This window comes from Psittacula echo, assembly GCF_963264785.1.
Source record: "Psittacula echo genome assembly, chromosome: 3".
In the NCBI taxonomy this organism is placed as follows: Eukaryota; Metazoa; Chordata; class Aves; order Psittaciformes; family Psittacidae; genus Psittacula; species Psittacula echo.
The window spans coordinates 100,077,780-100,333,648 of NC_137736.1; the positions used below are offsets into that span (position 1 = coordinate 100,077,780).

General features: G+C 42.1%; 4 protein-coding genes across 8 annotated transcripts; 3 read left to right on the forward strand and 1 right to left on the reverse strand.

The window, feature by feature from the left end:
• Window positions 1-10,625: 10,625 nt before the first annotated feature.
• Window positions 10,626-49,143, forward strand: FAM124A (family with sequence similarity 124 member A; the record flags this gene model as incomplete). The annotated part of the gene is made up of 4 exons (XM_080613838.1): window positions 10,626-10,684; window positions 19,765-19,796; window positions 37,614-38,353; window positions 48,340-49,143. 4 exons carry the CDS (start codon window positions 10,626-10,628, stop codon window positions 49,141-49,143), a joined length of 1,635 nt encoding a protein of 544 aa, XP_080469964.1.
• Window positions 49,144-75,930: 26,787 nt separating this feature from the next.
• SERPINE3 (serpin family E member 3) lies at window positions 75,931-92,957 on the forward strand (the record flags this gene model as incomplete). Its single annotated transcript, XM_080613119.1, is given in 9 exon segments — window positions 75,931-76,189; window positions 82,685-82,918; window positions 84,198-84,395; window positions 86,312-86,313; window positions 86,317-86,510; window positions 87,572-87,672; window positions 88,375-88,461; window positions 89,769-89,852; window positions 92,917-92,957. Coding segments are annotated over 9 exon segments (1,200 nt in total).
• Window positions 92,958-93,996: 1,039 nt separating this feature from the next.
• INTS6 (integrator complex subunit 6) lies at window positions 93,997-141,798 on the reverse strand. Of its 5 annotated transcripts, none has more exons than XM_080612850.1 (18): window positions 141,348-141,798; window positions 141,032-141,109; window positions 140,085-140,234; window positions 119,986-120,075; window positions 110,606-110,789; window positions 109,405-109,530; window positions 108,384-108,538; window positions 105,408-105,560; window positions 105,134-105,266; window positions 104,559-104,653; window positions 104,040-104,150; window positions 102,193-102,276; window positions 101,962-102,088; window positions 100,972-101,114; window positions 100,076-100,310; window positions 98,960-99,331; window positions 98,405-98,498; window positions 93,997-94,641 (listed from the first exon to the last, which is right to left on the reverse strand). In XM_080612850.1, exons 1-18 carry the CDS (start codon window positions 141,456-141,458, stop codon window positions 94,548-94,550), a joined length of 2,535 nt encoding a protein of 844 aa, XP_080468976.1. In that variant the 5' UTR covers window positions 141,459-141,798; the 3' UTR covers window positions 93,997-94,547. The 5 variants fall into 5 exon arrangements, with proteins under 5 accessions (XP_080468976.1, XP_080468975.1, XP_080468978.1 ...); XM_080612849.1 differs by having other exon boundaries at window positions 102,193-102,408; XM_080612852.1 differs by lacking the exon at window positions 102,193-102,276.
• A 19,848-nt stretch (window positions 141,799-161,646) lies between these two features.
• Window positions 161,647-223,712, forward strand: WDFY2 (WD repeat and FYVE domain containing 2; the record flags this gene model as incomplete). The annotated part of the gene is made up of 12 exons (XM_080612370.1): window positions 161,647-161,783; window positions 195,295-195,362; window positions 200,938-201,011; window positions 208,469-208,523; window positions 212,659-212,809; window positions 214,182-214,294; window positions 215,185-215,311; window positions 217,239-217,344; window positions 220,637-220,738; window positions 222,143-222,273; window positions 222,574-222,682; window positions 223,288-223,712. 12 exons carry the CDS (start codon window positions 161,647-161,649, stop codon window positions 223,315-223,317), a joined length of 1,203 nt encoding a protein of 400 aa, XP_080468496.1. The 3' UTR covers window positions 223,318-223,712.
• Between the last annotated feature and the right edge of the window lie 32,157 nt (window positions 223,713-255,869).

Sequence of the window (255,869 nt, forward strand, 5' to 3'; positions counted from 1 at the left end):
TTCTTTTAGCTGCTACGTGTTAGATGCCTTGAGAATAATTTTTGGAAACCTTTTTCTCTACTCATCCTTGCACTGCCCATCTGGGCTCTTTGAAAGGATCTATTTGCCAGTGAGCTGCATGGGCCTGCATGTGGGGAAAAATCCAGCAATCATCACAGAAAAAGAGTAAGTTTAGAAAGATTTTTTTCTATTTATTTCATTTCCATCTACATTTCAAAACTGATCCCAACTACTAGAGTAAATGCTTCTATTTGGATAATTATTTCTAGGTTCACCCTATAAAGATTTTAGCCGTTCTGCTATGGCAGTGATTGTATTCCCAAAAGATCCGTTATAGTAAGTATAACATCAGGTACAATAACAGTTAGGCTTTTTCCTTTCTTTTTTGAAGGTTGATGGGTTTTTAAAGTTTGAATACAGCTTGCTTGCTCTTGCATTCTCCTGGGGTATGGAACTTCCTACGGCAGGGCACCACTTTGACCCCAAGACACATAGCTCCTGTACGCCCAACAGATCAGCCATGAGGAATTTTATGGGAAGGGATAAAATTAATGGGGAGGAGAGAAATGACAGTTTAGACCTCTTCCTGCTGCCATACTGATATTTTCACTCCAGAGGGCCAGTGGAACTAGACAGGACTGTGCAGGGCCAGGCCAAATCCTATACCATGATAGAGAGAAGATACACTTCACTCTTATTGTCAGGAACAGGACCTTATTCTCCCTGAAAGGCAGAATGTTTAAATCCAGCTGCGTTTCCTTGCACTTGTGGGCATCTGGGCTTCCGTTATTGCATCAAACATCTTGGAGCTAAGAGATGCAATTAGCAAGTTTGATAGTGGGATGTTGTCTCTTAATATGTCTTCCATGGTGATTGATTTTGTTACCTTTATTCTTCCAGACAATTATTTTCCCCAGTCAAATCAATATACTCAGAGATGATATAACCACCCATCTGTGTACAGTATAATACCTTTAAATCATCAGAGGCCAGCTCCAGGCAGCAGCACTGACAGCCACCAGTGTGAAGCTCTTGGTAGATTCAACCAAGAAAACTGACCAGGGCCCATGAGAGCTGAAGACAACCATCATTAGGTGCTCTGTCACCTACACAGTGCAGCTATCCAGGGGTAATAAAATTAGAGTGTAACTGCTGCCAAGACAGCTTTCCTGGTTCGTTTACATTTTTTCACATCACTAGCCATGTGATGCTACTAGAATGCTACTAGAACATGTAGCATTCACAAAATCAGCCATGATTCAGCTCATAATCAAACTGTTATCACAGCCAGAGATGAGCTAAGCATATCTATGCTCTGATCCACTTCATACACTCTCATGATCCCTGGCCTTCTTAAAAATCAGAGTTGCATCTTGAGATAAGGGAGTATCATGAGAAGATTGCCCTGTCCTTATGCTTTTTTTTAAACACCTGCTTTTGGCTACTGACTGGGACAAATAGTGGACTAGAATCATGGATATGACTTAGTACAACCATTCTTTTAGTCTCTAATAAAAGAAGATTGCAGAGCAGCCAAGGAATCCAGGAGGCACTGCTGTTTGAAGGAAAGGCATTCACACGTTCCAGTGATGGGCAGCCATCCAAAACACTAAGGTAGAAGAGTGGCAATAAACTCTGGAGATAAGCAGATGGCTCTCAAGCTACAGAATGAGTTTACAACAACAAACACTAATGGTCTTAAGCTATTTTATGGACTTCTTACAAAATGCCAGAGCAAGATGTCTGAGCTTCTTAAACATCAAAGCTATTTTTTAAAAGTTGATTTATACAAGCTAAAATAAATTATTCAATTTTCAGTTAGAACTTGCAGACCACAAAAATAGCATCCAAATGTTTTTCCTAATAATCCTTTCTGGCTAATGGATTTTTGGGCCAGTTTTTTGGCAGATTTCTTCTGCCCTTCATATCTTTATATAGTCCAGTTACTGCTCTGCAACTCTTTCAGTGCAGTTGGAGAACAGCAGTTGAAGTCAGATTAAATCTAGGCTGCTGTGGCCCTATCCTCTGCCCTGGAGGAGCCCTGCACCGCTAGCCATGCTGTTCTGTCCCTCTCTGTTGTTTTGCTGATGGCATTTGTGAAAGCAGAAGGTAAATCTCTCCAGGAAACTTATTTGGGTGAAGACAAACCACTCCTTTCTTTCATTGGGCATGTTTTCAGTCAAATCAGCTCCTTCAAATTCTCCAGGTAGTGTGGAGACAAGGAGGAGGACATGCATGGTGAGGGACAGGGGAGACTGGCAGCCTCACTCTAACTGAGCGTTAGCTGCTGAGGAGCTCTGCTGCTAGCAAAACAATGAGACACCCTGGTTCTGAAGGTCACTGGATGATGCAGTTTACAGGTTTAGATGAGACCTTTAATTTGATCTGTAAGCTCTCAGAAAAGGCCACCCTGTAAAATGGATCAACCAGAAAACTGGGATGCTTTACATTCTTTCAGCGATTTCCCTGCTGTGAGAGGACATTAAAGAACTCTCTGGTCCATATGTTGGGGCAGAGCATTTCTCCTCCTTTTAATTCCTGGTCTTGTTCTTTCTACAATTCCTATACAAGACTCTGCTTTCATTCCTTGATAGTTTTTACGAATAGAAGCACACATTTATATCAAGTAGGATTTCTCTCTCACACCTGTCTCTCCCTATGCTGATCATCAGTAATGAAGCCTCTAAAGCAAAATACTCTTGACTCACGATTCACTGGCAATCATTGCCTCCTAATATTCTCAGAATAGTTAGAGACATCATATATATAAATCTTAAAATATCCCTTCTGACATGAAAGAAGGGATATTTTAAGACTTCTTCTGTCATGATATCAGTATGAGTAGTTATATCCTCAGTCCCCCCCAGCAGAGGAAAGGAAGGCTGTACAAAGACACTGGACACAGGAGCTCCTACACCTGCCAGAGGAAATGGGACTTTAATGTCTCCCTCTACACCATTAAATCTACTCTCAGAAGTGGAAACAGAATCAAACATCTTCTAGCAAAAATTATTTATGTTTTATTTCTGTGATCTACTTCACTGTGTTTACCATGGCTTAGATTATGCATAGAATAAGCACTCCTGCTGATTGCATGATAAATCAGTTGCTAAAGTTCACAACTACTGGATGAAGAATTTTAGTAAAAAACTAAATTAAACCTAATAGGACCATCAGATTGTCAATCTTGTGATTAAAAATTTGTATCACAGGTAATTCAAAACCGGATTTTTGAAAATGTGGTAGAACAATTAAGAATTAAAATCTCCCTTGGAGATCCGACACTGTTTCAAATGTAGCTGCTTTGCAGAGTAAAATGTTTTACTGTCACAACCAGATCCAAAGCAAAAAAAAACCCTGAAGATCATTTTCCCCTTCAGAAGGGTCTCCGAGTAAATGTTGCTACAATCTTTACTGTTGCTGCCATGGGGGTTTAATCCTTCGCCTTTGAAAACCAGTGGGTACATGATTGGTCCTTAAAAATAAATGTTTCCTCTGCCTTGTAAAGCACACTATTTCATTAAAAACTTCACTTAATAAGAGTTGTCATGGTTACCAGCACAGGGGTGCTTTTGTGAATAGGATGGTCATTCACTGAGTCTATGCGAAGGGCCCACGATGCTCACCAGAAGCCAGGACTGTCTCACTGACCTCATAAAGGTGACACCAAGTCCATTGTTTGCTCTTCTGGTAAACTTTTCCTGCATGTGGCTCCATATGACACTTGCTAGCACTTCTTTAAACAAGAAACTTGTTCAAGGTGCTCAAGGACAGGCTGGATGGGGCTTTGAGCAACTTGGTCTGGTGGAAGGTGTCCCTGCCCGTGGCAGGGTGAGTGGAACCATGCTATGATTCTGTAATTCTGTGAAACATTTAAGCATCACCTAATGCACACTCTGGCTCAAGCGCTGCCTCCCAACTCAACAAGTTCACAGAAGACAACTACATTCTCCATCCATCAGCCAGCACAGATCAGAGTAGTCTCAGGCCAAGCATGCTGAGAGTACCTGGAAATACATGCAAATCTGTAGGGCTATATTTGTCCACTGAGATCTTGAAAGCAGCTCTCCAGTGTCATTGGGGTCCCAGACGGCCTTGTTTGAATTGTGCTGGTGCACTCTCTTATGCAGGGCCCCAAAGGAGAGGTGCAGTGTAACACTAGTGTGACTAATGTGACTGAAAAAGGAGCAAGTCACATGCATGGCCTCCACATCTCTTCACATAACTGTGGCATGTAGCCCTTGTACATCAGGCTTTACATTCAGGCCTGCCCAAACTGGTATTAAGCTCTTCCAGGTTCTCTCACACCAGTGAGGGCTGGGTCAACATTTGACGTAAAAGCTCACCTCTTATACTGTATCTAGGATGTCAGCATCAATCAGTCCACAGAGCCTGGGGACTGATTCATTATTGCTTGACACAGAGCCCCTGCTTTAAAGTCCAAACTTTGGTGCTGATTCTGGCACCTACATGCAGCAAACACACTGTTTGCAACCACTCACAAGACCTGGCTGAATAGGATCATTTTCAGCATGAGAACAACATTAATTCCTTCAAGTCCACCATATGGAGTCAGCTCAATTTTACTTCCCCTGAAAAGGGTTTTCCATTGCCCAGCTTAGTCAAGCCTCCAACCAGATGCTTGCACAGTGATGGGGTGCAGCTCTGCTCATCCTTGCACTGCCATTGAGTTCTGGGCTTCCGGATGATACAGAAGGTGACTCCAAATACTCAAGATTTATAGCAGTTGTTACTGAGTGGTAGAAGTTTTCAATAAAAATTTTAATATACTAGAATTCAAGTAAAAAAGAGCAATTTACTTATAAAATACATATTTGCTGCACTGAACCATGAACTTTGGTAGGAATGTGTGTGCTATGGTTTTCAAATGAAACTTAAAAGAGTGGGACTTGGGAACCAAACTACCTTAAACTCCACTGAAAACCCTTGCCTCAGTGCTTTGAAGAAACAGCTTTTTATTGCATAGTTGTATTTTACTTCAAAACTGTAGAATTTTAGGAGGTTGGGTGTCTGGCTGGAGACCTACCACAAATGAAACTGACCTCATCATAACCCTTAAAAATCCCAACAACCCAAAAGTCTTTGTGAGAAACTGCCACAAATATTTTGGCAATATTTGCCAGTCTAAAAGTCAGCCTGTTAGGGCTGACCTAGCATGAAGACTGAACTATAGGCCAAGTCGTAACTCTCCTTCTCCTTCCAAAGCTACAATTGCCTCAATTTTTTTTAAGCCACAACCCAGTGCCTGAAGTCCAGTAGTGAGTTAATGTTAACAAAGTCTTGACCTGCAGAGTCCTAATTTCCATGGGGACTACTAATGGAGAAAAGCTTTTCTACAAATCCCAGATCCTGTAAACTGAGAAGTTCATTAATTCAACATCTAGAGTGGGATGCAAAGGACCAGGAATGGAATCCAGAACCCTTTATTAGGGGTGAGATTCCGCCTCCAAAGCCAGGTAGCAGAGGCTGGAGACAGCATGACTATAGTAAATTTTGAAAAGTTTTAGACGGGAATGAAGAATCCCATCCTTTAGCATCTTTGTAATTTCTTTGTCTATGGTACTGAATCCTCTCCTAAGAGAGGTTCTTGGTCTGTGTCCCAAAAACTAGGAGTCTTTAATTTATCCTGTAATCCCAGAAAGAACTGCAGTGGCATCTGTCCCCTTTTCTTTCGGAATTCCACAGAAAAAGGGAGAGATCCAAAATGCTGCAAGAAAAGAACAAATCAAGTGATTTTTTTTTTTTTTTTCCCCTGCAGAGTGCCCTTAGCACCAGAATTTCAGTTACATGAGAAGGAACACATTTTTCTCCTCTCTCCTTACCCTAGAGAGAAGCTTTGCCACTATATAAAAAGAAATATAGCAGAGAAGCTCAAAATATCCCATAAGTGATAACAGAATTGGTAGGACATTCACACGGGGCAATGAGACACTTCTTTTAGCTCACTTCTCTTTGGGCTGGAGAGCCAGACTCACGCTCTTCTCCTTACACTACATCCTCATGACTGGTGCTGGAAAGATGATATCCCAGCAGGCAAGACTCAGGGAGAAGAGACTGCAATTGGAATCCAGGTGTGGATTCATCAGGGAAATAGATGTTTTCACTTCCTTGTCTGTTTTAGCACATGTATGATCTCATGTGGTTCATCTTTCAGCTTTCCACTCTGCCTTTCTTCAGCTCAGGGCTGCAGCTATCACGCTCCTGCACCACGTTCTCAGTTACTAAGACCATTACATGAGAGATGAGGACAAGGTTCTGCTGTGTGCATTTGCTTCCGCAAGGACAGAAGTTATGGCAGCTAGAGGCTGCAGTTAGGTGATGCTTAACTTTGATGAATGGCTAACGTTGTACAGTCTGGACACAGTGAAAGTTTCCTTTGGAAGGTATACACCTCCTAATTAGCCACTGTGTATGATTTATCATGATAATAGATTTGAATACAGACATAAAAATTTGCTTTATATCCAGCCCTACACAGTTTCCTTTGGAAGGTAGACACCTCCTAATTAGCCACTGTGTATGATTTATCATGATAACAGATTTGAATACAGACATAAATATTTGCTTTACATCCAGCCCTACACAACTAGAAGCAAGAGAACTTTCTGCAGAACTAGCATTAATTTTGTGTGCTTGGTGTTTGTCTCTGACAACAGAGTGCTTTATTTCTTTGGCATCTTTGAAGGTGTCTCCTGATGTTTTTACATCTGAGTTTTTGTGATCTCTAGTATTGAATGCTATTTAATGAAAAGATTGAAATTTGAGGAAATTTAACTGAGGAACATTTTCACTGTTATCCTTATCTTTAAACTGATATCACAGCCTCATAAGTATAAGAAAGTAATTAAAACTTAACTTCTTTTTTTCAAGAAGCCCTACATAGGATATAATCTGAAGCACAGATAACAGAGAAAATTTAAGTAAAGGCCAGGAGTTAACACCTCATTCAATAAAATCTCTAAAATTCTTGGAATTTATTGAAGAGAAGTTTACTTTTCACCTTAATTACGTGAAAGATCAGGATAAAACAGAGTTAAATGCGGCAAATATATAAATAAGAGAGCCTAGAGTTTGTGGTATCTTTAGTTACTATCTTAATTATATATTTCCTTCGAATGTTTCTTTTTTCCCTCCCTGGGACAGATGGAATAAATTAATCTTAAATGCAGCATAAAATCTATTCCAGACCCTCTCATATGCCAGTGCTTAAACATAACTAACTAGAATAATAAAAGTCAGAGATGGAAAAGATCTATTAGCTGACCACCTAAAATTTTACACACAGAAATGTATCAATTTAACTAAATCTATTTCTAAATATTTAAGGAGGTTTGGTTACATCTTAAATCAGTTCAGCAGTGGCTAGGGTCAATTTATTTCACTTTGAAGTCAGAGTTAAAAGCAAATGGAACTGACCTGCTTTTAGGCACATTTGCACTACCTAAATAAATGCATGTGCGTAGACTAAGAATCAGTGAGATAGCAAGGTCTGTCCTTTCCTGGTAACACAGAGTGCTGATATCTCGTTCGTGAGCTCAGGGTATGCCATGGCCACTGCAGTTGACGGAGAATAAATATTTACCCAAACCAGAGGCCTAAGCTGGGAATCAAGATAGATAGATAGATAGATAGATAGATAGATAGATAGATAAAGATAGATAGACAGAACGAAGACAGAGAGACAGACTAAGTTGTTGTTTCAGTTTTGCCTCTCTCTAGCCTTGGATGAGTCTCTTAATGACACATTGTTTCTAAAAACAAGTTAATGCCTCTTACCTGAATATGATGACTCAAGTACTAGCAAGCTGAGAACCAGCTCATACCATGGTTACTTTCACAGTTAGGCACAACATTTTGGTCCAAGTCCTAGAAGAAATCACATACATTTCCTTTTGTGAATAAATTGGTTTGGATAGCAGTTTCCCAGTCATGAAGGGTAGAAGAGTTTGTTTCTCTACATTCTGAACTACTATGTAGGTGCCTGTCTAGGGCAGTTCTGTATGAGCACTTGTTATAGCATTTCATAAAATTGTAGAATCACAGACTGGTTTGGGCTGGAAGGGACATTAAAGCTCCTCCAGTTTCCAACCCCCTGCCATGGGCAGGGACACTTTCCACTAGACCAGGTTGCTCAAAGCCCCATCCAGCCTCGCCTTGAACGCTGCCAGGGATGTGGCAGTCACAGCTTCTCTGAGCAATCTGTGCCAGTGCCTCACCACCTTCACACTAAAGAATTTATTCCTAATATCTAATCTAAATCTCCTCTCTTTCAGTTAAAGCCATTCCCCTTTATCCTATGTCTACATGCCTTTGTAAAAAGACCTTTTTCAGATTTCCTGTAGCCCCTTTAGGTACTGAAAGCTGCTCTAAGGTCTGCTCTGAGCATTCTTGTCTCCAGGCTGAACAAACCCAACCCTCTCAATTTTGTCCAAACTACCTTTTACTAACTTGCAGGGGGAAGGAAAGGCAGAATAGGGATCATAATTACAGGGGCTTAATTCCATACCTAAACGTATTTAGCTATGGAATTTATATTGATGGGAATGTTTATGTGAAATTGTCCACATAAACAGAAAAATCATTTCTCTGCTTTCAAAATGACATGCATGTAAACCTAGCCAGATATTTAAAATAGAATAGATGCCAACTTTCCTATACAATGATTCTTTTCTAATTCTTGATGAGTAGTGGAGGCTGAAAGTTTCTTCTGAAGATCACAGGAGACAAACAGTGGGCTGACCTGCTGTAACGCCAAGAGGCCATGGGACTGTGCATAAGCTCAGTACCTCTCCGTGGTAGAGCACCAGTTAAAACTGATGAATATAATAAGTATTTCTGGGTTTGGTGCCTACTTAATCCTACTAACAACACCTTGACAGCTCTTCCCACAGTGTTCTTTCCTTTGATTTTGCAACAGTGCTACCCTAGTTCCATTTTAGAGAACCAGGGCCATATACTTGTAAAGACAACAGTGGCATGAGCTACTTCCATCCTGTTAAGCAATGCTAGATGTTACTATTAGTTTATGCTGCTATATACAGCTTGATGGAGCACTGGCAAGCTTGAAAAGATCTTGAAATGGAGGATATGAATGCCATGCAATGTATACATAGCTAAAAAAGTACTGATGGCAAATGAAACCAGTTTAGCACTTTTTATGCAATGTAAGATTGTCTCATGCAGTATATTTTTATTTTACTGCCTATTTTATGTCTCAAATGTTGAGGTTTTCATTATTTTTCTTCTTTCTTGTAACACAAATAATAAAAGGTAGAAGAAAATATATTTTTTTTAAACCACAACTTTTTCTTTTTTTACTTATGATTACTTTCAGCCATCTCCTGCAACTGATAGCGATTTGGTAGAGATTTTTGAAGAGAAAATTCCAATTCATCAAAGCTGATGTTTGCCAGAAAACATTAATAGGAGAGGTTCTCCAGTTCTGAGGTAGGTTTATTACTGCAACTGTCCCAGAATATCCAGATTGTGAGACCATCACCTCCCAACAGCAAGTTTTGTGCTTGGACCTAATTCAGAAGCAATGGAAAGATGGTCTCCCTGCTTGGAGACACAAGCTAAGAAATCAGTTCTGCTCCTCCTCTTGTCATCTGCTACAGCCTGAATGACCAAGTGGGTTCAGGAAAGACTGATTCTTGGTTTTGGCTGTGTGAGGTCTTGGTTCACACCTACATGGGTGAATAGGTGCATTTATGTAAGAGATGGAGAAACAGAGAGGTTTGTTCATAGAGGTGTTCACCTCCAAATACAAAGCCGGGAGGCGTGTGTGACATGCACAGAACACAGGAGGTCACCTACAACTTTTCCCTGCACTCTCATGTTATTGAGTACGACTGCCCCACTACCGGCAGGCTTTCCTACATCAGCGTTTCTTCACAGGCAGCATTCAGAATGCTTCTTTTGCATCACATCATCTTTTGTCATCATTACAGACATTCTCATGGGCTTGGAAATCCATCCCCTGCCCACTTCTGTGTGTAATTTCAAAATGATTGTATTCGATGTAATGACCAAGTGCCAGGCAGCGCTGGGGGAGAATGCAGAAAGCTCAGCACAGCAAAAGACTTCAAATAAAAAGCAGCAACAGCGGATACTCCAAAACCAGAGGGCTAGTGAGTACATCTATCCAACGGGCTCTGCTAACTTTCGCTGGATATGGGGCGCTGCCCCTTTTAGTCCTTCTTCCAACTGGAAAAACAAAAGTGATAGAATGAGGGTGCTGTAGTGGTTTCTAATATACAAGCACGTAAACGCGGTGGACTGCCGACAGCTGTGGGTGCACGGTTTTCTTTGCAGGACGGGGCTATTTTGAAGGGACCGGTGGAGGCTGGCGGTATCCCCCCCTCCCCTCCGACCGGGCTCCTTCGCGGCAGGAGGGCGACGGGAGCGGGAAGCGGGGCTCGGTACTCGCCGCAGCAGAGGAGGGAGAGGCCGAGCCGGCGGACCGGCTCCGACCCCCGGGCCGGGCCGGGGTGGGCCGGACCGGACGGCGGAGGCCGCTGCTTCTCTCACACTGCGGAGCGGCGACAGGGGCAAGTCGCGGCAGCAGCCGCTCCCCGCGGGAGGGCGGCCGTGGCGCCGCCGCCATGGAGAAGCAGCCCGGCGGCGAGGACGACTGCGTGGACTCGGGAGCCGAGACGGGCGGGTGAGTGAGCGAATGGCAGGGGACGGGCGCGGGGCTTGTACCTTCCCCCCAGCCGGGCCGGGGCGGCGAGGCGCTGGGGAGCTCCCCGCCGGGCCTCAGCGCTGCACTTGTTGCCGGCGGCCGCCGCCGAGCGCGTCCCGGCAGTGGCGGAGCCGGAGCTAGGGCTCTAGGGCAGAGCCTTCGTTAGACATCCCGACTGCACCCCGTGGAGTGCCTCTGCCACCGGGCGTGGCCGTGCCTGGGATCCCCTGGGGAGTTCACCTTCTCCTTCGGTTGTCTCCTTCCTAATAACTAATCTCAATCTCCTCTCTGTCAGCTAAAAGCCATTCCCTCTTGTCCCGTCACTACACACCTTTGTAAAAAGTCCCTCTTCCTCTTGTTATCCACCTACGGGGATATGATACATGGGAAGAAAGATACGAAGAGGTCATGGCCAAGGGCTTTAAGTTTGAGCTCCAGAGCACATACTGTCCTTGTGGCAGTGACACGTGGACAGCACCAGGCAGACGAAGGTGACTGCTTAGAAGGACCATCAAAGATCCACCTATGAAAGCAGGGTAGACTTATAGCAACCTGAAATTGGGTTAGTGTTGTCATGATACTCATCATACTGACCTATGAAGTGCTGTGAACTTTGCTGGTAGTTAAGTGTCATATTGGAGTCAAGGAGAACTACTTTTTGTCTCTGACTTTGTGACCCTGATGTGTGCTGTTTGTTAGTTGGACTTCTCCGAAGACCATGGAGCTGCAAGGATGATCCATGTGATCCCCCTTTCTGTTCCCACCACCAGCCTATCTCTGTGAGGAGAGAGGGATGTGCTTTCCATCCCATTGTACATACTGCTGTGCCATCTTGTTGGGAACAACAGTGAGACTTTTCTCCTCCTGTGGCTCCAGAAGGAGAAAAAGTTGCCCACTCCTGCTAACACTGTTCTCTTCTAGGTCTTCATTGTCCCTGCTTCTGGCTTTCCTGGTTGTTTTTCTCCCAGCTCCTTATCTGGTTTATCTCCTTTGGTCTTTAGTCCAACTGTTGCAAAACTGTAAAGCTTCCTTGCAAAGTGGTGTCAGGTGCACAGCACCAAAACTGAAGTGTCAATATTACAATTATTTTTAAAGGTGGAAATGGAATATGGTGATCTTTTTCATACATCCAGCTATTAATTTAAATTAATTTTTTTTTTTTCATCTCTTCTGTGGTCTGAGAATTTTTTTTTCCTTCACCTTGTACTAATGGTAAAAGTTTAAAAATATTTTCTGGAGCTTAAAGGAAAAAATCCAGGCCTCTTTTTCAGATACTGAGACAAAAGGTTTTTAGTCATCTTTGAGAAACATGAGTAAAAGGAAGATAAAATAACTGGTGAATTCATGGTTGCTTCAAAGCTCAAAAAATCCTTAATGGATCAAGTCACTCTTAATTTGCTCTGTTTATCTGGAGTAGAGAAATACTGGGTTTCCATGGGAAGGGCACATGGAAGGATTTGACCCAGCTGGTGACATTATCCTTTAGACCTCAGTGACCAGCATGACAGCTGCTTGTGCCTGATGGTAGTGAGATGCTAAAGCTGATGATTTTATGAAGCATCCCTGTCTCAGGCTTGGCTGGAAAGTGTAGGTTAGCGGAAGAGTCTGTGTGATGAAATTGAACAATGACATACGGCAACTAATAACTGCAGTGCTTTGCACTGAAGTTCATTTTGAAAAGCAATGGGTCTCTGCATTATTGTTTTTAGCTCTGTTTAGCAGCTATTTGAGTCTGATAAACATGTTGCATATGTCTCTTTCACAATGTTTATATTTCAGCTTTCTCACCAAACCAACTGTTAGCAACACTTGCTTTTCCCTCTTACCAGATCTGCTTTCTGCTTTCTCAGTCCCATCATAGCTATTGTGAATTGAGCTGGGTTTTTTTCGCTAATTACTCAACAGTAACAAAAAAAACCCCAACATTAAAACAAAAATTAAGAACTATTTGAAGTTCAGCCATCATCCTCTTAAAGTACGAAGAAATGCAACTATCAGAGTAATTCAATAACAGCTTTACATCAAGTGGTCCCTTTCTGTCACTGAAGGAACAATAGAGGATAGTGACTGTAGTAAATCCAGGCGCTGCAAGCTCTTGTCATCTTGATGATTGTATGTCATGATGTGTGAGCTCTTCTGCAGAGCCTGTACTGCTGAAGCTGCTTATAGCAACTAACCAATTGAATACATCAAGTACTCTACAGGGCATATGTTCCTTAAGGTTTTGCTGTGGCTTCCAGTTGCAAAAGCAGGCAAAACTCTGTGCTACAGGCAAGATCAGTTACAGTTTGTAGCCTTAATTTTCCTAATCTGTTGAAAAATATGTTCCTCTTACTGCATTTGCCTTGGTAAATAGGGCTGGCAATGAAGCTGCTGGACAAACATAGTGTATTTTGAACTCCTGAATCCAATAAAAATGGATTGAGCTGGTATTGTCAATACCTATATAAAGGGAGTAAAACGTATAAGCCAATTAGTGTATATTGGCTATTTAGTAATGATATTTGAAAGAGTTTGACCATCCTTGGTCTGAGAGACATTGCCCGTACAAATTTTTTCTTCTTGGGAAATGTACTTTTGGGCTTTTTAATATCAACACCTTATTTCATCTCCTATTGAAGCCTTTTAGCCCAGAGGTATGGGAGACAGAAAGCTTTCTCTGGTAATAATTTTAGTAGTGGATTTGTACTATAAACCATGATGGTTTAAGAAAAAGGAATGGTCTTTCTTTGGTCTTCAATTAGAAAGCAAACAGAGGGCAAAACAAGTAGAAAAAGAAATTGGACAACAAGCATATACATTAAAAGAACTGCAGATAAATTGTAAAAAAAAAAAATACCCGGAAAAATTAATACTAAGTTACTTAAGATGGGTTGTAAAAATGTTAGATTTTAAATTTTCTTGGGTTTACAAGCCATGCAAATGCTGTTACTTCACTGTCTTACTTTGAATAGAAGAATAAAGGTTTGGGGGACTGAAATACTCAAAATGACAAACTAAGACCATTTTAGACACTGTTAGGCATGTAATTTAGAATTGCAATGAGACAGACTTTTGCTACCACTGACGTCAAGGGCAAAGCATCAGCTGAATTAATTGCATTCAGGACCAATATCATGTGTGGGGTGTAGCAAATGTGGAAAACGGGTAGTTTCTTGGACCTAAAGTCTTAAATTTTTTATTCCTAAACTTCTGTTTGGTCATGTTAGCTGTGTTTAAAGATTACTTCTATAGCAATGATCTCTCCTATTTGTCAAGCATATAGGCCTTGACTGAGCATAACACCTCACTGAGCTGGCATTATGGAGGTTTCAATACATGTGAGTAGTTGACCCCAATAAACCTATTGGGGTCAGGGGTTGCTTTCATGTCACGTGTTTCTAGCTCAAAGTCATAAGTGGTTTCAGCACTTTTGACTTTGTCAGCTGTGTGGTGGTCCTTCAACATGGCATGTCAGTCTCTTCTCACATATCATCTCATCCACCTATGAGAAACTCAGGAATAAAAATCACTGCTGCTGAAACCTATTTTAAGGCCTATTTTTACCTTGGGGTTTCTTTTTTTTTTTTCTCCTGAGACTTTCACTTCCTATATATCCATCATTCCAGATGTGTAAAGGCAGACAACTTGTCTCTGACTTGACATTCAAATAGTATAAAGTCAAGCTGTTTGTCACAAATTGGTGTTGAGGCACTATTTCTAACCAGATTTACTTGGTGAAGCTGTTTGGTTGAACCTCGGGGCAGGCAGATCTGCTAGCACTGGAACTAAGCTCTGAAACTGAGGTTGAAACAGACTTTGAATCACATTCTGGTGGCCAGGTGGTCAGTGCTGACACTTACAATGGCTGGACTCCAGCAGGCAGTGAGGTTCACCTCAGCTAACTGTGGCTGTGTGAAGGTTTGGTATAAATGAGGCTTCTTCTACTGTTAGTTAAGAGCACGAGAACCTTGGGAGGGTGACTTATCCCCTAGCTTTGGATGGGTAGGTACATGCCACCTGAGTCCTGATGTATCCCTTTGGATGCGGAGCAAACAAGTAGGTTTGCTCACTTAAGCATAGTGTGGTCCTGCTTTGTCAGATGCTTTTTGAAGGACAAACAACCTTTCATCCTTATATGATGATGTCTCATCTGGGGCCTCAAACAGTACTGTTGGTAGTAAGCACCTGAGTGTAATAGTTAGAGCTGAGTGATGGGAATCCATCATCTGACTTCATTGCTCTACTAGAAATCCATAGAAAGGCATTTTGAGACAAGCTTCTCTGAGTTATTCCATTGCAGGCATCTTCATTACACAAGTAGAAGTATGATGAAGATAATGGGTTTGCGTTGGACTGATATTAATGACGCAGATTGTAATCTGAACCACAGCAATTTGGTGAGAAGAAGCCCAAGACAGAGCTACAAAGCTAAATCTTCTGACTCAGGCATTGTAGTTTACTGTAAAATCTCTCATGTGCCCCATGGAGTGCTTTTTGGAGAAGGGAAGGCAAATAAGCTGTTAAATACAGCTCTTGGTATGAAACCGTGAAATCTGAAACAACTTTAGCAGAGAAGGCATGGGAAATATGAATCCAGCAGGTGCCATTCCATCAGTCCTAAGCAAGAGAGGGATGCAGACAGCAGAAGAGCTAGAAAACTTTCCACGATTTCATCTGGGAGGATTAAGGAGTCCTGGCAATGGAGACTTGCATATTGTGGTGTAGTATTTTGCTAGAATAACTTGAGAGATCTATGTCTGTTTTATGTGGTAGACTGCTTTGTGGAGATGCTGCCTGGCTCAGAAACCTCAGTTACACCATGTCACTGTGTGAAACAGCATGAAGGCGTCCCTGAGCACATGGACAGAGTTGTCCATATTATTGAATGGTTAGAAAGGTTGATGGACTCAGTTTGCATGGGACCGTCTAGCTATCTCCCATGTGATTCTTGGGTGTGTTTTACTGTGGGCCAGGCACTTGCTTTACCACATTACCACGGCTCAGGGACCACTCCCAGCAGACCACTGGGAATGTTTTGGAAGGCAAGAGGTTTTAATGGTACAGGTGCAGACTGTTTCATGGCAGTTGGCTTCAGTCCCAGACAGTTCTCTTGAGCGTGTTTGTTTATTACCATAGATGTCACTGCCGCAGCTATGTTAACATGATGCTGTGCCATGGTTGATCAGCATGCCAAGATAACCCAAGCACAGCAGGACACTGGTGTAGCTACCTTGCTTATGTGATTAAGAGATGTGACACAGCCCTGCTTCTTTCCCAAAGAAACAGGTTTATTGTGGTTTCATATACACCATACTCAGTAACTGCAAGTTGCACTAGCAGCTGCTTACTGGTATTCAGTGGGCTGTTTCTCCTGCTTTGGTATTTTGAGGCTCTGTATTCGTAATCAACATTGAGTAGTGTGTGGTGGTCTCAGAGGACTGCTCAGGATCTTTTGTGCTCCTGATGGTCTTACCATCTCTGATAATACACAGTCCTGACTCTTCAACAGTGCTAATGGGAATCGAGGTCCCACATTTATCTCAAGCGTCTACATTCCTAATTTAATGTTTCTTGACAACTTCACAACTCCTCTTTGCTGGTGGCTGACCATTGAGCACAAATTCTTTGCAGACCGATTTGTCTTTTGATTGAATGATGAGCCCTCCTTTTCAGTACCTCCCACTGCTTCAATACCCTTTTTGATAATTTTTTTTCCTCATTATGTGCCTATAAAGGGAACAGGCCTCCATTTGTTCAGTTTCTGTCCTGAATATATATTTCCTTTTAACTCTAATGTAACATCTACCAGAGGAAATAGCTTGCTGCAAGACCACGTAATTGGCCTGGAACCCCTGAGCTCCTGTACAGCCCCAGTCTGTCACTATTAAAGCCCATGAGTACTAAACTCTTCAGTTATCCTAATGGGAAAACCCTCTTACAAGGGAACTGATAGAAGCTGATAACTCAGGATGTTTAAAACAGGGATGGAAGAATGGGAAAGAACAAAACTGCTTGATATCCAGAGTCTCTGTGACTCAGGAGATGTTTATTTTGGTACTTAATTTTTCTAATACATGATCTCTTTCAAAGGAATGTTTGCTGTGTATTCTGGTCTAAAAAGCATAAAAGGCTTACAGAAACTTCAGAATTCAGTATTCTAAATAACTGATTGTAAGGGGGAAAACCATTTTTTTGTAAGCCAATTACCAGTGCGTGTCATGAATCTGACTGGTTTGTGCTGATGTTTTGAAAATATTAACGATTTTACTAACACTGTTATTTTTGTTCTTAAGGACTAGATTCAAAACAAATTCTAAGAAAGAAAGGAGTCAAAGGGGGGAAAAAGGTGATTCAGGTTGGCCCTAAGGGCACATAGAGAGACTCATATTCCATTTGGTTTTAGGCACGTAGCCGAGTGTCCTACATTAGGAACGTGTTTTCTGTAGGCTTCAACTCTAAACAACAGCTAGGGAGAGACACACTTCAGACCTCTCTTTTTTATTGACTATAGAGGGAGCTGAGTGAGGGTACAGTCCTCATTTTTGCATCTGAGGTTTACATGAGCCTTTGAGCTCAATTATCCTTTTTTTTTTTTTTTAATTCTGTGTATGTTGGTTATGCAACAAACACAAATTAAATATTAGCTTGAACCATGTTAGAATTACATGAAAACCCCAATGCGATTCTCAAGCCTATTAAAATGTGTCTCTGCAATTAGTCTCCAAGCACACTGTTGTCTCCTCGTTTCACGCTCCCGATCTATTTATTTTTCCTCTTGTCTCATTTTTCATGTTTTGCCTGTACATAGACTGCCACTTCCTTGGTTCAGGACTCATTAATTCTCCGTGTCCTATGTGCCTGCAGCACTTTGGGATAATAAAATAACAGTGTGAAGTAATAGAAAGCTGCTTCTACTTGCAGTAAGCAAAAGGCAAAATGTTGTCTCGCTTCTATCTGAAATCCAAGCAGTGCAGATTCATATTGAATTAGCCACCAACTGCTGAGCACAGCTACACTGAAGGACAGCCCCAGGCTGTTTTCAAACAGAAGTGCAGAATAAATGAATCCTTTATTGGGATGCTTGGAGGCAGCTGGATGTATATTGCTTGCCTCTGGGCTTCTGAACAGTGACATGTTACACAGTTTTCACACCCTTCCAAATGTACATGGTGCCAAATGATACTAATGGGACTTGGTGCGCAAATACTTTGCAGCTTTATGGCCTGCGCAGCACTGCATAGCCAGTTCCTGGGATCACTTCCCCTTGGTCTCTGCTCAGAGCCAGACCAGCAGTATGTACATGGCCCAGCAGTAGCAAGAAGATCTTCTCCTCTGCTCATGTCATTACTGCTTCTGCCTTTGCCAGCTGCACAAGGGTCCTGGGGGAGATGGGTTGAGGAATAGCTTTTTGTTCATGGAGCAGGTGCTACTTAGCAGATATATATGGAGTGACTGAGAGGGGCTACTAATGACCTAATTCTGTGGTCTCTGTCATGTGTGACAAAGATGTTTCCTTGCTCCCTGGCATTATTGAAGTGGCTGGCGGTGCAGGATTTAGTAGAGAGTGGGAGAGGCCTATAAGCCCCCATCGGCAAGCCTCTCTCCAGCATTACAGGCCTTTCTCAAAAGCTATGATAGCCTCATGGTACTTGATGGTATTGAAGGATTTTCTTTCACAAGTATTGTGAAAAATTCAGGTTGTGTGATCTTTCACTGGTCCGGCAGGATTGGCAAGGGGGTAATGCCTCATGGTCTTTCTCACCTAAATCAGCAGTCTTAGCATCTGATCTGCAGAATACTGAGTGCTAAGCACAGGGCTGCACAGGGCTATGAAGTATTTGGATGACTATAATTGCTTTGTTTCTTCTGCAGAGATATGTCCATACTAAAATTGAAAGCTGCCATTATAGTTATGAAGGGTTGATGTCTGTTATTTCCTTGGATGTCTGAGACCCTAGAGTATGAAGGTATCCTGAAAATATGCTTAGATGGTATCTATTTCCAGACAAATATATTGTGAGTCAAGGCTCACGTGTTTTTTAATTTAAACAATATTACAAAGTTGATGCAAATATGCATATAAAACAAAGTTTGAATTCAAGAGCTGTGTTACAGCTCCCCAGACAGTTTGCCTGTTATGTTTAGGGCACTGCAAGGCATACATGCAGGACGTTAATTATGGCAGAGAGCTCTTGTGAGTGTGATCTGGTTTAGGGACCCAGTGAACGGGGAAGTGGAGTCTGTGTGACTGTGATCTCCAAAACCACACACTCTGAACTCATAGGTAGGGCCTCAAAGTGGAAATGAATCATTTTTTTAAATATTCAGTGATGGCGTATTTGTTTTACCTTAGTATTTCTGAATCTTTAGGGCATAAATGGGCCATGTTTTAATCAGCTCAGAAAGGGGTTTTCAGGAGGTTGGTGTTATATGCAGGAGCAAAATTTCATTGCACGAAATACTTAACTGCTCTGATTTTCTCACAGGTAATCCAGTGTGCACTGAAGTAGAACCAATGGGTGAATGGTTTTACTGAGAGATGTCTTGAAGAGGAAAAGGGTTTCCTAAAACAAAAAGCTTTGTCATCTAAATGTTTATAATTTGGTACTCGTTTTGTGTCTTCCCTGCCAGTTGTTACCAAAGAACAATAAAAATTCTGCTCTTCAAACAGAGTTCTCTTAAAAAAAGGAAAAATCTGCAAAGCAGCATTTAGAGGACATAAGGAAGAGGAGCAGGGTCAAACCCTGGTAGACTTCTGCTCCCAGCCTGTGTCTGAAGCAGCCTATTTTTAGCTTATAGAGTGCCTTCTGAGCTTTAATTTTTATGCCTAAAGTTAAGTAGCCTGAATAGCCCTCAGACAAAACCCCAGCTGCTTTACTCTATGTAGGTGTTTTCAAAATTCATGTCAGATGCTAGTTTTTCTGAGCCATGTTCAAAACCTGTTCCAGTTATTATCTTAGCACAAAAATAATGCTAAATGGGTGTTAAGCTATTTTAATATGTCATGTAACTTAGATTTGGTGCATTTTTCATGATCTTTTTTAGATTAAATATGGTCTAAAATCTTTGTCTTGCAGGTCTGAGTACAGCCGTATGTCTTCTACCAGCAGTAAGTATAACTTTGATATTTTTTAAAAATGGATTCTCATATTTTCCTTTATTCTGGTTGCTAATTTTTATTAATATCAGCCTAGTGTTATGGTGGAGTTCACTTTGACACAGTTAAGCTACAATTCCTTCTCTTTTTTGGTCTGTGTCTAGAAACAATATAGAAAATTAAACTGATTTGATATTGATGACCATAATATGAGCCATGTGTGAAGTCATAAATAATGGAGCTCACAAGAATGCAAGAAAAATGAGAACAAAATCTATAGACACTGTGTGGTCAGTGCGAATGGGTCCTCTGGCCAAATGATTTTGCAGTGATGGATGTCACTAGAGCTGGGGGATGCAGGAATAATTGCATGCGTATTGTAAGCTGGTGTGAAGGAAGGACTTGAGAGTAAAATATGTGAAGCATTCTTTGATTTCAAAGATTATAGATGCTCTAGTAAGCGTCACAGTCTTTCTAGACATTTAAGATAGCCAGCTGAATTTCAGGTTATCTGACTGATAAAAATTGAATTCTGGTGTCTGGATTATCCTTTCTTTTTCAGCAATGTAAAATCACATTTTTTTAAGGAAAAAGGAGCACTTCTTCAGTCCTTTCTCTGTCTGCTCCAACCATTATCTTAGCTGTAAGACATACTGTGTCCACAGCACTTAGAAATGTAATAATGCTTATTCAGGCACAGCTACTAGTATCTCTTTCTTGTCAAAGTGCAAGGTGATGCCTGTCTCCCTGATTCACACGTAGGCATGACCTTGACAAAACTTCACAGATGACAAATTGTGTTTTATAATCTGGATCTTTAACGACCATGAAAATCAGAGGGGAAGAAAGCTGGCAGTTTTTTCTCATTCACACATTCTGGCTGAAGTGTGGAGAGGGTTATTTTCCATCTTCCATGGTCTTCAGTGGGGGGGCTTTTATTGATTTCAACAAGAGCTAGATCAGAGAGCGTTCATAATGTCTGGCTCCTGAACTAATGTGACTAGCAGGGAGCTCTCTGTCTTTCCTTAGTCTGCTCAGTTTGTGTGTATGTGTGTCTGAGAAAGAGAGAATTTAGTGCAGCTTTTTCCTAAATTCTGTTGTTTAAATAGATTTCTGGATTCCTGCTGCCAGATGTAATTTTTTTCAATGATTGGGAGGCAATTGTGATAGTAAAAGCATATTGGATTTGACGGGTTACACCAGATGTGTGCCCTGCCACCTCCACAGCTCACGCTTTTGGGTGATGGCTCCAGTAATACGCTGCCAGCTTCCTCCTCTTTCTGGGTGGTGACTTATAGTTATTTGCCTAGTGGAAGTGCTTATTTGGCAGAGACGTACAGAAGACAAGGTGTGAGGTATTTCTCATCTAAAACTTTGGGTTTAATCCCTTACCAACTTTGCATGACTGCTGCACATTTTACAAATAAAGGTGACATTTAAAGGTGACATAAATTACAGTTGTAAGTCTTTGTTTTTGTTAAACAAGCTGTTTGTAAGGATTATTTTTGGATGTGTGGCAGCTACAGTGTGTCATGTTAACTGTGGTCACCTCAGTGTCTTGCTGGCCATGACTGTCCAGAATATGTGGGAATTACAGTTGTATTTCAACACAGTAATTTGGCAGTACAAGGAGGTATTATCATTTCAGCAAAGACACAAAAGTTCAAGAGATGGGACAGTCTCCATCTTTCTCTTTTCTGCTTCCAAGGCAAATTATATTGATACAGCTTCACAAGTAGCAGTGTTTAATTTAGCATTTTGTGGGGTTTGTGTGGTAGGTCTTGTCAGACAGTGCAGGAATAACAGAAAAGCTACATAAGAGTATTTCAGTAAAATAAAAATGCTTTCATGTTAGAGGCTAGCAGTCATGGAGTGCATGATGCATTTGAAGAAAAGAGTACTGGGGAAGGGCTATTAGGAAAAAAGGTGATTTGGCCATTTTAATTTCGTTGGGGAAAAGATTCAGTAAGTGGTATCATTCATAGCACAAAAAGCAGCCTAATCAATGATTCTGCTAGGCCCTAACATAATACAAAGTAAGCTGTTGTTAATTAAAAGGCAAAGAATTTCCATTACCTACATTACCTACAGCTGCTTCAGCGGAAGCTCCTGTTCTAATGAAGTGGAGTTTATCTGAACCAGAAGGATTACAGGCCTGTTTGGTTTTACAGGAGTCTTAGTTGGTCATACCAGTGAAGCTCCAATTTCAGTGTTTAATAAATGAATAATCTTCTAAATTGTTCACTGGACAGCAGTTTTCCACAGACATGCCAAGAAAAGGATATGAAAGATTTAGCAGGTGAATTAACTACAGCTGCCTCTATCACGTGCTGTGATGACAGCAGCTGAACAAACTGCAGGACTTAGCACCAATGCAAAAGTATACAGGAACCATAGACTCCCTCAAGTCAGAAGTAACATCTCATTGGCTGCTAGATGCCAATGGAAGGATCGTTCTGTTACATGTGTTATTTCTAGTACTTTTCCCCCCTGTGCATATGGCAGCAGTTGTCATTGGCAGTGTATCACTTCAGCAGTTCAAAGCCCTGCCTGGTGGGTTGGTTGGACCTTGGGCCTTATTCAGTGTCCTAGTTCTTTTCTTTGCCCTTGTGTCCCAGCCTTGGGTAACCCAAAAAAGCTTTTTACTGCAAGCATCCATCTAACATTTGTGGTTTTGTGCAGTGAGTACTTTGGGAAAGAGTACTCAAGTTTGCAGGGTGTGTTTATTTCGGCAAGAAAATGCAGCAGTTATCTGCTGTGCGGGCTCTGCCTGTTGTCAGGGTGACTGTGTGCCACTTTGGCTGTTCTCATTGAGCAGAGTAAATAGGCCATGCTAACCTGTCTGCTGGATGCTGAGTTTTGAGTTATTACAGCTTTGAAGGGTTCAGCAGTGTGATTTGAAGAAAGAGAAGTGCTAAATTACTTTTGACATTGTTTTCCCTGAATCGTGGCGTGTAGAGCCACTTTTCCCATTGTTCTGTAGCAGGAGGTGTCCTTTGTTTTATTAGGATACTTTGCTCACTGGTGTGCTGTTCATTAATCTAGGAAATGTATCAAGCTTCTTTTTGCTCATATTTTCAATTACCTTTTCAACTACGGTTTTCAGTTACCGTCAGAGACCCCTAATCCTAGATGAGAGGGAATTGTGCGAGGCACTTTACACACATAGAAGAGACCTTTACCCAAGGTACATAATACCAAGATATAAAGACCATAGGTGGCATATGGATACAGACACTTGGAATCACAAAGAAATAATTAATTAGTGTTGGTCAGCACAATAAGCAACAGTCTCTGCACATCAACATTTTAATTATCTTCAAATTGCTTTGAGATGTGTTTCAGGGATGATCTTCAACAAGGGAGGAGGAGTTTTGATGGGGGCTGCTTATTTCCTCCTTTGCATAATCTTTGCATTTATGAAAATGGCTCTTCAGAAAGGCCCAAACCAGAAATGGGCATTTTGAAGGAAGACTTCTGTGATATGTAACATTTGAAATATCCCTTATCTAGTCAGCTCTGGAGCCAGTTTAACCAGGCTGTCTTAGAAATAACTGTGGAAGCGAGTGATTTTATTTTTGTCCCCTGACATTTTTCAGCCAGGCAATCAGTAGGGAGCTGCCTGAATATGCATTTGTACTGTTCCAGCTGAGTCGTTAAACGAAACATAAAACTGACCCTATGGGATAAGACGCAAGTTTGTGACAGATTTTAGAGCACTTGAAATGGTAAAACCCTATAGCACACAGTGGTTCATGATGTGCTTCTCAGTGGGGTAAAGGGCTTGTCACTTACCTGCTTTGTAGTTGGAAAGCTGGTAATTTGCCTTGCTGTGCTCCCCTGCCATTCATTTACCAGCTGGGAAATTATTCAGTCCTTTGGAGGTGTTTTTAGATTGTTCATATTCTTCCATGGTAAACCCAAGATCTGGGATATTAAAATTTTATGTCTGTGTTGCACATATTTCCTAACCCATGGAGTTTCACCCACTTTCTGGTTCTAAAAATTTAGCACAAGACAGTTTCTTTTGGCAGATTTACAAATATGTGGGTTATTGAGCATGTTTCCTTTCAATATTCTTTCTTCTGTTTGGTGTTCTATTCCTGTGCTAGTATAACTTCCAATCTTTCTTTTGGGATTTTGTCAATGTTTTGTCAGTGTCATCTGCATCAGCTCCCTAGGCTGGGTTTGTACTCTATTTTCTCTACAAGTGGAAAGAGTCCTTATGCGTAACACTTGCAGTCTTTATGGAGGGCTGGTAAGGGTAAGGTTTCTCTTATTCTCGATTCCAGAGGCAGGGTGAGGTGCTAAGGCTGTAACTTACCTTCATGCACCAGCTGTGTATTGGAATAGGCTGCCCTAATGGCACTTTGGATGGTAGATTTTATTTCCTGAGTGGAGTCTGCTCTTTGTGCTGGATCTGGCCATGGGGAGTGAGAAATCACCAGCACTACAATACTTGCTATTTACGAAAAGCCCCTTGAAACCTTGTGTTTGTGTATGTACCCAAACAAGTCCAAGACATCTTTTTTCTTTCAGACTTACTCGTCGTCTTTTTTATGGCATGTAGTCAAGTGACAATGTTCAAATAAGATAAAAATGGTTGCCCAAAAGATAGCACTGTCCTGAATTTGAGGCAAATCTGTATTTTCCTGAAGCTGTGTTAGGTTCTTTTCCTGATTCAGTGCTGTATTTATCTGCCCTCATTTTAAGTAACTGTGTTTACTCTGAAGCCAGCTGTGATGCTAGGGCCTCTTTAGAGGTAGAAATTGCACATTTGTGGACATGAGGATCAATCAAGTGCCAATTTAGTCCATCAGGTAGGTTGTGAGGGGTGAGTGTTAGGCCACATGTCCCATCCGTGCTTGTAGCTTGTTAAGGCACTGTTACATGACAGTTTTCACACACTTCCACACCATGTGCATGTAACAATATGCTGCCTCTCTCCTTAGCTCTTTCTGGCTTGTCTCTTTTTCTCTTCCCTGCCAAACCCCCAGCATCTGCTTCTTGATGTTACCTGGCAAGAATCTTCCTCTTCCCTCTCTATTTGATCTGTTGGATTGTAAGTACTGTTGGAAGGAAATGTGAAGAGGAAAATGTGCCCTTGAAAAAACAGAGCGTAGAGCTAGCCTGAGCACTAGATCCTTTATAGAGGAGAGCAAAGTCAGCATCTCCACAAGTTCTCCTGTTTCTAACTCTTGAGAATTTTTGTTACCAAACACTCCAGAGACCAAGGGGTCACATCTGTCAAAATAGGCACTAATGGAGCTTTTGACAAAAAGGAGGTAGCCTTCCTGGTTGCAGGGGTAATGGGAGCTACAGGAATGTAAGAATCTACAGTATTATGCAGATGTATAGGTGCCTTGTAACAATAGCGTATGGAGAAATGGCTTCCAGTTACTTGTGTATCATTTAAAAATCTGGCGGCCTTCACTTAACTGTTAAAGGTGATGACAAAAAACCAGGAACAGGAAGGGGGTTAGGTTTGAGTTGGGCTTCTAAATATTTGTCACCAAGCTAAAATTTCATAATGTAGTTGCCTACTGTATGCTAGGTTAGTTCAAATCAGTTCTGACCCAGGCACTGCTGGACTGGGTATCTACTGTTTCTCCAAACAATGTAATAAGTGTAAGGTTACAATTATATTGTTTTACTGCAATACAAAGATATATTTTGGTATATCATGTGATATACAGGCTGAGAAAGTTAGGGCTCTTCAGCCTGGAGAAGAGAAGGCTGCGTGGAGACCTCATAGCAGCCTTCCAGTATATGAAGGTGGCCTATAAGTATGCTGGGGAGGGACGCTTCATTAGGGACTGTAGTGACAGGACAAGAGGTAACGGGTTAAAACTTAAACAGGGGAAGTTTAGATTGGATATAAGGAAGAAGTTCTTCACTGTAAGGGTGGTGAGGCACTGGAATGGGTTGCCCAAGGAAGTAGTGAATGCTCCATCCCTGGTGGTGTTCAAGGCCAGGTTGGACAGAGCCTTGGGTGACATGGTTTAGTGTGAGGTGTCCCTGCCCATGGCAGGCAGGTTGGAACTTGATGATCTTAAGGTCCTTTCCAACCCTAACTATTCTATGATTCTGTGATTCTATCTTGTTTATGTCCAGAGAGAACTGAGATGCTTTTACAATGGCTGGCAACAAGCTGTACTAAATACAATTGTAAAAACAATTTAAAGTGGGCTTGCCAGCATCATGCTGCATTTCCAGAAGGTGTTTGTTATTATAAAAGGAAGACTTATTAAAGTATGAGGAAAAATGAAAGAGGAAATTGAATCCAAATCATGTAGAGTTCTTAGCCTGAAGCATCTGTCAATATTACAAATTCAGGTGGTTTGTATAGCAGTGAAATATGAAGTGTCAGCTTCTGTGGAAAATACAGTGAGCATATTCTGCATATCTTGCTTGGCCAGTTTATGCTGCTAGAGGTAAAGAACAATGCTGTTTCCCACTGAGGCTGTGGAAGCAGGAAAATGTCATTGCTACATGCCACCTAGAAGTCATTGGATGTGCGAAACATGTTTATGTAGCTGCTTATCATCAAATTCCACCACAGTGAAGGAGCAAGCACTTGTATAAAGCATAGAAAAGCATAGCACTGAAACACAGAAAGTTGAGGTTGGAAGGCATCTCTGGAGATTGTCTAATCCAAGACCTCTGCTGAAAGCAAGGGCAGTGAGAGCACGTTGTTCAGTGCAATGTCCCATTGTGTTTTGAATATCCCCACAACCTTTCTGGGCAACCTCTTCCAGTGAGTGATCACCACAATAAAAAACTTTTTTCTTATGTTTAAACAGAATTTCCTGTATCTCAGTTTGAATCATCCAGAGCAACATCAGCAGGCCCCGTTGCTCTCCAGTCTCTAATTCCTTCCCTCAGCTGGATAATTTTTAATCAACTTCTTCCTGGTTTGCTGGTATTTGATAGCACAGTAGCATTCCCCCTCCCTGCCCCACCGACAGTCTCATCCACACATATTCACTCATGATGCATCCTGATTTTTAGGAGCTGTAAATAGACTTTTGGCTAAGTCAGGAATGGCATGGAGTTATCACTGCTGCTAAGCACCATTGCCTGGAAACCATGCTGGAGATGTTGGTGTTGAGTTAACCTTGCTATTTGCACTTTTGCCTTTCTAGAATCTGAGGTTAGGATGCTGTTCTAGTAGGTAGATAGCATGTTGAGATTGGTCTTACTGCACATGGTTATTCAGAAGCAGAAGGAGTAGAGCGGAAGCATGCCCTTAAAGACATGACTAACAATGGCCAGTGGCCTGAGAGAGAAGATAAAAAAGAAATGAGGTACAGTCATGTGTAAGAACATGCACAAATGGATGTGTAACTGTGCTTGAAATCAAATCTAGATTTGATTTTTTTAAGCCAACTGTGTGACATTAACCATAAGCGTGCGCTTCCCTTGTAAAGACTGAGGTTCCTGTTTAAATGTACCCATGCATCTCTGTTCTTTCTTAAAATCAGAGTTCTACTCTTTGGGATCACACCAAACTGTGTGTCCCAGGGTTAAATTACTTCATACTGCCCTAGTGCTGGCTTTGGATTTTTGTATTAAGGGGATAAAAGTGTACCCTAAATTGTTACTGGACCAGAGCTATGAAAGCTCTGGTTTTGTTGTTCTGTATATTATTTTCTGACTACATACAGTCAGGTTTTTATGTTGTCATATAGATACAGCAGATATAAACTAGACTAGTTATTAAAAAAGAATAGTAATTCATGGAGGAATGACGATCTGAATGTTTTTTCTAGCTCATATTTTAAGCATGCATAGTCGTAATCAAAACTGTATAAGCAAATATTTCCTTTCTCATTATCAAGCATGATCCAGAAGCATAGGAAATCTGTGATAGACACTGAGCTACCGAGTGCCACACAATTCTAGTAAAAATTTACAGGAAAGACTATAGAGAAAGTCACATTGGGTTAGGTGATGTGGTTTGAATTTCCTTCTGTGGAAGTGTTACATCTGCCATCCCAGAAAACCACAAGGAGCTGGGCAGCTATTTAGTGGGTCTTTTACCTTAAGCAAGGGGTTGTGGGAGAGATAGTGGCATTCCAAGTTCAGCTGGTACAGTGATGAGAATAATTTGGAAATTGTTGAGACATCTGTCTGAATTGTTAAAGCCCAAAGAGGGAATCTAAAGAAATAAATCTGTCCCATGGCAACTCCTGACTCAGAGGCACTAGTTGTGGCAGAAGAGGAAAAGCCTTCTGACTCACTGAGCCAAGTGACAGAACACTTGTGAAGGCTGAAGCTCTTAAGGCAGTTTCTACTAAGTGAGTGCTCTTTTGAGAATGCCAACAATTAGTTTCTTACTTTGTGGCCTGAGTACATTATCATGATGTATTTTCTTTAATTTAAATTTTTAAAAATAAAATTTATTTCTGCAAGTTCAGTGAGGAACTGGGATATTTGGTAATTGGTGTTTGCCACATTCTAGAGCAGTGGATGCTTCATTTTTGCATCTTTTGATCACACAGCTTCATTTTTGTTGGTACCACATATCTGTTGATTAATAGTCTAGGGAAAAAAATCTCTTATCTATAATGTCTAAAAGGTTCATGAAATAATTACCATGTGGCTCCTGGCTGCCAGTGTATGAAATGAGGATGAAGCACCGACAACAAAGCATGTTTTCACTTGCCTCTTTTTTCCACCAGCTGGTGTGGAGTAGGTCTTTTGAACCACATTCTGCTGATGGCTGAAAGGATTATGAGATTCAAAATACTTTTCCACTTCTGTAGAGTCCAAATAGTTTCTCTGCTGTGATGCTAATATTGTTGATTGCCTACAGAGACAAAAACATGGCAATGCTGACCATGCCTCAAGTGTTCAATCCCGTATTTTATTTAAATGCGTCATAAGTGTAAATGCTTTATTGTGGCTTCTGGCTTCTCTCTGGCTGGGTTTCCCTGTCACCTCTTTGTGATACCAGGAAGTTTTGTGCAAAAGCGCAAACTGATTAGAAGAAGAGGTCTGCCTGAAAACTGACATTTTTAGTCAGATCAGTTCTCTGACTGCTACCAGGAGGCACAATCCTGATTACTCCTTGTCTGAGGGCTTCCTTTCAGTCTACTCAGAAAGCTGCTTAAACTTGCATCTAGATCTGACACATGGGAAGAACTGGAAACACTTAGCTGGGAATAGTAATGGGAAGAGTGCCAGCAGTGAAGTCTTGAATTGTCTTAAGCCCATTGTAAAATCACACTCTCAGTTAACTAGAGTACATTGTGTGAGGTATGGAGCTCATTGCTGGACCATATTTGTAAGACGCTCAAGTGTACGCTTCCTGGGTATTTTTAAGGCAATTTTCTTTCTGCCCTTTTATAAAAAATTTGAGAATCTCATCTTTACATAGCAGTCAGATTTTAAGAAAATACAGTGCTTGCAATCAAATTACTTTGAACAGTATGGTGTTGGATGCAGTTTGGATGCTGATGTGTGTTGTACAGCTTTTGATCTATTGCTGGTTGCTGATGGGAGTTTTGCTGAATTACTAAACATTGCGACTCTGTATAGAGTCTGATACTGATACTGAAGATCAGTGTCTGGGTTCTTGCCAAGTACAACGATACATGTCTTTCTTTAGGAAAATGTTACTGGGGAAGACATGCATCTTTGTAAAGCTTAATCCACATTATAGGAACAGTATAAAATAACAATAAAACAAATTAACATAATAGTTGATAATTAATAATGCATCTTCCCTATATTTCTCCACTAGACTGAATTTAGGAACAATATAGGCTGTTAATTAACTCCCATGTCTTACACTGGTGGCCTAGGCCCGTTTGTGCCAGTAGTATCACCAAAATCACTGTGGCAAATCCTGTGAGCAGCAGGTTATGTTTGATTGTGCTTCAGTTCCCCACTGTGGGGGTTCTGATCATTGTTTCTTCTAGTGTGTTTCTGAAATACATAGAATGACAATTGCCAGCTCTTTTCTGCAGATGAGGAGTATTTTTAGGGTATAAAAAAATTTTTCCTTGCTGTTTCTCTTATGGGCATTGGGTCTCCTGTGAGAATCAATCTCTGTATGATGTTTGATACCCTAGATGGGCAAAGAGAGGTAGATTGTGACTTTCGAGTGAAGGCATTTTGAAGATGCCAAATCATGTGAATCTGTTCTGTGTCATGGGCACAGGTACAGACTGAGGCACCAAGACAGCTCTCGAATTGTGGTGAACTGTATGGGAAGGAAGAGGGGAAATGAGAATAGTTGACATTCAGGAGAATATCCTTGAAGGTGTATGAGTACACCAACACTTTGCTTTTCTACAAGTTACCAGCTAAATCTGTAATTGAGGAGAGTATTGAAGTAAGACTTCATTGTTTCCTAAAGTATAAATAGATTATTTAAAAAAAAAACCCTGAAATTCTGATCATTCCTCACACTGCTGTTGCCAATGTAACATATGGTGTCAGCAGCATATTTTGAGGGAGGAGAGCACCAGGTTGCAAGAGAGCCATGTAATAAGAGTAAAGAGCTCATGGAGAAGACTGCAGCATTGGCAGAAAAATCCTTATCTGGATAGGGTATTTGTGAGGAATTGCCAAGCCGTTTGCTTGCTTGTAACTATGGTGTGAAGGCACCTACTGTGGACTCCTACAGTTTGTGTGAAGATCCCATACACGTTATTCTCAGAGTTGGGCTCTTTCTTTGCTGGGTATTTAATATACAGTAATACACAGCCTCTTCTTTGACATGCCTACAGGCTCCATAAAGCTTTGGTAGAAGACGCAGGCACAGCAAGAAGTCTGTAGTGTCAGGGACATGGGATTACACAGCCAGAAACACAATGTGACCCTCCCATCCTTTCTTTTTTAGCCTGTTTTTGAAGGGAAACATGATGTGACTGTGTGCCATCTTTCTTCACAGAGACACCAACTTCCCACAGGTTTCATCAGAACTGGATGAAAGGCAGTGGGACAAACTTTAGTCTCCATGGAGAAAAAAGGCTGTAATGTGAGTTCAAGCTACCTCTTCTCCTAACCTGCAGCTGGACAGTCAGCCCACAGGCGACTTTATACATAGTGTGAACTGTTTCTCGTCTGCCAGGTAGCTAGGAGATAAATGAGAAAGCTGCAGTACTGTGAATGAGGAGATGAGGGAAATAGGGACTGAAGAGTGTGTCTGTGACCTAAGAAGTCATGGACTCTTCGCTTTGCTATCAGCAGCCTCACTAAAGAAGTCAAAGAATTTGGTTGGGAAGGATGTAATGGAAGGCTTGACAATCACATAGTTCAAGAGCATGTCTTCCATAACCCTCATCGCAAAAGCATGTCCCATGTGTTGCAAAAGTGATACAGCAAGATAAGATACTAGAACAAGAATGATCTTCAGGATAAGCATGTACACACAAAACTTTCCAATTTCCCTCCAGTTTTAGTTGCATGGCTGAGGGGCCCAAGATGGAAGTGGAGTTACTTGGTTCCCACTACACTTGTGGGCAGAGGATGGGCTTTATCTGAGGTTTGATTATGTCTCTTCAATGGACTACAGAAGGAGCCTAGGACAGCCAGCCTACTGCTAGAGGGACATCTGTCAGGTACCTGACTTTCAATGGGATGACTCTGGGCCACAACGGTTATGTTTCCTATGAAGAAGATGGCAGTCATATGGTTATGAAAGCAAGCTGAGGTGGCAATCTTGGCACCATAGACCATATGAGTACAAACAGGAGAGCAAGTATCAGGGTGAAGTTGCATGACCGTCTTAAGATGTGTAGCTACACGAGTACCCACACCAACATAAGGGAGTGGAGTGCATGGAGTGAGATGGTCCCTTTCAATGGCAGCTTAAGCTGACCATGTAAGGTTACCTTTAGGCAGGTCAGGGGAATGTAACTGGTGGGGGAAGGAATGAGAATTCACACTGTGCTGTAGCACGGCAGGGAGTTTAGCAATTGCTGCACCATCTAACACTGAAGGTACCACATGAGGAGATTTGCCATTGCCTTTGCTTGACCATGCAGGGCCTCTGTGGGCATTAAGGTATTAATTATTGATAAGATTTGTTCCCACAGGGTTACCTGCATGCTGTAGGGCAATGATACCATGTAAGAGGGCTCATATTAATGCACCAGCAAAAGCTTTTCATCTCCATCAGGCAGATAATGGGCTTAATTTTCCAACTTTATTTTTTGCTTAATACTACAACAACTGAATAACAGTACAGAGAGACTATATCATGTACCTATCTGAAGGAGTAATTTGCCGTGCTTGTTAGTATGCTGGTCTGCTGCGCATTGTCTGCACTACCTTAGTATGAATGAAGTTGTGAGCACCCTGGCACCACTATCTCCATTAGAGAACATTCAGCCTCAGCTCTACAGGAAAATGCTGCTTTGATGGGAGGGTGAAAGAGCCTGTCACTGTGCCATGCAGAATATCCCCTTTCTTACTGCTTCTGAACATCCTTCATAAGCTTGAGGTGGTGTGCAAAGCAGGGCATGCCGAGAAGCAAATTATCCTGCAGCCTTGCATTTGTCAGATGCTATTAAATAGCAGGGAAAGAGAATGGAGAAGCTGGTGAATCTGTCACATCCTGCTTGTTCAAAAGATTATTGATGATGCATAATTCATCAGCGCATTGGGTTCTGCTGCCAGAGCTGTCCAGTTGCTGCTTCTGTTGCAGATGGCCATACAGTGATGCTCCATGTTTATGAAAATAACCTCTGTCTTTGTGTCTGCCCATGAGCCTTTCCATTAATACACCTAAAACAGTCAGTCTTGCCTTGGACTCAGATAAAATGTGAAGGTCCTGTTCAGTGAGAAATGGTACCATCTTAACATTTCTTTGTGTTTTGGAATAGGACTGAAATAGGGAAATATTAACATTTTCTTTGCAACAGAAATCTTATGAAGTTTCAATTAGGAAAAATTATAGTGCTTTTTTTTTCTGACATTATTTATACAGCCATTTTTCATTCCCACAATTAAAATATTTTTATTTATTAACAATGAAAAAAATATGGTCTGTAATGTTCCGTTTGAATTATTTCATTGCTTCCTGATACCAATTATTTCCTAAAAATAAAGTACTACTCAATGGAAGTTACAGTTCAGGTGCTTGGTGCATTCACTCTGACCCTCTCCTACTGCCTGAGTTACATCTCCTGCAGTGCATCATGCAGTTTGGTCAAATGAAATGTGAAATCTTACTGCCTGATGCAGTGATAAAGAAATCTAGTCTGTATGATTTAAGATTGGTTCAGGCACTGGTTCTCAGGAAGCAGCCTACCACAACAGGAAAATGGATGTTGGTGTTGCAGGTCAACAAAAAAAATATTGATGTCAAGTATTTATAGGTTGAATCCTTCCTCCGAGTTTCCTGGATAGAAGATTGAAAATCTTGGTGGCTGGAAAATTGAAAATACCAGCCGAGTTTGGAAACGCACTTTCCCATCCACAAACTGGGACTGAGATCCAGTCTGCCCAAAATCTCTCTTTGCCAGAAACACCATCCTAGCTCACATACTTGGCAGGTTTGCCTAACCCTGTATATAACCCTTCTTTAAGTATTTCCTGGTGAGTCTGAGAGGTCTTTAGGTCCATATCTTGATTCATCAACTCAGGGTTAGGAGAGACATTTCCTAGGAGCTTCCTAAGCTCTGCTATGTGCTGGCTTTAGGCAGTCAGTGGATTTCCAGGCAAGTCCACTGGAGAAGCCTGGAAAATCAGATGTTTGTCAAGACTGCTGAAGGTGGTGACTTCTCCTGAAATTAAAAAAATGGTTGGAGCACTGCCTTGAGAAGGTACAAGTCTTCATGCAAGGCAGCTCCAGGGGCAGTACAACCTCTCACAGCATAAAAGAGGGACCAGACTACCAGGTCTGGGCCAGATTACCCAGTATCCATTCTGCTGGAGCCAGGTGTGCAAGAGTCCTGAGGCTAAAAAGCAAATGCAAGAGGGAGACTTCTCTAAGCTAAAGTTATTCAGGTGGCATGTGAGAAAACTCTGCTCATTTCTTCCAGGGACATTATGCCTCTTGTCTGGTTTAATGTAAAATGCATGCGTACTCCTGGGAGAATGAGTTGTAGCTCCAGTTCCCTGTACCTCCAGATGAGCCTAGCTGCTTCCCAACTCCTAGGGTTGCTGACCTGAAGTTACACCTGCTTGTGCCTGCTTTAGGCAAGGAGGTCTGTCTTCCTGGCCATCTACAGCAAGGATGGTGTTACTAGATGCTGGAATCCTTATGCACCTCTTGGGTGGTGTCTGCGCCCTCAACCCTCCACCCCAAGGGAGCAGAGCACTTGACCCACTGCTTCCCACTTCACCCTGGTGTCACCAGATCACCAGTGTTGTCATAGCCCTCTTGCTAGGCACCTCTGGCCAGGGGAGGTGTGGGCAGCTCTGGATGCCAAGACAGTTGTCTTCTGAAGACACCAGTGTTCCCTACAGAGTAAGGGGGGTGGAAAGGAATTAGGAAGGCAAGATCATCCTCTGCAGGTTTTTCAGAGACAGCAGCCTCTCTCTACAAGCCTAGCAGGTAGCATAGACAACTGGGCTAGACAGACAGGTACCTGTCCTGCTTGTCGTCACAACAAACAAACTTGAATTTCAGTGAAGTCATACGAAATGAGGCAGCTGGCGCAGACAAACTTGACAGCACCCACTGCTTTCTGTCAGATTATCTTTCTGATTAAAAGGTCCTGGTTCCCAGGCAGGGAAAACAGGGGAGGAAGAACCCCAGGGTAAGATTGGTATTCTGCTTTACAGGACTTTCTGTTTTCTCCACTCAGCAATAGCGCATCAGCAACAAAATAAAAGCAATACATAGAAAAGGGCCCAGACAAAGCCCAATCATAAAATATCAGGGCACCTTCAGCTCTCGGCTTTAGGATCATGAAGTGTGATAGCCCTGCAGCATTTGGGCTGATAGTTTGCTTCAACCTGCCATGGGTTGTTAATACTACCTAACAGAGGAGTAGATAGTTTAGAATTATAAAATACTGGTAGCAGTTACCTCTTTGCAATGTTAGTGCTTTGCCAACACAAAGAGAACTAATCCCCTTCTGTCATAGGAAAAAAAAAAAATGTAAAAGCTGGGAGAAGAGTGGAGCTTATTTTCAAATAGATGCCTCAGCATTCTGATATTTTCTGTGGGATTAACTGGTAACACAGGAAGGCTAATACATATGCAAAGCTTTCATTTGCTTCTGTGACAATTTGCCAGGGGCAAATTGAACAGTGTCATGAGAAATGGTGTCATTTCCCCCCTTCCTTGTCAGTTGTAGTAAAAAAACTTGTTAGTAACATAGAAACAATTTGCAACTTATCATCACTTCAGGGGAACTTTCTCTTAGGTTCTTGCCTCATGTTTCTGCTTTTCTTATGTTTCTCTTTTTCTTACCAAAACATGGTAATGCCATCTATAATATATAATATATAGTATATAATATATAATAACATGGGCTGCCATTTTATAAGCACAGAAGCCACATAATGAAAGGTGTAAAAGTGTTGCAGTAAAAGCATCCTTACTGACATAAAATAGACACTGAAGCTCTGTCTGTACTGATTTGCTACACTTTTCCCCCTTCAGCATAGTTGCTTCTAGCTCAAAAAAAGGGTCATTTGCTCTGCTGTACATATATCCCTAGATCCTAAGGATGGCTTTGTGACATGCTCTGGTGCTCTGCTGGGGCTGGCTCTGCAAGCATCTGGTGCTGGTGGGCACAGGCAGCGATGGCTGCAGAATACTAATGCTGAGGCTGGCTCCCACAAGGCTCCACTTTTGAAAGATGCTTTAGCCATTCAGTGTCCATGCACCATGCTGAGCAACAGGAGGGTAGAAAAGCCATGCTTAGGGATTCCTTTTTTCAATGCAGAGCAAGAACCCGACAGAAACGATGTCTCTGCTTCACAGTGTTGTGCCCAGGCTTCTTTCAGAGCTGCAGTCATTTATATGCATAAATATCAAGGCTGTCACTTGTTGCAGGCTTTGATAGCATTTGTGTAACAAAGGAAATGGAGAGAGAAAAGAGTGGAACATCTTCCATTCCAGTCTTGGAAAATGAATGACTGCATAGCTATAGCAATTGCTTTCTTTCTGGTTTTATTAGATCACTGTCCTCTGCAATTTGTTTCCCTTCCTGTTCTGCTATCCTATGTAAAGGACCATGAGAAGACCCCCCCCATACCTCTTCTGTCTTTCTTCCACGCTGTGACTATCTACAGGGAATATCTCAAAGTATTACATACCAGTAACAATTGCCACAGCAAAGCCTTTTGCCATATAATGACACAGATTATTTTTTTGCTTCAGTTTTTTTCTTCCATTAACCATCAGAAAAAGTCATTCCACATCACCCATTTCATGCAGAGCTACAAGAACTCTGATATAATTGCATTTTTATTATCTACTTGCTTTTTCTATGTTTGCCCTAGGCAAAATACATGCTTGCTATTTGCTCTGCATACTATATCTTTCTGCTGTTTCTAAACTGAGGCTGATGGTATGTTTATTAGTCATCTCTGGAAAGCTATGCAGTTGCATCTAGCTTTTCTCTGGATCTTGTAGCTATTCTGTATTGCAAGACAACTAAAATACACTACTTGTGTAATACCGCTTTTCCATTAAAACAATTGCTGAAGAATCACAGGAATGTTATTCTGGTGCCAGGAAGGAGGAGGGAGAGGTTTGTACTGATTGCCAATAGCAGGGGAAACAGCCTGTGAGACAATCCCCCTATTAAATGTGGTCTGCACAATGAAAAGCTTGGGAAGCCCTTCTAAGGCTTTACGCATTTAGGCTTTGTGCCCAGGCTTAGGGTCTCAGACATGGAGGTGGTTTCAGAACAGCACACAGGGGAAACAATTTCAGCAAAAATATCCGAATTACCTGGATGATTTATTAAGCTGTTTTGTGCATCCATTCACATGCAACTTTGTTAGCATGCCAGTCCAGCAAAACAGAAGCAACAATTTCTCCTCTGCCCTCCAACCAGCCATTGCTCGGCTTCTGAGCTATCAATGAGGTTTTAGGGACAACAACAGAGAGCCCCTGTGAACATTCCCAAGGCTAACTAGAGGGTTCTTTTTCTCCCCTGAGTAAGTGTAATTTTTTGTGCTTCCTGCTCTCACTAATCTTCCCTAATCTTATAAAAACCGTATAGTCTTGATATTCTGAAGATATAAACAGTGAAGGATTTGTAGGGGCAAGCAATATATTTTCCTGAAGAAGGACTTGTGTGCCTGAAGGCCTCTTTTTTTTTCCCAACTGTATCAGTTGGTCTAATAAAAAGATATTACCTCTCCCTACAAACTTTGCTTTACTTATTAAACAATTGCCTCCAGGACACAGAACACTCTTAACTGGGTGGAAAACTCCATTGTCAAGGTGATAGAGCAGAATTCAGTGGTGTGATTTCCATGCATAGAGCCAATTGACACATGTTAAACCAAGGTGGGATGAACACTGTCCACCCTGATCATCCCACACATCATTAGTGTCTCTTCCTCCCACACATTCTACATCAGTACTTTTGTCTTTTCTACCTGTCAGCTATATGGAGCAGCTCTTTTCGAACACAGAAGCGCACATTGGTTAATATATTTTGGATACTACCTCAGTAGAAAGAGCAACTTTTATGGTATGCTTGATGAAACCTCTGTCTTCTCATTATTTTGTGGTTGCCATGTCTCTGCACATTATTTTTAGTTTGAGCTTCATGGTGACTTTGAGAGAGCTGGAAAAAAAGCCCAGTGTGACCATGTTGACCTTTTCTCCTTTAAGGATCACGTAAATGTTGACAACTTGGCTTAAAATCTTAAAGGATATTTTTCTTTTAATCCTCTCAGGTGAACTTTCAGTGGAAGGCATACAAGACCCATTCCTTGTTAGTGTACATATTATCACAAACCCAGGTGAAGCCAAAACTCTTCAGCAAGCCATTGATAAGCTTCTAGCGTGGATCCATCCAGACCTCCAACTGTTTCGAGTCTCAGAAAGACGAGCACCCAAGAAGCACAGGAAGCCAGGTAAGGCTGGTGTTTCCCAGCCAGCCCTTGCCATCATCCTGTTTCTGCAGGAAGAATATGGAGAGGAACCGATTTTGCAGCTCCACAAAACTTTTCACCGGCCACCGTGGCATTACCACCACACAGAGCAAGTGCATGGGAAGTTCCTCCCTTACATGCCATGCAGCCAGGACTTTTACACTCTGGCTCCAGAAACTCCTCTGTGGGCCATTCGCCCAGTGCACTACGGGAAAGAAATTATTCGCTTCACTATATACTGCAGGAGTGAAAACTTTGCTGACATTTTGAAGCTGTACGAGTTAATACTAAAAAGACCAGTATGTCAGAAAAAAGCGGACTTTTGTGTTTTTCCTGTCTATTCTAACATGGAAATAGACATTCAGTTTTCTTTGAAAAAGCTTCCGAAGGGCCAGGTGCCAATGCCAACAGAGTCAGCGGTGCTGGAGTTCAGAGTAAAAGATGTGGGGCAGCTTGTGCCTCTCTTGCCCAACCCTTGCAGCCCCATCAGTGAAGGGAGGTGGCAGACGGAAGACCACGATGGAAATAGGATCCTTTTGCAGGTAAGTTCAGCACAAAGGGAAACAGAAGCACATTTACTGGTTTTGTGCAGGAAAGCTTAACCTGCAAGGTCAGCAGAAAAGGAGGCTTTTTTTGGTTTTGCTCTATCCCAGGAGAGCAAGCCAGGACAGCACCACTAAGGAAAGAACTTGAAACCTCTTTCTGTAAGTGTAAAATCAGGAAAGCAGTGATAAGACTACCCAGATATCAGTCAACCTCAGTTTATGTAGAGTGATGTCAGAGGAGGTAGCTGTTTGAAAGAATGAGGAGAGAAAGAATTATGAGCCTGAGTGGAGAAATGATGGCTGATGGGTGTAGTTTTATAAGAAATATGGGCACAGAACTGACGGGGGTTTATAAAATAGCTCTCAGTTATGAGATTTCTTTTATGGAAGACAAGCAGAATTCCTGATGGTACTCATTATTTTCTAGCATCACAGGGTGACAAACTGCATCTCTCTTTTGCACAGTGATTATCAGGATGGGGTGAGAGATGGTGAAGGAAAAGAAATGTGCCCTGAAGAGCAGCCTGAGAGAGACATTCCCACAGACTCTCCCTTTGAACTAATCTCAAGTGCTTTTAACCATGTTCTGAAATAGAGTTTATTTGTTAAGACATCTGTAGGCACCATCTCTGGGCAATGTATCAGCATGCTCTGCTTCACTACACCACATCCGGGGGAGATAAAGGGGATAACAAGCAGCAAGCTTTTAATAGCTGCCTGTCCTGCAGAGGGGCTATCCGTCGCAATCCAGAGCCAGGTTAATGTGCATTCCTACACTGCAGAGGTATTTATTGCTTCTTATTGTTCAAATCTAGGAGCACAGACCCTCACCTTTGGAAGACTGTTGTTCAGATTTCAAAGAAGAGTACTTTGTTTAGAGTGAATTGCATTCATGAAGCTTGTCAAATTGTCTGACCTGGTTTCTGTGGAAGGGGCATTGTGTGTGCCATCCCTCCGCTGCATGGACCACCCAGTGTAGAGAGAGGTGTGTCCTGCCCCTTGCAGCACAGTTCCTCTGGTTTTGTAGCTCCTGGGACTGAAAATCCAGATACAAGGAGCATCTGTGCTCTGGTGAGTCCTATGCAGGTGGTGATGAAAGCTTTCAATGCCTCTTGGCAAATGCTACCCACAGAAACACCCAATGCCAGAGCTGAACAGCACATGTGTAGGGCTTAGGAGGCAACTCAGCTTCCCCTCCCATCTGCCAAGATAGTCCCCGGTTTGTCAGAGTTACTGCTTGCACTTTGTTAGCCTGAGATTATTTGTAAACTTAAGCTTACAGAAGCCATCACAGAACTTTTACACAGCAACCACACTCACCTACATCCCCTTTTCCCTGTTCTTTTTCATGAAGTTTCTGCCATGTTATGCAACTTTGGTTTATGGGGTCTTGCACTGGTAAATTGAAGGAAAGGGTAAAAAAACCCAAACAAACAAACAATAGGGCTTCTAAATAAGGCTTTCGATTTCAAACCAGCAAATTTTCAGAAATAGCAGGTGCCAGGCAGTGCGGAGATAAATTGGTACTTGTAAAGTAGCAGGCTGAGGTGAACCCTGCAGAGACCATCAGAATAAGATTTTACCCGTATGTACCAAACGAGGAGAGCAAATCCTGCTAAGTGTGGCCTCCAAGAGCAATTAATTTTCGCTGCTGTGTTCAGTAAGGGCGATGATGCTGAACAAGAGGGCAAAATGGCAAATAGGAATGAAGTTACAGAAAGGGAAATTATCACATTTGAAGTGCAGGAAAGCAAAATAAGCTCAATATGTGCAAAATGGCAGGGGGAGGAATGGGAAGACTTTGGGTCTAAGTTATGTGCTTGTGAGGTCATGAGGACTAAGTCCTTGTATACAGGTTTTAAACAAGTCTGTTCAATCAGAAATGGAGCTCTATAACTAAACTGGAGAGGAAATGTCCTGTTTGTACTCAGATGACTACAAGCCATCAATGCAACAATGACATTAAAAGAAAAGTGCAGTTTCTGGCATGTACTAGAGTTAGTATCCCCTGAGGTGACTTCAGAGAGGTGCATGTACAGGGAAGGGATCTCACCCCATACAGAGGAAAAGTAAAGTCATCTAAAGGAATCTCTCAACTGAAGGGAGCTCTGATTGTGCTTGGAAAATATACCTGAAGGTTAAAGACAGGAATGAGAAAAGGCTGTTTCACTAAATGACTCTTCTAGTACAGGAGCAAAATACTGTCGATAAATAGATTTAAGTTGGCAGTTGTAGATGTTGATGGCCAACTACACAACAGCCACCCAGCATGTGCAAACAGGTTAGTACCCTAATTCAAGACAGGATGGTCAGTTAAGGAAAAGGGATTGTATGATGAGATCATGGGTTATAGGAAACACTGGATTTGGTGATCCATGGACTCTCTATATTATTTTATTCTTATATTCTTTTATTCTTATATTCTTTTAACTCATTCTGAGTTCAAAACAATTATAGTATCTACCTTTTAAAGTAACCTTTGAGTTCTCATTGAATGCTGCTATTAACAGTGTTATCAGTGGCACAGTGTTGGTAATAATTTCCATTTCTTCCCATTTATATGAAACCTAAACAGTTGCCTCCTAATGTTTTTCAGCCCATGTATCAGTTGGCACTTAGTAATCATCAGAATATTTTTATTTATGACTGCATTTTTTTAGAGATTAAAATTACCCATTATACCCAAAATGGTAGATAAACGTCCCTGTTAAATTACAAGCAGTGTTTAATGGTTGAAGTTTGAATATACCTCCATGATTAGACTAACAAGATGTGACCTCTGTGTTTTTCTTGGTGTGCTTACAGGGACTTGGATAGTGGCCAGCCAGATTGATACGTGTTCTTAACTCATTTTGCAAATGCAATTACGAAGGGGCTTAGATAGAGTCAGTGCAAGAGAAAATAAAGTTGTTCATGGGCAGGATAAATCTGTTCGATACTACACAACCTATTCCTTCATTTGCAGGGCATCACTTCAAAATTATTTTGTCACAGTAGCTTTTCCGCGCTGGCAAGTTAACTCCAAGGGTGCAGCTATATACCAGCTGAGCAAAGGGTAAGCTTCAGTTGGCTTTAGCAGGAGCAAGGCTTAAGAGCGTGTTTGCATCCTGTGGGAAAAAGCCCATACTGCTTCATCAGTGCTAAGCCCAGAAGCAGGAGCTCTGGGGACCTCTTGTCAGAGCAGTCAGAATAATACATAAATAATGTAGCTAAGAATATACCATATAGTGCTATACTGAATACACTGCCAGTTTTATAGTTCTTGTCCAAATTCCTGGCAGCTTTTGGGCATAATCTGCTCAGAGACAGCTGAAGTGCTAATGAACTTGCACTCCTGGCAGTGCAACATTGGAAGCAGGAAAGGTTAATTACTGATAAGACTGGCTTGGCCGTTCATGTTTAGGAAGCAGGGATAGTGAGCAGAGAGAAGAAAGTGCACAGATGGCTTCTTTAAATTATGAGAATGTCTTTGGATAGGGTAGGAAAAGTAAAATAACCTTTTAGCAAAATTTCCTAGCTTCTTTGTGTGAGGAGCGACATGCAGGCAAACTTGAGAAGAAGGTGGGCAAATAAATATCTCACCTTGGTAGTGACTCAGTGCTTAAGCATAAGACCTACTGCCAGTTTACATGCCAAAAGATACCTGAGCTATCCAGAAGTATCCTGGCAGATTAGACTCAGGACCTACAGGAGGTCTATACCCTCCTGGAATGTCAGGCAGGCACCCTCGGATATACCAGAATGGACCGAACACCTATATTTAGGCACCTGATTCACCCTGTAATGACCGATTTCTTGCTGAAATACCACCACCACCATCTTGAGAGCTTCCAGCTTGCTTGAATTAATAGAGCAGATAGGGCAGATCTGAACACTAAGAGGAAGAAAGGCAAGAAAAGCATCAGGGATAAGCAAAGGCTCCTTTGCAAAAATTAATTTTAGTTTCTTTTGAAACTAATAGGGTGAACTTTTGGACTAAAACTTGGCTCAGTCAAGAGAGGGGCCTTCAGGTGATTTAATTAATCTATAAGTCTAATACTACCCTCCTGTTTCTAAAAATTATCTACTCTATTTTTCCTTTCCTTTTAGTGCTGTACGTGTTTGGTTCTTAGTGCTAGTGATGGAATTGAAGGTTTGGGCACAGCAAATCTGTCACTAACTCAGATAAGAGGAGATTTTTTAGTTTATTTTCTCCATCCTAAAGGTACTTTGTCTTTTCTGTTAGCACAGTTGTGTTTCATGGTATAGTAAGATATCTGATGACTCTATACCATGAAAACCTCTTGAGAGTTAATATATAGAATCATAGAATAGTTAGGGTTGGAAAGGACCTTAAGATCATCTAGTTCCAACCCCCCTGCCATGGGCAGGGACACCTCACACTAAACCATGTCACCCAAGGCTTCGTCCAACCTAGCCTTGAACACTGCCAGGGATGGAGCATTCACAACTTCCCTGGGCAACCCATTCCAGTGCATATTTAGCATTACAAGGCACCTACCTGTTCTAGTTTTGTAAACACCCTACAAACTGCTTTGCAAATATGTTAAATTTAATTTTAAATCAAGTTTGTCCATTTTGCCTTTTGATATGTTGCCCTTCTGAATGCATTTTGCCTTTCAACTAAGACTTATTATGGTGATACTGAGGACTAACCTCTGCCACTTTTTGTTGTGTTGACTTTTCCCCCCTGGATCAATCCCACAGGTTTTAATACAGTTAAACACCACGCACTCCTGTTGAGCAAGGCAAGCAAAATCAGGGTTCAAGATGGTGATGTCATTGCTGTGCTGGCTGGGTTCTGACCTCAGCGGAGCCTTGCTGGCAACGCTTAATGCAGATAATGCATAATGAGATCACTATCTGCTTTCTGAAAAAGCAGGTAACGTAAATAGACTTCAGGAGCACTCATGGATTTTTTGTGTCAGGCATAGGCAGCCCAAGTGAAGTCGAAAAGTGCCTTTCTGTGAGGTTCACCGCGGGTTGTTAATGGCGTTCCCTGATATTCGTCATTAAATTCTTCTGCAGCCCATTGTGATATACAAAGACTCTAAATCCCTCCAGGCTTCACAAAGATTTGTGCAGAGATTATAAATGAGCAGCAGATTAGCCTCAGATGAAAAATCTGTTCTGTTAGAAAGCTAATCTGCTCAGTCAATGGCCAGGTTTGCTGTGCATGTTTGTGGCGGGGTCTGACAAATCTCCCTGTATTTGGAATTTCAGTCAAAATCGACAGGTCATTTTGGATAGAGTCTTTGTCCTCTCATATGGCTGATCCTCTCTCTGGCACCTCTGCCACGTTTGTGCCTGATGCAGGCAAGGCAGCATGACAGTCTCATGCTCCCTGTGGCAGCACTGCCAGGCTGCAGTGAGGTAACAGGCAGTGCAGAAAGCAAGCTGTGAGAAGGCTGAAGATAAGGACTTAAAAAAGAAAAGAATTCAGAAAATTAAAGCAGATGCAACTTCTTCCAAAGCCAAGGGCATAATTTAGGAGGCAGTAGAAGGCTGTTCTGCTGAAAAGACTAGTTGCATGTGCATCACACTGTCCTCAAGGTGCAAAAATAGGTCTTGCTGTTTTCAGCATACCATGGCACAAAAGGTAGTGAATGATTATCATCTCCTGCTTGCTTGTCAGGGTTTCCCTGATGAGCAGACTTTGTGGCACTGTAAGGTTAAAATGAAGAGGAGTGATCACATGAATGCACAGGCTGAACACAGGTCTCCATTTGCCATGCCAGGGTGGTACAAAGGAGCACAGTAAATGGTGTTAGTATGGAACTAGAAGCTAGTTTGCCTAAGTTTTAATGCTGACTAAATCATTGAATCTTCTCTGTGATCTCTGACAAGTTACAGAATGTAGATATAGAAAAGTCTTATTAGTTCACATAATCCAGTTCCCTACAATATAGGATTAGCCTGTAATCTTTATTCAGTAGTATTTCATGAGATGGAATTTCTGACACTCTATCTGTAGTGCAGTTGTGCAGTCTGATATTCTCACAGTCAGGAAAGTCACCACTTGGCATTGCTTTAAGATGAAAATATTAAAAAAAAAAAATCTCCCTTTATTATTTCCTCTTTCTGCTAATATCATGAAGAGCAGCACTGGAAAACAGGTCTTCAAAATCATAATGCATCTAAACATAAAAGCACTGAGGTTAGAAATACCTCCTATAAACAGAGCTGGTCAGAAAGAAGCTGTGTTAGTGATGTCTCTTGGCCTGCACTGCAGGTTGCCATCCTAAGGTCAGATTATACATGTCCCCTTCTCCTTGGTGATCCACCATTACCTCCTGCCAGACCAACTGGCCTTGACCAGGAGCTGTAACCCAGGAGCAGGAATAACAGCAAATACTTTGTATAAAATGAAATGCTCTTATCTGTCCAAAGAACACTAAAAGAGGTAGGAAAAAAATTTAAAATAAGAAAACCCTAAAACTAATGTCTTACCTAAAGTAAATTTTTCTTGTTAGTGTAGGCATGTTCCAAGTTAGCCCAGGTACTTAAAGCTATTTAGTTGCACTTCTTTCTGATTTAAACTGGAGGGTTTGTAAATATTAGATAGGGCTCAAAACAACTATTCTTGTGTCTGTGCTTTATTTCCAAAGACTTTACCTGTATTAATAAATTAAACATGCTCAGGCACATTTCCAGACACTGAAATCCCTGACACGGAGTGGCCTGTGCATGTGCTTGCAGGCCAAGCAGGATACAGCAGATAGTTACCTACTATTTGAAAACTGAATCAGACCCCGTATCTCTCACTAATGGTGACCTGAGAGACCCAATTAAACTACCTTTTTCTTAATACATGTCAAAAATTATGTCAACAAATAAGAATAACAAATTATTACCATCATCTGCATGCATGAGGCTTTTTGCTGGTGTGCAAAATACCTCCTCTAAACATCAAAGCAAAATGAACACATGGGAGTTATCTCTGCAGGATTTGGTTCAGCTCCAGATTGTGGACATCTAAACCTGATGTCTATCCAAGTATTTTTGTGTGAGCTGCAGTCTGCATTCTGACTGTCATTGATGGGTATGTACTCAGTACAGTCCAAGGACCTCAAAAGTAGTTCAGCTGGCCAGACACAGGAGTTTTCTTCAGAGAAAGCTGAATTTCTCTCCAGACTCCATTGACTGTACTAACTAGACAACTAAATCCTACCCATGATGTCTGAAGCCTATCTTATATACATATGCCCTCTCTTTACAGAGAGGGTGTTCAGGCACTGGAACAGGCTTCCCAGGGAAGTGATGCAATCACCATCCCCAGAAGTGTTCACAAACCATGTAGGTGAGTGACATGGTTTACTGGTGGCCTTGGCAGTCCTGGGGTAAAGAATGGACTTGATCTTAAAGGTCTTTTCCAACCTAGTTGATTCTATGATTCTATATGGATAGAACGATGGCATGGTCTGCACAAGGTAAAGGCATGACTTTCGTGCTGCCTGCAGAACTCTCCCCACTGCAAGTGTTGGATCAGTTCCCAAAAGCCTTGTGTTTTCAGGTGCAGTTTTGCTCAAACTGTTAACCAGTGCTTGTGCTCCCAAAGGCCTCCTTACCTTTACACGAACAAGAAGACTGTACTTGTGTGGGTCCTTGGTTTCTTTGGATATTTGATCTACCAGATGATCAACTAAGTCTACAAAAACACAAGAATATAGTGTGAAAATAACCAATGCTGAGTCAATCCAGGATTTTCTCTCCAAGAGATAGAAGTTTTAGGAGATGTTTCTGTTGATTTCCTGTTGGCCAAGCATAGTGGTTGAGTCCCTGTAGTGTATCTGGTATCAGAGTTACCACACAGTAAAAAAATAGTACCTTTGGTTAATATAAACAAACTAGAATGAGAAGTGGTTTCTTGTACAAACCCATCAAAAATGTGCAATGACTTAGTTGTGTATTTTCAGCATGTCATATTGTTATTGCTGGGTTACCCAAAGATGTCTTCAGTTAAGAACCAGCTGCATTTTCTTCCAGGCAAAAGCCTTTTATGTTGCAAAGTAATTTTTTAAACAAATTAACTCACATCTTACATAAATAAAATAATGTTGTGTGAGAGGTCTAAAGTAATTTCTGGTTAATGTTTTGTTGACAACTCGACTCATTTTATTTGACTCGTATTAAATTTCTTATCAGTTAATGAAACTGCTACACTACTGTCGTTAATTTCCCCATTAATTCATTTAGCTCCTTGTGGCATTGAGGAAAATAGCTTATTATGTTATACAGAAATAAGTTATGAACTAACATACCTCATTACAGATACATTGGTGTATATATATTCATCTACAACACCAAAATGAACTCCTATGGTTTGGCTGTCCTAGAAATCACCTCTAGCTAGGCAATCATGAATAAGCAAAATATTTTTTGCAGATGTGAAAATCCTTTTTTGCTTATGAAACCACTGCAATAACAACCAGAAGATGGTTATGGCAGATCTGGGTCACTAAGACAATGTGATGTACACTACCGAGATGTTAGAAGCAGCAATGTATGGAGTCCTTTTAGAGACAGGGGATGCAAAGTATCTCCATGGTTACCAGGGTCTCATCCCTTTTAGTCATGTCATATAATCTCTTTGGTAAAATGATCAAGCTCCATGTTTACCCATTACTTGCCCCAGAAGACTCTTCTACTTGTGTTGTGATTAGAAAGCTTTTATTAGTTTGTGGTTCAGGGTTTTTAATGGATAGATTCTATTTTTTTTTTCCTTGTGGCTGCATCTTTGTCAGTTTGAATTTATTCTTTTTCACATAGGTGTAATTTGAGTGATGTGCAGCATGCTGGATGAGGCCTTAGCACTGTTGTCTATAGTGCATTAATACTTTTTTAACTCTTTTGGGACTCCACAGAATAATGTTTGTCACAGTCTTCATTTTAGAAGCACATAGCGACTTAGATACCTAGTTGTTTCTCCTCTGTTGCTTCCAACTGGCAAGTCCCATAGATGAGATTACTAGGTATGATCCTGCACTTTGTCCCAATAGTTCCTGTCCCTTCTGTGACAGAAATCTAGCATTTTGTATTATGTGAGAAATTCCAGTAAGAAGAATTTAAATTAAACTTTTTAAAATTCAAATTTATAAAAACCTTACTGAGATAAGTGGGTTGATGAATAACCTTAACATTGCTCAAATACTAGAGCCTCAGTACAGTACCCACACATCAGTGTCTAATCCCATAGGAAGGCCACCTGGCCTCCAGCTGCTTTCTGAGAAGGGTGTTGGCTCCCCATTTGTAACAGCTGCTGTCCCCGTTCAAATGCTCAAGTATCTGGTGGGCAGACAACCGAATCCTGCCCTGGGGCTGAGATTCAGGTCCAGACTGAAGTCTTAACCACCAGGTTAGGTCTTCACAGTCTAGGTAGCTACAAGCAAATTAGATGTCTGTGCTTAAAATCATTACAAGGTAGTTAATAGAGCAAGTTGGTTCTAGAGCACATTGCTCAGCTATCCAGATGCGAAAGAGTTGAAAGAAATAATAATTCCCATTGAGAAGTCAGAGAATAAGGGTGCTTGCTAAAGGCTTTTTGGTGTTTCAGAGGAAAAAATAAAACATTTGCACCACAGTAAGGAAGAAATGAGAAATTATAATGATGGTAACATACATCTCTCATTTCTTCATTTCTGTTCTTCAGCTACCCACTAAGGCAGTAATGTTGGGAGACAGAATATGAATGAATCTGAACAAGTCAATAGGCAATGAGAATTCCGAGCTAGTGTAATTCAGCCCACAAAGCAGGGCTACTCTACCATTTATTCTTGTTGTCTTCAAGGCTCCTTACGTAAATATTTGGGATTTTGGCAGAGTACTTTCTCTTGTTATTGAAGTGAAACATTTGCTGCAAGCATACTGAATGAAGTCTGCCTCATAATTATTTGCAGTAACAACTCAGCAACAGAGACTTTACGGTTGTAAGACTGCCAATTCTGTATTAATGTGATCTTCTTTTCTCCCTCTCCCGGCTGCAGCAAGCGCGCAGTTGGTGTAGGAAGTCTGCAAAGCAGAGCAAGCAACCATATCCATCTGTGTCAACAGATTCCTGCTTCACCACACTTCCAGCCGTTCTTCCTCAGAGCCACCAATCTGTCCCTGAACAACCAAAAGAAATGGGTCAAAACAAGGCACATCACACAAACAGCCTTGGTCATTATCTTGGTTTCTCCCAGCAGGACTTGAGACACAGTGGTCGAAGAGACTTCACACGCAGATGCAGCAGTGCCTCCAGCATTTCATGGTCATTTCAGCGAAGCAAGTCTCTGTTCTGCTTGCCCACAGTGAACTCCTCTTCAGCCTCAGAGACTTCTCATTTCAGTGAACCATTTCAGTTTTTAAATACTGGGTCACCTGCAACTAGGTTAAAAACATGGAGATGCAGCCCCAGGCTTAACATTGATGACTTGGAGGGTGCCCAGGAGACTGATGTAGACACAGGGATGAAGCTGTCCTTCTCAGACCTGTCTGTCGTCTCTGCATACTCTGCTCTTAATGGATTTTTCAATGACTTGGAAGCCTCTCTTCCCCCACAGAAACAAACTGTCAGTAATGCTAAACAGGCAGCCACCGGTAGAAGGCCTGTATCAGCCATGTGCAATACCTTTGAGTCAGTTGGTTCTTCAATGCCTCCTCTATCTGAATGGTCTTCCAGCTCATTCACATCAGCATCTCTCTCCAAGCAGCACAAACAGTCCTCAAGAGCAGCTCCTTGCTCTCCGGATGACCATGGAAGTGTTTGCTCAGTTTCATCAGTTAATGAAGAAGAATTTTACATCTAAGGTGTCTCTATTTTACACCTTCTAGGGCAAACGTGTTCTACTTGTGAATGACAGCAGTGGGCCCGGCTTGAGCTTGAAGAAGGTTCTTTGCTGAGGAGGAGCTGATGCAGCAGATAATGCTAAATATTTGAAGAAAACACTCAGATCCCTCAGAGATGGGTGTCCCCAAACTATGTACAGTGAAGTAGTCTGAGCTTGCACCCTGTACCTTTGTACTGGAGGAGATGATCAGCACTGAGGCTTCTCCACAGCAGTGCAAGGTGGAAGGTTGCTATGACTGACCCTTGATGGTGAAGACAATGCCAGAAGAGGCACATAATAATCCATTTTTCTTTTGCAGAAAAGGAAGAGTAATTTGTGACACCAAACTGCTTTAACTTTTCTGAGAAATTCCCTTAACTCAGGAAAGACAGAAGGAAAAAGGGGTCTTCCTTCTCTCTCACAAGTTCCAAAGGCAGCTCTAAGCACAGCAGGTCCCAGTAGCATGTCTCCAGTAGAGTCAGACAAGAAGTTTTCTGTGAGGACACACAGAGTTTCTTCTAATTTCTGAGATCTGGCAGTGGTGAGGTGGGTGAGAAGTTTCATTCCTTCCCCAGGGAAGAAGAAGCTCCACTATATCCAGTGATAGTCCAGGATGAGGAAAAGTGCCGAAACGGGAAACCCCACAGAACATTTTCGACTCATATCCTTTCCAGCTGGAAGGAAGCCATCTGGACTACTGTCTGAACCCTGTGGATAGTGGTAACCCAAGTAAACCACTTATAATTCAGGCAGTACAGAGTTTACCTTTTTGGAATACAAATCAAGGAAGATAACCCATCATTTTTATACATTGCTACATCACTAGTCCCAAATATATAGCAGCTCATTTTTTAAGGGATTGTTATTTTTCCACTAAAAATAATTAATGCAGAAACTTATTCTTTGTATTTCCAGTTCAAGCATACTTCTCTCTCAAATACCTCTCTCCAAAGAGAGAACAAGTCAAATTTTACTGGATTTTCAAGTAAATTTTTAAGTATGTGTTCTTGATAACTTGTTTTGCTCCAATTAATTTGGTATTAAAAGCAAAAAGTAAGGTAAAAGCTGTTAATATGACAGCTAAGTACTTTCACCAGGATTTAAGTTGTATAAACAGATTGCATCATGAGGAGTTACATTTTTTGGCAGAGAAGAGGCACTGATTGTATCTCTGATCTAGCCAGTGAGAAAATGAACATTTTAAAATGTGTATGTATGATGCTGGATGTAAGCTATATACAGGCACAGATGCTGAAGACTTGCCATGATGGCATCGTGGTGGATAGAATGAAAATGAATTTGTGGAGAAAAAAATGTTTGCTATATTACCAGGCAGTTTTAATCAGAAGAATTGCTGCTTTGGGGGAAAAAAGTAAAATGAAAAAAGCTCATACATACTCTAAATAACAGTTACAAAAAGTGGAACAGTTTTTTCCTGTTCCCCTGGCTCATTTAAGTAAATGCACAGTTTGTACAAACAATTCTGGAAGGAAGCCTGGGAGAAACTGAGTACAGGTTTATAGGGAAGGAGGGAGAATTCCATTAAACCTGCACCCCCAAACCAGAACAGGCCAGAGAGATCATCAAGAGTCAGGATGCTACTCCTCAAGTCTTTTTCTATTTGCTGTCATTTTGTCCACACAAAGAGGCATCAGGCTGAAGTCCAAGTCTCCTCTCTGTGAGATGCTACCCTAACATGTACCAGAGGTAGATCTTGTCTTTTGTGCTAAACACAGTGTATAAATAGGAGAAATCTATTCAAGCTGTAAAAGAACAGATTGTCAGCCTTCTCCCACTCTCTCAAGCTGTTTAGGCTTATTGCAGTTTTGAGTAAACTGTTCTCTTAAGAAATACCTGGAAGCAGAAACAGCACCAATCAAGGATTTGTCGTGATGTGCATGTGTTTACTTCTCTATGCTCCTTCAGAGTCCACACAGCCTTTCCTCTGACTTTCCTGGCCTTTTGGTCAAACCCCCTCTGAACAAGTGGACCCAATCTATGCGAAGTTGTGCTCTACATTATTGTTTGCACCCTGTCAAAATACATGTAAAATACTGTGAGGTCAGACCAGCAGCTTTTCACATCAGCTGGCAGTTCACCATACAAGCAGTGATGCCTATGGCAGTCAGTCTGCACAGATTTAAACTTATGATTGCCTATTTTCCGTCATATTCATGGTAGTACAAAAATAAGTGATGAAATAACATTGCAAAATTTATGGGACAGCCATTTTATCTACACTAGTGACTTCCAGATATGACAACCAACAGGATAAATTTTGTTCAAATCTGATAAAAATTATACTATTCATTATTTGGAACAGGAAAATAAAAAGCCTTTTCACAGTGTTTTAATAACATAGGTAACGTTTGATCTGAACATGAAATCGAAAGCTGGTTTGAGCTGATGTGTGTCTGATCCTGTCATTATGCCAATATTCAGACTCCTGACAAAAGCTGATTGAGGCTTTTAATGAAGAGGAGGCTTTGAAACATCTTTCTGCCTAGGGTGTGCCTCTGCAAGAAGCGGTTCAGCACATCTGGGTGCTGTCTTCTGACACAGCAGGAAACACTGGTACTGGAGCTCTACAAACAAGCACAGGGTAGCTCAAGTGTCAATCATGAGGCTCATGTGTGGCAATAACAGGCAGCTCCACAAGCATCTCAACTCCAAATTTTACCACGTTAATTCTAACGGGAAGAAAGCCAAATGAGCTTTCATAGACTCTGAATTTATGCTGTCTTCACTGGGTTTGTTTACATTCATGGTGCTTGTACCCAAATTTTGCAATAACTGAGTGTCATACTGTCAGGAAAACCGGAGATGATCGTGTACAGAAATCTTTTTGTCCATAATAAAGGAAGCAAGATTTTGAAAAGTGTTTCACTGAAGGTAGGCTTTGTTAATTCTGTTGCCATTATTTAAGAAGGGGCTGATCTCTTCAGAGAGCATGCACAAGTTTCATGGCATTTACTTATTGTTTTGGTTAAATTATGAGCAATGTCCTTTTTGAACTACAGGTTTTCCCTGAAAATTCTCTCCTTCTCACCCCAGAAGCATTGCTTCTGTGAAATAAAATAGAAAAGTCAGTTGCTCTTAATCTTCTACATGTTCATTTATGAAGTACTGCAGACTCACCAACTGTTTAACTGGGTGCAGTGACACAAGCTCTCCAGCTCTTGGCAGTGTGTGTCAGTGGGATAATTACAAAACAAGCATAGCAAAAATGTTTTTACGTTGGACTCAGCTTTGCCTCTGCAGGCCGGATCTTCTGATTCTCACTGTGGTGATGTAAATCATTTGCTCCAGTAAAGCTGAATGATAAAACAGAAGCTGTGACACATATTGGTAATCTTGCATGCTTAAATCCCATCTTGAATTGTTTCGTGTATGTTGGTCTTCAAAGTAGTCCTTCCCTCTTATTTCTATCAGTGTGTGGTGTTATACATTTCTTTATTCCCATCTTGGGACATGTCTGCATGTCACCATAACGTTGTATATGCAAAGCTATGTGGGTTTGGCTTTGTTTAGTTTTTATGGTTTATGGTTTAACATTGTGGGTTTTATATATGTTTATGTGGCAGTTATAGAGTTGTAGAAACATCAGGAGTTGGAAGAGGCCTCTGGAGGTTGTCTAGTTCAAAGTGCCTGCTGAAAGAAGGCACAAAGCTGCTCAAACCTCAAAGCTTTGAAGTTAAATCTGTTTAGGACTTTGTCTGGTCGGGTTTGAAAATATCCAAAGGTGGCAATTTCACAGTATCACTGGGCAGCGTGTGCCAGTGCTCAGCCATTGTCATGGTGTAGAATTGCATCCTAATCTGCAGTCAGAATTTCCCATGTTTGAGCTTGGGATCTTTCCCTCTTGTTTTGCTGTCTATCTCTGAGAAACTCTGACTCCATCTTCTCTGTAGTTCCCCCTTTAGGTGCTGAAAGACTGCAGTTGTTCCTGCAGCCTCTTTTTGTGCAGCATATGCTCTAGCTCCCTGACCATCTGAATTCTCTCCAGTTTGTCAATATCTCTGTCATACTGGGGAACCCAAAACTGTATGCAGCCCTCTGAATGTGGTTTGAGGAGTGCTCAGTAGGCAGGAAGAATGATTTCCATCAACCTGATGGCAACTCCCTGGCTTATACTACCTAGTATGTTGCAGGCCTTATCACTGCAAGGGTTCACTGCTTAATTGTGTTCAACCTGCTATTCACTGGGACCCAAGGTCCTTTTCTGCAGAGCAGTTCCCAAGCCAGTAAGTGCTTAGCTTCTGCTGTACCAGGTTAGTCCACACGAGGTGCAGGACTTGCACTTGTCTTTATTGAACTTCTTGAGGTTCTCATTGGCACCTTCCGCCAGCTAGTGAAGGTCTTTGTGAATGGCAGCCCTGCCCTTCAGTGTATCAGTCACTCCTCCCAGCTGGGGGGGGTATCTGGAAACTTGCTGAGGATGTCTTTCATCACCTTACACAAATCGTAGACAAAAACATTGCATAGCACTAGACCCAGTTTTGACCTTAGAAGAATGCCACTTACAGCTGGATACCAGTTAGATTTAAACTGTTGTCCAGTACCCTCTGAGCCTGAAGATCCAGTCAATTATTCACCCACATTGTAGTACACCAGTCTAGTCCATGTTTCCTTGATTTGGCTGCAAGGGTACTGTGGGATACTATGTTGAGAGCCTTGATAAAGTCAAGGAAAATTATATTCAGTGTTATTTCTCCACCCACCAAAGAAGTCATCTCATTAAAGGTGGCAGTCAGGTTAGTTAAGCCTGACTTACCATTACGTGAGACCCCACTTGAAGTGTTGTGTGCAGTTCTGGCATCCTTAACATAAAAAGGACATGGAGCTGTTGGAACAAGTCCAGAGGAGGGCCACAAGGATGATCAGGGGACTGGAGCACCTCCCATATGAAGATAGGCTGAGAAAGTTGGGGCTGTTCAGCCTGGAGAAGAGAAGGCTGCGTGGAGACCTCATAGCAGCCTTCCAGTATCTGAAGGGGGCCTACATGTATGCTGGAGAGGGACTCCTCATTAGGGACTGTAGTGTTAGGACAAGGGGGAAGAGGTTTAAACTAAAATAGGGGAAGTTTAGATTGGATATAAGGAAGAAGTTCTCTACTGTAAGGATGGTGAGGCACTGGAACAGGCTACCCAAAGAAGTGGTAAATTCTCCGTCCCTGGTGGTGTTCAAGGCCAGGTTGGAGAGAGCCTTGGGCAGCATGGTCTAGTGCGAGGCATCCCTGCCTATGGCAGGGGGGTTGCAACCTGATGATCTTAAGGTCCTTTCCAATCCTAACCATTCTATGATTCTATCATACATACATGCTGGCTCAGCTTCTTGCCCATTTTGAGTGTAGAAATGGCTTTGAGGATTTCTTGATAATCTTAAAGGGGACTGAGGTTAAATTGATCAGCCTGTGGTTCCCCAGATCATCCTTCTTGTCTATCTTTAAGTGGGTTGTGACATTTTCTTTTTTCCAGCCATCTAGAACTTCACCGATCACCAACCTTTCAAAACTGATAGAAGTTTCACAGTGACATTGGCTAGTTCCCTTGGCGCTGTCAGATGTAGTCTGTCCAGTCTCATGGACTTGTATATGTCCAGCTTATTGCATCCCTGACTCAATCTGCTAGTGTCATTAGTAACTTTCTCCTCAAGCTTTGCTACTAGATGCAGACACACCTTGTGAGTAAACATCTTGTGAGTGAAGACGAGTTTTTCCAACTGAGAACATTTTCCAGTTACAGAAGACAGGAACTGTTCTAGTCTGTTCTGAACCAGTTTCCAGTTCCTCAAAGAAGACTTTGTCTTCTCTTCTTGATTGAGTGGGTTGTGAGAGATGTACACAGTAATATCTTGCTGTTAGCTTCTCCTGACTCATGAGCTCTTGACTGTCTTATCCTCTGTTCCCTTGCAAAGTGATGCCACTCAGTTGCCTAGAACACTAGTTGCCCACCACCATCTGCTGTCATTTCCTAAAGAACCTGTATCCAGCCATGGCTGCTCTAGTTACACAGCTGTCTCATCACATCTGTCACATCTGGTTTTACATCCTGAGAGTGTTGAGGTCTTTCAGGAGTGATTTTCAGGTTCAGCAGCATGAGCATTGGCTCTGGACAGTCCATCTGCCCAGGACAATTGAGCTACCTTGGTCTTTGGTAAGACAGCCCCATCTCACAAAGGGCTTTGGAAACAGAGTAAAACTGTGGGTGTGTTAACTATTGAAGAAATCAGGATATTGGAACACTTTGGTGTTTTCAGTGGCTGGTATCAGCAAGGAGATGAGCTCTTGTGATCCTGTACAGAAGCTTTTGAGTCCTGCAGTTTTATGCTAAGGTAGCAAGCAGTGGCCTAGCTTGGACACCTGAACTGCCTTCATGAGACCACATCTAAAAGCTATACGAATGATTGTGTGGCTCAGGAAGGCCTGAGGTGCCATAGATGGCGCTTCTGTGAATGGTTTTCCTCTCTTGAATTGTCCAATAGCTTTCTGAGCTCATTTAACATCTGCAGCAGCCTCTGGCAGGGAGTTCCACTGCTGCATGTGAAACTAGTACATGTTGTACAGGAAAGGTTATCTGCCAAACCTGTCACCTGCTAACTCCATTTGATACCCCCTATGTTTGCTTTAGGGAGAGGCAGTAACAATTTTCAGGCTATGCATGGTTTTATGGATTTCTATAAAACCTCTGATTCCTCCTTTCAAGCTGTGAAGTCCTCATCTAGTTGGTTATTCTGCGAGGGAAAACCACTCCACACTTCTATTCATTCTTGTTATTCTTCTGTATTATTTTTTTCTCCTATTCTGCTATGTGTTTTTTGACCTAGGAGGTCCATAACCATGTACAGTTTTGGAGATGCAGATGCACAATGGATTTACAGAATGGCTTGAAGGTGTTTTCTATTTTATTCTCTGCTCCTTTCCTAGTAATGTGACTTGCTGCTTTGTTCGTGTCAGAGCATTGACCTGCCCCTTTCATAGATCTTTATATAGCCCAAAGGTCCAATTCCCAAGCAGTAAAAGTCAGTTCAGAGCGTACTATCATGTATGTAAAATCAGATTTTTTTTTATGGAATTAATTTTAGAATTGGCTCTATTGATCTCCTTTTTATTGCCCAGTTGCTATGTATTGTGTGACTACTCTGAAACTTTCCCAGTTGTCCATCATCTTTACTATCTTGGATGCTTAATAACCACAACAAATTCCCTGCTCACAAAGCCCCCTTTTTCCAGGTTTAAGTCATGCTGAACAATATAAGCTTGAGTACAAATCCCTGCATGACTCCACTGCCAACCTCCTTCCACTGCAGAACTGACTATTTATTTCTACCTTCTGTTTCCTGCCTTTTAATCAGTCCTTTATTCACATAACCTTCTCTCATAAACCATCACAGCATGGTTTCTTCAAAAGGCTCTGATGAAGCACTTTGGAAAACTGTTCTTAGTTGTACACCTATTTGTTGATGCCTTCCAAAGCCTCTAATAGATTTACGAGGAGTGATTTCCCTTTATAAAACCGTTTTCTTACCCAAACAAAATTATTTCTGTTCAGGTAATGAATTGTGTCTCATCTGAACCTAAGTGTTATGTGAGTACAGAGCAATCCTCCCTATGGCATGTTGTCCCAGCTTCCAGGACTTAGCATAGTATACATTGCTAAATTTACACAGAATTCAGACTTCCTGAGCCAAAAGCTGTGTTGAGATCACTGTGTGACCAACTGCTACATTGTGCTACCAAAGGATTTATCCTCTGTCAATTTTGTCAAATTTCCTGTTGAATCTCTTTTTATTCCTCGGGTTTCCACAGCACTTCATGGCAATAACACCATTGAATTCATGCCCCTCAGGGGAAGATAGTCACATTTATTTGCAGCCTTCACCCAGATAATTTCACTGAGTGCATTCTGTTCCAGGAGAAGTCAATACAGAGTGCTGGGCAATGTAACTTCAGTACCTGGAAAGGATCCTGTCACCCTGAGCCCAGGAATAAGCAGGTTTTGAGATAACTGGGAGGAAATGCCCTGTATTTGTGCGTGTGGGGGAGGAATCCAACTGCTTGATGTGTAAAGCCCTACAAGGTGTTGTAAATCCTTTAATGGGAAATGTCTGCAGTGGTAAATGGAAGAGGGACAGGGAGAAGGTTCAGACACTGGATCGTTTGGTTGCTTGTTGGCTCTGGTTTGGACCTCTTCAAGCAGCATTCTCCAGAACACTATCTGGTGCCCTTCACACCAAGGACTGTTCCCACTATAGAAGAAGCTACATCAAGAAGGGAGCCCTCTGTCTCCAACACTGTCCCACCTGACTTTGCATCTTCCTGTCCTCCCGCATGCCCTTGGGCAACCCACACGGCATGAAACTCACCCCCCCCCCCAGGGTCATGCTGTAAGAACACCTCTCAGCTGGGCTGTAACTTAGTCCTGACTTTATTTAGGATAACAACCTCCCTTGCAAAATGGAGTAATTGTGTCCTAGAGCCGTAAGGATCCCACAGCAGTCCAGGAGGGAAGCCAGGCCAGCTGCTTGTGGTATGTTTGTGACCGATGGGACAGCTCTGAAGGGTGTGGACACAAGTCATACAGTGCTCATACAGGCTGGCCTTGGAGCTGGAGATCGATATTCAGCCTGCTCTTATTTAGCAATTTACAGATAGACAGTGTTGCTTCAGTTTGGCCACAGAAAGGGCATCTGGAGTCTTTTGAGAGCTTCACAATTAAACAGGTGCACCCTGTCTCTGCTTTGACTCAGCCTTTTGCATTGAGCATGGTTCACTTTAGAATCAGTTTTTAATCACTTTTCTCGAGATTATATAAGGCATAAAATGTGAAATAGCTTGGTAGGTGGAGGCCATGAATCCGATCTGCCCATTGTAAATAAAACCTGCTAACCATTAGTACTTGATGAAATGGCAATGGAAATGAATTTAGCCAACACTGACCAGTCAGTAAAAGAAGTACTCTGTTCACATCCCCGTGACTGCGGAGTACCTGTATTTTGTGACAGGATCACAGGAATGTGGTGCGCTCTATTTTTGTGTGTTCCTCGCTGGGAAGCTGCTAGCCTGCAAAAGTGGCTAGTGCCATCTCGTGGTTTCCATGTACTTGAGTGTCAGCGCAAGGAGCTGCCAGCCCTGGCTGGTGGCAGGGCACTCAGCGGGGACCCTGCAGGCCCTGGCACCGTGCCTTCAGCACCCAACAGCATGGGATGTGCTCCCGTCCCCAGGGTCCATAGGGCGCTTTGAAGCAAACATCCCCAAAGGGTATGGGGTGAACATGATGAAGTTTGCATCACAGTGCAGTAGAAAGCAAGCCTTGCTCCAGCAATATCCACCAACAAGACCAAACTGCCCTGCATCCTCTATGTCCTGCATGTCAGCATTAGCTGCCGACAGTGCCTGTGCTGGGTTTCCACCCTGCCACCATGCTTTCCTTTCCATCACACAGGACAGACACAGATCTCTTAGAACAGGTCCAGATGAGGCCACACAAATGGTCAGAGGCCTGGAACACCTCTGCTATAGAGAAAAGCTGAGAAACTTGGGATTGTTTAGCCTGAGGAACAGAAGGCTCCAGGTAGACCTTATTGCAGCCTTTCAGTATATAAAGAGGGCTTATGAGAAGGATGGAGAAACTTTTTATCAGGGCCTGTAGGGGCCCTTGTAAAGGGCCAGGACAAGGGGTAATGTCTTTAAACTAAAAAAGATAGATTTCGATCGGAAATAATAATTCTTTTATTTTTTTTTTAATGATGAGAACAGGGCAGGACACTGGAACAGGCTGCCCAGAGAAGCTGTGGATGCCCCGTCATTGGAAGTGTTCAAGCTCAGGTCAGAAAGGGCTTTGAACAATCCGGTCTAGCAGAAGGTGTCTCTAGCCAGGGCAGGGGTCTGGAGCTGGATGATCTTTAAAGGTCCCTTCCAACCCGGGTCATTCTATGAATCTATGAAAACTGGGAAGCTGAATAACCCAGCAGCTTCATGACCCAAACAGACCCAAACAGCTCTACCTTGGCATTTTGCTGTGTCAGAGCTGCAGGCAAGGAAGTGGCTGCAGCCCATGGGGCAACCACTCAGGCTGCGCTCGGGATGGAGCTGAGCATCTGGTGTTAGCAAGCCCATGAGCACAAAGTGGTAAGCTGTCTGGCTGTCATAAATTTCACTATTTACTTTGAGGAAATGTTGGCCCTCCTGATACAGAGATAACCTGCTCAGTATGACCCAACTCCTGCCAAGACAGTGCTTCCTGTGGGGTTAGCAATGCCACCAGAGTGCTCCTGCTCCCCAGGTGTCATGAACTCGGTGACAGGGCCTCCCCGGATGGACACAGTGGAAGGATGCAACACATAATACCAATTTTATAACTCCTCCTACTCTGGTGAATGAACAGCCATCTTTTTGCAGTTCACATGTCCTGTTGCATGGACTGATTTAGTTTTGTAACTGGACTGTGATTAGGAGCAGTGGTTTTTTCTCACAGTTTGCCATGCCATGGCTATGAGTCCCACTTCTTCCCATTCTGTTCAGGTGAGTTTGGTCACAAGAAAGCAAAGCTTTCATTAATAACTCTGTGGCTCTGCTCGTGGATTTTGCCTAGGTACCAGAATTCCCTTGTTGTGCCACATAAAGCCACAGAAATGCAGTCTCTGCCCTTAAGTTTCTTTCCCCAGCCGTTTGCTGCCTTGCTTTCTTTCAGAAGCTGATTGCACTGCAGGTTTCCCACAGGAGGGGTGAGGATGTTTCTTACCACCCTGCCACGTGTATAAAGACTGTGATAGAAATCTTGAAAAGGGCTTTTCGGAGCTGCTTAAGGCAGCGGTAGGAACAACCACTGCTGGGGCTACAGCAGTAGGTAGGAGATGGGGAGGCAAGAGCTGTTAATGAATAAGGGGGACCCTCAGGCTGCTGGGACAAGCCAGAGGACACAAGAGGAGGAAAGAGATAGGATCCAGCTGTGACCTTGCACCCTTTTCCCAGCCCCAGATGGTGCATCAGCTCCAGGCATGCAGGGCTATGCAAGACCTTGCTCTTCAAGGCATTGGTGTGTGATATGGAGGTGGTGTAGAGGAGCCACCAGCCCCAGCAGCTGAGGACACTGAAGCTGGAAGGCTGCCAGCAGGGCCTGAATGCACAGAGTGTTTTCCAGGTTTCCAGGACAACCTTCGCTCAGAACTGACAGACTGGTTTGCTGTTTGGATACCTTACTTTGCAGATGAGTGTCCACTGATTCATGCTGCTGGTCCCCATGGACACTTCTTTTCCCTGTCCTTCCCTTCCTTCCTTTCACTTTCCCTTTTCCTTTCTTTCTCTTTCCACTCAGCTCACCTGTTTCCTTCACTAAACATCAGGCCCATAAAAATCACTGTTAGTACAGCGCTAACCCCTCCTTGGCCAATGCAAGGCTGGAGGTGCTTCTGCTCTGCCCAGTCCCCCATTCCCCAACACATCCCCTGTCTCATCTCTTCAGGCAGGACCCAAGTCTGGGGCTGCACTATGTCCAGAATGAAGCAGTACAAGACCCATGCTCCTTCCCTCTTGCCCACTCCTTTCCTTAGCATCTCCTTACTAAATCAATGAGATTTGATACTTACTTTAGCACGCTGCAGAGTTCAAAACTCTGCTTTCAGCATCACTGGGAATCATTCAGTGACATGACAAGGATGCAAGTGTGGCCTGCTCTTTTCTGCACTTGGAGGCTCATTATCTGTTAGACATATCAGCTTGACAGAACTTTTTCTGATGCTGTGAGTTTTGGTAGATGGTCTAAAGAAAACCTGGCTGCTCTCTGGAGTGACAGCTAGCTTGCAGCCTAACACCAATGAAGAGCATAGCAAGATGGAACAGTTTTTTGCCCCAGGCCTTCTCTGCTGATGTGGTAAGTTTGGCAGCATCATTTGGAGAAGTGAATTAATCATATTGGAGCTGTGTACAAAAGAGACTTAGGGGGGAGGAGAAAGGATGTGTGAATCCATGTTGATTATTTTGAAGCGATAAACAAGTGTCATCAGAAAGGAATTTGACAACCATATGGACTTTCAGAAGTGTGAAATCTTCTGAAAATGATATGCAATCATATAAAGATGGGCATGAGAAAAAAAAAGACTTGAGATATGGATGGAGGACAAGTATAGACCGGGGACTGCAATCTGTGATACAGGAGTTAAGATTCTGGGTACATGAGAAGAATTATGTATAGAAAACAAGTACATAAATTGAGTTAAATAAAGTTATGTAAGAGAATTCTCCCAAAGGTGAGAGCAGTAAGTCAGTCCTCTTTCTTATTGCTGGTTTTTAGAACTAGCCTCTTTGAGGAAGTTCAGTCTCACGGATTGAGCAACAACTTTTCCATGAAAATAGTCATCATTTTTCTGGGAAGGTTCACTGAAGATGCCGCAGGAATCTGTGTTTTGCACAGGGCAAAACCTACAGTTACAGGAGTGTAGTGCTGCTGAAGGACATCAGCTGCTTCTGCTGAGTTCAGTAACTAATGTGACAGTGCTAGGTTCTTCCACTGATGTTCGCCAAGGGGACACTTCATATCGTAGAGCTTGGGAGGTGCTGACACTTCCTCTGGGAGGCAGGTAGAATGATGTCCTGAGTTCAGCTGTAGCATTTTTCTCCTTAGTAGAACAATGCTTGATAACACCAATGTTTTTAGTTGTTGCTAAGTAATGCTTACTCCAATCACAGACTTTTCAGCCTTTTGCTCTGCCAATGAGGAGGGGCATGGGAAGCTGAGAGGAAGCAGAGACAGGACACCTGACCCAAACTAGCCAAAGGAGTATTCCACACCACAGCATGTCATAGAATCATAGAATGGTTTGGGTTGGAAAGGACCTTAAGATCATCTAGATCCAAACCCCTGCCATGGGCAGGGACACCGCATGCTAAACCATGGCATCCAAAGCTCTGTCCAGCCTGGCCTTGAACACTGCCAGGGATGGAGTATTCCCAGCTTCCTTAGTCGGTTCCAGTGCCCCACCACCCTCATAGTAAAGGGCTTCTTCCTTATATCTGACCTTGTCATGGTTTAAGCCCAGGCCATAAATTAGAACCACACAGTCTACTTCCCCCCGCTCCTGGAGGGATGGGAAGGGGAATCAAAAGAATGTAACTCCCACAGGTTGAGATAAGCACAGCCCAGTAACTAAGGTATAACACAAATCACTACTGCTGCCACCAATAATAATAATGGTAAGGGAAATAACAAGGGAAGAGGATACAACACCTCACCAGCCGATACCTCGCCCCCGCCCCGCAGTCATCTAGCCCTTCGGGGAACTCCCAGTTCTACATCCCAGGCATGACGTGCTGTGGTATGGAATACCTCTTTGGCTAGTTTGGGTCAGGTGTCCTGTCCCTGCTTCCTCCCAGCTTCCCCTCCTCCCTGGCAGAGCATGAGACTCACAAAGTCCTTGGTCAGAGTAAACATTCTGACCAGCAACTGAAAACATTGGTGTTATCAGTATTATCCCCAGGCCGAAAGTCAAAACCACAGCACTGCACCAGCTACTAAGAAGAAAAAAAGTTGACTGCTACTGCTAAACGAGGACAGACCTAAATCTCCCCTGTTTAAGTCTGAACCCATTACCCCTTATCCTATCATGCCCAGTATATAAACTGGGGGCAGTTACCTGGAAGGCCCAGATCACTGCTCAGGTCAGGCTGGGTATCAGTCGGCGGGTGGTGAGCAATTGCATTGTCCATCACTTGTGGTTATTGTTTTCTTTTCCTTTTCCCCTTTTAGTTTTATATTCTCTCCCCTTGTTATTTCCCTTACCATTATTATTATTGGTGGTAGCAGCAGTGGTTTGTGTTATACCTTAGTTACTGGACTGTTCTTATCTCAGCCCATGGGAGATACATTCTCTCGATTCCCCTCCCCATCCCTCTGGGGGCAGGGGGAGGAACGGGGGGGAGTGAGCAAGCAGCTGCATGGTTCTGAGTTACTGGCTGGGCTTAAACCACAACAGATGACAAGAAAGATGTGCAGATTTTGTAACCTTGGTGCAGCACATCTCCCTTTGCGTTCTGTGTGCATGTGGCAGGGACACATTCATGAGCCAGAGGGCCTGGCAGATGAAGGAGCACGATGGGAAGTCACTCACACACCAAGAAAGGAGTTAAGTGCTGCTCTGCTGTCTTGGGGAAACAGGGGCTATTGGCAGAGCCAAGTCATCAGATCTGCACAAGTGCCACTACAGTGTGTGAGGTCTTACCTGCTAGGAGGAGGGATACTTGAGAAGTCTGGATTTTGTCTGGGGGATTAAGTTTTAATGGTGGCACCTTGAGCCTCTTTACAATGTGACTTTTAATGTCTTTCCCCTTTAAGCTACCACAGTGCACAATACTGAGGTTTTTAAATTATTGACTGATAACTATTTGGAATTCTCAAGGGTCACAAAGATCAAGGCAAATGAATCAAACACAAATAATTAATTTTGACACTGTGACAACTGCTGTTTCTTTTTTCCCCGAAACAAACTGTGAATATTTTTTGTCTTCTTGAAATGCTGAAGTAAAAGAAGAGTCTTATTTCCAAGGAACTGCAGTATTAAATGTCCCCCTATTTGACAAGAGCACTTACAGACAGATGTAGCTGTTCTATCTCTAAAAGAAAGAAACCACTGAAAAACGACAATTTTGTAATTGCTTGATTCATTCATCAGTGGGTCCTTTGACACTCTTTCTTAATTAATAGAGTTGTTAGAAGACAAAGCAGCAACAGAGATAAATTAAGCAAGGAGAAACAAATCCATTGAGAAATAAATGTTTTACATTTAATTACAACAGTTACGCAGTGAGCATATGTGTTATGCCACGTCTCAAGCAGAATCAGCACATCATTGTGTCCTTGAAGAAGTGACCTTCAGAAAGAGCAATTAGCTTTGTAACACTTTTTCTTTTCTATTACTGGTAACATTTCTGCTGAAACAAGAGAGTTTAACAGTTTAATTTTGTCTTCTTCAAGAACACAGATGTGCCCTTTTCAAACATGCAACTTCAGGGGCTGGGATTACCAGTACTAAGGGTCCTAGCTTGAGAGGTATCTCAGGACAAAAGCACACAGAGAACTACTACAGGTGAGATACCAACAGCCATCCCTTAGTGAATGGCACATGCTTTCTTCATGGCTTCACATCAGATCCTCAACCATGTCATGCCCCAGTCTTCACAGAGAAAAATTGAGAATAATATTGTGCTACCAAACCTAGGTTTAATGTAGTGCTGCTCACTACAGAGAAACCTAAACAAAACAGTAGTATTTTGCTAGGTGCTTATTCGAGCAGTTTAAAGGAGAAAGGGGCTATGCATCTTTTCTGTAAGAGCTGGGCCTGCATCAGAGCCCTTAAAGCTCAGCTTGGAGCTAGCTGCTTTCTCCTGCCAGGCTCCAGCTGTGTCAGAAAGGGCTCATGGCTGGATATGAAGCAGGCTGCACACTGGTACAAGAGAGGGCAGCTTCCCAAAATTGCTGCCACTCTGGGGATTATTTTAACTCTCTTGATCTTTAAGAACTGCTATGGCTCAGAGAGGCATGCTTCAGAGTAAGGGGGAAAAAGAAGAAGAATGAACATGGAAAGCAAACAAACTACTCTGGAAACCAGCATTTGTTCATGCAAATACATGCCTGCCTACTTCTGTGGCCTGAGCTGGCTTTTGACTCTCCTGTTTGGAGCAGTCTGAACAAAAGTAGACCCCAGGCAGTGAAACATGTTGTGCTCAGAGGACTAGAGGTGCCTCGATCACTGTGGTATCTGAAGAAAGTATTTGTAGCTCCTTGGTGAATTAGCCTAACGTTAGGATCAGCAAGTTATTTATCAGGATCCCATTTCTGGCAGATTCTTTCATACCTGGGGGAGTATAAATGCTGCTGCCATGGGTGAGATCTGGATGCCAGAGCCTGAGAGAGCTGCCTGAGTCCTTGAGTTGTGATAAGGTAGGTGGGGAGGGGGTTTGGGGAATGGCCAGCAGACAGCACCAGGCCGTCACAGTTGAGGGAAATGGGTGGCACAGGGCCAGCTACTGGCATGGGAATCACTGGATGATTTTCTGAGCTCTGCCCTGAAGAGTAAATAAATCTGCTTTGCCTCCTAGTGAGAAAAGCCCCTGGCTTATTCTTAGCAGCTAGATCTCTCTCAAGGACAGCAGAGAGAGATGGGAAAATTCCTTCCACCCTCAGTGCTCCATCAGGAGAGAAAGGACAGTCTGGACTCAGCTGCTGCATCTCCTAGTTCAGGAGCCAAATGCCAGGTCCAAGTCTGAGTTGGTAGAGACCTGCTCAGGCCTGTGAAGGATGTGTGCTAGGGCAGTTTCCTTGTTGGAAAAGTAAAAAACCAAAAAGCCTGCTATAAATGCAAATGCATACATTTCTGTAGAAGATTGCCATCAGGAAAATAATGGGGTGTGACCAGGATGGGGGGAACATATACATACAAAGTGGTCCATTTCTGAGCCAATTCATCCAGGCCACATCCCATTGGACACCAGCAGCTCATGAAACCCATCTGCCCTACTGTAAATCAACTCCTTAATGCTCTCTTCTGCACTTTGACTAACTCCAATTACCAGAGCCTGATGCCATTGTGAATATATTGATCAAACTTTGGACCTCCTGCTTTCCCCTTGCTCTTATCCTCACTGCTGTAAACTAACTTTGCATTTTCCCCAGCACTTGCCCTTCATCTCTGTGCATAACTGTCTCTCTAGGTCTCTCCAGCTGTCCTTCACAGCAGTCACAAGGATGGGATGAGCCCATAGCCTGGACTGCTAGGTAGGAATACTTGACATAGCAGTTGCGCTGCAGAAGAGAGTGAGCTAAAGGTTTTGACTTTCCTGGTGCAGGACACTGTGGGCTATGATTGACCCTGCATCAGGAAGAAAGAGAAGAGTAGGAGTCTGTTTTAGGCTTTTGGGTTGCATCTGAACACCTCGACCATGGCAGCCTGAGAGCTTTGCTGTGGCCTCTGTGTTTCCCACAGGTCTCCATTGCTCCTCTTCCTCACACACCAGGAGCAGACATATCCCTCTCCTCCCCAGCACTGTGCCTGCAGTGCTCCGACAGTGCCAGGCTCTCACAGCTGCTTCTCCTCACCACCAGCATAAGACTCTTCTCATACTTGCTTTGCTCACTTTGCTGCATGTTGATTTTGGTTTATGGGCTACCATGAGGCTGGGTAAGAGCTTCAGTGCTCTGCTTTCCATGTCGCATGAGGAGTGCAGAGCTCAGCTCCTCGTTAAGGGAAGATGCGAACCACAGTGGACAGCATACAAGAAAAGACACACACGCTCACACCTTCCTAAGGCTCCATCAGACATGGTGCTTGTGCACAGGAAAGAAAAAGAGAGAGAACTTGTATCCACAAAGTCGTGCTCCTTTGCACCTGAAAAAGAAGAAACTGATCTTCTCTTCAGATTTTCATGCTTTTCACCTTCTGCCCTGTTGCACTGCCACACTGACAAATTCTATCTATAGAAAGGAAATCTCAATAGCAAGTCACTAGAAAGAGGCCTTCTGATTAGTGATTTCCCCTTTCTTTACAAATCCAGCTTCGTACAGCGATCTCCCCACGCTGTTTCAAGCTATATCTGCCTGTAACTCACCCACAACAAGGAGCACTAGACCTCCCTCTGTGAAGCACATGCACTGGCAGATAATCCAGATCAGTTTACCTCTGTGTACCTGGCAGCATGCTACTGTGCAATGACCAAATATCAGAAGAGTTTGCGGTTAATTAGGATCAGATTAATCCCTGCTGACTGCCTGTCTCTGTGTAAAAAGGGCATCAAGGGTTAGAAAGTATTAAGTACCTTAAACATCTACTTGCATAATGTAAAAACCTATGAAGATCCAGACTTTGTGCTTGAAAGTCTTCATGTGAAATTATTTACCCCTAGAGGCATTTAAACATGCTTCTTATCCTATCAAAGCAAGAAAATCCATTAAAAAATGCCCAGGAGGAAATGTAGCAAGTATTTGGCTATGGAAAATAATAAACCAGCAGCACGATGGAGACAAGACATTTACAAAAAATGGCCTTAGAGATTCTGAGTATTATTTCCAACTTCTAAGCATTTAGTTCAGCATAAAAGGTATAAATTTTATAGCTGCAATAAAGCTTTTTTTCTGGGATACAGTTGTACCTAGTTTTCCATTTTATTAGTTCCTATTTATCATAAAAATATAACATATAATAATGAGATAGCCTCGTCTATGGCATTCCCCAGAGAGCCCAGGGGGCAACACAGGAAAGATACATTTCCTTGCTCTTCTTCTATGTTCAAATTATTTAACACATTTCTGACACTAAAATGTATTTTGCTGAGATGTTTAGATAACCGTAAGCATGTAAGGGGTTATTTGGCATGTCAAAAGATGGAGAACTTCTATGCTTTTCTCTTAATTTTAAATGTAATAGTATTTTTAAATGAAGAAGGATCCTGAGATTGATTAAAAAAGCTGAGCTTCATGTAAATGGAGATAACAGTAGAAAGATTTTTAAAGGCAAAACAGACTAATAAAGGATCTACAGACCTGTGAGAAAATGCCAAATTTACACACATCTTCACATCTGCTTCACATTTCTTTCTTATTTTTTGTTACTGGCACATTTGTGTAAGTATTAGGGGCATTTACATAATAACAGGATATTAGCTCCTTTTGAGGTCATCTGTTCTTGTGACATTCCCCATTTACAGTCATAAGCTTCTCATGGTAACATCACTTTGGTGGCCACAGCCATATCTGTGATGTCATCAGAAGGGATTATAACCTGAAGTGAGGAGTAAGCTGCAAGAGCAGATCAGCTGCTAAAGAACAGAGGTTTTGTTTTGTTCTGCCAGCAGCGGGATAAGAAAGCACTCACCCTCCCTTTCTCCTCCACCTGCCCCAGTGGAGCAGGACCATCTTTCCTTGCGATAGTGCCTAACCCTTGCTGCTGACACAAAAATCTGCCAGGGTTTTGCTGTGAGCTCTAGTGGAGATGCCTGGTGAGGGACCTGGATCGGGCCCTCCAGAGCTGGGACCCCCTCTGCCCCGCTGCTCTTTGGTGCTGCTGTGCCAGCGTTGGGATGGCACAAGTACAGGAATCTGCTTAGGAAAAAGGAAGCCAATCCTGTCAGGAGAAATGCTCAAGATACAGAGACATCTGTGGGTGACAGCTGAACTTTCCCACACCTGTTAATGTGAGGGGCACTCTGGTGAAGAAGCATTGAATGCCAGGGAGGAAACTCCTGCAGGGAGGAAGACGGGCTGGCTGGGTAGGAGGGTTTATAAACAACTTTGGTGCACCTAAGCTGGTGCATGAGAAACTATGTGCAACACACACACAGATACAAACAACCTTGCTTCTCTGCCCAGCTCAGGGGCACACCACAAGCTGGGGTGAGAGGGTAGGACAGCCTGCAGTGAGCACAGGGGGTACACATGAAAGCCACAATGGGACTCACTGGGGATGTGCCGTTCCTGCTGTGTAGGCCCAGCAGCCGAAGGTCGGTCAAATGTTGCTCACTTGGGTCCAACTGGTATTCTGTCCTGATCCCCAGGCTGAAAGGAGGGCATCTGTGGTTTAACAGGCAGGATATAAAAGCTGTGGCTCCATACTAAGTGAGTTTGGCAATGTGGCTTTCAACGTGGACCCACCTGATCAATTCAGGCCACAGGAGAGGTTAAACTGCAGTTGATGAACTTTCCTATGCAGACCTGCACTGTAAATAATATTCTTCCACATGATTCACTCTGTAAGTTTCCATTTGATCTCATCTCTCTCGCCTACACGGCTAAATCCCTCTTTCTGAAAATTAGGCTTCTTAGAGGGAGTCAGCTCTGCAATTTCATAAGCATCTTCATGCTTTCATCTTCTGCTTGGTTCCCTGTCAGTTCAGCCAGATCAGTAGGAGAAATTGCAGTTGGCAACATGCTCATGAGGACCTCTTCCAATGGCATTTACTTGGCATCATTTATTTGGCACTGTAGGAGACTGTGATAGTCAGTTACATAAGCATTCGGGGGATATCTGCATTAAAATCAGCTTTTAACATACTTTATATTCCCTTGTCAACAGTGAATGTATTTTAATTGTCAGTTCATTTAGTCATCCAGGAGGAAAATGTGCTGCCACAGTGCTGCTCCCCTCTCCTGCTTTTGGCTCAGTGGCAGCTCTTGTCTGACCGTGAATTTCCACCAAACCCCATGCAGGGTACTGATTCTCTCCCAGAAGCATTTTAAATTTGCGGACACCTAAGGGTGACTTCTGAGGGCAGAGGTGGCATTTCCCAGACCAGGAGGTCAACTCTGAACGTGCTGATTCGGCACCTCTGGGGTACTGCTGGCAGCAAAGTAGCTGATCTGTGACAGCAGCCATCACAGGTCATCTGTGCACTGAGGAAGGCTCTTATCATACATTTGGAGTCCACAGGGAAGAGGCTTCACTGCTAAGATCTTCATACAACACTGCAGGAAATATACACACGGCTGAGATTATCTCTTTGGAGCTCATGCCTCATTTTTCCTGGAGTTTCTTAAGCCATCTTCCCCTGTGAGGCATGCATAGGAGAGATACTTGGATTACAATAAGGGTGTATAAGACCTTTCTCTCTCCTCAATAAGTTTTTCTTCCTTTCTTTTTAAAGTCAAACTTTCATCAACTAGAAAAAGAAGTTATCTTGTGCTTGTGGTTTTTCAGCCCTCTTCAATTCTGTCTATTGAAAACCACATAATGAGAACATTCACCATTAATTGGAAGACTGACCTGGTTTGGGCTCTCATTCAGCCCACACTTCTGCAGGTGGAAACGTGTCACTTCACCGGTGTTACGATGTTAATCTCATTCAGTGAAAGAGGAACTCATGTTTGCTTTGCTTTGCTTTCCACCAGAGAAAGGCACCATTCTGCCCACTGCAGAAGGCACCACACAGCACATTAGAAATACCTATCCTGCGATTTGAAAAAGGAGTTGACTGATAGCTCACACCTATTGTTAACTTACTTCCTGGCCAAGTTTGGGATTGCTCCCACTTCCTGTCTCCAAAACTGCCCCTGGGTAGAAGTGAGGCCTCATTTATTTGAGGACTCACCCAAAAAGCCTCTGTTGCAGAGCCTGATCCAAACCTGTGTCCCACACAGTCCTCCAACGCCAGCCTACCAGCCCAGGCATCCCTGAGGGCATCCATGTGCCCTTAGGCATCTCACAGGCCAGGAAACACTGATTCCCAGTGTGATGCTGTAAAATCACTTTTCCATTAATTCCAGTTGCAGTATTAGAGATACAGGAAAATGAACCCACAAAAATGTTGTATTCGTGGTTTAGAGTCATGGGAGCTGAAAGGGACTGAGTCAAGTGCTGCATGGTTTGGTCACAGCCAGCCTCTGCTGCCTCTTTTGCAGCCATGGGCAGGGAGGCTGCCTCCAGCTGCCAAAAAGCCCTTATTGCTGCTAACAGCCCTTATTTCTATCTGGAGCTGGGCAGGAGGGTGTGAGGGAAGGGGTCTGGAGGCTCCTGCAGGATGGAATTCCACTGTGGGACTCTGCACTGTGTGTTCTCCCCAGCAGGTCCTGGCTGGCGAGGCTCTGGCACCAAGCTCATCTGCTCAGCAACGGCATGCCCTGTGGAGGAGTTTGTTGCCGCACCAGCATGTGGAGTTTCATCTGAGATGCCATCACAGGGTCAGCTGGCTGCTTTGTCCTTTAACAAAGCCCTGTGGAAATGAATGACTTCACTGGACTTCTTCAAAGGTGATCCTCTACAGTGGTCGCCCTTTGAAGAGCCAGGTTTTGTACCCATGGCCCAGCAGGAGGCAGCGGCAGTGCTGGTTTTTGCATGGCATGTGGATAGCAGTAAATTCACTTGAAATTGTTCTACTGGGTATTCTATGGCTCTGCAGCCAACTGCCTCCTCGAGAAATAAGCTCTGTATGAAATGATGATTCAGTTTTCTTATCCTGGAATTCAGCAGAACCACCTTCTTGACTGAGCAAGTGTGTTGGCATCTTGCAGTGTGGGCTTTCTTGTAGGGGAAGAAGTAAACAGGAAGAAAGCTGGCTTGGATTCAATTTGATTTCCCCAGCGTTACATATGTTAAAGAGAGAAAGCACACAGGAAAAAGCAGATGCAGACAGAAGGTTAAATTCTGTTCTCACGAAGGGATAAATGTACTGTAATCCTGCTGATAACAGGGTTGTGCTAGACTGAAAGGAAGATTGCTGGAGATAGACCTGACACGGGAAAGCAAACAACAGCATGCTGAGGTGGAAAACCTGCTTCTCACCTGGTCCTCTCACCTTCCTCTGTTCCAGTCTCCCTGGATCAAATTCTGCCCCAGATTGCTGCGTAAAGTCTCTGCAGCAGAAGCCCAAACTAGCCAGAGCCCAAAAGCAGAACTGCTCCCCCTTTCCTCTTCACAGCCACGCCAAACCAGGGCGCAGTTTTATTAGAACACAGATTGATGAATCAGAGGAAACTCCAGGCTCCCAGGAGAAACAGGTTTTGGGGGGGAAAGGCTTCCAAAGCAATCTCCCTCTGCCCGCAGTGACTGTGCAAGCTGTGCCTTTTCCTCGTTTCTCATCGCAGTCCTATGACTGACTAGCTGCTTCCAGGGCTGAGCAAGCTCCTCACCTTCCTTCCTGATGCCAGCACCATGGAGGCTAAACCCTGAGTCTGTTTTCTACCCTGCCCCCTGGAGGGTCCCATAGCTGCCCAGCAGCTCCCCATTTGCTCTAGGACTCAAACTGATGTGGTTGGTTTGCATTCATAGTCCTGTACCAGGAAGCAGAAGCTGGCTCATGAAGACCTCGAAGATGAAGTTCTAGAGAACAACTGTCTCTGACCATTTCTCTTTCCCGCAACTCTTGTTTCTACTCTTGTATATTTATCATACCAGACATAGCAGAGCCATGATGGTGCCTGTCAGTGCTGAGCAGTGAGGGATGTCTCAGCAGTCTGTCCCCTTCCTCATCACAATGGTCACACAGGAGGACATCAAGGGCCCATGCAGTAACAGCACTGGCACACCACAAGTGCAGGCAGGACCTAACCCATCAGTGAAAGCAGTCACCACCTACTGCTTCTCTCCAACACTTTCTAGCAGTTTTGCTCCCTCTTTTGGGATTTGCTCAGACATCAGGAAGATCTTTGCTGTTTTCCTTCTCAAAGAGTGTATTTTTTCTGTGCTCAGTGAGGGCACAGAGAGGTTGGGCTCCTTCAGAAGCTTTCAGAACTTCTCCTGTAGATGCCCAGAGGAGCTCCATGGGGGCACAGCACTCCATCCTTCAGCCTCCTACCTGCACACCCCTCTGCTGTATTTCCTCCAGACACCATTTGTTTGTGCCTTCCCTCACAGGCAGTCTGTAAGTTATCTCAATGTCAAGAAGCATTTCCCAAAATACAGCTGCTACCTTCACTCCTTTTTGTCTTTGAAGGGACCAATGTATTGCATTTTCTCTTTAAATGCATTTTCAGTGTCTTACAATGATTGCCATCAAATTTATCAGTACTTTCCTCACTACCTTGTGGTGCATAGCCAGATTAAAACCCAAAGAAGGATGTGATGCCTAAACAGGGAAAAAAAGAGAGATGGACTCCCTTTCTCCCCGGCAGCCCTATCCCAACATTTTGGTAAGTCCAGGACACCTTTATTTCTGAGAGGGAATTTCTGTAACGAACCTATTTGGTTTGCAGCTCCCTTTAACTACCCTCACTTGGACATCTCAGCTCACTTGGCAAGCTCTGTTTTCAGACTCACCCCACTCCTCGGACACCCGGTTCGTAACTTTGGATCCCAGCTTGGAGAAGAAAAACTTAAAACCTAGGCTGCTAAACTGAAGGTGTGTGAGAATTTTGGGTTTGACCCTGATTATGATAAATGTTCGCACCCATCCCCCAGTAATTTATCACTTATTTTTTAGCCACAGGTATTTTCACTGCCCCTTCTTTCTTACTCTAATACTTTACTAATGGATTATCTTTTATATTCATTATACATAAAGCACATTTTTTTATTCCCCATGCATGCTTTGAACAGCATTGATTCATTCTTAGTTTTCTTAAGAGTTCTATCCTTGTCCCCTAACACTGTTTTTGCTTCTGAGATTCCTCCACAGCTTTGCTTTCCTAAATCAGGTGCAGGCAGGAAGGGTTTGAAGTAAACACCCCAGCTTTTAAGTCTCCTCTGTGATTAGACGTGACCCAGAATGGCTTTTTCCCCTTTCCAACAGAAATTACGCTGTCCTACCATGTTTAAACTGGGTCCAATTTTCAACTACATCTTCCATAAATACTTACTCCAATCCTGAATAGCAACATTTTTGCCCAGTGGGAATTGAATGGCAATTTTTGACAGTATTACCTTAAGCCTTCAGAAGTTCCCGTGTCTTTCTTCCAAATCTTAATAAATCCACAGGAGAGTATCAAGCAGGGCACAGAGGAAATGGCTTATCAGGTCTGAGGCCTCTGGGAACATCACATCAAATACAGCTCAGTAGTGACCAGAGTTAATTTACTTATTGACAGCTCAGAGCCCTTTAAGAAATCACTTGGTAGCACCTGTTTCATTCCCTCTGAATAAATACACCTTCAGCCCAGTGGCTACTGTTAATGATAACTTCTGCAGAGGGGTCCTCACTCAGCAAAACTCTTAAGCCCAAATGTAATATTCAGTGTGAGGATACTGTCACTTAAATCCATGGCAAAAACTACATCCCTGCCTGTTGCACTAGACTGGAACTGGACAAGCTCTTGTCTTACATTTGCCCTAGCAGGAATCTGGTCTAGACCCCAGGATCCTGAGACAGATCCCGGTATCAGTGTCTATTCTGTCATCTCAAAACAGCAGAAAGACGAAAAGCACAAGTACAGACAAAGGGAGACCCATTGCTTCATTTTCATTAGGGCCCTGATTCAATTGTGTGGCTGCTCCTTCCCTGCTAAGGATGAAACAGGAGCACTTAAACACTGTTTCTTGATTGCAGTGACCTTTTCCCACGTCTTCTTTCTCAGAAGCAACAGGAACATATGCTGTAAAATAGCAAAGAGTATATATAATGTCAAACTCTGAGAAGATCAATAAGCTGCAGCTTCAGTGAACACTCATTTTTAAGCGGAAACCTTGCTTGCCTTTGGTGCCATTGTGAAGCTATGAAGCTGAACCTGTGAATATGATGGTCAGGATTTGATCTTGTTGCATTAAGAAGGCCATGAACAGCTGCAGCTGCTTTTAAAGTGGTCACAACCACAGCTCTTCTGCTTCTGGTCAATTCAAAGCGACCTCTTCCTTATTTGGTCTCCTTCAAGTGCACTGCTTTGTTGTTTCTTTCCTCCTGGAAACTAAAGAGTGAATGAAAATCTTGCTATTTGGGATGGCATTAAAAAGAAACAAAAAAAAAGCAAATAAAGACATTTTAATTGCATGGGATTTCTGAGTAAGGTTTCAAAGTGGGGGGAAAAAAATAGCTGTGTGCCTGGTACACAGAGAGCCCTTTCTCTTCCCCTTTGTGGCAGAGGAATCAATGGAATTCATACAAAAGAAGGAGGGGGGTGGGAAGAGAGATAGGAGATGTCTTGCTCAGTACCAGCAGGTCACAAGCCTCTTGAGGCTCAAGCAAAGCTTGCAAGGAAGCGGCTGACTGTATCTCCATGTGTACCTTTTTGTTCCTTGCCTTGGATTTGCTGGTCAGTGGCATGCTGCTTTGCCTGGCTCTCCATAGAGCTTGTAGCCTACAGGAATTTGGACAGAGTGGTACAGACATCGCCGACAGAGACTCTGATCACTGACTATCCCTTTAAACGCAGTCTCATGACTTAGTCTTTACTCCACTACCTATTAAAGGAGACAAGACGTACATAGATAGCTTCCATTCAGACATCCAGAAGGACACAGAAAGGCAAGACAATTTAACAGAGCTAACTGTGAGTAAATACAAGGCATTAGAGGTGCTCTCTAGAGCAAAGGGCATGGAGAAAGATTTGTAGGAAATCCTGAAGTGAAAGACGGTGCAGTGTGATTTAATATATACTTGCATACAACTTTCGAAAGGTGAAATTCTTTAAGGAAAGCTGTTCTGTCATTTTAGCATTATTCCTTTAAATAAGGATCTAAGTGTCTCTTAATAGAACATTGACCAATGCTTGATTTCCCATCAAATTCTGAAGCAGTCATTTTGTGCTGCAAGCACTGGTGCCTTTTGTAAATATAACACTTTTTACTGGGATAAATTTCATAGAAGGAATAATGGTGGAGGTAGGGTGTGGGGAGGGGGAATTTGAATCCAGCCTTTAGCAAACATGGATCTAAAATCCAGACTGGAGCCTCCAGTTAGATACCTGCACCTCACAAGGGGTGGCCTTCCTTCTGGGGGTGGTGGATGTGACCTCCTTTCTGCTGGGGATAGAAAGGAGCTGTGGGTGCTCAGCACCATGAAGACTGCACTAAAGTGTCCCACCATCTGTGCAGGTAGCTAAATTTTTAACCAAAGGATTTTGTGTCTCCATACACTGCGATGGCCAAACATCCTATACGGTATAATATTCTGGAAAACTCAGTTCTTGTTAGTCAGCAGAATCATCAGCATGTCCCTACTCATTTTTTTCTTTTTATGACAATATTTACTGGGTAGTCCTGGACAAGTCTTTTAATAATGATCACTACTATTGCAAGTGATATCTTAACACTGATGGAAAGAGAAAGTTCCTCTATCAGCTCAACCTATTGATTTTCTAAATGAATCTGTATTATTAATTGCAGGTATGATTAGCTGGTGGAGAGTGTTCCCAGCTCGCCTTCATGTTGCCCATTTTCTTCTCTGCGTTTGTCCTGTCTGCTTCTTGCTTAACCAAAGCAAACTGCATCTCCTATGGCAAGCTGAAGGAGCTGAAGACTGAATTTGCCATCAATCTCTACCGACATGTATCTGAAGCAGAGAACAGAACCAATCTGGTAGTCTCTCCAGCAAGTCTGGCTGTTTCTTTGGAGCTTCTGCAGTTTGGAGCTCAAGGAAATACCTTTATGGAGCTGCAGGATGCTCTAGGATACAACATTCTTGGTAATGTACTGCTTATAAAAAATACTTCTTGTCTAACATTTTGCCATAAATTAGAATCATAGAATAGTTAGGGTTGGAAAGGACCTTAAGATCATCTAGTTCCAACCCCCCTGCCATGGGCAGGGACACCCCACACTAAACCATGTCACCCAAGGCCTCATCCGACCTGGCCTTGAACACCGCCAGGGATGGAGCATTCACAACCTCCCTGGGCAACCCATTCCAGTGCCTCACCACCCTCTCAGTAAAGAACTTCTTCCTTAGATCCAATCTAAACTTCCCCTGTTTAAGTTTGAACCCGTTACCCCTTGTCCTGTCACTACAGTCCCTAATGAATAGTCCATCCCCAGCATCCTTGTAGGCCCCCTTCAGATACTGGAAGGCTGCTATGAGGTCTCCACGCAGCCTTCTCTTCTCCAGGCTGAACAGCCCCAACTTTCTCAGCCTGTCTCCATACGGGAGGTGCTCCAGTCCCCTGATCATCCTCGTGGCCCTCCTCTGGACTTGTTCCAACAGTTCCATGTCCTTTTTATGTTGAGGACACCAGAACTGCACACAATACTCCAAGTGAGGTCTCACGAGAGCAGAGTAGAGGGGCAGGATCACCTCCTTCGACCTGCTGGTCACACTCCTCTTGATGCAGCCCAGGATACGGTTGGCTTTCTGGGCTGCGAGCGCACACTGAAGCCGGCTCATGTTCATTTTCTCATCGACCAACACCCCCAAGTCCTTCTGCACAGGGCTGCTCTGAATCTCTTCTCTGCCCAACCTGTAGCTGTGCCTGGGATTGCTCCGACCCAGGTGTAGGACCTTGCACTTGGCATGGTTAAACTTCATCAGGTTGGCATCAGCCCACCTCACAAGTGTGTCGAGGTCCCTCTGGATGGCATTCCTTCCCTCCAGCGTATCAACTGAACCACACAGCTTGGTGTCATTGGCAAACTTGCTGAGGGTGCACTCAATCCCACTGTCCATGACACCGACAAAGATGTTGAACAAGACCGGTCCCAACACCGATCCCTGAGGGACACCACTCGTTACCGGTCTCCAGCCAGACATCGAGCCATTGACCACAACTCTTTGCATGAGGCCATCCAGCCAGTTCTTTATCCACCGAGTGGTCCACCCATCAAATTGATGCCTCTCCAATTTAGAGACAAGGATGTTGTGTGGGACAGTGTCAAACGCTTTGCACAAGCCCAGGTAGATGACGTCCACTGCTCTGCCCCTGTCCATCAGTTCTGTAGCCCCATCATAGGAGACCACCAAATTGGTCAGGCAGGATTTCCCCTTAGTGAAGCCATGCTGGCTGTCACCAACCACCTCCTTGTTTTTCATGTGCCTTAGCATGCCTGACAGGAGAATCTGCTCAAGATTTTGCCAGGCACAGAGGTGAGACTGACTGGTCTGTAATTCCCCGGCTCATCCATTTTCCCCTTCTTGAAAATGGGGGTTATATTTCCCTTTTTCCAGTCGTCGGGAACTTCACAGCTTTACTAAGCAGACAGCAATTGCACACGTCATACTAAACTTCTGTCTTCTGTCTCACTGCGAGATGTAGTTCAGGAGTGTTTTCCCCATCTTTGATAGCCAGGTACCAGCTGGAGAAGGAAAACTCAAGGGAATAGTTGATACACGTGTTATCATTCCTCTTTTCTTTTGGTCAGTGCTTACTCTTTTGCTGCACTGAAATACAACTACATCTAGAAAAGCTACTTCCACAAACAGCAGAATTAGTCCTGGTTTCCCAGAGATCCATCATGTCCATTGTGTGCTGGCATCCCTGTGTCCTCTGCGAGGAGGTGCCGGGCAGAAGACAGCTGATTTCTCTCCAATCCCACTTATGTTTTTTCTCCTGTCCCATTAACAAATTTTATGAAACCTACAGAAACTGAATTATCTTTAAGACTTTGAACCTTTTTCTAATGTTTTTACAACCGGACAAAAAAATGAAAAGTTGCTAGAAGGAGACTGGCAGAGAGAGATACATCGACAGATGGATGGTGCAGTTGCATCTTTCCCTGAAAGCAGGCTAAAATAAAACTCGCAGGGAATCTGGAAGGGATATGGAAAAGGCAGATGTCTTAAAATCCAGCATTAAGTCAGCTGAATTTAAGGATGCTGTTTTCGTTTTAGCTCTGGATTATCCTACCATCTCACATCACATGTCAAAAACTATTTTACATTATGGGCACAATGTTTATGAAAAGCATATGACTGCCTCATCTTCAAAATTTGCAGCTTACATGCAAAACTTATGTATAGGGATGACACTGCTATTTCTCGGCATAAGATTTACTGCCAGTGTATGAAGACTGAAGACAAAACCTACGGCAATTTCATTGGCCTGTGCTGTAACTGCCTTAGTCACCATTACCATTCTGTATAGCATTGATATTCAAAACCAACACAGAGGTAAGAGCTACCTCTGGCTAATATATACAGATACAGCTCCATGTACTGACACATGGACAATGCATCTATATCATGAGCAACTGATACAATGAAGTCTTGCCTATAAGACTCCTGTTTCTGTAAATTCAGTAGGGTAATTTTAAATAACATTAATTCATACAGGGATTATACCTTGTTTGACAATTCTGGTCATCAGAGGTTCAGTTAGTAAGAAAGAATCCTAAAAATAATATTGCACAGTGAAATTCAGGCACACATCTCCACACAAAATGCAATGAAGTGCAGAGGTTGTTAATGACCTGCTGCCTTACTTCCCATGTGGCACACCATACCAAGCAGATGTTTTATATCCATTTTAGTTATCTTTGGCACAAGCCACATGAGCTTTGGCTTCAGTAATATTAATGCATGAATGTGAAAATAAAATAGGATGGGATCTATTGCTATTGGTTATAATAGCACATTTCCAGTGATAGAGAAGAAAACAACTTTCTTAAATGGTTTAAATCAAATAAGTGCATCAAAAAGATCAAATTTCCTATCAGATGAGTAAAACCAAATCATATACATATGCATATCTGATAAAATTCCTTTCTTCCGTTAGATATTTGCGTTAATGTTTCTGATGGTCCGTCTTGAACAATAATGAAGGATGTGGTTAAAAACTTAGGCTGAAAACAATGATGGTTCATTCACTATTCATGGAGAATCAGCTCTTACATGCACTTGTAATCTTTTAATGTTTGGAAGTTTTGTTCACCTTTATTCTAGTACTAACGAGAACAATATTGAAAGGGATGTTTCTCTAGACAGCACAGACAAAATGACATGCTTTAAAATGCTTTCTCCTTGCTGCTTTATTTTTTATTGAAGGTAGAGTATTTTAAAGCAATTTTAACTATTCTCCAAGTAAGAGTTCAGGACTTTGGTTAGCTAAGCACTTTGATATGACTGAAGTTACAAGCTCAGGATACCACACCTCATGTTAACATCTGCTTCCAATTTACCATCTTTGATTTCTCACATCCTCCAGAGGGAGCTTGCCAAATGCTCCAGCACTAATGAAAAACACATGAGAAAAGCACTTTACACCTCAGACTGTGTGAGTTTTCTTGACATCTGTTCAAGGAGTTCAATAGTTTATCCCTTGAAGAGTAATAGATCTAAATTTCAATACCAAACTTCCCATAGGTGACTAGTCTTTCTGTACATTATTAAAGGAGCACTACAGAATCATAGAATCAACTAGGGTGGAAAAGACCTTTAGGATCAAGTCCAACCATTACCCCAAGACTGCTAAGTCCACCACTAAACCATATCACCAAGGGCTTCATCTACATGTATTTTGAACACTTCCAGGGATGGTGGTTGCACCACTTCCCTGAGCAGCCTGTTCCAATGCCTGACCACCCTCTCTGTGAAGAAATTTCTCCTGTGAGGTCAGAAAACATGCACTGAATTCTCAGCTGTGAAACTCTCCCTTTACCCCATCAAGAATTTGAACTGATGCAGCAAGTCTCCTGATGACCTGGCTGGCGGTTAGAGGCTCACAGTGATCCTACCCTCGACCTGACACTCAGCTTGGGACACATTGATCCAGGCAGGATGGACTTCCCTGGTTAGCTGCCGCAAGCTGCCCATGTCCCAAGCAGCAGTCCAGTCTGACTTCCCTCCAGCACTGCCTACACCCACAGGTGTCTGGAGAAACGGACTGATTCTTCCCTTTAATTTCGTGCAGAGCCTGAAATGTTCAGTCTGGGTGCAAGTCCCAGGCCTCGGGAGGTCACCTCTGCATGAACCATCTCATGACAAATCATTACAGCAAGCAAAATAATGACAGACAGAAATGGCTGCTAAATCACCCTTCAGAGGAGCCTACTAGAAACTGTGTGATTTTAGAAACACAAGAGCCTCTAGGTTTGCAGGACTCATGCTCCTGTTGGGCCTACACCTCAACCTTGTATCCGTCACAGAAGCAACCACCACTGAACTACCGTTAGGAACAGGAGACCAGGACATTTTTCAACTATTCTCATTAGTAGAGAAAAACTAGAGAGTACGTTACTGAGGTTTTGAATGACACTGAGCTCTGAATTGCTACAAGCATTTTGGAAGACCTGAATAGAGTTTGAAAGGATCCTTGAAAATTAGAGAAATGCATGAAGTGAATAGGACACAATTCAATAAGGACAAGTGCAAAATTCTCCATCTAAAGGGAATAATCAGTGTTCAAATCAGGGAACAATGGGCCAAAGAAGAGCTTTTTTAGGAAAGGATCTGAGGGTTCCTAGGAATTAAAAAAAAAAAAAAAAAAAAAAAATATAATTGAACTTAATAAAAAAAACAGATACTGCAGATACTGTTGGGGTTTCTATAAAAAAAAGAGTTGCTTGTAACACACATGAAGCAACCTGTCATCTCTATCTGGCACTACCAGGGCTCACCTACTATAACAGGCTAGTTCAGGATGCCATTCTTCAATAAACAAAACAACACATCAGAGCCAAGGGTAGCAAAGACAGACCTGGGACAGTCAGGGAGATGCCTTTCCTGGGATGGGTGGCATTGATAACGGTAGGAAAAGGAGATGGCAGTACTGTGGCATTGGCAACTCAGCCACTCACAGTCAGAGGTGCTAGATCTAGCTAATCATAGAATCATAGAATAGTTAGGGTTGGACCTTAAGATCATCTAGTTCCAACCCCCCGCCATGAGCAGGGACACCTCACACTAAACCATGCCACCCAAAGATCTGTCCAGCCTGGCCTTGAACACTGCCAGGGATAGAGCATTCACAACTTCCCTGGGCAACCCATTTCAGTGCCTCATCACCCTTACAGTAAAGAATTTCTTCCTTATATCCAATCTAAACTTCCCCTGTTTCAGTTTAAACCTCTTCCCCTGTTTTAGTTTAAACTTCTTCTCCCTTGTCCTATAACTACAGTCCCTAATGAGGAGTCCCTCTCCAGCATACATGTAAGTCCCCTTCAGATACTGGAAGGCTGCTATGAGGTCTCCACGCAGCCTTCTCTTCTCCAGGCTGAACAGCCCCAACTTTCTCAGCCTCTCTTCATACGGGAAGGTGCTCCAGCCTCCTGATCATCCTCGTGGCCCTCCTCTGGACTTGTTCCAACAGTTCCATGTCCTTTTTATGTTGAGGACACCAGAACTGCACACAATACTCCAAGTGAGGTCTCACGAGAGCAGAGTAGAGGGGCAGGATCACCTCCTTCGACCTGCTGGTCACGCTGCTTTTGATGCAGCCCAGGATACGGTTGGCTTTCTGGGCTGAAGCCGGCTCATGTTCATTTTCTCATCGACCAACACCCCCAAGTCCTTCTCTGCAGGGCTGCTCTGAATCTCTTCTCTGCCCAACCTGTAGCTGTGCCTGGGATTGCTCCGACCCAGGTGTAGGACCTTGCACTTGGCATGGTTAAACTTCATCAGGTTGGCATCAGCCCACCTCACAAGCGTGTCAAGGTCCCTCTCAATGGCATTCCTTCCCTCCAGCGTATCAACTGAACCACACAGCTTGGTGTCATTGGCAAACTTGCTGAGGGCGCACTCAATCCCACTGTCCATGTCACCGACAAAGATGTTGAACAAGACCGGTCCCAACACCGATCCCTGAGGGACACCACTCGTCCAGCTGAACAGTGAGCCATTGACCACAACTCTTTGCATGCGGCCATCCAGCCAGTTTTGTATCCACTGAGTGTAATGGGAGCTCAGAGAGTGCCCAAGAAAAAATGATGTACCTTATGCATTGTAAAAGCTGTGTTTGCATGGAAGTGTGAGCCTGATGTGAAATCAGCCACTTGACATAGTCTGCATTACAGTGATTTCTACAGTGCTTTCCTATGCCCAGTGCATCACCATTGTTGAAAGCAGCACTTGACAGTAATATCCCATAAAGTCAAGGGTGCTTCAGTTTTGATAGTGATTTAACTTTCAGAGGAGCATCATCAGTGCTGCATCAGCATCAACACTGGAGTTTAGAGCTGGAGAGAGCTGTGCAATTTCTGCTGTCCTTAACCTCAACACAATAATTACATTTTTTCCCTCTCTCTTGCCTGGCAGATCAAAGTGTGCAGGAGTTCTTACTTGCAACATACAAAGGAGTGACTGACTGTAGCCAAGGCATGGTGGTTCAGCTGGCATGTTCCTTCTTTGCGGACGCTAAAGTGCAGCTCTCACCCCATTTTGTTGCCCGTGCTGTGCACTGGGCAAACAGCAGCCTGCAGCAAGCCAACTTCACTGACCCCAACAGAACCACAGCCCAAATACAGGACTCAATCACTGGTAACCTTGGAGGTAACGTAACAACCCTTGAGAATGACTGCACATGAGTAGACTCTAAAATAAAAGTAAAGAGAGAAATCGCATTTAACCACGTATGAAGTATTTTTGCCACACTGTGTTGTCCAATCCAAGGCTGAGAGCCAGGAATGGCCATAATGCTGATTTCTAACGTGAAGAAAGAGCTGGAATAGTCTGTATCTGAGAGTATATATTTGCAGTATCAAGCTGGTAACCTCTTGACCTTGTTCCTCTAATTTTTAACATGGCAATCCTTCACAGTGTTTTCAGTTTTAATGAGGAGCAGCCATATTCCCCAGGGACTGAGCCTGCTCCTTTGAATGCTTTCATGCTGCTGTGGGGAACATGCAGGGCCATAAGCTCAGCAGTCAGATCCTGAGTTGAGGAAGTCAAAATGGGGACTAAAAAGAATTTACTTTCGACAAGCAAGGAAAGGAATGAAATTAAATTCTTTGTTAATGAAAAAAATAATTGAAAAGGCAAGTCCTTAGAAGCAGCAAAGCAAATCAATCCCTGATTTACCCCATCAGCTTAAGTTACGTGAATGTTAATTTGGCCATCAACATGTGAGGTGATGTTAAACACACACATTAAAGCTACTATTAAAAAAATAATTCTATCCTTCTCAGATGAACTGTAATAAGTTCATCTTATAAGATGAAAAGTATAAGAGAAGAAAAGTATTGCTCTAGAAGCAGGTACTAAAATGGGAGTTCATATTGTGGTGCTCACCTACATATCAGTGAATTAAAAGTGAATTGCACTGTCAAAAATTGCTGATACCCAAAGCAGGATCATTTGAACTGGCAAGTGAATAGGAGAGGGGGAGAATTAGGATATAAGCTTCAGTGGACTTTGTAAAGTGGCCTGTCATCATGAATCCATTTCATGAGAGTTTTCTGGTGCTAATGATAAACTAAGATATGGGCACATTTCAGCTAGAAAACCAGTTAGGGCCAGGGCATGATGCTGAGCAGTGAGCTGCTGTCATCTGTGCTGTCATCAGTGAGTAGCATAGTCCTGGCACAACTTTGGCCCTCAACACTGACCAACTCAAGCTGGGGAGAGCATGGATCAACAGGAAACCCCAATGAGATGCATGTACATTTGGGGGGGGAAGGTAGAGGGTTTAACAGTGTCTTGTGAGTTGTGCCTCTTGCCCTTAGGGATGAAGAGCAGTCCCAACTTACTGTATTTACTCACACAGACTTGGCCTTCAGGCCTTGGTGAGTAGGATGGCATGTGTCCTCCTCCCCATCTCTTTTCCATGCAGATGGGGATGTGTGCAGCATGAGCTTGGAAAGTGCTCTGTCACCACTCAGCCAGGTCGCCTTGGTGAGCACCATGTACTTCAAAAGCATGTGGCAAAAGAAGTTTTCCTTTATGGATACCCAGATGTTGTCTTTTACCACGGCAGAGGGCTCAACACTGAAAGTGCCCACAATGCATCACACAGCTGAAGTTAACTATGGTAACTGTCCTTAATCCAGATTTGCTCTATTTTATGACATAGAAGTTTTATTTATTTAATTTCCACAGGTACCACACTAAGATGTGTTACTTTTCCAGCTTGGAAAGGTAAGAAATTTCCTGCCTCCTTAGCTTTATCGCTGTTCATTGAGTGTGTGAGCCCCAGAGAGAGGATAGCATCATTGCACTGCACTGCACTGCACACCCATCCCTCTTGTCTCTGGTCACAGCCTGCCCCCAAGGTTTTAGGGTAAAATTGCAGATCTTTAGAGTCAAATTATGCAACAAAGCAGAGAGAAAATTTTATGGATCTTATGCCAAATCAGTGGATTATCTCAGCACAGGCTTAAACCAGTATAAACATAGGTCAAACTTTTATTTATATAATATGTGAATGCAGTGTTTGCTCCTTTCAAAGGCTTGGAGTATGTGGGTTGCTGACAGAAGGACTCATGTTGTAGGCTTAATTTCCTGCCACCAGGAATTCATCCATTTAGCCCTACAATCTCTTTCAAACTGTAAAAAGCTGCTTTCCCTTCTACCCTCGATTTCAGAACTGCACTTGGGTAAAAACCTTCCTAATTCCAAATCTAAATTTTTTCAAGACCAATTTATATCTCTTAGCACTGTGCCAGCTTTATCCCTTCAGTTAAATAGTTTCTCTTCAGCTTCCATATTTACTCCTAAATGCATTTACAAGTCACCAAGCTGCCTCTCAATTTCCTGTTAGCTAAGCTGAAGATGCCAAGCTCATCAGATACTCTAATTCTCTACTAGTCCTTTTCTGCACTTTTCCAATTTAATCTTTCTTGAAAACTAATTACTAGCAATGTCCATAATGCTTTCAACAAGCCCATATACATGCTCAATAAAATGCTCTTAGTATTTCTATGACTTACTAAAAATACCTTGCATAGTGCACTACAGAATCAGCTCAGGGTGGTAACTCAGGGTTGACCCCACCTGAGCCTTTTTGCTTTCTCCATTTTTTTGTCCAGCTGATGAGTCCAAGGTAAATCAAGGTGAGAGAAATCTCCATAGGCACACGCCTCATATTTCAATTTATCTCTCTTTTTATTTCTTTCTGTGAGTTGATTAACCTTGATAAAAGGGATCATTTAAAATCTGCTGATTATCAGATTTGATAGGGCCAATTCAGTTTTCGCCACTAGAAATGCTAGAAGCGTGTCTAACAAGTCAGTTTGAAATTAATACAAAAGATTGGCCCAGTACAACAATGGAGAGGCATGAGATAACTTTCTTTCATATTCCTTCATTATTAAATGAAAACAGCTGTCTCTCATCAGGATCCAGAACACAGAGCAAGAAAGATTAGCGATGACTTGTTATTGATAGCAGCATTTACAACATCGTTTATCCCTTTAACAGGGCCATGCAGAACAAATTAGCCTGGGGACAATTAACATTGCTCTAAGAAAATGTCAACATCACTGTTCAAACATGCCTATTTACACATGCAATATACTGCAGCTACTTTACATATTCTTTTTTCCCAGGCAATTTGTCAATTATATTTGAATACTGATTTAGAATATATATAATACTCATGGGATGCTCAAAATTAGTTCAAGTAAGGAACGCTAAATGTTTTGACTCAGTCATCTCAAGTCTTTGATTTTCTTTCTAATTAACAAATAAAGGATGAGGCATCCACAACTTCTCTGGGATATCTGTATCTATCTCTCTCTATATAGGTACATACAATCAGCTCTGTTCAGATGAGCCACTGTTGTGAGTGAATAGCAACCTGAGCTGGCTGCCAAAGCGCTAGAGGCAACCTCTTATACCCCATCACTGCAGTCCTGAGCCGTCTGCTTACCCAGGCCTAGGTTGTGAGTTTTGGGATTTTTTCCTACCTGAATGATGAAATAAAGATCTCTATTTGCCCACCCACAGGCTAGTTCAAGACAGCAGCTCTGGAGACTTTCAGCATGGTTGAATTACCCTACCTGGGGGAGAAACTCAGCGTGTTCCTAGTGCTTCCCAGCCACAAAAGAACATCTTTGTCTCAGATTGAGTCACACCTTTCTGCTAAAAACATAACCGTCTGGGCCAGCAGCTTAAAGAGAACAAAGATGGACATTTTTCTACCTAGGTAAGCAATGTCAGTACTCCAAGGTGGCTTCACTACTTCAGTTGTCAGAATTCTGTGTGATAGCACTGATACAAGCAGTGTACGAGGCAAAATCAAACAAGGTGCTTCTGATTTTGCTATTCATCACATGATCACAAAACCTCCAACCCTTTCTTAAGCCAGGAAGAGATGACCTACGAATGCCGAAACTTTCTGGTTTGTTCTGCACTGTTTCAGACACCAAGTATTTCAGTTGATCCTACAGATTCCACTTAAAATTTGTTTGGGTTATAACAATCCTTTAAGAATCTATAAAGAGAGAAATGTTCCTGACTCTTTCCCAAGCTCCATTTTTCACTTTGCTTAAGGAAGAATAAATAGATAACCTTTAAGAAAACACAATAGCTTATTTTTACAACTTGTTAGTGTTCTCTACAAAGAACTTGGGGCCCCCCACCAGTCATATCAGTTTTTCTGTGAACAAAGAAAAACGTGCACAAAGTTTCAGCCATCAGTTTTCTGTCTTAGTCATTTGCTGCTGCTAGCAAATGCATATATCCTGGAGGTATTTTCTATCATCTATTCAAATGAAATCGCATAGCAGGAGGCATCAGGTGCAGGAAGCCCTTTTGTGGCTGTATCTATTGTATGAATCAGCATGGCAGGACTTCATTATACATCTCACAATGCATTCCTCATGTTAATGAAGCACTGAAAAACAATTTGTACATTAATATTTTTTTTCTATAAGCCGATCTTTGTCAAATGTTTCAAAGGGCCCTTTGCTACAGCCAGGAAGATTGTTAACTAGAGGACACCTGGGGAAATGCAGAGTTCCTGTGTCAAGAACACTGAGAGGCAGTCTGATTGCAATAGATGAAGGGAAGGGATTCCTTCTGTTATTGTCTTCAGGTTAAGATGACTTGCTTTTTTGCAAAGTACACTTATCAGACAGAATGCATTGGTCTCAAACAGAAATAGGCGAAATGCAAAAGGCTTGAAATAAACTGCATCTATTCCACTTTTTAGCTCTATGAAACTGCAAATCCTGCATTTAAATAAAATCTCTCTATTAATTTCAGGTTCAGTATCCAAAGCCTTTTTGATCTAAAGACAGTTTTTTCTGCCTTGGGAATCAGAGATGCATTTGATCCCATCACTGCTAATTTTAAAGGCATTTCAGGTAAGAGGCTTGACTGAGTAAAAATGATCGCTGGCCCAACAGTTGTAGACTCTTACATTGAATGATCCAGTAGACCTGAGCCTTCTGAGTTGATTGTACTACTTCTTCTGTGAAACTCTAAAACACAATTCACACTCAGCTGTTCTACTTTTTACACTATCTGTCCAGCACCATCAGGTTACGACACAGTTGCTGCTGTTCCAGCTAAATGCCAAAGGACTGGAATCCTCTGGCTTAGCCAACTTTAGGGAAGTTCAGGTTCAGCCATTGAATTAGTTGCCTGGCTGAAATATCTAACAGTTATGTGATCCTTAGATTCTGCACTAAAAAATGGTAACAGCATTCTGAATTTTAATAAATAGAATCATAGAATCACAGACTGGTTTGGGTTGGAAAGGACCTTAAGATCACCTAGTTCCAACCCCTGTGCCATGGGCAGGGACACCTTCCACTAGGCCAGATTGATCAAAGGCCCATTCAACCTGGCCTTGAACACTGACAGGGATGGGGCAGCCACAGCTTCCTTGGGCAACCTGTGCCAGGGCCAAATTAATTTAAATTTATTTATTTAAATGAATGTTCTGAAATTCAGAAGATAACTATACATATCCATTTCTGGTTTTGTTTTGGTTTTTGGTGGTTTTTTGTTTGTTTTTTTTTGTTGTTGTTGTTTTGTTTTGTTTGGTTGGTATTTTTCTGCAGAGCAAGATAATCTTTATATTTCAGAAGCTATTCACAAAGCAGAGATTGAAATAACAGAAGATGGTACAAAGGCATCAGGAGCTACAGGTAAATCAAATATACAGACTGTACTTCTCACTTCAGGAGCTTATTACTATCGAAACAATTGCTAGTCTTTATTTATTTATTTATTAAGGCATAGTAGCATTTAAATGTATTCCTACCTAAATTTAAACTTTTATAATTAACACACTTCTATTTTGCCTTTGCAATTGCTCATAAGAACTCTATAATATTTGATCTCAGACCAACCCTAAAAGACTCAAGTGAAATCCAGCTTTATCAGCCCACAAAAAATCCAGTTTGAGAAAATAAAACACTTACTTTTCTGTCAGTTAAATCTGTTTGCTCAGATTATAAAAGCAAAAAATGAAAAAAGGTTACTAACATTTTATCTATAGCTCCTGAACTGTTACAAGCTTTGTATTTTGGAGATGACCTCTTTGGTAGCATTAAAGGCAATGATGGGAAAGTTTTGCCTCCTTGAAGGCAGGCTTTTCTCTTACTCACTTTGCAGAGTGACCTTCATGTGCAGTAGCTTCTGCTAACAGCTCATATCCATGTGAACAGCTGGGGCTGGCTGAGTACAGAAATCCAGAGTAAAATCTCAGCTATGGACTACAGAGTCAATAAATGACTCTTCACAAGCTGAATGGCATCTCAACAGAAATTCTCCAGTATAATTTATATAAAACTAAAATTACTAAGCTGTGCAATCCCCATTTTTCTTTTATTTTTGGTCACATGAGCCTTATCAAGGAAAGCTCCTTCTTTTTTGCTTCCCTTTTGGAAGCCTCAGATGCTCCGGACCTGCTGCAAGTCTGTGTGAAAGGCAATGGCAGCCCTAGACCCCTGTGTAGTTTATGCAGGCATTACTGCTGCTTGCTTGCTTCTCTTGAGAGGCTGAACATGTTTCTCACACTGTTCAAACACCAGCACAGCAGAAGGGTGATAGTTAACCACATCTCGCCTTTCTGCTCCCCTGGTCTGTGCCAACTGTAGATGTACTCCACATGCACACTGCAGACACTGGTGGTCCTTGACTGCAGATCAGGGCAAGCGCTGGGACTCTCCCATTTCTTTTCCTTTCTTTCAGGCAGAAATCCAAGAGGCAGCATTACTTGGGGCTGTGGTAACAACAAAAATTATATTACCTTTCCAAAGCCAGACAGACTCACTTCAACAGCACACACACAAATCACCTGCACGTTGCCTCACATGTTGGATAAAATTGTTTTATTCTTAAAGCAGAGGAGCAAAACTCAAAGTACTAACCATCAGAGCTTGAGGGCACTGTACAGAAGATGGAAAGAAAATAGACACATTTTACTAATGTTTTCTGTGTTGCATTACAGCAATGGTGTTACTAAAAAGATCTCGAACTCCTATTTTCAAGGCAGACCAACCTTTCACATTTTTCCTGAGAGAAGCTAATACAGGTACGCATGCTCTGTGTTTCAGTAGCAGAATCCTTCATGAGTAGCACCAAAATCAATTAACAAGTTCTTTGTAAATGGCACACCTTTGTCAGTCCAGCAAATTTCAGCAACTACGGAAACAGTAGCTTTAGGGATTTTAAAGCATGAGGAACACAGTTTATAAAGAATGCATGACAGTCACAGCAGGAGTCAGGGAAGCCAGGTTACCCTCTCTTATCTATATGCAGTACATACTAAAACAGTTTTTTACTACAAATGTAAGGCCTAGAAAGATCTTACAGATCTTGAGTTGCTGCAGTGGGTCCAGGGAAGAGCAAAGAGGCTGGTGAAGGATCTTGGAGCACAAATCCCCAGGCTGAGGGACCTGGGGGTGTTTAGTCTGGAAAAGAGAAGGCTCAGGGGGAACTTTATTGCTTTCTACAACTACCTGAAAGGAGGTTGTAGTGAGGTGGGGGTTGGTCTCTTCTCCCATGTAATGAGTGATAGAACAAGAGGTAATGGCCTCAAACTGCCAGGCAAGGTTTAGATTGGATATTAGGAACAACTTCTTCACTGAGAGAGTAGTCAGGCATTGGAACAGGTTGCCCAGGGAAGTAGTGGAATCACCATCCCTGAAAGCATTCAAAAACGTGTAAATGAAGCCCTCAGTGATTTGGTTTAGTGGTGGACTTGGCAGTCCTGGGGTAAGAGCTGGACTTGCTGATCTTAAAGGCTTTTTCCAACCTAGTTGATTTTATGATTAAATGCCATAGGATTAGAGACTGACCTCCACAGGGCAATTCAATTTACAAATGGGCTATATCAGCTGGATTAATATCTGAAGGTAAGAAAGAAATCCTTTCCTATAAATGAAACTTATTCATGCATATACAGATGGCACAGAGCAAACAGACTTCTGCCTGTAGGCACAAAGACCTGAAACACCCTGTAGTAATTCCTACCTTAGCAGTTTCTAGGGCGATAACTCAGAAATTATGAAGACCAACAATCTTTTGCCTAGCTACAGCTCACAAAATGCAGAAACAAGTTTCTCTTCCTTCATATTTTGAATATCAACAGCTTTGAGGAGATAGTTTTACACATCTGGACCCTTCACTACTTAGCATCCTCACGAGCATTTAGGTTATCAAAAGCCATGGATATTCATTGTATGCAAAAAGCTTAACTTGTATCTTCACTTTTGCAAAGAATAAAAAAGAAAGAAAGAAAGAAAGAAAGAGAGAGAGAGAGAGAAAGAAAGAAAGAAGGAAAGAAAGAAGGAAAGAAAGAAGGAAAGAAAGAAGGAAAGAAAGAAGGAAAGAAAGAAGGAAAGAAAGAAGGAAAGAAAGAAGGAAAGAAAGAAGGAAAGAAAGAAGGAAAGAAGGAAAGAAAGAAAGAATAAAACAAACTATATTTCTTTTGCATCTTAAAACTTTTTCTGGCAAATGAATTTCCCTAGCCCCAAAACAAGACCAAGAAAAACTCCAATCCAAACAGAAGTGCAGAACGCATCTGAAAAAGTGAAACATCACAGCACTCCCTTGCTTCAGTGTGAGATGTATAGTCTAATTTCAAATGTCCAATCATACAGGTTACTCAAGAATCTCTGCCAAAGGAAAACACTGTATAGCTCATTAGCAATAATAAAGGAGACTGCATTATTGCACCATTTAGCAGGTGCTTGCTCCTCCAGAGTATCAGGCCACCTCCAACAGCTCTTACCATTCTTAGCAATGCAGTAAATTTGCACCTGAACTATTTTCCTAAAAATCTTTCAAAATCACAAGTTTATCTTGTAACTGGGGTCATATCCATTCAGATTTTCAAGGAACATACAGCCATCTATAGCACTCAGTAAGACACTGGGGCCTGTCAAGAAGACCAAAGAGAATCATTTTCCTTTTCCACTTCCAAGCAACACCCACTGCCCTTTCAGTCAGTTAATACCTGTGTACGCAACACTCTGCTTTAAAAACTTGGATCTTACATTTTAAAAGAGATGTGTTTGCATTTTGTTCAAGAGAAAAGCACTGCTTTGGTGTTTCAAATATGCTTTTGGTGATCATTGTCATTCAATGAATAGAAGTACTTTTACTTGCCAAATACAGAATTTAAAAAAAGGCACTAAAAGCTGATCTATGAAACCAAAGCCACAGACTGTTCAGGATTAAGAACAAACGGATTTAGATAATTAACATTTGCTCACTTTACAGTGTATTTTTATATATGAAAAGGAAATCAGATTGTAAAATAGGACTTTTATATGATGTATAACAAAATATATAACTTTTAATCAACTCAGGATCATAAGTACATTTCTGATATTTAAGCTTTCTAATGCAAAAAGTGAAAACTGAGAACATTCAGTCATTTTGTTTGTTCAGACTTACTGACTGAAGTTGTTTGGATATGAAAAGGGGGAAAAGGTAAATAAGATCTGCTTGTAATAGATTTTATTAACTTAGAGGTACTTAAAACTTACTATCCCCATAAATTTAACAATGAATCTTCATGGAGGCCAAAAGTCCTCACTGCATTGGTCTTCTAGTAATAGCAGAAATATATTTTCTAAGACTTAAAATAGCATCGTTCTGCCTGAAATAACAGAAAAAAGGGGGGGGGGGTTTAATCTGAATTTTGGGTTTGAACACATTTCCTTCGCAGGATAGGCAAGGTAACAGCAATACATGCAACTGAACCACAGATGCAATTAGTCTGAAACAGTGATTTCATTCAAGGGGTTGTAATAACCTCTTCTGAAACTACAGTATCAACACAATGGAATGAAATTAGGTTGTTTTGCTCAGTTCAGAAGCAATTCCTTAGGCAATGGTTTGAGAAAGTTGCATGATTTTGGCAAATTTCTGATTTGGGCTACCAATATTTGGAAATGCCTCTAAGTTTTTTAATACAGAAATGTTCAAATCATTCTAAGGCAAGTATCAATTGCAGTTGATTTTTCCATACAAGGGATGTATGACCACAAATCTACTAGTTCCATGCTTAATTTATGTTTTTAAACTGTACTACACTTTGAAAATGTGGTCCCAAACTGAAATAATGTTAATATGGTTTTCATTTACAGGTTCAGTACTCTTTATAGGAAGAGTTACAAATCCTTCATAATAAACACTAGGCAAACATACTGTCTTCTGTTCCTCATATGGTGAGCTTTCCTTCAATGAAATTAAAGGCTACATTATATGTATTTATTAAAACACTGATTTAAACATTATCACTTTTGCAAGAATAAGCAAACTTTATTTCCCTGTTTTAAAATAAAAAACTTAGGAATAAAATTGAAATTAAAGCCTGGTCCCAGACTCAGCTATGATCAGCTGAGACAGTAAGGTAACCAGCAAATAGCAAAATGCTGTGAAAAGGAAATCAACTTCAGAGGCTATTTCAAGACTGACAGAACAGGTAGGAAGCAGAAATACATATTCAAATCAGTGACCAAATAAATATTATTACCAAAAAAGGTACTACATTTACTACCTTTTATTTTACTTTTTAAAGAGATACAGCATAGCATGGACATTCCTAAAGGACACTGAATGAGGCTAAAAGCATCGAAAAATGCTTTTTTTCAGCATCCTGACAAAAACTGAGATACACTGAGTGGTTTAGTACAAGATTCAGCAACTCATGGCACAAACATCAGAAACCTAGGCCCATAAAGATTTTTTGGTGAAGACTGCAAACCACTGATTCCTAGGAAAAGCATCAGAGGGGAGCTGCTCCCACTGAATCACAGCAAACCTCCCAGAAGTTAAGAGCATCTAACACAGATGAAGAATGTGGCCAATAAAGTGATATTTTGTGTCCACGGAGCAGCACTTTCTGGCTGTTCCTGCCTTTGTAAGCATGTAAAAACTTTTGATGCAGAAAAACTGTGCAGCAGCCTCAAAGGCTACTGACTATATTGTATCCTCATATAACTGTGGGGTTTATCATTGCTGCAGATGTGCACATGGGGTATCATTTTGTTATGCCGAAGTCACCAAGGAGTACACAAGGTATCATCCTACTGTAGTTGCAATTCAGGATTAGCTTCCTTTTGCTCATTCTCTGATTAAGAACAGAATATCCAGTGATACAAAACTGCTCTTCATTTTTTAACACTGATACTAGAATATACAAGCTCTGTGAAGGGAAGGCAAAATGAAACATTCCAATAAAAACTGTACACAATCCTACACAAAGATTAAAATAGAGCTTTTATTGATGGAATAACAAAAGTGCTTTTCTTAAATATTTCTCAAAATACATTTATACAACTTACAATAATATATCCAAAATAACTGTATATACAAAACATTACCTTGTTTAATGTATGTGCCTTTTTTTTTTTTTTTGCCCCCTTTTTTTTTTTTTGAAAATTACAAAGCAACTTTTTGGCAAAGTTCAACCTTAAGAGGTGACAGTTTTAAAGGTTGGATTAAGAAAAATAGAACCTGAGGGAAAGTGACACTTAAGTCCATGACAAGTAAGAAGTTCTCCATTTAGTTAAATAAGAATGTTTTTGTAATATTTTTCATATTACAAAAATAACAGAAGTGAAGAAAAAAGATGATGGATACTTTTCTCATCATTTTATAGAGCAGCTTCTCATTCTTTCAGATACAAGACCTTGAGATAAAAGCGCATGTCAAAAATGAATGCAAGTAAGGACAGCAGAGCCCTGCTGTGGCTTTCTCTCGTGTGCAGTGTTTCTTAGGTGCTGTTGATATGGTTGACCTGATTGGATCTGCGATGGATTTCTTCCAGAAAACTCTCAAGCTGTTCTATCAGCATTCGTTTTTTAAACCTGTATTTAAAAGAAAGCATAATAATAGATTCAGCACACAGTAACACATGAAACATCATCCACAAAGCTTTTAGTGAACCCTGGAAACTTCAGTTGTTATTTTAGGTCCTGCGCATGCTGAGGTGATATATATCTCATTGTAAGTATATATGTTGTCTCTTAAAGTTCTGCTAAGCTCCTAACTTGCTTTTCCATTTATTACAAAACTATGCTTACTGCAGTCTATTCTATCACGTTTCTGAACATCACTCAGCCCTCAGAAAGGCAAGAAAAAAGAGAGTCAAGTGTTTGCTCTTTCTAGAAGTTCTGAAGTACAGAAATACAACATATGTCAAAAGAACTATAAACCTAAAGCTGGCAAGAATTTTTAGGGATTATTTACATGCCTTCATGGTGCATTCACAAAAGTTAAGTGAAGATGGTACTGGTGAAGGAATGGCCATTACAGGGTACAGAGCAGATTTCCTGACAAGAAAATACAAATTAGAAGTTTGAGAAAGGAATGAAAGAAAGCACAGATGTAACCCAAACCTGGAGTCTCTGCAGTTCTATTCCATATCGATTACATACATTTGAAAAGCAGACCATTTTGTCACCTTCACTTACACCCCTGCCTTAGCACACACAGCTCCTTGCGGTTTCCAGTTAGCCCGCCCTTCCTTTGCAACATTTCTGCCTCACTTTCTCAACTCAGTACTATTTTCAACTATACACTGAGTTCCGTCCTGTAACCTTTCTAAACCCCAGCAAAACCCTCTAGTCCTAGCCAGGCTTCCCAGGCCATGTTCTTGTCTCACAGAAACATGGCATCTGCCCCTAATTGCTGGATCACAGACCTCCCCACAATCCCAGCTTGACTATTGGGAAACAAGCTCCCATTCCCAAGCACATACTATCTTGTGAATACCTGTGCTCTGAGCCCTTTCCTATCTTTCTCGTCACATTTCTCAGTAACCCCACAGAAATCCCACACTTCAATTACTGCTTCCCCTCCATTCTTCCTCATTGCTTTCGCAACTGCTCCCTGCTTAATGAAAGCATTAACATGGAAAACAGACAATTACTCATTCCCTCTAGCGAAAGTCGTAAGCTAACAGCAGTGCTATAATACATAAAAACCTAGTGAAAATTTAGCATGCTCATATTCTGTGCAAGTGACTGAGCAATGTTACTTTCCAGAATACCTTCAAGCCCCTCTAAAGCAGCTGTACAAGCCAGCAGCAGATAATTCCTACAAACTTAAAACCTGATGGAAGGTGGAGAAAAACACATTGCTAACTATTCTCACCTTACTGTTAGCACAAGAATTCAGGTTTACAGTGCACTATCTCAAGCCCTTCAGTACATCTCACTGAAAGTTCCTTTCCAAATGCTGAACACTACAGCAAACAACTTTTCTTTCAAGGCAGCAGAAACAATTTACCACATAAAATATTATAAATTAGCATATTTAAGCACTGACTGCAATTCAACTGCTCACTCTACTAGGAATATCAGTACCCTTAATAATAGAACTTCCTTGAGTAGCTATTGAGCTTAAAGCTTCATTATTATTTTGTAATTGGTTGTATGAATTCTTGCCAACACTTTTATCACAAGTGGGTATTGCTCAGCATTTTGCCTCGGTAAACACTTACGGCTTTGCTCTATGTATTGTTAGCTTAAAGCTCTTAATTTAAGGAATAACTAAAAGGGAACTGAACTTCTTATAATGAGAAGTTGGTTGATTTGGGGAATGTTAATGTGTGTTTTGTCAGATTTTGCTCTATACTGTTTAGCACAGAATAAAAAAAACCTTATTCTTAGTACTAGGACCATAAATGGATTGCTATGCCAACTGCAGAAATACTGGACTTCTCCACTACCTAGGCTAATTCTTTTTAGCCCTTTCCTAAACAGCTCTTCATTCTCCAAAGTTACAGCCATCTATTGGTGAGATATATCTCTTGTGTTCAGCAAGGACTCTTTATAAGCACTGAGCCAAATGTGTGTCACTAAGCATTAGAAAAGTGTTTGTCAGACTAGCGAAGGATTTGAAATAGAGATGTGTTATCTCCTCAGCTTTAGTATTTTCACACTTGAAGAAATGGAAGAATGTTAGAAAAAAAAAACAAAACAAAAAAAAAAAAACAGAAAAACACCCCATTATCTACCTCATCTTGATTTCTGCCTCTCAAAAGTGATAGCTTTTCTGCTACCAGAAGAGGAACTGTGAGGTAGTCGGTTTTAAAAGGAAGCTAAAAACTGTGGATTGTTGTAGAAATCTTCCTCTCTCTTCACAACTCTCTAGTGAACTAATCTCCAAAACTGAACCAGGACTGTTTTATACACACACTTTGTTGCTGAAATGCTTAAGAACTTACAGATCCTTGGTGCAGGGAAAGAAAACAGACATCCCAAATTTGAATTGCATTCTGTGACACTGCGAAGGTCAGCTATCAGTTAACAAAACAAGACTTTAACAACTCTGGAGAGCCTAGAGATGTTTTCTGCAGGGACCAGGTAACCTTGGTTAAATGGGCTTGCCTGTGTAAGGAAAGCAGCAGAGAACTGCACAGGGATTGTAAACAGTGTTATTCAGTTAGATAAAATGGCCACACTATAAAAATCTAATCTAACAGAGAAGAGGAAGAAGAGATGAAGCTGCACTCCAGCCAGTAACAGTTAAAAGTTTAACAACACTCAACAGAAACAGAATTGCCAGCCTTTTCCACCAGCAGATACAGTAAACTGTTGGATACGGTGGGGGGTAGGATTTAATTCTGATGCAACATTCAACTTTTGCCAAATTTTGTCAGGGATTCAACTGAAGATGACTGGAATAGAGAGGCTGTGCAAGAGATAAGAATTACAGATTATCTAAAGAGCCTAACTTTAGAGGCATAAATATTTCAACCCCATTAAGGGCTGCCCCAGATTCCAGAAGAAACAGTATTGGTTTTGGTGTGCTGAGACAGCGAGGAAGCATGTGTAATATAAAGACTATGACCTGCATTGCCTTCTGAAATAAGCCTCAAAGTTACAGTTATATTTATGATCCAAGCAAGATGCTGGAATTATTAGTTCACTTCAACTCAAACACTATGGGTTCCAATCATAATGACACATTTCTCCTTTCTTTCCTCTAGAAGGCCAAGCAAGTATGGTCAGTCTAAGGATGCTGTAAGGTACAGTTTCTACCTGGATTAACAACATGGGGTTTAAATCCTCAGCAAGTCTCTCTACTCCAATGACAAACTACCTCCCATTTCCAGAGCCTCAGACAGGACTTTCAAGGAAATGCATCATCTGAAGATGAGAGACATATCTTTATGGAACATACCTGGATCTCAAAATTGATTTTAGGACAAGATTTTAAGTTGATGCAGAATAATGAATTTCAACTGTTTCTGGAAGCCTAATTCACAGTAACATTCAGTTCCATCAGTTTTTCAAGTTAGCAGTATGCTCACAGCTGAACTTTGGAACCTGAAGCATTTTCTATAGTTAACTTCTCTTCCTATGCCATCGTCCATCTACATTTCTGGCAATTCAGCAGTTACGGTTGCTAACATTAAGACAAAATCTGAGGCAAAAAGGTAAGCTCATGCAAACTACATACATCAGGAAGTTTATGTGTTTCTGTTCATTTCCTAGGGAATTATTTACTTGCAGTGTAAAGCACTGTGGCAAGTTTCAAACAAAGAACTGCATCATTGTCAAGCAGTTATGTATGACAGTACATCATGCAGTTTTAGAAGATTAATACAGTTCAGTTACCTACCTTGAAGCTTCTTTAATAACATTTTGTAAAAATATCAGTCGGGTTTGTAAGCTTCCTTGCACATGCTTTAGTAAAAAGAAGATTCTTTCATATTCTTAAAGAGAAGAGCAAAATCACAGTCACTTAAATGCCTATACAGATATATCTGTTGTCATAGATCTGAGTGAAATGCAACAGATTTCATTTACCTTTTGTAAGCTTTTAGGATATACTACCTATCAACCAGACCTGTAGCAATGATATACTGTTTAATAAACACTAACATCAAAAAACACAGGATATTGCAGTTAGGATGTTACTGGAATACCTAAAGAGCTCATTTTAATATCAATAATAGAAAAAAACAATGACTTTCATAAACACTGATAGGTAGAGCAATGTTTTAATCACTTATCCAGGAAGTTTATAGCAGAGGTTTCAAAACAAATCTTTTCAGCTTTAAATTTATTTTGCTCCAGTCTCATAGTTCAATATGTTTCCAAAATAGTGATCTAATACGAATTCTTTGTCTAACTCTCACGCCAATCATCTGAAAGAAAGATTTTGTATACTTACTCCTTCCTGGTTTTCGGATTTCTCTCATAATTTGTGCTCTTAGCTCTATATTAATCTCTCTGGAACTTCTGCAGTGCACTGGCTTTTTCCCTTTGCTGGGTGAAGACACTGGCAAGTTCTCTTCGGTACTTTGTTCTTTACTACCTGATTCCTCATGATTCTCCAAAAACCCATCAACATTCAAGTTATTCCCTAAATGTTCATGGCCTACATCCTCCGTATGAGCTGCTGGTCGATCCAATGAATTGAACAAAGAAGAGGACGTTGAAAACTCTGAACCCACAGTATTTGGGAAAACATCTGATGAAAGTGGATCTGTAACATGATTCTCAACCACACCATCTATTGTAACCTCATTATTTGTTTCTGATGCTGAAAAAAACAAAGATACATTTGCCAGTTTCACATTCTTTATCATCTGATAGAAGTCAATGAATCAGCTCAGTATTAGACTCTCGCAAAATTATGCTCCAGCTTATATACTTCAGTGTACACGCCAGGCATAAGAAAACATGTTTGTGAATTGTAACACTGAGCAGATCTCTATAATCTCCTGGCAATTAATGGCTTAAAAAAATCACAAGTATATTCTTTATATGAAAATGAAAACTGCTATATGGACTACCAGCAAAAGAAAAAGCACTTGTAAAATGTGCTTTTATGACACGCTTGTTTTCCCATATTACACTGAACTGACAAAGTTCACTTTAGGGCTGAACAGGGAACAATCCTGTTACACAGCACTTCAACTCCACTCTAAGGGAAGTAAATTCACCAACCTACAGCAAAATTCGAATTAAATTCATGTTGTGATACTTTTGGAGCATCTGAATTCCCAGGCAAAGGACAAACACCCTTCTGACTGTTTACATTGTCTCCTCATTTAGTACAGGAAACACATTGTTTACAGTGGGAAGTTCATATGAAAAAGACTTCAGTCTGAAAGACTATCTCAACTCTTTCTGTAATTAACTCCAGATGATAAATACTTCATTTTCAAAAATGAGAAATAAAATAGCCATACTTGGGAAATCAGCCAAAGGTATTTTTACATAGATAAGTTTTTTTGCATAAATTAAAACGCGAACTCTCTAAAGATGATGAAGATTCACTTACTTTTGTGAACAGGAATAGGTTTAACAAGGTCAGGCTGTGCTTGTGTGATTGGTGTTGGTGGCCCTTTTCCTCCGATGTGATTATTCATAACTGGAGGAGTTTGTGGTCGACTTCTGAGCAGGGGTGACATACAACGTCGTCGTTTCGGAATCCCTTGCATATTTGGTTCTCCAGGTCTTTTATGTTTATTTTGAGGCCCTGATACAAACTCATCCGCTTCATCTATCATCATTCCCTGTAATTAAATTAATAGGGAGAATTAATAAACTTTATGCCAAAACCTCATCATATTAAAGACAATTAATGCTTTGTATACCATGCTGTATACCATGTATATGATGCTGTTTACCATGTACAACACATCATTATGCACTGAACTCTTATATGTCGATCAGATCCTTCCCTAGACCAAATCAATGTGCTCAAGGCCCTTATCCAACCAACAGTCTGCCAAGACAATTGAGTGGGCTGTCAAGCTTTTCTTTTCAGTAATTGCAAAATGACACAAGCGTTTAAGAGAGCAGCTCAAAATGATATCGGCAATGTGGTCAAGTCAAAGACAGAAACGGACAGAAGGGACAGACCATGCTCAGAATTATCGGAAGCTTTTTATGCGGGAAGTTTGGTAAAGGGAACATGATTAGATAGATATTAGCTATACCACAGTGACAAACGTATTTCATTCATAATATAATTCAGAGGCATAATACTGGATTTCCAATAAAGACTGCCCTCCTTAGGGTACTATCGATGGAAAAACATCTGAGACGCTCCCTTGTAAGCAGTACTTTTCCAAATACTTTAAAGTGTTTCTCCACTATATTGCTCTTTGAATGGTCAAATCAGAAGCGCACACCCACAAGCACGTTTTTTTAAAAGCTTTACATAAGAGTCACCTTTTTGTCCAACTTGAATGGATTGCCAAATGTATGAAGCCTTCGTGGTTGATCAGGATCAAGTTCTCGGAGCGGAGAAGGTACTTGTTTTAGATACTCCTGGTAGTTTCCCATTTGTGCTATAGGTACACTGTGAACTTGGTCTACCATAACAGAAGGGTTTATTAATACATTATACTGCTCACCTTATGACAATTTATATCAACTTCACAACTCCAGTTTTCAGTCTTTCGCATTAACAAAATAGATGTGCAACACTCACCATTATTCTTGCCTAACTGGTATTTATAACATCATGGTTTGAGTGCAGAAAACTTGCTTAAATATATCTGTTTTGCATATTTATCATTTTGACAGGGAAATAAACAATAGTTGTCATGCATGGATATTAGTTTTCCAATATGTCCCGTAACTTTTCAACAAAGTAGATGGGTGAAAAAACTGAGACTGGGAACAAATTGTAACTAAAATATTACAACAGACAAAAGATACATTAATGCAAAGTAGTAATGCCATGCTACGTACAGCTTTGACATAACTCCCCCCAGTTTTAGCCACCCAGAATTTAACTGAGACTGGCATTTTCCCAAAGCAGCAGTGATTTTTGGCCACTGAAATCAACAAACTCTTAAAATCCTTAGCACCTGATTCTAAACTTGTTATGGGTTTAAAGTTGCCAAGCCTTTGATCATGCAAAATGTACACTAACAGAAATAGCAGAAATAACATTAGGTTTTATGTGGTTTAACTCCCTCCCTAAAGAGCAACTTCTCTGCATGTCACATTACATTATCACTTGATCACAGATGGTAATCTGACCTTAGTAGTGGCAGAACTAATGTAGCATACAAGTGCCTTTCACTTGCATTGCCCTTCTCATTCTCTCCACTTATTTCATCATCTTCTGTTAGACACGGTAAAGCAGTACCAGAAGACACAGTAGAAAGGTAAAGGAATAAATTAGCAGACTACTGAACTATTTGAACTAACCTTCATCTTGTCCTTTGAGGAACTTGCGAGTACTCTTCAGTAAATTACATCTCATTCGTGTTAACTGATCCAAAAGATTTCTTCTGGGTATGTCATAAGCATTTCTAAAAGTCTGAGGTTTCAAATCCTATGGTTCCAATAAAGTTCCAATTAATACTGTGTATGAAACAATATCTAGCATTTCAATGGAAGTATATTGAAAATAACAACATTACACACAGTGGTGCTTACCTTATTCAGCAAAGCTATTTGGAACCCAGCATACTCCTTCATATTGAGGTCTAGAGGTCTATGAGGAATTTCCCCAGTAATTCCCTGTAGCAGATGTTGAAAATCGTTCCTATGTGCCATAGACAGGTTGTGTGATCTGCTTCTGACCTTAATTCCAGTCTCTTGCGCTACCTTTTTGCCTACAGAGCCAATGACTCTATCGGACTCTATTTTGGCCTTAATTTGAAATAAATAAATAAATAAAATTGACAATATGCTCTTAAAAGGATTAGTCAGACTTATTCATTTTAAATTCCTACCTAGAAGATTCAACAATGTGCTAATAAACTATGACGACCATAACCAGGATGAGTGCTTAAGGAGTGCTTAATACATAACCACTTAATGCTTACTTCAATTTTAAATATAGTGAACAGTTTGTGCCTAGGTCTTCTGCATATTTCTCCTCTGCTGCCCTTTATGGTATCTAAGCACCAATATGCATGCAATGCTTTTATTTTCATAAAATGCCATAATTTGACTAGTAATGCTCTGCAAATCTCTCTGTACTCTAATAGACTTTTCTACAGTAACAGCTACACTGTAACTCTCAAAAGACTGATTCTCCCACAACTATAGTTGCGATCAGTCACACAATGGAGTCATCTTTTTAAAACCACAATACGAATAGACATAATGTTAATGAACACACAATAATACCCAATTCTGTTTGATTACACAGATCTAACCCCTAATATTATGCCAGATTTGTACCAAAATCAAACATGTTCATAAATGCCAGATTTTTGGCAAAATACAGTTGAACAAAGAACGAAAAGTAATTTAGTAATTCACCTGCTGATGTTAGTTTTGCAGATGCACATAAATTTATAGACTAATCAAAATTTGAATTTTTACTTTAAGAATGCTGAGTACTACTGGCAGTGCCTTTCAGAAGTTAGAAAAGCTTTAAGTATCATTTGCAGTGCATGCTATTACATTATAGGAGTCTAAGATGCCTAAGTTGAGAGATCAGTTCACAGAATACTGAGCAGTATGATTATGATTTAATAGGACAGACTGTAAACATCAAGAGGTTTGCTTCCACAAATAATCATTTATGTTAATGTTTTAAGAAAAAGCTGGTCCATAAGGACTCATTAGCTAAGTTACAAGCATTTGCACTGCTGTTTCTTGAAGTTTCAAGCCTACTGCATCATTTTATTATTTTGAACAAGAAAGCTTAACATGCACAGTTCAACAAAATAAAAGCAAAGGTAGCAGGGCAGAAATGCTTTTGCTGGTGCAGGAGACTAATCAAAGATAAGGGCACTATTCTGAACACAGTCAACAATTTTAAAAGGTCACTTGCCACTTCTACATCTGTATCCTTAGCTGAGATCCTGAATTTTGTCAGTTTGTATTTACTGAACACTTTCTGTTTCATTTCACAAGCCAAAGAAAAGACATTTTCTGATTCTGATGCACAAAGTACAAATACCTATTTTCTGAAAAAATACTATAATATCTTTAAGATCAAAGACAACATGTTTTCTTTTGGACAAAAGTATGTTAACATCTGTACAAGTAAAAATGCTCCTAAAGCATATTATTAAAAAAAAAAAAACAAACCAAACCTCAATTTGTACCTCCATATCTGTATCTTCATAGTCCAGACTACAAAGTTTATTTAAATGTTAAGTTTTCCTTCAATTCTGAAAACCAAAATGCTTTTTTGCTAACTGCTTATGGGAAGTTATTAACTTGATATTTCTGCTCTTTCTTCCTTCAAAGCCATTGAACGTGAGTATTTTAAGATCATCCTGATATTAGAATAAGCTTTCACTGCTCTTTTGCTTTAACATTACCTGCTGACTCAACTTTTTGAGATAGGAAATGACACTGTAACTAAGTCCATATTCCACATTGTCAGCAATAAGGTTTGGTGCTCCCATCATTCTCACAGCTTTCTTCAAAGGCTGAAACATGGAATATATTGTACAGTCATATTTAACTTTGCAAGTGTTGTATACATCAACTAACGTATTCATTGCAAATAGAACCTAAGGTCCTCAAAGTCAGAAAAGAAAAACGAAGACCTTCAGGGAAGGATTTTTTGTTGTTGTTTTAAAGCATTGCTCCATTCATATAGAATCAATTAACAGAAATATAATTTATATATGAGTCAAAGCTGATGAAACTGTCATAACATTCAAGTCTCAAGACTTTCACAGGACTCCAGTTAAAACAGCAAGTATCATTATGCGTGAAGTCTAGCTATTCTTTATTAATACATATTCTACTTTAAATACAGAATATACCCATAGTGGAAAGATAACTATAGTTACATGACAAAATAGAAGTTTTAACACAGTAAGTCATCTTACCCCAAGATAATATGGAGGCATTGTCTTCAAATAGCTTTCAAATGACTGTCGCCATTTCAATGTAGGCTTTGCCTTGTGTACTTTAAACAAGTCATCTGATGGTTATAAAAAGAAGAGACAAAATAAAAGACATGTCTAGGTAGCATTGCATCATTTTTTCTAATAAAAGAAACTCTCAAAGAAACAAATTCTTCAATGCTGAAGTTAACGTATGTATTTTAACATGTATATGACTAAGTATATACACACACAAGTTAAAAAAAAAAGCCAAAGGATGAACTTAATAAATTATTTATCAAAATGAATTTGTAATTGAGACAGATTGACTGGGAAAAATGGCTCCTACAATAATGAAAGAAGTGAGACCAAAACATATTTTAATTAAAACATCTCGCATACTCACAAAGAGTAGTCAATTGGTGACAAGTGAAACATGTTACTGATGACATTGCTCAACATGCTACCTTTCTACAGGTGTGTGACTAATACTGGCATTAGTTGCAGTAATCTGCTTAGATGAGATCAATTTTTCCATTGCATACCACCTAAGAAAACTTTCATGAAGTTGTCTTTACCTAGCAGTGGAAGGAGGACTGGATAATTGTAAGGCATCACAAATAAATTCACACAGTTCAGCGCTGTACTAGCTTTCAAGTATCCAAAAGGATGACCAAGTTCACTGTATTTTGCACTATTGCTCACATATACCTGCAATAAAATACATTATGTTGTATGTAAATCCAAAGTATTGTGTGCTGAAATTTTACATCCTATTTTAATTATAGAATAAAGTCTATGAAAAACAACATTTTATAAATAACTTCAGTTCAGCATGCACTCTCTACTTGCCTGCCAGCAGGTCTGAGGGGATTTTCTTTCCAAGATAAACTGGGTCAGTGGTGAAGGTTCTAACTCATATTTGTCAAAAGGCAGTTTGTCAATTACCATCGGCTCACAGTCAGTACAGGAAAATTTCACCACAGGATGAGATGTGCGAGGTGGCTAAACGTAAGCATTCCACTGTTAGTAAGTCTACACAACAATTAAAATGCGATGGTGCTATGACAACTTAAGTAATACATGTTCTTTGAAAACAGACATATTTAAGGAGCCTAATTCAATATGAGTCCTAAGCAATTCATTTATGATGTTAGCACTGTCTCAAAATCTAAAGGAATCTTATTTCTATGTAAGTGCCAGTTATTTTATCTGGTAAGTCTAGAACATCAGAGTACACAAGTAAAACTTCTTGCTATACACAAAAACTTTGCAAATGGAATTAAATTGCAGAGAGGACAACAAAAAAAACCAAAACCAAAAACCAAACTCTTCAATGCTTCTCTGGGGCATGCCCATTTTTATGCCCACAGAAGCAGGCACTGTACTTTGGCATTTGCTGACTTCCTCCAGCACTTCTCCTTCTTGGCAAATTTAACAGTTATAAAATTCAAACTGAATTCTAACAATCAACAGCAGCATGAATTTAGAAAAAACAAAAACCAGGCTTTAGAAGAACTTGCATTTTAACTAAGCCCATGAAAAAGTAATTCAATTCAAGCAATTTAAGTGCTTGGATTTTCACCTCTTTATTAATCAAACGGAAAAGACCCTTGTACCTCGTTTCAAGTATAAGTTAACAACATAGTTGAAACTTCTCTAGCTGAAAGAGAAAGCTGATTTTTTGTGTGATGATGATTTGAGAGGTACATCTTCTACTGAATGTTTTTCAGGAGAGGAACATAAGCTCTTATACTTACCCTGAGCCTCCTTCAAGGCCACTAGAATCTGGAGAGGAGCTCAATTGGGAAGGCTCCTTCCATTTACTCTCTTTACAAGAAGGTAGCTAATAAATACGTAAGATCAACTAAGGAAACACAGGGTTTCTTGGACCTTCCTATCACCTCACCTTGAAAATAATTTTTCTACATCTATAAGCTCTAGCCTCTTCCTTTTAGAATGGGCCACCCAAATGTTATCTGCCCATAAAGTTGGTTCTTGCCTTGAGTGTCTCCACTCTGAGAAAGTGTACTGTCCAAGCACATACAAAACAGGAGGCCAAACCAACTGCAGGAACTGCAATTCTCTTCAAAGAAGATGCCTCTAGTAAATAGTTGTGGTGGAGTTTTTGACCAAGCCATGAAGCAGTTATACTAGGAATAAAAAAGCTGCAAAAGAAGTTCAGTGCTAAGACTTGAGAAGTCAAATAACTCTTGGCTGGACAGAACAACTGCTCCTCAGAGCAATGGGAGCAGTCATTTTACATGTCGATCTCCCAGTGATACTTGGAAGTATCATTACTTACAGTTCACAAAACAGTTGTTGGGGTAGCACTGTTTGAGACACTGTACAGTGGATCACGTAACAGGCAGGAAATGAAAAATATCTAACTACAGACTCTTAAGTAGACAAGAGTTACAACATATACTACATTTTAACACCGTATTTTCAGAACACTAAGGAAATAGAAGTATTGCAACAGTATCAGCAAACTCAGCGCCCCAGCATTGCATAAGGATGGTTCGATGTGGAATTTCAATTGATGTCAACAGGAATTTAGATGCATATGCAATAATCCAGTGCTTTATGCAGTTATGGGAGCTATACAGGCTGAAACTGAGAGAAGAATTTTTTCTCATCTTCTCACCAAGTCAACCTCCTGTTTTTAGCAGATTGAGTTCAACAACTCTTCCCTTGGCAAGATCTATTTTAGCAATCTTGATCAAAACCTGCAGCAGCAGGCAAACTGCACTGACTCTCCACAGTGAATGGAGGCAGATATCCCTCTGACAGTGATTACAAGGAGCACAGGGGACAGTTTTCATACAGAGCAACTTGTTAGTATCTAGCAAACAATGACATTTTGTTTTCTAAATTACTATAGAAGATTTCATTTTATTCATATATGCTAACTTGCAGTTCAGGAAGGCATCCACGTCTTTCAGTGAATGCAGCCACAGACACCAGCAATATCAAACCTGTAAATATGACTAAAAAGTCATACTTGTATCAATCCTCAACAACCTTATTTCAAAGAACTTCGTATATTTTTTTTAAACAAAGAAGATAAAAAAATGTATTAAAAGTCCAATGAGTTTGCTAGTCAGCACACTAATTTCAGATCAGAAAAACCTACAAAAACTCGATACAAATTGTCATAAATATAGGGAACAATTATACAACTGCATTATTTTGACTTCAATGATTAGCAGAAATACAAAAATACATATAATGATTAGTTCTCAGACTGAAGAAAAGATAGCAGCCTACATTTTTATGAAAATGTAAGTAGAATTAATTCTGTGGGCAGTATTTAAAAAACAAGATGAGTTTCTCCTCCACTTGGGATAAACTGAAAGTGTGACTACACAGCACAACAGCAGATAAAATTACATTCAACTGCTAGAATGAAGACAAAGCTACCACAGGGATTCAAAATTGGGAGGATAATACTGTCTTCTCTTAGTACCATCTGCGGGGCAATAGAATTTGATAGGCTATTATCAAAGTGCCACCTTATTTCTGGTTTGATATTTTAACAGAGTTCAAACAGGAACACTGCGTGCATGTACTAGGTTGACAAATCTGTTATGGGCAGTTTTTCAATGCTTCGAAGTTACTAAAAAGAAACCCCGTAATATTATTTTCTTACAAGTAATTTATCTGATTGAACTGCAAAACTGGTTCAAAAGTGTCATTCCTTCTTGGGTTACACTGTTTTTACGGTTGCTAAAATGAAGCACATATCTCAACATTTAAAAATCAGTGAACAGGAAATCCTGGAATATTCCCCCATGCGCAACCCTTTGCTTTAACTTCAGTACATACCAGCGTTGGAGAATTTTGATCTGGCCAAAAGGATTCGGGAACAGGCCAATGACCTATAGGAACCCCAGTTTTAGGGTTTGGTCTAACATAAATAAGTTTGTGACAGCTGTGCCAAGGTTGGGGTCCAAAGGGTCTAGATATATCCACCTGCCCATCTACAGAAGAAAAAAGCTTTATGAGTCACAATAGTGTTAAAACTCAGAAACAGTACTAAATAACTTCTCAGAAGTTTAAGAAATATTACTCCCAGGGAAGCTCTTCTTGCAGTTAATATTATTTCCAAGAATAGCAAACAGTTGTCAGTAAGCATTTCTGCAAAAACCCAGAAACTATAAGAAACCAAATAAGCATTGAATGTTTACAGGATCAGAGCTGAGAAAGCCAATTATCTGGAGCCTTTCTTAACAACCAGTTTCTTTCTCCTCCTATTGTTATGAACAGATAACCTTCAAATCTCCATGCACACAAAAAAAAAAGATACACATGACTAATACTACTAGACTTTTTATTGCAGCTAAGCAGGATTAAAAAAAATATATCACAAGCACTTCACAGTAACATCCTAAGAGGAACCCAGCTTAGAAGCCACTTAGAATGAGAAGTTAGTGAAGGCTCTACAGTCATATTTGCTATTTTAACTCTTAATGTAGCCCCTTTACTACATTAAACAGAAGAATATGTGTATAAACCCACAGTATTTCCATATCAAGCTCTTTACATTTCTAACTGGAACTACTGCTTAAAATTCATTAACCCATTAAACTATCCTTGATATGAAGAACTGCATTTAAGACTATCTGAGCAACATGACCAAATGTAGAGGTTTTACATAGTGTGCAGCACCTATAGCCAGAATTCTGATAAAGTACAACACCCTTGTAGACAGAACAGGTCCTTTTTATAGTAATGTCTTTTAAATGACAAGATTTTATCTTTTGTCAACTATTACATGAAGTTCATTAAGTTATATTGATAGTCATCCCTGCCGTTTAATACCACACTGTAAAAAAATGTCAAGTACCATCAATTGGTGAGGGATCTGGTCCAGCTTTTTCAAAATTTATTACTACTCCACTTTGCACTTTTTGGACCAATGACTCAAGACACTGATTCAGCATTCTTGGGGAGCACACACAATATGATCGACCTAGAAAAAAACAGTCAAGATCGAAGTTGTTGAGTATTTCTAACCCTAATTTTAACTTGGATCATTTAAAACTGTTCACCCACCATACACATTGATTTATCTACGGATCACTGATTAAAAGCTTCTCCCAAACACTCTGTCTTTAAGCAGAAAGGCAGCCTAGTGGAGCAGTGGCAGTGTTACATGCACCTCATTGGAAATGTTCGGGTTTTAGCCCCTCAATCACTCCAGCTCCAATTCTTGCTTGCATTCATGGAAAATGGGCTCCCCCTTGTGACAGACATAAACACTTCACTGTCCACGATTTTCAGTCAAAGCACCATCAGTATAGCCTGACATGACAATCAGAAAGCAGTGGAATGAAATCCTTTTGGACGTTTTTTAAATTCCTTTGCTCTCCATCACATCTTCTCCAACACATCAGAAAAGTCACGTTCCTAATATCTGATATGACCAAAAACTTTTACAAACAAATTATAAAATAAATGCCTGAGTTTGATCTTGAATATAATTTCTAAAATTATATTTAAGATTATAATTAAAATTATAATTAAGATATATAATAAGAATACCAGTCATGAATTATGATGGACAGAAAAGTATTGATTTTGCAGAATTATTATACATCTGCATTACAGGAATTCTGCATTGCATTCTGCATGTTCTGAAGGGGAGGGGAAAGAACAAAACAACCCAACACATTTCGTTCACTTTTGGCTTCTTTAGATCAGAGTATGACAGGAATTTAGCAAAACTGCACTGCAGAAACAACAATTTTTACAATTTTTAATTGTGATACCAAGGTGTATTAGAAAAAAATTAAGTTTTCTCTTCTAAGAAACCGCTAAAGAAAGTAGATTCCCACTCTTCAAAGGCAGGCTATATTAAATTATCTGTAGCTTTAATGCAATAAGTGTCTTCAGTTTTATTATATTGGAGTTCTGAGTTTTTACAAGTAATATGAGAACTTGCAAATACTTATTCCACAATGTGTACATGATTAATAAACTTAATAAATTGAATTAATTTTTATTTTCAAAAGTACCGACTTGTCAAAGGAAACCAGGGCACTCACCTCCTGTGACTTCACACATAGGTGTGATTGCAGAGTCATCCACTGGTACCCCTGTCATCTGCTCCGATTCTGGTGCTGTAATACCAGGCAAACGGAGAACCAAAGCAAATAACCTCTGATCCCATCGAAAGGGTTCCTTAGTCAACTCACTTCCAGGTAGAGGGGAATTGAGGGGTAAATGGAGCTGAAAATTAATTTAAATCTGTGAATATACTGCTTTAAAAAAAACAGGTTACATAGTGATGGCAATTCACTCCACACAAACATATTTATAACCTCTCCACAGATACTTATGATTTGATTCAGGTACTGTACTTTAATCAACACTTCAAACATTTCAAGGCCAAGTAATGCACGAAGTTGAGAGTTACAGACTGAGTGGGAACAATCACTTTTTAAACCTGATCTAAACTTCAGAATGAACAGAATATTTTCTTTAGAATTTCAGCACTAAGAACTGCTTCACTGCAGATTTCTTTTGTTCAGTATTCTGCAGAACAGGCCCATTCTCGGCTCAGTCTTTTCCTTGATTTGCCAAGATAAAAAGGACACCTGAATGAAAAGGTAATGTTAAACTAAGACTCCTGAGGAAGAAATATAACTTAGGTGTAGTTGCTTAAAAAAAAAATCTAGCAGCCAGGATGTCCTACTCCAAAGAACTCAGCTCCAACAAGTGAACTAATGCAGTATTTATATTAAGGAATCAAAAGGCAGAGATTTTACATAACTTGAGTATATCCCACAACTGAACTCATGCCTGTCCTTTAGACAAAAGCATAGATTAAAATCAACTTTGAAATGCAAAATGAGGTCTCACTTATAGATAATAGGTAACAGTAGAAAAGGCTACCCATACAAGGAAGAATTGCTTGCCATGTTGCCTTTGTGTTACCTTTGTCTCGAAAGAACTGCACAGAAGTTTTAGTTCAAAATACTGAAGATACCATCCAGGCACATATAATACATGGGAGCATTTCTTTTCGCTTCAATTCCCAGAAGAGACAGTAAAGAGATTCAAGTTTCAGACTTCAAGCATGCTGCACTAAAGATACAGCAACTGAAAGGATATTATTTATTAACCACTAACAGCCAACAGCCAAAGAGAACATTTAAAATTCTGAGGGTTAGTGGCTGGTTCATAACTAGTTAACAGAAATGGATTTAAAAAAAAAAAAAAATTCAATGCTTTAGCTTCTATGGGACAGCACAAGGCATTTGGAAAATTCTACCTTCTCTTTTCACATCCAGATACCTCACACAGGCTAGTGGGAGAAAGCAAGCTTATCAAAACATTCAACTACAGAAGCCCTCAACAAATAGACTAGACTTACAGCAAGTAAATATTGTTTCAGAATATTTGATAGATCCCTAGCTGATGATACCACTGTCAGTATAAGCAAAATTCTCCTTTCACCTGGAGCACTTTAGCCATGACTCATGCTAAGAGCCAGAATACAAGCGTTAAGCCCAGAAGCTGAAGCAGACTTAATGCTTCCTCAAGCATTTTCATTCTCATTCAGCATTCAAAAAATTCCAATTCTCAATCTCAACTCAATGTTAGCAAAGGAAACTACTAGTCTGCTCCAAAACTTGCCACAAGTCTGCAAAAGCAGCCAAGAAGTTGGCCTTCACTTTTACTTTGTGGTAGTTAAGGAGTTTACAACAAGCTGTTGAAAATGTTTTCATAGAATGGTTTGGGTTGGAAGGGACTTAAAGACATTTAGCTCCAGCTCCCTGCCATTAGCAGAAACACCTTCCGCTAGACTGGGTTGCTCAGAGCCCCATCCAACCTGGCCTTGAACACTGCCAGAGATGGGGCAACCACAGCTTCTCTGGGTTCTAGTGTCTCACTACTCTCACAATAAAGAGCTAATCTCAATTTACCCTCTGTGAGCTTAAAGCCATTTTCCCTTGTTCTAGCCCTATATGCCCTTGCAAAAAGTCTCTCTCCAGATTTCTTGTCAGCCTCTTTAGGTACTAGTAGGCTGCTCTAGGGTCTCCCCGGAATCTTTTCTTCTGAACAACCCCAGGTCTTTCAGCCTGTCTTCATACGAGCAGTGCTCCAGCCCTTGTTGGCTTGTTTTTGAGAGTAACTTGAAAGCATTAAACCTAATTTCCAAACTGGAAACCTCAGCTATTTCTATTTATACAACTGCAAACATCTCATATCAGGAAAAATGGGTCTTCATGTCTGAAAAAGAAACGATTGTATCAATCTCAAAGCCACAACAAACATGACAAACCCACTCTCCTAACATGTGGGCAAGAATCAGGACACTTTTGATTTATTACTGATTCACATGCATGTGTTTCCCTTTTTCACACAAAAATCCAACAATGCCTGCCTAGCAAAGGGAATTCAGTTAAAATAACAGCCACTTAGTAAACAGCCTAGAAACCTGGCTGTAAGAGGACTCAATTGCAAGCACTACACCATCCTCACACTTGGGGCTATTATTAAGGAACACTATTCACCAAACTTTCCTATTGAGATCTGACCGAACAGAGAATTTACTAGCTCTGAAGAGTATACTGCATCTGCAAAACATGCCTATGTAACAGCACTCTTTTTCTTCAGGCAGTATATATGCATAGTTTTAAATACATATATTTATATATAAAGTATGAAATTGGACCCTGCATCAACATCATGCCAAGTTCAATTCATCTCAATCTAAACCTTTCTCTGACTCAGCTTGTTATATTGAGAGAACCCAGAAACCAAACAGTACTCAAGAGCAGGCCACTGTGTTATGTACTATCAGAAACTGTACGATGACATGCAAAGCCATAAGAATACACTCAAATGTCCTCACTGTCCAAACCAGGCCTCACTACCCACAGACACTAGTAAATTGGTCTTCTCACCTCCAGTTACTTTTTAAGTGGTATTGTATTACCATGGCAACTGCATACCTAGCAGAAAATAGGATGAGCCTAGAAGTGTACATCTTGCATTTAATTCCTCTTTCCCCTAGCATATTTCAATATGAAGGCATGCACATCCTGGTCATTGAGAAAAAGACAGATTGAACAATTTAAAGGAAGGTTATTTACCAGCAATGGTCTTCAACATGTTATCTGTATATAATCACACACAAGTGTCCTCCCAGCTTAGCACTAGAAAACCAGTTGTTTTGTCTCAACACCAGGTTGTAGGAACATACACAAACCCTACTATTCCCAAATGCCATAATGCTACAGTAAGACAGCAGTGTGTGCCTTATGCCCATCTTCCCTGCCTTTAAATCCACTAAAATGAACCAAGAGGGACTGGAGGACAACTACTGAAGAGATCTTTGGGAACCTTATTATTGGTGAGCACGCCTTCTGCTTATTCTGAGTCCATGCTACTACATACATTTATGCAATCATAAACAGCAGCACAGCTTGAAATCCTCAAAAACCAGAGAACCCTACAGACCCTAGGTTGAATAAAAGCTAGGCAAGCATTAGAGAACTCTGCAGTGGCACGGTAGTTGGTGAAAGAGAACAGCTATTTTGGCAATGACTGCACATACAGGCTTACACATTACAATGGCCAGCACTAGCACTGTTTAAGGTTTAGTACCCAAGTACAGGCAGCTCTATCTTAGGAAATGTCATAAAAGGTTGTTAGACACTTAAGCACTCAAAAATATCCATACAGTCAACTTCTCTAAGTTGAATTTCTTTTTCTAAAATAGTAAAAAGAAAAAATATATATCTACAAGTAACCTTATTTGCTTTTCTGGCACCCATAAAAGGACACATCTAACATTCCAAACAAATGCAGCATTTCATCCTGAAGGACTAAGGACAGCAACAAGATTCAAGCCCAGCTGAGAAAACAAACCCTTGAGAGACTAACTCTGCTTCCAGTTAACAGTGTTTTATTTTCCTATCTTTTCTATCCAATTGTATGCAGTTGTAACACAGAAAGCCACAGTTTTTCTTCCACAGGAAATAACTTCAGATCACAGAGGCACACTAGGTCATCTGACACACCATGCTAATGATACGCTATACTTGGCCATTCTGATACTAGCGTTAACCATGAGCAAGTGCACACTGAGCTGATAGTTACACAGAATTCATGTCACGAGCTCTGGGGCCCAGTGCCAAATGCTGTGATCATAGCAACTGCTGCTTACAGGAATAACATGGATAAGGAAGGACAAGAACATATAGCTCTCTAATGAGAGCTGCTACACATCTCTTGCAGAACTTGTTTAGAAACCAAGATTTTTATCTGGAGGAACTACAATTAAAAATATGGAGTGTTTACAGTTGCTGGTTACTCTTGAAAGTAAGCAGGACCTTGCAACTTGTCAGTTATTACAGCAGGGATACAAGATGACCAACCCTGGGAAGAATCAATGTGACAATGCCAAACAGTTCTGGGAAGAGGAGTCAAGAAAATCACTGATTCCTCCTGTAAGAATCTCTCATAACTGGAAGATCAGAAGAGTGGCAACATAGAGATGGCAAACAGCATTGCCCATGCTTTTTATTTGCATGACCATTCATCAGAATGTATCAATAGCTCAATAACCCAGTTAGTCTTGCAAACAAGAGTTTCATGCCTCCTTTTAAAACAGAGGGTATGTAGAAGGAAGATAAAGAAACATAGCTCAGCAGCTGCAAAAATGAAGTATGACATTTTATTTCATAAGAAAGAGGAATAAGAGAAATCCCCTAAAGCAATTAAACACTTGTTAAAGGAAAGATCAGGAAAGGGCTAAGACTAAATATGAGGGATCAGAGCAGAAGTGAAAGCCACTCTGAGAGGAATTCCTAGCATAAGACCAATAATTAATGATGGTATTCCAACAGAATGAGCTCATCTCTTCCTCAAGTTATGACTGGGACAAGGGAATCCAGGGAAGAATCTGGTCTACATACCACACTGAATGTGGAACTGGCACTGGCACTCTTCAGTGTATTGGCACTGGTGCATTTGAAGTCAGTGCCAGATGGGACAGGACTGAAAATCCTACTAACTTGTGCTAGTGGAGATGACAATTCCATAGACTGCATTATTTCCATCTTCAGTCTTGAGGAACTACATCCATGAGAGACAAAGTAGTGCTGAATGGGTAAGGCTCTTTATCTGCAAAGCCCTATTAAATTCCATAAAGGAAAGGCTTGACTGCCTCACTCTAGGACAAATGACAGTGTTCACACAGTGATAAAGCTGATTTCACTGGTAAGAATACAAATGTTCATCTGAATGACAAAGCTTTGAGAAAACTTGCCTCCAGGTTCCACGCTGGCTTCACATGGAACAAAACCAACGTTCTGTAGGTTCTCTTGTACATAAGTTTTAAAAGAACTAAAAATATACTGCCTTAGTCCATAAGAACTTTTACATAGGAAGTAAAAACTTGTCATAGCCAGTGGGATATGATCACTTCCAACACCAACTGTGAAGAGCCTCTCCAAAGTCAAACCCAAAGAACAGAAGAGACATTTCAAAGTGACTGAAAAGCTTTGTTATTGAGCAGAGGAGCAACAACAGACTTCTGTATCTCCAGGGTGGTGTTACTGTATCAATTCTGCTTTATTTCTGCATGTCCAACTTGAGAGGTAACTGTAAAGGACACTCAAGCTACACCAAATAAAATTCTGATCAATAGGACACATGTTGACAAAAGCAGATGATCATCCCTGAAAGACAGAAGCACTTTTGGATTCCTTGTTTCCCTGCTCTTTGGTACTGTTAAGGACATTCCTACCACTACAACTATGGAAAGAGAATAAAAAAACAAATAAAGCCACATCTATAGCTAGGTATGAAATACATACTTAGTAAATACATATGGAAGAGCACTCAAAGAAACTTGCATTTTGTCTTGCAGGAAGGAAGAGCAGTGGTCACTTTCAGCTCCTCCAGAAAAAAATGCCTTTAAGTTTGCTCATTTACTAAGAAGTCATTAGTTCACTATCATTAGTAAGAGTATCTGCATCTCTAGAATGTAGTTTAACAATCATCAAACCATGCAGGTGTCAGATTTGGCACAACGTCACAATCATGATACTAAAACCCCACATGTAGCACACACTTGTCAGCCAGCACCACTCATGAGCCAAGCCTAAGTTTAGTAGGTTCAAGCAGTATCCCAAGTTCAGCTGTAGCAGTTATTTTTCTCCTTCTTAGTAGCTGGTGCAGTGCTGTGGTTTTGACTTTCAGCCTGGGAACAGTGCCGGTAACACCGATGTTTTTAGTTGCTGCTCAGTAATGCTTACTCTGACCAAGGTCTTTCTGAGTCTCATGCTCTGCCAGGCAGGAGGGGAAGCTGGGAGGAAGCACAGACAGGACACCTGATCCAAACTATCCAAAGAGGTATTCCATACCACAGCACATCATGCCCACCATATAAACTGGGGGCAGTTACCCAGAAGGGCTAGCTCGGGTCGGGCTGGGTATCGGTCAGCAGGTGGTGAGCGGTTGTATTCTCTTCCCTTGTTATTTCCCTTATCATTATTATTATTATTGGTGGTAGCAGTAGTGGTTTGTGTTATACCTTAGTTACTGGGCTGTTCTTATCTCAACCCCTGGGAGTTACATTCTTTCAATTCTCCTTCCCATCCCTCTGGGATCATGGGGAGAAGAGGCGGGGGAGTGAGCAAGCGGCTGCATGGTTTTGAGTTACCGGCTGGGCTTAAACCACAAAAAGCAGCCTCCAGAAAACCCATCTTCTCAGCATAAGTTGCAACAATTTAAAGATGTGAATGTGTGACCAGATGGTTGCCTAACCATAAGAAAATGTCTTCTTGGGAAGACAAAGGTGAGAAAGTTGTACCCACATTTGAAGGCAAAGGAACACAAAAAAACTTGCTGGCTGTAAAAAATAATGACTCTTGCTGTAAGCAAAGAGTTCATGACAGCCAACAGAGCTTTCTTACCTAAGCCATTTCAGATATATGAACAAGATAAAAGGAAATGTAATGTAGAATGACTGAACTGTATACATGAGAAGGGACACATGAAGGTTATACGGTCCACAGTCTTCTGATTGCTCAGGGTCTTGTCCAACTCAGTTTTGAGCATCTTTAATAATAGAGACATCACAATCACTGAACAACCTATACCAGTGTTCAATCACCCACACAGTTAAATTTTTTTCTTTATATCCTATGGTACAATTTGCAGCTGTCTCATCTCAGCCCTGTGTACCTCCAAGTAAAGCTGGGCTCCCTCCTATACTAAGTTCTTGCAGATAGTGGTAAGAAACTCCCTCCCCATCCCTCAGGCTTCTCTTCTAAAGGCTAAACAAACTCAAGTTCTCAGCCTCTACCCAGATGTCATTTGCTTCGCCCCTCTGAGCATCTTGGTGTCTCTCACTCCAGGATGCCAATGTCACCTGACAGCAGACAAATTGCTTCCCCTCAAGAAAGGACTTACACAGCTATGTGATTACCCAATTAGCTCTTATAAAACCAAAACAGTATTCTACTGGTAACAGCACTAAATGTTGTAGAAGGCCCTAAAAGTGTCACACTATCCCTCTGTTTAATTAACAGTAGCTCACTGACAATCACTGTAAATATGAAGCTGCTATTCTACTCAGCATTTTGGATCACACCTCATCATTCACTGTATTAAACTGAAAATAGCTTAGTGGGTAAAAACATATGACAAACTGAAGTCTTACACAGACATCCTACTTGGTATCATGGATCCAGGCATTCCCATTCAGTTACTGGCTATGGCTATTTGTTAGTAGCCCATATAGAATTATGTTGCCATTCAAGTTTCTTCCTCGAAGTCAGACAATACAAAAGCATCCAAATAACACTTTTCATACAAATAACTTCTGTAAATGCTGTAATAATGTGATATAAGAGAGTATTAGGAAAAATTCAAGTAAGTAATATATGACTGTATTGTCAAATGCATTGTACCACACGGAAAAGTCTGGATCCTCCCCTTTAGCTTTAGGACAGGCTTTTGGATATTAATCTTTTCCCTGAAAAGGGAATGATCTTAGGGATTTATTATTGTTTGGTTTTTTTGACTACTGCATGCAATGGATACTGAGCTGGCCAGACCAACCCTACTCCTAGTGACCTCTTTTTAAGGAAAGAATTCAAAACAGCCAGTAAGTTAAAATAGAATCTTGGTCGATGAAAAAATGAACATGAGCCAGCTTCAGTGTGCGCTCGCAGCCCAGAAAGCCAACCGTATCCTGGGCTGCATCAAAAGCAGCGTGACCAGCAGGTCGAAGGAGGTGATCCTGCCTCTCTACTCTGCTCTTGTGAGACCTCACTTGGAGTATTGTGTGCAGTTCTGGTGTCCTCAACATAAAAAGGACATGGAACTGTTGGAACAAGTCCAGAGGAGGGCCACGAGGATGATCAGGGGACTGGAGCACCTCCTGTATGAAGACAGGCTGAGAAAGTCGGGGCTGTTCAGCCTGGAGAAGATAAGGCTGCGTGGAGACCTCATAGCAGCCTTCCAGTATCTGAAGGGGGCCTACAAGGATGCTGGGGAGGGACTCTTCATCAGGGACTGTAGTGACAGGACAAGGGGTAACAGGTTCAAACTTAAACAGGGGAAGTTTAGATTGGATATAAGGAAGAAATTCTTTACTGAGAGGGTGGTGAGGCACTGGAATGAGTTGCCCAGGGAGGTTGTGAGTGCTCCATCCTTGGCGGTGTTCAAGGCCAGGTCGGATGAGGCCTTGGGTGGCATGGTTTAGTGTGGGGTGTCCCTGCCCATGGCAGGGGGGTTGGAACTATGATCTTAAGGTCCTTTCCAACCCTAACTATTCTATGATTCTATGATTCTATAGTTCAGTGCCTCAACATTTTCTATAGCTCCAAGTCTACCAGATGTCTGAGCAGGTACTCATTCCAGTATGTTAAGATCCAGTGTTTTAAACTGCTCTACAGACTTAATTTGAGAAATATTTCTTCAGCTATTGTCTTGGATAAGGACACTACCAATTTTATTATAATCACTTTAAGAGTCCAGTGTGAAACAACCACATATTTTATACACTCCCTAGTGACCATATCCTTTGGGAAAGCACTACATTAATTTGGGTCTGCACATAAAGAGCATATATCTAGACCAGCTAAAGACATACAAGCTTTACAGAAATCTGTTTCTTCTGTTTGTTGCGTTGAAAAGCATGTACTCTCTGGATAGAAACAGTAAAGTCTACTAAGTGGACCAACAGTTGTACTACATATTTCTGTAATATGTGATAAGCAAAAAGAGCTATTCAGATTTTTGCAGTACTTCATAAAATTACTTCAAGTGAAAACAAAAAACTATGCAAGTTTAAGCTATTAATGAGCATAATCTTGACAAGTCATTTATGCTCCTACTGTACACAGTATTCTAACAAAAGGTTTAGTACACATCACTGTAAACAGACGTCAGATCTTACCTCTTCCTGTATCCCACTAGTAGTAGTTAATTTACTTCCATCAGTAACTGTTATAATTATTGCCGGCTCCAGAAAAAAGGGGTTTCGTCCCTGAAGGGGGAAAAAAAAAAAAAAAAAGACATTTCATTTAAAATGTTGTAACAAATTCAAAAGATTCTGTTCAGTCCTTAAACAGCCACTGATACCCACCAACAAAACAACAAGGCCTGAGGTATTTATTCTTATGTACTACATAGTATAGTGCTACGGGTTTCTGAGTCTTTTTGCAGCTAGGCCTTGTAAAGCTAGACACTTCCTATCTGTGTATTCAATAAATACATACAAAAGCATGGCAAAAATAGTTAACTTCAATAACAATGTGTACTGCAGTATTCTGACAAACCAGCAGCTGTTTACAGGAACAACTGTCTCTAAACCAGAAATACTGCCAATTCCTCCTATTCCAGGGTTGATTTTATGTGCGATTTCATTACTGTGTGAACAACTAAAGCATTTGCACAATACCTTGTGATCATGATGCCCAGGTTAAGAACTAATACTCTATGTATCACAGTATCACAGTATCACAGTATGTTAGAGATTGGAAGGGACCTCAAAAGATCATCTAGTCCAATCCCCCTGCCGGAGCAGGAATACCTAGATAAGGTTACATAGGAATGTGTCCAGGCGGGTTTTGAATGTCTTCAGAGAAGGAGACTCCACAACCTCCCTGGGCAGCCTGTTCCAGTGTTCTGTCACCCTCACTGAGAAGTTTCTTCTCAAGTTTAAGTGGAACCTCTTGTGTTCCAGTTTATACCCATTACCCCTTGTCCTATCATTGTTTGCCATTGAGAAGAGCCTGGCTCCATCCTCATGACACTCCCCCTTTATATATTTATATACACTAATAAGGTCCCCCCGCAGTCTCCTCTTCTCCAAACTATAGAGACCCAGCTCCCTCAGCCTTTCCTCATAAGGGAGATGCTCCACTCCCTTAATCATCTTAGTTGCCCTGCGCTGGACTCTCTCCAGCAGGTCCCTGTCCTTCTTGAACTGAGGGGCCCAGAACTGGACACAATATTCCAGATGCGGTCTCACCAGGGCAGAGTAGAGGGGAAGGAGGACCTCTCTCAACCTACTGACCACCCCCCTTCTAATACACCCCAGGATGCCATTGGCCTTCTTGGCCACAAGGGCACAGTGTTGGCTCATGGTCATCCTGCCATCCACTAGGACCCCCAGGTCCCTCTCCCCTACACTACTCTCTAACAGGTCGTTCCCCAACCTATATTGGAACCTGGGGTTGTTCCTGCCCAGATGCAGGACTCTACACTTTCCCTTGTTATATTTCATCAAGTTTCTCCCTGCCCAACTCTCCAGCCTGTCCAGGTCTCGCTGGATGGCAGCACAGCCTTCTGGCGTGTCAGCCACTCCTCCCAGCTTAGTGTCATCAGCAAACTTGCTGACAGTACACTCAATTCCCTCATCTAAATCATTGATGAATATATTAAATAATACTGGCCCCAGCACTGACCCTTGAGGCACTCCACTAGATACAGGCCTCCAACTAGACTCCGCCCCATAGACTACAACTCTCTGGCTTCTCTCCTTCAGCCAGTTTGCAGTTCACTTCACTACCTGATCATCCAGGCCACACTTCCTCAATTTAGCTATAAGGATGCTGTGGGAGATTGTGTCAAATGCTTTGCTGAAGTCAAGGTAGACCACGTCCACCGCTCTGCCATCATCCATCCACAATGTTATTTCCTCATAAAAGGCTATGTATTAAGGAAGACTCTGACATGAATAGTACCAGTTATGTTTTGACCAAAGTGGTTCAACCATGCACACAAGACTTCAGAAATAAATATCTGAAAAATAGATAAGCTTTCTACAGACATTTCTGACATTTAAGACAGAAACATATACAAGGAAGATGTTCTCTGATGCCACCAAGACATTCAAATAGTCTAGCTGTAACCAAAAAAACCCACAAAAAACACCTTGGCTTGCTACTGGAATTTCTTTTCCTACTGTCAGTATATTAGAAACTTCTGTCCCTTCTGAAAAAAATAGATCCCAAGGTAATTTATGTACACGAATTACTCCAAGCCAGGTAGCACACTCCATTCTAGCCAGGGTTAAAGATGGACTGGATAAAAGCCACCACAAGCTTCAGTTTAGCAAGTTCTACTCTCCTATTGCCAAGCTTAAGGCCTTGATTTTCTTCTTCAGAAAACAATAAAGAAAAATACAACTAGACCCACAGCCTAGTTCTGCTTATAAAGACAAGCAATCTCATAAATGCTTACAATTTACTCTAAAAATATGGGGAGAGAACTAATAGGTTTTAAGAAAAAGACATTTTAAATAGGATTGGTTTTTTTTTAGAACCCTTTTAATATCAGGGATCATCTACTGATCGTGTGCTTAGAACAGAAATATCACCTCATGATTTCTAACAATTTGGTGAAGTGTGTCCCATTTGAAGTGGCAACACCACATTTATGGTGATCAACTCACTATATCCTACAGAAAAATTAAAACTTCATTTGTCTAGTATCTTCTCAACCCTTAGTGAAAATCCTGAAGTTTTCTTTTAAAACAGCATACCATTAATACAAACAAAAAATATGCAAAAATAAAAATCAAACAGGGAAGATCAATCTCTCCCTAGAAAGCTCAGCTAGTTCATAATCCGATTTAAACAATTACTCAAAAGAATTTAAGGACTCTCAAAATACACTCAAATTTAATTAAAATAACTTCCTAAGAATATTTCACCTTATTTAATTCTGAGGAACAGTTATGGTACATTATTCTGCCATCTAATAGTTCACCACAACTGCAAAACATCAGCTGGAAGCTAATTAAGTTGCACTGAAATAATATTGAAAGCTGAGTTTCTAACTAGAGGAAAAGGATAATTTTTCTCATGAATACTGAACATAAAAATATTTCAATCCTATTGCTAATAAATTATTGTAAAATTGACAAATGATAAAAATAGCAAGATTTTAGATTTGAAGTATCATATGCAATACTCTGGTCCAATTTGAAATTTAGCTATTAAAAATTTAGTCTCCAATAGCCCCTATTACCCAAATATCCTCATTATCTTAAATGCTTTTGTGTACCTCAACTATAACCTTTCTCAATTTTACCCATATAAAATGTAACCCTTAAATTTTAAGACTTTGGGCTCAGAATGATTATGAAATTATAATGAAGGAAACAAGAAATTCTAAGCTTCAGCTCCCTCTCACCCTCCTTCCTCAAAGAAAAAAGTCTGAAGGAGAAATTACTTCATCTTCAGTCTATCTTTTATAATTTCACAAGCATGTTACCTGTACATTAGATTATCACCAACATACTAATTCAAGCACAAACTCACATAGCAACGTATTTACAAAAGTAAGAACATCTTCCTACCAGAACAATACTCACTTGTAGCCAGAGTAACAAGTGATTTGAGAACCTCTGACCCCAAAGACAAAGTAACCCACATTTCCATATCTATCACGTACAGGATAAATGTGGAAAGACTAGCAGTGCCCTGTTGCAAAGTTTCCCCTTGAAATCTCTTCTTCAGTAACTAGATGTGAAAATACAGTAAGTCTCAAGTTCCGTGACTCATCAATACAGCTCTAAATATTCTTTCTAGAAAGAATTTATGAAATCAAGTCAAAAGTACACTATTTACCATTGAATTTGTTAAAGACAAGTGAACAGAGCTGAATTCATTTAGCTGCACTTAGCTTCACAGCCTTGTGCAATTCAGAAACATGAATGAATATATGTACGTTCCACCTAAAGGAGCAGAGACATAATTAGCATACATCAAGGAAGAATTTCACATAAAATGCCTATTATAGAGGTTTACCATTTTTGACTAAGAATCTCCATTACATTAATTTTCTAGGAACACCATTAACGCTTTTGACCCCACTCCTCATCTTAGCTGTATGAAGGCATACAAAACCAGTATTAAGTCAGGTATTCAAAAAAAACCCCAAAAAACCGACCCAACCTGCTTATTTATACAAGCTTTCAAAATTCAAATGTTTTGGTAAATTTGGCAAAACGAAATACCAGAAGACTTTTACACTTATCAACTTTTTGAACTAAGAAGCAGCAGTTTTCTCACTTACTGGTTTAGAACTTCATTTCAATCTAACTAATCTAATTCTATGATAACAAAATTATTTTCTATTGCTTTTCCTCTAGAAATATACTATTAAAACACTTTGAAATTACATGTCTTAGAAAAACTTCTTCAAAATACGTAGCAACACGGACTGTGAATGCATAGGAAATCAATTTGGCACAGCTCAATTATTTTAGTCATTATTTACATAGTAGAACAGTGCTTGAGAAAGCACAGATTACCAGATCTTTGGCAGCTTACAGGTATGCTGAAATGCACTGGAAATCAGCTCAGCATACCAAGGTGTAAATAATATGCCTGTTTACAACTTATTCTGACAACTAACTAATCATCATGAGGTTTTTTTCATTTCAAAAGCAAAAATAATCCAGCAGCTAATGTTAGTATCATTTTACATTCCCACACAGAGTAGTGTAAGATTCAAAGTGTGAAACCCTGAGTTCTTAAAGTAAGTAGGGTAAAGATCAGGCCAGCCTCAGTACCCATACCTTGGGAAATATTAAGGGCATTGCTCACAATTTAAGCTAGCATTTTATATATTCTTTCTATATGACATGTTCAAAAACATTCTATGTATATTCTATATTATATATACATTCTAACAAGCATACAAGGATAGACACTTCTGTTCTTGCAATACCTGTGTCCAGACAGATTGTAACCACTAATAGTGGATAAACATTTTAAAGTCTAAAAACTCAACCACTATATTTAAACTGTGGTAATTTGAGTTCCAATTTATTTAGGCTACAGTAAATTTAAAAGTATTTTCAAATTTTATTTTAAACCCTTATTTTTAAATAGATTTGCTTCTAAACAAGAATTTTGGAATAAATACTATTATTTCTTTTTCCAGCTGAAAATTCAGTGGCAACTAGCTCCGACAGGGACTTCAGCTAATTCCCTCATGTAGGCAAATTGGTTCACTTAGCATCCTTTTCAGTCTAAACAGCTGCTATAGTAATCTGACTGCAAATTCCTTTCAATAATTCACTTTTCAATCTGAAGGTTACTAGCAGAAGGATGAAGCACCTAAGGTTTTAATGGTTAATCATCCCGTTCAACCACCCAATTGTAAAGTCGTAGAAAAGGGTTTTTTCATTCACCTACAACCTGCATTTTCAAGGACTGATAGGCACAAAGACCACAAAAACCCACACACACCTCTTCTAGGAAGTTATTTAAAAAATTGGCATCAGTACCAGGGCAATCCTGCTTGTGCCTTTTTAGCCTAGCAAGCTTGTAAGAGACTCAAAGCCTTAAAGCTAACTTATGATACACAATATGCATTCTTTTGAACAATTTGACAGCTTCACAATTATTTGTTCCAAATCCCAAAGTAACTCAGTTACATTGGTTGCCATTTCTCCAGTTTCCAGCTGAAGCAGTTCTATGCTCAGACCATACAAAGCAAATTCAGAGCACCAATGAGCTCCACACCGCTCACCAGGGGTCACAGAAAGAGGCATAGCCAGCTTGAGTGATGCTTTCGGAGGCAATGCTTGATCTGACTGAGTCAGAAGTGTATTAGATTGTCGAGACACATTATTATCTGGTTAAAAGTCTCAAAACTAAGAATTCATTTTTGTAGGCAAGTGAGCTTAGCAACGAGTTTCAGCATGAATAACACATTCATAGATTACTTATTTCTTCTACAAAGTGTGCAGGTAAAGCAATTCAAGAGCTATTGTGACCTTTAGATGTGCAAGTATACAATATTATGCATGCAGTAAGAGAAAATTAATTTAAGACTATTGTTATCTCAATGCACATATTTCAATATTAATTTCAGAGTCAGAGGTGTTGAAAAACTTATGACATAGCTGAGGTAGAAACACGACCAAAAAAACACCAAGTCAGAGACTAAAAATGACATGTTCAACAAGCAACTACTATAAAAAGTATTTAGTAGTAAAAAAGCTTCATGCCCAAGAAAGGCTATAAGTTGAAAATAAATGTAAACTGACATAAAGTGCATATTTTTAACAGAACACATTACTAATCAATGGGAAAAAAACCCTAATTTTTCAGATCACAATCAAATGTCTAAAAGTTACGCTTCCACACTGCAGTAAATCACAAATTTTAACAGAAATTATATAATGAATGGTGGATGAGCAATACATCTCAGCAGAGCCTTTTTATTTTCAGAAGTATCAGGCCTAACTGCAGGTAAATTTAGTCAGCTGACCAGGAAAACAGAAGCGCACTATCAGTTTTTCAGATTCAATCAGAGGTTCTTTTAGAATTCAAAAGGTCAAGATTCTCATAAATGCTCATGAGAATCTGTGAGCAACCATTGTTCAAAAACAATAGTTTAAGTCTAGAAGTCAGAACGCCGGAATAATTAACAACTTTAAAGCTTAAAAAATACCCAACAAAACAAAAAACAAAACAACAAAAATTCTGTAACAGCTTAAAAATATAATACCAAAAAAATACCAAAACACTCGGCTTGAATTTCAACAAACTAAAACAGATGGTAGAAATCTAACATAGTTTTCAATTTTTGTACCTTGGGAACTTAAGTTACCCTTTAGCAAAATCATGAAATGTCTAAAACATTAGTTTAACATTTATTAGAGACTTTCCTCTTCACTGCTCAAGGCAGAAATTATCAGTCAAGTACACAGAGGTATTTAACAGCTGCTCTATCCTCTTATAGTCAGCTACATAGGAACTGTAGCATCTAGTGCAACTTCTTACTTGTCCCAACTCACATATCAGCCACTTTGACTACCTTCTATTATCCCTGCAGAACCAATCAATATAGTTGTGAAGCACCAATTGTACTTTATGCATTCATACAATTGTTTCCCAAGTCACAAACACAGGCACCACAATAATATTTTAGTGAATTCATAATTGGCAACATAACTCTTCACAAAAACTACTTCACCTTTAAGATTTTTTCAAATATATGTAGACAAGCACCATAGTCATGCAGATGTATGTAAACACTACTCAGGAATAAGCATGCTTTCTACTTCAGTAGATCAATACTTTCTACCAGTTGTTAAGCAGCAAAATGGCTTTTAAATGGAAGCTTTCCCAGATGAAGCTATGCCGCATATCACCTAATTAATATTTAGCACACATTAGGAAACTATAATCTACCAAAATGCAAGGAAGAATATGATGGAGGAAAACAGAGCAAGGGCAATCAGGTTCTACCAGAACATTTGCTTTGATAAACCTGACTTCTCATAGGATATGCCACAAGCGCTCCATGATTCTGTGGCCATACTGAAAAGCACAGCACCTCTGACCTGGATTACCTTAGTGTAACCCAACTAAGCCAACCCCTATGCTAAAACCAGCTTTGAGACCATATTTGTTTGTTACGGCTGTTTTAGAATAGAAACTGACACCATGAACAGGAACCACTTCAGTGTGAGAGACACTTTAGCAATTTTAGCATGAATAAGACCTGAAGAATATACTGGAATCCTGTACAGGATTAAGACCTCTGACAAGTCAGGCTTCATGCATAAAGTTAGTTGCTAACTCATTTCTGTTTCCCTGTCTGTAGGATTTGGATATATTCCCTTGATGACACTGATTATTCAACAGGTAATGCAGTTTTGGAGTGGTGGCAATTCTGTCTTTCTAGTAGATGATCAGATATTGGATTAGTGAATGTACTTTAAGATCACTTTCAGAAGCTTCAGAAGAAAGTTCAATGAAAGCTATACTAACCAGTTCCAGTTTTACACAGTAAAAGTGTTTTGAAGTTTAAGTCATAAAAGCAATTTTAATATAAACCAGAAATCTCTCGATGCCTGATTAATGGCAAGATAGATGCCAGATCTCAGATCAGTCAGAGATTGGAACTTATAAAACAATCTAATGCAACATTACTCCAGGAATTACACTACTAACAAGAAAAAATGCAGTGTTTTTCTGAAAGGGCTGCAGGACAGGGGGAGGATTCTTACTATAACCTCTAGTCCACAAACATCTGCATTATGGACATACATTCTCTGTCATAACACTGAAACCTTTCAGCTCTCCCTGCAGTATCAAAGATGGGAGGACTTCTGCTCTACCTACATCATGCTAGGCAGCTGGGAATACTACCTCACCCACAAAGACAGGTTTTGGGAAGAACACAGGTAATCATCTGCTAAAGACAATTTGAGAAGGCCCCTTACTACACCCAGAAGAGGAGAGCTCTATATCTTAAGTGGAAAATGACTGCTACCAGAATTGCACATGATAGTAGCAGGTTTTAGAAGCTTGAATTATAGTCCTCCATAGTCCCAAGAACCATAAAGATCTACTTCCTATGTATGTGAAACAATATACACACAAGGTGGGTAAAAAGACCAAATCTCTTCAACTGAGGAATAAAGGAAAGAAACAAGTTTGACAAATGCTGAAGTAGTCTTGAGTGAGCCCAAGACAATAACTATGCACTTATGAAAACACCAACTCTCAACACCATCACTGATTTTCACAAATTAGGACTCACAGAGTTTTTGTTGTAGTTTTACCCCCATAAAAGGGTCTTTTATAAACTGACGTTTGACCAAACAGCCAGCAGAGGGGGCACAAGTTAATAAAATCTATTCTTTGGATGAGGTGATTGAGCAAAAAGGAGATAAACACGTGAGGCATGCTTTCCTTGAACACTATCTCAAAATATCCAGGGAACAAGTAAATACTTCTCTAAAACTTGCATACATGAAAATCTCTAAATGACTGTACCAGTACAAATAAGAAGCAATCAATTACTAATGTCCTGATCTAACTAAATCTAAAAGCAATTAGTTCATGGTTTCTGACACCAGGGACAGCACATACTATATACTCTCCCTTTCTTGCTGCCAATTGCCCGTCTTTTTGGAAGACTCATCCACAAACATTCAACTGTATTACACATACACTCCTTTTTCTTTTGAAGTTTAAAAACTGTATTCTACTTCCAATTACTTCATCTTCTGGAGAAGACCTTAAAAACAGAGTTTTAGGAAAGTTTACTAGAACTTACCAAGATCTAAACTCATGCTTCCATTAAATCACCATCTTTACCCAAGGAAACAGTAAATACTGTTGAAGCAATCATTGTCAGGGTATTAATGCAATGATTTGGTACTAAGGATGGCTATCAAAAAAGACCTTTCCTCCATGATATGAGGAGATTCCAAAATTCAAATTTAGATATGTACAGCTGTCCTTCCCTATAGGCTACAGCAAGGTTGTTATACGCAAAGTAATTTTTCATGTCCCAGACAATTCTTTACTTAACTATGCTAAAAATACCTAAGAGTTACTACAATGCCCAAGACATGCACTGATCAGCTTCATATTCAGAATGTCCTGCGGAGGATAAGAAGGCAGTTACATGGTTTTTGCTTCATCCCTTACTGGCACTACAGATTATAGCAGTAGATAAAATTGGTTCTGCACATGCAGCTAGGACATTGATTTGGTGGTACAACTGAAGCCGCCTGGATTTCAGGTGACTGGAACAAATAAGTTGCAGGTTTAAACAAAAAAAAAAAATTAGCAAAAGCTTTTCAAAGCAGATGACAAGTGAAATAGCAGACTTTTCCTAAAGCCGAGCCAGAAATCAACCTCCCTGGCACACTAGTTCCAGAATATAAGAATGAAGGTAGCAACCTATGGCTGAAAAATCGCACCATGTCTATAACACAGACCATGTAAATTCCATTCATGAAAAGGAAATTTAAGGTATTCAGGAAAATAAATGGGATAAAAAAGTAATTTGTCAGTATTTTGCTCCTAAGCATTATTTTAATATTTAAAAAGAAACCAAAACATTTATAGTTTCAATTAACTACTGAAGCTCTAAATGTGTCATCTTATATTCGTCCTGCCAGTCTGAAAGCCCTACAAAGAATCCAAGATCCAGTTAGATATCACTTCTATAATTCAAAATACTACAGAGACAGAACAACTATCTGAATTGCACAACACACCAAACTTTGTCCAAAAAACAAAAATCACAGAAATATATTTAAGCACATCAGATGCGTGCTGATATAGAACACAGACTTGCAAGCCTGAGCTTGCAAGTTTGTTTTCTATAGGCAATGATTTCATTGCATATCCATCTTGATATGTGCAACAAAAAAATTGTCTGTGCTTAGTATCATTTTTATAGATGCTTATAACCACACATTCTGGGTTTCCAAGTCTGGCACTGCTTAAAGACTATTTAATTGTGCAACTTTAGTCATCTTGGAATTCTAGTCAGAAAGTTTGTGCTTAAAACCAAAACCAAACTAACAGCAAGAAAAAAAAAAAAAAAAACAAAACCAAAACAAGAAGAAAGCAACCCAAAGCAGCCTGGAAAGGAGTCTCAATGCAAGAAATCATTATTTTTGAGTGCAAAACCTCCATATCAAGAAAACATTTGTAGACTATATTCATAACAAACAATAAAGGAATGATGAATACATAGTAGGATTTACTAAGACAAACTTAAAACATCAAGATACACTGATGCCTTCATGTGCTTGAATCACAGAGTTCCCAACATTACTAAGTCACAGAGTTTCAAAAATGACAGTTTAGTATAAAGGTTTGTCCTGTTTCTTTCATCTAGGAGCAAATTTAATTGAGTTCTAAATAACATATTATATAAGTGATAACTTCTTGATTAACTTCTAAGTGCTCCAATTTAGATGAGGTCCTTGGTAAGTTTCAAAAACAATTCAGTCCTTGAATCTTTCACAACCTTGACATCCTCACAAAGAAAAAAACAACAAACAAAATACATACACAGAATGGACTTCATATATAGCGAATTCCAGCAAGTGAAGAAAACATTTGAAACATGTAGCACTGATGTGACAGATACATGATAATTCCAAAAAGGGAAGAACTTTAACTTGTCCTTACATTAATTAAAATACATAAACAGCAAAGCAACCGTGATCACAACTTTCACCTTAAGTTAATAAAAATTGTCACTTAAAAAAAGATGCACCTTATCAGTTAGTTACAAATTATTAAATGAATAACTACTGGAATCACCTGAAACTGGATAAATCAACCAACAAATCCTGGTGGGTTCCAAAGTTATTCGACTGAACACAGCAAATGCAACCTCCTAAAAATAGGTTAGATTTAAGCTTTTATAAGCTTAAAAGAAAGAAAAAGCTAAAATATGCATCCATACCAAACAGGACTTTAAAGTCAGCACCCAAGAATCTGGGTTTAAAGATGATTTTGGTTGTATTTCCTAAAAATATTTCTGAATGTTTTATTCCAAAAATAACTGACCTTGCCAAACCTTGGATCAAGTCCCTAATTACTGCAGCTTTTCTGCTTCACAGCAATGGCTTTACATAGCTGGTCCTGGCTCAGTCAGTGCAATTCACAGTGCAAAGCCAGGCCTCTGTTCTCCCTATAACTAGAAGCGTAATGAATGTCACTGTTGCCAGCAAGCTGATTTGGGAGAACACAAAAAAACCCAAATGAACAATGAGGGGGAAAGCCAAAGAGTGAGTTGTATACAAAATTCTCCCCACCTTTTTAGGGGTTATCAATCCAGAGTATTGACAAGCTGACTGAAAGTAGCTTATTGACTCATGAACATAGGGCAATTCTTCTGAATAATGTCCCAAGATTTCCCCACAACTCCCTTCCAGAGTTTATTACCATTACATCAGGAGCAACTTAGCTGTTTTAAAACAGATTTCGAACCACCACAGTTCACAGTCCAGCTTATTAAGGATCTGAATCGATCACTGATTTATTTCACTACATGAAGTCATACTACTTGAAGCAAGTTTGGCACAATGATCACAGGAGGCCCTAAGTTCAGGATCAGAGTAGGCCACTAGGCTGAACGTGTCTCACATATAGATGCATACAGTCAAGTCAGAATCCTGGGATTCAAACCGGGGGGGGGCATAATGGTGGAAGAAAACAGTGGCCACTTTTCTCTCATTCTGTATGCTGAGCACAAAAAATATGTCAGTGCTCTAAACTGATTTCAATGATAAATATTCTGGATTTGTTCAATATAGCTTTTTGGCTCAAGGAGATGTTGACAAAATGCACAATGTATTTAGGTAATTTATCTTCAAATATTATTGTTAGACAAAATCAGATTAACATCCTGCTCTCCACAAGCAGTAGCAGCTAAATGTAGATAGAAAAAAAACAAACCACTATAAATTAAGGAAATGGGAGTGGCTACACTGAGCAGTCACTAAATGCGATTATACAGGTAAAAGTTTCCTGGCAAAGTCAACAAGACAGTAAGCATTATCTTCAATGTGTATACCCCTAAATCACTGTCATTTACACAGCAGTTCCTGATAGGTCAGTCTTCTAAAAGACCTCCAGTGTTAAAACCATGGAACTACACTAAACATAATCAACACTTACTTACCCACTATTCTAGGTATCTACCACTACAGTGCTGCAAGACTCACTTACCACCCATATTTAAATAACTAGAGCAGGACAAGATTTTGTCTCATACAACCAGAAGTCTTACCTACTTCAGTGGCCCAGTCTGAGTCATTCAAGGTTCCTGACTAAGGCTGGTGTCATAACTTGCACCCATCAACTTCTTTAACTGTCAATTTTAATTCAGCTGTAGGCATTAACCTGGTTTCCCCACTGGAAAAATTTAGGCTTAAATCTATAGTGGACTGTAGATTTATCTGAGGTAGGGCAAATCAATTAACCAGGGCTGAGATGCTATCTCCAGAATGAAAAAAACAGGTGCTTAGATTAACAGATACTTGATTTCTCCTTAATGTAAGACTGAAACTGCCTATGCAATATATTTTTGAAAAATCTAGTTGATTGGGGCCAACTGTATGGTATCAAAGCAATTATTTTTTTATTTTTTTTAAATAAAATATATAGGCAATAATAAATAACCTGAAATCATCTTTGTTGTCAATATTCAGAATTGTAATAGTAAAAATATGCTGGTACACAGAAAATACTTCATGAATGTGTGATATCCTTTGTAGGCATCACAGGATCACCAGAAATCTTACAGCTCACAGGCTAGTCCACTTTAAAAAAATCAAGGATCTTTTAATACATATGAAAGATTTACCCTAAATACACATGTAACCATTAACTCCTATCTGTAGTATCAGTTTTTCTTTGAATGAGCAAGACTGGCCTACACTTTTGACAATTAAAATCAGCACCGTAACCACACAATGCAAACTGGATGTCTGATAAGAGTTCTGTATTAGCTAGATATTAGCACTCACAAATTAGATTAAATTCCAAACTGTTGCATAAACAAGAGATGAAAGCAACTTGAAAAAAGGGACAGACAATACAATGTTGAGTAACACAACAGAAGTGGAAACACTGATATGTTCTTAAAGTGGGAGATGTAGATATGGGGATATTCTATGAACTAGAAGACTTACTATGCTGTTAAACGTACAGAATGAACGACAAGAGAAGAAGCAATGGCAAGAAAGACTTCTCAAGCAACACAATCATAGTTTCAACTGAGCCTCAGCTGAATTAAAATTCAGGCACATACACAAATATGTTCTTCCCTTCAAACATCAGAGAAATAGACCGCCTACAACAGAAACCCAAGACTGGATGTAACTATTCCGTAAGAAAAGTAAAATCTAGCCTAAAGAAAATAACCGTAGCAATGGAGACACAGCTAGGAGGGGGGGAATAAAAAATACTTGTCTTCACAAGATAACCAGCTCCTGGCTCTTTATGTATTTGCTTTGCCTCCCTGACAACTGTCTGTGTTGAAGTGCAAATACAATTCAAAAAGACAAGAATACTTCAACTATGAAACACATATCTTTAAGCAACCAAATAAGAAAGTTAATATATCTAATGACTCTAACATGACCTGAAGCAACTAAACTCTTCCAGATATAAAGTCAAGCCAAGAGATAAAATTTTGGCACTCCTAACTGTCCTCAGACTTTCTCTGATGCCTTCTTAGCAAATCAAGAGTACCAGTCAGAGACAGACATCTGTATCACTTGCTTAAGCTTGGCAGCATGACTCTGCTCACCTGACCCCTAAAAATCAAAGCCACAGGGAACATGTTACAGCACTGCCCCTTCCAAATCAATTTTATTGAAGTACTGAACACTTTAAGATTCAAAGTAGTCAAAGATTATTTGATTTTCAGAACATGACAAAGTATCTTACTTCTTTCTGCTAGCAAAATCAATTGGTAATTTTCATTGGAAAAAATCAAGTACCTTTTGTAAGCTTGTTTTAACTTTTTAATTCTTCCTTCAAAAAATACTGAATTAGAAGTAGACAAGTGATTTTAAGAACACTCAAGTTTCATGTGACTGAGACTTTCAACAAAATTTGTTGTGCTGGGAAGGCTGAAAGGCATGCAGTTCCACCTCACAACATAAGAAAACACTTGCAGCAATGCCTGCCATAGCTTTCATTAAAGGATACTATAAAACAAAGCTAACTAAAATCCCAAACATTTCAAGAGCAGACAAGATGGCGTGTTTAAATGTTACAGCGTAAAAAGTATAAACTGGAAGCAATATGCTTGATTTCGTCATGTAGGAGGTGAGAAAGACTGACTTTCACCAGCACCTCACATATGGATCTTTGACATTAACAGGCATATAGGTTTACATGAAAACCATTCCTATTCCACAGAAAACAGGAGACTATAAGAAATCCTCCTATAAGTATTTCTGTCATTACCATGCTTAAACTTGCTGTTTTCTACTGTCTCAAATTCTCACGTTTGGTTTTGTTGGAGAAGGGCAGGGGGAAGATAATAGGAGAGCTACTCTAGAAGAGCAAACCCCTGCCTCTACCAGCACGAGAAGCAAACTCCCTGTGCAACTGTGCCAGCATGACAAAGCAGGAAATGCTAACCTAAACTTTGGTTCCAAATTTGGATGCACACTCAACACAGGCCATTCCAGTGCAGTGTTTATGACCTCAGAATGCCAAGACAAAAGTCATGCTCAAAGGATTTTAACTTTTGAAAGCAAGGAAATCCAGCAGCAAGTCTCAAAAAACCAATGGAAAAATAAAACTGCTCAACAATTTAAAGAAAGCAGAACACATCACTGCAAAAGCATAATGTGTGCAAAGTTAGAGAACAACATTTCATATGTATGAAATGGTTTAGTGTGGGGTGTCCATGCCCATGGCAGGCGGGTTGGAACTAGATGATCTCAAGGTCCTTTCCAACCCTAACTATTCTATGATTCTATGATTGTTGGGGTTATTTTTTAAGCTCAGCAGATCTTACACACAAATAAGCACATAAGCAAGGAGTAAGTCTGCAAGGTGTTACTTGGAAACAAAGCTGCTGCGTGCCTACAAGCCATATTAAGACTTGGTCTCCTAGGTATACTATTTACATATATTTGGAATACTACAGTATTTAAGCAATCATGGGAAAGTATGCTGATGTCTACTGACCAACACTAAGTTTTACTGTGTGAACACATCAGCAATACTGCTACTGTAGTTACAAATGGGTCTCTAACCATATACTCAGAGAGAACTATAAAGCAGCAATTACACTAAGATTGTACTGTTTGATGGTCACACCCAGTATGAATAAAACCCTTGGGGAAAAAAAAAAAACTGTGGTGATGTCATTATATGCAGGACACCTTCCAATTTCCAGGTCAGAAATAGGTCTTTCCAGGCCTTAGTATATTTTTAAGTTCCTAAAATATTCTTAATTGGTTGAATTCTATTTGGATTTTAGTTTGTCTCAAAATGCCTTAATTACGCTTTTGTATGTATATGAAACGCAGTGCAGAAAAACAAGCTTTCATCAAGACTGCACATAGCCTGGCAAGTCATCAAAACAGTGTTTCTTGTATTAGTCCAGATCCAGAGAGCACCTTATTCCTTGCTGTGAATGAAAAAAACCTATCCCAAGTCCACTTGGATTACAGAAACATTATAGTCTGTTTTTCTGTTTCAAAACAATTAATTTAGCATGTCCTTTTGTCTAAAAGTCAAACTCATCTCTAAGCCAGTTTTACCAAATCAATAATAATTATGATGCTGAAGAATATGTGCAAGATACTCTAGTGAGATAAAAAGCTCATAAAAAGCTTATGTTATTGAACAGTGCTGTTTCTAGCTGCAACACTAAAATGAAATTTCAGCCTGAAAAATTCTGGAAAAATACCTTGATATATCAACTGAACCACTTTGAAATCTGCTCAGGTAAGTACATTTTATCCTTCCAAACCTCATTCTATCTAATACTGCTGAAAAAAAAAAAAAAATAGTAAGAGACCTTCGTTGCACAAATAACAAAAGGCAAGGTGAAATACACGGGGCATCAGAGAATCAAGAGCTTTAGTAATTTCAAGCATGCATCACATTCAAGTTTTGGTAGTGCTGTGTTGGTGCTTTGAATGTATCAGAACATTATTGATACATATTTGCTGACCTCAGATTCACAGCTCAGTCACAGAAACTTCACTACAAATGGCAAATAACTCAAGTACATAGATGGCCCAATTCAGCCACTTGTTTACACTTTTACTGTATTATAAAAATAGCTGTTTCCTGTTTCCATAGAAGGACATTATTAGTATCTAACTCTTCTATCCACTGTAACACATTTGCCTCACTCCAAAATATTTTCAACTAAATTGTGACTACACATGTGCTGCTGAGCAAACCATAGCTGCAAGATTTAAGCGTGTACTGCAAGAAGACAGAAAATCTGCTAGTAAAAGGCTTGGTATTTCAGACTAATTTAAACAAAGGAGAAGCTGAACTGGGGAAAAGGCCATCAGCCGAGTGCAAACTGGGCTAATGAAGTACAATGGGGTTTTTTTTGTCATATGACAGTGAGTCCTTGCTGAATTTAACGTGTTTAAATTGTTTTTTTCCTGAAGACATCCAAATCCTGCATTTTTTCCTAAGCTTTCTTTAAAAACACAGAAGGTGAAGAGCACCACTATTTTTAGCAAATGCTAAAACCTCACACCCTATGTGAAGGTTCATTCTTCTGCTACCATAACCAGCACAAAGCACAGTACAGGTGAAAAAGCCTGTAACTATTGCTGGAATGAAGCAATATAATACAGAATTTATTCGAAAGTGCTGCAAAAATTAAAGGAACAGTCACCTTAAAATATATGCACTTTCCAAAAATCTTTTGTTGCCGAAAAATCTTTCGCAAAAACATTGACCTAACAACCTTAGGTAAGACACAGGGTTTATAAAGCCACACCATAGCATTAATATCAGAAAAAATTTGTAAGTCTTTCAGGTTCTTGACAATTTAAATGTGTTGACAGTGTCTCTTTAAGAGCTGAATGTGAGATACTGTGATCAGCTAATACAGCTGTACACTTGGTAACTCAATCTTCATGACCAACCGAGTCAGTGCTTATTTACTAAAAAAGCAGTATGATAAAGACTCATATTAAAAACCCAAACATTAATGTTGCAAGAAAAGATGAAGCAGGAGATTTTCCTCACTTTCAGAATGACAGTTCAGCCATCACTCTTATGCGGGAAGTCAGCTGATGGAGAACTCTGGTCTACTTTGGAAGAAATCAAGTATAGTGAGTCACGCTGCCATTTAAACAAACAGTTCATACTCAGCAGGGGGACAACACACAATGCTTGTGCCTTTATGTTCTGTGACATAACCACACAATCCCATCAAGCTTGGATCATGTCGTCATTGGTATGTATAATAAAATCCTGTTTTACAGTTTCTACATAGGAAACAAGTGGACCTTCGCAAATATCTTAAAAGTTTGTCAATACACCAAGAACCAAGCATGATAGTCAAAAGATGTTAAGCCAGAGAAATTTTCCAGAGAAAAGCTTAATAAAAGATAGGATTTATTACTTCATATAATACCACATCTAAGATCACCTAAATGCTGTATTTTTGTAAAATTATCTTCTCCTCCCACTCCAAGACAACCGCTCTTCAAACGTGTCTGCTGTATTTTAGATAACTACTATTTTATGGTCCTAACATTTGTACCTGCTTTAAAAAAAAAAAAAAAAAAAAAAGTGAATAACCCCTTTATGTTCTGAGTGAAAAATATTTCAAATGCAACTGAGCATTCCGGTCACTGTCATTACCCTGAATTTCTAAGTTTCTTACAGCATGTTCTTTTAAATACCCATTTATATTGATTAAATTTGAGGTAGCAGGCATGAACAACAGAAGTTGACAAGATAATGTGACATAATGCTCAAGGGCCAATGTAAACATGAGGAAAGTTAACTGCTCTGGACCTCATCCTACCAGCACTGAAGGAACATTTAAGTGCTCCAGAATTTGATCTGGTTTATGAAAAAATGCTACTTTGATTAGTACAGCCAAAATGGAGCCTGTGACTTCAGCAGCAGATGACCTGGCACTTGCAATATATTCATCTATTTTTGCAGATGCTAAAAAAGAGTTAGAAATCCTATTTAGTCACCTGACTGCACATGTGAACACCTCTCCAACAGTCAGCTCCACATGTGGAATAGAGCAAAAAACCTGCAATAAGCAAGAATGGGTTCAAACCTAGACTGAAACTTGTAATCAAATGATCACACAAAATCATTGCTCCACAGACAAAAGAGCAGCTATCTGCAGTAATGAACACTACCAGTGAGTCAAAACAGTCATGACAACTCAACTGCCCACTTGATTGAGTAGCTGAGCACAGCTGGTTCACTTGGAGGAAATTATTTGACATGGGTTTAATTAGAATATTGTAATTATCAGTAGCAATCAGAAAGAGTAAGTATTTTATGTGTGCCTACAGTGGTATGTGCTCAACAAAGCTTCGTATAGCTCATGTAACCAAACAAAAACATCAGAAAATGGGAAAGATTAGCACATAGATGTAAAAAAGGACAGCAGATGGTAACAGAAAAAAACAAACAAACAAGCAAACAAAAACCAAACAAAAAAAATGTGTGGAAATAGCACTTTTTTTTTTTTTTTCCCTAAAGTTTCATCACTAAACTGGCATTTTAAAAACATTTAGGCTCACTTGATCACCTAGTGGCAAAGCCATACAATGCAACATGAGACACAGATATTTCCTTCCCAAACAAACATGCTGTTATCACATAAACTCTGCTTGGTTTGGAAAAAGGAGAGGGAGGAAGGGGACTTATTTTCACAATCCTATTCCCATCTTAAATACCAAGAGCAGTAACACCTCCTCAAATAGTAGAGGGAGCGTTACATAAAAACAAGCAAAACAGGGTAATTTAAGTTATTACATCCCATGTGAAAAATAGACTATATACTTTGCCCAATACAAATAACGTTCCTTATAAAAAAATCCAGGGTTTGATCCAGTGCCAGAAAGAACTGGATACACTTCCCAGAACATGTTTAACGTACAGTTTCAGTTTCTGTCTTTTAGCAACTCATACTACTGAGCAAGAGAATGCTGGCCCACTCCCCAAATGAAGTTCTGCTTATAAAGAGAAAGCTGCAATATAGACACTAGAAAAGCACAGCTTCTCAAGACAACTGGCAGGTTTATACAAATATATGAAAAGTTGCAGTAAACTCATTGGAAAGAAAAGGTTTTGAAAAAGTTGTGTCTATTCTGTACTTTTGGACATGCCATGCTGTTAAACAAATGGCTCACCTCCCACACTGCACTTAACTGATCGCACAGCAGTGTATAGAGAAAGCAAAGTTTTCACTACCCCACCAGGCTCACCAGCTACGGTTCCTAACCATAGTCTTCATACAAAGAAAAGACAAAGCTTAACTGAGAATGTCAACTTGGGAGCTATGTCACGGTTTACAAACTGAGGAATAACTTAAGTTTTGAAAAAGGAAGTTGGGTATCAAACTACACTCAGCAACTGCTCTTCTTCCAACTGCGAGCTCTGCTTACTGTTGAAGAAGCCCCTATACTGAGTATTTCATGAAGATGCCACTTAGGACAACTACCTAACTATTGTCTCTAGGAAGTCTGTGTTTTACAATTTTTCCACCTATTAATAGTCAACCTACCTGCCCATAGTTGTCTATGCCAGTTACTAATCTATTTAAGTTTAATAAGTCAAAAGCTGTCCTTAGGGACTGGCCAAGAGTTGTGAGTCCTTCAGCTTGAAGGTTTTTCAGTTCATTCATAAACGTTGCATGGTTTTCCTTCCAGCCAGCCTGAAAAGAGAAACGTGAGAAAACTTATTCTCCAGATATGAGCTTTGCTTTCCTGTTAGGCTACAAAGTGCTGTCCTTGCCGCATGCAGCTCATTACAAATGCTAACAAACCACCTTAAAAGTTACTAATAATAGTCAGTGTTGTTCCATAAAGACTGGATTTACTTCTCTTAGATCCCCCCATCTATCCAACTAAGGTAGGTTTTGTATTGTTCCAAGGGACAAATCTCAGCGAAGTCATGGATGCACAACCCTCACAGCTATTTACACCGCTCTCGCACATCCTTTCGTAGATGGAAGCCAACTGCGCTGCGAGCCGACCCCCAACAGGTTCACCGTCCTGTGTCATGCGGACCCCCGCCCCTTCCTCCCCCCCCCTTCCTCCTCCCACCCCCTCGCGGTACGTCGGTCCGCCCCAAGCCCCGGCGGGGCTGAGGGAAGTGCCGTCCCCTTCCGAGTCCAGACTGTTCGGGCTGAAGTTGCTGTTTCCTCAGATCGTCCCTTCCAAGCTGAACTCTCCTTGGAGTTGCTGTCACTTCTCCCAACTTGAATAAATATTCCCCACAGTTCATTGCTGCTCGCACACACCACACAGGGAAAAAACGTCGGCCATGTTGATGTCAGCGCTGCCGCCGCAGCCGCCAGAGCCCGTGTGTGCCGCGCTGTCCCGGACCGCCAGCAGCCCGGGCGACGCGGGCGGGGGGGCGACCACTCGCAGAGGCCCGCGGCGGCGCGGAGGGGCCGGAAGGAAGCCGGGGGGAGCAGCGGGGGGGTGGGGAGGAGTGAGCGGGGGTTACCTTGATAGCGTAGGGAGGCTCCTCGAAAGTGACCAGCATGTACCTGTCTCCCCGGCTGGCCGGGTCCCGGGCTCGGAGCTGCGGCGCGGGGGACAAAGCAGAGGGTGAGCCGAGTGGCGGCAGCGGCGCCGCTGGAGCCCCCCGCCTCGGCCCGGCCCTCCCGTCCCTGCCTGCCCGCATACACACGCACGCACTCCCGCCCGCCCTCACCTCGCGCCCCCGGCCCAGGCAGCCCCCCGCGCCCTGCCTCCCCCTCCCCTCCCCGCGCAGTCACTCTCGCTCTCTCTCGCCTCCTCTCACAAGGCAGAGCCGGTACCTTCATGAAAGTCTCTACAGCGCCTTTAGCTATGTCCAGATAGGTGGTGCCCAGATGGGTGCGCTGGTTCATGGAGGCGGACGTGTCTATCAGGAAGAGTAAGATGGGCATAGTGCGGAGGGGCCGGCGGCCGGGCGGCTACATGGACAGCGGGTGGGGGGCTAAGGGGAGAACCGCGGGGCGGGGTGGGGGGGAAGAAGGGGGAAAGAGAAGACGGGGGACAGGAGAGGAGTAAGTGGCTGTGAATGCTGTGCACGGGGAAGGGCGCGTCCCCGCTGCCCCTCTGCCGAGGCGGGGGGGAAGGGGGGGCAGCCCTGCCTGCCCTGCCCTCCTTTGTGTGAGGGGCCTGCTCAGCCCGACACAGGCTGGTTTATGAGGGAGAGGCGGATAGGGCTGCGCTGCTGCTAGCCTTCCCCCCACACCACCTTCCTCCACCGCCGCCCGCCCTCCCCTCCCCCTGTTGATGTTACTCAGAAGTTTCGGGCGGAGCAGCCGCAGCCCCACACCCCGGCACTTTCTGTCTCTGACTGAGGCGCTTCCTCGCTCGCCGCCCGCTTTTAAAGGAGCCTGGGCAGGTCGGGGCCCACCTCTGAAGGACACGTCACCGCACCACGTGACCGCGTTAAGCCCCGCCATAGGGCTCCCGGTGACCGCCTCATTAACATATTCAAATCACCGGGGGAGGGCAGAGCGCGGCAGCCGGAGCCGCTGAGGGAAGCGGGTGGTGGCGGAGCCCTACGCCGCGCAGGCGCAGTGTTGGACGGGGAACACGGGGCAGGGTGGGCGGCGCAGTCTCTCAGACGGCCGGTCTCGGGCGGGATGGAGGGTGCTCGCTTGCTCCGCAGGGTCTGTGGGGCGCCATGGCCCGTGGAAGGAGCGCCCTGCCCAAGTCGCCCGCTTATGAGGGACGGCGGCGCTCGGGGAGGGAACGGGGGAGGCCCAGGGGGAGCGCGGCTCGCTGCAGGCTCCCCCACGGCTGCTGGAGCCGTGACTCCGGTGCGGGCGGTGAGTCACGGGGGGATGGAGAAAGAGGGGAGGCGAGCGTCGCGGCTCTCCTTGAGGCTGCGGGAAGGTGCCCGGGCCGCGGGGAGCCCCCGCCTGCTCCGGCCGATCGTGTCCTCTCCCCCGGCGTTCCTCCTTCTTCCCTCTTGGGAGGGCCTGTACGGCGCTCAGGGGCCAACGCAGACCCTCAGGCTAGAGGGGACGGCTAGGGGACCCCAGGGCAGCCTGAAACCCGCTGGATCAAGGAGGGCAGCATTTGCAGTATCCACTGGGTTTAGAACGTGGAAAAGTATTCGGTATCATTTGATGGTGAATTCTCAGAGACGTGGCCCAGCCTTTCACTCGATGCTTAGGGGAAAAGAAAAGAAAAAAACAAACAACTAAAAAGGAAAAAAATACTGGTTAACCCTAGCTGTGACCTTTTCCCCTGCACACAGCCAGAGAGTAACACTGATGTTTCTTTGATACATGTTATGTGAGGGCACTCCAAATATACTGCCTATAAATCGTCTAATCGTGGAATGTTTCCAACCAATTAATGATGAAGATTTCTGGTTTTTATTTGGTGGTTTGGGTTGTTTTTTTGCCAGCAGTTGAGTCTGTGCTGTTTCTGCTCTCATAGCCTTGGAGCAGTAACTCTGGAGCCATTTCTTAGCATGATCTGTTCAGGAGATTGCTCTGCTTCCTATCTGACTGATACTTTTTTTTTTTCCTGATCCAGCTGATGTGTTCCCACAGCCACTGCTTTAGAAGGTATGAAGCCATTTGTGCTCCTTCCTTCTCTCAAGATAAAATTGGCAGTGGCCTGGTTTGATTCATCTTGTTATCCAGTCAAGATTTCTGTCTTGCCAGGCAAGAGCTGGTTTGGGCTTTTTTTGGTTTTTTTAGGCTAATGAATGATTAACATTTAGTCTCTAGGAAGAGGGAGGGACAGAATCCTATTTCCATTACAGATTGGTATGCATTCTCATGTCTGTGAACAGTTATTTTGGCTTTCCTGTCAGCTCTGCACCTGTGACCTGTGCCATCCCTTCTCAGGCACCGGAGTGAAGTCAGGGACACCTCCTTTCAGCCCAGTTCACCATTCAAGGCCCTAAGGAATCTCCAGTCTCAAGGACACTGTGGGAGCTGGGACGACATTTTTGGAACCAGTGCAGACCAAAATTTAGCAACTGGGTTTCTTTGGAAGCAGCATTTTTTCCTGAGTGTTTCTCAGTGTGAATACTTTTGGTGGTGGTAGGAGTGGCCAGACTCACCCAGGTGCCCCCAGTGGCTCTTGAGCTGCTTGCATCTTTCCAACAGTTCAATGTCAGACCCCCAGCAATGGTGCTGTGTCTTGTGACCAACAGCAATGCTGTTTTGGTCCAGGGTCTATTGGTTAATCTGAACCCCTGCTGTCAAAAGAAGCAAGCCAGCAGGTGCCACAGAGGCCACCTTGCCAGTTTGCCCTGGAATGCAGCTGCATGCCAGCCACTGTTACACAGTAAAACATTTGGACTCTCAGAAAGGCTTGGCTCACAGTCATTTTCCCTCTACAGAGGTGTTTTAGAACACCTTTCTTCCCCTCAGCTCCCTACAGAAAGTTGCAGCTCTTAAGGTCAGCAAGACTGGCTGCTGCTGGAGTAGTAACTGTGTAAGGCGATGGGATTCAAGTTGTTAAGTAAAGGCTGCAGTGCAGTGCTGCTTTAACAAATCATGCTTTGGGATTAGTAACGTCATTTAGGAATAATGTTGAGTGAGTGTATGATGCTGGCTTCTAACTGGCTTCCTTTTAAATCTCTGAGATAGGCATCTTCTTCAGACATGCCACCTTCTCTCCTATTTGTATGTTGCTGATGTGTCGTTGACTGTCTTAATAAAATCAGCATTACTTTTATGTGTCAAGCATCATGCATCTTCTTGGAGATGATCCTAAAAATGGGAAACTTCTGGAATGGCTCCTTCTCCAAAGTGCTGGAAAAAAAGGCATTTTAGAGTCCTTGCCGTACCAGGAAAATGTCATAGTAAAAGGCAGCCTGGGCCGTGGAGATTTCACATAAATCCTAGAGGGTAATTTGGAATTCTCAAGTTTTGTTGCCAGTAAAGGCGGGTGGGGGGGAATTACGTGTTCTCTCTTAGTGGTAGAATCAGTCAAAAACCAGCATGAATTCAGAATCAACTTTGAAAACCACAAACTGTAGGCTGTAATTTTCTTACCAAAAGGAAGGTAGGACTCAAGCAGCTGGGCCTGCTGTACCCCTAGTCTCCTCAGCCCTGGTGATTTTCAGTGAAAGGAAAATCCCACAGACAAAACTTTCACACAGTTCCAGTGGGATTTATACAAGCAGAATTACTTTTCTGTGTGTACTTGCTTTTCACTGTTATCTTTGAAGCCATTTGGAACATTCAGTTCTTTCTGCTCCTGTGCATCTTATATTAGATCCGTACTAGATCCCCTATAGGGCAGAATCAAGGCTGGGTATGTGTTGTCTGTGGTAGGCATTAGTACTTTTCTGCTGGGAGCAGGCCAATTTGATTAGTATTGAGAAAGATTCTTTCAAAGATAATCAACCCAACCCTTAAGTGTGTATCAGCCTCTTGATGTGAGAATCGTAATGGCTAGTACTGCCATCAGAGTCACATTTATAAATCTGTACAGGAGATTTGCTGTGAAGGAACAAAACCCAGTGATATTAGTGCTTATGCTTATTACTGGTAGAGCTGACACAGCTGAGCAAGGAGAGAGCTTGAGGCTGTCACAGAAAATGGATGCATCTTTCTCTGGTTTCAGCTTTTTTACATGGAGGGCAAAGTTATACCCCATGCGTGGTCTAAATGAGCCAGTTCCACCTTTTCTCCTAAAACTGGATGAATCATTTCAGCACAGCTTTGTCTGTAGGAATACTTTTGCTGTCCTGACAATACAAAAGATTCCAGATACTTCCATACTGGTTTTGTTTGTTATTCATTGTGCATCCATGAGGAAACACAAATGTATATGTATGTCTAAGAATGCTCATTTTATGATATTCAGAATGGCGTTGTCCATTTAGGGACAAATAAGATGGTATTAAAAATGCAAATTTCACTTTAAATTTGAGGGCTAAGTTAATAAATGAAAAATCAAATAGAAGTATGAAAATACACATAAAAAAATCATCTGAGAAGGGTGAAGAGCATTTTTGGCATAATTTGCTGTTGTTGTGGTTTTTTCCTTAAACAGTTTCTTCTCCCAGTTGATACTTGTGAGACTTTTTTGCCATCACATAGTGTTAGCCTTATTTTGTCCTAAATTGCAAGTTTGGATGGGAGGTGTTATGGTTAAGACCTTCAAGCAGGTCTGAGAACTAAAATTGACAGTGTAACTTTTTTTTTTTAATTTGCTTTCTCCTCAATTTTTTTCACAAATAATAGTTCAAAGTCTTGGTCAGTCCAAGTTTTAATGACACAGGTAAATTTATCAGAGCTTCCTTTAGAATACCATTCCACAGCCTTGTAGATTGTCATAATTAAACTTTTCCCTCTTTAAAAGTCTTATTTTCCATTACCTATTTTTATGTTGCTGCTTATCATTGAAGTATAAATCTTTATACAGCATTCTGAGTTTCAATTTATTATCTTTTAATACTTCTGTTACATTATGTTCATGGTTGGACTCAATCTTAAAGGTCTTTCTTTTCCAACCTAAATGATTCTCTGATTTGATGATTCCATTTAGTCTTCCTTTAGCCAAGTTCTGTGCATTCAACATGCTTTTTTTGTAAATAAAAGTTTGTTTTTCACTTGTCTGCATATGTAGTACACAGCAGCTTATATTGTTGTGGATTTTTTGGTTGGTTTTACTAGTTTCAGTTCAGTGGGTTTTGACCTTATTTTTTTCTCTCTTTCTGTAATTGTTATCAAAGAGAAACTGATTTAATCTTATAATTCAGGTACCTTAGGTAAACTTATAAAGCTCATCCTAGACTGAGTAATCACTGAGAAGGCTGGGATCAGATAAGATATAACACCAAAAAATTTCAGGAAAGTGCCATTAAGATAACTGGATCTCAGGTTTTTATGTTCTAGGACTTGGACTGAGGATGCCTGTTCTTCTAACATTTCCAGAGGCAGCTGTTTTCCTTTGAAACTGTCTAGCACCTTTTAGAAGCCTGTGCTTTGGCTTCCCCAGTGCCAGAGTATAGTGAAACTACGTTCCTCTGCAGAACAATGACCTCTAAAAGAAAGTTGCATTGTCTCCTCTTGGCCCATCTTCAAAGACAGCCTCCTTTCCATTGTCCATCCACCAGGAAACCCAGAGGATAGCCTTTGAAGCTTCCTAGGGATTTTTGTATTCCCAACCACCCCTCCAGTAATCCAAAACCCTTGCTATTTCCTGGCTCGAGAGTTGGAGCTGCAGCAAACAGCAGTGTACCATCCCAGGGAAGAACAGTTAATGTGAAAATGCAAGGAAACGGGTATTATAGTACACTGATATAGTTTGTTTTCTAATTGTACAGGCTGAATGTGGGTACTGGGAGACTAAGTTCATGAATATTTGTGAAGTACTTAAATTCTTCCAAAGAAAGTTATAATAGAAGTGCACAATAAGATTATTTGCAGAGGAAAAACAAATCTCTGAGGACCATCTGTGCTGTGACAGCAGAAGTCAGTCAGTTAATGATGGATAGATTTCAAGGCACCTGAATAGAAGATAAGGAGGCTTCTGTCATTAAAACCAAACTGTATGTTTGATACATGCTTTCCCCTTAGTATTGCTGGCATTAGACTGAAAGGTCTTCCTGGCTATGAGTTGTATTCATACGTATTTCACCGTGTTTAACAGAGCAGGACTTCTATCATATCTGGTACCATGGGGGAATATTAAATCTGACATGGAGAAGGCTGCTTAAAACAAACATTTCAAAATTACAGTTGTAATAAGGTAGCATGTATGAGAATTCAAATAGATTTGCAGTTCTTATACATCCTTCCTTATACGTTACATTGCTCCTTTCAGTTAAGGTAGAATTCTGGTCAAGAACAAAAACCCATCTCAGCTCTGGGCCTTTAAATTAATTCAATTTCTCAGCTGGCATGTCAAGGCCCAAAGAGAACAGAAGACACTCTGTAGCATACAAAGGTGATTTTACCTGGGGTTTTGGGATTTTTTTCCTTCCCTTCCCTTCCCTTCTTTCCTTTTGACCTTATTTCCCATCCTTGGGATGCTGGTAGTAGCACGCAGCAGCAGTCCACTTGATTCCTGGTAACAACAGAATGCCCAGGGAAATAGTGGTAGAGTTCTGGGCTTCCCTCCAGCCTTCCAGGCCATGAAGACAGACAAAGTCTTCTGCATTTGTTAAAACAACAGGTCTGAGGAGACCTTCGCTTATTATGCCAGGGGGAAAATAACAACAAACAAACCTCTCCTGTCAGGATGGCCAGAGATAATCATAGAGCAATATGTGTTGGAAGGGACCTTAAAGATCATCTAGTTCCAACCCCCCCGTCATGGGCAGGGACACCTTCCACTAGACCAGGTTGCTCAAAGTCCCGTTCAGTCTGGCTTTATAGTTACATCTATAGTTTGAGAGAGATCATTTGTAGCAGTCCACCCTGGTTTTGTTTAGCTTTCTGTTCTTGTAGCCCTGGTTAAAAGCTCCCTCACGTGGGAAGGGAGTTCATGCAGGCCTTCACACAAACACCTGTAACACCATGTTGCCATGCAGGCCCTCCTCAGGATGACAGGAGCAGAACTAGAGTATTCTTTCCCCACAACACCACTTTTAAACAATCTTTCAGAGTTTGTTATATCCCTCCAGGAAAGCTTTCCTGGCTGGTACCCACTGACCTGAGCAATCCCCTGTCATGTTCGTGATTGCTTTTGTTCGTTCCTCCAAGCATTCCTTCTTGCCCACACTAAGAAGTTGCAGTAGCCCCAGAAATCATATCCTTCCTGAAGTGCTGGACTCTCTTGCACATCTTATAGCATAGCAACATAACTCCATTACCATGGATCCCAGACACAGGCGTGCAGAATTTATCTAACTAATCAAGCAGCTAAGGGACATCAGCTACAGTCAACTTGGAGTATAAAGCAGTTACAGATAAAGACAGTCTACAAGCACTTACCAGGGAGGCAAAACAATGAGGTGTGTTTTTCTTGTTTTCTTTTCTTTTTTAATGGCCAATGTAATGGATATAGTCTTGGTAAACAGGATAGAATTATTCATTCATCCCTAAATTGCTTCCCACTGAGGTATCACACCTGCATGTGGTATTTGAGAGCTGGGAGCTCGCTCTTTAAAATATTGCTGTGCTGCAGAAGTTCATTATCCAGCTTTTACTCTAAATGTGATTATTATGCATTGCCATTTTTTGCCCAAAATCAAAATACACTCTGAAAGAAAGATCCATTTGGTTGGTCTCTGCAAAGCAGCTGGCGTGACTGGTGTCAAAGGGAATATAGACCAGTTGCCCTGTCTTTTGCCACTTAGCAGTTAATGAAAACTTCTCAAATTTCAACTAGTAGCTAATTGGAAATCTCTACAAAAGCCATCTATAAAGCACAGATATTGGTCTTCTAGAATAAAAGAAACCTGATAAAGCCTCTTTAATCCAGGGAAGAAATCTGTTCATTTCTATTCCCTGATCTCAAGCACCTTTGCAAGATGTTTAGTTCTGTTTGCTGAGCATGTTACTCAAAAGATACACTTAAAATGAAGGGAAAGGTTGGGGGTTTTTTTCTACTTTTATGCACACACTGAAGCCTTGATATAAGACCTATTTGTTACAGAAAACTTGAATGTATGCCATGGTGAGCAAATCTGTCTTGCACCAATGTGGAGAAAAATAGTGTCTTGTTTTAGAAATGTTTGAAACTGGAAGGAGGGATGCTTAAAACATGGCTTTGAAAATCACAGAAGGATAATTCTTACTGAGTTGAGAATACAAAAAGCATTTCTCATTAGGAAAACCTGAGAACTGACTTGAGATCAGCTTATAACGAACCTGAAGTTACAAATGTAATCTTATAACAGCAGTCTTCTCCAAGCAGTGCTATTTAGGTCAGTGATGAGTTCTTTTGTTGTTGGAGATGGCTTTCAATTTCATGATGTTGCAATCAGAAAGCCTTGAATGTTTCTGGATCAGTTCTAATATTTTACTGTTGGTAAGCCATTTTTAAGGCAATATATAGTTTATGGTTATTTTCCAAACATGGGTCCAAAATAAAAAGTCCAAGAAAGCCCTTCCCATAATTCAGGCTTACACTAAGTTTACACTTCTCTAGGTTTGCCGAAGTATGTTGTGTACACTAGTTGCATGATGAATGTAACATTTTCTCTGAGATTCTCCTGCTCCATTCCTCTTTTGAGGTATTTCTAATTTCTGTTATTTCTGTTTTCCTAGGCCCCTGACACTGTTATATGCATTCATGTTGCCTTGTTTATGTGAGTTGTGAATACAGAGCTAACAGTGATTTATATAACTGGAGTCTTGAAGGAAGATGAAATTTAACAATGCAAAGAAGACAAAAAAACCCCAGGCTTTTAACTATTATATCCGTTCCATTTACTTTCATGATATTGGGGGGGGGGAGGAAGGCTTGTGCTTTAATTTACTTTATCAGTTCTTATTTTTCTTCACATCTGCCATTTCAGGTCCTCTTTATCTTATCTTTTCCTTCAGAAAAAAAGTTACAATGTGTTTTTTTCTACGACAATTCTTTTTCTTTCTACTTAGCTATTCATTATTGCTCTCCTCAGCTGGCCGAGGGAAAAAAGCCAGAACTACTCATTTGCCCTGACAAGTGTTTTCACTCTCCGTGTTTTTGATGATTGGTTGTGCTGTGTGTTTGACTTCTGCAGCAGCTAATAAGTAACTCCTGAATCCAGAGCAGCTTCTGATTCTAAAGGTTGAGAGATACCATTTGAGCTCTCATTCCAGAGGTAAGTAACAGCCCTTTAACCCAATTATAGTCCACACACTCGTGGTCCTCTACCAACTGGCTACTACAGTTAACTTATGGAGAATGGAAGAGTATGCCTTTTTCAAGGGGAATTAGGGACTGTTGTGCTTTAATTTATACAATGTTTGGAATAATCTAGCCTGTTTTCACTGTAGTATGAATTTTTCCATTGCTGCATCTGCTCATTATTTCCTAACTCCCTTTTTTAGACTGAAATCAGTTACTCCTGTGCTAACACACTTCACAGTAGTTTTCACTAAGACATTTGGAATTTTTACTTTTGCCTAGTTATCTGGACACTTTTGTCACAGTGTCCCTCTAGTTAATATAACCAGTATTGCTGTAATGTCAGTTACTTTGTGGAATGTATGACTGTAATAGTGACCACTGTATAAATTTGTTCCTTTTTGCACTGATAGCAGTCCAGCAGAGTACTGCCACTAGCACAAACCTTTCCCGTAATTCTGACATCATAGTGAATTCCTCCTCAGCTGGCAATAGAAGGTCTTACACGGGTTTTTCTCTGCTTGAATTCTCTGTTTTCTGGATTGTGAAATTATCCTCTGCATAATTCAAGAACCATTTCATGATCTATGTTTAGCAGAATTTGTTACCTAACAGATGTCTGAACAGTTAATGACCTCTGTAAGTACAGCCCTGTGATTTCTTGCTACTGGTGGTCCAAGAATTTTTAATCTCTCCTGCTACAAGTTAGCACTAGGGCAGCATGTCACCTCTTACTAAAAACCAAAACCATAAAATCTGGATAAATTTCCCCTGCAGAATTGTTATGCCTAGTCACAAGTGGTATTTCTCCCTCATTCTCTTTTGAATCTTTATGCTTGTGAATGATTGCGTACATAAATGCACGTAGTTCCATATTTTTTCTGGCCAAAACAAAAAGACATGAATAGAACCTCCTGAAATTAATCAAAACACAATTTCAAAGAAAAATTATCTCCCCTAAATCAGAGTCAGGACACTGCTAGCCTTCAAGTGGAGGAAAGGGTAGATGCCTAGAAAAGTCCATGGTAACAAAGCCTCTCTGACTGCCACTTTTATGCATATGGCAAATGTAGTCTTACAAGAGGATTTGGAGGCACTGGAGTCAGATTATTAGCCCTGGGCAGTGATGTGTTTGTTCACAGTATGAAATCATGCTGCAGCTGCACAAGCATTCCCTCTTTTCTCCTCCCCATTCAGATCAGGCTCAAGCCCATCCCTGTATAGGAAAGTTGTTCTAGTTTCTCTCTTTTTTATTTTTCCCCTCCCCCTCTCTTTTCTGTTATTAGCACTTGGAGGAGGAAAACTGTTGGGCAGGATTGTATTAAAGAGGAGGTAAGAGAGTCCCTAACATCTGGCACTCCCCTTGCAGGAGGACAGTCAAGGACTTGAATGCTGATTGGAACAGGTCCAGTCAGACATCTCTATGGAAAAAATTTGCAAGACAGATGTGAAGTCCCTAGAACATAAATCTCACAGTGAAGTGCTTGAGAGGATGGCTCATACTTTACTGTGTGCCACTGTGAAGGAGAGAAACTGGATTGCCTACACACAAGTGCTCCTGTAACTGTCAGGCTCTTGGCAGCTCGTATCTCCTGAATCCCAAGAAGTTTACTAGATGTCCATTCCATGATTTCTGTGATTCTATGTCTTCTTGGTACCTGCTCCTACAGTGGAAGGGTCATTGTGGTCACACTGCTGGATTGGAAGGTACCAAAATCCTGGAGAAAGATTCATCAGCTGGATCTACACTGCTATGATTCAGAGCACTCAGGCACTGCTAGGCAGAGCTCTTAAAACTGAATTGTCAGTATGTTACCTGGCAGTTTGGAATGTGACTCAGAGGGTACCTGGACATGGGTTGGAGGACAGCATGGACCAGGGACCATTTATTTTCCCAAAGGCAGTTTTACATCATCACTCTTGGGGGAAGAAGAAAATGTAGTTCTGTGGTGCAAGCTGGGACACTCTGTTTTCAGAACTCAAAGAACCACCTCTGGTCTGTTTAATGAGCTAATAGAGCTGGACTCATCCTGTGGCAGGTGCCAGAATTTCCTGCTACGGTTTTGGCCTTGGGCTCTCTAGCCTTAGAGAAAGGTTTCTTTTTTCAGTTTGGTTTTGTGGTGTTGGGTTTTTTAATGTGTTTAAGTATGTGCATACCTACTTGTGTGGCTTTTCAGATGGAGAAACCTGTTTCCACCACTTACTCATTAGAATTTGAGGGTCTTTACATTCTTAATTGCTACCTGTCTTCTCACTTGAACACTTTGGGAGCACTAACATGGCCAGTTCTTACAGTATTTCTGTCATGGTTCAGTGAAAGATAACTATTGCCCTGGTACCCTCCTATTACTGCAGACTGATTTACCACACTGAACAAGTTCTTTTAACTTTGGGAGCATCATTTGGCCTCAGGTGGAGCCTTTTGAGCACCTTTATTTTTGACACTGCAACCTGATGGAGAAACTCTGCTTGAAAATGGTCCTGTGCTCACATTAAGCATACAATACAGAGGCTATTCTGGGGCAGTTAGCTTGAATATCAGGGGCTAATCAAAACTACTGAGAATGCCAGACTTTCTTCCATTTTTTATTTTTTTTTTTTTTCAGCCCCAAACAGGCTGACTTGAGGGTTTTCTTTGTCATCCCCTTTGGAGCTTCCTCATTCACTTTCAGAGGTACAAGATGTACATTTGCCAGTTCCACAGTCTTCACAGAGGTATTTCTACTGTCTTGTCAGATGATAATTTGACACAAGGAGGTCACCAAGTTAAAGGTGAGGACATGACTGAATAATTGGTTTTCCCCACAAAGACGTGCCCTCTTGTCTTTACAGCATTTACTATTTTACAAATAAACAGTATTTCTCCAACTGCCATGAATTTTCTCATTTGGTGGCTCTTCCGGAGTGTGCCAGGGCTTCCACACCCACTTTTGTCCCAAAGGATGTCTTCCCAAATCAGCAAAACCTGACTCAGATATGGTTATCCCTTCAAAATCAAAGGGCACTCTGTAGATTCTGACTGCAGACATATGGGCCCATTACTGTGCAAGATGTTCAAAGCAATCAGACATTCTGGCTGTTAATCTATGTAGAATAAAAACAGTGCTTATCAGGAATGGCCATGAGGTAATCAGGGAACCAAATGCTCCACACCACCATTCACAATAGGGCCCATCTAAATGTGGCATCACTGGGACACATATATGCACTCAAAGGTTGAGGAACCCCTTCCTGCGGTGATGGCCAGAAATGGTGACTTAACTCCTGAAGTGAACATGACTCATAACATTTGCACAGAATAAGACATGAAAAAGTTTGATTAGACAATCTGGGATTCCTTTTAACTCCACAAACACTTTTATGGTACTGAGTCATAAGTCCCTGTGTACACTGAAACTTCTGCAATTTTGCTGTCAAGCTGCTTCTCAGGACTTCCTTGCAGGAATTGTTTCCCACAGAAAAGATGAGTTCAGCCACCCTGCATCAGGAACCACTAGCTTTTAAAGCAATATTTAGTCACAGATTTGAGTCAACAAAAATTGACAGCTTCAATGGGGGTATTTTGTTAAAGACTCAGATGCCTATTTTGTACAATATGAAGTTTTTCATGTAGTTGCAGTAATAGGTAATCTATAAAATGTCTTCACTTAAAGTCAACTGTCCATCTCCAAAAATTTTCTATATAAATGCGTATTAAAATGGTGCTAGAGCTTTATTAGCAATAGCACTGTTAGTATCTTTTTGACCATAAATTGTATCAGACTTCTTTTTTATAAAATATTTAAAATATTCCTTCATTCCTGATTCTCAGATACTTTCAACAGTAGCAAGCAAAAACCAGTATTTAACAGTTTAATAATAGGGTTTTTTTTATTATTATTATCATCTTCTCTTCGTTTGCTCAGATCATAGAATCACAGAATGGTTTGGGTTGGAAGGGTCCTTTGAAGATGATCTAGTTCTAGCCCCCTGCCATGGGCAGGGATACCTTCCACTAAACCAGGTTTCTCAATGCCGTGTCCAGCCTGGCCTTGAACACTGCCAGGGGTGCGGCAGCCACAGCTTCTGTGGGCAACCTGTGCCAATGCCTCAGCACCCTCACAGTAAAAAAAATTCTTATGTTCAATCTAAGCTCACCCTTTTTCAGTTTAAAACTTGTCCTGCCACTACAGTCCTCGGTAAAAAGTCTCTCTCCATCTTTCTTGTAGGCCCTGTTTAGGTACTAGAAAGCTGCAATAAGGTCACCATGGAGCCTTCTCCAGGCTGAACAAGCTCAACTCTCTCAGTGTGTCTCCATACCAGAGGTGCTCCAGCCCTCTAAGGATTTTTGTGGCCCTCCTCTGGGCCCACTCAAGTAGGTCCATGTCCCTCTTGTGTTGGGGGCCCCAGAGCTGGACACAGTACTGCAGGTGGGGTCTCACCACAGCAGAGTAGAGGGGCAGGATCACCTCCCTTGACCTGCTGGCCATGCTCCTTTGGATGTAGTACTGGATACAGTTGGCTTTCTGGACTGCAAGTGCAAGTGCACACTGCTAGCTTAAGTCCAATTTTTTATCCACTATTATAGAATAGTTAAGAGTTGGAAAGGACCTTAAGTTCATCTACTTCCAAACCCCTGCCATGGGCAGGGATACCTTACACTAAACCATGGCACCCAAGGCTCTGCCCAACCTGGCCTTGAACACTGCCAGCGATGGAGCAATCACAACTTCCCTGGGCAACACATTCCAGTGCCTCACCACCCTCACAGTAAAGAACTTCTTCTTTATATCCAATCTAAACTTCCCCTGTTGAAGTTTTAACCCGTTACCCCTTGTCCTATCACTACAGTCCCTAATGAAGAGGCCCTCCCCAGCATCTTTACAGGCCCCCTTCAGATTAGCCTAGCCACTGCAGGCTCATGCTAAGTTTCTCATCGATCAACACCCCCAAGTCCTTCTCCGCAGGGCTGCTCTGAATCTCTTCTCTGCCCAACCTGTAGCAGTGCCTGGGATTGCTCCAACCCAGGTGTAGGACCTTGCACTTGGCATGGTTAAACTTCATAAGGTTGGCATCAGCCCACCTCACAAGCATGTCAAAGTCCCTCTGGATGGCATTCCTTCCCTCCAGCGTATCAACTGAACCACACAGCTTGGTGTCATTGGCAAACTTGCTGAGGGCGCACTCAATCCCACTGTCCATGTCACTGACAAAGATATTGAACAAGACCAGTCTCAACACCGATCCCTGAGGTTACACCGCTCGTTACCGGTCTCCAGCCGGACATCGAGCCATTGACCACAACTCTTTGCGTGCAGCCATCCAGCCAGTTCTTTATCCACCAAGTGGTCCACCCATCAAATTGATGTCTCTCCAATTTAGAGACAAGGATGTTGTGTGGAACAGTGTCGAAGGCTTTGCACAAGTCCAGGTAGATGACATCTAGATTATCGCCAAGACCTTCTCTAGAGGGCTCTTCTCAATCCATTCATCCCCCACTCTACATTGATATTGGGGTTGCTCCAACCTGGGTGCAGGACCTTGCAGTTGGCCTTGTTGAACTTCATGAGGTTTCAGAAGGTAAAAAGCATTTTGTTCACCTAACAACATCCACTGTAGGCCCATGTGTAGTAAAGGTGAGGAAAAAAAAGGTAGCAGAAAGAGAAAAGTTGTTGAAAGAAAATGTTCCATGATATTCCATGTTCTTAATTGTATACTTCAGATGAACAAAAAGGAAACCTTTCAAGTGTTTTCAAGTCAAAAATGTATTTATTCATGATACTCCATGATTCTTCAATATCATGCAGGGAAGGAAGGTTTAGGAAAAAAAAAAAAAAAAAAAAAAAAAATTCAAAACTGAAGTGCTGAAGTCCTGAGGCCTAGAGAAATACAAGAATAATAAGCTTACAAGAATTAGTGGTAAGAAAGTTCCACCAAAAAGACAGTGAATTAAATTACAGAGGGTTTTTTACAGCAAGTTAGGAGCCCAAAATGTGAGTAATACTATAGCAGGATCAATGAGGACAAAGGAAACAGCAATAAGACTGCATACAATGCTAGAACTGCTTATGGGGCAAAATGTATGAGCCAGTGTGTGTTTGCAGCCCACACACTGACACAGCATCACTTTTTTTGTTATCACATGTTCACAGTCAGTTACAAAGCCAACAGCACTTGCATGGAAGCTAAAAATGAGTGTATTCCCCTTCAATAAGGTGCTGCACAGTGATACTGACATGTATATTCCTTAAAGCTAATCTTTTTCTCCACAACTTTGTCCTACAGCAAATTCAAGATGTTCTGATATGTCCTCATTTTCTGAGTGCCCACATAAAACAAAATTAATGAAATGTAAAACTGTCAGAATGAGCATATAGGACTTATTAATAGAAACATGATAGGATGTACTTATTCATTGTGTGACCTATAAATACCTAGAGCAAAATAATGATCAATGTCTAAATTTGAGGGTGCATTTTGCATTTTTATAACAAGTTTTGTATTTTTAAGCAAGATGGACAAGTGAATTTTCCACAGAACATTTTGGTGCTCTGTGAAGTTTGCCTTTCTATATAAAGAGCTCATCTATATTTGTTTCCCACATGCTTCCAAGAATGATGTAGCATCTGAAATTAAAAATATTTTTCAGTAGCTATCTTATGAAGGCTATCATTGCAGACAAAACTGGAGAAGGAGAGAAGCACAGAAGTACAAGGTTTGAAGGAATTGTAAATCCCATATACTGCAAAGCTGGAAAATATTTTGTTTATGAACAGGCAGGGAAGAAAAGCAAGGGAGAGAATAACGTATTCCACATTCAATGGCTGTAGAGAGACAGCTCTACTTGTTGCCAAGTGGTTTTACCTTTTTATATGATTATCTTTTGTGTATATAAATTCTTCAGATTTGCAAGGGTGACTGAGGAAGAGGCCTCTGAAGCTGAAATCTGGCTTACTGTTAACACAGCAGTTTTAAGTTTAAGCACTGAATCAGTCAAAGTGCAATTTTGCTTCCACACTAGTTCTCCTCTTGCAGAGTAAGAGCAACTGGAATCAGATTATTTAATAGCTCAAAGGGGCATGGTTGAATAGTTTGGGCCTAAAATTTAATCACCAAAAAATAGTTTTCTTTATTAAAGGCTTGTTCTTGAGATTGTTAATATTACTTTTATTATTGTTGAGCACTTTATAAAAAGACTGTATTTCTTAGTATCCATAAAGAGGCCAATCTATTTATTAAATTGTCTTATTCAGTGGCCTCTGTGCTTGCCAATTTAAGCTGAAAGGTATGAGAGATGTCACTGTGTTGCCAGATCATGTAATGGTCATCATTTCGCAGAGAAGTTACAATTACACCAAAACAGAATGTATTTCTGCACTTCCTGGCCAAAGCATTTCTCCTCCTCTTGTAACAGAAGTAACTTTGCAGACAGGAATATCTAAACATAGGGCTGACAGCAGACCTGGGGATCATTCAATTCCCTCCTCTCTGAGCCACCCTTTTCACGTGCAGGTCGGGGTTCTCTCTTGCTTGTCTCAACTGCCACACAAGACGTGATTACCTACTTTTTAGTTTGCAAAACTCAGAAGAATCTTACGGTGATATGCCTAAATAAGCAAATAAATAAAATCCTCAAACCAACCAACCAACAAAACAGAAGATGGAGCCAGAGAGTAGCTTTTAAAGTAAATTGCCGGAGAAGATGCGGAATTCAGTTTGCTCCAAATCTGAAGCTTCAAACAAGACTGCAGATAAGGAATTGGAGAAAGGCTTCCAAGACTCTGGAGTGCAGTACGAGGATATGGAAAGTGGCTCCATTGTGTGAACGCATCAGTTCAAACTGCTTCTTCCCAGAGGTCTGCTGTCATCCTGTATGTGAACCCATGAGCCACTGTTACTGCTCATAGGCAGGCAGCCTAATTCAGCTCTATCCAAATCAAAGGAGTAAAAGTCAACCCACATCAAGAAAATAAAGAACAAAACTAACAAAGGGAAGGATGTTTAATATGCCATGGCGGTACACCAAAAAGCAAAGTAAGAAAAATGACACTAAGAAACAAGATAAGGTAATATTGATATAAAGTAAGCTGATTTTTTCAGCTTGTTTTTCACTCTGTTATGGATATACTCTTCCAAGAAAGTTCAAATAAACCAAGCATAACATCCTAGTGACCACATCTTCTACCAGTTCAGAATTTATATTAGCAAGAAAAAGAACCTTTAAATGCTGTCATCATATACATTTTTGTTATTTCCTGCAAAAAGCACATACCAGAGGTACGTAATTTAATTCTTAACCCTACAGATATTTTGAATGCAGAAAAAGAACTGGATAGGCTTGCTTTTCTTGGCTTCAAATTCAGTTACTAAGTCATCTTGCTTTCAGTCCTAACAATAGTTTTAATCCATGTGATTTGATCTGAAAGTGATGATAGGAAAAAAAAAAAAAAGGCAAACTGCTAAAAAGTATTTGTAAGATTTATTTTCTTGATTTTTTTTTTCATTTTAAGGGGAAGCACTTTTCTAAACTAACCCTAACTTTGCTTCAGAATGTGCTCATAAAACTTGATGTCTACAGCAATTCTAACTTTAAATCATTTTGTCCATTAGTTTTGTCAATATGGGAAAACTGTTGTTTAAAAGTTTTTGGTTTAAATGTGTGTGACAATGATAGATCTGGGAGAACATTCAGGTCTTGGTGGTAATTTCAATGCCTTTTCCACCATTATGACATTATTCTTTTAGCCTGCTGGGTGGAATGCAGGAGGAAGCTTCAGGTTTCTGTCTCACTTTGAAACCTTTCTATTTCTTCTCTGCTTCCCTTCTTCCTCTCCCCAGGTTTCTATGCAGTACTTTTTCTTCCCTCAGCCATAGCAAAACTGTTTTGGTGTGCAATAATTTCCCAATCATATTTCCCCCTCTTATAAGGGAAGACCTCAGGTCTGTACACCTGGTAAAGTGATGTACTAGACCTCAGGACACCTATCTGTTATTCAAGTGTCTTCCTGGTCTTGCAGAGGAAGTCACCACTACAGATAAGCTCTAAAACACACCCTTATGATTCTTATCTTGACTGGCCACTGCTGGAGTCTTGTATTGTGTTGTCTTCCATCTCCTCCCCCCAAAGGTTAACTTATTTACAAAGATCAAACCTTTATACAAAGCATATATTTCATTTCAGCATATTGTTATTTGGCTTTGGTCCAGAATACATGCCCACCTTCCAGTGTTTTCCCCCAGTGTCTCAAACCTTGAAGGATTAGTCTTGGGCCTGAAACTGTTTAAAGATACAGGAAAGACAAGGTTAATGGGGAAATGTAATATGTCCAAACAGGCAACTGAAGAAAATCCAGATAATTTGGGGAATATGCAGGACCTATTCCCAGTCCCGTGAACCACACTTTTGCCTATCAAAGCCACTCATTTTCTCCATTACTTGCTTCCTTAAAGGCCCATTTAGCAAAAAGTCTTCTGGGTCTCCCAAGAGCCTGCAGTCACTTGTGTCCAACATACTCTCAGTTTATCTGTCAGCAATGCACAGTGCCTAATCTTGAACAAAAACAACTACAAGGACAGCAGACCTTGATAGACTTCAGTTTTATAAGACATGTTTAGATACACATTGTTCTGAAAACTATAAAGTATATTGATGTCTTTAGAGACTATCTCCCATATCTCATGTCATCAAGCAGCAAGGCAAACATTTCTATCTGTAGGTCTAACCTAGGAACGCAGGATCATCCATAGCTCCATAGCAGTAAGAGGATTGGTGTTCGCCTCTTTAGCAACAGTTTCCTTCTAAGAATTATAAGAAAGAGATGTTATCTCGTACAATCACACTTCCTGTGGGAAATAGTTTGAGACTGCAGATTCATTTCCTATATGCTATTATACAGCCATTATGTTGTTGACTGGACATTTCCCTCCACAATAGACTTCTGTACCTCTAATAGTTCAGTCGAGTGAAGTTTAAATGTCTTGCTGTGGTCCTGCAGATACTGCTTGTTTGTTTAGCATAACAGAGATTACTATACATTGTGAAAATTTAGTTTCTGCCACAAAAAAATTACTGTATCTTTCCTCCATTGCCTATATCTACTACGTAAGCAACACAAGTGCCAAGTGGGCAGCCAGGATCTGTTCTGTTGCTGACGCTGCTCTGTGTCACCCCCAGAGAAAAAGTAAACTCCTGATCTTTGAGTTTTTCATACCTGATTTTTTTTTTTCCCCGTAGAGAAATGCTGCTCATTAGCTTAGTGTGGGCACATGTAAAGTTATAGCTCACATAATGCTTTCCAATCTGCTTATTACTTCTACAACGCAAAACAACAGTTCAGACGCTGAGCATGATTTTCCAGACTCTTTTGAGACAGATTATGAAAGTTTGGCCTATACCTCAGGAGGAAGTGCTTTTTCACTGGCTTTAGCACAGATTTGGGTATGTTATCTGACCTTCTTGGACCTCAATGAATCCATTAGGAAAAGTGAGTGTGAAGTAGCATCTTCTGGAAAATGAGCTGCTGGAAATCTGTTGCATTTCCCTTAGGAATGAGCTGTTAGACAATAAATTTCTACTGCCATTGCTCAAGCAGCCCTGCCACACTGCAAACCTCCTACAAACAACCCTTGCCGGCCACAAGGCTTGCACTGACCACCACCTCTGTCCGGGCTGGCCCTGCGTCTTATGTCACCCATTTTCAACACTGAATACTGAAATTCACACAGAAATCGTGCAACTGTGTAAACGTTGTTTGATGCAGAAAACGCCACACAAAGCTTAGTACAGCGAGATCCTATGGTCTAATGTAGCAGCAGAAATCCCACCTCTACCTCACATGCCGACCTTCAGTCCCCAAGATAAGCTCAGGTTGGAAAAAGCAATGTAAACACCCCTTTCTTTCGCAAAACGGTTCGCAGGGGCTTGACTACGGGACAGATACCACACAGCCCCACCGTGCCAACCGAGGAGCATTAGGCATTCGCCATAAGCGGGACACGTTTACCTGGCTGCCCCCTGAGGCGTACCCGCGCTCAGCCCGGACAGCCGCTGGGAGGGCGGTCATTGAAGGAGATGTGTGTTTAAACAGCGTTCTGATCGGAGGGTTTCCTGAGTTGAGGCACAGCATCCCAACACTGCGAGATGGCGGCAGCCGTCCGCCATTTTCCCCCCCTCCGGCCACCGCGCCCCGCCCCGCCCGGCCCGGCCCAGCCCAGACCGGCTCGGGGGCGGTGCCGCCGCCGCTGCTTTGGTTCTTGCTTCCCAGGGAGCCCGCAGCGGTGCCCGAGTTAGGCAGGTCACTTTTTCGGCTCGGCACTGCGGGCCGCCTTCCCCGGCAGCAGCCTCCTGCGGCCGCAGCGGCGGTGCCCGCTGGCTCCACGAAGTCCATGGCGGCGGACCCTCAGCCCAAGGCGCTGACTCGCAAGCCCCTCCTGCTCCACAAAGTGGAGGGCTCGCAGGAGGTGGTGAACATGGCAGCGATAGTGCCCAAGGAGGATGGGGTCATCAGCGTCTCTGAGGACAGGTACCGGGAAGCGGGGGTCTGCAGGTCCTGTGAGGCTGTGGTCTTGGGCTGTCACCTCCCACCATCACTTATCTGTGATGGTGGTGGCGATGGGCCACCATTGCAGGACCCACCGGTGAAGGGCCACCACCACCACCGAGGAGTGATGGTGGGAGGTGACAGATCCTGCGTTGGTGGTCCATGACCAGTGAGTGATGATGGTGGTCTGTGACCACCACTGTTGCTGGTGTGGCTTTAACTCCATCAACAGACTCCAGGCAAAACCCAGGATCACGGTGGTCCAGCGTGGGGACATGGCTTAAGGCAGCCACATTGAGTCCTGCAGGAGAAGGAGCTTGGGCGTCCCACCTTGGTGTCCATCTTCTCCTCCACTGCAGCATGGGTCAGGGCGGTGAGTGGACTGGGGCGCTGCTGAAACTTGCAGGACTCGAGTGACTTTTCTTAACCAGGTTAAAATGGGATTTGAGATCGCCTGCATTACAAAGATTTCTGGGGAGGCTGTGGAGATCTTTGACCTTGCCTAAAGATTGTGGTGGCTTTATCTACAACAGTAGTTTTGGTTCCTGATTCCCCTCTCCAGACACTTCTTGGTAATTGTTTAAAAATACCATGTATCAGTGATAAGATCTTGGAATTTAATCTCTTGTTGTAAAGCTGCCAAAGAGGAGAATGTCTTCAGGCTGTTTAACTGGGCTGTGCGAGGTCTGAGGCTGCCCAGCAGCAGCCCTGTCCCTTCTGAAAGAGCTCAAACTCAATGTAACCCTGCAGCTGGAGCTTCAAAACTCTATCCTGAATGTGTCTTCCTTTAAAGTAAGAGCATTTTTTTTTCTTCCAGAGACCATAAATAGTTATTTTCAGCAGTTTCTTTGCAACTCGGGTGTAACCTGTGTCCCCGGCTTGAAAGACAAACGTCCACTGTGTGAATATGTTTTGATTCTTAAGGCTGGGGTTTTATTGTGGACTGTTTCTCTTGGATGCCTGTTATCCTGCTGAGCAGCTGCTTTTATGTCTCCGCTGGCTTTCTGGAAAACCGTCAGTATTTCTTTCATCTTGTCTTTGTCCTCACTGTGAGTTAGTTTTCATCTAGTTGTCAAAAATGTGCACATTTAAGATCATTTCAGTTCATCTAAGCTGTGGTCTCCAAGTGAACTCTCATGCCTCATAGAAAGAGGAACTGAGCTGCTTCAAACAAGTACACTATCAAAAGCAGTTTTGCATTACTATGTGCTCACGATTTTATTGTCTTTACATGTTTATTGTGAAGCTAAATAAAACTTGAGGTTTTTTGGCTCACTGTAGCTGTTAAGCTTATTCAGTCAATTCTTTTTATCTGTAAGAAAGTATTCCTGAAATTAATTTACTCTCATATAGATTCTCAGTCTGTCTCTCCTCCACCATAGACAAAGTACATAGCTTCTGCTGTTTTAAAACATATGAGTTGCTGAAAACAGGTTGGTGCTCCAAGTTTATACTTATACATAGAGAAGGGGATTGATCAGAGGTCTTTGTTTCACTATTAACTGTCATGTCAGGTTCAAGTAACAAGTAGTAAAGCAGAAAACAGTGTTTTCACACTTAGTTTCACCAGTTCATGAGCATCACCCTTTGCTTTCCTGTCCCAGAGCAAACCCTGGGTGCATTTCAGTTAGGTCCTGCTTGCTGATGAAGCTGGGTAAAGAAATCTGTTTCTAGATATGCTGCTAGATATCTAAAGTTTTGATGATGGTACAGAATAGCTCTGCAGATGTTAAAATACTGTAGTAAGTCTGGAGGTTCCCAGGCTGTTTTCTGTTTGAAGATGCTAACCAGGTAATTTGCCTGCTTGTGGGGCTGGTTTGCAGTGGTTTTGAGATGCTATAAGCTACAGTCGTGCCTTTTATTTCTTCAGGCATGAAGATGTTGATTGATAGCTTTTTTTTTTTTTTTTTTTTTTCCCTTTAATTTTCTACCTGCATCAGCATTTTAATTATAATTAAAAAGTTGAGAGTCTGTATCTTATTTGGAAAGAATAGCAGGTTGGAAGTCAAACTTGGAGGTTTCAGGATACCTGAGGTAGAAGCATAATTTACCAGACTTTCAATACTTGTGGCTTATGATTAGGTTTGTGCAGATCCTGATGGTGCCTTTTCCTGTTTGGACCTGCCTTCTAATGTTAGTGTTGATGTAGTTGTTTAATGGCCTTGGAATGTGGAGCGCTTTTAGAGATTCCCGAAAACTGTAAAAGACAGTTATGGAGACACTGTCTGTCTCTTTACTTGTTACCCGTGTGAGTTTTGGTCCTGCTTCGCAGCCTGTGACATGTACTGCCCATATGAGAGAAATGTTCTGAAACTTCTGCAGAGAACTTCAGCAGGAAGAACTTGCCATCTCCACTGCTTGCTCTTTAGACTGGGGAAGATGGGTCTTCAGGAGATGAAGAGGAGGGAGTTCTCAATTGGTTTGCTGGCTAATGGCTGAACATAATCATTGTTGAAGTTGCTAGTAGTCTTAACAGTCACAACAACTGTACCACTGTAAAGATTTTCTTTAGTGTACAATGTGGCTGTATACCTACAAGCCCTCCAAAGCAGAGACTGTCTCTATTCTCTATTTTGTATGGTACCAGTGGTTTTATCTGGTTTTAAAAGACAGAAGTGGTTTCAGCTATAGCTTGCAGAGATAGTCATGCATTATATAGCCCCAAATCATTGTATTTGTAGCACATACATGCACATATATTGAGAAATAAAATGAGTAATAATAGAGTGTGTGGCCATTCCTCTAATGGCATTTGGGGGGCGGGGGAGAGAATTAATCTCTGGGAGTGGGATTTACATATTTAGCTAGGTTTTCTAACCTTTGCATAACCTGCAAGGTTGGAGTTTCTTTTCAGTGTGCATCACCCGTATGTTTTATGTACTTTTTCTTCTAAGGAAAAGAGACGCACCTGTCTAGGCAGGTGAGAGTTAAAGGAGTGGCAGCATTTGTTATCCAAGAATGTATAAATCTGATGCAGGAGAGATGTAAGAAAGAACTTACTAGCTTTCATCCATGGTCTTTCACCTGCCAGCAAACGTCGGAATTAACAGGCACATATATCCAAACATGTAGAGTCTTGAATGATCCATAGCATTTCATGCCCTAGGTGCTATATGTGAAGCTCAAGTGTGATTTTCCTTATGTGTGCAGGTGGCCCTAAGCTGTCATCAGCTTCCTGTGCATTAAAAAGCATTTCAAAATCACTGAGCATCCTTGTCTTGTGTTGCCTTCAGAGGGAGATGTGAGTGTTGGGCATATCTGAAAACTAGGTCACTGGCATGTCAAGTTCAGACATGTCTAACTCCCTGCTCCAGAGAAGATTTAGTGTCACTAATCTCACCTGAACATGGGGATGGGGTGGAAGAAGTGCACTGACTCACCCAGCTTTCGGTGCTAGCAGTTCTGCATGGTGTTGCCACACTTCTGTATTTCTCAAGAGCCTGCCAGTGATGTGAGGGCTAATTCAGCTGGGTGTCTGATGTGCTGATCATGTGCCACTGCAAGACTGGCAGGAGGGAGGTAGGTGTCATTGTGGCAAATGTGCGCTTTGACACTAGCCATCTTTTTTTCCACTAGCTATGTTGTAGGTGAGGAAAACTTAGACATACACTTGTGTAGGCAACTTTCCTGGTAGTTATGAACTCTGGTCTGTGCACTCTTATGGACAGGGTCTGTGCTCACTTAAATGCTGCAGACCTTGGAAATGTGGGTGTTGAAGTCAAGAGCTGTTCTTAAAGTATCCACAGGAGGTAAAAGCTTTCATAATCAAGTGGAAATTCTCCAAATCTTTTCTTTTTGAAAAAACAGTCATTCTTGTCTCCTGGAAGGTGACAAAATTCAGGAGAAAATATTTATGCCATAGAAATTATTTTTAAAATATATATTAATAATGGAAGAGAGACCTTTGTCTTCTCGAATACTTTGTACCACATATTAAGTTGCTTTTGAACTGAGATGGCTCTGCTTCTTTGTATGGATAGCTGTATACACAGTAAGCCCAGACTGTTTGTCATTTACATTCATATTAGTGTCTTCATCTCACATAAAGAAAACTGTGCAGAGCTTGTTGCTAGGTTTGGTTTACAGTTTGAGGGCTTCAAATGCAGATGTGGTTTTTAAATGTTGATGTGCACTTAAGCTGTTGTCCAAGGGTTGTCTTCTGGGTATGCTAACTAGCAGGATTTTTAGGGGGTGCAAAAAACAAATGACCATCTTGTGTAGATGAAATCTCAACTCTGGTAAACTAATGGTGAGCTAGGAATGGGAATGAGCATATGTGATAAGAAACGTAAGGGCTGTCTTTGGTGTCCTGCTGGCATACCTTCTAGTGTGGAGAAGTGTGATCTTTCCGCCCTTAAACATATCAAAAGCAATCTTTCGCTCCTTGTGGTTTTCTTGTCCACATCCAGTACATAAAGCGTATAGCAGTATAGTTTATGCCTGTGAAATATCTCTAATGGAAAGGTGGGATTCTTCACTCAGTGCTGCATACAGGCAGGATGCAAGGAACTGCAGACCCTTGGGAATTTCTGGGTTTTCTTTCTACTGTGGTGGAGTGGTAGAAAGTGACTGCTTTGCCCAACAGTATGGTTGCAATATAGGTCTGTAATTCTCTTCTGATCCCAGGGTTATGTTACTGGTTGCCACTGTGCTTTATGTGTGGCTGCTGGTTCACAGCAGAAGTGCAGGGGGTGTGGGAACTGATTTTGATGCTGTCTGTGCATGTTTATCAGTCTAAGCCTATAGGTTTCACACCTAGGTTATTGGCAGCATGAGCAGTAGTTCAAGCCCTGCCGAAGGTGTGGATGCTCTTCACAGGTGTGAAAAGACTTGTCACTGCCTGGAGGTTCTTTAAATTTTGATAAAAACATCAGTCACCAAAAAGATTGTTGAGAGGAAATGAAGGAACTCTACATTAACAGTGCAAAGGCTTGTAAGAGACCTATTGCTCTAAATGCAACTTGTTTGCTCTGGATTTTTTAAAACTAATTGGATGTGTTGCAACTTGATGACTGTGTTTGGAATAAAGTTCAGGGTGGAGGTTAGTGTTGGCTGCTTGAGTGAGAAAAGTGGATGCTGGCAAGAGGTTTGATAGAAAACAGGAGGTCCTAAAGCTATTGGAATCAGAAATTGTTGCAGATGTCGAAAAGTAACTGTTCCTAGTTTGACTAACATGTATCCTCTTGAGATGCCAAAATCCTGGGACTAGCACTTAAAATGTTTTGCGTGTACCTGTTGAGGATCATAAGCTCTACTTAGTAACTTGTGGGAGACTTGTCATGTACTTTTTTAACTCTCTGGGGCACTTCGAGCCACCAGGAGATACCAGAGCTTGTGTAACCTTTGCCATTTGATGCTCTCTCCCGAGTACTTAGTATCATTTAAAGATTTAAAGCACAACCATTAGTCTTGTCTTCCTGATTTGAGCTATCCCGTAGCTGCCAGCTCATACAGGTCAGTGCACAAATTGGTATAACTCCTGTAGTTGTATTAAGTTCACGTCTTAACTGCAAGGTGGCAGCTGCAAAAATGTGGTAGGACATGGCTTGGACAGACCCACATTCAGCTGCACAGTTAGGCATCAAAATAGAGTTGAGCCCAAGGTGCTTGAGTATTTAGAGTCAAAGATGCAGTGGGTTTTACTTGCTTCTCTGTTTTAGGGATTATTCATTTCTATAAAGGTCTAGATGCATGTATCTTATCTTACAAGCTTTATTTGGAGTAAGAAGACCTACTTAATACACCTGATTGCTTTATCGTAGCTTCTTTTGCTGCCAGTTGCTGAACAATGCTCTTGAGTTGCAGTAAGTTTTGAGATGCTGAATCCATCTCCCACATTACCCAGTTCTCGTTTTATTTCTTGTCTTCCTTGACCCCATTTTAAATGCATTGGCATCTGCTTGCACAGAGACTGCATCTCTCATCAGCATGTCTTGTATCTGTCAGGCTTGGTGACCTTCCCCTGCAGTCTCTCCAGTTCTACAGCTGAACAATGCTCCTTGCCAAGAGGAGACTGCACAATGCCACCACTGTGTGTGCTCTGCAGCCCCTGGAACTAAAACAAACGGCAGTTATGGACTATGTGCAGTACAGAGCTGGCATGTAACTAAAAACAAAGGTGTTGCAGGAAACTAGTAATTTTTTCTTCTCAAGCTAAAGATGGAGGATGCTGCAGCACTAAACGACTGCAAAACCTTAAAATAAAAGAAAATTATAATAAAATAAAATAAAATACCTTAAAATAAAAGAATTGCAACTGTTTTGAAGCTATCAAACTAGTTCAGTAAGTCTGGCCTTTCATTGTGGATCACTTAGCAGACTGAAGGTCTCAAATAGCATGTGACGTTGTAGCACAATAGAAATATATCAGTAGCTTGTTTGACCTACCTTGTAGGATTTTGGTTACTGAGACTATTTTTCTTCCCTCCAGCTGCACTTGTTCCTGCATGGTATCTGCTAACAGTGATCTCCATGGGTTTCCCAGCAACAACTTTCAGCTATGTGATAATACATGCAAGACAGCTGCTCAAAAGTGGCACACGTTTTGTGAAATACTGTTTGTAACAGTCTTAAGAGAAGTTAGAAAATACTTAGTGGATCAGGGAACAAATGGAGAGGAGAGGATGGGAAGGTGTAATGCAGGCATGCATGTGCTCCTGTGTTAAAGAACTCTAAAAGCTTTGTAAATGATGCATAATTCCCTAAGGAGAGCAACTGACATTTGCACAAGTGTCTTCTGTGCATTGTTGTTTTCTGTGCCCTGTAACCTCTCACGCATTGGAAGGCTATTCACATAAAAGCAACCCCAGAAGCCATGTTTTATTGCCTTGCCCATGGTGCTTCTGTCAAATGCCTCTGAAATACAAGTGGGTTTATATAAAACTCTGCCAGTATTTGCATGTATTTGCCCAGGGATTTGATGAAAATTGCAGTACTCCCTAGTGTACTCTGTTGCAAAGACAGCAGCAAGGAAAACCACAGTGGTTTCCCTTCTGCATATGGTGTGAGGGAGTGATGGATGCAGTCATGGCACTGCAGGATGCAGCAGGCTGGGATGGGCACCATGGGAGGGGACAGAAGTGGTGGAGTGCTGAGAATAGCCACATGCAGCAGGATGCAACATGTTCAGCAGAGTCTTAACCTTCATAGGTCTTTTTAGGAAAGAACATAAAACTTTCTTCTTTGTACTTTGTGAGATGAAGTATGAAATGCAGTAAATGGGAAAACTATTCACACAGGAATGGCAAGTACCCCAGTAAGCAAGTTGGCCAAGTGGCTGGAGCAAGCCTGGAGAAGGAAAAGGACAGTTTCATGAAAGAAGCAAGACAGAGCAAGTTTACCAGGCAGCCCTCTAAGGAGGGAGCTTTACATAATCATGAAACCATACGTGCTCTTCATGTGTCACAGACTCCATGCTTGATGGCTTGAAACTGTGCAAAAATAATGGTCAAAATGGATATTTGGCTTTCAGAAAGCAGGTAATAAATTTTGCAAGTTAGGCAGTGCTGAAATTTTAGATGGACAAAATACAGCTGTCATCCTAATGGGAGTAGAGGGAGGGCAGTTGTGGAAGCTGGGTTAAAAAACAGCGGTGTTTTAATTTTTCTCCTAGTCAGGCTGCAGGAAATAGCATTGTGTAACTAACCTTGGCTAGACATTGAACATATGGGCTTTGCTTGTCATACCATGTGTATTCACCACTAAATAGAGTTTTTTAGGGAACTCTTAAGGTTTTGAGTACTGAATCGAAGGCACTGCCAAAGCACAGTTCTGGTAGTTCTGTGCTGCCAAGTTTACAGAGACGTTTGATCTAACATTGTCTTTTCTTCTCCAAGAGCTGTACCATTCCCTCTTTAAAAGAGGGTAAAAGATCAACTTTTTATTTCCTTTTATCAGGTTTTTGAAATAACAGTAGTGATCGATCAGATCCAGAAGGCAATGCTTTTGACCTTTACAAGTCTGTAATCTTGGTCTCCTTAGGAGTTAAGTTCCATGGAGAAAAATCTGAGAAATGGCTGTCCTGATGTGAATTGGCCTATTTTGCCACCAGGTTGAATTATCTGGATTAGAATTATCTGGATTCAAATGATGGAACAAATATAGAGCCCTATTCTGAAGGGATATATAGAGAAGATCCTTGCCTGTGTTCAGACTACCTTTGGCTTCGAATTCACTTACAATAGCAAATAAAAGCTGCATTGTATTTTTTAAGTAGGTGGTGAATCTGCCTTGTGGAGTACTTTAGGGTCTTAAAGTAAAAAAAAAAAAAAAAAAAAAAAAAGCTCTACTAGGATATAATCATGAGTTGGTGCTAAAGCTTTTACTTCAAGTAATAAGGTATAGCAAAAACATAATTACATTCATGCCAGCTAACACATGCTAGAAGATGGGAGATGAGAGAGTTTTGGGATTGGTTCAGAGCAGTGGTATATATTCTCCTGGTACAGTGGTTTCAAGATTTAGATATATAGGTAGTCTCTGACTTCCATGCTAGTTAGCTTATCTGTGGCTTGGCCATGTAGGCATATAGAACAGGAAATCCAGTATGTTTACTGTGTTCCAAGAAAGAGGAAACAGGAGAGCACTGAAAATTATCTGTTCTGATGTTTTCATTCTTGTTGCTGTTTAGCCTTTCTGAAGTAGTACAGCAAAGTTTATCTTATAGATGCCTCGTGATTTGGATGCAGGAGAATCCAGAAGGGATTGCCTTTTAATTTAATACAATTGCCCCTTATCTCGGAAAACCATGTGATGTAATCCCTTTTAAGAGACAAGTCCCCATCAAGTATTTTGCTCCCTTTATGTATGTTGGAAACTTTAGGAATCTGTGCTTTGAAACTGGAAATGAGGGCTTACATTTCATTTGTAACTAGTTTGCACTCATTTTGCTTATGTGCTGAATTATCCTTACTTTACGTACTTTATTCCTGATTCTTAGTGTTACTAAGCTGTATCCTCTCATTCCCCTACTCCATCTCTGTTTTCCTGTTTGATACAGAGAAATTCTGTTCCTCCTTTCAGCTCTGTGTTTTGCTCGAGCAAATGTAGGCTATGGAGTCATCCAATGAGTGGTTCAAGTTGAGGTTGCAAAGGCCTCATGTTCTGCAGCACCATGTGCATGGATTAGAATGAAAGAAAAATTTCTGAGGGGATGCTTTGTGCTTTGATGGATTGGACATAGCCTGTGGTCCAGCCTGGCTTCTGCTGCATTCAGGGTTGACAGCTGCAGCGTTCTGGTGGCCCAGGAGATCCTCTACATGGTGTCTTGACTGGACTTAATCAATCATGCCTTTGTTTCACTGGTTGTTTCAGCAGCTCTGCAAGAAATAAGCTGTTGTCAAAGGCTAACTGCACTTCTGCAATTATTTCAAGTCCAGTAGGAAAGCTCATGCCCACTTATGCCTGTGCTTTTCTCCAACATCAGGCATACAGCCCTTGTGCCTGCTCTTGTCCTGTTGATCTGATTGCTTTAAAGTTCTGTGGCACAGGAGACTTTGATCCGGCAGCAGCCTGAATGTAGCCTGTTTTCTAATGACCAGGAGTTTGAGGGGAGGTGAAAAGGCCTTTTCTGAAGAGCCTTGCATTTGGCTTCCGGAGTTTAATGATCTCTAATGCTTTTGATATGCCATGCCATGGTAACAGTTTCCTTTAGCACAGGCAGCAGCAGATACTGATAAAAACTAGAGTGTGAAGTAGGGCAGTGCAGTAGTACTAACATGGGGAAGGCAGGACTAGAGCTGGCTCAAAATCAGCTGTGCTTTGTCAAGTCAAAATCTACACCTTTGTCTTTATTGTACCATAGGCCTGGACTAAAGTTATTTAAAGGCTAGAATTAAGTTGATACTTTTTGCTGCAGTGAAATGATGCATTTTTTTCCATACCATTGAACCCTATTATATGTCCCATTGAGTCAGAATAATTACAATTAAGCTACAAAAGTGTGTGTCAGATCTACCAGAGAGTTGCATGGGCTGTTCTGTGTGCTGTCTTAGCAGCTGAGGCTTTCAGTGCTGTCTGAAGAGCAAAAGCCTGTCTGATATTACGTCATGTTTTCTATGTTGTATTGCATGTGAAATCAGGAGTAATGGGAATTTTTGAGACTGCATTATCTGCCATTGCTAGTTAAGAGTGGACATATGCTAGATTTCTTCAGGCAGGAGAAAACAGGTAAAGCAGCTAGCATCAGAGAATCAACTGCAATGGGTGTGCTTTGCACAGTGCGTTATGAAGCAGGGGTTGGTTACACAATGTATAGGTGCTAATCCATTTCCGAGGAAGAGCACAGTCTCTTCCCTTCAGGCACTGAATCAGACTTCATGAACAAATCTCTTCTTACTAACTTCTGCACTGCCAGTAAATGAGTGGAAACAGATGAATCCATCATCCTGTCTTCAAAATATCAACGTAAATGATCCTGCTGGACTTCTAGTAGGGGCATCAGCTCAGACCCATACAAACACTGAACTTTCAGGTTCATATGCTGATGCTAGGTTTATTTGTTAGCCAAAAAGTAAAAGAATGTAAAATTCTAGAGAGCTTAATGCTGTGCTTGGAGTCCCATGACAGCCAGAGCTGCATCAGCAGATGAGGAGCCCTCCTGAGTGTGATGGGCTGTTGCAGAGACATGCTCTCAGCCCTGTTGCAGGCAGGGTTTCTACAGGCTGCACAGCTGTGGATGTGGCTCTGGGGGACATTTGGGATCTCTGTTGTTTGGCATCTAATCTTCCCCTTTGTACAAACTGTTCATGGTTGCTAGAATGGATGGGGAAAACATGAGTAGATAGGAAATCCTACTGTAGCTTGTACAGCTAATTCAATTCCAAAGTGTTGGGTTGGGAGCCGAAGAATAAAAGCAAAGGTAGGGTTTTTTGTTAAATAAGAAATGCTATAAATGCTGGTGGTCATGGTCCTTAGGTTTCCAGCAGTTAATTTTTCCTCAGATACCATGGCTAATGTGTTAGATACCAGAGAAAGCAGTAGGGAAAGGGAGTTATGAACATACTGATTGTTTAAGAAAAATCTACATGCTGTAGTGCCTGGAAATGCATGAACTTTATCTGAATTCTGAAAGCTCCTTTGTGATTTAGGATGCTTTTACTCCTCCTTTCCCTTCTCCCCCATAAGCTTTTTTGTAGATAAGGAAAATCTCACCAAGCTTACCTCTTAAGTTTTCATTAACAAGAAGCCAAGGCAAGAAGTCACCATTCCCAACTAGTTTCGTCTAGGGGATCCTTTTGGTCACAGCTTGTATTCATCCTTGAACGTTGTTCTCTGCTTTTTACGAGGTGTGAACACATCTGAATGAATGGCCCAAGGACTGCAAACATTGAGGTCACCAGCAGGAAGCTTGTATAAACCTAATAAATGGCCTGGTCTGCCTTAGTTAGTGTCTCCAGTGTTGTTAGCTCTAAAACTGAGCTTATTTTCTGAAACTGAGCTTGTTTTCATGTGGACTTTTTGACATGAACAGGCATTTTTACATGGTTTAAAGAGACAGTTTATTTTAGAAACAAGTGTAATTGTTATTCAGCTCTTAATCACAAAACCTGGACTATTACCTGTGTAGGCATGTGTTTTGTATGCAAAGTGATACGGGAGATGTAGATAAATAATCATTTTGACAAAAATTCTGGATGTGGGAAAAGCAAATTACATGGGTAATTGCTTAGTGACCTGTGTTCAAGTGTTCTGCATGTGGATTAAAAAGTGCAAACGGTGGTTTAAAAAAGCAGTGTGCGTGCATGTATTGACACCCCAGACTCAATGGCATTTTTCCAGAAATAAATGGTATTGCCTGTGCTTGCAAGCAGGCTCCTAATTTGCAAGCCAGCCTTTGTGATATTCTGAAGGATTATCCTGGCAATGGTCATCTTTTTGTTTTGAGTTTGACTTTCCCTTTATTGCTGCATATGATGACCCTAAGCCAGAAACTGCTGTTTATTCAGTTGCTGGCCAATGCTTTTACACTGACCTCATGCTAATAAAAATGAAGGAAGGAAAGTGGGAAAAGATGGAACACTTATTGTAGTGTACAGTGTGACAAGAAAGCAGAGCACTTGTTTCTTGTCTCTACTCACCCCTTGTTCAGACTTCCCAATTCTTCTAAACAAGCCCAGAATTACACAAGGCGGTGTATGTAGGGCAGACTTCAGCAGAATCAATATTGTTTCCTCTTCTCAATGACTGCATGAATCAGCTGGGAGAAACAGGCAGCTGAACCCAGAGCTGGTTGCTATAATGACTATTTAATAAATTAAATAGCATGACGGTATGTTTTCAAGCACAAGGATTTGAATGGCTGTACCATATGGTTGTTGGTACCAAGCACTGTTCACTTGCCATGAGCCAGTTCACACAGCATCAGTACCCAGACAGGGTTTGGGAGTCAGCTTGGACCGGGGATGGTTCCCAGTACACAGCTTGGATGCAGCTGCTGTTTTCTATGCCAGGTGGCCTTGCTGCCAGAGACTGGTCCCAGGCTTGTGTCATTTATTAATCTAGGTGTGTTTGACATCTCTGGGGCACACAGATCATGTGCCTGTCCCTGCTGGTGGAGTGTCAGATTGCCTATGGGAAGTTTGTTCTATGATTTAAAACAAAACAAGCCAATCCCTGGTTTGAACAAGACACAGCCCTTAACAAGACACAGCCTGTAAACATGGTTTGAGATCTGTAACAATAAGTTTTAAAAGCCTGAATTTGAGACCAAAAATATTTTGAGATTCTTAAGACTAACTTCAACCAGATGTCTGGGGGAGGGCAGGTCTCCTGAGGCTGCAATGCTGAGCACAAATGCACATGCTGCCAAATTCCTGTGTACAACATCAGCCAGTGACCCATGGGGCTGCAGCCAGGGCTGGAACCCAGATGGAAAACTGAGTCAGTCAGATCCCTGTGTTCACTTGCTGCACCACTAGAGGCCCAAGCTTTGGGTCTGTAACCTGTGTGAGCATATCTCACGTTCCTCAACAGCCACAAGATAATTTGTCTCCATGAGCCTTTGCTTCTGACATCCAGAGGAGTATCTTTGGTTTGAGAAGAGCATTGCTTCATCATGTCCCATAGGACTGGGAGACGGGACATGAATTCTTCTTTACATGCCAGCTTGTTCCCTGCTTACACTGTCCAGGGGTGGCATCCTTCTGGTGGGCTTGGTGTCATTGCAGCTGCGCTGGGGCTGCTTCACGGGCTGTAGGTAGAAGAGCCCAGGCTTCAGTTCTGAGAAGCATGACAGTCCTTCCACTGTTTCAAGATAAGTGAAACCTCTAGTCTTGTTTTTTTGAAGTCATAGAACAGTGCTAAGCTGTTTGAAATACAAGCCACTAATCATCTACCTCTTTGAAACAGAAGTACAGTTGGGTCTTACTTGCTGAAGAAAGAATTCTTCATCAGGGTGATCCAAATGTAGAGCACAGCCTGGAGAAGATTAAGCAAGTCCAGAGACCCTCTGCAGTGAGGATTTACCTCAGCTTTACCTCAGCTTTTAATCTTTGAAAAGACCTTCAGTCATAAAAATGACATTTCTGTTCCTTTCAATCACTAAAATACCTGAAATAATTTGGGCATACAGTCACCACAGGCCTTACTCCAAGCATTGTTTTCCGCCCATACATCTTTTCATGCAACCAAGGCTTCAATAGGATCTTCAGTGTTGCTGTCAAATGACTGTAGAAAACTGTAATAGGATATGTAGCTTATTAAAACTTCAAGGTGGATAGAAGATAAGAAACTTTCATTTCCTAGTAGAACTGGTGATGCCACAAAGGAATCAAGAAGAGGAAGTGTGCTACTTCAATAGCTTGTGATCTTTTCTGCCATAGGAAACTTAAGGTACAATAATTAATTTAATCTTCAAAGCACATTTGCAATAGAAAGCACTGTACAGCTTGAGATGCTTGTTCTGGAGCTATTGTGTAGGTCTTTCTGCCTTGTCCAGTTTACCTGCCGTTGATAAATATAACAGAAGTTACGCATGTCACTGGGGCAAAGGCTTGGAGAGGAGAGAAGGTTTGTCTTCTGTAGTCATACATAACTTATTTTGTACAGACTGTTTTTGTTTGGGTATCTGATTGAGGATTCACATGATATTTATCTCAGACTTTTTATTTACTCACAGATGTGGGGACAGTGATGTGACTCCTGCTAGGAAGAAGTGGTCATTGCTTTTGCTTCAATACATAAGCACTAAGATTATAATGGTTGGTTTCATCCTGCTCCAGTGTCATCTGAGAGTCTTGCAGCTGACCTCATTGTGAGCAGGATCAGATGAGCAGCTGATGCTTGCATTACTGCAGGAGATGCTGGGGTGGGCAGAAGGATGGTAGGCTTCCCTTAGCTGTCGCTGCCGTGGTAATTGGGGTAGGGAAATGGTGGAGTCAAAACACATGGGCGTGTATCATCTTTGGCATAGTGCTGCCCCATGACAGTTGCGTCCTCCTCCTGCTCCTGAGCTTGGACCAAGTTGCTAAGGTGGGTTTTGTGTCTTGAAGGCAGGTTTTCCAGTGGCAAGGAGTGTCAGGATTTCCTCACCCCTCATGGTACTTTTTTTATTCCCTTCTGGATTGTGAGGGAATTTATATATTCTAGTTTGCATTTCTCATAGAGAGTGTCGTCTTGTAAAAGACTTTTCTGTTTACTTATTTTCTATGAAAAGTTTTCTTGTTTAGTTTTTAGTATCGTTTCAACTGTTCTCAGAATGCTTGATCTGAAATTAGCATCTGGTACAGGTCCTCTAATACTGAGAAAATTGTGTCACATTTCTTTAGCCCAGCCCTATGATGTTATATGATTATGACTGTCTTTTTAAGGTCCAAGATCAGAGGATAAAGCAAGCAAAAAAAATTGCCTTAGAATCATATACACCTTGAATACCCAGGGCATAAGGGTTTTACAGCATTCTTTGTTCTACAGCATAGTATTTTTCTACGAAATCTGCTGCTTTTGCTGTACCATAAAATTGCACTTTCTTACTGTGGACACAAATAGAAATTCTCCATTGTATAATTGGGTAAGATCTTGTGGAAACAATAATTTTAACCAGATACTAAGAGAGAGGAGCAGATTTGGAGTCAAATAAATTTTATTATGAATAGCTATCAATTATGCAGAAGTAATATTGACATAAACTGAACAAGATGTCTAACTTGGCTCCCCTTCCTCCTATGTAACTACATTGATATTGTTTCCTGAAATCACAGATCAGAGTGACACTGGTGTTGCCATTTGGCAATATGCTGTGGTTATGTATTATCTGGAAAAAAAATAAATAGGGAATTGGGGAAAAATCAGTTGCTGAATATACAAGTTGAAACAGAAAGTTTCTTTATAGAGGGAAAGTATGAAAAGAATGTATGATTATCCATTCTTCCTTGCAGAGAAGTTTAATTCTTGTTCAATTGGTACATATCCAGTCTTGATGCTATGTAAAAACGTAACTGCTTCATTTTTAATAAGTTTGTATAGTGATGGGTTGCGATTGTAAGAACTTAGTAATTACAGTTGACTTCTGAGTCTCCTGGGGAGCAAATGGCCAGGTTAATGTCCATCCTACCGGGGGATATAGCATCAACTGTTTATTTAATAATTTATTTTCCCCAAGAGTCATGTTCAAGATGAGGTTCTGGGGATGGTGCTGTCAGTCCCTGATTCCTCAGGACATCTTATGGTCTGCCTTGTCCTCCTAGCTGAGTCCTTTTACTGCTAAGCTGCTCTGGAGTAAAAATGGGTGTCACAAGGCAAGAGTTCGGGATCGAGGTACTTACACAGTACAAGATAGAAGTTCAGGGCTGAGGAGGATGTGGGATTTCACACATCTTTTTGGCATTTTGTGTTGGTTGTCTTGAACTGCCATGCTTAATGAGAGGCCCGTTTTTCAGTACCTACCTCTTTAGTGAGAGCAGGACTCCCAGACATGTGCACTTACCATAGACCTGCTGGTGTTTGGTTTCACTGTCTTCATGTTTTCCTCTGGAGCTGGGTCATGGTGCTGCTTTCTTTAACTGTCCAGGATCAATTTAGAAACATGTCAAACACATGGTTTTAATTTTTTACTAATATTCATATTTTGTAAATATTTCCCAAACAGAACCAAGTTTAATTCCACGCGTGTTTATTCAAAAGCTAAGCTTCTTTGAACAGAAAAATAGTTTATTCTCAAGACCCAGTAGTAACTTGATTCAAGCTGGGGAAGAAACAGGAGTAGGAACTTGCGAAGAGCCAGTTCTAAGACTTGAAACTTACAATGGTCACTGCAGAGGAAGCCAACTGAAGTGGAGCTTTTCTCTCCCTGAAAAAATGTACAGTGGAAACATTTTCTTTCAAGTACAAATTTTGCAGTAACGGTTGGGAAGAGATCACTTGAAATTTAATCTGGATAGTCTGTGTCAGTCATGACAAATTTTGCAGTAACGGTTGGGAAGAGATCACTTGAAATTTAATCTGGATAGTCTGTGTCAGTCATGACTTCCTTTTTCAAACTATTGTTTGTTTTCCTCTATGCTTATTTTGCAGTGAGAGATAATGAACCTTTGTTTGTCTTAAATGCAAAAACCCCCACAAACAACCAAAACCAAACAAACGAAACTAAGCAAAAAGAATCCTGTCTGTTAAGACAAAACTGACACAGCTTAATGGATTTAGTGACCCAAGTAGCAGAGCAAGTGACCCAAATAGCAGAGCAAGAACTTCATATCTGTGACATACTGAGATAAGTGCAAGTGCTCTGTCTAGAGAAGCCTTAATGTAGGACATACTTTCCATGTTACATATTTGGGGGTTACATGCAAGGAAATGCTCAGTTGTTGAGTGTAGCTGGCAGGGTTTTCATTACCATGTCTGTCACCTGCAGGCTGCTTCATAAATGCAAAGTATGGAGCTGGACTTCTTCCTTCTGATGACCTCATGCACAAAGCCGCCTTAATACCACAGTAATAGGAGTGCAGAGAGAGTCTTGGGGTCTGAAGGGTTTGTCTTCAGTCTGTTGCCTCCATTTGGTTAGATCTGTTATTACCAAAACACTGTGCTTTTTCAACTTTCTTGTCTGGGGGTTGCTGACCCAGATGCTTGATGCCATTCCTTACTGTAGGCTTTGTAATTTTTGTACCTTATTACAGCTCATTCCTCCCATTCATCTTTTATCTTTAGCACAACTCCTCTCAACTCACTCTCCTTTCCTCACCTTCCTGTTTATTAATTCTTTCAGTGACCTCATCTTATCAGCTTGGAATTCAAAAAGTCAGGCTATCTCCTTTCCGTATTAACTCAGAGCAGCAGCTCATCCTTGCTAATGCTGAATGCTGTTACATACCAATATCCAGCAGTCATCTGATATGAGAGTGAAATGGGGCAGCTTGGATCAGGAAAAACACTTGTGCCAAGAATCCGGTAAAAATCACCTGTGTGTTGGTGATGTGAAAGGCCTTTGGTGTGTTTAGCTGGTTTTGCCTGCCAGGTTTTGCCTGCCAGGTTTTGCCAACTGAAAAGCTGAAATGCCCACTGTATCCTTCTGTGCTCTTGCAATAGTCCACAGTAATTCCCAGTTTATTATTGGATATTTTTTAACTTGTTTAAATATTATTAAAATACATTCAATTGTTATGAGTAATTGAGGGATAGTGAACACATGGTGCCTTTAAGGAAACGGGGAGTGGGCTGGGATGCCACAAGCAATAGAGAAATGGAAATCAAATGGGAAGATATTCTTTCCTTTGCAGTGAGGTGGAGGGAATGGCAATATTTGCCTCACCACTTTAAAGCCATGATGGGCTTGGTGTGGAAGGGGACAGCAGCTGCTTGAGCAGGTATGTGGGGTATCTCTGCAGTTGTTTGGAGGTGCTCAAATGCTGAAGGCAGGCTACTGCCAAAAAGTGACCTTTGTATTCTGGTACCTGCTGGTTAAGGGGTGTTTCTGATAACAGGAAGCCTGGGATATGTAGGGAATATCTTCACCTTTCACACACACACATACACATCTGAAACATATGTTCTTGCCAATAGCATGAGTGTTTTTGAAAAGCCAAATCTAGCAGGACTTGTAAATCACTGTCTGCTTTTGCTGAACCAGGGTGCTGGAGCCAAAACTCTGGGGAGAGAAGTAGCATGGTTGAAGTGTGCATAGAAAGAAGGGTGCCAGAGGAGCAGACAGTGTGGGACGACTTGGAGAACTGATGAGAGTACAGAAAAATGTCTGAGCTTCTAAGTTCATGATTTGGAAGTAGGCTACTGGACTGTCTGCTTTGGTTCCTATGTCTTAAGCAGGGGTTACTGGTTGACCACAGGGAAAGCTAGCTCGTAGACCCTCAGCGTTCAGTGGCTTCTAATTAGCATGTAGCTGCCATACCATGAGCTTCTCTCTGCAGAAATATTTTCCTTTCAGAAATTAATGAAACAAAACCATTTCATGCTCTGGCAAAGAAAACAAAAAAACCACAAGTGAGTGGGAAAAACAAAGACAACCGTTGATCTTTCAGACTTACGTGAGTGAAGCAAGTATTTTAAGGCGCAGTGCCAGGGGGGTAAAGATGCATTTGTGAAATTATCTGGTTGTTGCATTTCTAAGAGCCTTTGTTAGCTTGCATTTATTTCTGTTGTGCAGTACAGATGATGAAAATCTGTGTCTATTTCCAGAACAGCCCGTTTGTTCAGTGCAGTGTTCAAGGTCATAACTGTTCTTGGGTGTTGCGAACTTGCTGTTCCTTTATATTGGTATTACTTAGAGCAAGCTGTCCAGCTGATCTGTTTCAGGGGCCAGATCCTGTCTAATCTCCCTGCTCCCCTCCAACTGGAATGAAAATTAATTATATACATTGTTCCCTGCCATTGGCCTCAGAGTAAATTATTAAAATACTGCCCTCCATGTGCACGGCTTCCCTCTTGATGCTCAGTAGTTGGAACATCTCTGAATTAAGTAAACTGCTTAATCTGCTGCAGCTTGTTAGTGATTTACATTTCTTGGTAACTGCTCACAAATTAGGTAGAACACTTCAAAGTTCACTGCATGTGTTTGAGAACACACAATTCACTTGTATTAGATATGACATGTGAAAGAGACTGACTGAACTGTCAGGTCATTCCACGTGGATGTTTTCAGCATGCCTCAGATACCAGAATAGAAGAGTGGGAGGAGGTACCGCTTGACACAGCAGAACACACATGGGTTTTGAAATCAAAAGAGTAGGGTTTAGTTTGTGGGAAGCATATCTCCTGGCTTGAAGTAACTGGATGTAGCATCTCAGCCTTTTTGCGTAGTAACTTAACTGTCTGCAGAGACAGCTGTTCTTCCTCTCCCTGCTCTCTGTGTAAGAAGCAATCCTGTCTGACCTGTGAATAGCTGAGCCACAATTACAAACCTGGTTTAATTTTTCAGGCAGTGCTGACCCTGCATGGCAGCAGGATCATAAAGGACCCTTACCTTATTTACTGCTTTTACTCCATCTCAGCTCATAGCTTTCCCTGGCAGATCTGGTGAGCTGATTTTATGCTTTAACTAATAGCAGAAGGATTTACTTGCCCAGTGGGTGGTCTCTACCTGTCTTCTACCCTGTGTTACCATTTAAAATCTGGTGTCCTCTGCCAAGGTCAGTGACAGATCTAGTTTGCTTCAATCTGCTGCCACCCTCTTCTTCCAACAGCTCTCAAATAGCCCACAGTCATTACTTCAGACACTTTTCTTCGCACTGTCCATGTCTATGGTAACTTAGGATCTTCTGCTGGAAGGCAACATCTCTGAATGCAGTGGTGTAAAACAAGCTGTGTTTGTGTGTGTGCAGCTCCTCTGAACGTAACTCAGGCCACTGTGAAAATATTACTTAAGTCAAGGCTCCGTAATGCGTAATTGTCTTAGTTTACACCAAGTTATCCTTTACTAAAAAGAAACATAAAAATAATAGAATCATAGAATAGTTAGGATTGGAAAGGACCTTAAGATCATCTAGTTCCAACCGCCATCACCTAGTCCTAGTCATCCACTTCTTACTAGCTTAGTCTGTCTACATCTTTACTGTCCAAATCCTTACTACTCTTCAAAGAGGATTGCCTGATTTATTAACAGTAGTAACAGGCATGGCACAATCCTGACCATGATAGGAATAGGTGGTACAGCACTTACAGCAGGCACCGTCTCTGATGATGTAGCACAGTGGATGATTTTAAACCTGCACTGTGCTGCTTTTTTAGGCCAGCTCTGTAGTAAATATGAAAAGATATTTTGCATCTGTTGTAATCTCCATACCTGTCAGCTGTTAGTATTCTTTTACATGAGTTCAGGAATCCTTAACTGTCTGAATTTGGACAGGCTGGTGCAGGAGCTTACTGAAAAGAAGCTCCTAATAAGAAACCTCATCTTTATTCAGGATAGGGAAAGCTAATCAGCTTTTCCCAGTGATGGTGTACAGTTGCTCAGTAGTTAAATCAGCATTGACATTGAAAATCCTTTCTTTGAAAGTACTTCGTTTGGAATTCCTGTTTCCTGTGACTATGTAAACATTGACACCTTTATTGTGATCACCACATTCAATAGCATAACCTAGTCAGAACGTACTACTTTGGAGCTTCAGGGTGTCGCTTTTTTATTAGCTTGGAATAAAATCTAAATGTGAGGTACTGCAAAACAGAAGCAGATCTTTAGAGCTGATTTTATCTCGCAATCTGTTTCTTCGAAGATAATACTGATACTTCCTGTATGAATGGCAGCAGTAAAGATCTGGAGAGCACAAGCTGAGAGAGCATCTGCACAGGAATTGCAAAGGATTCTTCTTGTAACTCTCTACAGAAAAATAAGTCAGTAAAGTAAGCTGGTAACAGGGTGCCAGCAGAGAGGTTTTAATAATGTTTGCTTTTGCCTTGAAGTAGAACCTGTCCCTTACGGCACAGTAGAAGTTGCTTGTGAGACAACAACTAGATAAATGAAGTTAAGCTGCTACAGGCTTTATTGGTTTGGTGGATGGGTAGCAGTCACCTAAGCAGTGGCCTCCTGTCAGTACAGTTCTACCAGATGTCTTTACCAACTACACTTTAATATATTGCACCATTTTGTGTATTTAAATAATGTATCTTTCCATACCTGTGGAGAGAGTTGATCCTGTGTCCTCCCTATGCTTATGTAGAGACATTGCTTTCCTGTCCTATTTTCAGAAGGAGAAAGTGTGAGGTATACTGTCAAGGTTTTTTCTGCCATGCGATTGTCTCCACCCATTGGTCTCCTTCATAATTTTCTTTCCACCTCTCTTGCCAGTAATATGTGGTTCTGGGGTTGCCCAAGGAGCTGTAGCTGATGAGTCCTTTGTTCCCTCCCGTACCAGTGCAGTCTCAGCCAGTTGTCTACCACAAATTAGCAGATAACCTGATTGGGTCTGCAGAGATGTGAAGAGCTGCAGGAGAACTTAATAAGTGGATAGCTGTATCACAGAGAGAATCTAATATTAATAAATGTACATTTTTTCCTCATCCATAGTTTGTAGGTTTCTAAATCATGACAGTGGCAATAAAAACCACATACAGCTGCTGCCAAACAAGCAAAAGTTGCTAGGGTGTGTATGGGGAGAAGGTAGATAAAGAAAAGAATGATAATGCTCTTATAATTTAGCAGGTGTCTGGATTGCTGTGTTTAGTACAGTTGCAGCCAGTTCAGACAGAATATTGGCTCATTAGAGGGACTGGAAGACAGGTAAGGAGAACAGGACACCGGAACAACTTTCCCAAGAGGTTGGAAATATCGATTACCTTGGAAAGGAAACATAAGAAATTTTAGGAGTATGCACAGCAACTAACCAGTGGAGAAAGTAGAGACAACAGAACTTCTTGTAACACAAGAGCTAGAGGGTGTTCATAGAAATTCACAGTTAAGTATATGAAAGATGATATAATAAAATTAGTGTTGTATCAAGTTGAATGCTGAGGAATGGGAAAGCTGCAATGGGGCTATATGAAAGAAGTAGCCAGATGTGAAGAGGCATTGCATGTTTGAGATGGTGGTGGTTTGTTTTTTTTTTTTTAGTAATAAACCCTACAGTTTCAAATGTGATGTTCAGTCTTGCAATACAGGTTTGAAGACAGCTACTATTTACTTGTGTTGATTTCCATCTCCCTGCGCAACCGCCATGGGAATACAGAGGTGACAAACTGACTACCTTCTAAGCCTTTGAAATACCAGATCACATTTAAAATACAGTCAGAGGTCTGGGCTTTGCTGGCATCTCACAAGGCACCCCACAGTATGTGTGATCAGAAATCTGAGAACCCCTGTCAAGGAACTTCAGGTCTGCAAATCCTTTGCATCTGAAGAACAAACTTTTCAGGACAAGGTTGTGTTTGCATTGCTTTGCCCTGCTTTCTCTGTCCCTTTTTGCTGGCTCTAAAGCTGCTGAGCTTGCTGCTTTCCAGAGAGTACTGTGGCTCCCCAAAGTTGTCATGCTAGGTCAGAGCAACAGAATGGCTTCATGCCTCCTCTTAGAGGAGCAAAGCAGATAGGAGGACAGTGAAGATATCTCCGAGTCAGGCTGCCTTGAGAGTAAAATAGCAATGAGCAGAAAAGCTGAGGGAACATTTTATCAGCCATGAATCATTGTTCAAGGTCAGTGGTAGACTGAAGGAATTGGAAATGGGATTCCTCTACAGAAAGTCCTTGATGTCCCAAGGAGAGCACTTCCAGAGGCACCTTGTGGCACAGAGCATGCAAAAACTTTTCAAGTAGATGTGTTTGCTGAAAAAACAGTGCTAGAATTGTTTAATAGTATTTGATAAAAAAAGCCTATCTGTCCTTAGAGAGGATGTTTGAAAATGCCTTCAGCATCTGCAGCAGCATATGACCAGCTGATTGTCCTGTTTGCTGGCTAAGAAACTTACCTGTACCATACATGTACAAGGATTGGGTTTTGGGTTGGTTTTTTGTCATTTAGCCCCAGCTGGTGCCTAAGCACCACACAGTCATTCGCTTATTCCCCCCACGATGGGATAGGGGAGCGAATTGGAAGAATAGAAGGGAGAAAACTTGTGAGTCAAGATAAAAACAGTTTAACAGGTAAAGCAAGACCATGTGCACAGGCAAAGCAAAAGAAGAAATTCATTCATTACTTCCCATAGGGAGGCAGGTGTTCAGCCATCTCCAGGAAAGCAGGGCTTCATCACACATTGGGAAGACAAGTGCTAGAACTCCAGATGTCTCCCCTTTCTTCTTCCTCCTGCTTTGTATGCTGAGCATGACATCATATGAACTGGGATATCCCTTTGGTCAGTTGGGGTCAGCTGTCCTGTCTGTGTCCCCTCCAAACTTCTTATGCACCCTCAGCACCCTCACTGGGAGGTGAGGTGAGAGTCAGGATAGGTCTTGACTCTGTGTAAGCACTGCTCAGCACCTACTAAAACATCCTTGAATTATCAACACTGTTTTCAGCACAAATCCAAAACATTGCCTCATACCAGCTACTATGAAGAACATTAACTTTATCCCAGTCAAAACCAGCACAGTTCTTTTTGGGATTTTTAGAACAAACCCGGAGAAACTATTAATTAAGGTTCATATAGTGACAGAAATAAATATGCAAGTTGAGAAGTAATGATTTTATGGGAACTGTGTGGAAGTTAGGACTTAACAGCTGCTTACTTGGAAAGGGGTTCATTTGCATAGGAATATGGTTGATGATCTTCTCAAAATTCAAAAAACACACGTTTTCCTCTACAACTCTGTTGTATGAAGTAAGTGTTGCATGCTTTCTGTCTGAATGTGATAAGTTTACTGTCAGGGGAAAATAAGACTTTTACAGGTTGTGTGTGCTCTTTTCTTTTTGCAGCTATAACCTCATTTTCCTCACACTAGGATTCTGAAATATCAGCACTTAATAGTTATATGCCATTTAATACTTCAAATATCCATCAAGAAGCAGTGAAGTGGTTAATGATTTAATTTAGTCTTTTGCAGTGGATGATGCAGATGACTTACATCCAAAAATTCAAATGCTGAGAGAGGACATCATCCTATGGATGTGGAAATGTGGGTTACTTCCCCTGCAGTAAAAGCATAATTTACTAGATGCTGCATTGTATATTTAAACAAGGAAAACTTTTATATGAAAACAAATTGAGGCCTAAGGGTATGGCTATTTAGGCCAGGATCTCTCCTCTTCCTCCATATCCCTTTCTTACTTGCAAAGTTTTTATTTCTTCATTCATCTCTCTTCCCAGATGCTATGCTGTTATCTTACTGATGCCATAGCGTCATTTCAGAACAGAATGGGAAAGAAGAATAAAATTGAGAAATTTTTTTTCTACTCCCCATGCTAGCGTTTATGCTCATTGTAAGTTCCAGCTAGGGACTTAATTTAGTGCCTGGGATAAAACGTCAGTCTTTTCCCCTAAATTAGCCTATATATGAATATAATTTCTTAGAAATGCTATGCTGATGGTATGTATATTGAAAATGGATATTTCCAGGTTTCACTTCATAGATTTAAAAGCATAAGCTTTTTTATCTGTTGAGTAATTAATTCATTTTTAGGCAGAGTGAATCATACATAACTTAAAAATGATCACTAACTTAGCTGATAGCCCATAGCAGCTTTGGAAAGGAAAAAAAAACCATTGTGGTCTACTGCCAGATGTTCCTACCAGGCAGCTGGAAGTAGGCTGATTACCTGGTAGGTTCTCATTCTTCACTTTTGCTATTGTGGACAAACTTAGAGGGGAGCTGAAGGGTTGCTTTCTTGCAAATCATGGACCTAATAGGTATTTTTAGCATGGTTCCACTGAGTCACTTACTGCATAACAGGCCTTTATTTTAATCTAGTCAGGATCTTTCTAATAACTTCCATTACTGAAACATTTGAATGTTGGAAGGAGGTGAAAGTAATTGGATTGCAATAATTAAATCATCCAACATGATTACCTTCAAAAGGTTGTGTGTTTATGGTTCCCCGAATGCAAATGGGAATTGATCAGTACAAGAAGCACTGAAGCTGCATCTGTTCTGGAAGGGAAATAATTTTTGGTGGGGTGCAGATGAGGGAGGTCTGTGAAGATAATTTTGTTACCCCAAAGCTCTGTAAGGAAGACTGATGCGTAAGTCTTAGCGAAGGAGATAATTTTGAAAAATTGCTTGAAAAAAAAATCCTAGTGTGATATAACACTCATTTAATAACTTCCAAAGCTGTAGCCCACTGGGAACTCCAGCCCTGCATTTACCTGCACTTGCAGTTAAAATCAGCTTCCCTACAGCATTTATGTTGGAATGTGGTATAGTCACTGCACTGCTTCACATGATGCATGATTGAGCAGTGATTTTGTAGAGCTGTTGAAGACCTGAGGCAGCTCAGCTCTCTGAACCTTGTGCTAGTAACCTCAAGGTAACACAATATTTTTCAGTGGTTGTAACTTCTGGTTCATTTCTGGGGTCTCTCTTTACTTGCCTGATGTTTCTGCAGTGGAAACTGATCAGAATCCGATTTTGGTCCAGTGCCTGAACAGCAGAGCATGCACTGCTTCCAGGCATATGTGCTTGTGTAACTGAAAACATCGCTCAACTGCATTGCTCATTGTCCAGAAAACTGAAAAATGGGTGGAAACTGTTTCACAGCCGAATAGTAAAACTGTCATGTTGCTATTTTTTTTTTTTTTTTGAGTCATGAAAATCCATTTCTCCTGAGATTGTTTCCCAAGAATCTTTGTTTTCTAGTCACTTCCCACAAAATACCAAAAAAGCCCTCTATGTAAACCAAAACTGTGTTAAATAAAGTGATGTCTCTTTCTCTTGGGTCGAAGTAGCACTCATGATTATAACAGTTTTTTCCTGGCAAACCCATGCAATTGAATATCTGCATATAACCTAGCAAAACTTTGACATTTTCCTTATTATGCACTATGCATTTGCATTTAATTTATAGCAGCATGAATTAAATGGGGAAATATCTTATAAAGGAGAGTTTGAGTTAGGATGTTGTGTAAGCTTTTTGTAAAAATTCCTGCCTTTCAGTCCATCTGCCTGCTTGGTTGATGTACTGTTTTATGCAGTGTTTTTTTCTGAAGATAGGTGGTAAATGAGCAGTACTTAGTTTGCAGTTTCTTCCCTAGTGTACCTTTGCACTGAGCTTCATTCCATGACTTTCCCACCATATTCCTCCTAAGCAGAAAGGAACTAGTAAGGTGTTCTATGAGATCATTAACCTTTGAGCTTAGTTTGCACAACACTTGAGTAGCTGTGTCTCTTCTGGAGATGCTGGCTCAAAATCAGATTCTTCATGAATCTGTGGAAGACATGTGGAAGAGCTGTGTGGAAGACAATTTCCTTCCATTCTATGATTCTATGATCAGAAGTTTTATATAACATAAATATACTTTGATTTTTGTAGGATCCAGGGTCTTGATGTGGTCTATGGCAAGAAACTGTACTAATGACTGAAAACAGATGAGGCAAGAGACATTCACAGGGGCCAGTTATGAAAGAGAACAAATAAGACTATTTAGATTTATTAAGGGGAATCACTGAAGGTAGCCTCCAGCTTATGGTTAAAAAGTCCATAAGTGAACCCCGTTGTGCATTTCTCCCCTACCCTGTTTGCACCAGATTGCTGAGTTGCTCCTGAGGTCTCTGTTGAGCATCAGGTGGGTGCCTGAATTGTAAATTCTGCATCTGGTGTCATTATGTGGCAGAAGGAGAAATTAAAAGTCTGGACTTTTATTGACCCACATCTGACAAGTAATGTGCAGATCATTATCATGGGATTGCTGTAGTGATGAACCTCACCTAAAATGTTCCCTGCTAGCCTGGGCATGTATAAAATCAAAGTGGTGGCATTTTATATCACTGGATGGTATTGACAGTGCACTTGAATGCTCAACTCATCAGATTCCTTTCCCCCACAGAGTTGGTGCCTGAGCTACTGCTGCCAGATCCAGCTGCCTGCACATGGTTTTCAGTGTGCTTCCTGAGCAAGTGACATCTAGGACTGTGTGCAGCTTTATTTGGTTCATCTCCCTTGCAGCAGTCATGTTTCCATGGTGCTTCAGAGCTTTGTGCATGAGGTTTGCTGGACTGGCAGCAATGGCAGCAGAGTTTTGGATACAAATGCAGGATGTCAAAGGTGTTGGGAGGTGGCCCAGCTTCCTCTTGAAGCCAAACTTACCACTCCTATGGCTTTGTTGCAGGGCTTGAGGCATACAGAGTAAAGAATGCAATTACTGGTCAGAAGGCTTTTGTTTTAAAGGAAGCCCAGACTGAGAGCTTCCTATATCATGGAGGGCTTCTTTATCACAGATGGAGGTTACAGTGAAGATATTGTATCTTCTAGAAATGCTTTTATGTAATTGTCTCGAAGAGAGAACTTCCCTAAAACAGCCCTGTTTGGGGTTGGATTTGTGGGGTAGTGGTGTGGAACTGTTGGGGTTTTGGGTTGGTTTGGTTTTAGTTTTGTTTTTCTTTTTTCAGGAGGACATAGGTTTAGGACCTGTTATCTAAAGTCCTCTTGGTACCTGAGGTTTTGGCACTCTGCTATTAAATTTCTTTTTGTTTTCCCTGAAATACAAGGTGGATCTGAAATGAGTTCTGATTTTGACGTTTGATTTCATATATTTGAAAATTAAAACTCATAGTTGCTGGTTCCAATACAGTGGCAGTGGTTTGTGAGCTGCCAGTAAATATGGAAGATCTTTTATTCTTTCAGCAAATCTCAGTAGCAGCTGTCATTAATTGGTGGGAGACAGATTCTCTTCACATCTCTTGCGCACAGAAGTCCCTGGAAAAGTTGGGAGGTTTATAATACAGTAACATCTTTAATGCAGTTGTTAAATAGTTTTCCTTATCCCACTTCTAATTACAATGTCCCTCTGTTAAAGGCAGTAAAACTGTCAGTGCTATACTTGGACTTCAAATATTACTAGTGTCGTGTTATTTAATGACAGCACATAAAGCTTTTGCTGTTTCTGCTGTAGATATTTAGTTTCCAGAGAGACATGGCTTTTGAATACTTCTAAATTGTCTATTATTAGATATTTAGGAACATTTTAAAATTCTTTCTTTCAACACTAAAGAAGACTTCAGTATAGTGGGTTACAGTGAGAACATGTGTTAGTGTTCCATCATACGTGCCTGAAACCTCACAGATTGTACTAACTGTAATCTCTTTTCCTTTCTTCTGTCAATTGAATAGCTAGATGAGCATTTTGAAGAATTTTCCAGAATAGTTTAGTGTTTCTATTTTCCTGTTTGGAAGCTGTTCTTTAACTGTGTTAAATCAGTTCTGTGGTTAGAACAGCTGACAGCAGGGGATGTCTTTATTTTTAACCATGTAATTTCATTTGCAGTGATGACCTACCTCCCTTTCCCAAGGAGCAAGTAATACACACAGGGTGGGGGTTGATCTCTGGTTGAACGTGATATGACTTTAGGAAGTGACAGATAAAAATTTCTGTGCCAGGTGCTCACTACATATAGGAATAAAACTCATTTCACACCTTGCACTTGATTTGATGTTTACCTCTTTTGGTCCCTCAGCAAGGTAGAGATCAAGAAGACCCACAGTAAGTCCAAGGTATAAACAGTAATGACAGGACAGGCGTATGTTAAAATGCAATTTAAACCAGTTTCCTGAAGCCCAAGAATACCTACAAAATGCTGCAATAAGTTGTATGTGTTGAGGAATTAGTGTGCTCTGTGATACAGCTGGCGTATGCCAGGGGCATGAAGGCGATAATACATTACACAAGTGCATCTCGACAAACAGAAGTGTTTAAAAAGGCAGGAGTGAGGAAGGAAAACGTTCACAAACAGGAGAGAAGGGATCTGTTATGGGAAACTAATGTATTGGATTTCGTCACTCACAGTGTACAACTAGATCTGATGGGTTTATGGCTCTCCTGGAGAAGTGGAATGGGATAACTTGTTTCTCAAGGCAGTGGTAGTGTTGGATCTCCCTACGACGGAGTTCACAGCATTGCAACATACAAACATCTTGGGGCAGTGCTTAGACATGTCTATATGTCTGTGTATACCACCATTATTTGTCTTCTGTCTTAATTTTCATGCAAGACACCAATGAGGAAAGACAAGAACCCTGTCTATGATTCAGTCACAGGGACTCAGCTTTCTAAGTGACACTATGTTTTCCAGCAGTGAGAAGACTGCTTAGGCCAGGGATCAAGTAGAGAATTTTGCATCCAGCCCAGCAGCATTGTGCAGAATTTAATGGAGCACACTGCAAGCCAGGTTGGGTAGGGCTTTGAGCAACCTGGTCTAGTGGAAGGCGTCCCTGCCCATGGAGGGGGTTGGAACTAGATGGTCTTTAAGATCCTTGCTAACCCAAACCGTTCTATGACTAAGTGCACAAACTGGGATTTGTATGAGCAGAACATCTTTATTAGAAAGAAGATACCATGGCATGTACCACTGAATGAATAAATTTCTGTAGATGGTGGAGCGTAGAGCTGCCATGCTGAGGTGGACATGCTGCTGTTGACATGGGCACCTGTGTGAGTGGTGGTGATGAATCCTACCTCCTGTACAGGGGCAGAGCCTAACAGTGTGCTTCAGACCTGCTGATACCACCACAACCACCCATACTTGAGACACATGCTTTTAAGTGTAACAGAGAGAAGCAATTTTTTTAAAAATACACATTTTCAGATCTCCTTAATAAATGAAGATGTAGCCTGTCTTTCGCATGGCAGAGTTATTTCTGTATAGCCTGTCTCATTTTTAAATAAATCATCTCTGTTGTGAAAAGACTAGAAGAATATCCATTGAACTGACAGATTTTAAAAATCTTTCCAAGCCAATTCACTGGCAAGAAAATGAAGGGACAACTCATTTCCATGGTGATACTAACTGAATCACTCTGGAGCAGTTGAAGAATGGATCCTAACCTGGGTGGGTGCTGTGTTTAAGCCAGTAACCATGCAACCAGCAAGTACTCTTCGTGCTATTTAACTATTAAAAAGCTCATTGTCATTCATGCTTGTTCTTCTGATGTTTTTCTTCTTTGCATTCTCAGAAGCTTCAAAAGCTCTGGGTTTCACAACTAGTGGGTAGTACTGTGTTGAGAGGTATACAAAAATGTGCAGAACTGCAGCTGAAAAAAAGACACTCCTTCTAAGAACATTTAGCTTCTCCGAAGTTCAGTTGCTGGCACAGTTTTTTTTTTTTAGTCTGAATCTACTTTGAGAAAAATGTTACACAGAAGATTTTAATAAATTAAGATCAGGTTTTTTTCTTTCAAACAAATGCCTGATCTAATCCAGTGATGTTAAGTGAAGAAAATAATGAGTCATCATTTTCTGACATAAGGAAGAATTTTTCCGCTTTTACATCAGCGCATACGTAGATATTGGAAATATCATTATAATGCTTAACTTTTAAATGCTTGTTTTAAAGATATGCGTAGTAATTGTCCTTAATTTTAAAATAAATTTTTTACAAGATCTTTTGTTTTCCTTCCTTCAAAATGATTTACTGGGGAGATAAGTATTTCTGTAATGAGTTACATGAACTGACTTGCTGGTTATGTTCCCTTTCACACACCTTTGAGGTAGATAACATCTTTTCATAGTCCTTTTATTCTTAGAATGCTTTGTTTCTCATTTTACATGAATTAGTCATTGAATTGAAATGTATTTGACTATGTAAAGGTATTAACATATTGTGTACTTACAGAAGAGGCCTGCAGTAGTGAGGGCCTCACTCTTAACCAAACCTCCACCAGAGTTTTTTGTTGTTTTGTTTGGGAGTTTTTTGGTTTATTTTTAAGCTTAAGCAGAATTTTTTTTTTTTTTTTTTTTTTTTTTTTTTTGCTTCAGTATCATTCAACTGTCTTTAAATTTGACGTAATTGTCATATTAATCAGTAAGTCTGCAGTGGGTACAATTTAAAAAACAACAGCAAAAACAACCCAAAGCATCCAAATTAATGCCATTTTTTTGCAAATAAAATTGGCTTTCATTTGCTCCAGCTTTTGAAAGGTCTCTTTTTCATAGTCCTTTTTTAACAAGCTGAATTATCTGTAAGATATTGTACTGGATTTCTTATTTACCAGAGCCTTGAAGTGGAGAGGCACCTTGTTGAAGCCTTGGAGTTTTGAGCCCAGTAGCACTGAATATGTAGATTGGGATGATCAACAAGGACAAGTCTCTCACAGGATGTTGGCACACCTCCTCAGGGCTATTTTGTACTGAGTTATTTCATTTCCCTGTGATTCATCGCATTATTTTTTTTCTGCACTGTCATTCATTCCAATGATAACTTCACCTGTAGAAGATAAACGTGTCAGCAAGAGCTCATCTGCTTGGGAAATAGAGCAGCTAATCTGCTTCCAGAATTACAGTGACCACCTTCTTACCAAAGGTGGACCACTTCGGGTAAACCTAAAGGTCCTGGACCATGCCCCAAACCTGGTGTACAGCCCCATGGCTGTGGACGTCTTCCTGAACCTATATGCTGAGGTCTGGAGGCAGAGTGCCACTCCAACAGCTGTGGTTAGCTACAGTGAGAAATGACAGAGGGTTTGGCCCTCTAGCTCTTGAAAATATGTTAATGTTGTTATCAGCTGCTGAATTGCCCCTGGAAAAATATTGGTGGCTTTAGTTCAGATCTTCAGTGGCTTTGAACAACCTGGTCTAGTGGAAGGTGTCCCTGCCTGTGGCAGGGGGGTTGGAACTAGAGGATCTTTAAGGTCCCTTCCAACCAAATCATTCTATGATTCTATGGCTTAGGAGGTAATTATACTGAATTTTGTATGTTTTGAGTAATTTGTGAGAAGTTTCTAACCATGGGACTTGTTAACCCAGTAAAATTTATTTCTTAGGGCAACATACTGTGTCATAATGTCAGGAATGCAACATAAGTGTATGCATGTGTATGCAGTTTGTGTAGTTCCCCAGATACGCAGGTGTCTGAATTATTTGCTGAAAAATTAGTTTGGATGTAGGGCAGGGTGAGCAGAAACCTGATTTTAGATATATGCAATCCCAGAACACAGTGATTAAGCAGGCCTTAGCTTGAAGTTTACAAGATAGATAACTAGATCTTTAATTGCTTTATAATGTTGCATAGCATCTCTGTTCAGACTCAATTTGTGTATCTTGGTGTGATGTAGTATCTTAGATCAATATATATTATATTAATGTATTGCTCTAAATTTTACTGGCTAAGGAGGGCTGAAATCTGCTTTACTGAATTCTGTGTAGAAATGGCCATGTGGTTTTCTCCATAAGCTATACTTCCACATGTTTCATGGTCTGGAAAGGGCCATTCTTGCTTGCTTCTTTTTCCTTGATACTATCAAATGTAAGTTATAGAAGCAATAGCTTTTTAGATCCCTCTTGTATGTATTGCATACTAACTTTGGTGGGAAAGACTAAATAGAAGTGAGTGATGGGTTGCAACCTATTGTGCTACACTAACACAATGCTTGCTCTCTTGTTAAGGAATTTTTTGAGAAGATTCATACGTTTGGTGTAAAATCAGTAAAGTGTGGAATACAGTATCATATGGAGTGTTGACTAGTTAAAATTGGAGATTATAAGGATTTGAGGAACAGAAAGGCAGGTAACAGCTTTAATTAAGATGACAGAGGGCTGTGCAGGCATAAGTGGTAGAGATTACTGGTTGCCTGCTGCTTTAACTGTTGACACAGTTACAAGGCATGTTTTGGTGAAATTAGCTGATAAAGTTAGGAGAGAGCTTCAATTTGAAAAAGGCCTCAGAGGCTGGACCAAAACAAGTGAATGACAATGAGGACTGAAATAATAAACATTTAATGACCCAGGTGATACATCAGTCCAGATTCTCTGCTCATGAAACAAGCAACGAGTCTCAAGTGTGTGAAGGACATGGATTGAGTGACAGGGAGCTACCAGTATGATATCAGAGAAAGCAAAAGTAATCCTGAGGTACATTGGGAAGGTCTTCTAGCAGAGAGGAAACCACTGATGGTGTTTGTGGGGAGGTGTGGAGCACTGCATGATCCTAGGTGCCTCTACTGAAGGATGGCAACTCCAAACTGATGGAGCAGAGGAGGACTGCTAGGCTGCCTATCGTCCTAATCATCCCCTTCACAGAGGGGTAAGAGTTTGGATTCTTCAGTTTGATGCAAAATGGGCATTTGGCAGCGGTCTGTGTGCACTGAGAAGAGGGGGAAGGTCCTGAATCTAAAAAGCTCATTTCAGGCACAAATGAACATAATCTCAGTAAATGGAAGCTGAAAATCTCAGAACCATATTCATTTGCTTAGAGGTGTTCCTAAAGCAGAACAATGAAACAACAGGCGGCAGATGAACCAAGGCCTACCTGGAGAGTAGGGAGAAAGCTTCTGTAGGTGACTGGATGGGCTGATCACCTCATCACCTTACAGAGGTTAATCTGAGACTGGTGTAGAAGTTTGCTGTAGGAATTTACGTGTTTATTTTCCCTTTCAGCAACATAATTTTGAAGAAGGTCTTGTGCATTCGTCATTACCATGTTTTCATTTATGATTACTTTTTTATTCTTCTTTATGCGTGTGTTATGTTTTTTCTTTTGTAGAACAGTTCGTGTCTGGCTGAAAAGAGACAGTGGGCAGTACTGGCCCAGCATATACCATGCAATGCCATGTAAGTATAAGGAGATGTTTGCTATTTACTCTGTATTTGCAAAATGGCTTTTCTGGTTTTGATGAAGTTTCATGTTTATGACCATTTGCAAGTTTACTAGTCCATATTAAATTTATTCAGGAACAATCCTCTTGGTTTCTGTGAAGCTTTAAAAAGTTGCATGATAATGCTTCTGAGAGGCATCAGGGATTACAGCAGCAAAAGGATACAGATATGCGAGCAAGGGATCAGCATTTAATGCAAACATAGAATAAAAAATATGGGAGCTCAAAATGTAGGCTTGCATGCATTCTGCCGCTAATGGAGTCCCTAAAGCTTTGTAAGTCTACACTATAAATCAGTCTGCCCTTCCTACTGCATGTGCTTAGTCCATTAGAGTGCAATGGTAAATGGCTTTATTTGGTAAGAACTTAATATCCTGTGGCAGCTAATATGATAGAGAGGATACTATATGGGGAAGGTAGCTCATCCAGTGAAGAAAAATCATTTTATCCCTGCAATTAAATGATAGAATCATAGAATCACAGAATTGTTTGGGTTGAAAAGGACCTTAAGGTCATCTGGTTCCAACCCCACTGCCATGGGTAGGGACATCTCACACTAGACCGTATCACCCAAGGCCCTGTCCAGCCTGACCTTGAACATTGCCAGGGATGGAGCATTTACCCCTTCTTTGGGTAACCTGTTCCAGTGCCTCACCTACCTCACAGCAGAGAACTTCCTTATCTTCCTTAACCTGAACTTCCCCTGTTTTAACTTTTAACCCATTACGCAAATGCAGAAAACCAAATCTCCTTGATGGATCCCTCCACTATGATCTGCTATATGTCTTCCTACCAGAGAGAGTGCTCATTCTTCAAAACAAATGGCAGATTGATGTCCATTTTTCCAAGAGGCAGTTGAGGAAATCACAGTCCTAGCTGTGTTGAATGCCAGAGTATAATTCTGCTGGACACCAGAAGCAGCGGTTTGCTGATGCTCCTCAATCAGCTTTAGATGTGCTCGTTTAGCCTGTCTTTGGAAAGCTTTTGAAGCTGACTTTAAATCCACAGACTGGGGAGCTTTTATCAAGTCTCACTGAAGTGTTCTTACTGTATGGAGAAAGAATTATTTTAAGCTAAGATAGCTAGATTTGGAAGAGACCTCTATCTCCATGATGCGTAAAATACTTGAAGAGTTTTAGTAGCACAACAACATCAGCTTGGGACCCTAGAATGGCCACGGTGTTTGCCTGCCCTAAAAAAGCATTCCTTTGGTAGAGAGGAGGATCTCTCTTCTTCCTGTGGTGATGAACTAGCTCATAAGAATATATCAAGCCTCAAAGGTACTTTGTGCTCAGGACTGTGCACAGAAACGTATTGGAAACCAGCTAATAATGTGGCAGTCTGTGGAGCTCGGTCACGATCCCTAGCAATGGCCTGAGTTCTCTTGACCTGTCTTAAGAGATTTGCTTCCAGTTAAGCTGTTATGAAGTCACTATTCTAGCAGTTTGGCATGGATACTTCTCTTTTTCCATGTGGTGCTTTTGCATACATTTTCATTTTAAAATCTTAGGCTCTTCTCTGGTCTTAGCAAGGCTGCATTATTGCCAGTAACAACAGCTTCACTGGAAATGGTGGAATAGATCCAGATCCACTCAATGGAACCATTTTAAAGCTCCTTCATAAATATGAACACCTGACACTGCTCCTTCATTTGGAAAGCTGATAAGCTTTTGAGCCATGAGATAATAAAATTATGTTGTGTTATTCACCAGTTTCAAGAATGCTTAGGTATAATTAATGACTGGAGCAATACCAGTTACATTGTTATCAGTCATGGCTTTCAGCTTTTGGAACTCATAGGAAGGCCTCTGAGTCAGCCTCTGCACAAGTCTGCACTTGACTGGAAATGATCGTTTTGTCTGTTTCTGTGTGGATCACATTTTTGATTGTCCTCTGCTTTAGGTTCATACTGGTTTTGTTGTTTAGAGAATGACAACTGCCCAGAGGTTCTCTGTATAAAAATGCAGTAGGCATGATGATGCCTTTGTGCTACTTAGCAAGCTGTGAGTGGCAGTCCCACCTATAGATACCCTGTTATCATGACTCGTGGTGGTCATGCTAGTCCATGACCATGACTAGACCACGACTTGTGGTGGTCATGCTAGTCCATGACCGTGACTAGATCATGACTTGTGGTGGTCATGGTAGTCCATGGCTAGTCAGTGGTTACTGGTGGTACATGACCTACACTGTTTTACAGTTTAATATCAGGTAGCCTTAATAACTGAGTTTGCACCCTGGCTACACTGGGAGGTGAGGAGGATGAGGAGTTGGGCTGAGACAGCCATGTGCTTTGGTCAAGCTCTGCACTCAGATGGGGCCATCAGTGCATTCTGAATGTGAAACCTATTAAATACACAGAAAAATTATCAGAATTGTAGATCACTTCTGAGTAGGGACACTGCTGTTTAGAGCTGGGATTTTCCCAATTGCAAAGTTTTATGCCTTACCTATGGGTGTTTCTGTGGTTGGAAAATTTTGGACAGGATGGCCACATTTTTTATTATCTCTAGCATGAAAAAGAAAGAACTGTGGGTGCTGTACATAGTGTTACATTGTCAGTAAGGCAAACTAGGTAAACTGGAAACCTGGCTAACACATTGTCTTTGTGCCAGCATTGTCTTAACACTGTATTAACAACAGATCTCTGATGAGCATGTAAACCCTCTTCATGGTTAGGTGTGGACCCTTGGTTACGCATGTGTAACAGGTAATAGGTGTGTAATCATGGTTGGATGTGTGACAGGAGACACAGAAAGGAATTGTAGTCAAAGGAAGTAAGCAAAAAAAACCAGAAAAAAAACCCCAAAAAACCCCCAAAAAACCCCAAAAAAGAACCCCACCCAAAAAAAGACCCAGTCACCCAAAACCTCTCACAGATGTGAACAGAGTAAAGGATTTATTGTAGGAAGGAACAGTACTGGAGTATCGAGTCTTTAAGGCAGATAATACACAGTCTTACAATGGCTTTCATAGCTAATACTTTGTTTTGAGAAGGAGGGTAAAAAAACTGCAACATAAAGCATGCTTCTTTGGTCTTAAACTATGTCACTTAGGCACTTCAAAGGGGCAGGTGGAGGCTGAAACCGTAGGTAAAAAGTTTGTATTTCTCTTCTACTTCTGTCAGCCTCTAATAGAGGTAAAACACTGCTAAGAACATGAAGTATGTAATTGGGCTTTTTCTCAGTAATTCATTTTCCAAAGGCTAAAATCAGTGTGTATTTACTCGGTATTTAAGACAAAGACTACAGCCAGACTTCTGCGTCAGGAATATCCTGCCTGTCCTCTGCAGTATTTCAGATCAATCTTGTTCCAGTCTGAAATCCAAATTATAGCTAGGTGCTGAAGTAGAGGGCTGTTATTTTTCCTGGCTATTATTTTAAAAGGATCTTAAACATCTCAGAAGCTTAGAGTTGGCATTCTTGGGGTTGTTTCAGGGGTACTTTTTTCTTTTTCCCTCCCTCTTCTTAATGAGCGTAAGTGCTTAAGTATCTGATTTTCACTAAAGTGTAAGTTGCTGCAGTCTTGTTACAACTGGCATTGCTTTAACCACATTAGTGTGGGTAGCCTGGATGTAATTTTAGTGCTGACATAATGAGTCTTCTAAGAAACATGCTCTCTTCTAAGAGCATGTGTTACTGATGAATTCTCTTAGGAAGATGACTATAGCAAAATAAGTATCTTTACACTGCTATGACTGTGTACACACAGGTCTGGAATTTAGAAGTGACTGGTTTTTGTAATGAGCCTGTGTCAAGCAGCTGCTTGTACCTTTTGTGTCTGAAGTGTTTCAGTCTGTTTTGGAAAAGCATACTTCAGAAAGCCAATTTACCTGAGAACTTCTCTGCAAGCTGTTTATTGCCTGCAGAGTTACTAGTAACTCTTTAAGTGTATGCACAGTGTCTAGAATTTGAGAGCCGATGTGTAGAATATGGCTGTTCTGTCATTAAGTGCCTTTAAAAGGACTTGATTTTTATTCTGCTTAGGTTTTTTTTTTTTCCTGTCTGTTTTTCCTACAACTGTCTCATTCAGTTACAGTGAAGAAGTCTCAATATAATAGAAATGCACCACCATATGAAGGGACAATTCGGGTTTGCCTTTTCTGAGGGAGAGTTATGAGAAGGAGCAATTTTGTCACTGTTGGTAGCCCTAACTTAGGTGTTTCCTTTTGGGCAGTTTCCTTGAACTGAAGCCTTTTCTTTGATTTAATTCTGTCAGCCCTTGCAGGAAAGAAATAAATTGAGATGCCTGCCTGCGTGTGGATCTGGTAGGCTTTGTGCTTGCAGTTGATTGTAATTCAGGAAATGTTTCAAGGGAGAGATAATACTGAAGGTAGAACAAGTTTTGTTAACCAGTCAACATAGACTTTCTTCTTCTTCATATAGCTTTGTTGCCAACTAAACTATTGAAGAAGATTTGCTGAGCTATGGACTGTTTAATCCTAGGTGAGACATTACACAAATTGTGAATATACCAGATACAAAGTACTGCAAAAAAGAGCACTGCAAGCTTGTTAGTAACAAAACCACTGTGTAATCACAATGGAGAGTAGAAACCAAGGGGGGTGGCGGGGGAAAGCAGAACTAAAAGCACATGTGACTATACTCTCTATTTATCAGAAGAATGTGGTTTAAAAAGGACTCTTGTCACTAATGAAGGAGCAAGAATGCCTGCCCCTAGCTGCAGTTGGCAATTGCTGCTGAAAAATAATTCCTGAAGGTCTCTGTTGGAACAGGAGGACTCGCACCTGCATGCTGCTCTGTTGGGCAGTAAAAACAGTCCCTGCCTTCAGAATGCAACTTCACAATTTCTCAATGAAACCAAGCATAGCTCTTGAATTCTTGCAAGAAAATTCTGGTTCTATCCTTGATGCGAACCCTGCCAGATCCTCTAGGGAGCTTAGTACAACTGACTTGCGTGTGATTGAAGAGCATAGCCTGGTGTTTATTAGAGTAATATTGATAGAATAAAACAATGGCTAGTTTTTGGCACGATCTTTTACTTTGGCCAAAATATGTGATACCATCATAGCATTGTCTGTGGTGAAATCGAGTAGGGGACAGTTGGTCTCAGAGTCCTTAATATTGGCTGATATGTTGATTCCTACAAGTTAACTTTCTTACTGCAGGTATAGGCTGCAGTAATACAGTCACATAATACAGTGTTTTCTTTTATTGTCAGTGAGCTTCAGGCAAATGTAAAAAACTAAATTGTTCAGCTAAGTAATCTCTCAGATTTATACTGAAATGTCAGATGCCTCTGATATCAAAGCACCACCACTGCTCTTGTATGACATGCCTGTTTTCAGATAACTAGTAAAAAAAAAATGAAGGAGCTGGAGCAAGAAACAGGTGTTGTTCCATGTCCTAATAAGATACAGTTAAATGAATTGCAAGAACACTTTTCTTGTCTATCGGAAGCAAAATGCTGAACAGCATCATAAAGCATGTTAGCTAGTTTTAGGCTTTCCAGAACTTCAAGAAACTGAGAATCAGTTTTGTTAACTTCATCAACATGTTCATTTTTTTCAGCTCCATGTTCATGCATGTCTTTTAACCCGGAAACCAGAAGGCTGTCCATAGGTCTAGACAATGGTACAATCTCAGTAAGTACATCCAAAGATTTCTAGTTGAAATGCTTCCCTTTTGAGAAGTATTTGTATATGTTGTGGTGAGGATATTTTTGCTAGTGTTTGGGAGAGAGACTTTACTGCTAGTGGAACTGAAGCTGTAGTGTAGAAAATGGCAGATTATTACAAATGTAATTCCAACTGCCACAAAGAGACTGAGTGGGGTTTACAATACTTATTAGGCAACTCAACAGACTGTCTTAATTTGCATATTTCTTTTAAAATAAAATGCAGAAAAGCAGCTGTTGCTTTATTAAATTTGAGTGCCTTGTTAATTATTCCGTACCAGTGTTCTGAAAGCAGCAATTATGAGGGGAAAAATCATCTTCTGAAAGGCAATAAGCAGATTTCTGCTCCATACCTAGCTGCTTTTTCAAATTTCAGAGTTCAGACTTTGTTTTCCTCTCACTTCCTTCAGAAGAGTTGCTCCTAATGCAGTGCTGTTTCTGAGAGATTTGGTTTATTAACATCTGAGATGTGCGTGTGTGAAAAGGAAACAAGGGATTAAAGCAAGAGTGGTTTGTAGATCTCTGGGGCAGAGGGTAGCAGTTGACCTTACTCATTGTATTTTTCTTGTGAGGTGATGAGTGAAGAGCTATATCACTTTGTAGAGGGGTCATGAGTCAGAGAGGTATTTTTTGCCTATGCCTCATCAATAGACTTCTGTTATAGTTTAAGATCATTTTACCATCATTTCAGATTTTTACTGCTGTTCTCTCTGCCTTATGTACTTTATAACTGAATGAGCATTGCAGGTTGATGTAAGGGCAGCTGTCTATGCTAAAGCCAAGATGGTGTTTGGGAAGAGTGTGTGACCCTATTAGCTGTTGCCTGTAAGCTGTATCAAAGATGTAAAGGTTTTGACCTATAAAGCTATTAATGGCTTGTAGCAGAGATTTGTCTTTTTTTTTTTTTTTTTTTGGTGCCTGCAGAAGATTTCTTCTTTTGTATCTAGGAGATGGGACAGCTGCAAGAGAATTCCCTGCACCTCTGAGATTCCCTCCTTCCCACTTTTTCAAATAGCTGTAATTTGCCAGTCCTACTAGGCATGTTTGTTTTCATCAGGCCTTTGAGGAATGTGAAGGCACTGTACATTAGGTATTTTAATTCTTTGGCATGATGGAAGAGATGTATCCTTTGTCTGGAAGCATTTTGCCTTGAAGAGTCAGAGGGTGCTTGAGTCTGAATGGAGTCTAATGTTTTCCTATTCTGAAGCTAAAGAAGGTAAATGAGCTATGCAGGTGGTAAAAGAACATGTGACTTTGGGTACTTATTGGTATATATTGCCATATAAAAGGCAGATTCTGTTTGTTGCTAAGCTCAGCCCAGTCTTCTGCATAGAGGTACGTAAGAGGGGGGAAGGGATTGTCTGTGTTGCTTGATTTAGTCCCCTGTAGCTGCAGGCAGTTGTGTGGTAAAGGATTGTGCAGAAAATGCACTCCACAAACTTCCACAAACGATGAAATGTTTCCCTCCATAGCAAACCTAAGGCTTATAAGAGAAGCCACAACTGTCATGTGCTACAAGAAGTGGTGGAAGTAGGAATGGAAGAATGGCACAGGTAACCCCCTATTCAAGTACCAGCAATACTGGGGTGTTAGGAAAATCCCCAGGCACTTGAAGTGGGTTACAACTACCCTCAGAGGGAAAGAATAAATTTTTTTCCCTGGGTGCAGCTATGATGATTAGTTTAGCACAGGAGTATACAAGCAGGGCACACTGACCACAAAATAAGAGAACTTACTTCAACAGGGTGACCTCAGGGTCCTTATTGTTGATTGTGTGGCCCTCAAAGGGAAAATACATGGAATTTACTTGAGTAACTTGAAATATTTGGGAATTAGTCAGCTATTCCATGTTAGTACTTCTGTAAATGCCCAACATCCTTGAGTATGCTGAGTGCAGGGCCAAAAAAAATTGCTGAAAATCATTCTACATCTTCACTTTGACTGTGTAGAAGGAAAGGACTCCTGGCAAGGGCTGTAAGCTGATATAATACTCTTGAGCAGGCCACATAATCTCAAACTAATCTTTTGGTAGTGCCAGGAAGTACTGCTTTTACTTTCAGGTGTAAATGGAGATAAGGAAGTGGAGCTGCCCTTTTTCTTTTGCATGAAATTCTTGTAAACTGTGTGGAATTTAGTTAGAAGCCTTTCACCTCAGGAATGTGTATGGTGCATTTTAAAAAGGATGGACAGCAATGCTATAGTCACAGACTATATTTCAGCAAAGTTTCAGCAAAAATTCAAGAAATTGTCACAGACAGATATTCCAGCAAAGCCACCATGGTGATCTTGTATGGCAAGCTTTCTTTGTGAAGCAGGTTGACAATTTTGTTTCTACAGAGATGAAAAGATTGGTTTTGACCCTTTGTAACTTCTCAACATGAGGGCTGCACACATATTTGTGCAGCACTGTAGACCATTCTCTTAGGGAAGGGTTGTCTAACATCTTGCTTGAAAAGCAATTGTACTTAAAGTAAAAAAAAAAAAACAAACCAACAAGTTTGGGGTTTTTTTTGTTTTTGTTTATTTTGTTTTTGTGGTTTTGTTTTTTTGGTTTTTGTTTTTTGAGAAGAAATGTTCTTTCTGTTGCTTTGTGTTTTAGGGAGCACCTGAAGTCCCTTTTGGAAGTCAAATGACTTTATCATGGTCATAAATTCCTTGCTCTAATGTGAAGAAAAACATGTTTTAAAGGTGCATATCTCTCAAGAATACCACAACAAGAAGAAAGAGAGGAAAGGTCTGTTACTTGCAATAGACAGGAAACTCCCACAGCCAAGATGAGATTCCACACCTAATTTCAGTCATCTGAAAGTTAAGTTCCTAGATAAAGTTAATCATTAGGTTCTGCAGCCAGTAAAGAAGGTAAATTACCTGTGGAAGCAACCATGTTACTTACCCTAGAAACTGTTTTAAAATGGCATAAATCTCCCCATTTCTGGTTAGATTTAAATGAGCGTTAGGGTGTTTTCAGGTAGCTGATGCTGAATTAAATTGATCCTTTTTGCTGACCATGCTTGTGTCTAGATGAAGGTGTTAGGCACTTTGAGCAGGGTCACAAGGACCAAAGGACACCAGAATAACCCTTTCAAAATTCTTTCTTAGGGATGGTACTTATTCAGATAAGTCATATTCCACATAATCTGATCTTGCAGATGTCTGCAGGTTTGGCCATAAACAGCATTTTGAATACCTGAGACTGAGTCAGGATCTACCTGTCAATGTGCACCCTTACCCTCCACCACTGTAGGAAGTTTTCCTTCAGGAAAACTACATGGTAGCTTTTGTCCTCCCCGAATTGTTGTTCTTCCTAAAGTGAAAAAACTGTAGTAATTTTGTAGAGCTTTCTTTGCAATAGATATAGTGTCTGACAACAGATTTAAGAGTCTTTGTTCTCTTCCATTTCTGAAGGAAGTTTCTTGTTCTCTGGAAGACATGACAGTCCTATCAGTCACTTGTGTTAATGGGATGAAGTCAAGCCTTTAAGGAGATCCATAGTGTGCTGTCAAAATGGCATCATCAGACTGTAAATTCCCTGGGGTGGGAACTAGGCTGTGAAAGGATAACACAACTTATTTATTAAGATTATTAACTTTCAGAAATGTGTTCAGTTGTCTAAGCAGAGGTCTCTAGTGTTACTTGGAGATACATCAGTTGGCATTCACCTCCAGCTCTGAGAAGGTGTGGCTCTTCCTTAGACCCTGGGCAGTGTCAACCAGCCCCATGACCCTGAAATGGCACACCCTTGAGCATGGGTTTTGTTTGCCTTAACAAGAGTCATTTGAAATAGGTACTGGTATTTCCAGGATGAGGATTTGCAGAGGTCTTAGGCTCAAGAGAAGTTTGTGGTGAGTGTATATGTTTCAGTGTGAGGAAAGTGTGCTCCATGAAGGTATAGTTGAGGCTATACAACAGTGGGCACTACATTGGACAGTCTTTTCAGATGCTTAAGACTTCTTTCTGCTTTGTGAAGGCTTTCATGGTACCAAGTCTTATTATTGCAATAATAAGCTTACCTGAAGCAGCCAAGACTGATCACTAACAGTTTCAGTACGGTAAAAAAAGGTAGTAAAGTAGCTCCAAAAAAAACCTCTGAAGAGCAAAGAGTGATCTTCCTAGAAAAAAAAAAATGTTTTTAATCCCCACAAGGAGGGGTTTTGGTTTTACCGTCCTAAGCGCTCTGATAAATCTCAACCCCTCCTGCGCAAAAGGACTCACACATGACTAGGAAATCTTTCTTCCTTCTGTTAACAAGCACTGACTAAGCTGTGTGGGTCACCCCAGCCTTTCTAGCTCCTTAAGAAGAGCCAAAGAGCTGCCTAATGAGAGCTGAGTGTCAGCAGCTCTGAGAGGAGCAAAACATCTATGTATGGAAGGATTGAAAACCAGTTTCTGCTGCTAAAATGTTAAAGAGATGTAGTCGGTGTTTTTGTAGTGCATCTGACACAATGTATGTGCAATAGGGCATGAATTTCTTGAGCAAGGTGCCCTGTGCTAAAATACCTGTCTGTTGATGCAATTAATATGTTTGGCCTTGAGAGGGAGAGGGAAATGAGTGCAATGGAAGAACACATGATAATAGTGTAAAGGGGAGCATAGAGTAAAAGACCTGGAGAAAGATTAGAAAATGCAAAATAAGAAAATGCATTGCAAATTATGATATGCTTTCAAAGAAGAAAATGAGAAGCAAGAAGTCTTTGGAGGAGGGGGGGAAGAAGGAAAAAATTGTATCCAGTATTCAGGTTAATTGGAACTGTATTTGGTTTGTAGTGTTTTCATTTATCTCTTTGGATGGAGCAGTGTATTAATAGTGCATAGCTGTGGTTTGTATTAAAGCATAGAGAGCTAATTAATACTTGGGTAAACCTTACAAACTGCAGTTGTGTTTGATTCACTGTATTATAATGGAGAGACTCAAAAGCCTTTTCAGTATTCCAATTAAATTGTGGGACTGTTTGGATCATGGAACTAACAGGCCACATCAGATTTATCAAGGGAAAAATGCAAAGAAAAATGAGAATGCAGACCACACTCTTCATCCTGCCAGCATCTGTGTGCTACTACAGTCAAAGCGGGGGACAGCCAAATTGATGGGAAAGGTAGACATATTATCCCATCATGTGTTACAGTAATTGAAGCCATTTCTTTTTAGGTAATGATAGTAGGAAGTTAACATTGATAGCAAATGTTCTTGCTTGAAGTAGGCTTTGTAGTAAAGCATTTCTTATGGTGGTTTAGTGTTCTTTAGGCAGTGGTTAATGAACGGCAGTTCTCCTGTAAGTAGCTAAGGAGGTATAGCAGATTTTTAACATTCAGTGGTTTATAGAGTTAAGGTGACCCTGGTGTAGAAATTCAGCTGACTTAATTGATTTGTTACTGCTGTTTAAATAACACTCCCTACTGTAGTCCTCAGCTGCCGGGGGAAAGTTAATGGGAGGCAGGACAGATTAAGGAAAAGAAGATGAAGTAGAGCAAGAGAACACAGTTATAACTACTTTATAAACAGAAACCTGGAAATGGCAGAATGCATAGCTGCCTTAAATCACTCACAGTTGTTTTCCTGGAAGCTGGGATCTATAGATGTTCCACAGATGAGTACTGTGGCCTCTCCACCTTGGTGCCAAGCAGTAGCTGTGATGTGTTAGGGTAATCCTGGTGCTGGAAAGCTGTGCAGATTACCTACAGTGACCCCACGGAAAATGCAGAGTGACTCTTTTTTTAAATTCTGTTTGGAAACTGTGGGTAAATGCTGGCTTTTTGGAGGTTAGAATGTCTTCTCATGCTCTTTTGCCTTAAATGTTCGGTTTGCCGTAAATATAGTCTGTAGGCTTGTGAAATTCAGTCTTCTCTACTGTTGCACAGTGGTTTTGGCAGCACTTACAGACAAACATTTCACAACTGTATGCTCTAAAAGTTAGCTTATTTTGTGTTTATAATGTTTCTTTCTTTTTTTACCCTATTTCAGATTAAGCGAGTTAGGTTTCACTTCTTCAGTCACCTTGGTAGATTAGCTCAGGGAGCTTTTGTGTAGCTAGCTATAAATTATTAACGTGGTGTGTTTTTACATGCCTTGTTTTCTCTTGGTGTTTCTCTGAGTATGTTGTGTACACATTGTAGATACCTGGCAGCAGTTTGAAAGCTGCCACAGAGCCTACCCTTTGCCTGTGTGTTTCCCCCAGAGAGATATTGCAGGAGTTTTGTTGTGGCCACTTTGTTTCCCCAGCTTTGATCAACTCTCCTCTTCAAAACAAGTGTCAGGGACACCCAGGTGCTCAGTCAGTTTAACCACATGGGGTTTTTCTCAGAGCCAAGGCTGCCATGCAGACTCTTAGCTGCTGTTTTCATCATCTCCTCGTGCAAAGCCATATTGGTGGTTAAACAGCAGCACAAAGGCAGCAGGCTCAGAGCTAGTCCCTATAGGTGTGCTCTTCCCTGGCCACAGGAATGAGCCCAGCTAGATCACACCACACATCTCTCCCTGGGTAGCCACATCCTGTGGAAAACCACCCTTCATCCCTTGCACATCTGCTTGTTAGCCGTGGCAAACCAGTAGCAAAGTAAGAGAGTTTGCTTCTGAGGCACCAGTATAAATAGTAACCAATAGTAGAATAAAACCAAGGGGAGAGAAAGTCTGAGTTTCTATTTATCTGAAGCACTGAGAGACTTTTGGGCAGAAACCTGAAATGTATTTCCAGTATGGATTATAGACAGATTTAGGTTAGGTATTAGAAAGAAATTCTTCATTGTGAGGGTGGTGAGACAGTTGCATAGGTTGCTTAGGGAAGCTGTGGATGCCTCGTCCCTAGAAGTGTTTAAGGCCAGGCTGGATGGGGCTTGAGCAACCTGGTCTAGTGGATGGTGTCCCTGCCCATGGCAGGGGGGCTGGAACTAGATTATCTTTAAAGGACCTTCCAACAAAAACCATTCCATGATTACTGGTACATAGTTTGGACTGTGTGATTTCAAGGAACTCTTACATATTTAGACTGAGTTTCCAGAGTGTTCAGGTGGGGGTGTAATGTGTGTATACCCATGGGTACATGTGTATATGCACATGCAGCTTTCTGCCCAAGCAGTCCCGAGTAATAGATATTTGCTACAAACCAGACCTCAAGTCTCTCACTTCCTAGTAGCTTGGCTCATAGCTGGGAATTTCTGTCAGCTTTTTTGACTCCTTTTTTTTAGTAGTTAATCTTTTATCTCCACCATTCTGTTTAGAAAGCACCCGTGATGTTGTTTCTCAGGCAGCTTTACAAAGTGAAATAGTTCAGTTTTTTAGATGGAGGTACTCAAAATTAGCAAAAGTATAGACAGCACTGTGGTTGCAAAGAAGGGAGAGTTTACCTTGGTAACGAAATCAAATTAAACCACTCTCAAACACTTTGCATTTCTAAACACTGTTTCACTTGATTTTTCTTTTCCCTCCCTCAGGAATTCATTTTATCAGAAGATTACAACAAGATGACACTAGTGAAAAGTTACCAGGGTAAGAACCATGATCCGCATTATTTGGTTTGTGTTATCATTAATTTTTGTTAATTGTTCTTTTAAGGAGTGGGAATAGAGAGGTGATTTGCAGTGATTGACTTTATTTTTTTGACTAATGTAGATGCTGGTTTTACCAACAGATTTATAATGTGCTTTGTTCTGAGGTTACAAGACTTTTAAAGAGCTGTTTCATCTTCTATTTTTTCCTTTTAAATGTTCCTTTGAAATATCATTCTAGACAACAAACTGTCCAAAATCCAGGCCACATTTGGGGAAGAGGAGTATTAATTTTTAATCTTTAGTGATCCAGTGTATCTAATGAAACATTGTAGGAAACTAACCCATCTTTTAGGGCTGAGGCATTCAGGACTGTAGCTTTGGGGGTTAGTCTGGTTATATTCCAGTAACTTGGCTTCAGTAATCTCAGGATTATCAGTGAATACCTGCCATAGTAAAAGGTCAAGAAATGCTAATCCATACCTTTTCTGACTATATTCTGGTATTCACTAATGTGATGTTTTAAGAAACCTAGTTATTTATGTTTGTCAAAACTCTAAAGGACACTTCTGGGGACAGGTATTCTTACAAAAGTAACTAAAACATGCAACAATTTATTTTTTTTATCTCTCATCTGCTGTTAGACTAGGAGGTGACATGATATTCTCTGGTATCATATCACATATGCTAAGTATTATGTTTCTGTATAGAGGCCTGTGATATGTTGGCTTGAGATTTCTCACATGCATTTTAAAATATACATGTATTCATGTATTTTGAGTCTTACACCTTGAAAAGTTGAGAGAATAATTTAAATCTCTAAATGGAGTCTCTGGAGATCACTTCATAACATTTAGATTTTAAGGCATGAAGAGAATCTTGATTTTTGCAGAACACAGCTAACATGCACTGGCCTTTGAGTTTTACTTCAGCTGTTTAATGAATGTCTGTTGTACTGTAAAATTGAGATAGAATGCCTGCATTTTTTTCTTAGCTTGTAAAAGCTGGATAGAACATCGAGTGATGATAAAATATATATGTGAATCTTAAATATGATTGCTGCAGTCTGACGGTACAAGTCTTTAGTATCCAATTTTGTGATTGCCCTACAATCACCAAAGTTTCACACGCTTAGGTTTTATATTTAAGGGATGTTGCACTGAAAAGTCCTATGACTGTTCTGTCATCCCCTTTGTTACTAGCTCATACATTTGCCTGCTTGGATTCAATCTTGCAGGCTAATCACAGCTAAGGAAGAGTGAGCTGAAATCTGCTGTATATGCAGAACAACATATGTATAGACCAGTTTTCTTGTCAAGCTCTTGAGGGAAAAGGCTGAAAATTTTGATGGGGGGGACATATAGCATATATCTTGGCAGAATGGCCATTTGTCTTTGGCAGCCCACCCAAGACCTAGGGAGGACCTCTCATAAAATTAAAAGACAAAGGAAAATGAAGGCTGTTCTGGCCTTTTGTTTCAGTGTGCCGGATGTGCTGCTGCTGCAGAATCCTTTGCATAGGAAGATGCCACGGAGAACCTCCATGGGTTGTCCTGTAGAAGAACCCCAAGAGTTCAGATAGCATCCCCCAAACGCTGAACAACAGGGGACTCTAATGAGTCCATTAACATCAGAAGAGAGGTGATGCAAGTGACCACAGTCCCAACTGCAGTGGTCTCCTTCCTAGTCTGCCTATCTCAGCATGGAAAAGTTTTTGATCAGTTCTGGCCTTTTTGTGTCAGGATTCTCAGATTATGTGTTATCTGAAAGTTGTCAACTTATTTTGGGGCAAATGAAGCAATACTGTGCCCAGAATAGAAATTTAATATGATTTCAGTTGTAGCTCAAACCACAGTGACTGCTGGCAGTAAACAGTGTCTGCCTTTGGGCTCTTTAAGCCAGTGTACGTGATGCTCACTGATGATGTGTCCCTCAGGAGCATGGAGCCCTGTCCCATTTTCCTCCATTGCTCCCAGAGTTTGATGTTTCGTAATTTCCTTGTTCAAGCTGATGGAAACTATATTCCCCTAATTTAAAAAATAGTGGCAGTATGCAAGTGATCTAGTTTTGGGAGCGGAAAGCGTGTGGTGATTCCAGGCTGCTGGGATCCCTAAATTGATGTGTGTGTGTCTCTCACATACCTGCAAGGCTATGGGTGTTGAAGAAACCCTTCCCTCCCTTCAGCAGCCTCAGCTGAAAGCTCTTTTGGGGGAGGGAGGGTAAGCAATGCCTTATCATGTACATCCCTTCGACCTCTTGGTATGTACTTATTTCATTAATGTCTACTCCATACTTGCCAGAGAGCACTGTCTCACCATCCATGGGCACCACATCTAGTAAAAGGTACAAGCTCTGCCTTTTAGAAGAAGTTTTAAGAGGAGATTGAGGAGACTTGGGTGGTGGCAGGTATCCCCACAGCCAGTTCAAACTATGAGGAGCCAACACTAGCAGTGGCAGTTGCCACGTGCTGAGAAAACATTCCTGGACAGGCCTTGAACAGTCTGATCTCAGCCAGGTTTGCAAGTCCTGCAGAAGTGCATAGGTCTGCCTAAAGCACTCCTGGTATACACAAGCCCCTGGGGCCTGTATATGAGCCCATCCGATGATTGCAGCAGCATGCATCCCATTATGGCTCTTTCTGCAGTGCACCACTCCGCCAGCTAGTGCAGGTGGAGAAACCAACAGATAGGTAGAGACAAGCATTAGTCACCCAAGGGGTCACTGAATTTCTTCCCAGAGGTATCTGGAGGGTGGAGAGGAGAGAGGGTCTGTTTAAGAGCTCAGGTGGCTCCTGGGTGGTCCCATCTGTCTGCCTTGATTACAAACCTGGAGTTTAAAAGTGTGTGGAAACAAGAGCCAAAATCTGAGCTCTTCTGTGGGCAAGGGTGAAAGCATCAGGGCACAGTTCATGTGTAACACTGTAAACTGGTCTAGCTGCCAGTCGCAGTTATGGCAACTTGTATAAATGCATCTATTGACTTTTCTCCTCAGGGAATCTGGGTCTAAAAAAGCAGTGTGGATCAGGAGCAGATGTTGGCTTGTGCAAGCCTTCTATTCTTTGCTACAACTTGTTTCCCTTCATAGGGTTTGAGCACAGCTCTCATCTGTGCTGTATATTTGTATAGGGCAGGCAGCTCATACCATCTTCCTATTCCATTCTGAAAAATTTCTCTGCATTTCAAATGGAGGTTTCAGGCTGGGTTTTAAGCTTCCAAAGATATGTAATTTTTCCAGTGTGTCAGCTTTTACAGGAACAAATACAAGCACCCTGCTTTGTGTGACACATGTTGCTGGGTCTCAGAACACTAATAAACCAGTAGGGCTGCAGATTGAAGTGTGTGGCATTTGTTGCTAAATTACAGCTGTGAATAACTCTGTATGTCTTTCCAGGCACTTGTTTTATTAAAAAGTCATCTCAGTCAGCACTTCACAACCAAGCCCACTGGTCATTCATAAAAAAACCCATCTGTATAAGCCTGGGTTCCCTTGTTTTAATGAAAAGCCTTTGATGACTTTATTTCGGTAGCAGTAGAGATTTATTCCTTCAGCTGGTTTGTTCATCTTACCCAGCTGTGATGTTTTTAGGGATTTCTGTTTTATTGGTTGGTTTGGTGTTTTGTTTTGTTGTTTTTACTTTATCTTATTCCAATTTCCTTTTTAGCTGGTTTATATACAGTGCTAAAACTTGCCTTTGGTGCAGGGTTGTGCCTGTGCTGTAACTCATCATTCTGCTGGGGTACCACAATCTGCAGCCCAGATCCACCAGACCTCAAAAGAGGTTTAAGTAGAGCCCAGAGTCTTTTGCACGATGGCAGCTTTGTTGATGATGATACAATGACGGAAGGAAGACTTGTGCTACTGCAGAAGACACATGGCTGCAATAGGCATGGAGGGAATTAAGTCTTCCCTTCCCTCTGCTCTTTTTCATGCAAACACTGAACATGCAGAGCAGGGACCTTACAAGCTTGCATGGTAGCTCATGTCAATAGGATTATCAAACACCAGCTTCTTCTATAGGGAAGGGTGAGTGGGTGATTACGGATTTGAGGAGTTGGGTGCATCTGGTATTTGCAGTGGTCTTCTGCCCCCATGTTCTTGTCCACAATGCAATTGTATGTCTGTCTGCTTTATTTCCAGCTCATCAAAGCAGGGTCATGATGATTCTGTTTGTCCTGGAGATGGAGTGGGTGTTAAGCACTGGACAAGACAAACACTTCACATGGCACTGTTCGGAGAGCGGCCAGCGCCTGGGAGGGTACCGCACCAGTGCAGGCGCCTGTGGCCTGCAGTATCCTTTGCTGAGCTTTCAGCTTTATTTCTGCTCTTTGGCACTCTAACAACCATTTTCTAGTTGTGCTCCAAATTCTGTGCCCCGTATAGGTTCTGTACTGTGTGAGAGAAACTGTTATTTAAAGCCAATTTTAATAACTGTTCTCCTTGCTCTGTCTCCTTAATGTGTGGTGACATATTTAGGTCTAAGCATTTTTGAGCAAAACAATGGGCAGTCTGCAACCTTTTGTGGTCTGCTATTGTAATAAATATGGACAGGGCTTCATTTAAACATGCTTTCTTCTAAGAATTGATGGTACCAAAGTAGGTCAGTGATCAGGTCAGTGTGCCTGTGTGTGCATGGTAAAAATTAAATGACTTTAATATGAAATAATGAGTACTTGTCCTTCACACTGGAACAGCCCACTATGTATTGGGAATTTGGGTTAACTAAAGACTAAATGGCTCCAGAAATGGTACTCAAGTGGCTTATTCACCTACAGCTGCCCCAGCTGCCTGACAATAAAAGAAATATTAATTCAGCTTTATTACAAATGAAAGGGAAGTGGAAAAGTATGAGTTCTCAGGCTGAAATCAGGGGTTAGAATAAACAGACTTTTTAGTGCCCCATAGTATACGTGGTATAGAATAGCTAGGATTGGAAAGGACCTTAAGATCGTATAGTTCCAACCCCCTAACATGGGCAGGGAAAAAAAGGTAGATATGGGTGGCTGTGTGCTTTGCAAGCTCATGGGAAGTGAGGTTGAATCATAATTACTGTCTGAACATGGGCTTACTTTATATAATCTGGTCATTTGGTCAATCTAAATGGCATAAAGCCTGAACTTAATTTTTAATCGAATGATAAATACTTTTGAAAGTGTAATAAAGGAATTTGTCATGTATTTCTTTAATCTCTTTAGAAAATGCACCCTTTCAAGTGATTCAAATTTCTGGAGGAAGCTTTAATTTGGGTCATCAGATGATGCTGGTGAAGGGCAGGTGAGGGGAGAATCATTGACAAATATTACAAAAAGTTTGACAGAGCCAGGAATGTGAGATTTTCCCCAGTGTTCCATGTGCATAAAATCAGTGCTGTAACTCCTCTGTTCATGGTGAAGGGCTACTTGAAAGGTGTTTCATAACAAACCACAAATCGTGTCCTTTGGAATAGGCTTATTTTTTCTCACTCTTTGCTTTACTCAGGATGACTGCGTTATTAATATAAAGAGGTATGAGCTGGATGCCTGAAAGTACACTCTGAATACCTCCTTGAGACTGAAGGACTATTCACAAAGTTGCAGTGTACTTGTATTAAAAGAATTAATGAGTCATGAAAGGAATGCAAAGCTTGGATGAGCGATATTTTTGCCTCAACATTTGTCCACCAGATTTGATGTGGAAACCCGGCACGTGTTTGTAGGTGATCATTCTGGGCAAGTGACCATACTCAAACTAGAGCAAGAGTCCTGCAGCCTTGTTACAACATTTAAGGGGCACACGGGTAAGGCCTCAGGGGGAGACCCAATTTGGTTCTTCATCTGTGCTTATCAGCATCATGGTGGTTTGACACTCCTAGGAAACACTAGGTGGCTTTTTTTACTGCATAATATTGAAGGAAGATAGACCTTAAATTGTCACTACAGCTCTGGGAAGTTTATTGGTAAAAGAAGAAGCGATCCTACCTCTGATCAGAAAACTTCTAAGGCAGAAAACATCACAATCAGTAGCTGTTAATTAAAGCAGAGTGAGACTAGAATTAGTTGTGCTAATTCAGGGGGGGGGAAAGGTGCTTCTCAAAGAAAAACAGTATTGGTAGACACGTGCCCAAGTGGAATACACACATCTTGGATGTTGCTTGTTTCACTGCTGCAACTGGTGACAGTCCCACTTTAAAAACAGCAACCCTGGGATGTGATCCTGCCATCTAACAGAAAAAAAGGTAGTCATTCCTCAGTATTTTCTCTCCATATTTCTCTCTGATTGAAAGCTAATAGCTCAATCATGAGGTAGCACAAGGTAGTTCAATCCTTATGCTAGGATAATTTGAAGTTGTCCATAGTATTGCACGCTTGCTTCTCTTTTGTAATCTGAGAATGATGGAGATGAAAAGCTGTAAAGTCACACTGTGACCATCTTTCTGCTACACTGTGCTGCTCAGTGGATTCGTCCGCGCAAGTGGCAGCATAGCCCTCTGCCCACAGAAGAGCAAATTGGAGCTTCAACAGGTTTTCAACTGGCAAGCACAGTGGCTGCATTTAGCCTTTGCTAAAGAGACCTGCATTTTAATCACTCCATATATTTTGTTGTATCTTTTTATACATGTATATATACATATATATCTACAGTCCTGTCTTCCACTGAAATGACTGTTGTATGCATCTCCTGTTTCAGGTGGTGTCACTGCTCTTTGTTGGGACCCAATACAGCGAGTTTTGTTCTCGGGCAGTTCTGATCATTCCATTATAATGTGGGATATTGGAGGAAGAAAAGGAACAGCCATCGAGCTTCAGGGACATAAGTACGTTCAAAGACCTTCCTCCTGCTTTTGTGGGAGAAAAGCTAAAGGCAGAAGCAACACCTGGAAACAAACAGCCCAAAGGCTACAGCCTTCACAAGCCTCAAGCTTTTATGTGTGACTCCCTGTGGTCCATATGCAACAGGAATAAGTTGCTTATAGTAAGTTTTCCAGCACTTGGCCCACAGGCTGGTTTGAGAGGCTGCAAAGGGTGGTGAAGTAAAGCACAGTATCTACAGTCCTGAATGTCCTGAATGTGTTATGCCAGAGCCTGCATCTTTGTTGTAAAGAGGATCCTGTAAGAACAACTGCCGAGAATTCTCGGGTTTTAGGTGCTAAGGTCTTTCCTTCCTCTAGAGGGAGCATCAGGCTTGGATAGTTAGTCCGTTTTTCCTTCACGCTTTTTCCATGCCACTTTACCTACAGCGTGAATTCTAAGTAATACGCTTTACCCATAGGAGCCTTCACTATCTCCTCAATGCAAAGAGGCTTCATCTTTGCACTTATAGAGCTCATATTTGCATAGGATAGTGAGATGTCTTTGATGAAGAATAGGCCTGTGCTGGGCATTGCATAGAGATCAGAAGGGCTCTAGTTACAACAATCTGCTAGCCTTTTAACACTAGCAATGCAACAGGGTTGTTTCAGTGTATAGGGAGTGCATATATCTGAGGCTTGTGTGCAGGCTTAGGTCTGGAGAGGCAAAATCTCATGGTGGTTTTGATCTAACAGTTACTTACATATTCATATGTTTCTTTTGAGAGATGCTTCACTCTGCTGAGTGATTTTGATGCCACTGGGATTTCAGCGCACTGCAGCGTCTTTGCTGAAATTCCCCGATCACCCTTGTACCCTACCAGTCGTGCTTGCTAATGCGCTGCTGCTAGATTTATTTCTGTGGAAATTAGTTCTCCTAATACAAGGCTAGCCTCTGGATCTTAGTCTGTGACATGGCTGTTCGCTGGGATTGTACAGCACAGAGACCTGGTTGTAAGGACAAAAGGGACTAAGAAATGTTTCACCTGATGGTGCTGCTGCCATCGCCAGGAGGGCACTGTGAAGGCAGGCTGTATTGTACCAAACTATTCCATAAACACATTCTCCTTTGGAGAAGCAGCCATATGCACAAGCAAATGCACTGGCATTAAAGTCCTTTGAGTAGACAAGACCAGTGATGGTAGCAAAGAAAGGCAAATGTTGTGGTTATTTCCAGTCACTGCATGCTCAGCTACTGTCTCTTTGTAACTGTTTTTTCCATCATAGTGTTGTATGGTCTTTGTTTCCCAGGTTATAAATAGCTTGAGATAAGACCTGGGTTTCTTTCTTTTAAGAAGGACTGAACCCAGCTTCTGGGGTTTAAGCTGAATTATTTCTCCCACGTTGCTTTTTCCTTAAAAGAAGAAGCAGAAGCACCTAAATCTTCCACCTTGCCTTGAGAAGGCCTAGGAACAATTTGGTGATTCCTCTGTTATTTTTTGAAACACTATTTGCTTGTTAATGCAAAAAGAAAATCTTCAGTAGCTTCTCAGTGCTTCATTCCTAGGTGTTGCAGAGGTTTACAAAAACAAAGTTGTTACTGTCTGATGAAGAAGGTGCCTTATTGGGGCTGTGTTTATGCATCCAAATGTGCCTTCAGAGAGCAGTTCAGGCTTCCCAGTGCAGCTGGGACTTTCCCTTTCAGGAGCAGCCAAAGCAGTTATCAGGACAGTTATCTTTTTGCTTTTGTGGATGCTCCCCAGATGTGCAACACTCTAGTTTTGGTCCCAGCTAGACAGCAAAGGCTGGTTTGCATCCCATGGCTGCTGTGTACAGTGGGGAGAGGAGAACATATGGACAAACAAGTGGTTTGTACTGGTTTACTGTGTATTATACACTTACTTGTGTGCTAGGCATAGATGGTTGATCAGTAACTGTCTTGTTTCTTTTTCAGTGATAAAGTTCAGTCTCTCTCCTATGCTCACCACACTCGGCAGCTCATCTCCTGTGGTGCAGATGGGGGAATTGTCGTCTGGAACATGGATGTTGAGAGGCAGGAGGTAGGTGCTTGGTTCTTGTCAATATAGTGTGAAACAATCTTGAGAAGAAGGGGCCTTTCTAAAATGTGCAACTTTCAATCTGAACAAAATTATTTCAAGCTTTAAAAATGTTTTTTGGACATGCTACAGTTGTTATTACAGCAATTACACTGTGCCTTTGATAATATGGTACAGGGGAAATTGTCTGGCAGAAAATGTGTATGAAGCAGGCTGCTAAATGGCTCTTACCCTTTACATTACTGCTCTGAAAGACAACCTCTAAGGGGAGGGTATTGTGAGATGTTCTGCTTTGTTTTTCAGCACATCATGAGAAATATTATCAGTTCAGAGGTAAATGGATGGATTGATAATTTTTAGGGGGTTTTAAGAAAACATAACAAGAAAATTCTTTGTTGTCTCTGCAACTCAGGCTTTTTCCTATACTTACTAAAAAGACATTTAACTAGGGCTTTAATCTCACCCACTACTCAGTCTTGCTTCCCTCTTGTGTAACCATATAGAAGCACGGTAAGCAACTTTGCTGATCCAGACAGTAGGATTTCACCCACGCCCTCCTAATTCCTTTTGTGCTGTGCAGCCAGTGAATGTAAGTGGGGGCAAAAGTGCACCCCAGGTCTTCAGCACTGCTGGAGCAGCCTCTGCTTGGTGATTTCAGAGACCTGAATCAGGAAGGGGGAGAGAAAGAACACTGTGCTGAGTGAGTCAGGCATCAGCGTGGCAAATCCTGGTGACATGAGTCACAGCAAACCTCTGCCGTGTTCCTGCAGGGGGTAGGAAGGCACCCTGAGTACCTGCAGCAGGTGGGTTTGAACAAGGCTTTTGGCTGCATGCGTTACACCAGCTTTGCTGGTTCTCAAGGGGTTTGTCCTCCCTGGGTCATGTGTGACTCCCTTGAGCAAGAAGAAAAGCTAAGTGGAAAATCGGATTTTAAAGAAACGTACTGAAATAGGCGTAGGGAGGAACTGAGCTCCTTTTTTTCATGTGAATTAGCATTCCAGTTGGCTGTCTTCAATTGCTTGTCTAATGGCCAAAGCTCCCAAAGTGAAACGAAAGCAGTGTGGCTTCCTCCTTCCCAACAGATGTTTCCTTTTTGCTGCAACTCGAACATCCAGAAATATGAACTTTTTATTTATTTGCTGCCTTTGAAAGGCTACAGTAAGGGTAAAGGATTAGCTTGTCACAAACCAGGCAACAATGCTGTGAAGAAGGCTGGTTTAAAAAGTGGAGGAGACATATCATTAGCTAAATGAGGGCTGCAGCAAGTGCTAATGGGTGCGCTGCTTTCTCTGACTGTGGCTATGTGGGCTTGTTCATTCTATCAGTAGCACAATAGGGTGCTCATGGTGCTAAACCATCCCCAAAACATGAACTTTTGAGATTTTAATACCGACCTTGGTTTGAGGTCCCAGAGCATTTTGTTCTGGAATTTGGCTTTGGTATTTTTGCCCTTGTTTAAGGGTTTTCTCCATGTGATGCATGCCCAGTACTCACTTTGTATTACCAGATTTTCTTATATCTCTGAGACTGCATTAGAGTGAATGAAACCATTTTAGCCCTTGATTCTTTATTTTCTTCTCTGTTTTTAAAAAGCTGTAAGAAGACAACATCTGAAAGATGCTAGAAGCTGTGTTTCTATTTGACTACAAAGTGTTACTTGTCACAAGCAAAATGTCTTCATCTATAATGTTATGTATAAGAGATGAAAACTGTAACACAATGTAAATCTGTAGGCATTAAATGGAAAGACTGCTGTGGGTAGAAAAGACATTTGCCAGCAAAATGAACTGCCTTTAGAGTAAATGGCAGAAGAAGGTGATGCATGTGGTTGCTTTATGGCTGGGGGTCAAAGCTGTTCTTAGAGCTGAGGGTCTACACCAGCCTTACCTTATCTTTGTCTGGCTTTTGTATTATTTTAAATTCTTAATCTCAGCTATGTTTCTTGCCATTTTAAATTGCAGCATGTGGGGAGACAGTGGCTCTGGTAAGACAACTGCAGTTTGCTAATAGGTCTTCTTCACAAAGTTTTAAACATTATTTAGTGTTCATTTAGTTTCATGGGGTTGGTGGGACAGGTGGGAGTGTGTTGCAGGGGCGCTGGGACAGTGCTGGCAGGGCTGTCATGGTCTAGCTGGGGCTGCCCCACTGAGGGGACAAGATGAACCCACTTGCCAGCACTGACTTTGGGATGAGCTCTTGTCCTGGCAGAGCAGACAAAGGAGCAGAAGTCATCTGCAGGGAAGGAGTATCACTCTTGCTAGGTCAGGTTAGGACAGACAGACTGACAGCCCACCAGCTGGAGAGGGGTCAAGAACCAGGAGTCTTCCCAAGTCTCACATCTCCCAGAGGGTTTCCTAAACACTGTGAGGAGACACACCATGTTCCCCAAGCAGCTCAGTGCAAGGCAAGTGTTGGCGGACCCAAATGTAGAGAGGAGATCGACTGTCCCTTCTATGTACTCCCCCGCCACTTCAGGCATTTCCTGAGCTCTTTCAGGATCTGGCAAGACTTGCTTCCCTGCAGGGTGTCTGGTCTATACTACTCTGCACAGCAAAACCTGGCCGCAGGAGAGGGAAGTGCCTTTAACATTTTCTTTCTTTTCTTTAAATCTTCATACCCTCATAATCCACAATGTGAGTGCAAAACCACACACCATGTTAAAAAATAGAAAACCTCTCTTCTTCATCTTTGTGTAAAAGTGGGAAAAAGAGCTGGTTTAGGGTTTAGACTTGTTCAGGTGGATCTCATCTTTCTTACCCTTATGTGTGATTTGTATCATAGATACCTCTGACAGCAAGAATGCCTCTTACAGTATTAAAGAAAGAAATAATAAGTAAAAACCCCAAACCAAATCAGCATTTCATATACCTTCCACTTCCCTCCAGATGAGCTATTGGAAATACTAATTGTCCCCAGATCCCACCAGAGGCAACAGCAGATGGTAAATGCTGTCCAGACAGGACAGAATATTTTTATATGCTTAATTCCAGACTTGGAGAGGTGGGGGAAGCTTGTCTGTTGCTGGGTTATTTTTATGGCCTTATAATCGAACCCTGCTTCATGGTTTGGGTGAGAAGTGTTCTTTCCGCATCCTTCACGGGTCATTGCTGAGCCAAAAAAGACATCCCAGGGAACAATTAAAATGACATCTTGTGAAAATGGGGATTTTTAATCAAGTTTGGTTGGCCACATCACTGCACCCCAACATATAATTTTTGTCCTGTTTCTAGGATCCATTGGAAGATTTTGTCTGTGTTGCTCAATCCCACTTTGTCTTTATATGTGTGTGTTGCAGACCCCGGAGTGGCTGGATAGTGACTCTTGTCAAAAATGTGACCAGCCTTTCTTCTGGAACTTCAAGCAAATGTGGGACAGTAAGAAAATAGGCCTCAGGCAGGTTTGTATGCATCCTTTGGTGTGTTAACATGGTGCAATTAGGCTGTTCTGTCATAATAGATTGTGGTAACCTTTTTCCCCTACGGCCTTGAGAACTTACACCTTATTCTTCCACTGCTGAGGCTTGGTTTATGACGCTTCTTTTTTCTCCTTTTTTTCTTCTTTTTTTTCTTATCCAGTCCCTATAACAACCACATGTAATAGGCCTTGAGCTGAGTAAATTGGTTTTGGGCCTTCCATAGCTTTAGCCATGTGGGATTTTGCTTATTGTTAGTTGAATGTGTTGTAGAAAGAAATTTGCAGCTGATTTTTGGAGACTGTGCTGGAACAAAAGCTGTTTTCAATGAGGTTGGGTAAACATCTGTAACTGCTCAGGCTGTGTTAAAAAAGGCTTATTGGTCTGCTTGGAACATGCTGCTGCGTTTTCCTGCCCAGTAGGAGATGGCTGTGGATTGCAGACTTTTGAGAGAGGGGTGTAAAAATGCTACAAGGGATGTTCTCATGAAGCTTGGAGAAGTCAAGTGCCTGGGGCAGAGCTGACCTGCATCTTTATGTAATGCTCATCACAGCACAGCCTGGCTATCCTTTGGCTGGTGAGGCAGTCTTGTCATCCTACACAGCCAGTGCATGAGAAAACATGATGTGGGTAGCATCAAAATACAGAAATACAAGTGCTTCTGGGGCTGAAAACTGCCAAAAGAGCCAAGGTGATTAGATGGTAGATGTTGGTACTTAAGAGGCTGGGATGGGACTCCAGAATGACACTGCGCTGATATATCCCTGTCCTACCTCAACCTGGAGATGTTTTAATGTGTCACATGCTGCTGAGTGGTGTTGTCACCCCTATAATCCCCCAAAATGGCACTTTCAGTGTTGGGGTAATTACAGCTCCCAGCTCTGTGGCAGGTGCCTAGCTAGCTGAAACACATCTGGGTGCATAGCAGGGCTCTTTGCCCTGTCCTCCTTGTCTCTAGCTGTGCTCACCAAAGGAGGACAGCTTGGACTTCCTTCTTCTGCATTCTACCCTGTTGAAAGCCCCCTGTAACATCGGGCACACTCAATGTAGAAGCCCTGACCCACAGCTACATCCACACATGCCAAGTGGTGGAGGCAGGGATGATTTACTAGATGGTGTATGGTGTCAACCTGGAGCTTGGGAGAGAGGTAGAGTCCACCTAGCTTGGGTAATGCTTTATCTGCCACTTCCCTGTGTCCATGATAGTGATCAGCTGCTGTGTGCCAAACAGGAGGAGCCTGTTTTCCTTCATCTTCCCTGGAAGTCACTTTCCTGTTTGCTGCAGCCTTAGCTTGGGTATTGCTGGAGTAAGATAGTAGAGCCAGCAGGACCTGAGCAATCATATGGATTTCTGGCTGAAGATGCCTTTCTGCATATTGTCTCTTACAGCATCACTGCCGGAAGTGTGGCAAAGCTGTGTGTGGCAAATGCAGTTCCAAGCGCTCCTCCATCCCACTGATGGGGTTTGAGTTTGAAGTGAGAGTCTGTGATAGCTGTCATGAGTCCATAACGGATGAAGAGTAAGTGTGGACGCTGGGCTGCCTTGCACTGGAGTAAGGCAAAACTCCTGCCTTCAGGAGGGCCTGGGCAGATGTGGGACTCTGGGAGGGAGCAGTGAGGCAAGGGGGTCCCTGGTGACCACCAAACTGGGAGGGATAGAGAGCTCTCATGCCAGAAAGGTCCTCAAATGGCACTTAAGGAGAGATTGCTGAATTAATGACTTACAGCAGCCTTCAAATGTTTATTTCCTCAATAGAGAATGTTTTGGGGGAAAATCCTGCAGTCGCAGTCTTTGCTGATTCTTTGATTCCTTTCTTCAGGCGAGCGCCCACAGCTACTTTCCATGACAGTAAGCACAACATCGTTCACGTACACTTCGATGCAACCAGAGGATGGCTGTTGACCTCTGGAACAGACAAGGTTATTAAGGTAAGAGCAAGGAGGTGGCTCTAGCTCCTGTGTTTCATTTCTCCTTCCTCTCCTGTGTGGCTGCAGGTATGCTCTACTCACTTTCTTCTATCTGAACACTTCTCGCTGGTGGACTTCTGCCCAATAAGGACCAACGAGTTCTTGGTCTATGAAGTTGTTGCCTGAAGGAGTTGGGACAGGTGCTCACTGTAGCTTTTCCTCCGGGAAGACAAACTGTATTTCAACATGGTGAACCTCAGTTCAACCTCAGCATAAGTTTATAACAAAGCTTGAATAATTAAAAAACTCCAATAATCACATTGTGTTATGGCTACACTAATCATTCAATTTAGCAATATAGTGTGGGGGTTTTGGTTTCTGTTAAGGCCAGCTATGAATCTGGCTCATAAGGGTAAAGCATAGTGACATATAAAATATGATTTGGTCAACCTCCATCAGTCTGACAGAGTGCTGGAAAGCAAACAAACTTCTTCAGACTTGTTGCATCCACCTCTAGCCATAGAACCTCTCTCAATCAAAACAACACAAAAAAGATTACATTTATACTGTATTTTATAATCTTTTACCATTATTCACTATGTTGTTATATTTTACTGCATTAACAGTTGTGGGATATGACACCAGTAGTGTCTTGATGGTACATCGGTGGAACTTGAGAGGTGATATTTACAGAAGAAACAGATATTCTAACCCTAATCATCCTGCAGAAGATAGATAACGCTGGGCACACGCAGCAGATGAGAAAGGAACTAATGCGTTTACAAGAATTTTATGTCCTCTGATTGATCAAGGCTGAACATTTGCACGAAGACTCTTTCCACTTACTCTCAAAATATACAAGAGGTATTTTTTTAGCTAATGGTTTGTACGATCTGACTTCCGTTGTCTTGAGTTTGTTTGGGAAATCTGTGTGCGGTGCAATTTTTAGGTTTTATATTTCACTATGTCGAGATACTTGCTGCTTTGTACAGAGGGTTCTTAGGGTGTGTGTTACCATGTGAGGGTTTGGTAGCAGCATACTGTATAAGGCAACCAGCTCTCCCCACAGCGAGTACCTGTTGATTTGGGATGTTCCTGCTGACCATGCTCTCTGCAGTGGAGGAACTCCAGGCGCAGCATTGCATGTTCTCTGGGTGCATCATCAAGGAGCTGATGGACTATTGCAATTCCTAAAGGGGCTCTACAATCTACTTGTCCTAGTGGGCATCATCCAGAGAGCGTTTCATTGGTTTGTAGTAGCTAAAATCCAGCTTTCTGCCTCATCCGTTGCTGCACAAGTTGCAAAACCAAGGGGCAGGTTGCTTAGCAACTAATTTCTGCAAAAACTGAAATACTTCTCTGGCTCAGAGCATTACAGGGAGCACACAGGCCTGCTTGAGTCTGATGAGGCTAACAGGCTGATTCAAATTAAATTATTAGCAACATGAACTTTTGGGAGCGTGTGCATGGAGGGGGGCAGGTCTTAAAACTGGTCTAGGTCTGAAAAGTCTGGTTTACCTCTACCTCTACCTTGCGCAGCAACATTTCAGCATTTATACCTGTCTGTGTTGTTGAAGATGAATTTGATTCTCCTGTTTTCCATACGGTTAGTCATATTTATTTTTTTAAATGCTGATGTTTTTTATTAATTTCCTCTATAGAGCAGAAACTGATATTGATGAATGATGCCCTTTGTCCTGTTGTCATATTTTAAAGTTTCTTTTAAAAATAAAAAGTATTTAAAAACCTGGATTGACCAAAATTACCTTTTTTAGAAGGATGTTTTCAAGATGAATAAGTATAAAAGCTCTTTTTTCCAAAGGGATCTTCTCTGAAGAGTCAACTTTCTCTTCCTTTAATCCATTTCACTTTTCAGCATGCTACTGCTGATGCATCTTGAAGAAGCTAGTGTAGAGAATACAACTGGAGACAAAACCCAAGGCTTTCCTGTATGTCCTATGTAAGCAGGCCTCATGGTCTGTAGATGCTGTGACACAGCACATCAGTGGTGCTCAGTCTTGCCCGATTTTAGGCTTTACTTTCTCCCTATGAAGTGGGGAGTCCATGAAGTTTATCACTACGGAGCACATTGCTACCTAGAGAAGACTGGTATTTTCCCTTGGTTGAAGGTGAAAGAAAATAAAGCTTCTCCTTTCTTTGCCCAGCAGTAATTCACTTTTGAGGGAACAAAAATGTCAACGCAATCCATGGCATTAATTGTAGACCAGTGAGCTGCTGCAGTGAAGGGTGAGTGGACTTTCAGGTAGATGTCACAGGACTGCTACGTATTTTCAGTGGAAATTCTCTTCTTAAACATCCTATAAACTGTGCTTAAGCATTTTGCAGTCATATTCTCTGAAATGCTGTCACCTTGGCTTTTGTGGTCATACAGCTTGTTGGTATCCCTCTAGGCAGAATATTTAAAAGAATATTTTCAACTGTAATTCACACAGCACTAAAAAGATTCTTTTTCCAGCTTGAATGTTAATTGTTTTCTAAGTCCTCCCACTTCCTCTCCTGGAAGCTAGGTGCTTGTTTCCCCTTGGAAGCCTTTTCATTACACTTTATGCATGTTTTCTGATGTCTGAAGTGTGGTTGGCTGACGGAGCTATGCAAGATGAGCAAGTTGCCTGCCAGTATTTCATTCCAGCTGGAGAAAATGTATGAAACATTACTGGACTATGCTGTGCAGACAGCATCTCTCATGGTGGTAGAAACATGGGAGCACTGAAGTGAACTGAAGTCACTATTCAGCACTCTGTTCCTGAAGAGACACAGCAGCTGCAACACGCCTGGAACTCCAGCATGAATTGTGCTTACACTGATGGAGCATGGAGTCAGCAAGCTGAGGGATCTTCCCCTGGGTCAACACCTAGTCCTTCTGAACATGTAACACTTGAACAAAGCTGAAGAACTGACTCCAAAGGAAACTGAATTTGGGAGTGAGGTGTGTTTGGATAGCTCTGCAGTAAACTCTTGGCCACCTCCCCCCCGTTCTCTTACAAGGTATCATGGTATCAGTATTACTTATGGGTGGATGTTGGGTATAAATATCCATTTTGCAAAATTTCCCTTGCTGTTCTTTCTGACTGAACTACCTGCTAGGTTATCTGTTTTTAAGCTGAGCATCCCCTTATCTCGCAGTCTCAGATCAAACTGTTCTTAACTTAGAAAACTATATAAACTGAAAGTGAGGCTGAGAGGGAAAGGGAAGTTTGTCCCTTTGCTATGACTTTAACAGCTATAATGTAGAGATATGAAGAGGAAATAGGTGTCTCTTTACCTCCCAAATGAAACAAGAAGGATTTGACTCTGGGAGATTTAAACCACTTTCCTTCCTGTTCTGTCATGTTAGGGTAAAAATCTCAGTTTCTTTTGTCTTCTAGAGCCACACAAAAATGGATCCCTGTTGTCTGGTCCTTTTCATTTGAGTTGCTGAATAACAAATCTCATCTATTTTTATGAATTGCGTTATTGGGGCAGGGAGGGGAGATTCTTTTGGTACAGATGTAAACTATGCAGCACCCCATGCAGACACCCACACACGCTCAAGTGAAGCAAAGTCCCCATTCCCTGGGATTGCTGAAGTGCAGTAGCAGGCTTTCAGTGATGTCTCCAGCTGTGCCAAGGGGTGTGCAAAGAAGGTTAGCCTTCTTCTGCTCTTTACTTCAGAAAAAATTACTTTCTCTTCTCTCTTAGCTGGTGTTTGCTTGGGGAAAAAACAGTATTCTTCAGAGCCATTCCTGGCTCTAAAATGAGCAGTGCCTGTAGCACTTATGCAGGTGATGGAGCAGGCACTGGTCACATACACAGTGCCTGAGCAGCTGACTTGAGCCACTTGTGTTCCAGGTGACTGAAGGAAGATCAACCTGAGCCCCAAACTTCAGTCTTTTTAAGCTGAAAGTACTTAGTAAAGAGAAAAGTATGCAGGCAACTGCTTGGAATGACAACACTGATGGTCCTTCCATCTACAGGAGACTTAACATAGTGGTTAGACAGGGCTGAAACAAGATAGTGTATAGGGCTAAAAGCCAGACAGTGTAACGGAGAATAATCCCAAATGGTGACATTATTGTGCTCAGCTGTTATCACGCTTTAAAGTACAGTCCAGGTGACCTCCCTACCTGGTCCTCTTGAACTTTAGGCCATCACCTGAATGTCAGCACATAGACTCTTATCGCATCAGAAGTGATAACTATGCTTTGCCTGAGAGGGTTTGGTTGATAATAAGGAGGTGGATGTCTGGACACACAAGAAGGATTGTGCATGATCCTAAAAAAGTGTAAGAGTGGGAAGTTTGTTTTATGCCAGCTGAGGAAATTGCTGTTAGAGAAGGATATGCCACTTTTTTTTCCAACTGTGTCCAGTTCTGAGCTCTCCAATACAAGAGAGAGGTGAAGCTATTGGAGAGAGTCCAGCAAAGGACCCCTAAAATGATGAAAGTACTGGAGCACATTTTTCAATATACCATCACTCTTGTCTCATATATATACATGTACACCCACACACACAAAGAGAGAGATATCTTTCCTTAGTGAATGACCAATCGCTATAAAGCTGCTGAGTTCATCTGTTCCATGATTTCAGGCTCCATTTCTTTTAACAGTCTCTTGTAACAGAGCAGGAAAGATGGTGTGCAGTGTTGGATTGTTGCCTGCTGATGACACCTCGGAACTCGTCACCACTGAGCTCATCTGATTTCATCAAATTTCATTCTTCACTGGGGTGATGGTCGGAGGGAAGTCAGGGCCAGTCGCTGGTGACCTGAAGACATCCAGCTGGTGGGCTATAAAAGTGCTACATAACAGGCAACAGTGTACAATTGAGTTCATTGGCTGTTTTCCCCTAAAATCAAATCCCCTTGAGGATCACATCAGACTTCCCCATCTTCCCACATTACCCACCAAGTATATCCAGGTCCCTGAGCAAAAGCAATCCCACGAGTGGGTTTGCCTTTACCTGAAGCAGGAATAACCCAGACTGTCTTCCCCAGCAAATTCTTCATGTGCACCACAGGAACTTTGTGCCCCTCTACAATATGTAAAAGTTCTGACTGGGCTGGGCCAGCCCTGTTGGCAGATCCTCTGGTGTTGACCAACCAGGTGGCCTTTGGTAAGTGTGTATCCCAATGCTTGAAAGTTCCACCTCCCATTGCTCTCAGTGTAGTTTTTAACAGCCCATTGTACCGTTCGATTTTCCCAGAGGCTGGTGCATGGTAGGGGATGTGATATACCCACTCAATGCCGTGCTCTTTGGCCCAAGTGTCTATAAGGCTGTTCCAGAAATGAGTCCCATTGTCTGATTCAATTCTCTCTGGGGTGCCATGTCACCACAAAATCTGTTTCTCAAGGCCCAGGATAGTGTTCTGGGCAGTGGCATGAGGCACAGTGTATATTTCCAACCATCCGGTGGTTGCTTCCACCATGGTAAGCACATGGTGCTTGCCTTGGCGGGTTGGTGGGAGCGTGATATAATCAATCTGCCAGGCCTCCCCATATTTGTACTTCAGCCATTGTCCTCCATACCAAAGAGGCTTTAACCGTTTAGCTTGCTTAATTGCAGCACGTTTCACACTCGTGAATAACCTGGGCAATAGTGTCCATTGTTAAATCCACCCCTTGATCACGGGCCCATCTATATGTTGCATCTCTGCCCTGATGGCCTGAAGTGTCATGGGCCCACCAGGCCAAAATTAAGTCACCTTTATGTTGCAAATCTAATTCCATCTGAGCCACTTCAGTCTTAGCAACTTTATCCACTTTTTGGTTGTTCTGGTGTTCCTGAGTGGCCCAACTCTTGGGTACAGGCGTCTACATGGCGTACCTTCACCACCAGGTTCTGCACCCGAGCAGCGATATCTTGCCACAGTGCAGCAGCCCAGGCGGGTTTACCTCTGCATTGGCAGTTGCTCTGCTTCCATTGCTGCAACCACCCCCACAGAGCGTTTGCCACGTCTATAGGGGTATGATATAATAGGCATCACAGAAACATGGTGGGATGGCTCCTACGACTGGAGTGTTGGAATGGAAGGTTACAGGCTCTTTAGAAAAGACAGGCCTGGCAGGTGGGGCGGGGAGTTGCTATTTATGGTACGGATAGGCTGGAGAGTATGGAACGTCTGGGGACGGGTGAGCAGTCAGCAGAGAGTTTGTGGGTCAGAGTTAAAGGGAGAACAGCGATGGGAGACATTACTGTGGGGATCTGTTACAGACCGCCTGATCAAGAGGTGTCTGTGGATGAAGCACTCTGCAGACATATAGGAACAGCCTCACGCTCACACAACCTTGTTCTCAATGGGGGACTTCAATCACCCTGACATCTATTGGAGTGATGGTACGGCCCGGCACAAGCAATCCAGGAGGTTCCTCGATTGTGTGGAAGACAAATTCCTTCTGCAAGTAATAGAGGAGCCGACAAGGAGAGGTGCCATGCTTGACCTCGTGCTCACCAACAGGGAAGGGCTGGTTGGAAATGTGATGCTCCAGGGCAGCCTTGGATGCAGCGACCACGAGATGGTCAAATTTGAGATCCTCAGGACAGTGAGAAGAGCGTGCAGCAAGGTCACTGCCCTGGACTTCAAGAGAGCAGACTTTGGCCTCTTCAGGAACCTGCTTAGTAAGGTTCCATGGGATACAGCCCTAGAGGGCAGGGGGGCCCAAGACTGTTGGTTGTTATTCAAGGATCACCTGCTCCAAGCTCAGGAGTGTTGCATCCCGACTAGAAGGAAGTGCAGCAGCAGGGCCAGGAGACCTCCTTGGATGGATAAGGAGCTGCTCAGGAGAATTCAAAGGAAAAAAGAGGCTTATAGAAGGTGGAAGCAGGGACAGGCGGCCTGGGAAGAATACAGGGATGTTGTCTGGGAAGCTAGGGGCTAGGTTAGGAAAGCTGAGGCCCAGTTAGAATTAAACTTAGCTAGGGATGTGAACGATAACAGGAAGGGGTTCTATAGGTACGTAGCGATTGAAAGACAGACTAGAGACAACGTAGGCCCCCTTCGGAAGATATCAGGTGAACTGGCTACCCAGGATTTGGAGAAGGCTGAGGTTCTTACTGACTTCTTTGCCTCGGTCTTCACTGGCAAAGTCTCTGACTGCACCACCCAAGTCTTGGAAGGCGAATGCAGGGACTGTGAGAATGAGGACCCTAGGCCCACTGTAGGAGAGGATCTGGTTCGAGACCATCTTAAAAACCTAAACGTACACAAGTCCATGGGACCTAACGAAATCCATCCGCGGGTCCTGAAGGAGCTGGCAAATGAAGTTGCTAAGCCACTGGCCATCATATTTGAAAAATCATGGCAGTCAGGTGAAGTTCCTGATGACTGGAAAAAGGGAAATATAACCCCCATTATCAAGAAGGGGAAAATGGATGACCTGGGGAATTGCAGACCAGTCTCACCTCTGTGCCTGGCAAACTCTTGGAGCAGATTCTCCTGTCAGGCATGCTAAGGCACATGATAAACAAGGAGGTGGCTGGTGACAGCCAGCATGGCTTCACTAAGGGGAAATCCTGCCTGACCAATTTGGTGGCCTTCTATGATGGGGCTACGAAACTGATGAACAGGAACAGAGCAGTTGATGTCATCTACCTGGATTTGCGCAAAGCGTTCGACACTGTCCCACACGACATCCTTGTCTCTAAATTGGAGAGACATCAATTTGATGGGTGGACCACTCGGTAGATAAAGAACTGGCTGGATGGCCGCACGCAAAGAGTTGTGGTCAATGGCTCAATGTCCGGCTGGAGACCGGTAACGAGTGGTGTCCCTCAGGGATCGGTGTTGGGACCGGTCTTGTTCAACATCTTTGTTGGTGACATGGACAGTGGGATTGAGTGCGCCCTCAGCAAGTTTGCTGATGACACCAAGCTGTGTGGTTCAGTTGATACACTGGACGGAAGGAATGCCATCCAGAGAGACCTCGACACGCTTGTGAGGTGGGCTGATGCCAACCTTATGAAGTTTAACCATGCCAAGTGCAAGGTCCTACACCTACATCAGAGCAATCCCAGGCACGGCTACAGGTTGGGCAGAGAAGAGATTCAGAGCAGCCCTGTGCAGAAGGACTTGGGGGTGTTGGTCGATGAGAAAATGAACATGAGCCAGCTTCAGTGTGCGCTCGCAGCCCAGAAAGCCAACCGTATCCTGGGCTGCATCAAAAGCAGCGTGACCAGCAGGTCGAAGGAGGTGATCCTGCCCCTCTACTCTGCTCTCGTGAGACCTCACTTGGAGTATTGTGTGCAGTTCTGGTGTCCTCAACATAAAAAGGACATGGAACTGTTGGAACAAGTCCAGAGGAGGGCCACGAGGATGATCAGGGGAGTGGAGCACCTCCCATATGAAGATAGGCTGAGAAAGTTTGGGCTGTTCAGCCTGGAGAAGAGAAGGCTGCGTGGAGACCTCATAGCAGCCTTCCAGTATCTGAAGGGGGCTTACAAGGATGCTGGGGAGGGACTCTTCATCAGGGACTGTAGTGACAGGACAAGGGGTAATGGGTTCAAACTTAAACAGGGGAAGTTTAGATTGGATATAAGGAAGAAATTCTTTACTGAGAGGGTGGTGAGGCACTGGAATGGGTTGTCCAGGGAGGTTGTGAATGCTCCATCCCTGGCGGTGTTCAAGGCCAGGTCGGATGAGGCCTTGGGTGACATGGTTTAGTGTGAGGTGTCCCTGCCCATGGCAGGGGGGTTGGAACTAGATGATCTCAAGGTCCTTTCCAACCCTAACTATTCTATGATTCTATGATTCTATGATTCTATGATACACTGTGCACCGGTATCTACTAGAGTCTTATACTTCTGTGGGACAGATGTGCCAGGCCATCTGATCCACACAGTCCAGTAAATCTGATTGTCCCTTACCTCCACCTGGCCGGAGGCAGGGCCCCTCTAATAGTGAGCCCAACATTGGTCAGGGATTAGTCTTTATCAGAGGAGCTGGAGTAAAATCATTTCTTCCACTCCATCTGGGAACCTACTCGCCAGAGACTGAAGCCGCGGCTTTCACGGAATGATCAGCCTTGACCTTTGTTCTCCTCCTCAATTCACGCACCTGTTCCTCCAGAGCTGAAGTAGGTTTTCCGTCCCACTTCCTCATGTCTTCTCTGTAATCCTGCAGGTAAAGCCATAGGGTGACCCGTGGCAAATACCTCCTATATCTTCTCTCTCGAGCAATAGGATGCCTCTTGTTCAGTGGTGAAGTTCCAAAGCACTGGAGGGGCCCACTGGCCTAGGTACTTGCCTGTACTACCCCACACACCCTGCCACTCATGACTGTCCAGCCTCAGGGAAAATCTATTGGTCCTCCTACATCATCATCTAACCCTAGACAGGACCCAAACCCGACTCTGCTTAACTTTTGAGATCAGATGAGATGGTCATGGGTAAAACACACTCTGTATGTGAGCCAACATGGTGATCCCCATTGCAATCAGCATGCAGGTCTCTAGGGTACCCAAAGGCTATTTAAAACCTTCACAACTCTCAAATGATGCTGTAAATAGTCTGGTGGGGGGTTGGGAACATAAGAGAATGTCTCCTTCATAGGTGTACCACCCGAGGAGGGGAAAAAAGATGTGTAATTGCTACACACTTCTATTATATACCTCCCAAAGTAGAGAGGTGGTGACCACACTGGGAATGCAAGCCGAATCAGTTTTGTGATCAAGGAGTCTGTTGCATTACAAGTCATCACCATAAAGTACAGTGAAACAAGAACGTTAGCCCAGGCCCCCCAGCCGATAAACAGTAAAACAGCAAATACCGGCTGTAAGTTAAGGTATGACATGCTGAAACGGTGAGATCAAGATACACAACTTTGATAGCCAATAAATCCACATTGTGACAAGTGACTATTAATCCGAATCAATAAATGCTTCTCACAAATATGATTAGATGCACTCTGGTCAGATCTGTCATTGTCTCAACCCTTCGCGCCCTATGGTGGGCGCTACAAAGAACTGTCGTGGTTTAAGCCAAGCCAGCAACCCAGAACCACGCAGCCGCTCGCTCACTCCCCTCCTTCTTTCTCCCCCTGCTCCCGGAGGGACGGGGAGGAGAATCGAAAGAATGTAACTCCCACAGGTTGAGATAAGAACAGTCCAGTAACTAAGGTATAACACAAACCACTACTGCTGCCACCAATAATAATGATGGTAAGGGAAATAACGAGGGAAGAGAACACAACCGCTCACCACTCACTGATCAATACCCAGCCCGACCCAAGCAGCGACCTAGCCATTCTGGGTAACTGCCCCAGTTTTTATACTGGGTATGACGTGCTGTGGTATGGAATACCTCTTTGGCTAGTTTGGGTCAGGTGTCCTTGTCTCTGCTTCCTCCCAGCTTCCCCTCCTGCCTGGCAGAGCATGAGACTCAGAAAGTCCTTGGTCAGAGTAAACATTACTGAGCCGCAACTAAAAACATCGGTGTTATCAGCGCTGTTCCCAGGCTGAAAGTCAAAAACACAGCACTGCACCAGCTACTAAGAAGGATAAAAATGACTGCTACTGCTGAACCCAGGACAGGACACCAGACCTGTACTCAGTAGTCCATGCGAGTATCAAAACCAACATCAAACAAAGACTGTAGGTACTGCTTATGCAAGTCAATTCAGCCTTCTTATCCCTGCCCCATTCATTCTAGTATCTCTGGCGAGAGTCTTGTCATTGTAATACGCTGTGCCTCCTAACAGAGGTCTCATGCAGAGAGCAGCACGTGCACCCCATGAGAGAATTTCAGGAAATGAAACTCTAATAAAAGGGTGAGAAAGAACTTTAATAAAAGGGGAATGAAGTAGATCCACCTATGTATGCATTTGAATTTGCTTGGTCCCATCAAGCCAATGTTGGCTGCAGGTTCTAGCTGGACCGGTAAAAAACTCAAGCTTGATGCAGCAGACAGCACAGACTGACAGAAACGGAAATGTGTTCTGTTCACATACCAGCTAGTCTTGCTGGGGGATCACTTGATGGCTCCCAAAACCCTGTCATTTCTCTGGTGCTTTTTGAATCAATCCCATGGTAAACTAGTACTGCACAATGAACTAGCTGTGGTCAGGCATCTTGCTATGGGCACAACCTGTTGCTTTCAGAATGTTAATTTACCAGAAGCTCTCTCTGAAAGCCAAGCTGGCATTAAAGAGAAAGCAGGAGCAACAGGTGTAGCTGTGTGTTTACTGCTTCATGACTGATTTTAAAAGTCTCCTCAATTCAAAAGATGTCTTCTGTTATTAGAAATGTCACATATTGATATAATTTCTGAAATAACTAGTGTTTATAAGATATTACCAAACACTAGACATGCCCATTTTTTAAATGTCAAAAACTTACTTAAAGGAGTACTTTACACTGTGTTTCTTGAACTTGAGAAATGGAGATAGTTAGAGGAAAGAAGAGGAGACAAGAGTCCCTTAGACCCAAAGTTTGCTCCGAACTGCACAAGCTACAAAAACTGTATGGAGAATGCTCCCATTAGGTCTCAGTTGTGGGGATATAGAATGCAAACCTCCTTGGTAGAAGAGGGAACTAAAACTAGGGTGGGATTCAGCTCACTCTAGCTTCTGCTGTGTCACTGTTTGGTCTAGATGTCCACACAGCCATTATAGTGAGCGGGTATCAAGTGGCTTGATGCAGTAGCCTACCCCTAGGCATCATTTGGGTACAATCTGAGGTTCTATAGGTATGTCACCTGGCTTGCAGCTGTTCCCTCCGAAAGGCAAGTCTGTTCATAGGCCCTGTGTCATACCTGTTAGGCTTTAGGTGCCAGTTTCATTAGGGCGTCTTAATTGGCATTAAGTTGCCAATGTCTAGGAAATGGAAATAAGGCCCTAGTCAACACAGTCATTTTAAGGTCTCCTAAAGATATCTACTTTTAGGACAACGGGAGTAACTTTGTACTCTGCTACCTATAATGGCACCTTTGCAAATTTTTACTCTCTATATATGCAGCATAATTATCTAAAGTCAGAGCTGCTGAATCCCGGCCGGGGTATCTTGTGTTTCAGTGGGTGGTCTCAGCATCTCTGGCTAGGTCTTGAAGACAAGCCTTTACTATTCTCTCTTGTGTCAAGGCTGACTAGTAGTCTTCCCAGATTACATCTCCAGGATCTATCTGTCACTTTTAATGGGAAAGAGCAACATTTTATTTGCAGAGTCTCTTTGAGTGGGTTATGGCTGTCCATGTTCAACTGCAGCTAAAGCGCTTTGGAACACCCAATGAGAAATTTAAGTTCCTGGAAAGATTATTACCAAAACCTTGGGTGATGTTAAATTACGTGTGTCACCAGGAAGAAAAATAAAATGTTTTCAGCAATCACTTGGGGTTGCATGGCAGAACTGCATTCACGGCATGTCTCAGGTGAGCATTTTCTCTTCTGAATCGGGAAGTTATGCAGAAAAGCTTTCCTGTCCCTGCTGCAGAACGGTGAGTGAGCACCACTGCTCAGGAGGGCCCAACAGGCTGCTCAGGAGGGATAGGAAGGGCAGCAGAGGTGGAGGAGTTGCACTCTGTGCAAGGGAGAAGTTGGACTTCACAGCCCCTACTCTCAGGGGTGATGCATTTGAGAGGCTGATGGTGAGGAGCTGGGGAATGGAAACTAAAGATGTCCTTGTGGGTGTCTGCTAGCAATCACTACTTAGCAGGGTCTCCTGGGCATGAGCTTTTGAGGACTTAGGGGACCGTGAGAGCTGCTCACTTTTAAAGAACCACCTTTAGAAAGCACAGGAGCAACAATCCCATCTTGTCAATGGGAGTCAAGCAGGTGTGGGAGAAGAGCAGCCTGGAAATCCTCCTGGAACTGGGCAGGAAAAGAAATTGCATCCCAGAAATTGTATGCTCCCTAGAAGTAAGGTCGAGCTTCCCAGGAAGGCCACTGAGCTGCGGCTCACACATGGTGGGAGACATCACGAAAGACCAAAGCTCAACTAGAGATGAAACTGGTCAGTGTGCCGTCAGACAGCAACAAAAGACTTTTTGAAGTATGCTAATAACAAGCAGAGGCCCGAGGGAAGTCTCGGACCAATACTTTATGAAGATGGGCAGTAAAAACTGGGGATGAAGAAAAGACAGAGGCATTTAATACTTTTGCTTTGCCTCGGTCTTCAGTGTGCACGGCAGACCTGGGGCTCCCTGCTCCTGTGAGTCAGAAGACCATGGCTACAGGAGCCGTGACTTGGTGGACACTGCAGTGTACGGGAGCAGTCCCTGGGGCCGGGGCTGGACATGGGCACACTGGGGAGAGCCCCACAGTGCCCTGCCGCACCCAGGCCCCCGGGTTCCAGAGCTGCCGTCACAATGGTGTTCCGTTGTAAGCCGGTGCTGGCCCGGCAACGGCCCCAGTGCCTGCAGGGACGGTGCTGTGTGTGGCAGCACCAGCAGCACTGGGAGTGCTTTTCTCTTGCGGAGGAGCACTCCTGTCTGGAGCTTCACAAGCTTTCTATTTACGGACCTTCTCCCGGCCCTGTCAGGATGGGCCAGTGGCTCTGCTGCTGCGGGTCCAGGTGGGTTCCCCCACGGCTCGGGGACGCGCTGGCACAGCCGCACCCCGCAGCAGCCGCCTCGCTCATGCCCGATGCCATCTGCCCTGCAGGGATGACCCTGACCCCGAGCAGCAGTGCACGCCTGACCAGGCATCGCCCGAGCCGCTGCTGCGGGAGCGTGTGCGGGTGACCCAGGGCCATGGCCAGGGGAAGAAGAGGGACCTCCTCCTCTTCAGGGACAGCGTGGTCATCGCCAAGACCAAGTAAGACTGGCAGAGCCCAGCTGCCTTTCCTCCCAAGCCGTGGCCCTGGCACCAGAGCACCAGAGCAGGGACAGCCAAGGAGCAGCCCCAGGCTGCCGGCGCCTTGCTGCTGGATGCAGCCATGGCTGTGCCCGTGGCAGGCGGGCGCTAGAGGGGAGCCAGTGGGCTTGGCCACCTCCAGGTCACTCCCTGCTGCTCCTCTCTGCAGACGTGGCAGCACCCCGAGCCCACTGCTCTGCCTGGCCCTGGGCCTGCTCCAGGTGCTGAGCGGCGGGAAGGGCTCAGCTGGGGATACCGCTGAGGAAGAGGAGGAAGGGGAGGCCGTCAGCTCCCTTGTCTTCCTCTGGCCCTGCGGCTCCTGTGTCGTCACCTTCTGGTGAGTCCTGCTGCAACGTCCCACCAGAGGGGTGGGCAGCACCTCTGTCCTGCCCCATGGGGCATCGCCCGCTGAGGCACAGCGGGCACTCAGGCTGCTTCTCCTCTCTTTTGGCAGCTCCCGGGCAGTGAAGGAGCTCTGGCTCAGCGCCCTCCTTGGGTAAGCCCTGCCTAGAACTGCAGCACAGGGCACAGGGCAACCTGTGCTCCCATCACGGGGGGATGCTCCACGCGTGACATGAAAATGAGAATGAAACACCTCTGCTGGGCTTGGCAGAGGTGCCCCAGAGCTTGCAGGCAGAGGTGCTCCCACACCTGCAGGCAGAGGAGTCCCCACTGCTGAGCAGCCACAGATGCTTGAGCTGCTTCATCCAGCTGTGTCAATCCAGCTCCTGCCCAGGCCCATCCTCACCACTCCCGCTGCTCCCGCTCCATTGCCGCGTGGCACCAGCCATTCCGGGCAGCATGGAAGCGCTCCCCAGGCTGGCAGCAGAGAGAAGAGCTGGCTTGGGTCTCACGCAGCTTTCTCTGCCCCTTCCCCGTGCACAGACCACCGGAAGGAGCACAGGGAGCCCGGGTGACACAGCTGCCATCCATCAGGCTCGTGCTGAAGGAGCTGAGGGGCCGCAATGCTGTGAGTGTCCCTCCTGCCTCTGCTCTGCCCCAAGGGGCTGACCCAACCCAGCATCAGCTGCATCGCTCCTCACCTTCTGCTCTTTTCCCCTTGCCCAGGCGACGACACTGGATGCCAACAGCCTGGAGGAGCTGCTCCAGCGCCAGGCTCAGGTCGGGGTCACTTGAGGCGCAATCTCTCCATCCCCACCTCTCCTACACGGCCATGGGCTGATGCAGCTCGGCTGGGGACCCTTTCTGCTGAGGGGCTGCTTGCTGAGTGCAGCCCATTTCTTGCAGGCTTGTGCCAAGCAGCTGCCACCTCCCATCTCTTCCGGCAGTGACAGCGGACGTGGCCACGTGGATGGTGAGTTTGGAGAGGAGAGGGGCAGGATTGCCCTTCTCTCCTGCTCTTGCAGGTGGGCATGCCTGCTGCGACGGGGCTGCCGCTGCCCTTCCCACGGGGAACGTCCATCCCCATCGCTCGGCAGCACGAGAGAGCTGATCCCCAGGGCCCCTCGTTCCCAAACAACTCCGCCTCTCCCGTGCCATCGACGGTGGGGGAAGAGCACTGAGGGAGTCTGGGAGCACTCTCCTGGTGCTTCTCCTCCACAGCTCTTTGCTCTGATTCCCTTGGCAGCAGGCAGGTCGCACAGGAGCAGGATGAGGCTGCCCTGGCCATTTGCGCGGCCAGGGACCTCAGCTGCACCAGAGGCGCTGGGGCCATCAGGCTCTGCTTGCACGGGAGCTCTCTTTGGCCGTCCCCTGGGAGACCTCTGCAGCCAGGACGGCAGGCTGCCCCAGCCCATTCAGGTAAGCCAGCCTGGCCAGGGGGTCCCTATCCCATCCCATCTCATCCTATCCCATCCCATCCCATCCCATCTCATCCTATCCAATCCCATCGTGCCGGCTCCTCCAGACAGGGGCTGTCCCAAGCACGTACCTGAGGGCCTTTTTTCCAGCCCGGTAGCTTTCCTCCTCTGTGCCCTCAGGACCTGCTGGCTCTGCTCAAGGAGCACGGGCCATCCACGGAGGGGATCTTCCGGCGGGCAGCCAGCGAGCGTGCCACCCGCGAAGTCAGGGAGGCCCTCGATAGCGGGGTGGAGGTCCACCTCGAAAGCCAGCCTGTGCTGCTGCTGGCTGTCCTCTTGAAGGTGAGCCCTGCTGACCTGGAGCCCGGCAGCTCCCGGCTCTCTTGGTGCTGATGGGCACCTGCGGGAGCACAAGCAGAAACCCAGCCGCCTGCTCATGAGCCAGAGGGCTGGGGATGCCGCGGGTGCTCCTGGGGCCCAGTGGCCAAAGCCTCACGCGGAGCCCTTGGCACTGCAGGACCTCCTCCGGAAGATCCCCTCCAAGCTCCTCGATGGCCGGCTTTACGAGGAGTGGATGAGCGCCGTGCAGAAGAGCAGCAGGCAGGAGAGGCTGGCAGCACTGAGAGAGTAAGTGTGGCAGCAGCCTGCAGGGATCGGCACAGACTGGGTCTCGCCTGCAGAGCAACGGCCTGCCTGAAATAGCCATGGTTTCTGCAAGCCACCTCTCGCTTCTGTGGTGTTTTGGTTTGGGGGGCAAAGGGCACAGGAAAGCATTTCTCTCCATGGAGCACTTCCCACAGGCATTGGGGCTTGCTCCAACAGGGACCTTTTTGAGAAGGGCAGGGCTGGAGAGAGGTGGCCGTACCCCAGCAAAGGCATTCCCTCTGCTGTAGAGCAGGCGGTGGCCTTGGCTGACATCAGCCTGGGAGACCTGTGTTGTCAACGCGACCTTCATTAACGCTGTGCTCCTGTTCCCTCAGGGTGGCCAGCAGGTTACCAGCGGCCAACCTGCTCCTGCTGCGCCAGCTGCTGTCTCTGCTCAGCAACATCTGCAGGAACGTGGCCCTGAGCAAGATGACAGCGGGGAACCTGGCCATCTGCCTGGGGCCAAACCTCCTTAGCCCACCCTGTGAGCTGCCCCTGGATGTCCTGGCGCAGGAGACGGGCAAGGTACGCTGCGTTCACCGCCAGGATACAGCCTCCCCAGCCCACCCCAGCTTTGCTGTTCGGAGGGCCCTGGCTGCCTCCTCCCGTCAGCAGAGCCGTGGGGCAGCAGCCGGGAAGAGCAGCCCCATGGCTGCGCCTTCCTGCACAGAAGCGTGGGTCAGGCTGGGAAAGGCTGGTTGAGCCCTTATCAGCCCCCGCGGTGAAAGCAGTGCTTTGCCGTGTGCAGGTGACGCAGCTCGTGCAGTTCCTCATCGAACACCACGAGGAACTCCTTGGGGAGGAGGCAGCCGGCATGGCCAGCGAGGGGGACGAGGAGCCACCAGCACCACCAGCAGAGGCAGAAACAGCAGAGGTTTGTGAAGTGCACAAAGAGCATGACAACAAAAGCCTCCCCCTTCAGAAGGTGGGGCTGTTGCCGCAGGGACAAGCACGGTCAGCCACCAGCCTGCAGCTCTGCCAAAGCGCAAAGCAAGGCGGATGCGGGTCGGCCATCCCGCTTTGTGCGGTGATCCCACAGCTGGCTCAGCTGAGCTGAGCAAAGCCATCCAAGGGCTGTGCCTTTCAGAGCTAAGGCAGCAATCGGGCAGGGAGGTCCTTGCCCCCTGCTAACTTACACATTTCCATTGCAGGTGCCTCCTGTCGCTGCTGAAAGCCAGCAAGAGAATAGCTTTTGCGGGGAGAAAAGGTAAAAGTACCTAGCTCTGCTTGCTTCAAGGTAATCATGGCTTCAGCTGACTAACAATACTGTTGAATGGAAAGGTTGCCAGGCCCTGCAAGAGGGAGCAGAAAGCCACGAGCAGCCTCTGAGGACGGCAGTGATGGGCCACCGAGTATGAAGAAGAGCAGGTTGTCCAGCGAGCCCTTCTCAGGGACGGGCAACTGAAAGCAGGGGAAGAAGAAGGAGGAGCGCGGGTACGTAGCAGACCCTGTTTTCCATCTTTCTGAGAATAGGAAATAGTCCTGAGGGGCACAGGCTGGCCCTAGAAAGGAGGCATGCAGATGTCTTCAGTGGAACATGTACGTCAGGAGAGACATACCACGGCAGCATTGGCAGGTGTCATTTTGCCCCTGTAGAAGCTCAGTTTGTGTAAGTCTGGTTTTAGTACGGCACAGTGAGGGATGCTGCCGCTTGGGTTTTGGTAAGGACCATATCAGAGCTTCCCAGGGCTCCCTGCCGAGCCCTGCTGCCTGGCAAGGGGGCACCGCACATGCCTGTCAGCTTGCCATGCTCTGAGTGTAGCACGTAGGCTGAGAAGGGACCAAAGCAAACTGCGGTTGCTTTTAAGGAGCCTCTCTCCTGTGCTGGGAATGACCCCTTTCACGGCACCCTTCCAAAAACCCAGGAGAGCCAAGGCCTGCCTCTTCCTGCCCTCATGGTTTCATCAGTGCTTTCTGACTCTGCCCTTCTAGGTGCCCGTGTACTGCTTGGACTCCCCGGATGAGCTCTGCGGCCTGGCCTTTGAGTTCCACCATGCGGCCCCAGCACCACCCTGGTGGCGGCGAGGCCAGAGCCACGGCGTCCTTCTGCTCTGGAGGGAAGGTGCCACCAACTCAGCCCGGAGCCAGAGCGGCGCCGTCAGGCCCATCCCGGCCCTCACAGGAGGCCTTGCTGCCTCACTCGTCAGCCCCGCCAGCAAATGCCCACCTGCCGGCACATCTCCCCAGGTGGGGAGCTGGACTCTGGAGTCCATCTTACTGCGTTTGTCACAGTGTTTATCACCGTGACTGTTGCTGCCTTTGCTGCTCTGTTTAGAACTACGGTTCTTAGGCTGTTACTATGTCTTTTAGGAACAAAGGTTAGGATATGCTTTAGGATATATTTAGGATAGAGTTTAGGAAGCACGTTCTAGGATAGTAGTTGTTTCACATTGTTTGAGTAGACACTTGATAGTTTCGTAGTTTTTAGGATAGTTAGGGTTGGAAAGGACTTCTAGGCATTCCATGTTGGTTCACAAGACTTGTCTTAGAGCGGCTTTGCAGCGCTCTTAGTAACAAAGCAGAAAGAGTTACAAAAGTCGTATCTCTCGGCCTTGCCGTCTGCATCCTGCAGAATGCAGAAAAAGAAAGTATTCTGCAAAACAGAAGAGAAAGTGCTGAGAGAGCCTTTGGATTAGGCAAGAAATGACAGAAAGATATTTATGAATGCAGAAGAACTACTGCTGCATCTTGAAAAAGATTCAAATATGCTCCAGATGAGTACTGGCCTGCGACTGGAATGCAGCTGCATTATCTTAGACGCCTGATAAGGCCCAGAAGTAAAGAGAAAATTGTTTCTGAGAGAAAATGCAGGCAGGCAGGCAGGCAGCAGACAGGAGCATGGAATTGAACCACTGTATTTTCATGGTCAGCTGCTCATTCTGGGCAGAGAGATGCCGAAACAAAAACAAAAAAGCAACAATAGGAAAACAAAACTTAAAACCCCCACAAAACCAAACAAAAACCCTCCAACAACAACAGCAAAAAAAGAAAAACAACCACAACCCCAAACAAAACAAAAACAACCCCCCCAACAAACAAACAAAACCCAAAAATCCCAACCCTAAATCTTCTTTTGGAAAAAGGAAAAAAAAAAATAAAATCCCTCGGATGTGGGTAGCCAGGGTCTGGCGGCCGGAAGATATCGTGCTGTACGGAAAGATAGGGCCCCTCTCCTGATAGCCAATAGCGTTTAGTTTATGATGTAAGCGGACGGAGGTGACGTCACGTATCTCGGGTATATAATGCCATGTCACGTGCCAATAAACGCCATTTGCCATCCACCACATTGGTGTCTGCGAGCTGATGGTCCAGTCGGCCGGGGTGGGCCGTTGCACCATTCCTGAACCAGGTTGCCACGCCCACTAGAGGCAACACTCGGATCCCTGTGCACTCAAGAGGGAGTAAGATCAGGTCTCAAGATCTTAATGTGATCTACCATAGATGTCCAGTGTCTACTGTGACACTTCATAAACAGAAGGCTATCTAAATGCCATTGGAAATGATAGCAGGCATCCCAGTCGTCTGCAGACAAAACTGTCTCAAATCTGAGTACCAACAGAGCGATTTGTTTGTAATAGGGCTGAGAGACTGATACACACGCGTTCTCCTTGCATTTGCTGGAATATGTTGTACAGATTGCCTGCAGTTCTCAGCATTTCTCCATATGTATTATGCCTTTCTGATTTTTTGACCATTTCTATACAGAAATAAAGTGTGAAATGCATATCTGGCCAGTCTCTGTGTTTGGATGAGCCCCTTCCGTTTTTAGTCCCCTCTCCACCTCTGGGTTTCATTTCTCTCTCCCTCTGATACTTACCTGTCCAAGAAGACAAAAAGGTCATGCCATGCCATGGTTGCACTTGTATAAGCCTTTTCTTTCTCTCAGGAACTTTGTCGTTTCTCCTGAAAAACCTGAGGAGACACTTGCATCCAAGAAAAGGTCTTGACAAGGCAAGAACTTGAGTACGTTGCTACTTCTTCTAATCCGAGAAAAAAAAAGCACTGCTTTTGACAGAAGGCCACTGGTCAGTGTTTCTGTGATCTCGCTATGCTTTCATTCCATCCTTCTTCACATTCAGTACCAAAGCCCCAAATCTCTTGGCCATGTTGCCACGCTGCAGACTCTGTTGGGAAGAGAACAGTTTAAAGATTGTAGGGAACTTCTGCTTATGGAAAGGAGATTCTATTTTGTCAGCTGGAAAAGCTAGAGCTTGTGAGTTTCAAGGGGACAGCCACTTCAAATCTACCTCATCTGAAAAGTAGCTGATGAACTAAAAGCTATTGTCTATTAGCTGGCAATGATAGGAAAGACTCCTCACCTTCCCCAGGGAAAAGTAAAACCCCCAAATCATACAGGATGTTGAGAACAAAAGGTTGACTGAAAACTAAAGTTCCCATGCCCTTATTCCAGGAAGGGGCAGCAAGACACGGGCAGCAAAGGACTTGAAACATGTTCCCTCGTCCCTAGGGATGTTTTCTGCCTATTGGAGCAAACAGAAGCAAACTGGCATGAATGATCTGGAGCACCTAAGCTGACCATGATGCCCTCTAGGTGGTCATCCTCAGGTGCTGGGATGACTGAATTATGCTAAGAACTATGTACCTTCTGTATGCACTCATACTTACGAGATGTGGGATTCTGATTTTAGTTCTAATAATAAGTACATACTTGGTAAACATGCCTCGCTGCTGTTTCTGCCATCTTGAAATCTGCATTTGCTTCCCATGTGCTGGGAGAGGAGGGAAATCTGGGAAATGGATGCTCACAGTATCATAGAAAATCTAATTCATCACAGTGATGGAAGACCATCAACTTACTACTATGTTTGCAATAAACCTCACTGCTTTGCTCCTGAGCTGGTTGTTTTCTGGTCATCAGGTGTGTTGGCTGGGTTTCTTGCAGCAGACTCACTGACAAGTGAAGGTGAGCCTGCAGGAAGCGGTTCTCTTGTTCCTGCTGTGCTGATGTTGCTGTCAATTTTTATGTCTGCCAGCTCTTTTGATTTTTTTTCTGCAGCAAATATATCAGACTAGAAATATATGATATAGAAATATAGAATAAAAAATAGAATATAGAAATATATTCGGTTGGTACTTGGACGGGAAACTGCCTGAGAATGCCAGGTGCTGCAGTCTTACCCAGCTAGCTCAGCTGGGAGAGCATGAGACTCTTAATTTCAGAGTTGTGGGTTGGAGCCTCAAGTTGGATGCCACTGACTGAGGGCTTTCTGAGTCTCATGCTCTGCCATTGAGGAGGGGAAGTTGGGAGGAAGCAGAGACAAGCTATCCTACCCAAACTAGCTAAAGGGGTATTCCATACCCTTTTGTTTCTTCTGGGCACGTCATGCCCAGTGTATAAACTGGGGGAGTTACCCAGAAGGCCCAGATTGCTGCTCGAGTCAGTCTGGGTATCGGTCAGCGGGTGGTGAGCAATTTTATTCTCTTATAGAATCATAGAATAGTTCGGGTTGGAAAGGACCTTAAGGTCATCAAGTTCCAACCCCCTGCCATGTGCGGGGACACCTCACACTAAACCATGTCTTCCCTTGTTATTTCCCTTATCATCATTATTATTGGTGGCAGCAGTAGTGATTTGTGTTATACCTTAGTTACTGGACTGTTCTTATCTCAACCTGTGGGAGTTACATTCTTTCGCTTCTTCTCCCCATCCCTCCGGGAGCAGGGAGAGAAAGAAGGAGGGGAGTGAGCGAGCGGCTGCATGGTTCTGGGTTACCGGCTGGGCTTAAACAATGACAGATGTAGACACAGAGAACCTGTTCGATAAAGAGATGGATCTATCTATCTATCTATCTGTCTATCTACATACACACACACACACATACACTTAGAAATACATGCTATGATGCAGAAAGACAAAGCAACTCTGAACCTTTTCCCTCTCACCCTACCCTTTGTAAACTGATTTCTGTGTGAACTTAGGCAATTACCCACCTCCTTCACTGTCAGAAAAGCTATACTTCATGTCTACTTAACACAAGTGACACAGTGCATTTACCAAATGCTATAAGGAAGAATAAACTAGCAGGCAGTGATTCCTGCTTTGCTGTGTCTGTTCCCTTCTAAACTTGCCCATGTGGATTATTCTTTTAGCAGTTACTTAGACTGAGCTGAGCCATCCTGTGTTAATCTGTGAGCTCTGTGTTTGGATTTCTGCCAGGGCAAATCAGCTTGGAAGTGTTTCCGTCCTGCTCCAATATCAACAGCTTTATATGATATAAATGAATAAAGAATCTGGTCACAGGACTATAGCACTATAGTAAACCAAAGGGCATGCATATAATCACAGAATCATAGAATAGATAGTGTTGGACAGGACCTTAAGATCATCCAGTTCCAAGCCCCCTGCCATGGGCAAGGACACCTCACACTAAACCATGTCACTCAAGGCTCTGCCCAACCTGTCCTTGAATACTGCCAGGGATGGAGCGTTCACAACTTCCTTGGGCAACCTGTTCCAGTGTCTCATCACCCTTACAGTAAAGAACTTCCTCCTTATATCCAATCTAAACATCCCCTGTTTAAGTTTGCACCTGTTACCCCTTGTCCTGTCACTACAGTCCCGAACAAAGAGTCTGTCTCCAGCATCCTTGTAGGGCCCCTTCAGATACTGGAAGGCTGCTATGAGGTCCCCACGCAGCCAGTGTATCCACTGGAATTTGCGTGGTCCCATCAATCCAATGCTGGCTGCAGGTTCTAGCTGGAGCAGTAAAAGCCTCAAGCTTGATGCAGCAGAAAACAGACTGAACAGCTCCAACTTTCTCAACTTGTCTTCATATGGGAGATACCCGAGCACCCTTATCATCTTCATGGCCATTCTCTGCACTTGCTACAACAGCTCCAAGTCCTTCTTACGCTGAGGACATGTGGTTTAAACCCAGCCGGTAACCAAGAACCATGCAGCCTCTTGCTGACTCCCGCCCCCTTTTTCTCCCCGCTCCCGGAGGGATGGGGAGGAGAATCGAAAGAATGCATCTCCCACGGGTTGAGATAAGAACAGTCCAGTAACTAAGGTATAACACAAATCACTACTGCTACTACCAATAATAATAATGGTAAGGGAAATAACAAGGGAAGAGAACACAACTGCTCGCTACCCGCTGACTTTGACCCAGCCCGACCCGAGCAGTGATCTAGCCATTCTGGGTAACTGCCCCCAGTTTTTATACTGGGCATGATGTGCTGTGATATGGAATACCCCTTTGGCTAGTTTGGGTCAGGTGTCCTTGTCTCTACTTCCTCCCAGCTTCCCCTCCTTCCTGGCAGAGCATGAGACTCAGAAAGTCCTTGGTCAGAGTAAACATTACTGAGCCGCAACTAAAAATATCGGTGTTATCAGCGCTGTTCCTAGGCTGAAAGTCAAAAACACAGCACTGCACCAGCTACTAAGAAGGAGAAAAATGACTGCTACTGCTGAACCCAGGAGAGTATCCACCCCTTACTCCATACCATTCACGTCATGCTCAGATCCCACATTTTTCAACATACCATCACTCTTGTCTCATATATACATATATGTATGCATATATATATATATATATATATATACACCCACACCCACAAAGACAGAGACATCATTCCTTAGTGCATGGACCAGTCCTTATTGTGGCATATCACGACATGGACTCAAGTCAACGCAGAGACTCAAATCCTTTTTTATTATCACCAAGCCCTTTTTATCCCCTTTTTCAGTGCTTTCCAACTTGCACACACATACAACATTCAATCTCATTGGCCACTGTGAAACTCTCCAGGTAAATAGTCCAATCACAATGTTGCAGACCCTCTCACAACCCCCACATCCTCTGGCCTCCAACTGAGATTCTTGCCACAACTACATCCTGGCCCATCCTCCCAAGGCTTGTTTGTTTATTTTCCCTGTCCTTCAACATTCCAACTCATCACCCCAGGGCTTGTCAAGCACCAAAGCCTCAGGGCTCACTCCCAAACTCATTTTCATGCAAATCTTATCACCTTCACTCCCCACACCTTATAAAGCTGCTGAGTTCATCCGGTCCATGATGTCAGGCTCCATCTCTTGTAGCAGAGCAGGAGAGACGGTGTGCAGTGTTGGATTGTTGCCTGCTGATGACACCGCAGAACTCACCTGTTCACTGCTGAGCTCGTCTGGTTTCATCAAAGGTTGTTCTTTGTTGGGATGATGGTTGGAGGGAAGTCAAGGCCAGTCGCTGGTGACCTGAAGACATCCAGCTGGTGGGCTATAAAAGTGCTACGTAACAGGCAACAGCATACAATTGAGTTCATTGGCTGTTTTCCCCTAAAATCAAATCCCCTTGAGGATCACATCAGACTTCCCCATCTTCCCACATTACCCACCAAGTACATCCGGTCCCTGAGCAAAAGCAATCCCATGAGTGGGTTTGCCTTTACCTGAAGCAGGAATAACCCAGACTGTCTTCCCCAGCAAATTCTTCATGTGCACCACAGGAACTTTGTCCCCCTCTACAATATGTAAAAGTTCTGACTGGGCTGGGCCAGCCCTGTTGGCAGATCCTCTGGTGTTGACCAACCAGGTGGCCTTTGCTAAGTGTGTATCCCAATGCTTGAAAGTTCCCCCACCCATTGCTCTCAGTGTAGTTTTTAACAGCCCATTGTACCGTTCGATTTTCCCAGAGGCTGGTGCATGGTAGGGGATGTGATATACCCACTCAATGCCGTGCTCTTTGGCCCAAGTGTCTATAAGGCTGTTCCAGAAATGAGTCCCATTGTCTGACTCAATTCTCTCTGGGGTGCCATGTCACCACAAAATCTGTTTTTCAAGGCCCAGGATAGTGTTCTGGGCAGTGGCATGAGGCACAGTGTATGTTTCCAACCATCCGGTGGTTGCTTCCACCATGGTAAGCACATGGTGCTTGCCTTGGCGGGTTGGTGGGAGCATGATATAATCAATCTGCCAGGCCTCCCCATATTTGTACTTCAGCCATTGTCCTCCATACCAAAGAGGCTTTAACTGTTTAGCTTGCTTAATTGCAGCACATGATTCACAGTCGTGTATAACCTGGGCAATAGTGTCCATTGTTAAGTCCACCCCTTGATCACGAGCCCATCTATATGTTGCATCTCTGCCCTGATGGCCTGAAGTGTCATGGGCTCACCAGGCCAAAAATAATTCACCCTTATGTTGACAGTCTAAGTCCTTCTAAACCCATGAGCTGACCAGCAGCCTAGTCAGGAACCAGAAGCCATGAGGAGTGTAGAATTGTTCTGGTGATGGGGTGGTAGATTGAGTCTTTGAAGATCTGACTTCAATTTATTGTCCTCTGGCTTAATTGCCTGATAGCACGTATCTATCTCAAGTGGTGCTGTAAGAAAAGTATTAAATGCATAAGCACTTTGACATTGAAATGATGGGGAAGAAACACATAACTACTGAGATGGTGCAGATGAGATGTGAGACCCTGTGATGACTGAGGTTTTGCCTCTCCAGTTACTAGCTCCCTAGACATTAAATTATCTGCATTTATTGAAGGGTTTATTACTTTCGTACTTTCCAGGCTACTTTACACATTTTTCATCCCTGTTCACTGAATTCAGCATTTTTGCAGATACTAACGAAATACAGACATTTTACCATGCATCAGGGCTTCCTTCAGACGTAAAACATCATTAACAGTTCTACTTTGTCCTGTCCCAAGAAAATTCTGTGAAGTTGTCACCACCAAGTAATCAAGAAAGTTTCAGGTAAAAATAAGTATACGATTCACCTTTGTCGTTATCACTAATTTCAGGAGTCGTTTAAGTTTTCCAAGGGCTGAGCATTGCTTCTCACTCTACTTGGCAAATTAAGTACACCATACTGACCAGTAACATGGGGTTTGTTGTCTTTCAGAATAGAGGGTACTTACATGGAAAAAATCTTGATGGCTTTTGTTCATGTCAGTGTTTTCTAGGAATACAGCTCTGCAATTCGACCACCTTTTCTTCTAATTGTATTGTAATGATTTCCAGTGTGTAAATAAGTGTCTCCAAAGTAAATGAATAAATTGTGATATTTTAATCCCACCAAATTAATTTTGTTCAGCTGCTGGCTATTACTTTCCTTCTCTGTGTGTGTGTTGATCTGTAATGAAGAACTCGGGTTACTGATTTTTGCCTGGACCCAATCACCTCCCTGTTTTGTGAGTTGTCATAAAACTGACCACTATTGTATGGGCAAATGGCATCATTCCTTTGCCATGATGAATTCTCACTTCAACCACCCAGCAGCGGGTGAGCAGCCGAGGTAAGCAGCATGTTTGGCCAGTGAAGGAATTCCAGGATTTTCTGTATTGCCCCAAGGCTCCCTGTGGATTGCAGATTCTCAACTGGAAAGTAAAGGCAAGATGCTTAAGAAGATGATGTTTGACCATCAAGGAAAACACCGCTTCCTGGGAACTCCCTCTCTGAAGTTTGCAGCAGTGCAGCAGGTTCATCACTCTCCCTCTGTTCTGGCAATGTTCTTAGCTGTGAAATACCACTGGTACTGCTGTCACAGCAAAGATTTGAGTTCTTCCTTGTGACAGCAGAATGAAAACCTGCTGAAGACCTGTGGCCCAGATGGCACTGTGTCTCTTTGTAAGGCTTGTGCGTGAGCTTTTGATTTGAGAGAGAACAAGTTTCCTTCACAAAAACACATCATTTTTCCTAACATTTATCTGAAGGCTTCCTCTAGAGAGAGGAAGGTAAATACTGACCTATTTCACAAATTGAAGCTCTCGGATTTGGTCGCTTTTATTCCCAGAAGTGAGCAGTCGACAGAGAGTTTGTGGGTCAAGGTTAAAGGGAGAGCAGCGATGGGGGACATTACTGTGGGGATCTGTTACAGACCGCCTGATCAAGAGGAATCTGTGGATGAAGTGCTCTATAGGCAGATAGGAACAGCCTCACGCTCACAGGACCTTGTTGTCATGGGAGACTTCAACCACCCTGACATCTGTTGGAGTGAAGGTACGGCCCGGCACAAGCAATCCAGGAGGTTCCTTGATTGTGTGGAAGACAACTTCCTTCTGCAAGTAATAGAGGAGCCGACAAGGAGAGGTGCCATGCTTGACCTCGTGCTCACCAACAGGGAAGGGCTGGTTGGAAATGTGACGCTCCAGGGCAGCCTTGGATGCAGTGACCACGAGATGGTCAAATTCGAGATCCTCAGGACAGTGAGAAGAGCGTGCAGCAAGCTCACTGCCCTGGACTTCAAGAGAGCAGACTTTGGCCTCTTCAGGAACCTGCTTAGTAAGGTTCCATGGGATACAGCCCTAGAGGGCAGGGGGGCCCAAGACTGTTGGTTGTTATTCAAGGATCACCTGCTCCAAGCTCAGGAATGTTGCATCCCAACTAGAAGGAAGTGCATCAGGAGGGCCAGGAGACCTCCTTGGATGGATAAGGAGCTGCTCAGGAGAATTCAAAGGAAAAAAGAGGCTTATAGAAGGTGGAAGCAGGGACAGGCGGCCTGGGAAGAATACAGGGATGTTGTCTGGGAAGGTAGGGGCTAGGTTAGGAAAGCTGAGGCCCAGTTAGAATTAAACTTGGCTAGGGATGTGAAGGATAACAGGAAGGGGTTCTATAGGTACGTAGTGAATAAAAGACAGACTAGGGACAACGTAGGCCCCCTTCGGAAGATATCAGGTGAACTGGCTACCCAGGATTTGGAGAAGGCTGAGGTCCTTAATGACTTCTTTGCCTCGGTTTTCACTGGCAAAGTCTCTGACTGCACCACCCAAGTCTTGGAAGGCGAATGCAGGGACTGTGAGAATGAGGACCCTAGGCCCACTGTAGGAGAGGATCTGGTTCGAGACCATCTTAAAAACCTAAACGTACACAAGTCCATGGGACCTAACGAAATCCATCCGCGGGTCCTGAAGGAGCTGGTGAATGAAGTTGCTGAGCCACTGGCCATCATAATTGAAAAATCATGGCAGTCAGGTGAAGTTCCCGACGACTGAAAAAAGGGAAATATAACCCCCATTATCAAGAAGGGGAAAATGGATGACCTGGGGAATTGCAGACCAGTCAGTCTCACCTCTGTGCCTGGCAAACTCTTGGAGCAGATTCTCCTGTCAGGCATGCTAAGGCACATGAAAAACAAGGAGGTGGCTGGTGACAGCCAGCACATGGCTTCACTAAGGGGAAATCCTGCCTGACCAATTTGATGGCCTTCTATGATGGGGCTACGAAACTGATGAACAGGGACAGAGTAGTTGATGTCATCTACCTGGATTTGCACAAAGCGTTCGACACTGTCCCACACGACATCCTTGTCTCTAAATTGGAGAGACATCAATTTGATGGGTGGACCACTCGGTAAATAAAGAACTGGCTGGATGGCCGCACGCAAAGAGTTGTGGTCAATGGCTCGATGTCCGGCTGGAGACCGGTAACGAGTGGTGTCCCTCAGGGATCGGTGTTGGGATCGGTCTTGTTCAACATCTTTGTCGGTGACATGGACAGTGGGATTGAGTGCACCCTCAGCAAGTTTGCTGATGACACCAAGCTGTGTGGTTCAGTTGATACGCTGGACGGAAGGAATGCCATCCAGAGAGACCTCGACACGCTTGTGAGGTGGGCTGATGCCAACCTTATGAAGTTTAACCATGCCAAGTGCAAGGTCCTACACCTACATCAGAGCAATCCCAGGCACGGCTACAGGTTGGGCAGAGAAGAGATTCAGAGCAGCCCTGTGCAGAAGGACTTGGGGGTGTTGGTCGATGAAAAAATGAATATGAGCCGGCTTCAGTGTGCGCTCGCAGCCCAGAAAGCCAACTGTATCCTGGGCTGCATCAAAAGCAGCGTGACCAGCAGGTCGAAGGAGGTGATCCTGCCCCTCTACTCTGCTCTCATGAGACCTCACTTGGAGTATTGTGTGCAGTTCTGGTGTCCTCAACATAAAAAGGACATGGAACTGTTGGAACAAGTCCAGAGGAGGGCCACGAGGATGATCAGGGGAGTGGAGCACCTCCCATATGAAGATAGGCTGAGAAAGTTGGGGCTGTTCAGCCTGGAGAAGAGAAGGCTGTGTGGAGACCTCATAGCAGCCTTCCAGTATCTGGATGGGGCTTACAAGGATGTTGGGGAGGGACTCTTCATCAGGGACTGTAGTGACAGGACAAGGGGTAATGGGTTCAAACTTAAACAGGGGAAGTTTAGATTGGATCTAAGGAAGAAATTCTTTACTGAGAGGGTGGTGAGGCACTGGAATGGGTTGTCCAGGGAGGTTGTGAATGCTCCATCCCTGGCGGTGTTCAAGGCCAGGTTGGATGAGGCCTTGGGTGACATGGTTTAGTGTGGGGTGTCCCTGCCCATGGCAGGGGGGTTGGAATTAGATATCAAGGTCCTTTCCAACCCTAACTATTCTATGATTCTAAGTGGTTCTTTTTTGTTACACTTGCTCCCTCAACAGGCTCCTTGCCTTTTCAACACTGTCTTTCTCTCACCGTCTGACCTTAGGATGACTGCAGGAATACAGAGTTTTCAAGTTGTCTTATTTGCATTACAAAATTATCTCCTGTAATCAGTCACTGAGTCTGGCCAAGCACACCCAGGACTGCCTCTCCCAACCAAACAAGTGATGTAAGCCTGATAGACAAAGAGGAAAATACACTGAGCTGATCCAGGCGGGATGTGAAGCTTCCTGCTGCCAGTCAGAGTGGTAACAGCTTGTTTAAAAAGGCAGCCGGTGGATGTTAACCAGCACTAATTTTAGATAACTAGGATATGGTGTCAGGAGAAGGGGGGGTTTAGTTTTGCAGAGAGCATGTGAGAGCAACACACAGGAGGAATGGAAGAAGGGCACAGGTGAAGGAATTTAGGGATTAAACTAGTTTATAGCTGCCCTTCTCTGCTGGAGTCAATAACCACAGGATTGTTCTCTGAAAGAGTATCTCGGTGTTCCCTCTCCACTCTCTGAGTTAAATATTGGTTAATGAAAACTAGTACTGCTCCTGCTGCTCTGGTTTTAAAAATATGCTCTGTCTTTCCAAAAATAGAGTTAGAGATTGAACTGAGAATTGAAATGTCTGGCTCAGGGCTGGGTCCCAGAAAATAAATTGCTTACACTGAGTTTTCCAGCACTGACTTAAGTCTGTCTACATCGAAGTCTACAGCAAAACTCCCCTCTCTGAGCCCAGGCAGTGCATGTTCAACATCCCACCCGAGTCTTGTTTAAGAGGAAAGGGTATCCCTGCTTCCATCCTGTTCCCAGTGAGGGGAACGGTGTAAGCATGGAGAGCTGAGACAGCACAGAAGCCGGTGGGTGTGTCAGTGCAAATGCATATGATTGGTATTTGCAGTTTACTCAAGTATAGTGAGGTATGTATGGGAATGTCCTCTTATTCAAAAGCAGATGACAAACAACTGTTCATATGTTTTAATCAACTAATAAATTATGTGCTTACTCACCTACAGGTTGATTAAATGGTGAGGGTTTTTTACAAAGAATAAACATGGCCCAGAAATGAAACTAGGGAGAAAACAAAATGCAATTTACACAATTGTCTGCTCTCTGTTATACTGACCTCCTAAAACTCAGTGGCCCTTGCACTACTGCAGCCAGCCCCACTGCACTGCTGCTGGGCTGAGCCCTGCCTTTTCATAGAGTCATAGAATGGTTTGGGTTGAAACGGGCCTTAAAGATCGTTCAGCTCCAACCCCCTGCCGTAGGCAGGGACACCTTCCACTAGACCAGGTTGATCCAAGCCCTGTGCAACCTGGTCTTGAACACTGCCAGGGATGGGGCAGCCGCAGCTTCTGTGGGCAATTTGTGCCAGTGTCTCACCAGCCTCACAGGGAAGAATTCCTTCCTAATACCTAATCTGAATCTCACCTCTTTCAGTTTAAAATCATTCCTCCTTGTCCTATCTCTAAAGCCCTAAAGTCCCTCTCCAGATATTTGGGCTCCTATAAACCAGGTCTGTACTCAAGCCCGCAGTGTGCACTGCGTAGCAAGAATTCACACCATCTTCTATTCCTGCTCATCTGTCACTGGATGACATTTTTGTCTTTTGCCTAAAATTTAACAGGTGGCTCTAGAAGTATTTGCTTGTGTGCAGGTACGAGTTGTTCTGAATTGCATTAACACAAAGCATCTCGCTGTCTTTACAACCCTATGCCACATTTGCTTTTCTGGAAAAGGGCTGAAATACAACGTCATCAGGACTGTAATACTAAAGTGTGGGAGACTGTGGATTTTGTTTCTAATTCCCGTCCTGTGTTTTAATTCTTTTTAAATCACAAGTGCTCTTAAACCATAGTATTTGGCTATCTTACACTATGACCAAACTTTGATTAAAGCAGTTTTCATACCTTTGGCTTCATTTTCAAACTGTGACTAAAAAGACAAATACAGGCTATTCAAATGCAACAGTAGAGACTGTGCACTAAAATATATGTGTTATATATGTATTATGCACTTTGGGGTTATTTTTATGAACTACTTAAATACCAGTCATTAAACTTTTATACTGCAGAGCTGAGCAGCAACTTGACTTAAATACTCAATAACACAAGTGTTTTTATTAGCCTTGCAGCTACTGGGTTGTGAACTGTAGTTACTGTACAATGTTCTAGCCATGCTCTTGTTTTCAGTAACTATATTGAGCAGTTTGAACCATATAAAATGTTAATACCGGACTTCTAGGAAATAAACGTCTGTATAAGCCTTGATGTTGTTTTCTTTCACTGCAGTACAAGAAGGAGTTAAGTTTCTAAAATGAAGCAACAATTTGAATGCTGATCCAGCCTCTTCAGGAAGAGCTGTCACAGCCTCACTTGCCTCAGCACTGCTTATCACGGAAAAACTTATTTCAGGCCCTCTCTGACAGCAAAGCCTTTATTTCCAAGGAGACTGACAACAGGCTGAAAAGCAGGGTTTTTTTCTAACTAACTGACACTTCATAGGATGTCTTTTAATAATGAGTAAATACCAGCAGCCAGTAGAAAATCTTTTGGTTTCCCAAAAACTCCCAAAGATTTTCCTAAATTATGTAAGGCAGACATAATGTGTTCTCCTCTGCCCATCAGCATAGCCTTTAGCTACCACTCGCTGCAGAGAGCCCAGGAATGCCTGTGTTACACTTATGCCTAGGTCTTTTGATCCACCACACTGGTCTGCAGCTAAGTGTAAAACAGTGGTGCAGCATGGTTGAGTGCTGTATGCAGTTTGCTATCAAACACACTCATTTCAGGAGAAAACGTGTTACCACTATTGTCATTAATAGTTTTGGCTTTGTAGTGAATCCGAAATATGTAAGGCAAAATTAATCCCACTGAATGTCTTAGTCTGAGCTGATTGTCTTAACCACCAGTAGAAAGATGTAGGAATACAGGTGTTTTTCTTAGACTAGATCAAGTAAATTGCAGTGAAAAAACCTGTTTTCTCTCAACTGATTTACGCTAAGAATCCCAACAAGTAATTCAAATGTTCACAGCTCAGGTAAGGCAAATCCCATCCTCTGTGTCTGGAAATGCAGCCCTCTCATCAGGAGGTGGACTTCTCTGAAATCTGTGCCCCCAGTGTTCCCCCTCTTAATCCATTCATAATGATCAAGGAATTCCCTTTGATCTCTCACAGAAATAGCAAGCACAGATGGCTTAGCATGTTATTTCTTTTCATGCCTACAGTCACGCAGCCATTTCTACGCTGGATCCTGCCATGTCTGGTTGTGGTATGTGTTGAAACCTCCTGCTTCATGGTGTCTTGACATAAACAGGATAATATTCAGCCCTGACTCCATAAAGTAATGTGGAAGGCATTTGGCAGCATTCCTAAATTCTTGCTGTTTAAACATGAGGAAGCAGGTCACTTCTGCATACCAGCATTCATTTATAGAAACTGAATGCCATGAGGAATCCTTCCCTTTAAACTAAGCAGGTGATGCAAGGGTGAATTTCTACTTCCAGTTGTAGGTTTGAGCCCGGTCACCCTCACACAGTGAAAGAAGCCACCAGCCTGTCAAGTACAGTAGTCAAACATAGTTTAAAACATTTACTACTTCTTTCCTGATGTCCTTCATGAGGG

Excerpts from the sequence above, each read along its gene's own strand:
- INTS6 (XM_080612849.1), bottom strand. The coding sequence starts at position 141,458 with ATGCCCATCTTACTCTTCCTGATAGACACGTCCGCCTCCATGAACCAG. Across the intron at positions 105,267-105,407 it reads CCCCTCAGACCTGCTGGCAG|GTATATGTGAGCAATAGTGC; the intron begins GCAAGTAGAGAG and ends ATTTTATTGCAG. Across the intron at positions 101,115-101,961 it reads CCTCAAAGGACAAGATGAAG|ACCAAGTTCACAGTGTACCT; the intron begins GTTAGTTCAAAT and ends CTGTTATGGTAG.